Genomic DNA, 288,358 nt, shown 5'->3' on the forward strand with positions numbered 1-288,358 from the left:
AGACCCCCAGACAGCTCCCCAATCTGTGAGACTTGCATCTGTTGAAATCACAGTCCAGGCAGGACGAACAAAAGACGCCCCTTGAATAATCCAATGATGGACTAACCACCAGGACAGAGAGAGTTGAATGTTGGGATTTAAGTATATCAACTGTGATATCCAAGTATAATACCTGCACAATTGATTCAGCATGCAAAGCTGCAGAGGTCTCATATGAAAACGAGCAAAGGGTATCACGTCCGATGCTGCAGTCATGAAACCTAAAACTTCCATGCACATAGCCACTGAAGGGAATGATCGAGACTGAAGGTTTCGACAGGAAGAAACCAATTTCATTCGTCTCTTGTCTGTTTAAGACAAAGTCATGGACACTAAATCTATCTGGAAACCTAAAAAGGTGACCCTTGTCTGAGGAATCAAGGAACTCTTTGGTAAATTGATCCTCCAACCATTTCTTTGAAGAAACAACACAAATTGATTCATGTGAGATTCTGCTAAATGAAAAGATTGAGCCAGTACCAAGATATCATCCAAATAAGGAAACACTGCAATACCCTGCTCTCTGATTACAGATAGAAGGGCACCGAGAACCTTCAAAAAGATTCTTGGAGCTGTTGCTAGGCCAAATGGAAGAGCAACAAACTGGTAATGCTCGTCTAGAAAAGAGAATCTCAGAAACGATAGTGGTCTGGATGAATCAGAATATGAAGATACCCATCCTGTAAGTCTATTGCGGACATGTAATGACCTTGCTGAACAAAAGCCAGAATAGTCCTTATAGTCACCATCTTGAAAGTTGGGACTCTTACAAAATGATTCAAAAACTTTCAGAACTGGTCTGAAAGAATTTTCCTTCTTCGGGACAATGAATAGATTTGAATATAAAAACCCAGACCCTGTTCCAAAATTGGAACTGGTACAATCACTCCTGAAAGCTGTAGATCTGAAACACACTTCAGAAAAGCCTAAGCTTTCATAGGATTTGTTAGAACGTGAGAGAGAAAAAAATCTTCTCACAGGAGGTCTTATTCGGAAACCTATTAGATCCCCCTAGGAGACAATATTCTGAATCCAATGATTCTGAATGGAACCTGCCCTAACGTCTTGAAATAATTTAAATCTGCCGCCCACCAGCAGAACTGGATCGAGGACCGCACCTTCATGCAGTCTTGGGGGCTGGCTTTGGTTTCTTGTAAGGCTTGGATTTATTCCAACTCGAGGATGGCTTCCAATTGGAGCCAGAGTCTTTAGGGGAAGGAGTGATTTTCTGTTCTCTATTCTGACAAAAGGAACGAAAACTATTAGAAGCTTTAGATTTGCCTTTAGACTTTTATCTTGAGGCAAAAAAACTCCCTTCCCCCAGTAATAGTGGAATCCAACTGGGAACCAAACAAATTATTACCCTGGAATGAAAGAGATAGTAACCTAGATTTAGATACCATGTCAGCATTCCATGATTTGAGCCATAAAGCTCTTCTAGCTAAAATAGCCAAAGACATAGATTTAACATTAATCTTGATGATATCAAAAATAGCATCACAGATAAAATGATTAGCATGTTGAAGCAAACGAAGAATGCTATGCAAATCAGAGTCTTTTTCCCGCTGTGCCAAGCTATCCAACCAAAAAGTTGATGCAGCCGCAATATCAGCCATAGAAATGGCAGGTCTGAGCATATAGCCAGAATGCAAATAAGCTTTCATTAGATAAGATTCAATCTACCCATCTAAAGGATCCTTAAAAGAGGTACTATCTTCCATAGGAATAGTAGTACGTTTAGCAAGAGTAGAAATAGCCCCATCAACCTTAGGGACTTTTCCCCAAAACTCTAATTTAGCCACTGGCAAAGGATACAACTTTTTAAACCTTGAAGAAGGAACAAAAGAAGTACCAGGCTTAGACCATTCCTTAGCAATCACATCAGAAATAGCATCAGGAACAGGAAAAACCTCAGGAGTAGTCTAGGGAGGTTTATAAACAGAATTTAAACGTTTACTGGATTTATTGTAAAGAGGACCAGACTCCTCAATATCTAAAGTTATTAACACTTCTTTTAACAAAGAACGAATATACTCAATCTTAAAAAGATAAGATGATTTATCAGTGTCAATGTCTGAAGTAGGATCATCTGAGTCAGAAAGATCCTCATCGGAGGATATATCAGTATGTTGCCAGTCATTACAAATTTCATCAATATTATGAGAAGTTTTAAAAGACCTTTTACGTTTATTTGAAGGCGGTATAGCAGCCATAGCCTCCTGTATCGCATCAGCAATATAATTTTTCATATCAACAGGGATATCATGTACTTTAGATGTTGAAGGAACAACAGATACTGTACTAGCACTAATAGAAACCTTTTTCTGCATTCAAAAGCTTATCATGACAACTGTTACATACTACAGCTGGAGATATGATCTCCACTATCTTACAGATACATTTAGCTTTTGTAGAACTGTGTTCAGGCAGCATGGTTTCTACAGCCGCTTCTGAGACAGGATTAGATTGAGACATATTGTAAAATGTAAAAAAAGAAAATACATTAAATAGAAATATCTTATTTCCATATATAGCAGTTTCAGGAATGGGAAAAAATGCAAATGCTAAAATTGGCAAAAAAAGCAAATAGAATAGCCCTCTGAGCATAAAGAAGACAAGGAGCATATAGGAAGTGAGGTAAAATAAAACAAAATTTTTTGGCGCCAAGTATGACGCACAACGCTAAAGGAAGTTGAGAAATTTTTTGGCGCCATTAAACATCCAGAAATGACGCAACTCGCGTCATAACAAACACAATTTCGCGCCAAACAACCTAGCATCAACTAAGACGCAGGAAATGAACTTGCGTCATGACAGACGCACATTCGCGCCCAAAAATTTCTCGCACCAGGAATGACGCAAAAAATAACAGCATTTTGGCCATAATTTGCCCACAAGTTTTCCAAGAAAAAAACAAGTCAATTGAAAAAAAGACTTTACCCCAGCTTCCTAAACATGATTCCCATAACAAAGCTGCTGAACTGTAAAGGGAAATACACATAGACCTGACTCATGGCAAATATAAGTAAAATACATAAAGGGCCAAACCATAGCTGAGTGTCTTAAAATAATGATACTTACCGAAAGACACCCAATCCACATATAGCAGATAGCTTTCAGTACTGGTTTGGCTATCAGCAGAGGTAATAGTATATAAGAGTATTTCGTCGATCTGAAAAGGGAGGTAGGAGATGAATCCCTACAACCGATAACAGAGAACCCTACCATAAAATCAAACAGGCGATACTCTCTTCACATCCCTCTGACAAACACTGTACGCTGAGAGGAATTGGGCTTCAGAATGCTTAGAAGCGCTTATCACAGAAGAAATCATAAAAATCAAATCAATCTTACTTCACCACCACCATAGGAGGCAAAGTTTGTAAAACTGAATTGTGGGTGTGGTGAGGGGTGTATTTATAGGCATTTTGAGGTTTGGGAAACTTTGCCCCTCCTGGTAGGATTGTATATCCCATACGTCACTAGCTCATGGACTCATGGAAATACTTGTAAACAATTTAATACACTCCAGCAGGTAAAGTGGATCATTGGGAACAAATTAAAGGGGAGAACATTATTGAGTAAACTGTCCCTTTAAGCCTTTGGCTGGGGAGTCTTTGCCACCTCCTGGTGGCCAGCTTCAGTATTCCCAATAGTAAGGAATGATGCTGTGGAAGGAAAACTACATACAAAGAATAAAAAGAATAAAAAAAGCAAAATAAATAAACAAACAAACCACAGCTCTCTAAGTAACATTATATGAAATTAATAATTTAGAAAAGAACGGAGTTTTGCAGATTTTTGGTGGAGTTTAATAGATAAAACAGACTGTACAAACATAGCACTTTAAAACATGCACACAATTTGGCCTTTGAAAAAACATATATGATTTTTAAAAAATACATCACCAAAAAAGTGCATATGAAAATAAAGATATACTCTAATTTCCCCCCCCAAATGTTCAGAGGTAGAATGACGTTCACTCTATATTCATATACAAATCTTCCTTTCACAAGGATTTCTTGTGAGACTATGGACAGGAAACCATTAGACAATAAAGGCTGAGAAAAGCTATATACCGAAGCAACACATTGCTGAAAAGTAAGGTGCTTTCAAGTTCAGATAAATTAAATATATTTAAATAAAACAATAATAAAATTAATTTAGAAAAACAAGATGAATAAAAATATTTTGCTCCAAAATAACTGTGCACATCTTAGTCGTCCTGAAGACCAGTTTGATTACAGAATCTTCTGTATTATAGAATTGGCTACATCCAATGTTTCATCCTTGACCAAAACGATATCGTAAGAGTCCATGTATTGTTCTAATAAAGCATCTACCTGCAGAATAAAAAGAAACGGAAGATACATTAGGTTCAAGGCACTTGAAGGAGACCTAAAAATTCATATTAAAAGGGATATCGACGTCTAAATTAATTTTTTTTTAATTTACTTTAGAGAATGTGTGCAATTTTTAATAAAATCTTTTTAATTTACTTTGGTTATAAAAATTCTCTTCTTGAAAACGTTTGTTGAAACTCAGCACCTTTACACGAGAAAAAGAAGACACAGAAGTGTGTGAATTTCTTGAGCACTATAAGGAGCAGCATTTGCAACAATGTTGGTAACAATATTATACATTGTTGCAAACGCTGGCTGCCATAAAATGCTAAAGACGCATGCATGTGTCTGAGCCTACCTCAGTATGATCTCTTAGAAAGGAGCTACATTTCAAAAGAGAATACCAAAAGATAATGGAATTATATTTTAAAAATAGTAAGCTGTAACCAAATTGTAAAGGAAAAAAAAAAAAATTAGGCGCAAAACTATTTTAAAGGAACAATAATTAAAATTATTTAATGCTGCGCTATTGCTTGAAGAGAACTAGTTAAAGTCAGTTCTGGAGCGGAAATGCTAATCTTGAGCCGATTAGGAGCCGTGATTGGTAGTTACACATATATATACCACCTCCGATTGGCTCAAAAGCTGTGTTCTGCTTCTGACCAGTAGTGCATTGCTGCTTTGGAGTTGACTTTAACTATGAGTTAACCCTTTCTTGGAAGGGATTAAATACCCAGTTCTCTACTGCCCATTTAATATAATTAATATACTAATATAAAAACAATATAATCAACAGCATGTATACAACATGCTTAACTAATTATCTTCATATATTAACACAGCATATTCCCAACTGTTTTGTAGGAAAAAATAGAACGATCCCAATACCTTATCGTTCAGATATCCTATCTTGAGGATATGTTCCACATTAGGAACTCCATCTGCCATGGTTAGGTCACCTAATGAATCTCCAAGCAGAATAATATTACTATTATCCTTTAAATGATTGAAATATTCTGTATTTCTCAAGGCACCATCATGTTTATTGTACACATGTATTAGTTCTCCTTTGAATCCTTGTAAGACACCCTGTGTGAAGGCGAAATTAGAACATAAATATGCTTGCTTACATAATGTAAAAACAACGAAACATCGAGATTGTAATATAAAATGTTAATGTGTTAAAAAAATACAATTCAATATACTTGTACTAATTATTATGTTCCCTTTCACTGTAATTTAATTCTGAAAGTTGTGGGCTTTCCAATTCCTATTTAAAGGGACATTCTACTTCAAATTTTTTATGGTTTAAAAAGATAGAATGGTTCATAAAGGGATTATCTATTTGCATAACCAACAGTTATAATAATACACTTTTTACCTCTGTGATTACCTTGTATCTAAGCCTCTGCAGACTGCCCCTTATCTCAGTGTTTTTGAAAGACTGGCATTTTCAGCCAGTTAGTGTAGACTCCTAAATAACTGAGCACAATATTAACTATATGGTACACATGAACGAGCAGTGTCTTGCTGTGAAAAGCTATACAATTTCCCAGAGATAAAAGGTGGCCTGCAGGGGCTTACAGAGAGGCAGACATTTTGAAGTTTAAGGATTATAAAGTATATTAATATAACAATGCTGGTTGTGCAAAGCTGAGGAATGGATAGTAAAGGTATTATCTATCTTTTTAAACAATAAAAAAATTGGAGTAGACTGTCCCTTTAAGGTGGAAATGCAGAACCCAGACTTAAGACTGTTACATTTTACACAGTCATTGGTTGCACTCTCTAGTGAGCCATTTTAACTGCCCCTAATTAGCCTCCATAAAGAAAGTAACTTAGGTAACAACATGTGACATCCATTGCTTTATGGACGGTAACACGCTAAACATATTTTTCCAATATTTAAACAACTAACGTAATTTATATTCAACGCATATGATCTTTGCTTTGAATACATCATTATATCTAGCATTTCTCTAAGTTATTTGTCATCTAGCAACTTCTAACTTGTTTTCTAAAGGCACATGCTACAGTAAACTGTGAAAACAAACATATAACTTCCTGTTTTGCTTTAACATAAACTGAAAGGGTTAGATTTTTTTTTTTAATTAGATAGAATACAGTCAGTTACATGAGTCTACAGATAGAAAGAAATATATTAAAAAAACAAAACAAAAGTAAAGCAGTATGGGGTGTTACTGGCAAATGTGTTATAAATGTCAACTTGAACAACTGTGCCACAGGTTTAAATCAACCTTACTCTGCTGGTGCAGTGTCTACCAAAACAGCAAAGGATCAAAATTATACTTCAAAAATCACAGCTTTTTATTGAACTAATTTCTTTTCAAGTAAAATGAAATATGTTACATTATTTACCAGCAATACTTACATTTTCATCAAAGTCCATAAAGTTGGAGATGACTTTAATATTAGGTAAGTAAACTCCAGACTGTTGGATGACTTCCTCTAAAACATCCCCAAGTCCCGCAGAAAAAATAAATACTGGGATACTGTGTTCATTTAGCTTATCAAAAAAGGTTTCAAAACCTTCTCTGTAACATGAAATGCAAAATAAAGTTCGATTAGTAGCTATAATATGTAATTCAGAGAAAATGCAGTAAATTTTTTAGCAATGGAATTAGTAGTACTTCTAAACCCTGCAGACAAGAAAGAAGTTCAGTACTGTTACAACAGAATGTACCATGAAATTACTGTGGGGGGGGGGGTTCAACTAAAAGATGGCACTTCAAAAATGCATTTCAGTTCATTTTTTTTGTAATGCAGATGTTTCTATACTGATATTGAGTATCATTGGACTTCTTCATCCAGTTATATCCCACTGGGCTACATACCAGCTAGACTCATCCCCCTAAGTTCATACCCACTTTAACTAATTTCTCTTCATAGGAGATGCATACTTTGTAATCTGCCAATAATACAGTTCTTTTATTGATTGTATATGTATATATATATATATATATATATATATATATATATATATATATATATATATATATATATATATACACACATACATATATACACTGTATACAGTATATATATATATATATATATATATATATATATATATATATATATATATATACACACACACACACACACACATACACACAGGGGTTGAAAAAGCCTGTTGTCCAGTGGTCCTGGACGACCTGACAATTAGAAAAATGGTCTGCTATTTTCAACATGTATCTGTCATATAAACTTTCATTTTTATAAAGATTTCTCATATTAGGTTTTTTACCACACAAAAATGTTCAAATAACAATCTCATGATAACCATTACTTTGAATACATCATTTTATTGAGGATATATTTAGCTTTTGACCATTTCATGCATTCATAAGGAAAAATCCCTGTATAAAGCACAACTGTTTAAGATGGGTAAGAAATAAAATACTGCCATATAATTTATTTCTAATATCTGCTTTACACAGTAACAAAATGAGTCAGTATTGAAAGGACAAATACTTACTTGAGCATGACATCAGATTCCCTTATAACTTCTGCCAGTTTGGCTTTCTGTAAACGTTGTTCAATTAATAACGCGTGCGACTTTGCATACCTATGGGGGGGGGGGATTATGAAGTTACCATAGCAACTGTGTACATTCTCATAAATTAAAAAACACATACATTGTTTAAAACTGGATCTCTTCATACAAACATGTATCTGGAGACATAAAAGTGCAAAAAAGAAAATGCTCTAATGTGTTTGTGTTTTATTATTGCACTATTGCTTTCATATAACCGAGTTTAAACCCTGCAAAGGAGGACCAGAGGTGTAACTAAAGGGGTCTCAGTCAAGATCAGATCCAGAACATATAGGGGGCCCTTCTGACCCTGCAACCAGTAATGGTTTTGCTACGGTGGGGGGGGGGGGTGGATCCTGGGAATCGCCTGAACCATATCTGCCCCTCTCTGCAAAAAGGACTTATATAATCAGGAAAGTGTATGGATATTTGCCTTAGAAATATTATGGCAGAATTTCCAAGTTGCCCATCACAGTGTGGCCATAAAGTGAACCCATCTGTCACAATAGCCACGGTCTGCGGCATCTGGCTAATATTGGCAACAGATTTATTACTAAAAGTGCAACACTAACAAATGCCAACTAACGAAGATTTGCACATCCCTAATATGAACCATAATAGTTCAATTTTGACTTTAATAATGTTCAATGAATTCATTTATTAGGAATAATACTAGATGCTTATAAAACAGATAACAAAATTAGATGGTCATCTAAACATTGTCATTCAAAATTATGGACTTTGTAAATTCTGTGTCTATTTTTTTTTTTTATAATGGAGTACATCACATGTTCCTAACCTTTCTTACCAATGAAATAACCATCATTACACCTTCTATTAGCCATAATTGTATGGCAATGTGTTCTGTTATTGTTCTATATTTACTTTATAAAAGTCTGGAATTTAAAAATAAAAAAAAACAACCAACCAAAAAAAACAACAGCTTACCATTCAATCATAAATGGATATTTCTCTTTTATTGTAAGGTGTGGATCTATTTCAATTGCATAGTATTTTTCCTTCAGCTGAAGCAACTAAACAAAATACAAAATACTGATTGTCAGTTATACAATCACAATAGCCCAACCATATTTATGTATAGCACTTCTTTTTTTATATGTTTGTTTTTTTAAAAATCTATACATAAACACATCAAAATATGAACTGAAGCCCTCACTAGGAAATATGAATTAAAAATATCATTATGCTGATATAAGCTCCTCCCACAAAAAGGTTACAACTGGTAGAACATTTAGGGGAAACTTTTATGAAACTTGTAAATATTGCTATTATGGAAAACGTTTGCACACAAAGAATCCAGCATGTTCAGGTGCTACAGCTCGTATTGCACAGCAGGGGATGAAATGAAGTCTCTATACCTTATCTACAGCTTGGATGTTGTGCCATATATCAGTGTTTCTCAACCACGGTCCTCAACTACCCCCAACAGGCCAGGTTTTCATTATAGCTGAACTTGAGCACAAGTGAGACAATCAGCTGATCAGTAACCATGGTTACTTACCTGCTCTCACCCATCAGCTGATTATTTCACCTGTGCACTGGTTCAGCTATAATGAAAATCTGGCCTGTTGGGGGTACTTGAGGACTGCGGTTGAGAAACACTGCTGTATATGATGCAATAAAATAAATAAGTTATAGCACAATTGGGAGGTTTACACTCTTTATCTTTGTATCTTTATTTTTTAAAAGGACAGTGGAGTCATTTTTTTTATATAAGTACTGTATTTATATCAGCAAAGTAAAATAAAGTAGAAAATAAATAATGCTCTAATGTGGCAGGAGTATGTTATTATTGCACTATTCTATGTGTTTAATCACTATAATGGGTTAAAGGCAGTAAAAGGGACATTGAACCCAATTTTTTTTTTCTTTCATGATTCAGATAGAGCAATTTGAATCAACTTTCTAATTTACTCCTATTATCAATTTTTCTTCCTTCTCTTGCTATCTTTATTTGAAAATCATGAATGTAAATCTTAGAAGCCAGCCCATTTTAGGTTCAGCACCATGGATAGCGTTTGCTTATTGGAGGCTGACATTTACCCACCAATAAGCAAGCATAACCCAGGTTCTCAACCAAAAATGGGCTGGCTCCTATGCATCACATTCCTGCTTTTTAAATAGATAGCAAGAGAACGAAGAAAAATTTATAATAGGAATAAATTAGAAAGTTGCTTAAAATTGCATGCTCTGTTTAAATCATTAAATAAAAAAAATTGCCTTTAGTGTCCCGTTAATATCAGTTCCACAGCAGCAATTCACTTCTGGGATCTACCTGCCCAGGTAAGCTTTTCAACAAAGGATACCAGGAGAATGAAGAAAATTTGATAACAGAAGTAAAAATTGTACGTTTAAATAGCATGCTCTATTTGAACCATTGAAGTTTTAATTTCATAGCCATTTAAACACTGAATTAAAAGAGACACAAAATAAATGTTAAAAAAAATAAAAATTTATGCTTACCTGATAAATTGATTTCTTTTATGGCACGACAAGTCCACGGATTCATCCTTTACTTGTGGGATATTATCCTCCTGCTAACAGGAAATGGCAAAGAGCACCACAGCAGAGCTGTCTATATAGCTCCTCCCTTAGCTCCACCCTCCAGTCATTCGACCGAAGGTACAGGAAGAAAAAGGAGAAACTAAAAGGTGCAGAGGTGACTGAAGTTTAAAATAAAAAAATATAATCTGTCTTAAAATGACAGGGCGGGCCGTGGACTTGTCGTACCATAGAAGAAATCAATTTATCAGGTAAGCATAAATTTACTTTTCTTCTATAAGGTACGATGAGTCCACGGATTCATCCTTTACTTGTGGGATACAATACCAAAGCTACAGGACACGTATGAACGGGAGGGACAAGACAGATGATTAAACAGAAGGCACCACTGCTTAAAGAACGTTTCTCCCAAAAATAGCCTCCGAAGAAGCTAAAGTATCAAATTTTGAAAATTTGGAAAAGGTATGAAGCGAAGACCAAGTCGCAGCCTTACAAATCTGTTCAACAGAAGCATCATTTTTAAAAGTCCATGTGGAAGCCACCGCTCTAGTAGAGTGAGCTGTAATCCTTTCAGGAGGCTGCTGTCCAGCAGTCCCGTATGCCAAACGGATGATGCTTTTCAGCCAAAAAGAAAGAGAGGTAGCCGTAGCTTTTTGACCTCTACGTTTTCCAGAATAGACAATAAACAAAGAAGAAGACGGAAATCTTTGGTTGCTTGCAAGTAAAACTTCAAAGCACGAACCACGTCCAAGTTGTGCAACAGACGCTCCTTCTTAGAGGAAGGATTAGGACACAGAGAAGGAACAACAATTTCCTGATTGATATTCCTATAAGTAACAACCTTAGGAAGGAATCCAGGTTTGGTACACAAAACCACCTTATCAGCATGGAAAAAACAAGATAAGTAGAGTCGCATTGCAATGCAGATAGTTCAGAAACTCTTCGAGCCGAAGAGATAGCAACTAAAAACAGAACTTTCCAAGATAGAAGCTTAATATCTATGGAATACGTAGGTTCAAACGGAACCCCTTGAAGAACTAAATTCAAACTCCATGGCGGAGCAACAGGTTTAAACACAGGCTTGATTCTAACTAAAGCCTGACAGAACGACTGAACGTCTGGAACATCTGCCAGACGTTTGTGCAGTAGAATTGATAAAGAAGATATCTGTCCCTTTAAGGAACTCGCTGATAGCCCCTTCTCCAATCCTTCTTGGAGAAAGGACAAAATCCTAGGAATCCTGATCTTACTCCATGAGTAGCCTTTGGATTCGCACCAATAAAGATATTCACGCCATATCTTATGGTAAATTTTCCTAGTGACAGGCTTTCGAGCCTGAATCAAGGTATCTATGACCGACTCAGAGAATCCCCGCTTAGATAAAATCAAGCGTTCAATCTCCAGGCATTCAGCCGCAGAGAAACTAGATTTGGATGCTGGAACGGACCTTGAATGAGAAGGTCCTGTCTCAGTGGCAGTGTCCACGGTGGTAGAGATGACATTTTCACCAGGTCGGCATACGAAGTCCTGCGTGGCCACGCAGGTGCTATCAAAATCACTGAAGCCCTCTCCTGTTTGATTCTGGCAATCAGACGAGGAAGGAGAGGAAATGGTGGAAACACATAAGCCAGGTTGAACGACCAAGGTACTGCTAGAGCATCTATCAGTGCTGCTTGGGGATCCCTTGATCTGGACCCGTAACAAGGAAATTTGGCATTCTGACGAGATGCCATCAGATCCAATTCTGGTGTGCCCCATTGATGAATCAATTGTGCAAACACCTCCGGATGGAGCTCCCACTCCCCCGAATGAAAAGTCTGATGACTTAGAAAATCCGCTTCCCAGTTCTCCACTCCTGGGATATAGATTGCTGATAGATGGCAAGAGTGAGTCTCTGCCCATCGAATTATTTTGGAAACCTCTATCATCGCTAGAGAACTCTTTGTTCCCCCTTGATGATTGATATATGCTACAGTCGTGATATTGTCCGACTGGAACCTTATGAATTTGGCCGAAGCCAGCTGAGGCCACACCTGAAGCGCGTTGAATATCGCTCTCAGTTCTAGAATATTTATTGGAAAGAGCGCCTCCTCCTGAGTCCACACACTCACAAGTCTTCATCCATCTGCTGCCTGAGGGAAAATAGTACACACCGGTACCTTTTAAAATAAAAAACTATTGCTTGAAGAAAAATAAAAACTAACATTATATCACCTCTTTCACTTTACCCTTCCTATTACTTAGAGTAGGCAAAGAGAATGACTGGGGGGTGGAGTCAAGGGAGGAGATATATAGACAGCTCTGCTGTGGTGCTCTTTGCCACTTCCTGTTAGCAGGAGGATAATATTCCACAAGTAAAGGATGAATCTGTGGACTCGTCGTATCTTATAGAAGAAATAAACCTAGCAACATAACTCCAGCCCCAGTGCCTGCACCTAATCACTGCCAAAGTAAGACTTCTTTTCTGAAAGTCTAAAACTGTCCCCACATAAGTAAGGTTTACCATTAGCCCCTTATGTACCGTAGTGCTAATGAAACAAACACTGAGACTCCTTAGATCCCAGAAAAAGGCAGCACTTACCTCAAACACTGCCTGGCAGTAGGGCAGCTCCGAAGCTTGAGAGGTCCTCTCCCTCACATTGGCCTGAGAGATAAGCAATGCTGAGTCAGTAATAATCTCAGGCTGAAGGATATCGGGCAGCTGAAAATGGGAGGCACAGTGAGAATTATGTCCCACCGGTTTGCATAGCTCTAAAGCCACCAGAGCTCTACTGTAGAGACTGATATGGACTAGGCTACACCCCAGAAACAAAGTAGCACTCTCTGGCACTACTCATAAAACAAAAAACTCTTGATTGAAGAATCTTTTCTAACACCTCACTTTACCACTTCCTAGCACTAACGTAGGCAAAGAGAATGATTGGAGTGGGAGGGAAGGGAGGAGCTATTTAACAGCTCTGCTGTGGTGCTCTTTGCCTCTTCCTGCTGATCAGGAAGTGAATCAGTGTTAATTTTGACGGCAAATTTCAATTTAGTCTTAGTTTTAGTCTTTTGACTAAAATGCCATTTTAGTTTTAGTTGTATTTTAGTCATCTGAATTGTTTTAGTTTTAGTCTAGTTTTAGTCGACTGAATCTCCAGTAGATTTTAGTCGACTAAATCTCCAGTAGATTTTAGTCGACTAAAATCTAAGGAGTTTAGTTAAAGTGTAATATATTATTTAAACATAATATTCTCTATAATTTGCAAACTGAGTATATACTCCAGGAGTAAACATAACACCTGTTATTATTTATGGTATTAAGGTTTAAACACGCAATACAGACACAGATTTAGCCGTTGTGATATATAACATCTTTATTAAACTTAAAATTAAATAAAACCACGTTTCATAAACAAACAGAAGAACAACTTCAACATATAAAAAAACAAAACTTAAACTGTATTGGCTGTATTGCACATATTAACCAATATAAAAACTTTAACAGTTCTCTGTTAATAATTAAAAACAGAATTTATGCTTACCTGATAAATTACTTTCTCTTACGGTGTATCCAGTCCACGGATTCATCCTTACTTGTGGGATATTCTCATTCCCTACAGGAAGTGGCAAAGAGAGCACACAGCAGAGCTGTCCATATAGCTCCCCCTCAGGCTCCGCCCCCCCAGTCATTCGACCGACGGTTAGGAGAAAAAGGAGAAACCATAGGGTGCAGTGGTGACTGTAGTTTGACAAAAATAAATTTTAACCTGACTTAATTGCCAGGGCGGGCCGTGGACTGGATACACCGTAAGAGAAAGTAATTTATCAGGTAAGCATGAATTCTGTTTTCTCTTACAAGGTGTATCCAGTCCACGGATTCATCCTTACTTGTGGGATACCAATACCAAAGCTTTAGGACACGGATGAAGGGAGGGAACAAATCAGGTAACCTAAACAGAAGGCACCACTGCTTGCAAAACCTCTCTCCCAAAAATAGCCTCCGAAGAAGCAAAAGTATAGAATTTGTAAAATTTGGCAAAAGTATGCAGTGAAGACCAAGTCGCTGTTTTACAAATCTGTTCAACAGAAGCCTCATTCTTGAAAGCCCATGTGGAAGCCACAGCTCTGGTGGAATGAGCTGTAATTCGTTCAGGAGGCTGCTGTCCAGCAGTCTCATAAGCCAATCGGATAATGCTTTTCAGCCAAAAGGAAAGAGAGGTAGCAGTAGCTTTTTGACCTCTCCTCTTACCAGAATAGACAACAAACAAGGATGATGTTTGTCTGAAATCTTTAGTTGCTTGTAAATAGAATTTTAAAGCACGAACCACATCAAGATTGTGTAATAGTCGTTCCTTCTTAGAAACTGGATTAGGACACAGAGAAGGAACAATGATTTCCTGATTAATATTCTTATTAGAAACCACTTTAGGAAGAAACCCAGGTTTGGTACGCAAAACTACCTTATCTGCATGGAACACCAGATAGGGTGAATTACACTGCAAAGCAGACAATTCTGAAACTCTTTGAGCAGAAGAGATAGCTACCAAAAACAAAACTTTCCAAGATAATAACTTAATATCTATGGAATGTAAAGGTTCAAACGGAACCCCTTGAAGAACTGAAAGAACTAAATTTAGACTCCATGGAGGAGCCACAGGTTTATAGACAGGCTTGATTCTGACTAAAGCCTGTGCAAACGCTTGAACATCTGGTACTTCTGCCAGACGCTTGTGTAACAGGATAGACAAAGCAGATATCTGTCCCTTTAAGGAACTTGCCGACAATCCATTCTCCAATCCTTCTTGGAGAAAAGACAATATCCTGGGAATCCTAATTTTACTCCACGAGTAACCCTTGGATTCACACCAACAAAGATATTTCCGCCATATCTTATGGTAAATTTTCCTGGTGACAGGCTTTCTAGCCTGGATCAGAGTATCTATAACTGATTCAGAGAACTCACGCTTAGATAGAATCAAGCGTTCAATCTCCAAGCAGTCAGTTGCAGAGAAACTAGATTTGGATGCTTGAATGGACCCTGTATTAGAAGATCCTGCCTCGATGGCAGTGTCCATGGTGGAGCAGATGACATGTCCACTAGGTCTGCATACCAAGTCCTGCATGGCCACGCAGGCGCTATCAAAATTACCGAAGCCTTCTCCTGTTTGATTATGGCTACCAGCCGAAGGAGAAGGGGAAACGGTGGAAAGACATAAGCCAGATTGATGGACCAAGGCGCTACTAGAGCATCTATCAATGCCGCCTTGGGGTCCCTGGACCTGGATCCGTAAAGAGGAAGTTTGGTGTTCTGACGGGACGCCATCAGATCCAATTCTGGAATGCCCCATAGCTGGGTCAGCTGAGCAAAAACCTCCAGATGGAGTTCCCACTCCCCCGGGTGAAAAGTCTGACGACTTAGAAAATCCGCCTCCCAGTTGTCTACTCCTGGGATGTGAATTGCTGAGAGATGGCAGGAGTGATCCTCCGCCCATTTGATGATCTTGGATACTTCCTTCATCGCTAGGGAACTCTTTGTTCCTCCCTGATGATTGATGTACGCTACAGTCGTGATGTTGTCCGACTGAAATCTGATGAATTTGGCCGCCGCCGCTAGTTGAGGCCATGCCTGGAGCGTGTTGAATATCGCTCTCAGTTCCAAAATGTTTATTGGGAGAAGAGATTCTTCCCGAGACCATAGGCCCTGAGCTTTCAGGGAGTCCCAGACCGCACCCCAGCCTAATAGACTGGCATCGGTCGTGACAATGATCCACTCCGGTCTGCGGAAGCACATTCCCTGAGACAGGTGATCCTGAGACAACCACCAGAGAAGAGAATTTCTGGTTTTCTGGTCCAGTAGTATTTGAGGAGACAAATCTGCACAATCCCCATTCCACTGTTTGAGCATGCACAGTTGCAGTGGTCTGAGATGAATTCGGGCAAAAGGGACAACGTCCATTGCCGCAACCATTAATCCGACTACCTCCATACACTGAGCTACAGAAGGCCGAGGAATGGAATGAAGAACTCGGCAAGCAGTTAAAAGCTTTAACTTCCTGACCTCCGTCAGAAATATTTTCATTTCTACCGAGTCTATTAGTGTTCCCAGGAAGGGAACCCTTGTGAGCGGGGACAGAGAACTTTTTTCGACGTTCACCTTCCACCCGTGAGACCTTAGAAAGGCCAGAACAATTTCCGTATGAGCCTTGGCTCTTTGAAAAGACGCCGCCTGAATTAAGATGTCGTCCAGATAAGGTGCTACTGCAATGCCCGCGGTCTTAGTACCGCCAGAAGGGACCCTAGCACTTTTGTGAAAATTCTGGGAGCAGTGGCCAACCTCAAAGGAAGGGCCACGAACTGGTAATGCTTGTCCAGAAAAGCGAACCTTAGGAACTGATGGTGATCTTTGTGGATCATCGGTAAGATCGTCCGAATAGTTTCCATTTTGAATGATGGAACTCTGAGGAACTTGTTAAGAATTTTTAGATCCAGTATTGGCCTGAAAGTTCCTTCCTTTTTGGGAACTACAAACAGGTTTGAGTAAAAACCCAGTCCTTGTTCTGCCATTGGAACTGGATATATCACTCCCATCTTTAGTAGATCTTCTACACAGCGTAAGAACGCCTGATTCTTTGTCTGGTCTGAAGACAAACGAGAAATGTGGAACCTTCCCCTTGGAGGAGAGTCCTTGAATTCTAGAAGATATCCCTGAGCAACGATTTCTAATGCCCAGGGATCTGGAACATCTCTTGCCCAAGCCTGAGCAAAGAGAGAGAGTCTGCCCCCTACTAGATCCGGTCCCGGATCGGGGGCTACCCCTTCATGCTGTCTTAGTAGCAGCCGCAGGCTTCCTGGCCTGTTTACCCTTATTCCAGCCCTGCAAAGGTTTCCAGGTTGCTTTGGGCTGTGAAGCGTTACCCTCTTACTTTGCGGTTGCAGAGGTTGAAGCAGAGCCGCTCCTGAAGTTGCGAAAGGAGTGAAAATTAGCCTTGTTTTTGGCCTTAAACGGTCTATCTTGCGGGAGGGCATGGCCCTTTCCCCCAGTGATATCCGAAATAATTTCTTTCAACTCGGGGCCGAATAGGGTCTTTCCCTTGAAAGGAATATTTAGTAATTTTGTTTTGGACGACACGTCCGCCGACCATGATTTGAGCCAAAGCGCTCTTCGCGCCATAATGGCAAAACCAGAATTTTTCGCCGTTAACTTAGCTAATTGTAATGCGGCATCTGTGATAAAAAGAATTAGCCAGTTTTAGAGCATTAATTCTATCCATGACTTCGTCATATGAAGTCTCCCTCTGGAGCGACTCCTCCAGCGCCTCAAACCAAAAAGCCGCTGCAGTAGTTACAGGTATAATGCAGGCAATCGGTTGAAGAAGGAAACCTTGTTGAACAAATATTTTCTTTAGTAAACCTTCTAATTTTTTATCCATAGGATCTTTGAAAGCACAACTGTCTTCTATTAGTATGGTTGTGCGCTTGGCTAGAGTGGAAACTGCTCCCTCTACCTTAGGGACCGTCTGCCACGCGTCCCGCCTGGGGTCAGTTATGGGGAACATTTTCTTAAAGATAGGGGGGGGGAACAAAAGGTACTCCTGGTCTCTCCCACTCCCTAGTCACAATATCCGCCACCCTCTTCGGAATCGGGAACGCATCAGTGTATACAGGGACTTCTAGAAACTTGTCCATTTTACACAACTTTTCTGGGACCACCATGGGGTCGCAATCATCCAGCGTAGCTAAAACCTCCTAAAGCAGTATGCGGAGGTGTTCAAGCTTAAATTTAAATGCTAAGGAATCTGATTCTGCCCGCTGAGAAACCTTTCCTGTGTCAGAAATTTCTCCCTCGGACAGCACTTCCCTCACTGCCACTTCAGAGTGTTGTGAGGGTACAACAGATAAATCATCCAAAACTTCCGATTGCTCATCCTCTGTTCTTAAAACTGAGCTATCACGCTTTTTAGGAAAAACTGGCAGTTTGGATAGAAATGCCGCAAGGGAATTATCCATGACTGCTGCTAATTGTTGTAATGCAATAGGGGCCAATGCGCTAGAGGTACTAGGCATCGCTTGCGCGGGCATAACTGGTGTCGACACATGGGGAGAGGAAGGAGGACTATCCTCATTACCTTCCGTTAAAGAATCATCTTGGGCTACATTTTTAAGTGTCACTGCATGGTCTTTAACCCCTTAGTGACCAGAGCACTTTTCCATTTGTTGACCGTTTGGGACCAAGGCTATTTTTACATTTCTGCGGTGTTTGTGTTTAGCTGTAATTTTCCTCTTACTCATTTACTGTACCCACACATATTATATACCGTTTTTCTCGCCATTAAATGGACTTTCTAAAGATACCATTATTTTCATCATATCTTATAATTTACTATTAAAAAAATTATAAAATATGAGGAAAAAATGGAAAAAAAACAATTTTTTCTAACTTTGACCCCCAAAATCTGTTGCTCATCTACAACCACCAAAAAACATCCATGCTAAATAGTTTCAAAATTTTGTCCTGAGTTTAGAAATACCCAATGTTTACATGTTCTTTGCTTTTTTTGCAAGTTATAGGGCACTAAATAAAAGTAGCACTTTGCTATTTCCAAACCACTTTTTTTCAAAATTAGCGCTAGTTACATTGGGACACTGATATCTGTCAGGAATCCCTGAATATCCTTTAACATGTATATATATATTTTTAGAAGACATCCCAAAGTATTGATCTAGGCCCATTTTGGTATATTTCATGCCACCATTTCACTGCCAAATGCGATCAAATAAATAAAAATGTTAACTTTTTCACAATTTTTTTCACAAACTTTAGGTTTCTCACTGAAATTATTTACAAACAGCTTGTGCAATTATTGCACAAATGGTTTTAAATGCTTCTCTGGGATCCCCTTTGTTCAGAAATAGCAGACATATATGGCTTTTACGTTGCTTTTTGGTAATTAGAAGGCCGCTAATTGCCACTGCGCACCACACGTGTATTATGCGCAGCAGTGAAGGGGTTAATTAGGGAGCATGTAGGGAGCTTCTAGGGTTAATTTTAGCTTTAGTGTAGTGTAGTAAACAACCCCAAGTATTGATCTAGGCCCATTTTGGTATATTTCATGCCACCATTTCACCGCCAAATGCGATCAAATTAAAAAAAAACTTTAAATATTTCACAATTTTAGGTTTCTCACTGAAATTATTTACAAACAGCTTGTGCAATTATGGCACAAATTGTTGTAAATGCTTCTCTGGGATCCCCTTTGTTCAGAAATAGCAGACATATATGGCTTTGGCGTTGCTTTTTGGTAGTTAGAAGGTCGCTAAATGCCGCTGCGCATCACACGTATATTATGTCTAGCAGTGAAGGAGTTAATTAGGTAGCTTGTAGGGAGCTTGCAGGGTTAATTTTAGCTTTAGTGTAGAGATCAGCCTCCCACCTGACACATCCCACCCCCTGATCCCTCCCAAACAGCTCCATTCCCACCCCCACCCCACAATTGTCCCTGCCATCTTAAGTACTGGCAGAAAATCTGCCAGTACTAAAATAAAATTTTTAGGTTTTTAAAAAAAATAAATAAATAATTCTTCTGCTGTGTAGGACCCCCCTTAGCCCCCAATCTCCCTGATCCCCCCCCAAACAGCTCTTTAACCCCCCCTCTGCCTTTATTGGGCACCATATTGGGTACTGGCAGCTGTCTGCCAGTACCCAGTTTGAAAAATAATAATGTATTTTTTATTTTTATTTTTTTTAAATATTTTATTTATTTCTGAAGTGTAGCTGCTCCCCCCTCAACATCCAACCCCCCACCCTCTCCCAGATACCTTGATTTCAAAATCCCACCCTCCCCAGTCCTCTCTCCCACCCTCCAGATCTACAGCATATTGATGCTGTTTTCATAGACCTCACGTGCACACGCGTGCACGGCTCTCGTGCACACGCCCGTGCACGCGCACGCACCCGATCCCTCCCCCCTCCTCCACCAATAACTGCCCACCCGCCTCCCTGGATGAGCTCCCACCCACCAACGATAACGGCCATCGATAGCCGATGCAGAGAGGGCCACAGAGTGGCTCTCTCTGCATCGGATGGCTAAAAACAGTTATTGCAGGATGCCTCAATATTGAGGCATCACTGCAATAACATGAAAGCAGCTGGAAGCTATCAGGATCGCTTCCACTGCTTTCAAAGACCAACGACGTATGGGGTACGTCCTTGGTCATTAACTGCATTTTTTTGCAGGACGTACCCCATACGTCGTTGGTCGTTAAGGGGTTAAAATGTTTACATTTGTTTTTAAAGTGTGCTAAGGTATCTAAAGGGGGTACCGCCATGGCTATTAAACACATAGAACAAGGTCTATCTGTAGGCTCAGACATGTTAAACAGACTTAGACAGCACTCAAATACAGTAAAATACTATTTTTGAAAAAACGGTACTGTGCCTTTAAATAATAAAAAGCGCACACTTTTTCACCATATGATCCCAATGCTTTGAAATGATTGCACAGTAAATTTCAAGTCAATTAACCCCTTCATGCCCAAACCGGAGCAAATTAAAGCTGGCAACCGGTTAGCAAACTACAGTACCATGCCACAGCCTTCTGCTGTGGCCCTACCTTCCTTGGGGATTCGTTTTGATCGAAAATAAGCCTCTCTGAAGTCCTCAAGTAATCTTTGGACTCTCCACGTGAAGCTGCATGAAGCTGTCTGCAAAATCAACTGCGCAACTGAGGCACAAATTTTAGGCCCCCTCCCTCTTCACTCTGGAGTTGTGGGGCCTTCACAAGCCAAAATAGGTGTCTAAATATATGCCATGCGGAATAAACCCCCCAAAAAACGTTCCAAATGTAATGCAAGCTTGTACAAATATCAGATTTTTGTAATAAATAATCGATTGCTCCTTAACAGTGTCCACCAGTGTTTTGAGCCCTTTTAATTAAGCCTTCCTTCTATACTAAGTCTCAGTAATGCTAGAAGACTGACAAGTATCCCCATGTGGGGAAGGTAAGCCATATTCTAAGTCTTGACTAGAAAAAAGAGACTGAACATACCTTATAGCAGTTAAGCCTGCAAACTGTTCCCCCCAACTGAAGTTTTCTGGTACTCAACAGTCCTGTGTGGGAACAGCATTGGATTTTAGTTACAACATGCTAAAATAGTTTTCCTCTCAGCAGAAATCTTCATCACTTTCTGCCCCAGAGTAAATAGTACAAACCGGCACTATTTTAAAATAACAAACTTTTGATTGAAGAAATAAAAACTACAAATCTAACACCACATTCACTTTACCCTCCCGTGGAGATGCTACTTGTTAGAGCGGCAAAGAGAATGACTGGGGGGGCGGAGCCTGAGGGGGAGCTATATGGACAGCTCTGCTGTGTGCTCTCTTTGCCACTTCCTGTAGGGAATGAGAATATCCCACAAGTAAGGATGAATCCGTGGACTGGATACACCTTGTAAGAGAAACTCAACACAACAAAAAGTTTCTGCAGATAGCACAGGCACAGCATAACTTAAACCCATACTCGTGGGTTATGCTTATTTCTATAGGAAGAATCAATTGATTGTTCACAGATTCGAAACATTTTTGGCAACAATATTAACACTACTCTAGAACTTCCAAACTCATTATATACTCCTGGAGTAAAGGTTTATTAACCTGTTTTTATTTATGGTATTAAGGTTTGAACATGCAATACAGATTTAACTGTTGTGGAATATAACATGTCTTTATCTTAAAATTTAATCAAATTAAGTTTCATAAATTTTACAAAAGAGCAGTAATTAGATATGGATTGATTATAACACCTTGCATAAAATGTTTTTGTCAGCAAATTTTGATTTAGTTTTAGTCATAGTCTTTTGACTAAAATGTAATGTTGATTTAGTTTTAGTCATAGTCTTTTGACTAAAATGCCATTTTAGTTTTAGTCGTATTTTAGTCATCAGAATATCTTTAGTTTTATACTAATTTAATCTAGTTTTAGTCGACGAAATTAACACTGAAGTGAATATCCCATAAGTAACGAAGTTGATCCGTGGACTCATCGTGTCTTTAAGAAGAAATTATGCTTACCTGATAATTTTATTTTCTTCCGTGGGAGAGAGTCCACAGCTGCATTCATTATTTGTGGGAAATCAGAACCTGGCCACCAGGAGGAGGCAAAGACCCACCAGCCAAAGGCTCAAATACTCCTCCCACTTCCCCCATCCTCCAGTCATTCAGCCAAGGAACAAGGACCAGTGGAAGAAATATCAAGGTGAAAGGGTGAAAGACTATACACGAAAAACGCCTCAAAATAAGGGCGGGGGGCTGTGGACTCTTTCCCACGGAAGAAAATGAAAATTATCAGGTAAGCATAATTTATGTTTTTCTTCCTAATGGGAAAGAGTCTACAGCCGCATTCATTACTTGTGGGAAAATTATACCCAAGCCAAAGAGGACACTGAATGCCAAGAACGGGAGGGTAAGAGGCGGCCCAATCTGAGAGCACCAGGACTGAATCACATCCCATAAATAAAAATGTCCCACTTCATCCAAAAGCAGGGAGCAAAAACATGAGGAAAAAAGGGCCCCAAGGACACAAAAGACAGTCCCAAGACTGGGTAAACCACATGCAACACTACCGAGCCACCAGGACTCAAAGAGCACCATCGCCCAAAGGCAGATCCCATACACACGCCCCCTTAAGGGAACCCTGACCAACAACTCCCCAAAGATAGAAGCAAGGTAGAGGGATAAACTAACCAGAACCCTGTCTTCAACAAGACAGGTCAAACTAGCTTGGGAGACTTCAGAAAGCCTCATTAGATGCCAGAGAAAGGACATCATCAGCCAAACGCGACCGAGTTGGAGACCGAAAGAAAACATAAAGTATCTTGAGAAACAGAAAAACCGCACAGACGACTGAGTAGCACGCCACAGTGCAGCCACAGATAAAAGGGGAAAAAAAAACCTTGTCCAGCTACCCAGCTGGAGGGAACCAAGGAGTTCACCTCAACCCTACAAGAACCCTGCAGCTAGGGAGAAAAAGAACCAGCAAAAACCATGTTCCTAGATAAAAAGCCCCCCACCATAGAGGGAAAATTCAGAGATCCAAACCCCCCCCCGAGAGCTCAGAGAGCACCTCAACAGAGACCCACTGCATCCAAAAGAAACAGAGGCAGCTGAAAAGTCAAAAGATGATCAGAACCACAGCTAAGGATCCAACAGAGTCCCCCCCCCCCCCCTTGAACGAGAGGGAAGAAACACCACCAGCCACCTCGAAAGAGTATGACCAGAGACAGAGAAACACCGAACCCAGAACACCATTGTATTGCCATTAGAAAATCCATTGCTCCCTTTATAGCATGCAATATTATGTCCCACCACTAGGTGTCCCTACTGAACAAAGGATGAGCTGTACATTTTCCAAAATGGAGATTGCAGGAAAAATGCCATGTGCTTTTAGCAGGAAGTGACATCAGTCTAGGCATCCTGTGTATAGCCACCCCCCCAGACAACTTACTTCCTAGTAAGTCTATTGGCCATTCCATCTGGTTCCTCCCTAGTGGGTGTTAACAATATCCTAATCCCTCCCTTTTGGATAAAAGGCCAGGACACTGAGAACCCTGGAGACTTCCTCTTGGATCGTGCAGATGCCAAGTCCTACCAGAAAAGCTAAATAACTGAGGGCCCAGGATGTGGCACGGAGTCTCCCTCACATGTGTGTTTGTCTGTTTCCTGCTACCTGGTATAAGCTGCTGAACACAATCAAAGCTAAGTAATTTGATGTTTTGTGATTGTTATGTATTTAGATGCTATTTTTACTAGATTTAATTACTTACAATCATATGTTTAATGTCTAAATCACCAATTTATTAAAAATTGTTATTTTTAATCTTTACTGAGTTGTCTTCAATCCATATTAAATATAGCTGTTAATATATATATATATATATATATATATATATATATAAATAGATATATATATATTTATTTATCATATGCGATTGGCTGAAATACCTTTTTTTTTGTGTTACTGACTTTTACAACAATTCCCAAGGGTATCACCATCCCTGAACCAGGGACAAATAGGAGCACACCCCCAGAGACAAAAGCCCCCAAGGGAAGACGGAGGACAAGGAAAACCTCACCCCCCAGACACAAGCTCAACACAAGAGTCAAAACGAACCCAAAACGAGCCAGCCCCCAATGGAGTAGAGACAACGCAAGGTAGCAAGCTGAAGGGACCCACAACAGGTACCGTTGTGTAAGAGAAGAGGACAAAGTGACCCTACCAAGTCACTACACAGGAATGCTGATGCAAGGTCAGAGCACCAGAACAATGGACCCAAAAGGAAGTCCAGAACACATTCCCTAAGAGAAGGCAAAGGCCCAGAGCAGCCGTAGGAAGAAGATCAGGCTCCCAAAAGAGAGAAAAAGAGGAACCCCTTCCAGACGCAACTCGAATACCGGAGGGAAAACCCGGGACAAGCATAGAGCTATACCAACACCACCCGGAACCCCAGCCCTATCCCAGATCCACAAATAGACCTGAAGAAGAGGACCCCGACCAAGATTCCGGTCAGACGCTCCTCACCCATGGAAGGAACCCGAAAAAAATGGGAACTCTAGCAAAACCCTAAGAAAAGGACCGCAAAAAAAATGCAGAACCGATCTCAAGGCGATGGAACCCATGCCACAGAGCGAAACTCCGCGACATGCAGAAACTAGGGTCCCACATCAGCGCCCGACCCTAAGAGGGCGGATAAAATTCTGGAAAAACCCAGAACCAGAACCGAAACAAGGCGACCCCAATAAAAGCGGATTCCAGCTAGAAGAGACCTCCAGCAGCGAGAAGCCCGTTAGGAAAGTCACAGGCTAGCCATCACAGAAAATGCAGGCATAATCCTGTTTTGACTCTCATACCATCAAACGCTCAACCGCAAATCAACAAAGAGGATCCATTAAAATGGGAACAAAACAAGGTCCAGAGACCCTAGAAGTCTAAACCACCCAAAGAGTAGCAAAAAGACCAAGGCCCAAAAACCGTCCTAGCGGAGAAGGCCCCGCCCCCTGAAAGAGAGCCAAAAACGATGCGGCGGAAACCACCGACCAACCCCAGGAATAAAGTGGCACACCCCATCCCTCCCGGTATGCGGACCTGAAGGTCCGGATGTAGATGTATAGTGTAGTTTGTGAAAACAAATAATATAACAATAAAACAAAACACTCAAGGTCCCACCGGACCCGCCAGGCGCAACATGCGTCACTGACAATTCAATAAAGTGCACACAAACTTCGGACCCAACAGTCCGTGAACAACTTCCAAGGAAGTAATAAAAACAGAATTTATGCTTACCTGATAAATTACTTTCTCCAACGGTGTGTCCGGTCCACGGCGTCATCCTTACTTGTGGGATATTCTCTTCCCCAACAGGAAATGGCAAAGAGCCCAGCAAAGCTGGTCACATGATCCCTCCTAGGCTCCGCCTACCCCAGTCATTCGACCGACGTACAGGAGGAAATATGCATAGGAGAAACCATATGATACCGTGGTGACTGTAGTTAGAGAAAATAATTCATCAGACCTGATTAAAAAAACCAGGGCGGGCCGTGGACCGGACACACCGTTGGAGAAAGTAATTTATCAGGTAAGCATAAATTCTGTTTTCTCCAACATAGGTGTGTCCGGTCCACGGCGTCATCCTTACTTGTGGGAACCAATACCAAAGCTTTAGGACACGGATGAAGGGAGGGAGCAAATCAGGTCACCTAAATGGAAGGCACCACGGCTTGCAAAACCTTTCTCCCAAAAATAGCCTCTGAAGAAGCAAAAGTATCAAATTTGTAAAATTTGGCAAAAGTGTGCAGTGAAGACCAAGTCGCTGCCTTACATATCTGGTCAACAGAAGCCTCGTTCTTGAAGGCCCATGTGGAAGCCACAGCCCTAGTGGAATGAGCTGTGATTCTTTCAGGAGGCTGCCGTCCGGCAGTCTCATAAGCCAATCGGATAATGCTTTTAAGCCAAAAAGAAAGAGAGGTAGAAGTTGCTTTTTGACCTCTCCTTTTACCAGAATAAACAACAAACAAAGAAGATGTCTGTCTGAAATCTTTAGTAGCCTCTAAATAGAATTTTAGAGCACGGACTACGTCCAAATTGTGTAACAAATGTTCCTTCTTTGAAACTGGATTCGGACACAAAGAAGGTACAACAATCTCCTGGTTAATATTTTTGTTGGAAACAACTTTCGGAAGAAAACCAGGCTTAGTACGCAAAACCACCTTATCTGCATGGAACACCAGATAGGGCGGAGAACACTGCAGAGCAGATAACTCAGAAACTCTTCTAGCAGAAGAAATTGCAACCAAAAAACAAAACTTTCCAAGATAATAACTTAATATCTACGGAATGTAAGGGTTCAAACGGAACCCCTTGAAGAACTGAAAGAACTAGATTAAGACTCCAGGGAGGAGTCAAAGGTCTGTAAACAGGCTTGATTCTAACCAGAGCCTGAACAAACGCTTGAACGTCTGGCACAGCCGCCAGCCTTTTGTGAAGTAAAACAGATAAAGCAGAAATCTGTCCCTTCAGAGAACTTGCAGATAATCCTTTCTCCAAACCTTCTTGTAGAAAGGATAGAATCTTAGGAATTTTTATCTTGTTCCATGGGAATCCTTTAGATTCACACCAACAGATATATTTTTTCCATATTTTATGGTAAATCTTTCTAGTTACAGGCTTTCTAGCCTGAATAAGAGTATCTATTACGGAATCTGAAAACCCACGCTTTGATAAAATCAAGCGTTCAATCTCCAAGCAGTCAGTTTGAGGGAAACCAGATTCGGATGTTCGAATGGACCCTGAACAAGAAGGTCCTGTCTCAAAGGTAGCTTCCATGGTGGAGCCGATGACATATTCACCAGGTCTGCATACCAAGTCCTGCGTGGCCAAGCAGGAGCTATCAAGATCACCGAAGCCCTCTCCTGATTGATCCTGGCTACCAGCCTGGGAATGAGAGGAAACGGTGGGAATACATAAGCTAGGTTGAAGGTCCAAGGTGCTACTAGTGCATCCACTAGAGTCGCCTTGGGATCCCTGGATCTGGACCCGTAACAAGGAACCTTGAAGTTCTGACGAGAGGCCATCAGATCCATGTCTGGAATGCACCATAATTGAGTTATTTGGGCAAAGATTTCCGGATGGAGTTCCCACTCCCCCGGATGGAAGGTCTGACGACTCAGAAAATCCGCTTCCCAATTTTCCACTCCTGGGATGTGGATTGCAGACAAGTGGCAGGAGTGATCCTCCGCCCATTGAATTATCTTGGTCACTTCCTCCATCGCCAGGGAACTCCTTGTTCCCCCCTGATGGTTGATATATGCAACAGTCGTCATGTTGTCTGATTGAAACCTTATGAATTTGGCCTTTGCTAGATGAGGCCAAGCTTTGAGAGCATTGAATATCGCTCTCAGTTCCAGAATGTTTATCGGGAGAAGAGATTCTTCCCGAGACCATAGACCCTGAGCTTTCAGGGGTTCCCAGACCGCGCCCCAGCCCACCAGACTGGCGTCGGTCGTGACAATGACCCACTCTGGTCTGCGGAAGCTCATTCCCTGTGACAGGTTGTCCAGGATCAGCCACCAACGGAGTGAATCTCTGGTCCTTTGATCTACTTGAATCGTCGGAGACAAGTCTGTATAATCCCCATTCCACTGTCTGAGCATGCACAGTTGTAATGGTCTTAGATGAATTCGTGCAAAAGGAACTATGTCCATTGCTGCAACCATCAATCCTATTATTTCCATGCACTGCGCTATGGAAGGAAGAAGAACAGAATGAAGTACTTGACAAGAGCTTAGAAGTTTTGATTTTCTGACCTCTGTCAGAAAAATCCTCATTTCTAAGGAATCTATTATTGTTCCCAAGAAGGGAACTCTTGTTGACGGGGACAGAGAACTTTTTTCTATGTTCACTTTCCATCCGTGAGATCTGAGAAAGGCTAGAACGATGTCCGTATGAGCCTTTGCCTTTGACAGAGACGACACTTGAATCAGGATGTTGTCCAAGTAAGGTACTACTGCAATGCCCCTTGGTCTTAGAACTGCTAGAAGGGACCCTAGTACCTTTGTGAAAATTCTCGGAGCAGTGGCTAATCCGAATGGAAGTGCCACAAACTGGTAATGCTTGTCCAGAAAAGCGAACCTTAGGAACTGATGATGTTCCCTGTGGATAGGAATATGTAGGTACGCATCCTTTAAATCCACCGTGGTCATAAATTGACCTTCCTGGATGGTAGGAAGGATCGTTCGAATGGTTTCCATTTTGAACGATGGAACCCTGAGAAATTTGTTTAGGATCTTGAGATCTAAAATTGGTCTGAATGTTCCCTCTTTCTTGGGAACTATGAACAGGTTGGAGTAAAACCCCATCCCTTGTTCTCCTATTGGAACTGGATGAATTACTCCCATCTTTAACAGGTCTTCTACACAATGTAAGAATGCCTGTCTTTTTATTTGGTTTGAAGATAATTGAGACCTGTGGAACCTTCCCCTTGGGGGTAGTTCCTTGAATTCCAGGAGATAACCCTGAGACACTATTTCTAGTGCCCAAGAATCCTGAACATCTCTTGCCCAAGCCTGAGCAAAGAGAGAAAGTCTGCCCCCCACCAGATCCGGTCCCGGATCGGGGGCCATCCCTTCATGCTGTTTTGGTAGCAGTGGCAGGCTTCTTGGCCTGCTTACCCTTGTTCCAGCCTTGCACCGGTCTCCAGGCTGGTTTGGGTTGAGAAGTATTACCCTCTTGCTTAGAGGATGTAGAATTAGAGGCTGGTCCGTTTCTGCGAAAGGGACGAAAATTAGGCTTATTTTTAGCCTTAAAAGACCTATCCTGAGGAAGGGCGTGGCCCTTTCCCCCGGTGATGTCTGAAATAATCTCTTTCAAATCAGGACAAAACAGTGTTTTACCCTTGAAAGGGATGTTAAGCAATTTTGTCTTGGAAGACACATCCGCTGACCAAGACTTTAGCCAAAGCGCTCTGCGCGCCACGATAGCAAACCCTGAATTTTTCGCCGCTAATCTAGCTAATTGCAAAGCGGCATCTAAAATAAAAGAGTTGGCCAATTTAAGTGCTTGAACTCTGTCCATAACCTCCTCATACGAAGATTCTTTATTGAGCGACTTTTCTAGTTCTTCGAACCAGAAACACGCTGCCGTAGTGACAGGAACAATGCATGAAATTGGTTGTAGAAGGTAACCTTGCTGAACAAACATCTTTTTAAGCAAACCCTCTAATTTTTTATCCATAGGATCTTTGAAAGCACAACTATCTTCTATGGGAATAGTAGTGCGTTTGTTTAGAGTAGAGACCGCCCCCTCGACCTTGGGGACTGTCTGCCATAAGTCCTTTCTGGGGTCGACTATAGGAAATAATTTCTTAAATATAGGGGGAGGAACTAAAAGGTATGCCGGGCCTTTCCCACTCCTTATTTACTATGTCCGCCACCCGCTTGGGTATAGGAAAAGCATCAGGGGGCACCGGAACCTCTAGGAACTTGTCCATCTTACATAATTTCTCTGGAATGACCAAATTGTCACAATCATCCAGAGTAGATAATACCTCCTTAAGCAGTGCGCGGAGATGTTCTAATTTAAATTTAAATGTTACAACATCAGGTTCAGCTTGTTGAGAAATTTTTCCTGAATCTGAAATTTCTCCCTCAGACAAAACCTCCCTCCTGGCCCCTTCAGATTGGTGTGAGGGTATGTCAGAACCGTTATCATCAGCGTCCTCTTGCTCTTCAATGTTTAAAACAGAGCAATCGCGCTTTCTCTGATAAGTAGGCATTTTAGATAAAATGTTTGCAATAGAATTATCCATAACAGCCGTTAATTGTTGCATGGTAATAAGTATTGGCGCACTAGATGTACTAGTGGCCTCTTGTGTGGGCAAAACTGGTGTAGACACAGAAGGGGATGATGCAGTACCATGCTTACTCCCCTCATTTGAGGAATCATCTTGGGCAATATCATTATCTGTGGCATCATTGTCCCTACTTTTTTTGGACACTATGTCACAATCATCACATATATTTAAATGGGGAGAAACCTTGGCTTTCATACATATAGAACATCTCTTATCTGATGGTTCAGACATGTTAAACAGGCTTAAACTTGTCAACAAAGCACAAAAAACGTTTTAAAATAAAACCGTTACTGTCACTTTAAATTTTAAACTGAACACACTTTATTACTGAATATGTGAAAAAGTATGAAGGAATTGTTCAAAATTCACCAAATTTTCACCACAGTGTCATAAAGCCTTAAAAGTATTGCACACCAAATTTGAAAGCTTTAACCCTTAAAATAACGGAACCGGAGCCGTTTTTACATTTAACCCCTATACAGTCCCAGGTATCTGCTTTGCTGAGACCCAACCAAGCCCAAAGGGGAATACGATACCAAATGACGCCTTCTATAAGCTTTTTCAGTGGTTCTTAGCTCCTCACACATGCATCTGCATGCCTTGCTCTCCAAAAACAACTGCGCATTAGTGGCGCGAAAATGAGGCTCTGCCTATGACTAGAAAGGCCCCCATCTGAAAAAGGTGTCCAATACAGTGCCTGCCGTTTTTCTTAAAACAATCCCCAAGATTATAATAACTATAAGAGTTATAATCTGCCAAATATGTTTAGTAAAGTAATCGTTTTAGCCCAGAAAAATGTCTACCAGTTTTATAAGCCCTTATGAAGCCCTTTATTCTTTTACTTAAACTAAGAAAATGGCTTACCGGTCCCCATAGGGAAAATGACAGCCTTCCAGCATTACAAAGTCTTGTTAGAAATGTGGCCAGTCATACCTCAAGCAGAAGAGTCTGCAAACTGTTTCCCCCAACTGAAGTTACTTCATCTCAACAGTCCTGTGTGGAAACAGCAATCGATTTTAGTAACGTTTGCTAAAATCATCTTCCTCTTACAAACAGAAATCTTCATCTCTTTTCTGTTTCAGAGTAAATAGTACATACCAGCACTATTTTAAAATAACAAACACTTGATTGAAGGATAAAAACTACATTTAAACACCAAAAAACTCTTAGCCATCTCCGTGGAGATGTTGCCTGTGCAACGGCAAAGAGAATGACTGGGGTAGGCGGAGCCTAGGAGGGATCATGTGACCAGCTTTGCTGGGCTCTTTGCCATTTCCTGTTGGGGAAGAGAATATCCCACAAGTAAGGATGACGCCGTGGACCGGACACACCTATGTTGGAGAAAGCAAGTCCATCCCAGAAATTCTCGAAGGAATAATCAAATAAAAAATATCCTAACCGGATTAAAGAAAATAAGGCAACCCGAAGGCATCTGCCATAAAAATTTTGGGAAAAGACACGAGCGACCGACCGACAGGAGAAGATCAACATCCCCAATATTCTAGCTCGAAGCACCATTCAAGGACACAGTCCACCACTGATAGAGGAGAGGGTCCCCCCAATAAGTCGAAAAGACGACGAAGTAGAACGTGCAACCGCACGATCTGATAACGAAAGGTGCAACATGGAGGAATATACACTCCCGGAGGAACTTGAATAGACCCACCCGAAGACCGGACACCCGGGATAGTCGGGCAAGAACACAACCGCGCAGAAACCTCTACAGGCAAACCAGCGCCATCAATATATTGAAGCGGAAATGACCCGCCATCTCCAGGGGAAACAAACCACCCTGTACGGAGGGAGAATTACCATTAGGGTTACCCGCAAATGTAGAGGAAGGGTGCTGTTGGGAATCCGCCGTCTGAGGGACAGAGCCCCCAGAGTCTAATGGCTCAATAGGCCCATGGTTCCCCAAGCCCGAGGAACCAGGCGCTCTAAGAAGGCACACGAGACAGGACTGATAAACTTGCGTCAGTGGGGCCGAAGCACCTTCCTCACAAGAGGAAAAATCTGAATCAAATAGTCTTAGCTTCAGAATCCTCCATGATTAAAACCAGAGAAAAATAGGACTATATAAAAAAAAACTAACGGCACCTGACACCCACAATGGCTGGGGCACTCACCACTTCCTATGACCAGATCCAAACGAAGCAGAAAGTCCTCGTCGCCACACGATCTGGAATGCGGAAGCGTAAAAAAAACCAGCGTAAAAACGCCCGGTGAGGTGAACCATAAAGTACAAAAAAGCGCACCAAAAAGAGGCGGCAACTAGGCCCCACTAAATCCTTCAAACAATTCTCCTGTCTCAACCCCAGAGCCAATACCCACTACACAAAGCAGGGAGATCAAAAAAACATGATTAAGGAACCCCACCCTGTTCACAAATCCCCCCTAAGGAAGGAATTATCCCATGATTCCCAGATCCGTACAGAGGAGTCTCACTGAGACCCTTACCTATCTGTCACATAACATTCATATTGATAAAATGAAAAGATCTTACCAGAATCTACGCCGTGGAACAAGAACACGGCCCTTCAAGTGTGACGGATAGAAGCATTGCCTCGGTCATGGACTTGAGAGAAGACAGCAGGTAGTGAAGAGAAGGATCGGCAACATCAAGTGCTAGAGGAGCTGTTAATAAGAATTGGGATGGTGTCGCAGAGAGAACTCCCACTGCATCTCCAGACTCCAACATTTGCCCAGGCCCTCACTGAGAGACTAACAGGACTACTTAAAACTCCTGTCCCATTGCGAAGAGTACTACCCTCCATGAGAGACACACTTTATGTAAAAATTAATAAAAGTACTTTCTTTAAAAAAATAAAACTTCTGACACTTCTCTGCCAACCTCCTGGGACGAAAGGCAAAGAATGACTGGGGGATGGGGGAAGTGGGAGGAGTATTTGAGTCTTTGGCTGGTGTGTCTTTGCCTCCTCCTGGTGGCCAGTTTCTTATTTCCCACAAGTAATGAATGTGGCTGTGGACTATTTCCCATTAAGAAGAAAATATGTTTACATATCAAGACTTGTGAGTGCCCTCATATTGAATGTGCATTATTTAAATTTCTGCCAAATCTACTCACCTTTGCTCTGCATTCATCTGTAACATATTTGCAGTTGTCGATTATGTCTGTAAAAGAAAAAAAATACAATTAGCTGAACTCTCTAGTACATTCTATATAAAATTAGCAATATTTTCTTAGTTTCATGGTGCAGATAATGGCACCAATAAGTGAAATGCAACAAATGCAAATATTGGGCTGGAACATACATTCTAAACAGTACAGTATAATTGCTGGCAAAGCTCAACGCTTTATAAATACTATTTTAAAATAACACACAAAAAATGTTCTGAATACAAAATAAAAGTATTTCAAACTGTCACTTTAGTAATGATTTGCAAAACTATACAACATGTTATTTGAAATCCATGGTGAGTATATATTTGTGGACCATTAGGGCTAGCTAAAGATGTTATGCACCGCTCTAAACAATTACTGTATGGTATGTAGCTAGTGACACAATCTGCAGCATAATCATATCACAGAATTCCAGCCCTAAACAAGCACAATTTGTACAGCTAAAAGCAAAAAAAATTTAAAGATATAAATATTATAATAATAATAATAATCATACAATGCAATGCCGTTTTATAAATCAAATCATTTATGGGGAATTGCATGTTAAGTTTAAGAGATATCAACCCAAAAAGGGTCTTTTGTGATTCAGACAAAGATTATAATTTTTCAAAAGTTTCCAGTTTACTTCGAGGTAGGCATCTGGAGCAGGAAATAGTGCTACCATCAAGTGCTCTTGCAAATGGATAGCATACTTGCAAAACTACTACCATAGAGTAGCATACGTTTCTGCTTTTCAACAAAAGATACCAAGAAAAAAGAAAAAAAAATTAGATACCAAGAAGTAAATTAGAAAGTTGTTTAAAATTGCATGTTCTATCTGAATCATGAAAGGCTTTATTTAAAGGGATATTAAAGGGGCATGCAAAACAAACGTTGTGTGTTTATCTAAAACACAATTTGGTCAGAAGACTTACTATGGCAAGTAGGACATCTCTTCCCATTGTAGGAAAATCTGCTTAATGTCATATCAAAATCTGTGATTACCTGCAAAACAAACCCCCCAAATTAAAACACAGAGAACAGTTTAAAAAATTATAAATGGATTTTGAAATCCAAATGAAATAATTAAATATTGCAGGGTCGTTCTTGTTGGTCGGACGAAAATATTTGTAATTGAGAATCATTCTCTGCAATGAACCAAAGACATAACGAAAAACGACAAAAAGTTATGAGACAAAAGGCGTACAAATAATGATGTTACAAAAATGGCTGCATCTTAATGGAAGTAGTCAAAATGCAGAGATGAAACGATTAAGAAAATGAAACTATATATAAATTATGCATTCCATTTCTAAGATAAAGATGCAAGTATATGGGTACTTTCATTTAAGTATCACAAATGAATGTGTCTTGAGGGGCATAAAAGTGCAAAAAAGAAAATTAGAACATTTTATTTTTGTTCTATTGCTTGCCTCCGGAGTAAGCCTAAGTATGCTCTTCAACAAAATAACCAAGTGCATTTAATAAGTTAGTTTTAATATCATGTTCCTTTAACAGGCCAGAGTTTAAGTCCCCAATCAAACATTAACTAGAATGGCAGTTTTGAAAATGTCATTTAAAGGGCCAGAATACCCAAATGTTTAAACACTTGAAAGTGATGCAGTATAGCTGTAAAAAGCTAACTAGAAAATATCATCTGAACATCTCTATGTATAAAAGAAAGATATTTTACCTCAAAAAATTCTCAGTAGCCACATACCATTGTAAAGGACTTCTAAGCAGCAAATTAGTATGTCTGTCAATGAAATCTCATGAGAGTTAAGTTAGATCTCATGAGATCACAGTAAAAGAGTTCATGACCTCAGCACTGTAAAATCAGAATTTATGCTTACCTGATAAATTTCTTTCTTTTGCGATGTACAGAGTCCACGGATTCATCCTAACTTGTGGGATATTGTCCTTTGTGACAGGAAGTAGCAAAGAGAGCACCACAGCAGAGCTGTCTATATAGCTCCCCCCTTAACTCCACCCCCCAGTCATTCGACCGAAGGCCAAGGAAGAAAAGGAGAAACTATAAGGTGCAGAGGTGACTGAAGTTTACATAAAAAATACTATCTGTCTTGAATAGACAAGGCGGGCCGTGGACTCGGTACATCGCAAAAGAAAGAAATTTATCAGGTAAGCATAAATTCTGTTTTCTTTTGCAAGATGTACAGAGTCCACGGATTCATTCTAACTTGTGGGATACCAATATTAAAGCTTTAGGACACGGATGAAGGGAGGGACAAGACAGGAACCTAAACGGAAGGCACCACTGCTTGCAAAACCTTTCTCCTAAAAACAGCCTCCGAAGAAGCAAAAGTATCAAATTTGTAAAACTTGGAAAAGGTATGAAGCGAAGACCAAGTCACCTTACAAATCTGTTCAACAGAAGCATCATTTTTAAAAGCCCATGTGGAAGCCACCGCTCTAGTGGAGTGAGCTGTAATTCTTTCAGGAGGCTGCTGTCCAGCAGTCTCATAAGCCAAACGGATGATGCTTTTCAGCCAAAAGGAAAGAGGTAGCCGTAGCCTTTTGACCTCTACGCTTTCCAGCATAGACAACAAACAAAGAAGATGATTGGCGAAAATCTTTGGTTGCCTGCAAATAAAACTTCAAGGCACGAACCACGTCCAAGTTGTGCAACAGACGTTCCTTCTTAGAAGGATTAGGACACAGAGAAGGAACAACAATTTCCTGATTGATATTCCTGTTAGAAACAACCTTAGGGAGGAACCCAGGTTTGGTACGCAAAACCACCTTATCAGCATGGAAAACAAGATAAGGCGAGTCACATTGTAATGCAGATAGTTCAGAAACTCTTCGAGCTGAAGAGATAGCAACTAGAAACAAAACTTTCCAAGATAGAAGCTTAATATCTATGGAATGCATGGGTTCAAACGGAACCCCCTGAAGAACTTTAAGAACTAAATTTAAACTCCATGGCGGAGCAACAGGTTTAAACACAGGCTTAATTCTAACTAAAGCCTGACAAAACGCCTGAACGTCTGGAACATCTGCCAGACGCTTGTGCAGTAAAATTGATAACATAATTTATGTAAGAACTTACCTGATAAATTCATTTCTTTCATATTAGCAAGAGTCCATGAGCTAGTGACGTATGGGATACACATTCCTACCAGGAGGGGCAAAGTTTCCCAAACCTCAAAATGCCTATAAATACACCCCTCACCACACCCACAATTCAGTTTAACGAATAGCCAAGAAGTGGGGTGATAAAAAAGTGCGAAAGCATATAAAATAAGGAATTGGAATAATTGTGCTTTATACAAAAATCATAACCACCACAAAAAAAGGGCGGGCCTCATGGACTCTTGCTAATATGAAAGAAATGAATTTATCAGGTAAGTTCTTACATAAATTATGTTTTCTTTCATGTAATTAGCAAGAGTCCATGAGCTAGTGACGTATGGGATAATGATTACCCAAGATGTGGATCTTTCCACACAAGAGTCACTAGAGAGGGAGGGATAAAATAAAGACAGCCAATTCCTGCTGAAAATAATCCACACCCAAAATAAAGTTTAATGAAAAACATAAGCAGAAGATTCAAACTGAAACCGCTGCCTGAAGTACTTTTCTACCAAAAACTGCTTCAGAAGAAGAAAATACATCAAAATGGTAGAATTTAGTAAAAGTATGCAAAGAGGAACAAGTTGCTGCTTTGCAAATCTGATCAATCGAAGCTTCATTCCTAAACGCCCAGGAAGTAGAAACTGACCTAGTAGAATGAGCTGTAATCCTCTGAGGCGGAGTTTTACCCGACTCAACATAGGCAAGATGAATTAAAGATTTCAACCAAGATGCCAAAGAAATGGCAGAAGCTTTCTGGCCTTTTCTAGAACCGGAAAAGATAACAAATAAACTAGAAGTCTTTCGGAAAGACTTAGTAGCGTCAACATAATATTTCAAAGCTCTAACAACATCCAAAGAATGCAACGATTTCTCCTTAGAATTCTTAGGATTAGGACATAATGAAGGAACCACAATTTCTCTACTAATGTTGTTGGAATTCACAACTTTAGGTAAAAATTCAAAAGAAGTTCGCAACACCGCCTTATCCTGATGAAAAATCAGAAAAGGAGACTCACAAGAAAGAGCAGATAATTCAGAAACTCTTCTGGCAGAAGAGATTGCCAAAAGGAACAAAACTTTCCAAGAAAGTAATTTAATGTCCAATGAATGCATAGGTTCAAACGGAGGAGCTTGAAGAGCCCCCAGAACCAAATTCAAACTCCAAGGAGGAGAAATTGACTTAATGACAGGTTTTATACGAACCAAAGCTTGTACAAAACAATGAATATCAGGAAGAATAGCAATCTTTCTGTGAAAAAGAACAGAAAGAGCAGAGATTTGACCTTTCAAGGAACTTGCGGACAAACCCTTATCTAAACCATCCTGAAGAAACTGTAAAATTCTCGGTATTCTAAAAGAATGCCAAGAAAAATGATGAGAAAGACACCAAGAAATATAAGTCTTCCAGACTCTATAATATATCTCTCTAGATACAGATTTACGCGCCTGTAACATAGTATTAATCACAGAGTCAGAGAAACCTCTTTGACCAAGAATCAAGCGTTCAATCTCCATACCTTTAAATTTAAGGATTTCAAATCCTGATGGAAAAAAGGACCTTGCGACAGAAGGTCTGGTCTTAACGGAAGAGTCCACGGTTGGCAAGAGGCCATCCGGACAAGATCCGCATACCAAAACCTGTGAGGCCATGCCGGAGCTACCAGCAGAACAAACGAGCATTCCTTCAGAATCTTGGAGATTACTCTTGGAAGAAGAACTAGAGGCGGAAAGATATAGGCAGGATGATACTTCCAAGGAAGTGATAATGCATCCACTGCCTCCTCCTGAGGATCCCGGGATCTGGACAGATACCTGGGAAGTTTCTTATTTAGATGAGACGCCATCAGATCTATTTCTGGAAGTTCCCACATTTGAACAATCTGAAGAAATACCTCTGGGTGAAGAGACCATTCGCCCGGATGCAACGTTTGGCGACTGAGATAATCCGCTTCCCAATTGTCTATACCTGGGATATGAACCGCAGAGATTAGACAGGAGCTGGATTCCGCCCAAACCAAAATTCGAGATACTTCTTTCATAGCCAGAGGACTGTGAGTCCCTCCTTGATGATTGATGTATGCCACAGTTGTGACATTGTCTGTCTGAAAACAAATGAACGATTCTCTCTTCAGAAGAGGCCAAAACTGAAGAGCTCTGAAAATTGCACGGAGTTCCAAAATATTGATCGGCAATCTCACCTCCTGAGATTCCCAAACTCCTTGTGCCGTCAGAGATCCCCACACAGCTCCCCAACCTGTGAGACTTGCATCTGTTGAAATTACAGTCCAGGTCGGAAGCACAAAAGAAGCCCCCTGAATTAAACGAAGGTGATCTGTCCACCACGTTAGAGAGTGTCGTACAATCGGTTTTAAAGATATTAATTGAGATATCTTTGTGTAATCCTTGCACCATTGATTCAGCATACAGAGCTGAAGAGGTCGCATGTGAAAATGAGCAAAGGGGATCACGTCCGATGCAGCAGTCATAAGACCTAGAATTTCCATGCATAAGGCTACCGAAGGGAATGATTGAGACTGAAGGTTTCGACAAGCTGAAATCAATTTTAGACGTCTCTTGTCTGTTAAAGACAGAGTCATGGACACTGAATCTATCTGGAAACCCAGAAAGGTTACCCTTGTCTGAGGAATCAATGAACTTTTTGGTAAATTGATCCTCCAACCATGATCTTGAAGAAACAACACAAGTCGATTCGTATGAGATTCTGCTAAATGTAAAGACTGAGCAAGTACCAAGATATCGTCCAAATAAGGAAATACCACAATACCCTGTTCTCTGATTACAGACAGAAGGGCACCGAGAACCTTTGTAAAAATTCTTGGAGCTGTAGCTAGGCCAAACGGTAGAGCCACAAACTGGTAATGCTTGTCCAGAAAAGAGAATCTCAGGAATTGATAATGATCTGGATGAATCGGAATATGCAGATATGCATCCTGTAAATCTATTGTGGACATATAATTCCCTTGCTGAACAAAAGGCAAGATAGTCCTTACAGTTACCATTTTGAACGTTGGTATCCTTACATAACGATTCAATATTTTTAGATCCAGAACTGGTCTGAAGGAATTCTCCTTCTTTGGTACAATGAAGAGATTTGAATAAAACCCCATCCCCTGTTCCGGAACTGGAACTGGCATAATTACTCCAGCCAACTCTAGATCTGAAACACAATTCAGAAATGCTTGAGCTTTCACTGGATTTACTGGGACACGGGAAAGAAAAAATCTCTTTGCAGGAGGTCTCATCTTGAAACCAATTCTGTACCCTTCTGAAACAATGTTCTGAATCCAAAGATTGTGAACAGAATTGATCCAAATTTCTTTGAAAAAACATAACCTGCCCCCTACCAGCTGAGCTGGAATGAGGGCCGCACCTTCATGTGGACTTAGAAGCAGGCTTTGCCTTTCTAGCAGGCTTGGATTTATTCCAGACTGGAGATGGTTTCCAAACTGAAACTGCTCCTGAGGATGAAGGATCAGGCTTTTGTTCTTTGTTGAAACGAAAGGAACGAAAACGATTATTAGCCCTGTTTTTACCCTTAGATTTTTTATCCTGTGGTAAAAAAGTTCCTTTCCCACCAGTAACAGTTGAGATAATAGAATCCAACTGAGAACCAAATAATTTGTTACCCTGGAAAGAAATGGAAAGTAGAGTTGATTTAGAAGCCATATCAGCATTCCAAGTCTTAAGCCATAAAGCTCTTCTAGCTAAAATAGCTAGAGACATAAACCTGACATCAACTCTGATAATATCAAAAATGGCATCACAGATAAAATTATTAGCATGCTGAAGAAGAATAATAATATTATGAGAATCATGATCTGTTACTTGTTGCGCTAAAGTTTCCAACCAAAAAGTTGAAGCTGCAGCAACATCAGCCAATGATATAGCAGGTCTAAGAAGATTACCTGAACACAGATAAGCTTTTCTTAGAAAGGATTCAATTTTCCTATCTAAAGGATCCTTAAACGAAGTACCATCTGACGTAGGAATAGTAGTACGTTTAGCAAGGGTAGAAATAGCCCCATCAACTCTAGGGATTTTGTCCCAAAATTCTAATCTGTCAGACGGCACAGGATATAATTGCTTAAAACGTTTAGAAGGAGTAAATGAATTACCCAATTTATCCCATTCTTTGGAAATTACTTCAGAAATAGCATTAGGAACAGGAAAAACTTCTGGAATAACCACAGGAGATTTAAATACCTTATCTAAACGTTTAGAATTAGTATCAAGAGGACCAGAATCCTCTATTTCTAAAGCAATTAGTACTTCTTTAAGTAAAGAACGAATAAATTCCATTTTAAATAAATATGAAGATTTATCAGCATCAATCTCTGAGACAGAATCCTCTGAACCAGAAGAGTCATCAGAATCAGAATGATGATGTTCATTTAAAAATTCATCTGTAGAGAGAGAAGTTTTAAAAGATTTTTTATGTTTACTAGAAGGAGAAATAACAGACATAGCCTTCTTGATGGATTCAGAAACAAAATCTCTTATGTTATCAGGAACATTCTGCACCTTAGATGTTGAAGGAACTGCAACAGGCAATGGTACATTACTAAAGGAAATATCTGCATTAACAAGTTTGTCATGACAATTAATACAAACAACAGCCGGAGGAATAGCTACCAAAAGTTTACAGCAGATACACTTAGCTTTGGTAGTTCCAGCACTAGACAGCGATTTTCCTGAAGTATCTTCTGACTCAGATGCAACGTGAGACATCTTGCAATATGTAAGAGAAAAAACAACATATAAAGCAAAATTTATCAAATTCCTTAAATGACAGTTTCAGGAATGGGAAAAAATGCCAAAGAACAAGCTTCTAGCAACCAGAAGCAATGAAAAATGAGACTTAAATAATGTGGAGACAAAAGCGACGCCCATATTTTTTAGCGCCAAATAAGACGCCCACATTATTTGGCGCCTAAATGCTTTTGGCGCCAAAAATGACGCCACATCCGGAACGCCGACATTTTTGGCGCAAAAGAACGTCAAAAAATGACGCAACTTCCGGCGACACGTATGACGCCGGAAACGGAAAAGATTTTTTGCGCCAAAAAAGTCCGCGCCAAGAATGACGCAATAAAATGAAGCATTTTCAGCCCCCGCGAGCCTAACAGCCCACAGGGAAAAAAGAGTCAAATTTTAAGGTAAGAAAAAATGATTGAATCAAATGCATTATCCCAAATATGAAACTGACTGTCTGAAAATAAGGAATGTTGAACATTCTGAGTCAAGGCAAATAAATGTTTGAATACATATATTTAGAACTTTATAAACAAAGTGCCCAACCATAGCTTAGAGTGTCATAGAAAATAAGATTTACTTACCCCAGGACACTCATCTACATGTTTGTAGAAAGCCAAACCAGTACTGAAACGAGAATCAGCAGAGGTAATGGTATATAAATAAAAGAGTATATCGTCGATCTGAAAAGGGAGGTAAGAGATGAATCTCTAAGACCGATAACAGAGAACCTATGAAATAGACCCCGTAGAAGGAGATCACTGCATTCAAATAGGCAATACTCTCCTCACATCCCTCTGACATTCACTGCACGCTGAGAGGAAAACCGGGCTCCAACTTGCTGCGGAGCGCATATCAACGTAGAATCTAGCACAAACTTACTTCACCACCTCCATAGGAGGCAAAGTTTGTAAAACTGAATTGTGGGTGTGGTGAGGGGTGTATTTATAGGCATTTTGAGGTTTGGGAAACTTTGCCCCTCCTGGTAGGAATGTGTATCCCATACGTCACTAGCTCATGGACTCTTGCTAATTACATGAAAGAAAAACGCCTGAACGTCTGGAACATCTGCCAGACGCTTGTGCAGTAAAATTGATAAAGCAGATATCTGTCCCTTTAGGGAACTAGCTGATAGCCCCTTCTCCAATCCTTCTTGAAGAAAGGACAAAATCCTAGGAATCCTGATCTTACTCCATGAGTAGCCTTTGGATTCACACCAAAAAATATATTTACGCCATATCTTATGATAGATCTTCCTGATGACAGGCTTTCGAGCCTGAATCAAGGTATCTATGACCGACTCAGAGAAACCCCGCTTTGATAAAATCAAGCGTTCAATCTCCAAGCAGTCAGTTGCAGAGAAATTAGATTTGGATGCTTGAATGGACCCTGAATCAAAAGGTCCCGTCTCAGTGGCAGAGTCCATGGTGGCAGAGGTCTGCATACCAAGTCCTGCGTGGCCACGCAGGCGCTATCAAAATCACCAAAGCTCTTTCCTGTTTGATTCTGGCAATTAGACGCGGAAGGAGAGGGAATGGTGGAAACACATAAGCCAGGTTGAACGACCAGTGTACTGCTAGAACATCTATCAGTACTGCCTGAGGATCCCTTGACCTGGATCCGTAACGAGGAAGTTTGGCGCTCTAACAAGACGCCATCAGATCCAATTCTGGTGTGCCCCATAGCTGAACCAGTTGAGCAAACACCTCCGGATGGAGCTCCCACTCCCCCGGATGAAAAGTCTGATGACTTAGAAAATCTGCCTCCCAGTTCTCCACCCCTGGGATATAGATCGCTGATAGATGGCAAGAGTGAGTCTCTGTCCATCGGATTATCCTGGAAACTTCTATCATCGCCAAGGAACTCCTTGTTCCCCCCCCGATGATTGATATAAGCTACAGTCGTGATGTTGTCCGACTGAAACCTGATGAATACGGCCGAAGCCAGCTGAGACCACGCCTGAAAAGCATTGAATATCGCTCCTAATTCCAGAATATTAAATCGGTAGGAGGGCCTCCTCCTGAGTCCACGAACCCTGTGCTTTCAGGGAATTCCAGACTGCACCCCAGCCCAGTAGGCTGGCGTCCGTCGTCACAATAACCCACGCTGGCCTGCGGAAACACATTCCCCTGGACAGGTGATCCTGTGACAACCACCAAAGAAGAGAGTCTCTTGATCCAGATTTATCTGAGGAGATAAATCTGCATAATCCCCATTCCACTGTTTGAGCATGCATAATTGCATTGGTCTGAGATGCAAGCGAGCAAATGGAACTATGTCCATTGCCGCTACGATAAGTCCGATTACCTCCATACACTGAGCCACTGACAGCCGAGGAATGGAATGAAGAGCTCGGCAGGTGGTTAAAATCTTTGGTTTCCTGACCTCCGTCAGAAATATTTTCATGTCCACCGAATCTATCAGAGTTCCCAGGAATGGAACTCTTGTGAGAGGAATAAGAGAACTCTTTTTCACGTTCACCTTCCACCCATGAGATCTTAGAAAGGCCAACACTAAGTCCGACAGAAAATGTTACTCCCAGACACAAAAACGTTTGTCCCAAATTCACATAAACTGAGTGCCCACAAAAAATTAACCCTTTATGCAAGCTAGTAAAAACCTCTGATAACACTAGGATTACTGCTTACCCTTCCCCTAATGGGGACACTGTCAGCCTTTCTGAGTTAACACAGTCTCTGCAGAAAAATGAATGAACATACCTCATTGCTGTATAGCAAGAACCGTTCCTCACACTGAAGTTTTCCTGTACTCCTCAGCTCATGTGGGAACAGCAGTGGACCTTAGTTACAAATGCTAAGATCATCATCCTCCAGGCAGAAATCTTCATCTATGTCCTGCCTGAGAGTAAATAGTACAACACCGGTACCATTTAAAAATAACAAACACTTGATTGAAGATAAAATAAAATTAACAGTTTAACACCTCTTCTCTTTGCTCTTCCTGCTTAGAGCCAGCAAAGAGAATGACTGGGGGGTGGAGTTAAGGGGGGAGCTATATAGACAGTTCTACTGTGGTGCTCTCTTTGCTACTTCCTGTCAGGAAGGACAATATCCCACAAGTTAGGATGAATCCGTGGACTCGGTACATCTTGCAAAAGAAATATCTTCCTTTTTTACATAGAGATGCTCAGGTGATATTTTCCTGTCAGCTTTTTACAGTTATACTGCATCAGTTTCAAGTGATTTAGCATATGAGTATTATGTCCCTTTAATATAATAGTACAATATTATGTTTGATTGGGCAGCTTAATTTTAGGCTTTCCTTGCTCTAATACAAAGTGTTTTATTTTAACTGTTTATTTTTCAATTTATAAAAATCTAATTTCTGTCACTGAATCAATTCAAGATTTGTGAAATATGTATCAAATATCGGCATCTCTTAAAGGAATAGAAACGCTAAAACTGAAATTTGCATGGGTTAATTTCAATTTGAAATAGAAGCATTTTTACAATATACTTCCATTAGCAAAAATGCTTCTAGCACAAGTTATTACTATTTTTCAGCGGCATACGCAAATATTCTTTGAGGGCCTGTGCACCAGTATTCAAACACTATGTCTACTCACAGTCAGCGGTGGCTTGTATGACACACATTATGTCTTCACAGATATAATACACATCAAAGCCACCTCTCTTTGCATGCATGGTGTTTAAATACTGGTGCACGGAGCCCTCACAGCATATCTGCGTATGCCACTGAAAAACAGAAATAACTTTTACTACAAGCAATTTTGCAAATAGAAGTATATTGCAAAAGCACTTCAATTTCAAATTGAAACACACCCATGCACATTTCAGTTTTAGCATTTATATCCCTTTAAAGAGCAGTCACATCAATTGTTTTAACATTTATTTTTACTGCTGTGTGCTGTACGATGCTTTTCCATAGGGCGCTTAAAAAGCTAATAACTACATGATGTAGAAAATGATTTCTTTGTACCTGTAGTTTGGAGGCTCCCCCCTTTATTAGACCACATATTATCTCTTCTACTTTTGTAGGATTCTTTATATGGACCGTTTTTTTCAGAAATTCAGGCATCTGGAAGAAAAGAGAAAAAGCTACATTTAACTTAAGTTTAAATCAAGAGCTATGTTATTTGGCAGTGCTTTCACAATTGATTTATTATTATTATATTAATGATAATATTATTATATCTCGGGTTTTAAAACAAATCACAACAACAACAAAAAACAGTCTAAAGGTTTACAGCAGTTAACGGTTTATATTCTCGGAATTAAAGGGGCACAAAAGTCAGGATAAAAAAACTTTCATGATTCAGATAGACCAGTGATTTTTAACCTTTTTTTTGCTGTGGCACACTTTTTTACATTAAAAAATCCTGTGGCACACCACCATCCCAAATTTTTTAAAAAAAAATCACACATTGTAGCCTAATACAGCATATATATATACACATACACACAAACACACACATACTGTATGTATTGTGCTGTTATGCCATGCCTCCTACAAACTACCCCTGCACTGGGAGTAAAAAACAAGCAAAGTTTAAAAAATATGTCACACTGTTGTCAGTCTTCCGTGGCACACCTGAGGATCTCTCACGGCACACTAGTGTGCCACGGCACACTGGTTGAAAAACACTGAGATAGACCATCTGATTTGAATAATATTATCAAATGTAAAGAGCATACTGAGGTAGGTTCAGGAGAGTGCATGCCGTTAACAGTATATGGTAGCATTGTTTGCAACATGTGGAGCTTAAGACACGCCCATTCCTGAGCCTACCTCAGTATCCTCTCATGAAAAGGAGCTACGTTTCAATAAATAATACCCAGAGAAAAAGGTTAATTTGACCAAAGAAATACATTAGATGCTTTTTATATCGTTCATCTGAGTTGTGAAAGTTTTATTTTTGACTTCCATGTCCCTTTAAAAACAAATATTACTCAAAAGGAGAAAACTGGGGAAAAAGTCTCTTATTACAAATACATGGAGATATGTCTGCTTGTTTTTAACCACTTGGCTAAAAAAATAGAACAAAACCCTGGTCTTGCTGAATCAGGCGTGTACTGAACTAGGAACTTAGAAGCACAGTGTGTGCTTTGCTGAGGTTCAATAAACAGTCAGTTAATTGAATAAAAACAAAATACCCCCCCCATAACATTAGACCATGTAATTTAAGGACACTATTACATGTAGCACTATTAATAATTTTAAATGGAACTTGAGAACATTAGGATGATTTACAGAATTGTAATTAAATTAAAAGGGGTAATAAACCAAACATTGCATTTTGTCATTCAGACAGAGCAAATAATTTTAACAATGTTTCCAATTTACTTCAATTATCAAATTTGCTTAGTTCCCATTATATTCTTTATTGAAGAGATACCTGGGTAAGTATCTGGAGCACAACATGGAATGAAATAGTGCTGCCATCTAGTGCTCTTGAAAATAGATAACATTGTTGCAAAACTACTGCCATATAGTGCTCCAGACGTTTGCATGCCGTTGAGCTTATGTCTCTGATTTTCAACAAAAGATACAAAGAGAATGAATACAATTTTGATAGAAAAAAATTAGAAAGGTGTTTAAAATTGAATGCTCTTTCTGAATCATGAAAGAAAAATGTCATGTCCCTTTAAGATAGAAATTGGGAAAATCTATGAATAAACCAGAAACAAAGTGATGGTAAACTTTAAATAACCAAATGCCATAAATGTAATCTTTACCATTAAAAAAAAGCATGTGTGTACTTTTTTTTGTTTTTAATCCATCTGTGAAAGGGTTAAATTAGTGCATAAAATAATGATTATATTACAATGTTATGCCGGCCCACATGGATGAACTCTTTTTTTTTTTTAAATGACAGTTCCAGTGAACTTCCAATCACTGTGTGTGTGTCAGTTGACAATCTTGAAGTCCAGCCCCTTTAAAGCCCTTAGAAAGCCTATGTAGAGAGTGGATGTAACTGCTCTATACATCACAGCCCAGCCAAAAGAGGAAATGAAGGGTGGCGGAGGAACAGACAAAACCAATAAGGATTATAAACCTTTTATTATAAAATATATATATACACTGTAAAAAAAATGTATGTGGTTTTACTTGCAAACTAATAGATTTTGTTTTATTGCAACATTCTTATAGTCTGAAATCTACCATGACTTTAAATTAAACAGTGTAAAAAGAAAATGCTTTAATGTGCTAAATGATTCTATTATTGCACTGTTCTTTGCAAACAATTATGTAAAAAGGGTTAAAACACATACTTGAAGTATATTCCAGTGCAACAATGCACTACTGGGGGCAAGCCTACCTATGTATGCTTTTCAACAAAAGGATAATACGTGAACATAGTAAATTTGAAAACAGAGATAAACTGAAAAGTATTTAACTGGTCATAAGAATTCATGCACAAAATCTAATCTGAGTAAAAAAAAAAAAATCTAGATCATCATAATAGTATAAAAGATATTTATAGCCTGATATTATTTTTTGTGCTTTTAAGGGGCCACAGTCCAGTAAATACAATCTGAAATGGCTAGGGCCAAGCCCACATAATAAATATATACACAATGTCCTTTTTTTTTTCTTTCAATATTAAAGGTTTTAAATAATTCACCACTTCATACCGCTTACTTTTGTTTCTTTATAATAATAAAAAAATAATGTCCGCAACATACCTTAAAAATATATGTTGACTTAAATCAATAAACTTCAGATCCACTTACTAATGAGTGATAAACATATACAGCAGGGTAAATTGCTAATTGAAAAACTGAGGCTGTGGGTATTTTACATAAAATGGAAAATTCAAGAACAAGGGGTCATGATCTCAAGCTGAAGGGTAATAGATTCAGGAGTAATTTGAGGAAGCGTCTTTACAGAGTGATTAATTTATGGAATAAACTTCCTCAAGAGGTAGTAATGACAAACACTGGGGGATTTTAAAAATGCATGGAACAAGCATAAGGCTATCCTACAAACTAGATAAGTTTATACTATTAGGTCATATCTGGCAGACTTGCTGGGCCTATGGCTTTTATCCGACGTCAATATCTATGTTTCTACGAAGATTTTATATTTGTTTGCAGCTTTTGTGGCGTGCATTGCGAACAGGGGATTCAAACAAGAATTTCAAAGAAGCAAGGATTTTAAAAACACACAATGTTCTCAGACAAGTAGCTGATAAGACTTTATTGTATTCAAAGATGCTGCAGGACCACCTTAGCTGATCTCTCTCCCACTTGCCATAAGGAGGTTGATTTTACTGCTGCCTCTTTTTTGCATAGTCTTCTCTAACCAATACTGCAGTATTGAACTTTTTTTTTTTAGTATAGGTGGTGGTTTTAATAGACAAAAACACCCATTTCAAATGAAAAAAATAAAGGTAAAAGCTATTTGCAAACAATTTAATACACTTCAGCAGGTAAAAAAGGTCATGGAAAACACATTGAAAGAATGGAGAAATGTACAGTAGAATTTACAGATATTAACAATTTTGGTAACTTGATAAAGAAAACTCCTTATATGTTCTTGATATAATAGATCTATTTGGAACTCCCTGTGTCACTGTCTTTACAGGCTGGCAAAGGGCACAGCTGCAGATTTTATCCTTAACTGTTGTGTAAGCCTTCCCCCCTTGGGGCATGCTATGTACAAAGTGTCTGCTTAGGCTGTCAGGCTGGTCTGTTATGTGCTCACAACTAAATAGAAGCACTGAAAGAAGACACATTAGCATTGGGCCAGATGTAACAGATGTAATGGACACCTTTTAATTATAAGTTCCTTCTCTTGATGTTCAGTGAGATGTAACCTGTCAATGAAAATATACAGGGATTTTTTTTTTTTTTTTTTAAAAACAGGAGTTTTATCTTCTAAAACCACTCAGATACACAACAAAAAAAGTTTGACAAGTTATTCTAAAACTTGTGTTGGATCTGAACTGAAATGGATTTAACTGATCACAGCAAACCAAGACTACATAATACAAAACTGGGCACCTTGTGACTGAATGACACAAGCAGCTACAGCAATGGTTTTAGGCAAGTTTTTTTTTTTTTAACCAAATAAAATAAACAACCGGGCAATAGTAGTTGTAAATGTACTCTTACAAAAAAACAACTGAAAAACGTATATTTTGAAGACGTTTCTTATCTTGACAAGTATATTTTATGCTTGAGTGATGAGTCAAGATACCACATCATAAAAAAAAAAATATATCATTTTGTATATAGCAAAAGAAGATTAATATAAATACATAGTTTTGTAAACTAAAAAAGTTGTATATTAAGTAAAATATTTTTTTTCATAAATGCATGTTGGTATCTTGTATACTTGGGCCTCTAGTTATCAAGCCGTCAACCGCAAATACGCTGGAATTCCGCAGCGTATTTGTGGCGAGGCTGATTCGCCTTAGTTATCAAAGGCTAGAGACCGGCAAAAGTTGACCTCGCATTCTATTGGCTGATCCAAACAGCCAATCGGATTGAACTACCTTAATTCCGATTGGCTGATAGAATCCTATCAGCCAATCGGAATTCGAGGGACGCCATCTTGGATGACGTCATTTAAAGGACCAGGCATTCGGTGTTAGGACGTCATTGGAAGAAGATGGCTCCGCGTCGGCTGGATGGAAGATGGCTCTGCTCCGGATGATTGAAGATAGAAGACGCCGCTTGGATGAAGACTTTGGCCGGATGGAGGACCTCTTCTGCCCCGCTTGGATGAAGAATTCGGCCGGCTGGGTCAACACGGCTCTAGGTAGGGGGATCTTCAGGGGGTTAGTGTTAGGTTTTTTTAAAGGGGGGTTTGGGTGGTGGGTTGTAATGTTGGGGGGGTTGTATTTTTTTTTTTTTTTTTACAGGTAAAAGAGCTGATTACTTTGGGGCAATGCCCCGCAAAAAGCCCTTTTAAGGGCTGGTAAAAGAGCCGATTACTTTGTAATTTAGTATAGGGTAGGGCATTTTATTATTTTGGGGGGCTTTTTTATTTTATTAGGGGGCTTAGATTAGGTGTAATTAGCTTAAACTTCTTGTAATTTTTTTTATTTTTTGTAATTTAGTGTTTGTTTTTTTTGTAATATAGTTTAGTTTATTTAATTGTATTTAATTTTAGGTAATTGTAGTTAATTTTTTAAATTAATTTATTGATAGTGTAGTGTTAGGTGTATTTGTAACTTGGGTTTGGATTTATTTTACAGGTAATTTTGTAGTTATTTTAACTAGGTAGCTATTAAATAGTTAATAACTATTTATTAGCTATTGTACCTAGTTAAAATAAATACAAACTTGCCTGTAAAATAAAAATAAATCCTAAAATAGCTACAATATAATTATTAGTTATATTTATATTATAGTTATATAAATATATATAAAATATAAAAATATATAAACTTATAGTTATATAAGTTAGGGGGGTGTTAGTCTTAGTGATAGACTTAGGTTTAGGGGTTAATAAGTTTAATATAGGTGGCGGCGGGGTCCGGGAGCGGCAGTTTAGGGGTTAAACATTTAATTTAGTTGCGGCGGAGTCCGGGAGCAGCGGTTTAGGGGTTAAACATTTAATTTAGTTGCGGCGGGGTCCGGGATCCGCAGGATAGGGGTTAATAACTTTAATATAGGTGGCGGCGGTATAGGGGGCGGCAGATTAGGGGTTAATAGGTATAATGAAGGTGGCGGCAGGGTCCGGGAGTGGCGGTTTAGGGGGTAATATATTTATTATAGTTGCGGCGGGGTCCAGGAGCAGCGGTTTAGGGGGTAATAACTTTATTTAGGTGCGGTGGGCTCCGGGAGTGGCGGTTTAGGGGGTAAAACAGTATAGTATAGTGTGGGTGCTTAGTGACAGGCTAGCAAGAAAGCTGCGAAGAAGCCGATGAGCAGCGAGATCGATGACTGTCAGTTAACAACAGTCTGCTGCTCATCGCTCCGTACTTGGTTCGCGGCTTCTTGACAGCTTTCTTGATAACTTTGGCGAACGTATTCAGGTCTGCGGCGGCGATGGTAGGTGATCTTAGGCGAGCGTATTGGGCCGGCGAATGCAGGTAAGTAGACAGCTTGATAACTAGAGGCCTTGGTCTCTATCTACATGTTATTCATACTAAATATTTTCTATGTTCTCAGACAGATATTTTCTATGTTCTTCTCAGACAGATACAGTGGAGGCTCCTCCATTTGTGCACAGTCGCACGTGAACCCCCTGGGGCAAGAGGGGCAAAGAGGAAAAAAAAAAATGAGCCAAAAAAAAAACATGAGAAAAAAAAAAAAAAGCCAAAAAAAAAAATATATAATTTTATTTTTTATTATCATTATTATTGTGTCATAAATAATAATTTCAGCACATAATGTAGGTATAATAAAGTTAAGGCTTAAAGGCAGGCTCTCAGACAGGCTGTGTTGTGTATAATATCACATTCACACATCATGTATTTAACTCAAACAGGAGGGGAGCTAGGACCGGGCGGACGCCGGACGACAGAGCAGAGCCCAGACTGCTGCACTGACGTCACCACCAGGCAGACCCATACCACGTCAGTCAGTCTCCTCCTCCTGATTTCTCCCGACCAGCCAGCCCAGCCCCAGGCACTGCGGCTGCTGTCTCTTGTGCGCCGCGCGCCGTCACGCCCACGCCAGTCACCTGACCGCTCCTATTCTAAACCTGTTCACACGTGCGAACAGAGAGCCCCTATCCTGCACAGTGATCTCTATGCATCACTGTGCAGACGTAGCTCCTCCCAGCCCGGCAACTGTAATAGAGCCTTAACCGCACAGGCTGAAGTGTGCGATTCACTTCAGCCTGTGCTCTGCCTCCTCCCACAGTCTGCCTGAGCTTGCCTCTGATACGCTGCTGCGTACACGTGACGGCCCCCACAAGGCTCCTCCCCCTCAACGGCGCGAAAATCGCATTGAGGAGATAGCTGTTGAGCGGATAGGAGCCTTGTTTAAGAGCTCTGTGTACAACTTGCCTCTCTTCTTAAAACAAAAACAATCTGAATCTACATAGTGTACTAATTTCTACAGTGGTTACTGCAGTGCTGCCTCACTGAGTCTGTGACTATTGTTGACTCGCAGTCAGAGACTGAGTTAGTTAGATCAAACATTAGATAGGGAAGGAAGGCCAAGGTCAGGGACAGAGTCAGACAGGGTAGGGAGGGTAGGGAGGTCCAAGGAATCTTGCCTTAAAAAATATATTTTGCTGCAGGCCTGCAGCTTATTAGTTTGTGTGTGTGAGGAAAAAAAAAAAAGGTCATTTTTATTTTTGCTTTAAAAAAAAAAAAAAGATACAGTCTCTCAGACAGTCAGATTAGAGTACTTAGGTAGGGAGTTCTTTAGTGGACTAGTGGAGTAATTTGGGAATAATAAAATAATATTTTTTAGCAGATTTTATCAGATTGCAATTAGAAGTTTTGCAAAAAAAGTTAAAAGTTTTTTTTACAAAAAAAAAGCAGTTAACATCTGCTGTGCTGCTGTCTGATACTACTAGTTGTGACCGTTGACGGCTGTCACGGTTTCTTATTCTTACCATTAATACATTTAAGTATTTTAGCAGATTAATTAATTAGCAGATTGCAATTAGAAGTTTTGCAAAAAAAGAACAAAGTTTTTTTGAAAAAAAAGCAGTTAACTGCTGTGCTGCTGTTGATACTACTAGTTGTTGACCGTTGACGGCTGTCACGGTTGCTTACCATTAAAACATTTAATTTAAGTATTTTAGCAGATTAATTAGCAGATTGCAATTAGAAGTTTTGCAAAAAAAGAACAAAGTTTTTAAAAAAAAACAAAAAAAAAACAGTTAACTGCTGTGCTGCTGCAGATACTAGTTGTTGACCGTTGACGGCTGTCACGGTTGCTTACCATTAATACATTTAATTTAAGTATTTTAGCAGATTAATTAGCAGATTGCAATTAGAAGTTTAGCAAAAAAAAGGTACAAGTTTTTTTTTTTAAAAAACTGCTGTGCTGCTGCCGATACTAAAATTAGGCAGTAAACTGACATATTTAAGATTTTTTTTTTTTTTTATCTCTAGTGAGCTATATTATTATAATTATTATAAGATATTACCTATTAGTTGTAGTTGATATTTTCTAACAGCTGCAGTATATTTTATAACAACCGGCACCGCAAAACTACTTGCCGTTGCCTACTAGTGTTGTGTTGTATAGTTTCCAACAGCTGCAGAGCTACCTACCTACAAGTTATATATTACATAACAACCGCCAAACTATTAAACTTTTAATATATTTTCTAACAGCTGCAGAGCTACCTACCTACAAGTTATATATTACATAACAACCGCCAAACTATTAAACTTTTAATATATTTTCTAACAGCTGCAGAGCTACCTACAAGTTATATATTAGATAACAACCGCCAAACTATTAAACTATTACTTCAAGTTGAGTTGTATATTTTCTAACAGCTGCAGAGCAGCAGAGCTACCTACCTACAAGTTATATATTACATAACAACCACAAAACTATTAAACTTTTAATATATTTTCTAACAGCTGCAGAGCTACCTACCTACAAGTTATATATTACATAACAACCGCCAAACTATTAAACTTTTAATATATTTTCTAACAGCTGCAGAGCTACCTACCTACAAGTTATATATTAGATAACAACCGCCAAACTATTAAACTATTACTTCAAGTTGAGTTGTATATTTTCTAACAGCTGCAGCGCAGCAGAGCTACCTACCTACAAGTTATATATTACATAACAACCACAAAACTATTAAACTTTTAATATATTTTCTAACAGCTGCAGAGCTACCTACCTACAAGTTATATATTACATAACAACCGCCAAACTATTAAACTTTTAATATATTTTCTAACAGCTGCAGAGCTACCTACAAGTTATATATTAGATAACAACCGCCAAACTATTAAACTATTACTTCAAGTTGAGTTGTATATTTTCTAACAGCCGCAGAGCAGCAGAGCTACCTACCTACAAGTTATATATTACATAACAACCACAACACTATTAAACTTTTAATATATTTTCTAACAGCTGCAGAGCTACCTACCTACAAGTTATATATTACATAACAACCGCCAAACTATTAAACTATTACTTCAAGTTGAGTTGTATATTTTCTAACAGCTGCAGAGCTACCTACCTACAAGTTATATATTAGATAACAACCGCCAAACTATTAAACTATTACATCAAGTTGAGTTGTATATTTTCTAACAGCTGCAGTGCAGCAGAGCTACCTACCTACAAGTTATATATTACATAACAACCACAACACTATTAAACTTTTAATATATTTTCTAACAGCTGCAGAACTACCTACCTACAAGTTATATATTACGTAACAACCGCCAAACTATTAAACTATTACTTCAAGTTGAGTTGTATATTTTCTAACAGCTGCAGAGCTACCTACATACAAGTTATATATTAGATAAGAGCAAAGGACTGTTCTTTGTGTGTAAACTAACAGTTAAGATGGCACTTAGTAAAATTAGTGTGTCTGAGCTAAAGCAATTACATTTTTCAACGTTGCCCATTGAAAGAAAAATTGAAATTAAAATGCTCAGGCCAACACCTATGCTTAACCTTACCCAGGTGACAAAATGTAAAACTAGAGATTACAAAAGAGAATTCAAACCCGAGGTATATGATAAATATCCATGGATTTGTGGTTGTGAATTATCAAACAGGCTCTTTTGTTTTTATTGTCTACTGTTTGCAAAACAAAGTGGGGATTCAAGCTGGGTGAGTTATGGTGTCGCCGATTTATCACATTTAAGTCAAAAAACAAATAAACATAATTGCTCCCAATCACATTTAAACTCCACATTAGAGTTTAATTTGCTAGGAAGGGTTGATATTCGGCAACAACTTGACAGTGCATATCGCTTGAATATTAAAAAACATAATGAGCAAGTAACGAAAAATCGCTATGTTCTTTCCAAAATAATTAATTGTATTTTATTTTGCGGCGCATTTGAGCTTGCACTTCGAGGACATGACGAACGCGATGATTCATTAAATCCAGGCATTTTCAGAGGTCTTATAAACTTCTCAGCAGAGCTTGATGCATCTCTAAAAGAACATCTCGCTAGTGCCACTGTTTTTAAAGGAACGTCAAAAGAAATTCAAAACGATTTATTAGACTGTATGCTTACTGTTTGCCAGAACCAAATAAAGAAGGAAATCTCAAATGCAAGTTTTGTAGCAGTGATAGCAGATGAAACTACTGATGTTTCATCTGCCTTCCAATTGGTTGTTGTTTTTAGATACATTATAGGTAACGGACAACCGGTTGAGAGATTCTGGGAATTCACTAATCCAGCTGGACATGATGCAGAATCTTTAGCTACGTGTATTCAAGCTACTTTGGAAAAAGTTATAGACAACCCAGAGAAACTGATATCGCAGAGTTACGACGGTGCAAGCGTGATGAGTGGTCAGCATGCAGGTGTTCAGGCTATAATTAAACGTACCTATAAGAATGCACATTTTGTGCATTGCTACGCACATCAGCTCAATTTAATTGTCAGCCAAGCAAGCAGTCAAAATCAACAAGTTCGAGTATTTTTTTCAAATCTAAGTGACATTACTAACTTTTTTAGTAACTCACCACAAAGGATAGCTATTCTAGATGAAACTGTTAAAAGAAGGATACCTCATGGTTCAGCCACCAGGTGGAATTTCAAGAGTCGAACCGTCAATACAGTTTTTGAAAACAGGGAACAGTTAATTGAATGCATAGAAAAAATAGAGTCAACATCGAAAAAAGAAATAGCTATAAATCAAGCAGGGGCTATTCGGCGTATGTTACAAGACTCGGTATTCGTGTTTTGGCTTACAGTTTTCCACAATATTATGCCACATGTAGATGTGTTATACAACCAACTTCAGAAAACACAAACAGATGCGGCACTTATTAGAAAACATATTAACACTTTCCAGCAGACAATGGAAAACGAAAGGAATAGAATGGACACAGTGACCATGACGATATCAGAAACAGAGGAAATATCTAGCAAAAGGAAGAGAGAAAATATTCACATTGCTCAGACTGTGGCAGCTAAAGAGATATGCGATGTTATCACAAATCAAGTAAAAGATAGATTTTCTTTTATAACTCACTACTCGGCTGTTTCTCTCCTGCAAGAGGAAAAATTTGCGGATTACGAGAAAATTTTTTCCAAATCAGCTTCTTGACCAAACATCAGCTGTTTATCACACATTACAGAAAGATCGCCTGAAAACTGAACTAGGAGTAATTTACAGAAGACCAGATTTCAGAAACATGAATGGTGCCATTAGTCTTCTACAGTTTATAATTGAAAATAACTTGGACAGTACTTTCTCGGAGACCTACAAACTGTTGCAAATTATTTCAACTATTCCCGTGACAACTGCTGAGGCTGAGAGATGTTTCTCAACTTTAAAACGAGTTAAGACATTTCTAAGGAGCACAATGACTGAGGAAAGACTGACCGCTCTAGCCATGCTGACAATTGAAAAACAATTGATAAATGACATTCCTAAATTCAACGAAAATGTTATTGATTTATTTGCCTCAAAAAAAGACAGGCGGATTGACTTGATTTACAAAACTTGTACTTGAGTTATAAACATTGTTTTAATGTTTACCTTTGAAGTAAATTATTAAGCACTAGTGTAATAGAAAAAATCTTCTTTTGTACTAGAAAGTAAAATGTTGGTGTATTTATCTTCATGTTGCCAAGGTCTTTGGTTGCATTGCCTAATATCGAACACTGGGGGCTGGGGCAACAGTAATTGAAATGTGGTTGTATTTCTCTATAAAGTGGAAGGTTCTTTAAATCCAGGAATAACAGAATTTATGTTTACCTGATAAATTACTTTCTCCAACGGTGTGTCCGGTCCACGGCGTCATCCTTACTTGTGGGATATTCTCTTCCCCAACAGGAAATGGCAAAGAGCCCAGCAAAGCTGGTCACATGATCCCTCCTAGGCTCCGCCTACCCCAGTCATTCGACCGACGTTAAGGAGGAATATTTGCATAGGAGAAACCATATGGTACCGTGGTGACTGTAGTTAAAGAAAATAAATTATCAGACCTGATTAAAAAAACCAGGGCGGGCCGTGGACCGGACACACCGTTGGAGAAAGTAATTTATCAGGTAAACATAAATTCTGTTTTCTCCAACATAGGTGTGTCCGGTCCACGGCGTCATCCTTACTTGTGGGAACCAATACCAAAGCTTTAGGACACGGATGAAGGGAGGGAGCAAATCAGGTCACCTAAATGGAAGGCACCACGGCTTGCAAAACCTTTCTCCCAAAAATAGCCTCAGAAGAAGCAAAAGTATCAAACTTGTAAAATTTGGTAAAAGTGTGCAGTGAAGACCAAGTCGCTGCCCTACATATCTGATCAACAGAAGCCTCGTTCTTGAAGGCCCATGTGGAAGCCACAGCCCTAGTGGAATGAGCTGTGATTCTTTCGGGAGGCTGCCGTCCGGCAGTCTCGTAAGCCAATCTGATGATGCTTTTAATCCAAAAAGAGAGAGAGGTAGAAGTTGCTTTTTGACCTCTCCTTTTACCGGAATAAACAACAAACAAGGAAGATGTTTGTCTAAAATCCTTTGTAGCATCTAAATAGAATTTTAGAGCGCGAACAACATCCAAATTGTGCAACAAACGTTCCTTCTTTGAAACTGGTTTCGGACACAGAGAAGGTACGATAATCTCCTGGTTAATGTTTTTGTTAGAAACAACTTTTGGAAGAAAACCAGGTTTAGTACGTAAAACCACCTTATCTGCATGGAACACCAGATAAGGAGGAGAACACTGCAGAGCAGATAATTCTGAAACTCTTCTAGCAGAAGAAATTGCAACTAAAAACAAAACTTTCCAAGATAATAACTTAATATCAACGGAATGCAAGGGTTCAAACGGAACCCCCTGAAGAACTGAAAGAACTAAATTGAGACTCCAAGGAGGAGTCAAAGGTTTGTAAACAGGCTTAATTCTAACCAGAGCCTGAACAAAGGCTTGAACATCTGGCACAGCGGCCAGCTTTTTGTGAAGTAACACAGACAAGGCAGAAATCTGTCCCTTCAGGGAACTTGCAGATAATCCTTTTTCCAATCCTTCTTGAAGGAAGGATAGAATCCTAGGAATCTTAACCTTGTCCCAAGGGAATCCTTTAGATTCACACCAACAGATATATTTTTTCCAAATTTTGTGGTAAATCTTTCTAGTTACAGGCTTTCTGGCCTGAACAAGAGTATCGATAACAGAATCTGAGAATCCTCGCTTCGATAAGATCAAGCGTTCAATCTCCAAGCAGTCAGCTGGAGTGAAACCAGATTCGGATGTTCGAACGGACCCTGAACAAGAAGGTCTCGTCTCAAAGGTAGCTTCCAAGGAGGAGCCGATGACATATTCACCAGATCTGCGTACCAAGTCCTGCGTGGCCACGCAGGAGCTATCAAGATCACCGACGCCCTCTCCTGATTGATCCTGGCTACCAGCCTGGGGATGAGAGGAAACGGCGGGAACACATAAGCTAGTTTGAAGGTCCAAGGTGCTACTAGTGCATCCACTAGAGCCGCCTTGGGATCCCTGGATCTGGACCCGTAGCAAGGAACTTTGAAGTTCTGACGAGAGGCCATCAGATCCATGTCTGGAATGCCCCACAGCTGAGTGACTCGGGCAAAGATTTCCGGATGGAGTTCCCACTCCCCCGGATGCAATGTCTGACGACTCAGAAAATCCGCTTCCCAATTTTCCACTCCTGGGATGTGGATAGCAGACAGGTGGCAGGAGTGAGACTCCGCCCATAGAATGATTTTGGTCACTTCTTCCATCGCCAGGGAACTCCTTGTTCCCCCCTGATGGTTGATGTACGCAACAGTTGTCATGTTGTCTGATTGAAACCGTATGAACTTGGCCCTCGCTAGCTGAGGCCAAGCCTTGAGAGCATTGAATATCGCTCTCAGTTCCAGAATATTTATCGGTAGAAGAGATTCTTCCCGAGACCAAAGACCCTGAGCTTTCAGGGATCCCCAGACCGCGCCCCAGCCCATCAGACTGGCGTCGGTCGTGACAATGACCCACTCTGGTCTGCGGAAAGTCATCCCTCGTGACAGGTTGTCCAGGGACAGCCACCAACGGAGTGAGTCTCTGGTCCTCTGATTTACTTGTATCTTCGGAGACAAGTCTGTATAGTCCCCATTCCACTGACTGAGCATGCACAGTTGTAATGGTCTTAGATGAATGCGTGCAAAAGGAACTATGTCCATTGCCGCTACCATCAACCCGATCACTTCCATGCACTGAGCTATGGAAGGAAGAGGAACGGAATGGAGTATCCGACAAGAGTCTAGAAGTTTTGTTTTTCTGGCCTCTGTCAGAAAAATCCTCATTTCTAAGGAGTCTATTATTGTTCCCAAGAAGGGAACCCTTGTTGACGGAGATAGAGAACTCTTTTCCACGTTCACTTTCCATCCGTGAGATCTGAGAAAGGCCAGGACAATGTCCGTGTGAGCCTTTGCTTGAGGAAGGGACGACGCTTGAATCAGAATGTCGTCCAAGTAAGGTACTACAGCAATGCCCCTTGGTCTTAGCACAGCTAGAAAGGACCCTAGTACCTTTGTGAAATCCTTGGAGCAGTGGCTAATCCGAAAGGAAGCGCCACGAACTGGTAATGTTTGTCCAGGAATGCGAACCTCAGGAACCGATGATGTTCCTTGTGGATAGGAATATGTAGATACGCATCCTTTAAATCCACCGTGGTCATGAATTGACCTTCCTGGATGGAAGGAAGAATAGTTCGAATGGTTTCCATCTTGAACGATGGAACCTTGAGAAACTTGTTTAAGATCTTGAGATCTAAGATTGGTCTGAACGTTCCCTCTTTTTTGGGAACTATAAACAGATTGGAGTAGAACCCCATCCCTTGTTCTCTTAATGGAACGGGATGAATCACTCCCATTTTTAACAGGTCTTCTACACAATGTAAGAATGCCTGTCTTTTTATGTGGTCTGAAGACAACTGAGACCTGTGGAACCTCCCCCTTGGGGGAAGTCCCTTGAATTCCAGAAGATAACCTTGGGAGACTATTTCTAGCGCCCAAGGATCCAGAACATCTCTTGCCCAAGCCTGAGCGAAGAGAGAGAGTCTGCCCCCCACCAGATCCGGTCCCGGATCGGGGGCCAACATTTCATGCTGTCTTGGTAGCAGTGGCAGGTTTCTTGGCCTGCTTTCCCTTGTTCCAGCCTTGCATTGGTCTCCAAGCTGGCTTGGCTTGAGAAGTATTACCCTCTTGCTTAGAGGACGTAGCACTTTGGGCTGGTCCGTTTCTACGAAAGGGACGAAAATTAGGTTTATTTTTTGCCTTGAAAGGCCGATCCTGAGGAAGGGCGTGGCCCTTACCCCCAGTGATATCCGAGATAATCTCTTTCAAGTCAGGGCCAAACAGCGTTTTCCCCTTGAAAGGAATGTTAAGTAGCTTGTTCTTGGAAGACGCATCAGCCGACCAAGATTTCAACCAAAGCGCTCTGCGCGCCACAATAGCAAACCCAGAATTCTTAGCCGCTAACCTAGCCAATTGCAAAGTGGCGTCTAGGGTGAAAGAATTAGCCAATTTGAGAGCATTGATTCTGTCCATAATCTCCTCATAAGGAGGAGAATCACTGTCGACCGCCTTTATCAGCTCATCGAACCAGAAACATGCGGCTGTAGCGACAGGGACAATGCATGAAATTGGTTGTAGAAGGTAACCCTGCTGAACAAACATCTTTTTAAGCAAACCTTCTAATTTTTTATCCATAGGATCTTTGAAAGCACAACTATCCTCTATGGGTATAGTGGTGCGTTTGTTTAAAGTGGAAACCGCTCCCTCGACCTTGGGGACTGTCTGCCATAAGTCCTTTCTGGGGTCGACCATAGGAAACAATTTTTTAAATATGGGGGGAGGGACGAAAGGAATACCGGGCCTTTCCCATTCTTTATTAACAATGTCCGCCACCCGCTTGGGTATAGGAAAAACTTCTGGGAGCCCCGGCACCTCTAGGAACTTGTCCATTTTACATAGTTTCTCTGGGATGACCAACTTGTCACAATCATCCAGAGTGGATAATACCTCCTTAAGCAGAATGCGGAGATGTTCCAACTTAAATTTAAATGCAATCACATCAGGTTCAGCTTGTTGAGAAATGTTCCCTGAATCAGTAATTTCTCCCTCAGACAAAACCTCCCTGGCCCCATCAGACTGAGTTAGGGGCCCTTCAGAAATATTAATATCAGCGTCGTCATGCTCTTCAGTATCTAAAACAGAGCAGTCGCGCTTACGCTGATAAGTGTTCATTTTGGCTAAAATGTTTTTGACAGAATTATCCATTACAGCCGTTAATTGTTGCATAGTAAGGAGTATTGGCGCGCTAGATGTACTAGGGGCCTCCTGAGTGGGCAAGACTCGTGTAGACGAAGGAGGGAATGATGCAGTACCATGCTTACTCCCCTCACTTGAGGAATCATCTTGGGCATCATTGTCATTGTCACATAAATCACATTTATTTAAATGAATAGGAATTCTGGCTTCCCCACATTCAGAACACAGTCTATCTGGTAGTTCAGACATGTTAAACAGGCATAAACTTGATAACAAGTACAAAAAACGTTTTAAAATAAAACCGTTACTGTCACTTTAAATTTTAAACTGAACACACTTTATTACTGCAAATGCGAAAAAACATGAAGGAATTGTTCAAAATTTACCAAATTTTCACCACAGTGTCTTAAAGCCTTAAAAGTATTGCACACCAAATTTGGAAGCTTTAACCCTTAAAATAACGGAACCGGAGCCGTTTTGAACTTTAACCCCTTTACAGTCCCTGGTATCTGCTTTGCTGAGACCCAACCAAGCCCCAAGGGGAATACGATACCAAATGACGCCTTCAGAAAGTCTTTTCTAAGTATCAGAGCTCCTCTCACATGCGACTGCATGCCATGCCTCTCAAAAACAAGTGCGCAACACCGGCGCGAAAATGAGGCTCTGCCTATGCTTTGGGAAAGCCCCTAAAGAATAAGGTGTCTAAAACAGTGCCTGCCGATATTATTATATCAAAATACCCAGATAAAATGATTCCTCAAGGCTAAATATGTGTTAATAATCAATCGATTTAGCCCAAAAAAAGTCTACAGTCTTAATAAGCCCTTTTTGAAGCCCTTATTTACAATCGTAATAAACATGGCTTACCGGATCCCAGAGGGAAAATGACAGCTTCCAGCATTACATCGTCTTGTTAGAATGTGTCATACCTCAAGCAGCAAGAGACTGCTCACTGTTCCCCCAACTGAAGTTAATTGCTCTCAACAGTCCTGTGTGGAACAGCCATGGATTTTAGTGACGGTTGCTAAAATCATTTTCCTCATACAAACAGAAATCTTCATCTCTTTTCTGTTTCTGAGTAAATAGTACATACCAGCACTATTTCAAAATAACAAACTCTTGATTGAATAATAAAAACTACAGTTAAACACTAAAAAACTCTAAGCCATCTCCGTGGAGATGTTGCCTGTACAACGGCAAAGAGAATGACTGGGGTAGGCGGAGCCTAGGAGGGATCATGTGACCAGCTTTGCTGGGCTCTTTGCCATTTCCTGTTGGGGAAGAGAATATCCCACAAGTAAGGATGACGCCGTGGACCGGACACACCTATGTTGGAGAAATCAAGCGTTCAATCTCCAGGCAGTCAGTCTCAGAGAAATTAGATTTAGATGGTTGAAGGGACCCTGAATTAGAAGGTCCTGTCTCAGAGGCAGAGTCCATGGTGGAAAGGATGACATGTCCACTAGATCTGCATACCAGGTCCTGCGTGGCCACGCAGGCGCTATCAAAATCACCGATGCTCTCTCCTGCTTGATCTTGGCAATCAGTCGAGGAAGCAGAGGAAACGGTGGAAACACATAAGCCAGGTTGAAAAACCAGGGCGCTGCTAGAGCATCTATCAGCGTCGCCTTGGGATCCCTGGACCTGGATCCGTAACAAGGAAGCTTGGCGTTCTGGCGAGACGCCATGAGATCCAGTTCTGGTTTGCCCCAATGACGAATCAATTGTGCAAACACCTCCGGATGGAGTTCCCACTCCCCCGGATGAAAAGTCTGACGACTTCGAAAATCCGCCTCCCAGTTCTCTACACCTGGGATATGAATAGCTGATAGGTGGCAGGAGTGTATCTCTGCCCAGTGAATTATTTTTGAAACTTCTAACATCGCTAGGGAACTTCTTGTTCCCCCTTGATGGTTGATGTAAGCTACAGTCATGATGTTGTCCGACTGAAATCTGATGTACCTCAGAGTTGCTAACAGAGGCCAAGCCTGAAGAGCATTGAATATCGCTCTCAGTTCCAGAATATTTATTGGAAGGAGTGTCTCCTCCTGAGTCCACGATCCCTGGGCCTTCAGGGAGTTCCAGACTGCACCCCAACCTAAAAGGCTGGCATCTGTTGTTACAATTGTCCAATCTGGCCTGCAAAAGGTCATACCTTTGGACAGATGGACCCGAGATAGCCACCAGAGAAGAGAATCCCTGGTCTCTTGATCCAGATTTAGTAGAGGGGACAAATCTGTGTAATCCCCGTTCCACTGATTGAGCATGCATAGTTGCAGCTGTCTGAGATGTAAGCGTGCAAACGGCACTATGTCCATTGCCGCTACCATTAAGCCGATTACTTCCATACACTGACCCACCGAGGGGTGCGGAATGGAATGAAGAACCCGGCAGGAATTTAGAAGCTTTTATAACCTGGACTCCGTCAGGTAAATTTTCATTTCTACAGAATCTATCAGAGTCCCTAGGAAGGAAACTCTTGTGAGTGGGAATAGAGAACTCTTTTCCTTGGTCACTTTCCACCCATGCGACCTCAGAAATGCCAGTACTACGTCCGTATGAGACTTGGCAATTTGGAAGTTTGACGCCTGTATCAGGATGTCGTCTAAATAAGGGGCCACTGCTATGCCCCGCGGCCTTAGGACCGCCAGAAGCGACCCTAGAACCTTCGTAAGGATTCTTGGGCTGTAGCTAATCCAAAGGGAAGAGCTACAAACTGGTAATGCCTGTCTAGAAAGGCAAACCGGAGAAACCGATGATGATCTTTGTGTATCGGAATGTGAAGATAAGCATCCTTTAAATCCACTGTAGTCATATATTGACCCTCCTGGATCATAGGTAGGATGGTACGAATAGTTTCCATCTTGAATGATGGAACTCTGAGGAATTTGTTTAAGTTCTTTAGATCCAAAATTGGTCTGAAGGTTCCCTCTTTTTTGGGAACCACAGATTACTATAAAATAGTTTTTCTCTTACTGTGTTCCCAATTACTTTTTTTTACCAGCTGCAGAGTATAAAATGTATGAGAATATGCTTTTTAATGTTTATTAGCTGATTTTGTGTTTTGAAGCCACAGCCTAATAAAATGGGTTGAGCTTGTAAGTATAATCAGATCTCATTACTTTATCACATTGTGTACATATACATGCTTCCTTATCTTATATCTGGTTATAAAACAATCACCAATACTTGGAGAGAACAATGGAAAATTAACAGTTTATTACCTTATCTCTTCTATAACACACTGGGAGTGTTTATTTCTTCTACTGGCTGTGTTAATACAGCTTGGCCTTGAGGTCAAAAACTTTCAGAATAGGTGGAGATACCAAAGGCTAAATCAACTATTTCAAATGCCAATGTAAGGGTAATGGAAATACTTGTAAACAATTTAATACACTCCAGCAGGTAAAGTGGATCATTGGGAACAAATAAAGGGGAGAAAATGTTTGAGTAAACTGTCCCTTTAAGGTTTTATTTTCACCACAGTAATTTGCCAATAAAACATCAGATTGCGACTTCAAGGGTTACTAAACCCATTTTTTTCTTTTATGATTCAGATAGTTGCTTAAAATTGCATGCACTCCTATTATAAATTTATCTTCGCTCTCTTGCTATTTTTATTTAAAAAAACAGGAATGTAAAGCTTAGGAGCCGGTCCATTTTTGGTTCAGAACCTTAGTTACACTTGCTTATTGGTGGCTAAATGTAAGCCCCAATAAGCAAGTGCTATCCAGGGTGCTGAACCTAAAATGGGCCGGCTCCTAAACTTTACATTCCTGCTTTTTAAATAAAGAAAGCAAGAGAACGAATAAAAATTGAGAATATGAGTAAATTAGAAAGTTGCTTAAAATTGCATGCTCTATCTGAATCATGAAAGAAAAATTTTGGGTTAAGTGTCCCTTTAACCCCTTACATGGGCTCTGGGCCACATCAACTCACAGTACACTACAACTCAATGTGACAGTGCTGAACAATGACAATTGGGCAGGCTTGTCAAAGTCACAAATGGGAGGAGAATGACATCTTAGGTCAATGCCTCACTTTGACTACTGCTCCTTTTTTCTATCCATGTTTAATAACCCTTTAACTGCTAAAAGAAAACAAAAATTCTCTAGATCAGGTTTTTCAATACCAGTCCTCAGGGCCCCCTAATAGGCCAGATTTTCATGACATTTGAACTAGAGCACAGGTGATATAGTCAGCTGATCTTTAACCATGGCTATTAACCTTCTCGCCCCTCAGGCGATTCTGAATATCTGACTTATTAGGGGGCTGGAACTGAAAAACCTGATCTAGATCAAGGGTGTCCAACTTTCCCAAGGGGGCCTACTTATCCTATATAATAAAAGGCCAAGTGTGTTTGTCCGAAGCTGTCATGCGCAGTAGAGACTGCGCGCGAGGACAAACACACCTGGCCTTCCAACTGACCTGGTGTTGTGTGGTGGAGTGGGCGTGACGTGGGCGGTGCTGGGCATGACGCCGGGAGACAGAGAGCTCTAAAGAGGAGGGATATTGAGAGCAGAAGAGGGTGGATATAGAGAGCGCAAAAGCGAGAGGGGGAGAGAGCAAAAGCGAGAGGGGGAGAGAGAGCAAAAGAGAGAGGGGGAGAGAGAGCAAAAGAGAGAGGGGGAGAGAGAGAGCAAAAGAGAGAAGGGGAGAGAGAGAGCAAAAGAGAGAAGGGGAAAGAGAGAGCAAAAGAGAGAAGGGGAGAGAGAGAGCAAAAGAGAGAAGGGGAGAGAGAGAGCAAAAGAGAGAAGGGGAGAGAGACAGCAAAAGAGAGGGGGGAGAGAGTGCAAAAGAGAAGAAAGAGAGCGCAAAAGAGAGGGGGAGAGAGTGCAAAAGAGAGGGGGAGAGAGCGCAAAAAAGGGGAGAGAGAAAGCGCAAAAGAGTGGGGGAAGAGAGCGCAAAAGAGAGGGGGAGAGAGAGCCCAAAAGAGAGGGGGAGAGAGAGCCCAAAAGAGAGGGGGGGGGGGGAAAGAGAGCCCAAAAGAGAGGGGGGGATAGAGAGAGCAAGGGGTGGGACCGCTGTACTGCAAAAAATGTCCTGTGTACAAGGGCTTTAGGACTAGTAATTAGAATATTTAATAAAATGCACATTTTGCTGGTCTTGTAACGTTTGGTGCATGCCATCTGCACCCTCATTATACCAGACCTTAGAATAGCTGCAACATTTCCACATCATATCTCAAACCTAGTTTTAAGCATCAGCAACCTATTACCTGCTACAGGAATACAATAATTCCTACAAGGTGCCTGATGACCTAGTGCCCTAGCTAATACCAGCTACTTGTCCACATCAGAGGTGGTACAAACTTTAAAAACACTTTCTTCTGAATAAAAAAGTACTTTCATCCTCCAAACCATCCCATTGCCAAACTGGAGTAAATCACAGAAGTGTGCTTTATAGGACAGTGAAAAGCACTGTTGACAGCAATGTATTCAGTGCTTTGACAAATAAAGAAAGAGAGTGTTCACTACATTTAAAGGGACAGTCTACTCCATAATTGTTATTGTTTAACCCCTTAAGGACCACAGCACTTTTCCATTTTCTGTCTGTTTGGGACCAAGGCTATTTTTACATTTCTGCAGTGTTTGTGTTTAGCTGTAATTTTCCTCTTACTCATTTACTGTACCCACACATATTATATACCGTTTTTCTCGCCACTAAATGGACTTTCTAAAGATACCATTATTTTCATCATATCTTATAATTTACTATAAAAAAAATTATAAAATATGAGGAAAAAATGGAAAAAAACACACTTTTTCTAACTTTGACCCCCAAAATCTGTTACATATCTACAACCACCAAAAAACACCCATGCTAAATAGTTTCTAAATTTTGTCCTGAGTTTAGAAATACCCAATATTTACATGTGCTTTGCTTTTTTTGCAAGTTATAGGGCCATAAATACAAGTAGCACTTTGCTATTTCCAAACCACTTTTTTTCAAAATTAGCGCTAGTTACATTGGGACACTGATATCTTCCAGGAATCCCTGAATATCCCTTGACATGCATATATTTTTTTTTAGAAGACATCCCAAAGTATTGATCTAGGCCAATTTTGGTATATTTCATGCCACCATTTCACTACCAAATGCGATCAAATAAAAAAAATTGTTCACTTTTTCACAAATTGTTTCACAAACTTTAGGTTTCTCACTGAAATTATTTACAAACAACTTGTGCAATTATGGCACAAATGGTTGTAAATGCTTCTCTGGGATCCCCTTTGTTCAGAAATTCCAGACATATATGGCTTTGGCATTGCTTTTTGGTATTTAGAAGGCCGCAAAATGCCACTGCGCACCACACATGTATTATGCCCAGCATTGAAGGGGTTAATTAGGAAGCTTGTAGGGTTAATTTTAGCTTTAGTATAATGTAGTAGACAACCCAAAGTATTGATCTAGGCCCATTTTGGTATATTTCATGCCACCATTTCACCGCCAAATGCTAACAAATAAAAATAAAGCGTTAAATTTTTCACAATTTTAGGTTTCTCACTGAAATTATTTACAAACAGCTTGTGCAATTATGGCATACATGGTTGTAAAAGCTTCTCTGGGATCCCCTTTGTTCAGAAATAGCAGACATATATGGCTTTGGCTTTGCTTTTTGGTAATTAGAAGGCAGCTAAATGCCGTTGCGCACCACACGTGTATAATGCCCAGCATTGAAGGGGTTAATTAGGGAGCTTGTAGGGAGCTTGCAGGGTTAATTTTAGCTTTAGTGTAGGTATCAACCTCCCACATGACACATCACACCCCCTGATCCCTCCCAAACAGCTCTCTTCCCTCCCCCACCCCACAATTGTCCCCGCCATCTTAAGTACTGGCAGTAAGTCTGCCAGTACTAAAATAAGATTTTTTTGGGGATTTAAAAAAAAAAAAAAAATGATAATTCTGCTCTGTAGGATCCCCCCTTAGCCCCCAACCAGCTCTCTAACCCCCCTCTCTGCCTTATTATGCGCCATATTGGGTACTGGCAGCTGTCTGCCAGTACCCAGTTTGAAATCAAATATCTTTTTTATTATATTTTATTATTTTAAAAATTATATTTTCTGTAGTGTAGCTGCCCCCCCTCAACCCCCAACCTCCCACCCTCCCAGATCGTTAAATAACAACTTAATTTCTAATGTTCCCACCCTCTCTCCCACCGTGTAACACTTAACTTTTGTTCCATAGTGTAGGGTTCCCACCTGCGCGCGCGCACCCGCGCGCACGCGCGCACTCGATCTCGCCCCCTTCCCCACCGATGGCCGCCCACCCGCCTCCCTGGATCAGCTCCCACCCACCAACGAACATGGCCATTGATGGCCGATGCAGAGAGGGCCACAGGGTGGCTCTCTCTTCATCGGTGGGCTAAAAAATGTTATAGCAGGATGCCTCAATATCGAGGCATCACTGCTATAACATGAAAGCAGTTGGAAGTGATCAGGATCGCTTCCACTGCTTTCAAAGACCAACGACGTACGGGGTACGTCCTTGGTCATTATCTGCATTTTTTTGCAGGACGTACCCCATACGTCGTTGGTCGTTAAGGGGTTAAAAAAAGATAGATAATGCCTTTATTACCTATTTGCCAGTTTTGCATAACAAACAGTTATATTGATACACTTTTTACCTCTTTGATTACCTTGTATCTAAGCCTCTGCAAACTGCCCCCTTATTTCAGTGCTTTTGATAGACTTACTTATGAGACAGCACTGATTAGCTAAAATGCAACTCCCCGGAGTAAGCACGCTGTTAGCTATATGGCACACATGAACTAATGCCCTCTAGCTGTGAAAAACTGTTGAATGCACGGAGATAAGAGGCGGCCTTCAAGGGTTTAGAAATTAGCATATGAACATACCTAGTTTTAGCTTTCAACAAAGAATACCAAGAAAATAAGCAAATTTGATGATAAAAATAAATTGGAAAGTTGTTTAAAATTGTATGCCCTATATGAATCATGAAAGTTTAAATTTTGACTAGACTCTCCCTGTTTTAGAGGGTGCTCCGTTTGTAAACATTTTGGACAGATTACAAATTGCACTTTCAAGAGCGAGATATTTGCGCGCCACTCGTAATACCAGCATACGTAAATGTGCGCTGGTATTTGAAGTAAAGCACAATGCGAACCTGACCTTGCATTGCATGGAAGCTTTGTGCTCATGAGAGCGTGCTTCCATAGGCTCCAATGGGAGCCTCGTTCTCATGCTGATAGTCACGGCAGAGAACCTAGCGCAGTGAAGGGGGTAAGTCGTGAAGAGATGGGCAGCAAAGTTTAAATTTATATGTATATGATTATATACATATATATTTATGTGTTTATATACACGTATTAACACATAAATATATACAGTATGTATAAAAGCATATATATATATTTGTCAAATGATAACAGTCCCTATATATATATATATATATTATTTTTTTTTTCTCTCAAATGATAACAGTCCCTATATATATATATATTTTTTTTTTCTCTCAAATGATAACAGTCCCTATATATATATATTTTTTTTTTCTCTCAAATGATAACAGTCCCTATATATATATATATATATATATTTTTTTTTTTTCTCTCTCAAATGATAACAGTCCCTATATATATATATTTTTTTTTCTCTCAAATGATAACAGTCCCTATATATATATATTTTTCTCTCTCAAATGATAACAGTCCCTATATATATATATATATATATATATATATATATATATATATATATATATATATATATATATATATATATATATATATATATACACACACACACACACACACACACACAAATGCGTGCTTACATGTGAAGGATAGAACTGTTATTTTTTTTTTACAGTTTTCTATAACATTAATTTAAAGCTGCTTAAAGTGAAGGTCCATTTTGATGAATTAGTGCCCGGTTTTTAATAAACCTATTAAAAAAAAGGGCACTTTAATTCATCAAAATTGACATTTCACGGTTTTCTTTAAAAACCTACCTTTTAATCCTGAATGCTGCTCCAGCGATTCCCCCGGCCGTCGGAAGCCTCTGCAGACGTCAGAAATGACGAATCAGGCTTCCTCCAATCACAGCTTCCCCCCGGGGGAATCTTGGCCTGATGCAACGCTGTGATTGGAGGAAGCCGGATTCGTCATTTTGGACCCGCGAAGATGGCTTGCGACGAGCGGAGGAAGTGCTGGAGCGACTGCCAGGATTAAAAGGTAAGTTTTTGAAGAAAACAGTGAAATGTCAATTTTGATGAATTAAAGTGCACTTGTTCATCAAAATGAACCTTAACTTTAAATTGAAATGATCAAGAAATGCATGTGTGCACTGATAATAATGAAGCATCCACTGCTTACTGGAGGATAAAAGCAACTCAGAGCTCTACTGGTTGAAAGAGCAAAGCCTCCACAACCATGAAAATAATAAGTCATGTTATTAAACCAATGGTGCATTTATTTAAACACACAAACAACACACTATTACAAATTTAAATATTTTCAATTAACCAATAGCCCTTCATGTCTCTGAATAACAATGGATCTTTACATCATAAAATCCGATGACCAACCAAAGATTCCCCAACCCCAACAAAATCAGTTTTGCAAATGGCAGCAATACACTTATCATACAAAAAGCACCATCTGTACAGCTAAAAAGGAAAAACTATATATACACACATCAAAAGCCTGGCAAACAAATGTGCCCAAATGAAAGTGTACATCAAAGTGCCGCCACTCACCTCTAAGAGATTTGTGGCTTCATCACGCCTTATGTATCTGCTAAAACAATTATTCCTAACCCCATATCTTTGGGCATTGTTAATCATTAACACTATAATGTTGCAGTTCATCAACATTTAAAAACATACAATACAATACAATTATACAGTCTGTAATCTCTATATCAACGGAATATATATTAACAATAATTGAATAAATAAAAAATTCACAGAAATATAAAAATATATACATAAGTCACAAATATTAAAAAACACATTTCATTTATGTATAAAAGGAAGAGTTAAAACCATGGTCTTAGCAAGTATAGCTAAACAAACTGCAAAACTGTTAACAAGATGCACCGGCAACAGAATGCTTGTTTACATGAGCAAAATCGCTTACCACTAGTTTAATGGAGCAGATGACCAGAGAAAAGAAAAATTCTGCTTGTCTGCAATGTGCTTATATAGCTTAAGGTGTAGATAAGGGCGTTGCCATAAATAGACTAGCTAATCCCTCACAACAGTACGAGAGTGCAGTGACGCAGGGAAACATAGCTGGGCCCTCTGCCATGACTGGAATCCTCACACATGGGTCACTTGGCACAAAAAACCTTTTCTTCTAAGACAAGGTTGTTGTTTCTTTTTCCAGTAAAGTGAAAGCTGTAAGCCTTTGTTTTAGACTGAATACAAACATTTAATGGCAGAAGCAAAGATCACTTTGGTTTTCTCAGAACCAGTAACAAAATAATCTGTGTAACCAATTTAAATATAAAATAAATACCTATTTTTATAAGTGATTGTAGGCATTCATTACCCCCACATATAGTTTATTTTCTTTATTTTTTATTGTACTATACTCTCTGCAACTGTTGTGCATGAATTTATTAATAGTCATAAGATAGATGGAGTATATATGTGTGTCTGTTTATGTATTTTCCGTGTTCTCCCCAGGGCATATTTAGCAGGTGCACCGTCCGGCGTGTGTGTGTGTGTGTGTATATATATGTGTATATATATATATATATATATATATATATATATATATATATATATATATATATATATATATATATATATTTATTATTTTTATTTTTTTAATTATGGGGAGGCAAAAAACAAAATTTATGCTTACCTGATAAATTTATTTCTTCAAGATGTGGTGAGTCCACAGGTTCATCTTAATTACTGTTGGGAATACCACTCCTCGCCAGCAGGAGGCGGCAAAGAGCACCACAGTAAAAACTGTTAAGTATCACTTCCCTACCCATAAACCCCAGTAATTTGACCGAAAGGAAATGGAGAAAGGAAAGCAACACAGGGTGCCGAGGTGTATGAGGTTTAGTAAAATACCCATAAAGAAAAAACTACAAAAAAAGGGTGGGTCCGTGGACTCACCACATCTTGAAGAAATAAATTTATCAAGTAAGCATAAATTTTGTTTTCTTCCAAAGATGTGGTGAGTCCACAGGTTCATCTTAATTACTGTTGGGAAACAATACCCAAGCTAGAGGACACAGATGCATAGGGAGGGCTAACAACCAGCATGCCTAAACAGAAGGCACCCTCGCTTAAAGAACCTTTCTCCCAAAAGCTGCCTCAGCAGAGGTAAAAGTATCAAATCTGTAAAATTTAGAAAACGTATGTAAAGAAGACCAAGTTGCAGCCTTGCAAATCTGCTCCATAGAAGCTTCATTTTTGAAAGCCCAAAAAGAGGCTACAGCCCTGGTGGAATGAGCCCTAATTCTCTCTGGAGGCTGTTCCCCAGAAGACTCGTAAGCCATGCGAATCACACTTCGCAACCAAAAAGCAAGAGTAGAAGCAGAAGCCTGACCTCTCTATTCTTTCTGGAAAAACAAACAAAAAGAGCAGAAGACGTGCAAAAGTTTTTAGTCGCTTCCAAATAAAAAACTTAAGAGCACGGACCACGTCCAAATTATGTAACAGACATTCTTTATCCGAAGATGACTTCGGACACAGAGAAGGGACAACAACAATTTCCTGATTAATATTCCTAGTAGAGACAATTTTGGGAAGAAATCTCAAATTAGTGCGAAGAACCGCCTTATCTGCATGAAAAAGATAAGGAGAATCAAACTGCAAGGCGGAAAGTTCAGATACCCTCCGTGCAGAAGAAATCGCCAACAGAAACAAAACCTTCCAAGATTGAGCGAATGCATTCTCTTGATATTAAGCTTCTAACGGACGCCACTGCAAAACATTCAGAACTAGATTAAGGCTCCAAGGTGGAGCAACAGCCTTAAACACAGGCCTGATTCTGACCAAGGCCTGACACATCTGCCAAACGTTTGTGTAATAACACTGATGAGGCTGAAATTTGACCCTTCAAGGTGCTAACAGATAAACCCTTCTCCAGACCCTCCTGGAGAAAGGACAAAATTATTGGAATCCTAACCCTACTCAAAGAATATCCCTTGGATTCACACCCATAAAGATATTTTCTCCATATCTTATGGTAAATCTTCCTGGTAACAGGCTTACGAGCCTGAATCATAGTCTCAATTACTGACTCGAAGAACCCCCGCTTAGATAGAATCAAGCGTTCAATCTCCAGGCAGTCAGCTTCAGAGAAACGAGATTTGGATGAAGAAAGGGTCCCTGAAGAAGAAGGTCCTTCCTCAGGGGGAGCCTCCCCGGAGGTAGAGACGACATCTCCACTAGGTCCGCATACCAGATTCTTCGAAGCCAAGCCAGAGCAATTAGAATCACTGACGCCCTTTCCTGTCTTATTCGAGCAATCACCCGAGGAAGAAGAGCAAACAGGGGAAACAGATAAGCCATATTGAAATTCCAAGGGATCGCAATGCATCTATTAGGCAGGCTTGAGGATCCCTCGATCTGGAACCGTACTTTGGAATCTTGGCATTTTGTTGAGACGCCATCAGATCCAACTCCGGAGTCCCCCATTTGGATATCAACCTGGAGAACACCACCGGATGAAAGGTCTGCCTGCTTAGGATGTCCGCTTCCCAATTGTCCACTCCCGGGATGTAGATGGCAGAAAGGCAACAACAGTGATCCTCTGCCCACTGAATGATCCGAGATACCTCGCTCATAGCTAGAGAACTCAGAGTTCCCCCCTGGTGGTTGATGTACGCCACTGAGGTTATGTTGTCCGATTGGAATCTGATGAACTAGCTCAAGGACAGCTGAGGCCAACCCAACAGCGCGTTGTAAATTGCTCTCAACTCTAAGATGTTGATCGGAAGTTCGGACTCCTCAAGACCAAAGACCCTGCACCTTTAGAGAATTCCAGACTGCTCCCCAGCCCACTAGACTGGCGTCCCTGGTCACTATCACCCATGAAGGTCTCCAAAAACAGGTGCCCTGAGTCAGGTGTTCCAGAGATAGCTGCCACAGAAGAGAATCCTTCATCTTCTAATCTAGAGTTAATTTTGGGGATAGATCCACACAATCTCCGTTCTACTGACTGAGCATGCTCAACTGCAGGGCTCTCAGATGAAACCGAGCAAATGGAACGATGTCCATGGCGGCCACCATCAGACCAATTACTTCCATACATTGGGCAACTGAAGGGCGAGCCGTCTCTTGCAGAAATTGACAAGACGAGAGGAGCTCGACTGTTCTGACCTCTGTCAGGAAAATCTGCATCAGAACCGAATCTATGATTGTCCCTAGGAAAACTACCCTTGTCGCTGGAACTAGGCAACTCTTTTCCAGATTCACTTTCCACCCGTGTGACCGGAGAAAACATAATTTATGTAAGAACTTACCTGATAAATTCATTTCTTTCATATTAGCAAGAGTCCATGAGCTAGTGACGTATGGGATATACATTCCTACCAGGAGGGGCAAAGTTTCCCAAACCTCAAAATGCCTATAAATACACCCCTCACCACACCCACAATTCAGTTTAACGAATAGCCAAGAAGTGGGGTGATAAAAAAGTGCGAAAGCATATAAAATAAGGAATTGGAATAAATTGTGCTTTATACAAAATCATAACCACCACAAAAAAGGGTGGGCCTCATGGACTCTTGCTAATATGAAAGAAATGAATTTATCAGGTAAGTTCTTACATAAATTATGTTTTCTTTCATGTAATTAGCAAGAGTCCATGAGCTAGTGACGTATGGGATAATGACTACCCAAGATGTGGATCTTTCCACGCAAGAGTCACTAGAGAGGGAGGGATAAAATAAAGACAGCCAATTCCTGCTGAAAATAATCCACACCCAAAATAAAAGTTTAACGAAAAACATAAGCAGAAGATTCAAACTGAAACCGCTGCCTGAAGTACTTTTCTACCAAAAACTGCTTCAGAAGAAGAAAATACATCAAAATGGTAGAATTTAGTAAAAGTATGCAAAGAGGACCAAGTTGCTGCTTTGCAAATCTGGTCAACCGAAGCTTCATTCCTAAACGCCCAGGAAGTAGAAACTGACCTAGTAGAATGAGCTGTAATTCTCTGAGGCGGAGTTTTACCCGACTCAACATAAGCAAGATGAATTAAAGATTTCAACCAAGATGCCAAAGAAATGGCAGAAGCTTTCTGGCCTTTTCTAGAACCGGAAAAGATAACAAATAGACTAGAAGTCTTACGGAAAGATTTCGTAGCTTCAACATAATATTTCAAAGCTCTAACAACATCCAAAGAATGCAACGATTTCTCCTTAGAATTCTTAGGATTAGGACATAATGAAGGAACCACAATTTCTCTACTAATGTTGTTGGAATTCACAACTTTAGGTAAAAATTCAAAAGAAGTTCGCAACACCGCCTTATCCTGGTGAAAAATCAGAAAAGGAGACTCACAAGAAAGAGCAGATAATTCAGAAACTCTTCTAGCAGAAGAGATGGCCAAAAGGAACAAAACTTTCCAAGAAAGCAATTTAATGTCCAATGAATGCATAGGTTCAAACGGAGGAGCTTGAAGAGCTCCCAGAACCAGATTCAAACTCCAAGGAGGAGAGATTGACTTAATGACAGGTTTTATACGAACCAAAGCTTGTACAAAACAATGAATATCAGGAAGAATAGCAATCTTTCTGTGAAAAAGAACAGAAAGAGCAGAGATTTGTCCTTTCAAAGAACTTGCGGACAAACCCTTATCTAAACCATCCTGAAGAAACTGTAAAATTCTCGGTATTCTAAAAGAATGCCAAGAAAAATGATGAGAAAGACACCAAGAAATATAAGTCTTCCAGACTCTATAATATATCTCTCGAGATACAGACTTACGAGCCTGTAACATAGTATTAATGACAGAGTCAGAGAAACCTCTTTGACCAAGAATCAAGCGTTCAATCTCCATACCTTTAAATTTAAGGATTTCAGATCCTGATGGAAAAAAGGACCTTGTGACAGAAGGTCTGGTCTTAACGGAAGAGTCCACGGTTGGCAAGAGGCCATCCGGACAAGATCCGCATACCAAAATCTGTGAGGCCATGCCGGAGCTACCAGCAGAACAAACGAGCATTCCTTCAGAATCTTGGATATTACTCTTGGAAGAAGAACTAGAGGCGGAAAGATATAGGCAGGATGATACTTCCAAGGAAGTGATAATGCATCCACTGCGTCCGCCTGAGGATCCCGGGATCTGGACAGATACCTGGGAAGTTTCTTGTTTAGATGGGACGCCATCAGATCTATTTCTGGAAGTTCCCACATTTGAACAATCTGTAGAAATACCTCTGGGTGAAGAGACCATTCGCTCGGATGTAACGTTTGGCGACTGAGATAATCCGCTTCCCAATTGTCTATACCTGGGATATGAACCGCAGAGATTAGACAGGAGCTGGATTCCGCCCAAACCAAAATTCGAGATACTTCTCTCATAGCCAGAGGACTGTGAGTCCCTCCTTGATGATTGATGTATGCCACAGTTGTGACATTGTCCGTCTGAAAACAAATGAACGATTCTCTCTTCAGAAGAGGCCAAAACTGAAGAGCTCTGAAAATTGCACGGAGTTCCAAAATATTGATCGGTAATCTCACCTCCTGAGATTCCCAAACTCCTTGTGCTGTCAGAGATCCCCACACAGCTCCCCAACCTGAAAGACTTGCATCTGTTGAAATTACAGTCCAGGTCGGAAGCACAAAAGAAGCCCCCTGAATTAAACGATGGTGGTCTGTCCACCATGTTAGAGAGTGTCGAACAATCGGTTTTAAAGATATTATTTGAGAAATCTTTGTGTAATCCTTGCACCATTGCTTCAGCATACAGAGCTGAAGAGGTCGCATGTGAAAACCAGCAAAGGGGATCGCGTCCGATGCAGCAGTCATAAGACCTAGAATTTCCATGCATAAGGCTACCGAAGGGAATGATTGTGACTGAAGGTTTCGACAAGCTGCAATCAATTTTAGACGTCTCTTGTCTGTTAAAGACAGAGTCATGGACACTGAATCCATCTGGAAACCCAGAAAGGTTACTCTTGTCTGAGGAATCAAAGAACTTTTTGGTAAATTGATCCTCCAACCATGATCTTGAAGAAACAACACAAGTCGATTCGTATGAGATTCTGCTAAATGTAAAGACTGAGCAAGTACCAAGATATCGTCCAAATAAGGAAATACCACAATACCCTGTTCTCTGATTACAGACAGAAGGGCACCGAGAACCTTTGTAAAAATTCTTGGAGCTGTAGCTAGGCCAAACGGCAGAGCCACAAACTGGTAATGCTTGTCCAGAAAAGAGAATCTCAGGAACTGATAATGATCTGGATGAATCGGAATATGCAGATATGCATCCTGTAAATCTATTGTGGACATATAATTCCCTTGCTGAACAAAAGGCAATATAGTCCTTACAGTTACCATCTTGAACGTTGGTATCCTTACATAACGATTCAATATTTTTAGATCCAGAACTGGTCTGAAGGAATTCTCCTTCTTTGGTACAATGAAGAGATTTGAATAAAACCCCATCCCCTGTTCCGGAACTGGAACTGGCATAATTACTCCAGACAACTCTAGATCTGAAACACATTTCAGAAATACTTGAGCTTTTACTGGATTTACTGGGACACGGGAAAGAAAAAATCTCTTTGCAGGAGGTCTCATCTTGAAACCAATTCTGTACCCTTCTAAAACAATGCTCTGAATCCAAAGATTGTGAACAGAATTGATCCAAATTTCCTTGAAAAAACGTAACCTGCCCCCTACCAGCTGAGCTGGAACGAGGGCCGCACCTTCATGTGGACTTAGAAGCAGGCTTTGCCTTTCTAGCTGGCTTAGATTTATTCCAGACTGGAGATGGTTTCCAAACCGAAACTGCTCCTGAGGATGAAGGATCAGGTTTTTGTTCTTTGTTGAAACGAAAGGAACGAAAACGATTATTAGCCCTGTTTTTACCTTTAGATTTTTTATCCTGTGGTAAAAAAGTTCCTTTCCCACCAGTAACAGTTGAAATAATGGAATCCAACTGAGAACCAAATAATTTGTTACCCTGGAAAGAAATGGAAAGCAAAGTTGATTTAGAAGCCATATCAGCATTCCAAGTTTTAAGCCATAAAGCTCTTCTAGCTAAGATAGCTAGAGACATAAACCTGACATCAACTCTGATAATATCAAAAATAGCATCACATATAAAATTATTAGCATGCTGAAGAAGAATAATAATATCATGAGAATCACAATGTGTTACTTGTTGCGCTAAAGTTTCCAACCAAAAAGTTGAAGCTGCAGCAACATCAGCCAAAGATATAGCAGGTCTAAGAAGATTACCTGAACACAGATAAGCTTTTCTTAGAAAGGATTCAATTTTCCTATCTAGAGGATCTTTAAACGAAGTACCATCTGACGTAGGAATAGTAGTACGTTTAGCAAGGGTAGAAATAGCCCCATCAACTTTAGGGATCTTGTCCCAAAATTCTAATCTGTCAGACGGCACAGGATATAAATGCTTAAAACGTTTAGAAGGAGTAAATGAATTACCCAATTTATCCCATTCCTTGGAAATTACTGCAGAAATAGCATTAGGAACAGGAAAAACTTCTGGAAAAACCACAGGAGCTTTAAAAACCTTATCCAAACGTTTAGAATTAACATCAAGAGGACCAGAATCCTCTATTTCTAAAGCAATTAGTACTTCTTTAAGTAAAGAACGAATAAATTCCATTTTAAATAAATATGAAGATTTATCAGCATCAACCTCTGAGACAGAATCCTCTGAACCAGAGGAATCATCAGAATCAGAATGATGATCTTCATTTAAAAATTCATCTGTAGGGAGAGAAGTTTTAAAAGATTTTTTACGTTTACTAGAAGGAGAAATAACAGACATAGCCTTCTTAATGGATTCTGAAACAAAATCTCTTATATTATCAGGAACATTCTGCACCTTAGATGTTGAAGGAACTGCAACAGGCAATGGTACTTTACTAAAGGAAATATTATCTGCTTTAACAAGTTTGTCATGACAATCAATACAAACAACAGCTGGAGGAATAGCTACCAAAAGTTTACAGCAGATGCACTTAGCTTTGGTAGATTCAGCACTTGACAGCGATTTTCCTGTAGTATCTTCTGACTCAGATGCAACGTGGGACATCTTGCAATATGTAAGAGAAAAAACAACATATATAAAGCAAAATTGATCAAATTCCTTAAAAGACAGTTTCAGGAATGGGAAAAAATGCCAAAGAACAAGCTTCTAGCAACCAGAAGCAATAAAAAATGAGACTAAAATAATGTGGAGACAAAAGTGACGCCCATATTTTTTCGCGCCAAATAAGACGCCCACATTATTTGGCGCCTAAATGCTTTTGGCGCCAAAAATGACGCCACATCCGGAACGCCGACATTTTTGGCGCAAAATAACGTCAAAAAAATGACGCAACTTCCGGCGACACGTATGACGCCGGAAACGGAAATAGAATTTTTGCGCCAAAAAAATCCGCGCCAAGAATGACGCAATAAAATGAAGCATTTTCAGCCCCCGCGAGCCTAACAGCCCACAGGGAAGAGTCAAATTTTTTGAAGGTAAGAAAAAATTTATTAAATCAAATGCATTATCCCAAATATGAAACTGACTGTCTGAAAATAAGGAAAGTTGAACATTCTGAGTCAAGGCAAATAAATGTTTGAATACATATATTTAGAACTTTATAAACAAAGTGCCCAACCATAGCTTGGAGTGTCACAGAAAATAAGACTTACTTACCCCAGGACACTCATCTACATATAGCAGATAGCCAAACCAGTACTGAAACGAGAATCAGTAGAGGTAATGGTATATATAAGAGTATATCGTCGATCTGAAAAGGGAGGTAAGAGATGAATCTCTACGACCGATAACAGAGAACCTATGAAATAGACCCCGTAGAAGGAGATCACTGCATTCAAATAGGCAATACTCTCCTCACATCCCTCTGACATTCACTGCACGCTGAGAGGAAAACCGGGCTCCAACTTGCTGCGGAGCGCATATCAACGTAGAATCTAGCACAAACTTACTTCACCACCTCCATCGGAGGCAAAGTTTGTAAAACTGAATTGTGGGTGTGGTGAGGGGTGTATTTATAGGCATTTTGAGGTTTGGGAAACTTTGCCCCTCCTGGTAGGAATGTATATCCCATACGTCACTAGCTCATGGACTCTTGCTAATTACATGAAAGAAAAGACAGTAACATCTCTGTGTGAGATGATGCTTGAGGAAAGGAAGGGGCCTGAATTAGAATATTGTCCAGGAAAGGAGCCACTGCTATCCCCCTGGACCGGACCACCGCTAAGAGAGCTCCTAGGACCTTTGAGAATATCCTGGGAGCCGTAGCAAGGCCGAACAGTAAGGCCACAAACTGAAAGTGATGGTCTAGAAATGCAAACTTCAGGAACTTGTGATGATCCCTGTGAATGGGAACATGCAAGTATGCATCCTTTAGATCTATGGTCGTCATAAACTAACCCTCTTGAATCAAAGGGAGAATCGTCCAAATGGTCTCCATCTTGAAGGATGGAATCTTGAGCAATTTGTTGAGACATTTCAAGTCTAGAATTGGACAGAAAATCCCCTCCTTTTTGGGAACCACAAAGAGGTTTGAGTAAAAGCCCAGACCCTGTTCCGGCCTTGGAACAGGTACGATCACTCCCAGTGATGAAAGATCTTCAACACACTTTAAGAACGCCTCTGTGTCAAATGACCATTAACATCAGTGAGGCATTATTGACATTATGGGCACATTTTTAATCCTGCATATAATAATATAATAGTCATCTCGCGCGAGGGCAGAGACAAGGGCATGAATGGTCATTTGACATAGACCAATGATATCAAAGCCCAGTAAATTTAAAGACCTATAGTATGTTGAAGATCCATTCATTTCCTGTTGAAAAAGTTTACCCGTGAGTAAACGAAACGCGTTCAGGTGATTAGTGATATCCTGAAAGACTGTATACCATTGTCAGTGTAAAGCCCACCCTCTGCCCTGCAGTTCTATCCAGTATTGGGGAGATATCAATAACAGCACTCCATGAATGGACTGACAGAGAATTGTAAGCCGGACCGGAACATCAGTGAGGCGTTATTGACATTATGGGCACATTTTATTCCTGCATCTTGTGTGTGTGTGTATTTTTGTAGTCAGGGCTCTGACTGAAATAAAGTCGATACAGTGAATCGCGGTTGCGCTCGTCTTTTTTCTATTCTAGTTTTGTTTGAGAAGATCTGACAACAATCAAGATCTTATAGTCAGCAGCACCGGAACGATTCAGGAAACACCTGCAAAGTGCTCACTATTTAAGTGGACAGAGCATTGATCCCGGTTTATCATAATATCCCATCCTAAAAGTGATTGACTGGGACATCTGAAATTAACCCATGACATTTATAATATTCCATTTACATATATGTTGTGAATCCAGTCACAGGACTACTTACAGGTTATGGGACTTTTGGGGATTTTACTATTTATTTACTAGATTGTAATATTATTTTAATCAAGCATTTTAGTATTTTTAAATTTATTGTAAAATTGGTTAACATCAGGCAAACAGTGCCACATATTGCTTAACTTAATTGTTTATATTAGGCTATACCTCCTCTTGTCTACCATTTAGTTGCGCTGCTAGTTGTAGATATGGAGTTTAATACACACAAAAAATTGACAGATGAGCGATATCGCTCAGACTTAACCTCCCTCCCCAGCTCAGTATACTGAGGTGCCCTTACTACCACGTGCAACAGGATTCTCTAACTCTCACTTAGTATGCGCTCCGTCACCAACCACAGCCGAATATACATAAACTGCCTTCGTACTAAGCAGAGCTGAAAGAAGAAGGCCTGAATACGTAAGCAGACATCAGGGAGGCGCGAAAACCTCCCACAGAGCAACTAGGAAGGAGGGGGCGTGGCCAAACTAAAACCGCCCGTCGTCTTAGAGCAGAAAAATAAATCATAGTTTAAACAAATCTCCTATTGCAGCACCCACTTACAAAAAACAAGCCCTTAGTTAAGATACATTTTATCCAACACGGTCTCTCACTAAAACACTGCCTGCAACATGTCATAGCGAACCCTTACACCATTGGTGAGCTAATACAGTCCCTTATATATATCACAGCAGAAATATCTTAAGTGCCCTTTCTCCCACCTGGAAGGCCCGCACTTACCTGCTCAGCTGTCCGACATGAAGACAGCTCCTAGGTATAAGAGGACATCTCTTCCTCACAGAGACCTGGTCAAATTGCAGGTAACAAAGTAACTAACTTTGGTATCTGAGATTAGGGCAGCATATGTGGAGAAAACACAGCAAGTACCACTTTGCAAGTTTCCCACTGCTTTAAAGCCACCACAGCTCGACCGCAAAGACTAACATGGAATAAGGCTATACCCTGCAAGCTTGCTTGAAGTATCTATCTTCAGAGAAATAACTATTTTAATTACACACTAAACTTCACCTCCTCCCTGCACGAGAGGCAAAGAGAATGACTGGGGTTTATGGGTAGGGAAGTGATACTTAACAGTTTTTACTGTGGTGCTCTTTGCCTCCTCCTGTTGCCGAGGAGTGGTATTCTCAACAGTAATTAAGATGAACCCATGGACTCACCACATCTTTGGAAGAAAGTGAGATTAAAATCCTCCACTAAGCACAAAATGTAGAGAAAAACAGAATTTATGTTTACCTGATAAATTACTTTCTCCAACGGTGTGTCCGGTCCACGGCGTCATCCTTACTTGTGGGATATTCTCTTCCCCAACAGGAAATGGCAAAGAGCCCAGCAAAGCTGGTCACATGATCCCTCCTAGGCTCCGCCTACCCCAGTCATTCGACCGACGTTAAGGAGGAATATTTGCATAGGAGAAACCATATGGTACCGTGGTGACTGTAGTTAAAGAAAATAAATTATCAGACCTGATTAAAAAACCAGGGCGGGCCGTGGACCGGACACACCGTTGGAGAAAGTAATTTATCAGGTAAACATAAATTCTGTTTTCTCCAACATAGGTGTGTCCGGTCCACGGCGTCATCCTTACTTGTGGGAACCAATACCAAAGCTTTAGGACACGGATGAAGGGAGGGAGCAAATCAGGTCACCTAAATGGAAGGCACCACGGCTTGCAAAACCTTTCTCCCAAAAATAGCCTCAGAAGAAGCAAAAGTATCAAACTTGTAAAATTTGGTAAAAGTGTGCAGTGAAGACCAAGTCGCTGCCCTACATATCTGATCAACAGAAGCCTCGTTCTTGAAGGCCCATGTGGAAGCCACAGCCCTAGTGGAATGAGCTGTGATTCTTTCGGGAGGCTGCCGTCCGGCAGTCTCGTAAGCCAATCTGATGATGCTTTTAATCCAAAAAGAGAGAGAGGTAGAAGTTGCTTTTTGACCTCTCCTTTTACCTGAATAAACAACAAACAAGGAAGATGTTTGTCTAAAATCCTTTGTAGCATCTAAATAGAATTTTAGAGCGCGAACAACATCCAAATTGTGCAACAAACGTTCCTTCTTTGAAACTGGTTTCGGACACAGAGAAGGTACGATAATCTCCTGGTTAATGTTTTTGTTAGAAACAACTTTTGGAAGAAAACCAGGTTTAGTACGTAAAACCACCTTATCTGCATGGAACACCAGATAAGGAGGAGAACACTGCAGAGCAGATAATTCTGAAACTCTTCTAGCAGAAGAAATTGCAACTAAAAACAAAACTTTCCAAGATAATAACTTAATATCAACGGAATGTAAGGGTTCAAACGGAACCCCCTGAAGAACTGAAAGAACTAAATTGAGACTCCAAGGAGGAGTCAAAGGTTTGTAAACAGGCTTGATTCTAACCAGAGCCTGAACAAAGGCTTGAACATCTGGCACAGCTGCCAGCTTTTTGTGAAGTTAAACACTAAAAAACTCTAAGCCATCTCCGTGGAGATGTTGCCTGTACAACGGCAAAGAGAATGACTGGGGTAGGCGGAGCCTAGGAGGGATCATGTGACCAGCTTTGCTGGGCTCTTTGCCATTTCCTGTTGGGGAAGAGAATATCCCACAAGTAAGGATGACGCCGTGGACCGGACACACCTATGTTGGAGAAATAACTCATTGTGTAACTCATTAATACATCTGGACAAGTCAGAAAACTTGCTTTTCCACAGAAAACCTCTAGATACACTGTACAAAGGATTCATACTGTATCTTTAGAACTTTATGACTGCAGTGTTTAGCAACATATCTTTGTAGCTTTTTGGCTGAAATGTTTCTGTGGCCGACATTTAGGTGTATCTCTATTAAATATTGTTGCAAACACTGCTGACATAGAGAACTTAAAACATGTGCATGCTCCTGAGCTCCTATGAAACTATGTAGATTTACTTTTTAACAAATGAAACCAAAAGAACAAAGTCAATTTGATAACCAAAGTAAATTGGAAAGTTGTTTAAAAGTGCTTGTTCTACCTAAACCATGAAAGTTTAATTTTAACTTAAAAAGAACATGGGGTATATTATTTCCCCCCCACCAAAAGCAAGTACTATTTTACCTATAAAAAATATGATTTGATTATCAAATCATATTGCTTCAAAATGTCGTTATTTTGCATTTTCTGCAATGGACCATAAAGAACCATAATAGTCGAAAATTGATGCTCTAATTTTGTTAGACCGTGTCATTTAAAGACTATTAACCCAACACCACTGTGAATTTAACCCCACAGCAAAGGAGTTAAACACAGTAGTAGTGCCACTCAGGACCCATGGAGACTGATGCACCTGAGTGGAAACTGCTGCTGATTGGATTAGCTACACTGGTCCCAAGCGGTACTTCTACTCTGTGTTTAACCCCTTAACAGGGGTTAAATTTACAGAGGTGTAGGGTTGATAGCCTTTAAATGACTGAGTATTACGGGCTTTAAATAATGTTATGCAGATGGATACATTGAACATTGACACCATAAAAGGTTTAAAAGTCTGTTTACTGTTTGTTACGTATACATTAACCCCTTAGTGACCAGAGCACTTTTCCATTTTCTGTCCGTTTGGGACCAAGGCTATTTTTACATTTTTGCGGTGTTTGTGTTTAGCTGTAATTTTCTTCTTACTCATTTACTGTACCCACACATATTATATACCGTTTTTCTCGCCATTAAATGGACTTTCTAAAGATACCATTATTTTCATCATATCTTATAATTTACTATAAAAAAAATGATAAAATATGAGGAAAAATTGAAAAAAACACACTTTTTCTAACTTTGACCCCCAAAATCTGTTACATATCTAAAACCACCAAAAAACACCCATGCTAAATAGTTTCTAAATTTTGTCCTGAGTTTAGAAATACCCAATGTTTACATGTTCTTTGCTTTTTTTGCAAGTTATAGGGCCATAAATACAAGTAGCACTTTGCTATTTCCAAACCATTTTTTTCCAAAATTAGCGCTAGTTACATTAGAACACTGATATCTTTCAGGAATCCCTGAATATCCCTTGACATGTATATATTTTTTTTTAGTAGACATCCCAAAGTATTGATCTAGGCCAATTTTGGTATATTTCATACCACCATTTCACCGCCAAATGCGATCAAATACAAAAAATTGTTCACTTTTTCACAAATTTTTTCACAAACTTTAGGTTTCTCACTGAAATCATTTACAAACAGCTTGTGCAATTATGGCATAAATGGTTGTAAATTCTTCTCTGGGATCCCCTTTGTTCAGAAATAGCACACATATATGGCTTTGGCGTTGCTTTTTGGTAATTAGAAGGCCGCTAAATGCCACTGCGCACCACAAGTGTATCATGCCCAGCAGTTAAGGGGTTAATTAGGGAGCTTTTAGTGAGCTTGTAGGGTTAATTTTAGCTTTAGTGTAGTGTAGTAGACAACCCCAATTATTGATCTAGGCACATTTTGGTATATTTCATGCCACCATTTCACCGCCAAATCCGATCAAATTAAAAAAAAACGTAAAATTTTTCACAATTTTAGGTTTCTCACTGAAATCATTTACAAACAGCTTGTGCAATTATGGCACAAATGGTTGTAAATGCTTGTCTGGGATCCCCTTTGTTCAGAAATAGCAGACATATATGACTTTGGCGTTGCTTTCTGGTAATTAGAAGGCCACTAAATCCTGTTGCGCCTCACACGTGTATTATGGCTAGCAGTGAAAGGGTTAATTTGGGAGTTTGTAGTGAGCTTGCAGGGTTAATTTTAGCTTTAGTGTAGAGATCAGCCTCCCATCTGACACATCCCACCCCCTGATCCCTCCCAAACAGCTCCCTTCCCTCCCCCCACCCCACAATTGTCCCCGCCATCTTAAGTACTGGCAGAAAGTCTGCCAGTACTAAAATAAAAGGGTTTTAAAAAAAAAATGAATTTTTCTTTTAGCATATTTACATATGCTACTGTGTAGGATCCCCCCCTTAGCCCCCAACCTCCCTGATCCCCCCAAAAACCGCTCTCTAACCCTCCCCTCTGCCTTATTGGGGGCCATCTTGGGTACTGGCAGCTGTCTGCCAGTACCCAGTTTACAATAAAAAGTGCTTTTTTTGTCTTTGTTTTTTTTTTTCTGTAGTGTAGCTTCCCCCACAGACAAACCCCCACCACCTTGCTGATTATTTCAATTTTCGATATTTTTTATCTTTTTATTTTCAAATTTTCTGCAGTGTAGCGGTTCCCACCCGCTCCCTCCCCGTGCACGCGCCCGCCCCCACCCTCCCGTGCCCGTGCGCGCCCCCAGCCACCCCCGCCCACGATCCCGCCCCCCTTCACATCCACATGGCCATCGATGGCCGCCACCCGCCTCCCGGTCCGGCTCCCACCCACCAACGCAGGTAGCCACCGATCTCCGGTGCAGAGAGGGCCACAGAGTGGCTCTCTCTGCACCGGATTACTTAAAAAGGTTATTGCAGGATGCCTCCATATCGAGGCATCACTGCAATAACCGGAAAGCAGCTGGAAGCGAGCAGGATCGCTTCCAGCTGCTTTCCACACTGAGGACGTGCAGGGTACGTTCTCAGGCATTAACTGCCTTTTTTCTGAGGACGTACCCTGCACGTCCTCAGTCGTTAAGGGGTTAAGAAGCACTGACCTATGTCATATCCAGTACTTTACTTGTGTGTCCTTTAGACATCATTGCATTTGGCTGCACAATGCAGTGTACTATATTTAGGAACACATTGGTTATACAGTATTTTAGTCATGGCATTTGGTAAACAAGGATAATCACTTAAACAGATAAACACACAAATTGTAAGCATAAATCCAATGTTGTAGAAAGGCCCTTACACAAAACATGACATACACATTTTTTCAAGTGCAAATCTGCTTACAACTGTGAAAAACTAGTTACTCGGCAGCCACTGTGTTACAATATTGATGTTTTCTACAGCTGGTTTTAAAAGATCATTACTTGTATAAAGATTTTGATATAAAATGTTTAGTTACGCATAATTAAAGTATGCAATATACTTTATTTTTTTCCCTTTTCTCTTAATTTTGCTCTGAAAATTGAAGATTTTCTCATTTCAGAACTTGAAACTTATCAACGCTTTATCTGCTACATAGGTTTCCCCACTGCAAAGTAATGTATTTTATACTAAGATTATGACTGTGACTAGCCTTGTTATCTGCATACTAAAGCCTAGATTGGCTCCTCCAAATAAAGCAAATGGAGGTCAGAGTTTGGATACTGAAAAAACTGCAGTAAAAATATTTTTTTTTTTTTTTTTTATACATTGAGACTTGGCTGATATAGAAGCACAGCAGAAAAGTCTTACAATTACAAATGTGTTTACTGTCCCTTTAAAGGGACATGTACTGTAATATGTTCTCTCCTTTAAAGGGACATTAAACACTTTGAGATGGTAATATATTCAGTTCCTGTTAGAAATGTTAGAAATGGAAATGCAAAACACTGTTATGTTTAACACAGCCATTGGATGCACACTCTAGTGACCTATTTATAAAACTGTCCTTAATTTGTCATAGAAGAGAAGGTAACCTAAGTTACAACATGGCAGCTCCCATTGTTTTATAGACACTAAAACTTTAAATATTGACAAAATAAGTGTAAAACAGCTAAGTTCCAATACATGGTTATCTATATTTTTGATGACAATCAATGCCACATAGCAGATCGCATTACTTAACATATACTATCACAAGGCTGACACGATATTGGAATGAACTGCTGCAGCATGTTAAAAAAGTAAAAGGGGAGATTGTTGGAACCATTTACAATGCGGTCTCATTACGTGTATAACCAGTGTATGGACAAGTCCCCGTAAACACTGAAATTTTGCTTTACTGCTGAGTAACTGGTATACAGTATTTACAACCTATTACAATGCAAAAGGACACTGTACACGCCATTACTGAAAAGCCTGAACCTACACAAAGCTGCACTGACAGGACACAATGTTTTGACTCAAACTGCATGCACTAATGACAAATGCACCTAAGCACAGGCCCTAATATTGGTACTTCCCATGATGTCCCTTGTCCATACACTGGTTGTCAATTATACACATAATGAGACCACATTGTACAGTCTTATAGGCCCATTGCGCATGCGCACAACAGGGGAGCGTGTACGGCCGAGAAATAACTGAGAACTTGAATACCATGAAGATCCTTATGACGAAATAGGGGAGGGGGCAGGGGGACATTTTAAACAGGCAGAAAAAGTAAGCAGTATTACTTATAAAAGATTTATGTGACAAAATCGAGCTATAGTTGAAAATATTAAGCGTTTGCAACTTTATAGGATGGACTTATGAAGCTTTTTGGGTTGACTGTCCCTTTAACCCAGTGGATTCAGATTTTCATCTAGCTTATTTTTCTACCCATAGTTAGAAGACAGGAGGACGTCATAAAGGATTAGTGTGAGACAACAGACTGTGTTGTCACTAACGATGTGCCTAGGCTAGGAACTTTGAAGATGTTAAACAGTACACAGCTGATATAGGGCTAGATTTATCATAGCTGAGGCGTACAGGGGCACGTATACGCGCCCCTGTACGCCTCAGCTCGCCTGTGGCGGGGCGAAATTACCCGTAGGTAATTAACATTGCACACGAGCGCAATTTTGCGCTCGCGTGCAATCCGCCCCCTGCCCGCGCACAGCCAATCACGCGCGGGTAGGAGCTGTCAATCTCCTTGGTCGGACTTGACAGAGGAGATTGAATTTCACCACAATAGAGGTAGCGAAGAGTTTAGGGAAGCAGCGGTCTGGTGACTGCTGCTTGATAAATCACGGCGAGCAAGTTCTTGTGAGAACTTGCTGCCGTAGGGGCTTGATAAATCTAGCCCATAGTCACTGTCTGTGTCTGTCTGTTACTTCAGTTTAAATATCATAATTAACCCCAGGCCCCCCGCCACTACTATACTAACAGTTACAGTTAGTATAGTAGTGAATAGTATAGTATAGTTTGAAATGAAGTAACAGACAGACAGTGGACTATATGATAAGCAGCTGTTTTATACTGTTTAGTAAAAATTGTGATTTTGATGTAGAATAAAGATGAGCTGATAAGTTTATCATGGTTTGTTTCTGATGGGTCATCAGGCTGGAATTGAGGAATTCAGGTTGTGTTTTTATTAGTGACACAATTCACAGGCTCAGGCAAATATACATTATGTACAACAACAACTACAACTACATTAACAACACACAATGCATGATTATTATCAGGCTCAGCTGTGCATTGACTGACACACTCATACTCCCTTCTCAGAAGAGCTATTTTCACAATTGTATATACATAATGTAAGGATATTCTTTATATACAATGAAATCCGTCCCAAAATCCTCTTGGACTGTTTTTTTTTTCCATTGAGCGATTGTGTGTATGAGTGTATCACGTGTAAAATGAGATATGAAAGGTGTGTGAATGGCCAGTAAAAATGGTTGAAGCCTTGCCGTGGCGGTACTGCTCACATGTATATTGTGTGTGTACACGTGCTAATTCAACCTACCTGAGTGTATGCAAGCTTTTTACTAGCCCTGGCTGGTGAAAATGTAATTTTAAAATGCAGCAAGAAAGAAAAAAAAAAGACAAAAAAACATAATTTATGCTTACCTGATAAATTTATTTCTCTTGTAGTGTATTCAGTCCACGGGTCATCCATTACTTATGGGATATATTCCCTTCCCAACAGGAAGTTGCAAGAGGATCACCCAAGCAGAGCTGCTATATAGCTCCTCCCCTCACATGTCATATCCAGTCATTCGACCGAAACAAGACGAGAAAGGAGAAACCATAGGGTGCAGTGGTGACTGGAGTATTAATTAAAATTTAGATCTACCTTAAAAAAGACAGGGCGGGCCGTGGACTGAATACACTACAAGAGAAATAAATGTATCAGGTAAGCATAAATTATGTTTTCTCTTGTTAAGTGTATTCAGTCCACGGGTCATCCATTACTTATGGGATACCAATACCAAAGCTAAGTACACGGATGATGGGAGGGACAAGGCAGGAACTTAAACGGAAGAAGCAAAAGTGTCAAATTTGTAAAATTTTGAAAAGGTGTGAAGCGAAGACCAAGTCGCAGCCTTGCAAATCTGTTCAACAGAGGCCTCATTCTTAAAGGCCCAGGTGGAAGCCACAGCTCTAGTGGAATGAGCTGTAATTCTTTCAGGGGGCTGCTGTCCAGCAGTCTCATAGGCTAAACGTATTATGCTACGAAGCCAAAAGGAGAGAGAGGTTGCCGAAGCTTTTTGACCTCTTCTCTGTCCAGAGTAAACGACAAACAGGGAAGAAGTTTGACGAAAATCTTTAGTTGCCTGTAAATAGAATTTCAGGGCACGGACTACGTCCAGATTATGCAAAAGTCGTTCCTTCTTTGAAGAAGGATTAGGACATAATGATGGAACAACAATCTCCTGATTGATATTCCTGTTAGAGACTACCTTAGGTAAAAACCCAGGTTTAGTACGCAGAACTACCTTGTCTGAATGGAAAATCAGATAAGGAGAATCACAATGTAAGGCGGATAACTCCGAGACTCTTCGAGCCGAGGAAATAGCCATCAAAAACAGAACTTTCCAAGATAAAAGTTTAATATCAATGGAATGAAGGGGTTCAAACAGAACTCCTTGAAGAACTTTAAGAACCAAGTTTAAGCTCCACGGAGGAGCAACAGTTTTAAACACAGGCTTAATCCTAGCCAAAGCCTGACAAAAAGCCTGGACGTCTGGAACTTCTGCCAGACGCTTGAGCAAAAAAATAGACAGAGCAGAAATCTGTCCCTTTAAAGAACTAGCCGATAAGCCTTTTTCCAAACCATCTTGGAGCAAGGACAATATCCTAGGAATCCTAACCTTACTCCATGAGTAACTCTTGGATTCGCACCAATACAGGTATTTACGCCATATCTTATGGTAGATTTTCCTGGTAACAGGCTTTCGTGCCTGTATTAAGGTATCAATAACTGACTCGGAGAAGCCACGCTTTGATAGGATCAAGCGTTCAATCTCCATGCAGTCAGTCTCAGAGAAATTAGATTTGGATGATTGAAAGGACCTTGTATTAGAAGGTCTTGCCTCAAAGGTAGAGTCCATGGTGGACAGGACGACATGTCCACTAGGTCTGCATACCAGGTCCTGCGTGGCCATGCAGGCGCTATCAGAATCACAGATGCTCTCTCCTGTTTGATCTTGGCAATCAGTCGAGGAAGCAGAGGAAACGGTGGAAACACATAAGCCATGTTGAAGAACCAAGGGGCTGCTAGAGCATCTATCAGCGTCGCTCCCGGGTCCCTGGACCTGGATCCGTAACGAGGAAGTTTGGCGTTCTGGCGAGACGCCATGAGATCCAGTTCTGGTTTGCCCCAACGATGGACCAGTTGAGCAAACACCTCCGGATGGAGTTCCCACTCCCCCGGATGAAAAGTCTGACGACTTAGAAAGTCCGCCTCCCAGTTCTCCACGCCTGGGATGTGGATCGCTGACAGGTGGCAAGAGTGAGACTCTGCCCAGCGAATTATCTTTGAGACTTCTCACATCGCTAGGGAGCTCCTGGTTCCCCCTTGATGGTTGATATAAGCCACAGTCGTGATGTTGTCCGACTGAAATCTGGTGAACCTCAGTGTTGCTAACTGAGGCCAAGCTAGAAGAGCATTGAATATTGCCCTTAACTCCAGAATATTTATTGGGAGGAGTTTCTCCTCCTGAGTCCACGATCCCTGAGCCTTCAGGGAATTCCAGACTGCGCCCCAGCCTAGAAGGCTGGCATCTGTTGTTACAATTGTCCAATCTGGTCTGCGAAAGGTCATGCCCTTGGACAGATGGACCCGAGATAGCCACCAGAGAAGAGAATCTCTGGTCTCTTGATCCAGATTTAGTAGGGGGGACAAATCTGAGTAATCCCCATTCCACTGACCTAGCATGCACAATTGCAGTGTTCTGAGATGCAGGCGAGCAAATGGCACTATGTCCATTGCCGCTACCATTAAGCCGATTACTTCCATGCACTGAGCCACTGACGGGCGTGGAATGGAATGAAGGACACGGCAAGCATTTAAAAGTTTTGATAACCTGGCCTCCGTCAGGTAAATTTTCATTTCTACAGAATCTAGGAAGGAGACTCTTGTGAGTGGTGATAGAGAACTCTTTTCCACGTTCACCTTCCACCCATGCGACCTCAGAAATGCCAGAACTATCTCTGTATGAGACTTGGCAATTTGAAAGCTTGACGCCTGTATCAGGATGTCGTCTAGATACTGAGCCACCGCTATGCCTTGCGGTCTTAGAACCGCCAGAAGAGAGCCCAGCACCTTTGTAAAGATTCTCGGGGCCGTAGCCAACCCGAAGGGGAGAGCTACAAATTGGTAATGCCTGTCTAGAAAGGCAAATCTTAGGAACCGATGATGATCTTTGTGAATCGGTATGTGAAGGTAGGCATCCTTTAAATCCACTGTGGTCATGTACTGACCCTCTTGGATCATGGGTAGGATAGTCCGAATAGTTTCCATTTTGAATGATGGAACTCTTAGGAATTTGTTTAAGATCTTTAGGTCCAAAATTGGTCTGAAGGTACCCTCTTTCTTGGGAACCACGAACAGATTTGAATAAAATCCCTGTCCTTGTTCCGTCCGCGGAACTGGGTGGATCACCCCCATTACTTTCTTTATCTGGTTTTCTGATAACCTTGAAAGATGAAATCTCCCTTGAGGAGGAGAAGCCTTGAAGTCCAGAAGATATCCCTGAGATATGATCTCCAACGCCCAGGGATCCTGGACATCTCTTGCCCACGCCTGGGCGAAGAGAGAAAGTCTGCCCCCCACTAGATCTGTTTCCGGATAGGGGGCCATCCCTTCATGCTGTCTTAGGGGCAGTAGCAGGTTTTCTGGCCTGCTTGCCCTTGTTCCAGGACTGGTTAGTTTTCCAGGCCTGTCTGTAACGAGCAACAGTTCCTTCCTGTTTTGGGGCGGAGGAAGTTGACGTTGCTCCTGCCTTGAAGTTTCGAAAGGCACGAAAATTAGACTGTTTGGCCTTTGATTTGGCCCTGTCCTGAGGAGAAGAGTATGACCCTTACCTCCAGTAATGTCAGCGATAATTTCTTTCAAGCCGGGCCCGAATAAGGTTTGCCCCTTGAAAGGAATATTAAGCAATTTAGATTTAGAAGTCACGTCAGGATTTAAGCCATAGCGCTCTGCGCGCCTGGATGGCGAATCCGGAGTTCTTAGCCGTTAGTTTAGTTAAATGTACAATGGCATCAGAAACAAATGCATTAGCTAGCTTAAGTGCTTTAAGCTTGTCCATAATTTCATCCAATGGAGCTGAGTGAATGGCCTCTTCTAGAGACTCAAACCAAAATGCCGCAGCAGCAGTGACAGGCGCAATGCATGCAAGGGGCTGTAAGATAAAACCTTGTTGAACAAACATCTTCTTAAGGTAACCTTCTAATTTTTTATCCATTGGATCCGAAAAAGCACAACTATCCTCCACCGGGATAGTGGTACGCTTAGCTAAAGTAGAAACTGCTCCCTCCACCTTAGGGACCGTCTGCCATAAGTCCCGTGTAGTGGCGTCTATTGGAAACATTTTCCTAAATATAGGAGGTGGGGAAAAGGGCACACCAGGTCTATCCCACTCCTTGCTAATAATTTCTGTAAGCCTTTTAGGTATAGGAAAAACGTCAGTACACACCGGTACTGCATAGTATCTATCCAGCCTACATAATTTCTCTGGAATTGCAACTGTGTTACAGTCATTCAGAGCCGCTAAAACCTCCCCTAGCAATACACGGAGGTTCTCAAGCTTAAATTTAAAATTAGAGATCTCTGAATCCGGTTTCCCTGGATCAGATCCGTCACCCACAGAATGAAGCTCTCCGTCCTCATGTTCTGCAAACTGTGACGCAGTATCGGACATGGCTCTCATAGCACCAGCGCGCTCTGTTCTTATCCCAGAGCAATCGCGCTTGCCTCTTAATTCTGGCAATTTAGATAATACTTCTGTCAGGGTATTATTCATAATAGTAGCCATGTCTTGTAAAGTGATTTGTATGGGCGTCCCTGATGCACTTGGCGCCACAATATCATGCGCCTCCTGAGCGGGAGGCGAAGGTACTGACACGTGAGGAGAGTTAGTCGGCATAACTTCCCCCTCGTTGTCTGGTGATAATTCCTTTATAGATAAAGACTGACCTTTATTATTTAAAGTGAAATCAATACATTTAGTACACATATTTCTATGGGGCTCCACACTGGCCTTCAAACATAGTGAACAAACAGATTCCTCTGTGTCAGACATGTTTAAACAGACTAGCAATAAGACTAGCAGACTTGGAAAACACTGTAAATAATTTTACAAGCAATATAGAAAAACGCTACTGTGCCTTTAAGAAGCACAAAAAAAAACTGTCACAGTTGAAATAACAATGAACCAAATCAGTTATAGCAACCAAATTTTCACAGTAAATGTATTAAGTTAGCAGAGCATTGCACCCACTTGCAAATGGATGATTAACCCCTTAATACCCAAAACGGATATAATAGAGAAAAAAATGTTTTTTAACACAGTCAAACACACTGTCACAGGTCTGCTGTGACTGATTACCTCCCTCAAAATTACTTTTGAAGTCCCCTGAGCTCTCTAGAGATGTCCTGGGTCATGCAGGAAGATGCAGGAAGACTGAGACTGAATTTTTACTGCGCAAAAAAGCGCTACAATAGGCCCCTCCCACTCATTATTACAACATTGGGAGTTTCAGTTAACTGTTTCTATGCAGAAATACAAGTCAGCCATGTGGAAAAAATTTATGCCCCAATAAGTTTTATCACCAATGTACCTCACAAAACGATTAAACATGCCAGCAAACGTTTTAAACATCCTTTTTTAAAGAGTATGTATCTCTATTGATAAGCCTGATAACAGTCCTTCTACTGCATTTAAGGCTTATTACATCACTTCAGTATTAATAGCATTTTCTTAGTCAAATTCCATTCCTTAGAAAATTACTTTACTGTATATATTTTAATCAGCCTGATACCAGTCGCTTTCACTGCATTAAAGGCTTTACTTACATTACATCGGTATCAGCAGTATTTTCTTAGTCAATTCCATTCCTTAGAAAAATAATTTACTGCACATACCTTATTTGCAGGAGACCCCGCACGCTATTCCCTTTCTGAAGTTACCCCACTCCTCAGAATGTGCGAGAACAGCCAGTGGATCTTAGTTACTTCTGCTAAGATCATAGAAAACGCAGGCAGATTCTTCTTCCAAATACTGCCTGAGAAAAAACAGCACACTCCGGTGCCATTTAAAATAACAAACTTTTGATTGAAGAAATAAACTAAGTATAAAACACCACAGTCCTCTCACGACCTCCTATCTAGTTGAGGGTTGCAAGAGAATGACTGGATATGACATGTGAGGGGAGGAGCTATATAGCAGCTCTGCTTGGGTGATCCTCTTGCAACTTCCTGTTGGGAAGGGAATATATCCCATAAGTAATGGATGACCCGTGGACTGAATACACTTAACAAGAGAAAAGGGGGCAGCAGGATTCTAAGTGCCTAGGGCAGCACAGAACCTAAATACGCCACTGGCTAATATGTAAACAATTTTATATACTCTAGCAGGTAAAATGGATTAATTGAGAACACATTAAAAAAGGGGGGGAATTTATAGTACACCATCCCTTTAATTTCAAATTATCTTGGATCACCCTAGTTACACTGGCCAAAGAAGAAATAATAAAGAAATGTATACATAAGGGGGAAAAAATATGGATTCAGGCAAACAATGAAATACACCTTACAGCTGATGTTTTGAAAATGTTATAGGTGAATTTCTTACACAAAGAAAGCAGAAGATTAACTGGTGCATTAGGTGTCCAAAAAAGAATACTGAATGCGAAACAAACAAAAATACAATCATGACTCTTCCCCAGCAGTAATCTGAATAATGTTATAAATACATCAAGTAATGACATAAGAACAAAGCAGGCAAAGATCTGCTGGTAAACGAGAATTCCACAGAGACCTATATGATTAGCATTTGCGGTTGTTTACGGATCAACTAACATTCCACAGCAGTGTGTAATGGGATAAGTGTGTAAGATGTACACCATTATTAATTAACTCCTTAACCACCAAGGACGTGCCAGGCACGTCCTACAAAAAGTGTCAGTTAATGACCAAGGACGTACCTGGCATGTCCTCTGGGGTTTCAAGCACTGGAAGCGATTGTGATCGCTTCCAGGCGCTTTCAGGGTGTTGCAGTGATGCCTCGATAGTTGGAGGGACTTCCGGATCCTGTTACTACAGTGCTCGCAACTGGGCGCGCACATCAGATTCACAGAGGGAGAGGAAATACATTTTCGTAAAGGGAACTGGGAGGGGGTAGGTTATTGAGGGGGGCAGCTACACAACAGAAAAATTGTTTTTTTATTATTTTTTTTAATTAAAAAAATGCATTGTTTTTGAGCAAACTGGGTACTGGCAGACAGCTGCCAGTACCCAAGATGGCAGCAAATATGTAGAGGGGGAGGGTTAGAAAGCTGTATGGGGGGGGGGGGGATCCATCACTGCAGACTAAATATATATATATATATATATATATATATATATATATATATATATATATATATATATATATATCCTTTTATTTTAGTACTTTTAGTATTTTAGACTTTCTGCCAGTACTTAAGATGGCGATGACAATTGTGAGGTGGGGGAGGGAAGAGAGATATTTGAGGGGGGTCAGGGAGGGATCAGGGGGTAGGATGTGTCGGGTGGGAGGCTGATCTCTACACTAAAGCTAAAATTAACCCTACAAGCTACCTAATTAACCCCATATATGTCCGATATCTTTTTTTTATTTTTTTTTATTTTTTTTTAAGGTTTCAAAGGCTTTATTAATAGTAAAGGTATAACAAACATGACAAATTGCATAATCATCTATATACTTATATAGTACATTCTGTAGATGTCTCATACAATTAAATAAGATATACATAATGTCCATGCTCCGATCCTCCCAGCATTGCTGGCGATAGAAAGACCAGAGGGGCTCCATGCCCTAATAAAATGTGAAAACAGAGTGCAAACAAATATATAAAAAAAAAAATGCATCAATATAACAGTTAAGTTTACAACAACACTTGCATATTGAAAATGGATATGTGCCTGATGCAAGGGCCAACACCCTCCACTCCCCAGCATTAAAGGTACAGAACAAATAACTCTTTATTGGTATGGCCTATCAAGAAAGTATAGTGTTTTTATATTCTGAATTGTGATATGGTTGTGGTTTTAGTGTGTGTTGAGAGGTTACCCCCTGCTGAACTATATTGAAAGATCCCAGACTTTTCTATTGACGTAGCATCTGATGGCTCTTAAATGTCCCACCAACGGATCCATCACTCCACAGTGCATTGCTAGGTGTATACTTTAATTTGTTGGTTGAGTGCTACTGTTTGCCCATATTGACAACATGACTTCATGAATGTCAATGGAGCCATGTCTGCTATTTCTGAACAAAGGGGATCCCAGAGAAGCATTTACAACAAGCTGTTTGTAAATAATTTCAATAAGAAACCTAAAGTTTGTGAAAAAGTTAATGATTATTTTTTATTTGATAGCATTTGGCGGTGAAATGGTGGCATGAAATATACCAAAATGGGCCTAGATCAATACTTTGGGTTATCTACTAAAAAATTATATATATATATATTAATTTTGGGGGGAAAATGGTTATAAAAAAAGTGCTACTTGTACTTATTGCCCTATAACTTTGAAAAAAAAAGCAAAGAACATGTAAACATTGGGTATTTCTAAACTCAGGACAACATTTAGAAACTATTTAGCATGGGTATTTTTTGGTGGTTGTAGATGTGTAACAGATTTTGGTGGTCAAAGTTACAAAAAGTTTTTCTCAATTTTTTCATCATATTTTATAATTTTTTATAGTAAATAATAAGATATGATGAAAATAATGGTATCTTTAAAAAAATCCATTTAATGGCGAGAAAAACAGTATATAATATGTGTGGGTACAGTAAATGAGTAAGAGGAAAATTACAGCTAAACACAAACACCGCAGAAATGTAAAAAAGAAAATTTATGCTTACCTGATAAATTTATTTCTTCAAGATGTGGCGAGTCCACGGGTTCATCTTAATACTGTTGGGAATATCACTCCTCGCCAGCAGGAGGAGGCAAAGAGCACAACAGTAAAACTGTTAAAGGGACAGTTCACTCAAAAAATTTCTCCCATTTAAATTGTTCCAAATTATCCATTTTACCTGCTGGAGTGTATTAAATTGCTTACAAGTAGCTCCTTTACCCCTATTTTGGCCTTTGAAATAGCCGATTTAGATTGTGGTTTCCCAACCTATACTGAAAGTTTTTATACTTTAGTCTCAGCTATTGAATATCCTAAGTAAACACAGCCAGCAGAAGAAATTAAACTCACAGTGGGGTGCAGGATAGTTAAGTAATAAAATGATAATTTTCCATTTTTCTCTCTATGTATTGAGCTTTAGTTTTCCAGACAAATATAAGATAAGGAAGCAAGTGTGTGTACACAAAGTGATAACATAATGAGATCTGATATTACCTGAAGCTCAACCTATTGTAATAGGCTGTGGTTTAGAAGCACAAAACTAGCTACTTCATATACACAAATAAACCTGAAAATGCAATTTCTCATACATTTATACTCTACAGCTGGTATGATAAGTCATTGAAAAACAATTTTACAGTGTACTGTCCCTTTAAAGTATCACTTCCCTACCCATAAACCCCAGTCATTCAACCAAAAGTAAATGGAGAAAGGAAAGTAACACAAGGTGCAGAAGTGTCGGAGGTTTAGTCAAAAAAATCTTGAAAAAGTAACAAAAAAAGGGGTGGGTCCATGGACTCACCACATCTTGAAGAAATAAATTTATCAGGTAAGCATAAATTTTGTTTTCTTCCAAAGATGTGGTGAGTCCACGGGTTCATCTTAATTACTGTTGGGAATCAATACCCAAGCTAGAGGACACAGATGAATAGGGTGGGATAAGAACAAGCATACCTAAAGGTAAGGCACCACCGCTTGAAGAACCTTTCTCCCAAAAGCCGCCTCAGCCGAGGCAAAAAACTAAATTTATGCTTACCTGATAAATTTCTCTCTTGTGGTGTATCCAGTCCACGGGTTCATCCATTACTTGTGGGATATTCTCCTTCCCAACAGGAAGCTGCAAGAGGACACCCACAGCAGAGCTGTCTATATAGCTCCTCCCCTAACTGCCACCCCCAGTTATTCGACCGAACACAAGCAAGAAAAAGGAGAAACTATAGGGTGCAGTGGTGACTGTAGTTTAAAAATAAAAAACACCTGCCTTAAAGTGACAGGGCGGGCCGTGGACTGGATACACCACAAGAGAAAGAAATTTATCAGGTAAGCATAAATTTTGTTTTCTCTTGTAAGGTGTATCCAGTCCACGGGTTCATCCATTACTTGTGGGATACCAATACCAAAGCTTTAGGATACGGATGAAGGGAGGGACAAGGCAGGAACTTAAACGGAAGGCACCACTGCCTGCAAGACCTTTCTCCCAAAAATAGCCTCCGAGGAAGCAAAAGTATCAAATTTGTAGAATTTAGAAAAAGTATGAAGCGAAGACCATGTCGCCGCCTTACAAATCTGTTCAACAGAGGCCTCATTTTTAAAAGCCCATGTGGAAGCTACCGCTCTAGAAGAATGAGCTGTAATTCTTTCAGGAGGCTGCTGGCCAGCAGTCTCAAAAGCTAAACGGATTATGCTTCTCAGACAAAAATAAAGAGAAGATGCCGAAGCCTTTTGGCCTCTCCTCTGTCCAGAGTAGACAACAAACAATGCAGATGTTTGACGAAAATCCTTAGTAGCTTGTAAATAAAACTTTAAAGCACGAACCACGTCAAGATTCTGTAATAGACGTTCCTTCTTTGAAGAAGGATTAGGACACAGTGACGGAACTACAATCTCCTGATTGATATTCTTATTAGATACCACCTTAGGAAGAAATCCAGGTTTGGTACGCAACACTACCTTATCTGTATGGAATATCAGATAAGGGGAATCACACTGTAAGGCAGATAACTCTGAAACTCTTCGAGCCGAAGAGATAGCTATCAAAAACAGAACTTTCCAAGATAAAAGCTTGATATCTATGGAATGCAGAGGTTCAAACGGAACCCCTTGAAGAACCTTAAGAACTAAATTTAAACTCCATGGCGGAGCAACAGGTTTAAACACAGGCTTGATTCTAACTAAAGCCTGACAAAACGCCTGAACGTCTGGAACATCTGCCAGACGCTTGTGCAGAAGAATAGACAGAGCAGAAATCTGTCCCTTTAAGGAACTAGCTGACAATCCCTTCTCCAATCCTTCTTGGAGAAAGGATAATATCCTAGGAATCCTGACTTTACTCCATGAGTAACCCTTGAATTCACTCCAATGAAGATATTTACACCATATCTTATGATAGATTTTCCTGGTGACAGGCTTTCGAGCCTGAATTAAGGTATCAATGACCGACTCTGAGAAACCACGTTTTGATAAAATCAAGCATTCAATCTCCAAGCAGTCAGCCGCAGAGAATTTAGATTTGGATGTTTGAATGGACCTTGGAGTAGAAGGTCCTGCCTCAGCGCCAGAGTCCATGGTGGAAGGGATGACATGTCCACCAGATCTGCATACCAAGTCCTGCGTGGCCACGCAGGTGCTATTAAAATCACCGAAGCTCTCTCCTGCTTAATCTTGGCAATCAGACGAGGGAGGAGAGGAAATGGTGGAAACACATAAGCCAGGCTGAAGGACCAGGGCACTGCTAGAGCATCTATCAGCGCTGCCTGGGGATCCATTGACCTGGACCCGTAACAGGGAAGCTTGGCGTTCTGACGAGACGCCATCAGATCCACTTCTGGTTTGCCCCACAGTTGAATCAGCTGGGCACTCCCCCGGATGAAAAGTCTGCCGACTTAGAAAATCCGCCTCCCAGTTCTCTACTCCTGGGATATGGATAGCTGAGAGATGGCAAGAGTGAACCTCTGCCCATAGAATTATCTTTGAAACCTCCAACATTGCCAGGGGGCTTCTTGTCCCCCCCTAATGGTTGATATAGGCTACAGTCGTGATATTGTCCGACTGAAATCTGATGAACCTGACCGCAGCTAGCTGAGGCCAAGCCTGAAGAGCATTGAATATCGCTCTCAGTTCCAGAATGTTTATCGGAAGGAGGGCTTCCTCCTGAGTCCACGAACCCTGAGCCTTCAGGGAGTTCCAGACTGCGCCCCAGCCCAGAAGGCTGGCATCTGTTGTGACTATAGTCCACTCTGGCCTGCAGAAACTCATTCCCCTGGACAGATGGACCTGAGAGAACCACCAGAGAAGAGAATCCCTAGTCTCTTGATCCAGATTTATCAGAGGGGACAAATCTGTGTAATCCCCATTCCACTGATTGAGCATGCAAAGTTGCAGTGGTCTGAGATGTAGGCGGGCAAACGGAACTATGTCCATTGCCGCTACCATTAGGCCGATTACTTCTATACACTGAGCCACTGACGGCCGAGAAGTGGAATGAAGAGCACGGCAGGAAGTTAGAAGCTTTGATAACCTGAACTCTGTCAGAAAATTTTTCATTTCTACTGAATCTATCAGTGTTCCTAGGAAGGAAACTCTTGTGAGAGGGGAGAGAGAACTCTTTTCTTCGTTCACCTTCCACCCGTGAGACCTCAGAAAGGCCAGAACAATGTCCGTATGGGACTTGGCGAAAAGTCAACGCCTGAATCAGAATGTCGTCTAAGTAAGGCCCCGTGGCCTTAGGACCGCCAGTAGGGACCCTAGAACCTTCGTAAAGATTCTTGGTGCCGTAGCTAACCCGAAGGGAAGAGCCACAAACTGGTAATGCCTGTCTAAGAAGGCGAACCTGAGGAACTGATGATGATCTCTGTGAATCGGAATGTGGAGAAAAGCATCCTTTAAGTCCACGGTAGTCATATATTGACCCTCCTGGATCATAGGGAGGATGGTTCGGATAGTCTCCATCTTGAAGGATGGGACCCTGAGAAATTTGTTTAGGATCTTGAGATCCAAGATTGGTCTGAAAGTTCCCTCTTTTTTGGGAACTATAAACAGATTTGAATAGAAGCCCTGCCCCTGTTCCTCCCTTGGAACTGGGTGGATCACTCCCATAACCAGCAGGTCTTGAACACAACGTAAGAATGCCTCTCTCTTTATCTGGTTTACAGATAATTGTGAGAGATGAAATCTCCCCTTTGGAGATGAAGCTTTGAAGTCCAGAAGATATCCCTGGGAAACAATCTCTAATGCCCAGGGATCCTGGACGTCTCTTGCCCAAGCCTGGGCGAAGAGAGAGAGTCTGCCCCCCACGAGATCCGGTCCCGGATTGGGGGCTACTCCTTCATGCTGTCTTAGAGGCAGCTGCAGGTTTCTTGGCCTGTTTCCCCTTGCTCCAAGCCTGGTTAGGTCTCCAGACTGGTTTGGGCTGGGCGAAATTTCCCTCTTGTTTTGCATTAGAGGAAACTGAAGCTGCGCCACTCTTGAAGTTTCGAAAGGAACGAAAATTATTCTGTTTGGTCCTTAACTTATTGGACCTATCCTGAGGAAGGGCGTGACCTTTTCCTCCAGTAATATCAGAAATGATCTCCTTCAGACCTGGCCCGAATAGGGTCTGTCCCTTGAAGGGGATGTTAAGAAGCTTAGACTTTGAAGTAACGTCTGCTGACCAGGACTTAAGCCATAGCGCCCTACGCGCCAAAATGGCAAAACCTGAATTCTTAGCCGTTAGCTTGGCTAAATGAAAAATGGCGTCAGAAATAAAGGAGTTAGCTAACTTAAGAGCTTTAATCCTGTCTAGAATATCGTCTAACGGGGTCTCCACCTGTTGAGCCTCCTCAAGAGACTCAAACCAAAAAGCCGCTGCAGCAGTAACTGGGGCAATGCATGCAAGAGGCTGGAGAATAAAACCTTGATGCATAAAAATTTTCTTAAGGAGACCCTCCAATTTTTTATCCATAGGATCTAGGAAAGCACAACTGTCCTCAACGGTGATAGTTGTACGCTTAGCTAGGGTGGAGACTGCTCCCTCCACCTTAGGAACCGTCTGCCACGAGTCCCGTATGGTGGCATCTATGGGAAACATCTTTTTAAAAGCAGGAGGGGGAGAGAACGGCACACCTGGTCTATCCCATTCCTTAGTAATAATTTCCGAAAACCTCTTACGGACTGGAAAAACATCGGTGTAAACAGGTACTGCAAAGTATTTGTCCATTTTACACAATTTCTCTGGAACCACAATGGGATCACAGTCACCCAGAGTCGCTAAAACCTCCTTAAGCAATAAGCGGAGGTGTTCAAGCTTAAATTTAAACGCTGTCATCTCAGAATCAGACTGAAGTAACGCCTTCCCTGAGTCTGAAATATCACCCACAGATAGAAGCTCACCTGCCTCAGCTTCTGAGCATTGTGAGGGTATATCGGACACAGGCAATAAAGCGTCAGAAAGCTCTGTATTAATTCTAGCCCCAGAGCTGTCTCGCTTTCCTTGTAGCCCTGGCAGTTTGGAAAATACCTCTGTGAGGGTAGTATTCATAACTGCCGCCATGTCCTGTAAGGTAAAAGAATTAGACGCGCTAGATGTACTTGGCGTCACTTGAGCGGGAGTTATAGGTTCTGACACATGGGGAGAGTTAGATGGCATAATCTCCCTCTTTTCAGTCAGAGAATCCCCTGGAGATAAATCTTTAAGCGCCATAATATGGTCTTTATAGTTTATAGAAATTTCAGTACATTTGGTACACATTCTAAGAGGGGGTTCCACAATGGCTTCCAAACATATTGAACAAGGAGTTTCCTCTATGTCAGACATGTTTAACAGACTAGTAATGAGACAAGCAAGCTTGGAAAACACTTTAATAAAGGTGAAACAGCAATTAAACAAAAACGTTACTGTGCCTTTAAGAGAAAAAAACTAGCACTTAAACTGCAAAACAGTGAAAAAAATACAGTAAAATCTTTGAAATTTTTACAGTGTGAATAAGGGACTAAAGCAGCATTGCACCCACTTGAAAATGGATGATTAACCCCTTAGGCCCCAAACCGGATTGAAAAACGTTAAAAAACCTTAAAAAACAGAATTTATGTTTACCTGATAAATTACTTTCTCCAACGGTGTGTCCGGTCCACGGCGTCATCCTTACTTGTGGGATATTCTCCTCCCCAACAGGAAATGGCAAAGAGCCCAGCAAAGCTGGTCACATGATCCCTCCTAGGCTCCGCCTTCCCCAGTCATTCGACCGACGTAAAGGAGGAATATTTGCATAGGAGAAATCATATGATACCGTGGTGACTGTAGTTAAAGAAAATAAATTATCAGACCTGATTAAAAAACCAGGGCGGGCCGTGGACCGGACACACCCTTGGAGAAAGTAATTTATCAGGTAAACATAAATTCTGTTTTCTCCAACATAGGTGTGTCCGGTCCACGGCGTCATCCTTACTTGTGGGAACCAATACCAAAGCTTTAGGACACGGATGAAGGGAGGGAGCAAATCAGGTCACCTAGATGGAAGGCACCACGGCTTGCAAAACCTTTTTACCCAAAAATAGCCTCAGAAGAAGCAAAAGTATCAAATTTGTAAAATTTAGTAAAAGTGTGCAGTGAAGACCAAGTCGCTGCCTTACATATCTGATCAACAGAAGCCTCGTTCTTGAAGGCCCATGTGGAAGCCACAGCCCTAGTAGAATGAGCTGTGATTCTTTCAGGAGGCTGCCGTCCGGCAGTCTCGTAAGCCAATCTGATGATGCTTTTAATCCAAAAAGAGAGAGAGGTAGAAGTTGCTTTTTGACCTCTCCTTTTACCAGAACAACAAACAAAGAAGATGTTTGTCTAAAATCCTTTGTAGCATCTAAATAGAATTTTAGAGCACGAACTACATCCAAATTGTGCAACAAACATTCCTTCTTTGAAACTGGATTCGGACACAAAGAAGGCACGACTATCTCCTGGTTAATGTTTTTGTTAGAAACAACTTTCGGAAGAAAACCAGGTTTAGTACGTAAAACCACCTTATCTGCATGGAACACCAGATAAGGAGGAGAACACTGCAGAGCAGATAATTCTGAAACTCTTCTAGCAGAAGAAATTGCAACCAAAAACAAAACTTTCCAAGATAATAACTTAATATCAACGGAATGTAAGGGTTCAAACGGAACCCCCTGAAGAACTGAAAGAACTAAATTGAGACTCCAAGGAGGAGTCAAATGTTTGTAAACAGGCTTGATTCTAACCAGAGCCTGAACAAAGGCTTGAACATCTGGCACAGCTGCCAGCTTTTTGTGAAGTAACACAGACAAGGCAGAAATCTGTCCCTTCAAAGAACTTGCAGATAATCCTTTCTCCAAACCTTCTTGAAGAAAGGATAGAATCTTAGGAATTTTTACCTTGTCCCAAGGGAATCCTTTAGATTCACACCAACAGATATATTTTTTCCATATTTTGTGGTAGATTTTTCTAGTTACAGGCTTTCTGGCCTGAACAAGAGTATCAATGACAGAATCTGAGAACCCTCGCTTTGATAAGATCAAGCGTTCAATCTCCAAGCAGTCAGTTGGAGTGAGACCAGATTCGGATGTTCGAACGGACCTTGAACAAGAAGGTCTCGTCTCAAAGGTAGCTTCCATGGTGGAGCCAATGACATATTCACCAGGTCTGCATACCAAGTCCTGCGTGGCCACGCAGGAGCTATCAAGATCACCGATGCCCTCTCCTGATTGATCCTGGCTACCAGCCTGGGGATGAGAGGAAACGGCGGGAATACATAAGCTAGTTTGAAGGTCCAAGGTGCTACTAGTGCATCTACTAGAGTCGCCTTGGGATCCCTGGATCTGGACCCGTAGCAAGGAACCTTGAAGTTCTGACGAGAGGCCATCAGATCCATGTCTGGAATGCCCCACAATTGAGTAATTTGGGCAAAGATTTCCGGATGGAGTTCCCACTCCCCCGGATGAAATGTCTGACGACTCAGAAAATCCGCTTCCCAATTTTCCACTCCTGGGATGTGGATTGCAGACAAGTGGCAGGAGTGAGTCTCCGCCCATTGAATGATTTTGGTCACTTCTTCCATCGCCAGGGAACTCCTTGTTCCCCCCTGATGGTTGATGTACGCAACAGTCGTCATGTTGTCTGATTGAAACCGTATGAACTTGGCCTTTGCTAGCTGAGGCCAAGCCTTGAGAGCATTGAATATCGCTCTCAGTTCCAGAATATTTATCGGGAGAAGAGATTCTTCCCGAGACCAAAGACCCTGAGCTTTCAGGGGTCCCCAGACCGCGCCCCAGCCCACCAGACTGGCGTCGGTCGTGACAATGACCCACTCTGGTCTGCGGAAGCTCATCCCCTGTGACAGGTTGTCCAGGGACAGCCACCAACTGAGTGAATCTCTGGTCCTCTGATCTACTTGTATCGTCGGAGACAAGTCTGTATAGTCCCCATTCCACTGACTGAGCATGCACAGTTGTAATGGTCTTAGATGAATTCGCGCAAAAGGAACTATGTCCTTTGCCGCTACCATCAAACCTATTACTTCGCTATGGAAGGAAGAGGAACAGAATGAAGTATTTGACAAGAGTTTAGAAGTTTTGATTTTCTGGCCTCTGTCAGAAAAATCCTCATTTCTAAGGAGTCTATTATTGTTCCCAAGAAGGGAACCCTTGTTGACGGAGATAGCGAACTTTTTTCTACGTTCACTTTCCACCCGTGAGATCTGAGAAAGGCCAGGACAATGTCCGTGCGAGCCTTTGCTTGTGGAAGGGACGACGCTTGAATCAGAATGTCGTCCAAGTAAGGTACTACTGCAATGCCCCTTGGTCTTAGCACCGCTAGAAGGGACCCTAGTACCTTTGTGAAAATTCTTGGAGCAGTGGCTAATCCGAACGGAAGTGCCACAAACTGGTAATGCTTGTCCAGGAATGCGAACCTTAGGAACCGATGATGTTCCTTGTGGATAGGAATATGTAGATACGCATCCTTTAAATCCACCGTGGTCATGAATTGACCTTCCTGGATGGAAGGAAGAATTGTTCGAATGGTTTCCATTTTGAACGATGGAACCTTGAGAAACTTGTTTAGGATCTTGAGATCTAAGATTGGTCTGAATGTTCCCTCTTTTTTGGGAACTACGAACAGATTGGAGTAGAACCCCATCCCTTGTTCTCCTAATGGAACAGGATGAATCACTCCCATTTTTAACAGGTCTTCTACACAATGTAAGAATGCCTGTTTTTTTATGTGGTCTGAAGACAATTGAGACCTGTGGAACCTCCCCCTTGGGGGAAGCCCCTTGAATTCCAGAAGATAACCTTGGGAGACTATTTCTAGTGCCCAAGGATCCAGAACATCTCTTGCCCAAGCCTGAGCGACGAGAGAGAGTCTGCCCCCCACCAGATCCAGTCCCGGATCGGGGGCCAACATCTCATGCTGTCTTGGTAGCAGTGGCAGGTTTCTTGGCCTGCTTTCCTTTGTTCCAGCCTTGCATTGGCCTCCAGGCTGGCTTGGCTTGAGAAGTATTACCCTCTTGCTTAGAGGACGTAGCACTTGGGGCTGGTCCGTTTCTGCGAAAGGGACGAAAATTAGGTTTATTTTTTGGCTTTGAAAGACCTATCCTGAGGAAGGGCCAAACAGCGTTTTCCCCTTGAAAGGAATGTTAAGCAATTTGTTCTTGGAAGACGCATCCGCTGACCAAGATTTTAGCCAAAGCGCTCTGCGCGCCACAATAGCAAAACCAGAATTTTTCGCCGCTAACCTAGCCAATTGCAAAGTGGCGTCTAGGGTGAAAGAATTAGCCAATTTGAGAGCATGAATTCTGTCCATAATCTCCTCATAAGAAGAAGAATTATTATTGAGCGCCTTTTCTAGTTCATCGAACCAGAAACACGCTGCTGTAGTGACAGGAACAATGCATGAAATTGGTTGTAGAAGGTAACCTTGCTGAACAAACATCTTTTTAAGCAAACCCTCTAATTTTTTATCCATAGGATCTTTGAAAGCACAACTATCTTCTATGGGTATAGTGGTGCGTTTGTTTAGAGTAGAAACCGCCCCCTCGACCTTGGGGACTGTCTGCCATAAGTCCTTTCTGGGGTCGACCATAGGAAACAATTTCTTAAATATGGGGGGAGGGACGAAAGGTATACCGGGCCTTTCCCATTCTTTATTTACAATGTCCGCCACCCGCTTGGGTATAGGAAAAGCTTCGGGGGGCCCCGGGACCTCTAGGAACTTGTCCATTTTACATAATTTCTCTGGAATGACCAAATTCTCACAATCATCCAGAGTAGATAACACCTCCTTAAGCAGAGCGCGGAGATGTTCCAATTTAAATTTAAATGTAATCACATCAGGTTCAGCTTGTTGAGAAATTTTCCCTGAATCTGAAATTTCTCCCTCAGACAAAACCTCCCTGGCCCCCTCAGACTGGTGTAGGGGCACTTCAGAACCAATATCATCAGCGTCCTCATGCTCTTCAGTATTTTCTAAAACAGAGCAGTCGCGCTTTCGTTGATAAGTGGGCATTTTGGCTAAAACGTTTTTGATAGAATTATCCATTACAGCCGTTAATTGTTGCATAGTAAGGAGTATTGGCGCACTAGATGTACTAGGGGCCTCCTGTGTGGGCAAGACTGGTGTAGACGAAGGAGGGGATGATGCAGTACCATGCTTACTCCCCTCACTTGAGGAATCATCTTGGGCATCATTTTCTCTAAATTTTGTGTCACATAAATCACATCTATTTAAATGAGAAGGAACCTTGGCTTCCCCACATACAGAACACAGTCTATCTGGTAGTTCAGACATGTTAAACAGGCATAAACTTGATAACAAAGTACAAAAAAACGTTTTAAAATAAAACCGTTACTGTCACTTTAAATTTTAAACTGAACACACTTTATTACTGCATATGTGAAAAAGTATGAAGGAATTGTTCAAAATTCACCAAAATTTCACCACAGTGTCTTAAAGCCTTAAAAGTATTGCACACCAGGGGGCGTGTCCGAATCGCGTGCCTTACAGGACGCATCTACTGCAGGCTCTGCATGAATTCTCTTAAATCCGCCGATTATAGAGACCATGACAGCTAAATTAAACACATAACTAAATGAATGTAGGTCACTGAGTTAACGGTGGCTATATCTCACCCCTTGATTGCTGTCTTTGTGAAAATAGAGCCACAGATCGGAAATTTGGGACCTAAGGCGGCGGCCTACTCATAGGTGGCGACCCCCCCCGGACTCCCCGGGTAAACAGTGCTGGCGGTTGGTATCCGCCTTAATGATCTTTACAGCAGCACCAGGAGGAGCAGGCAGGTTACAACCAGCTACATCTAAGCGGTGCAAACTCTCATCACCAAGTCTTTACCCACAGAATTATTCTAAGATGGCGACCGCATGGGAGATAACCCTCGAGCAGGAGCTAAACCAGCGTTTCGCTAGATTGGATAGTCTGCTTCTTAGACTCTACCAGCGGTCACCGCATCTAGACTGCAGGGAGAACACAGTGCCAGTGTCGACATACATAGCAGTAGAGGACTCCGTTCAGATCTCTACAATCCCTCTAAACAAAGATGGCGACCGAACGGGATATATACTGCCAGAGGAGAATCTGTACGCAGGCAATTTCTCGACACAGCTGAAGTCGCAGGACTTACATCAAACAACACAAGACGACAGGTACAACCCACATGATAAAGAGGTTGCTCTGACCAACTTTAACCCGCGAGCGGTACTGAAGGGCTCAGACACGGCTTATACTTCTTGGCCGCCAGACAAATATGTCCCTGTCCTTTCTGATATTGGCAATTCAGCCACGATTGGCGTGGGAAAGCAGATAGGTTCTCATGCTGACTTTAATGTCACAGCATCAATGCAGACACTTTACACTGTTATACTATCATTAGCAAAAGGTCAAAATGGGACAGTCACAGATATAACTGCAAAACCCAGCCAGGAAATACACGCAATGGAAATTGCACCCCAGTTTACCATTCATGGGAATCCTCTTTTTGGAACTAATGCCAGGGAGCTCGACCAAGATCAATCAACTTCTTCATGGCATTTAAGGGAGATTGCTGTACAACAGAACTATCTCACTATCTTATGGCAATGGAACCCAGGTATTCAAAAGAGACACTGCCTTGGCTACTAATAAACACATGGGACTGACACAAAGTAAAATGCATAAAATAAATATCACTCTGTCCCTCCTGAATATACCTTGCTCATATATGTATATAGTTTTCTCTCCCAGATGTACACCCAATGCTTATGTGCTATAGAAATGTGGCTGCTACAGTTTTTAGTTCTTGGCATAGCCTATTTTTAATGTTTAAATAAAAGTACACCACTTCTTAGATTACTAGCAGGCTCCCTTCCCAAGTTTCAATATCACCTGAGTGAGATGTGGCCTGTATTTGTTCTTTTAGCAGCACTTATTGGACCAGATTTGTTATGCTCCTGTTCATGTCATAATATTTCGTTTGCACAACGATACATAATCATAAAAAATCCCATTTTTCTTTACTACATCAGATCTCCTATACATAGAAGCTTCACTCCTTAAGACATAGGAAATTAATAATGCCAAAATGTTTCAGAGAATCCCATTGCATGCAAATATGTCTGAGAGAGCTAGGCACCAATACCAGATTTATTCAATTTGTTTGTATCTATGAATGTGTACCTTTTTATTGATGTGCAATCTGTATGACACTTACAAAGTACATTTTGTTTTGTTTATTATATTTGAAAATCCGAATAAAAAATATAAAAAAAAAAAAAAAAGTATTGCACACCAAATTTGGAAGCTTTAACCCTTAAAATAACGGAACCGGAGCCGTTTTTATATTTAACCCCTTTACAGTCCCTGGTATCTGCTTTGCTGAGACCCAACCAAGCCCAAAGGGGAATACGATACCAAATGACGCCTTCAGAAAGTCTTTTCTATGTATTAGAGCTCCTCACACATGCATCTGCATGTCATGCTTCCCAAAAACAAGTGCGCAATAGAGGCGCGAAAATGAGACTCTGCCTATGATTAGGGAAAGCCCCTAGAGAATAAGGTGTCCAATACAGTGCCTGCCGGTTATTTTACATAGTTCCCAAGATTAAAATAATTCCTCAAGGCTATGGAGTATAAAATATGCTTATATATAAATCGTTTTAGCCCAGAAAATGTCTACAGTCTTAAAAGCCCTTGTGAAGCCCTTTTTTCTCTTTATGTAATAAAAATGGCTTACCGGATCCCATAGGGAAAATGACAGCTTCCAGCATTACATCGTCTTGTTAGAAATGTGTCATACCTCAAGCAGCAAAAGTCTGCTCCCTGTTTCCCCCAACTGAAGTTAATTCCTCTCAACAGTCCTGTGTGGAAACAGCCATCGATTTTAGTAACGGTTGCTAAAATCATTTTCCTCTTACAAACAGAAATCTTCATCTCTTTTCTGTTTCAGAGTAAATAGTACATACCAGCACTATTTTAAAATAACAAACTCTTGATTGAAGAATAAAAACTACAGTTAAACACCAAAAAACTCTAAGCCATCTCCGTGGAGATGTTGCCTGTACAACGGCAAAGAGAATGACTGGGGAAGGCGGAGCCTAGGAGGGATCATGTGACCAGCTTTGCTGGGCTCTTTGCCATTTCCTGTTGGGGAGGAGAATATCCCACAAGTAAGGATGACGCCGTGGACCGGACACACCTATGTTGGAGAAATCAATTGAGCACCATGCCACAGCTCTGCTGAGGCTCCTACCTGCCCTTAAATACGATTTTGTGCAGAAATAACCCCTTTGAAATGGTTCTCAGATGCCAGAGGACTCTTCTAGGGAAGCTGGATGTCTCAGTCTGTATTAAAACTGCGCAGTTAGAACGCTAAAATAGGCCCCTCCCACCATGTACTGGATGTCAGAGGGGCCTTAAGAAAATACTCCTAGGCGTATCTGACTAGCCATGTGGAAACTAGGCCCCAAATAAAGACTTCTCCCTCAGAGAAAAAACGTCCTATTTATGAAATCATGTAAACGTTTCGTCACTAAGCAATATGAATATTAACATGAGTATTACCCTGTTATGTAAGCATGATCCCAGTCGCTGTTAAATCACTGCATCAGGCTTACCTCAAATACACAAGGCTCTGTCAGCATTTTCTAGAACTTATTCCTCTCTCTAGAAATAAAAATACTGAACATACCTCAAAGCAGGTAATCTGCAGGCCGTTCCCCCAACTGAAGTTTTCCCATATTCATCAGTTATGTGTGAGAACAGCAATGGACCTTAGTTACAAACCGCTAAGATCATCAAATCTCCAGGCAGAATTCTTCTTCTAGTTTCTGCCTGAGAGAAAAACAGTACAACGCCGGTACCGTTTAAAAATAACAAACTCTTGATTGAAGGTAAAACTACACTAAGTCACCACATATCTCTTGATACTTCCTTTCTTGTCGAGAGTTGCAAGAGAATAACTGGGGGTGGCAGTTAGGGGAGGAGCTATATAGACAGCTCTGCTGTGGGTGTCCTCTTGCAACTTCCTGTTGGGAAGGAGAATATCCCACAAGTAATGGATGAACCCGTGGACTGGATACACCTTACAAGAGAAATATCAAATCTGTAAAATTTGGCAAACGTATGTAAGGAAGACCAAGTTGCAGCCTTGCAAATCTGCTCCATAGAAGCTTCATTTTTGAAAGCCCAAGAAGAGGCTACAGCCCTAGTGGAATGAGCTGTAATTCTCTCTGGAGGTTGCTTCCCAGCAGACTCATACGCCAGACGAATCACACTTCGTAACCAAAAAGCAAGAGTAGAAACAGAAGCTCTCTCACCTCTACACTTTCCAGAAAAACAAACAAAAAGAGCAGAGGACTAAACTTCACCTCCTCCATGCACGAGAGGCAAAGAGAATGACTGGGGTTTATGGGTAGGGAAGTGATACTTAACAGTTTTACTGTGGTGCTCTTTGCCTCCTCCTGCTGGCGAGGAGTGATATTCCCAACAGTAATTAAGATGAACCCATGGACTCACCACATCTTTGGAAGAAATAGCCCTGGTCCCAAACGATAAGAAAATTGAAAAGTGCTGTGGTCACTAAGGGGTTAATAGAGCTGAGCAGGCTGCTTTTGAAGAGCTTCCAATTTGAGTCATAACATGACAAATATATTCACCACAAAGATGTGACAGATAATTTTATATATGTAACTGCCTAGTAATAATTTTATTACCCAAAGTCATCTACGAAGGATGAAATACTTTGCCATTTTTTTTTGTTATTGGTACTTAAAAGGGACATTGTGCACTAGATTTTTCTTTGCATAATTGTTTTGTAGATAATCCATTTATATAGCCCCTCTGGGAGTGGTTTTTGTAAACATGTATAGTTTTGCTTGTTTTTAAATAACGTGATGATGTTCAGACTCCTAACCAAGCCCAAGAGTTTTAGATGTATACTGATGTCTGATTCCGGTTTGTCTAATGGGTAATTTCATATGCAGGAGAGGGGCGTCTGTTCTTCATGCCCATTACAGTGGGTGTCCCAGCCTAACCTCATCAACAGTGCTATATTGGGAGCTTCTAAGTAAGTTTGTATAATGTATTTTTAGATCAGTACAGTATCTGTGAATATTTTTCTTTATAGTATAGTGTCTGTTACATGCAGTTATATGAACATTGGTGTATACTGTCCCTTTAAATAAATAAATAATACAGAGGCTGCGGGGAGATGGGGGACTATAGACACATGTGGTGGGACTGTACTTATTCACATAGGGTATGGAACCGACTATCTAGGTTCTTAAGCTCACTCCTAGACAGCCCAATTAGACTGACCATGGAGCAAGCTTTGCTCCATGTCAGACTTAAAGAATTTAACAAATACATTAATCTGTTTATCAGAATCACTTGTACAGCCACAAGGATCTGCATAGCCCGTCATTGGAGAGAGGGTGCTCCTTCCTGGGAAGAAATCCAACTTAAAATTAAATTTTATTACAATATGTCAGAGCAGGCAGCTTTTCTCCTAAACACCCAAGAAACTTTCCAGAAAGTATGGTATTACTGGATATTAAATAACGTGTCCTAACACACTAGCCCACTATGATAGGACTCCCCACAAAGATAGAATTACTCTCCAGATAAACAGGGCCCCCAAACAAGATAGTCACAACAAAGTTCATTAGGAGACAAAATAACCCCACTTACAATAAAGGTCTTCTTTTTCTACACAAATTGGAGCGGAATGGTCAGGAGATATTCCCTTACCCACATCCCACCTTTCTCTCTCCCCCTGTCTCACCCTACTTTTCCCCTATTCTCTAACACTTTATTTCATTAACTTTGGTAACAGGTAATAGAAATGGGCCTTTAGTGTCAAAAAGAACACAATATAATTCTCTATCTAGATCAAATAAGAGATTCCTTGTCATAGGACTATTGGTCCCCAATGTATGCTACCACTAAAATATCTCATGTTAGAGCGGCCCTACTAGTTTAGATGTAGTAATCGAACGATTCATTGTTATGTATATTGCATTATTTCAATTACTATGTAACTTATGAAAACCAAGATTTTTGTTTTCTTGATCTGTTTTTTTTCATATATATTTCTTTTTTCTTGTCATTATACCTTTTACTACAAAAAATTAATAAAGAATACTATATCATAAATAAATAAATAAAAGACTCAGAAGGATGAAGAATTAAATCTATCTTTCTTTCATGTAATTAGCAAGAGTCCATGAGCTAGTGACGTATGGGATATACATTCCTACCAGGAGGGGCAAAGTTTCCCAAACCTTAAAATGCCTATAAATACACCCCTCACCACACCCACAAATCAGTTTTACAAACTTTGCCTCCTATGGAGGTGGTGAAGTAAGTTTGTGCTAGATTCTACGTTGATATGCGCTCCGCAGCAGGTTGGAGCCCGGTTTTCCTCTCAGCGTGCAGTGAATGTCAGAGGGATGTGAGGAGAGTATTGCCTATTTGAATGCAATGATCTCCTTCTACGGGGTCTATTTCATAGGTTCTCTGTTATCGGTCGTAGAGATTTATCTCTTACCTCCCTTTTCAGATCGACGATATACTCTTATATATACCATTTCCTCTACTGATTCTCGTTTCAGTACTGGTTTGGCTATCTGCTATATGTAGATGAGTGTCCTGGGGTAAGTAAGTCTTATTTTCTGTGACACTCTAAGCTATGGTTGGGCACTTTGTTTATAAAGTTCTAAATATATGTATTCAAACATTTATTTGCCTTGACTCAGGATGTTCAACATTCCTTATTTTCAGACAGTCAGTTTCATATTTGGGATAATGCATTTGATTCAATCATTTTTTCTTACCTTAAAAAATTTGACTTTTTTCCTGTGGGCTGTTAGGCTCGCGGGGGCTGAAAATGCTTCATTTTATTGCGTCATTCTTGGCGCTGACTTTTTTGGCGCAAATTTTTTTTTTCTGTTTCCGGCGTCATACGTGTCGCCGGAAGTTGCGTCATTTTTGACGTTTTTTTTGCGTCAAAAGTGTCGGCGTTCCGGATGTGGCGTCATTTTTGGCGCCAAAAGCATTTAGGCGCCAAATAATGTGGGCGTCTTATTTGGCGCTAAAAAAAAATATGGGCGTCACTTTTGTCTCCACATTATTTAAGTCTCATTATTTATTGCTTCTGGTTGCTAGAAGCTTGTTTACTGGCATTTTTTTCCCATTCCTGAAACTGTCATTTAAGGAATTTGATCTATTTTGCTTTATATGTTGTTTTTTTCTATTACATATTGCAAGATGTTCCACGTTGCAACCGAGTCAGAAGATACTTCAGGAAAATCGCTGTCCGGTGCTGGAGCTACCAAAGCTAAGTGTATCTGATATAAACTTTTGGTATCTGTTCCTCCAGCTGTTGTTTGTATTGAATGTCATGACAAACTTGTTAATGCAGATAAAATTTCCTTTAGTACTGTTACATTACCTGTTGCTGTTTCGTCAACATCTAATACTCAGAGTGTTGCTGATAACATAAGAGATTTTGTTTCTAAATCCATTAAGAAGGCTATGTCTGTTATTTCTCCTTCTAGTATACATAAAAGTCTTTTAAAACTTCTCTTTTTTCAGATGAATTTTTAAAATGAACATCATCATTCTGATACTGATATTGGTTCTTCTGGTTCAGAGGTTTCTGTCTCAGAGGTTGATGCTGATAAATCTTCGTATTTGCTCAAGATGGAATTATTTGTTCTTTACTTAAAGAAGTATTAATTGCATTAGAAATTGAGGATTCTGGTCCTCTTGATACTAATTCTAAACGTTTAAATAAGGTTTCTAAATCTCCTGTAGTTATTCCAGAAGTGTTTCCTGTCCCTGGTGCTATTTTTTCTAAGAAAAGCTTACTTGTGTTCAGGTAATCGTCTTAGACCTGCTATATCCTTAGCGGATGTTACTGCAGCTTCAACTTTTTTGGTTAGAAGCTTTAGCGCAACAAATAACAGATCATAATTATCATTTGCATTTCTATAACATGCTAATTATTTTATTTGTGATGCCATCTTTGATATCATTAGAGTCGATGTCAGGTATATGTCTCTAGCTATTTTAGCTAGAAGAGCTTTATGGCTTAAAACTTGGAATGCTGATATGTCTTCTAAGTCATCTTTGCTATCCCTTTCTTTCCAGGGTAATACATTTTTCGATTATCAGTTGGATTCTTTTATCTCAACTGTTACTGGAGGGAAGGGAACTTTTTTACCACAGGATAAAAAATCTAAAGATGAATTTAGGTCTAATAATCGTTTTCGTTCCTTTCATCACAACAAGGAACAAAAGCCTGATCCTTCATCCTCAGGAGCGGTATCAGTTTGGTAACCTTCTCCAGTTTGGAATATATCCAAGCCTTATAGAAACCCAAGCCAGCTCCTAGGTCCACATGAAGGTGCGGCCCTCATTCCAGCTCAGCTGGTACGGGGCAGATTATGTTTTTTTTTCAAAGAAATTTGGATCAATTCCGTTTACAATCTCTGTTTTTCAGAACATTGTTTAAGAAGGGTACAGAATTGGCTTCAAGTTAAGGCCTCCTGCAAAGAGATTTTTTTCTTTCCAGTGTCCCAGTAAACCCAGCAAAGGCTCAAGCATTTCTGAAATGTGTTTCAGATCTAGAGTTGGCTGGAGTAATTATGCCAGTTCCAGTTCTGGAACATGGGGCTGGGGTTTTTATTTAATCTCTTTATTGTACCAAAGAAGGTCAAATCCTTCAGACCAGTTCCGGATCTGTCAATATTGAATCGTTATGTAAGGATACCAACATTCAAGATGGTAACTGTAAGGACTATCCTGCCTTTTGTTCAGCAAAGGCATTATATGTCTGCATTAGATTTACAGGATGCATATCTGCATATTCCGATTCATCCAGATCACTTTTAGTTTCTGAGATTCTCTTTTCTAGACAAGCATTACCAGTTTGTGGCTCTACCGTTTGGCCTAGCATCAGCTCCAAGAATTTTTACAAAGGTTCTCGGTGCCCTTCTGTCTGTATTCAGAGAACAGGGTATTGGTATTTCCTTATTTGGACGATATCTTGGTACTTGCTCAGTCTTAACATTTAGCAGAATCTCATACGAATCGACTTGTGTTGTTTCTTCAAGATCATGGTTGAAGGATCAATTTACCAATCAGTTCATTGATTCCTCAGACAAGGGTAACCTCTTTAGGTTTCCAAATAGATTCGGTGTCCATGACTCTGTCTTTAACAGACAAGAGACGTCTAACATTGATATCAGCTTGTCAAAACCTTCAGTCACAATCATTCCCTTTGGTTGCCTTATGCATGGAAATTTTAGGTCTTATGTCTGCTGCATCGGACGCGATCTCCTTTGCTCATTTTCACATGCGAACTTTCCAGCTCTGTATGCTGAACCAATAGTGCTGGGATTACACAAAGATATCTCAATCAATATCTTTAAAACCGTTTGTACGACACTCTGACGTGGTGGACAGATCACCATCATTTAATTCAGGGGGCTTCTTTGTTCTTCCGACCTGGACTGTAATTTCAACAGATGCAAGTCTTACAGGTTGGGGAGCTGTATGGGGATCTCTGACGGCACAAGGAGTTTGGGAATCTCAGGAGGTGAGATTACCGATCAATATTTTGGAACTCCGTGCAATTTTCAGAGCTCTTCAGTCTTGGCCTCTTCTGAAGAGAGAATCGTTCATTTGTTTTCAGACAGACAATGTCACAACTGTGGCATACATCAATCATCAAGGAGGGACTCACAGTCCTCTGGCTATGAAAGAAGTATCTCGAATTCTGGTTTGGGCGGAATCCAGCTCCTGTCTAATCTCTGCGGTTCATATCCCAGGTATAGACAATTGGGAAGCGGATTATCTCAGTCGCCAAACGTTGCATCCGGGCGAATGGTCTCTTCACCCAGAGGTATTTCTTCAGATTGTTCAAATGTGGGAACTTCCAGAAATAGATCTGATGGCTTCTCATCTAAACAAGAAACTTCCCAGGTATCTGTCTAGATCCCGGGATCCTCAGGCGGAGGCAGTGGATGCATTATCACTTCCTTGGAAGTATCATCCTGCCTATATCTTTCCGCCTCTAGTTCTTCTTCCAAGAGTAATCTCCAAGATTCTGAAGGAATGCTCGTTTGTCCTGCTGGTAGCTCCAGCATGGCCTCACAGGTTTTGGTATGCGGATCTTGTCCGGATGGCCTCTTGCCAACCGTGGACTCTTCCGTTAAGACCAGACCTTCTGTCGCAAGGTCCTTTTTTCCATCAGGATCTCAAATCCTTAAATTTAAAGGTATGGAGATTGAACGCTTGATTCTTGGTCAAAGAGGTTTCTCTGACTCTGTGATTAATACTATGTTACAGGCTCGTAAATCTGTATCTAGGGAGATATATTATAGAGTCTGGAAGACTTATATTTCTTGGTGTCTTTCTCATCATTTTTCCTGGCATTCTTTTAGAATTCCGAGAATTTTACAGTTTCTTCAGGATGGTTTAGATAAAGGTTTGTCCGCAAGTTCCTTGAAAGGACAAATCTCTGCTCTTTCTGTTCTTTTTCACAGTAAGATTGCTAATCTTCCTGATATTCGTTGTTTTGTACAAACTTTGGTTCATATAAAACCTGTCATTAAGTAAATTTCTCCTCCTTGGAGTTTGAATTTGGTTCTGGGGGCTCTTCAAGCTCCTCCTTTTGAACCCATGCATTCATTGGACATTAAATTACTTTCTTGAAAAGTTTTGTTCCTTTTGGCGATCTCTTCTGCCAGAAGAGTCTCTGAATTATCTGCTCTTTCTTGTGAGTCTCCTTTTCTGATTTTTTCATCAGGATAAGGCGGTGTTGCGAACTTCTTTTGAGTTTTTACCTAAGGTTGTGAATTCCAACAACATTAGTAGAGAAATTGTGGTTCCTTCATTATGTCCTAATCCTAAGAATTCTAAGGAGAAATCGTTGCATTCTTTGGATGTTGTTAGAGCTTTGAAATATTATGTTGAAGCTACTAAGTCTTTCCGAAAGACTTCTAGTCCATTTGTTATCTTTTCCGGTTCTAGAAAAGGCCAGAAAGCTTCTGCCATTTCTTTGGCATCTTGGTTGAAATCTTTAATTCATCATGCTTATGTCGAGTCGGGTAAAACCCCGCCTCAAAGGATTACAGCTCATTCTACTAGGTCAGTTTCTACTTCCTGGGCGTTTAGGAATGAAGCTTCAGTTGATCAGATTTGCAAAGCAGCAACTTGGTCCTCTTTGCATACTTTTACTAAATTCTACCATTTTGATGTGTTTTCTTCTTCTGAAGCAGTTTTTGGTAGAAAAGTACTTCAGGCAGCGGTTTCAGTTTGAATCTTCTGCTTATGTTTTCATTAAACTTTATTTTGGGTGTGGATTATTTTCAGCAGGAATTGGCTGTCTTTATTTTATCCCTCCCTCTCTAGTGACTCTTGCGTGGAAAGATCCACATCTTGGGTAGTCATTATCCCATACGTCACTAGCTCATGGACTCTTGCTAATTACATGAAAGAAAACATAATTTATGTAAGAACTTACCTGATAAATTCATTTCTTTCATATTAGCAAGAGTCCATGAGGCCCACCCTTTTTTGTGGTGGTTATTATTTTTTTGTATAAAGCACAATTATTCCAATTCCTTATTTTTTATGCTTTCGCACTTTTTTCTCATCACCCCACTTCTTGGCTATTCGTTAAACTGATTTGTGGGTGTGGTGAGGGGTGTATTTATAGGCATTTTAAGGTTTGGGAAACTTTGCCCCTCCTGGTAGGAATGTATATCCCATACGTCACTAGCTCATGGACTCTTGCTAATATGAAAGAAATGAATCAGGTAAGTTCTTACATAAATTATGTTTTTGGTGTCAGCTACAGCGGTTGTAATATATCCATATCACCTTTTTGTATTAATACTGTTTCGGTAACATAAATTCTACTGCATATTAAATGTATGTTTAGACATCTCAATGCAGGTACAAATCCCAGAATCCAAACTTATTCATTAACATTTTAAAAAAAAATAAAAAATGTTTTGATCAAAAATGACTATTTTTTCCTGCCTGTAAGTCACAGTCTTCTCTGCCTGAGTCTTTGGTTTGTTTGTTTGCTTTTTGTGTTCTAAAATGCAAATAATAATTTATGAGTATCCATATTGTTCGGGCACACACAATAAATTAAATATATATATATATCAGAATAATTATACTCCAATACAGATTTGTTGTAGGCTTTTGAAATATCTGCACACTGTATTACAGCTGATGAACACTTGTAATGTTGTTTAATATTAGTTAATTCTCAGATACAGAGTTGAAAATTAAAGTAAAACCTAAACATTTCTATCATCATATGAAAGAGCACTATATAAACATCTTAAAGTTGCTTATTTACATTTTGAAGAAGAAATTGGATTTTATGTATAGCAGGCGATATGAACCCCAAATATTTTCTTTAATGATTCAGATACAGCATGCACTTTTAAGCAACTTTCCAATTTACTTCTATTATCAATTTTTATTTGTTCTTTTGTTATCTTTTGTTGAAAAGCAGGGACAACTGCTTAGGAGCCGGCTCATTTCTGGAGCACTATATGGCAGCAGTTTTGCAAGAAGGTTTTTCATTTGCAATAGCACTAGAGGGCAGCACTATTTCCTGTCATTTAGTGCTCCTGATGCCTACCTAGGTATCTCTCCAACACAGAATATCATGGGAACGAAGCAAAGTTGATAATAGAAGTAAATTGGAAACTTTTTTTTTTTTTTTCAAATATTCTCTGAATCACAAATTATTGGATTTCATATCCCTATAAACAGAGATTATAATATAAATTGTTTAATTATATGTAGCAAAAAAACTGCAATATAAAATTTCACAAATGTACATCACAAATATAAAAGAAAACATTTTTTTTCCTCAGTACAGATACAACTGTTTTATTGAAATTATAAAACATTTTTAAATACCCTCTAGGCTAAGGCTTACTAAACAAAGAAGTCACCTGCCCAAAATCATAGGTTGCTTGTTTACCATAAAACAGCTAACAGGCAAAACTGACATGTTATGCCTATATTAAGCTCTGAATAATAGGGTGGGGTTAAAAAAACAAAACAGACCAGTGATCAGCTACATGTAACTAATAGGTTAATCATACGGAATTTATATTGGTTATGTTTAAAACAAAGTGCATAGGCTTTCAATAAAAAGGAGGCAAGGAAGTTCCTGCAATGTGACTGCAGCTAACTACAAGATCAAAAAAGGTATTAAACCACAATCAAAACTGATGTGAAAAATGTCATGATCCACACGTGAAGCACAACACTATGGGAGTACAGAGTTACATATTTAAAGGGACATTGTACACTATGATCCATTTATATAGCCCATCTGGGAGTGTTTTTCTAACAATCTATAGTTTTGCTTATTTTTAAATAACATTGTGCTGATTTGCAGACTCCTAGCCAAGCCCCAATGTTTTAGATGTATACTGATGTCTACAGACTCCTGGTTGTGTAATGGGTCTTTTCATATGCAGGGAAGGGGGAGGGGTCTGCTGTTAATGCTTTCCCAGCCCCTTTCAGTGGGTGTCCCAGCCTAACCTCATCAACAGTGCTAAACTCGGAGCTTATGAGTAATTTTTTAAAATGTTTTTTTTTCCTCTGGATTTTTAGATCAGTATTCTTCTTTATAGTAGTGTCTATTATATGCAGTTATATGACAATTGGTGTACACTGTCCCTTTAACACAACATTGGATATGATTGTTGGTGACAAGTGCAGGATTAGTAGCTCCTTGTCAGTGTCAAATGACAAACACAAGTGATGAACGCGAGAGTGTCAGTTCCTCTATATACAGTAAACACATGTTGCTGAAGGTCGGCTAATTTTAATGTTTTGGGTACACAGTAAAAATAGTGCTAGTTCTTGATATGCTTTGCTCAAGGCTAAATTTATCAGAAACTAAACTTAAGAGGGACAAAAACTTAAATTCAGTTGTATTATTTGCTGCTGTTGTAAGTATAGGAAAATTGCAACAGCTGCAACAAATCTGTATTCTAGTCATATATATCAACCTAAAAAACATTAAAGGGATAGTAAAAACCCAAAATGTTATTGTGTAAATAGATAGATAATCCCTTTATTTTGCATTCCCCAGTTTTGCATAACCAACACTGTTAAAGGTATATACGTTTTACCTCTGTAATTACCTTGTATCTAAGCTTCTGCTGACTGCCCCCTTATCTCAGATCTTTTGACAGACTTGCATTTCAGGCAATTAGTGCTGACTCTCAAATAACTCCATGTGCATGAGCACAATGTTATTTATATGAAACACATGAACCAACACCCTCTAGCTGTGGAAAACTATCAAATGCATTCAGATAAGAGGCAGCCTTCAAGGGCTTAGAAATTAGCAAAATGAGCCTACCTAGGTTTAGCTTTCAACTAAGAATACCAAGAGAACAAAGCAAAATTTGATCATAAAAGTAAATTAGAAAGTAGTTTAAAATTACATGCTCTATCTGAATCATGAAAGTTTAATTTGGACTTTAGTATCCCTTTAAAGTCCTTTTTTTTTTTTTACTGCTGTATCTAAGAAAGGGTATATTCAAAATGAGCTTGGTAAATATCAGGTGGCAGGGTGTCTAGAAAATGGGTCCTGGAACCCAGTAAAATGTCCTTACACCCTGGCATTTTCACATGGGAGAGGTTAGGGCTCACTTTATCCCTTTGTAAAATACACAATACATCCAGGCTGTCTACCTCCTGCCTTCCCTTCTCTTTCAGCTACCAGCAGTGACTGAGGCACATAGGTGACCAGACACCACAATATGAACAGGTAAGGGGATCTGTAACAATCTGTATACTCCAGGCAACAAAGGGCTAAATTGCTGCTGTGTGTGTGTTTGTAATCACAGACAAACATACAATTATAACCCAATAATATTCCCATTTTTTCCCTAGTAGGAGAGCGGCAAGCTATGAAATTTTTCTTTTCTTTATTAAAATACATTATGATGATTATGGATAACTGGGTATAGGCTTTAAACTGGCCTTGATGTTGTTCAAAACCTAAGAGCTTGGTCAAAAAGTTTAAAAGCCATAACTAAGAGTGTAAGGAACAAAAATATGGACAACCTATAACCCTAACAATTTTGTCTGTAGGATTGCCCTCAGTTAAATCAGCTTTTATTCTTCTTATTAAATAAAATATAATTCTATAAAGGGAATGACTTACCTTTTTGTTATTGAGGAGTGTACTTGCTGTCACCAAGGCCAAAGTAGACTAACTAACGACGCATAAGAAACCAACCTTTAAAATCAGTTTACAAGCATAATTATTCATTCTATGCTGGACATGATACTCAAGAACTACCGGTAATCTTTGACTCATCAGATGTAGCTGTGTTTATAGTTAGCTTAAGAATGTACATATTACATCATGCAAGACAAAAGGTGATGATGAGGAGGAAACACAACATGACTATATCTGAATTACTTCCGCTGCATTAGATGACATCAGATGTGTCAGCCATTGGTTAGAGGGACTTCCCCAACAAGATCTCCCGGAAAAAGGGAGGAAAAAATAATGACATACAAAACTAAAAATGACATAACAAGAGGCACTGCATATATGTTCTCAGTCATATTTTACAACACTGGAAATATAAGAGGGTGGGGACACAACATCTGCAATCTCAGCATCTTGACTCATCCTTCTTATGGAAATAGAATTTTAAAGAGACATAAAAATGCAAAAAGAAAATGCTTTAACCCTTTGAGTGCTAAGTACTTTCCCACCTGGGTGCTAAGGTGATTTAAGGTTTTTTTTATTTAATTTTTTTTAATTTGGTATTTTATTTTTTTCCAGATCCCCAAGACTTACACAGTTGGAAAGGTTAGGTGGTTACCTTTCCAACTGTGGGTCTTGGGGGTCTGTAGCTGCTTAGATGCCTGAGATACAGGCGTCTAAGCAGCATGCCCTCTTTCTCTATACTTTGTATTGTACATTTTTAATAAAGTTGCGCGGTGACGTCATCATGTCATTGCGCGTGACGTCACTGGGTGGGAGCCCCCAGATCTCCCTCAAGGTGGGAGAGTGCTAGCGACGGCTCTGAGCCGTCGTTAGCACCAGAGTGGTAAACTCTGTGATGGATCAGAGGCGTCGTTAGCACTCAAGGGGTTAAAAAGGGACATGAAACACAAAAATGTTCTTTTTCTTAGTTTTCATGATTTAAATAGAGCATGCGATTTTAAACAACTTTCCAATTAACTTATTTGATCAAATGTGCTTCATTCATGTGGTGTCCTTTGTTGAAAAAGCAGCAATGCACAACTGAGAGCTAGCGGAATGCATCTGGTGAATCAATAAAAAGAGGAATTTTTGTGCAGCCACCAATCACCAGATGGCACCCAGTATTGTATTGCTGCTCCCAAGCCTACCTAGGTATGCTCTTCAACTAAGGATACCAAGAGAAAGTTGTTTAAAATAGCATGTCCTGTCTGAATCATGAAAGAAAGAAAAAAATGGGTTTCGTGTCATATAGTGCTGCAGACATGTGCACGCTCCTGAGCTTATGTCCCTGCTTTCAACAAAGGATAACAAGAAAACAAAGAAAATGTCATATAATTAAATTGGAAAATTGTTTTAAATTGCATGTTCTATTATGACATTTTCTTTGTTTTCTTGATATCCTTTGTTGAAAAGCAGGGATATAAGCTCAGGAGATTGCATGTGTCTTACAACAATGCTATACTTTAACAAGAGCACTAGATGGCAGCACTATCTCCTGTCATGTAGTGCTGCAGACATGTGCACGCTACCTATCTGGATATCTGTAACGAAGAATAACAAAAGTACGAAGCAAACTTGATAATAGAAGGAAATTGGAAAAACAATTTAAATTGTATTCTCTATCTGATTCATGAAAGAAAACATTTGGGGTTTCATGTCCCTTTAAAATTGTATACTTTATCAGAACCATGAAAGTTTCAACTTTCACTTCCCTTTAAAGAACTTTAATTACACAGTAGTGACGGAACATGTGAAAGTATTCCAGTGATATCTGAAATTACATTCTGCTCTTTATCACAAAAGGACAAAAAACAGTATTACTTTCTCTGTAAAAAAGTGGACACAAAGGCTCAATTTATCAAGCTACAAAGGACAGGGGCGCACATATGTGCAACTGTCCGCCGCAGCTAGCCTCTGGTGGACTGAAGTCCACTGGCGTAATTTAACATTGCACGCAAGTGCAATTTATCGCTCGCGTGCAATGTCGCCCCCCTGCCCGCGCACAGCCAATCACGCGCAGGTAGGAGCTGTCAGACGAGACTGGGGCGATTATAATTCTCCACCTAAGAGGTGGAGAAGAGTTAGGGAAGCAACGGTCTGATTAACGCTGCTTGATAAATACGGACTGCAGGTTTTCTTGTGAGAACCTGCAGTCATAATGAGGCGAAGCATTTGATAAAATGAGGCCTTAGACAATTACAAAACACATGAATAGAGCTTACACCATAAACGGATTCCTTTAATATCCGTCAGCAAGTCTGTAAAATTATGAAGACATTGTAGGCAGGATCCAGTCTATCACAACAAGGTAATGCTCATGTGAAGCACACGAGGGGATTAACATGTGGTGCTACATCAGCAACAGAGACACAAAGGCCAAGAGGCACTGACATATAACACAGCCACGTGGCTCCTGTGTTTGTGCCATGTAGTGCCTGAGGCTGAACATTTAGTGCATTCTATATTTAACCCCTTGTGCTTTAGGTAGGTAGTGCATTATATATGTATTTACCCCCTTCTGTGCCATGTACAGCATTCTATATTTATTTAACCCCTTCTGTGCCATGTAGTGCATTATATATGTATTTACCCCCTTCTGTGCCAAGTACAGCATTCTATATTTATTTAACCCCTTCTGTGCTATGTAGTGCATTATATATGTATTTACCCCTTCTGTGCTATGTAGAGCATTCTATATTTATTTAACCCCTTCTGTGCTATGTAGTGCATTCTATATTTATTTACCCCCTTCTGTGCTATGTAGTGCATTCTATATTTATTTAACCCCTTCTGTGCTATGTAGTGCATTCTATATTTATTTACCCCTTCTGTGCTATGTAGTGCATTCTATATTTATTTACCCCCTTCTGTGCTATGTAGTGCATTCTATATTTATTTACCCCCTTCTGTGCTATGTAGAGCATTCTATATTTATTTACCCCTTCAGTGCTATGTAGTGCATTCTATATTTATTTACCCCCTTCTGTGTTATGTAGTGCATTCTATATTTATTTACCCCCTTCTTTGTTATGTAGTGCATTCTATATTTATGTAACCCCTTCTGTGCTATGTAGTGCATTCTATATCTATTTACCCCCTTCTTTGTTATGTAGTGCATTCTATATTTATTTACCCCCTTCTGTGCTATGTAGTGCATTCTATATTTATTTACCCCCTTCTGTGTTATGTAGTGCATTCTATATTTATTTACCCCCTTCTGTGCTATGTAGTGCATTCTATATTTATTTACCCCCTTCTGTGCTATGTAGTGCATTCTATATTTATTTACTCCTTCTGTGTTATGTAGTGCATTCTATATTTATTTACCCCCTTCTGTGCTATGTAGTGCATTCTATATTTATTTACCCCCTTCTGTGCTATGTAGTGCATTCTATATTTATTTACCCCCTTCTGTGCTATGTAGTGCATTCTATATTTATTTACCCCCTTCTGTGCTATGTAGAGCATTCTATATTTATTTACCCCTTCAGTGCTATGTAGTGCATTCTATATTTATTTACCCCCTTCTGTGTTATGTAGTGCATTCTATATTTATTTACCCCCTTCTTTGTTATGTAGTGCATTCTATATTTATGTAACCCCTTCTGTGCTTTTTAGTGCATTCTATATCTATTGACCCCCTTCTGTGCTATGTAGTGCATTCTATATTTATTTACCCCCTTCTGTGCTATGTAGTGCATTCTATATTTATTTACCCCCTTCTGTGCTATGTAGTGCATTCTATATTTATTTACCCCCTTCTGTGCTATGTAGTGCATTCTATATTTATTTACCCCCTTCTGTGCTATGTAGTGCATTCTATATTTATTTACCCCTTCTGTGCTATGTAGTGCATTCTATATTTATTTACCCCCTTCTGTGCTATGTAGTGCATTCTATATTTATTTACCCCCTTCTGTGCTATGTAGTGCATTCTATATTTATTTACCCCCTTCTGTGCTATGTAGTGCATTCTATATTTATTTACCCCATCTGTGCTATGTAGTGCATTCTATATTTATTTACCCCTTCTGTGTTAACCCCTTCTGTGCTTTTTAGTGCATTCTATTTTTTTTAACCCCTTCTGTGCTATGTAGTGCATTCTATATGTATTTACCCCCTTCTGTGCTATGTAGTGCATTCTATATTTATTTAACCCTTCTGTGCTATGTAGTGCATTCTATATTTATTTACCCCTTCTGTGCTATGTAGTGCATTCTATATTTATTTAACCCCTTCTGTGCTATGTAGTGCATTCTATATTTATTTACCCCCTTCTGTGCTATGTAGTGCATTCTATATTTATTTACCCCCTTCTGTGCTATGTAGTGCATTCTATATTTATTTACCCCCTTCTGTGCTATGTAGTGCATTCTATATTTATTTACCCCTTCTGTGTAATGTAGTGCATTCTATATCTATTCAATCCCTTATGTGCTATGTAGTGCATTCTATATCTATTCAATCCCTTATGTGCTATGTAGTGCATTCTATATTTATTTAACCCCTTCTGTGCTATGTAGTGCATTCTATATTTATTTAACCCCTTCTGTGCTATGTAGTGCACTTTATATTTAACCCCTTCTGCTCTAGGTAGGTGGATTCTATATTTAACCCCTTCTGTGCTAGGTAGGTGCATACTAAATGTAACCCCTTCTGTGCTATGTAGTGTTTTCTATATTTTAACCCTCCAGTTCTTCATGTGAGCATTAAAGGGACAGTCTACTCCAGAATTGTTATTGTTTAAAAAGATTGATGATCCCTTTATTACCCATTTCCCATTTGTACATAACTAACATGATTATATTAATATACTTTTTACCTCTGTGATTATCTTGTATCTACGCCTCTGCGGACTGCCCCGTTATTTCAGTTCTTTTGACCGACTTGCATTTTAGCCAATCAGTGCCCTCTCAAATAACTTCACGGGCATGAGCACAATGTTATCTATATGGCACAGATGAACTAACACCCTCTAGCTGTGAAAAGCTTACAAATGCATTAAAAATTAGCATATGAGCCTACATAGGTTTAGCTTTCAACTAGGAATACCAAGAAAACAGCAAATTTGATGATAAAAGTTAAATGGAAAGTTGTTTAGAATTGCATGCACTATCTGAATCATGACAGTTTAATTTTGATTAGACTGTCCCTTTAACATGAGAACATTTTACAAAATGCTGCCATTACAATAATAATTTGTCTTGAATGAAACTGGTTTATAATCACATTTTTTTGGGATGTTTGTAAGTGAATGTACACGTTAGTTTTTGTAGATCTCTTCAGAAGTGCCAGCTACTACACATTCATAACAGTGTGTCAGCAGTCTTCAATGTTCTCAGAAAAAATTAGTTAAACACAAGGTAAAGTTCCATTAGGGAGCCTATGTGACATAAGTTCCTGACTGGCTCACTGGCTCTATTCCGTACATTTGCTGCAGTGCTTGATTCGTTGGGATTGAAAACCTAGTAAGCTAGGCTCAGTATTGCAAAAAATGACATGTTCTAAGTTCCACTTGCTTAGAAATCTATAACCAAGAACATAGCTAACTTCCCTATTCTTCTCTCTTACGTTTAAAGGGACAGTAAACACTTTGTAATTACAAGGTATTTCTGTTGCCTTATTACACAATACAATGTCTAAACATTGATAAAAAAAAAAAACCACAATAAGGTCTAAACATTTAAAAAACAAACATCTTATTAGCCTAACTCCACCTTTGCCTTATTTGTAGGAGCCAATCTGAGCAGACAACATGGCTAGTCACTGTCATATTGTTAGTATAAAGTGAATTGTTTTGCAGTTGTTATAAGTTAAAGCCAATTAGGCAAAGGTATGTAGTAGGGTTAGTCTTGTGAAATATTGCAGTGTCTCTTTCCTTTAATGAGAATTAGAAAATCCACATATTTTTAGAGTTAAATTACATGAAAAAAAACATGTAAAGTTGCTACCTTATGTATAATTAAACATTCTATATAAAAATCTCAAGGTCTTTACTGTCCATTTAAGTCCGTCATACATACTGTACATGTTTTTTGCAAGGTGGTAGGTTATTATTCCACTACAGAACTTCACGCTGAGATCAGAAACTCTATCTTTAATTTGAAAAAGAATAAACTAAGTTTGCAAGAAAACAAAGTATTAGCTACAAAACAGGCTTTTGTTAAACATACACAAAATATTGACACTTTGGGCACAATTTGGACATTTCCACTTAGGGGTGTACTAACATTTGTTGCCAACAGTTTAGACATTAATGGCTGTGTGTTGAGTTACTTTGAGGGGACAGCAAATTTACACTGTTATACAGGCTTTACACTCACTACTTTACATTGTAGCAAAGTGTCATAATAAAATATTTACAAAAATGTGAGATTTTATATATATATATATATATATATATATATATATATATATATATATATATATATATATATATATACACACACACATACATACATACACACACACAATATATATATATATATATATATATATATATATATATATATATATATATATATATATATATATATATACACATACATACACACATATACAAAATTATAATATAGGAGTCATTTTAAGTCATTTGTTGTAAATGTATTTTGGTGACATTTGATAAAGGTGCAGGATACATATATATACATACACACACACATACACATATATACATATACATACACACACACATACATACTGGCTGTTGATAACCTTTAGAGATTTAGTGGAGAAGATCACATTTATTAGGATGGGAATGGGAACATGCATTGGGAAAACAAAAAACCCCCAGAATTTATGCTTACCTGATAAATTACTTTCTCTTGCGGTGTATCCAGTCCACGGATTCATCCTTTACTTGTGGGATATTCTCATTCCCTACAGGAAGTAGCAAAGAGAGCACACAGCAAAGCTGTCCATATAGCTCCCCCTCTAGCTCCACCCCCCAGTCATTCGACCAAAGGTTAGGAAGAAAAAGGAGAAACCATAGGGTGCAGTGGTGACTGTAGTTTAAAAAAAAAAATTTTTACCTGACTTAAATGCCAGGGCGGGCCGTGGACTGGATACACCGCAAGAGAAAGTAATTTATCAGGTAAGCATAAATTCTGTTTTCTCTTGCAAGGTGTATCCAGTCCACGGATTCATCCTTTACTTGTGGGATACCAATACCAAAGCTTTAGGACACGGATGAAGGGAGGGAACAAGACAGGTACCTTAAAACAGAAGGCCTCCGAAGAAGCAAAAGTATCGAATTTGTAAAAGTATGCAGTGAAGACCAAGTCGCTGCCTTACAAATCTGTTCAACAGAAGCCTCATTTTTGAAAGCCCATGTGGAAGCCACTGCTCTGGTAGAATGAGCAGTAATTCTTTCAGGAGGCTGCTGGCCAGCAGTCTCATAGGCCAAACGGATGAAGCTTTTCAGCCAAAAGGAAAGAGAGGTAGCAGTCGCTTTCTGACCTCTCCTCTTACCAGAATAGATAACAAACAAGGAAGATGTTTGTCTGAAATACTTAGTTGCTTGTAAATAGAACTTTAAATCACGAACTACATCAAGATTGTGTAATAGACGTTCCTTCTTTGAAGATGGATTAGGACACAGAGAAGGAACAACTATTTCCTGGTTAATATTCTTGTTAGAAACAACTTTAGGAAGAAAACCAGGTTTGGTACGCAAAACTACCTTATCTGCGTGGAACACCAGGTAAGGTGAATCACACTGTAAGGCAGATAATTCTGAAACTCTTCGAACAGAAGAGATAGCTATCAAAAACAAACTTTCCAAAATAACAACTTAATGTCTATGGAATGTAAAGGTTCAAACGGAACCCCTTGAAGAACTGAAAGAACTAGATTCAAACTCTATGGCGGAGCCACAGGTTTATAGACAGGCTTGATTCTGACTAAAGCCTGAGCAAACGCTTGAACGTCTGGTACCTCTGCCAGACGCTTGTGTAACAGGATAGACGAAGCAGATATTTGTCCTTTTAAGGAACTAGCTGACAATCCTTTCTCCAGTCCATCTTGGAGAAAGGACAATATCCTGGGAATCCTAATCTTACTCCATGAGAAACCCTTGGATTCACACCAAAAAAGATATTTCCGCCATATCTTATGGTAGATTTTCCTGGTGACAGGCTTTCTAGCCTGAATCAGAGTATCTATAACCGACTCAGAGAACCCACGCTTTGATAGAATTAAGCGTTCAATCTCCAAGCAGTCAGACGTAGAGAAACTAAATTTGGATGCTTGAACGGACCCTGTATTAGAAGATCCTGCCTCATTGGCAGTGACCATGGTGGGACAGATGACATGTCCACTAGGTCTGCATACCAAGTCCTGCATGGCCACGCAGGCGCTATCAGAATCACCGAAGCCTTCTCCTGCTTGATTCTGGCAACCAGACGCGGGAGGAGAGGAAACGGTGGAAAAACATAAGCCAGATTGAAGGACCAAGGCGCTGCTAGAGCATCTATCAATACCGCCTTGGGATCCCGGGACCTGGACCCGTAGAGAGGAAGTTTGGTGTTCTGACGGGACGCCATCAGATCCAACTCTGGGGTGCCCCATAGCTGAGTCAGCTGGGCAAATACCTCCGGGTGGAGTTCCCACTCCCCCGGGTGAAAAGTCTGACGACTTAGAAAATCCGCCTCCCAGTTGTCTACTCCTGGGATGTGAATTGCTGAGAGATGGTAGGAGTGATCCTCCGCCCACCTGATTATTTTGGTTACTTCCGTCATCGCTAGGGAACTCTTTGTTCCCCCCTGATGATTGACGTAAGCTACAGTCGTGATGTTGTCCGACTGAAATCTGATGAATTTGGCTGCCGCTAGTTGAGGCCATGCCTGAAGAGCGTTGAATATCGCCCTCAGTTCCAGAATGTTTATCGGGAGAAGAATTTCTTCCCGAGACCATAAGCCCTGAGCTTTCAGGGAGTCCCAGACCGCACCCCAGCCTAACAGACTGGCGTCGGTCGTTACGATGATCCACTCTGGCCTGCGGAAACATATTCCTTGAGACAGGTGATCCTGAGACAACCACCAGAGAAGAGAATCTCTGGTCTCCTGGTCCAACTGAATTTGAGGAGACAAATCTGCATAATCCCCATTCCACTGACAAGAAATGTGGAACCTTCCCCTTGGAGGAGAGTCCTTGAATTCTAGAAGGTATCCCTGGGCTACAATCTCTAATGCCCAAGGATCGTGTACATCTCTTGCCCAGGCCTGAGCAAAGAGAGAGAGTCTGCCCCCTACTAGATTCGGTCCCGGATCGGGGGCTACCCCTTCATGCTGTCTTGGTGGCAGCTGCAGGCTTTTTGGCCTGTTTACCCTTATTCCAGCCCTGGTAAGGTTTCCAGTTTGCCTTGGGCTGTGAAGCGTTACCCTCTTGCTTTGCAGCCGGAGAGGATGAAGCGGGGCCGTTCCTGAAATTGCGAAAGGAACGAAAATTAGCTTTGTTCTTTGTTTTAAAGGCTTTGTCCTGAGGGAGAGCATGGCCTTTTCCCCCGGTGATATCTGAAATAATCTCTTTCAATTCAGGCCCGAATAGGGTCTTCCCTTTGAAAGGAATGTTCAAAAGCTTGGATTTAGACGACACATCGGCCGACCAGGACTTTAGCCATAGCGACCTGCGCGCCAAAATGGCGAAACCTGAATTTTTCGCCGCTAACTTAGCTATTTGGAAAGCGGCGTCAGTGATAAAAGAATTAGCTAGCTTTAGAGCCTTAATTCTATCCATAATTTCCTCATATGAGGTCTCCGTCTGGAGCGAGTCTTCCAGCGCCTCAAACCAGAAAGCAACTGCAGTAGTTACAGGAATAATGCAGGCAATAGGTTGGAGAAGAAAACCTTGTTGAACAAAAATTTTCTTAAGTAAACCCTCTAATTTTTTATCCATAGGGTCTTTAAAAGCACAACTGTCTTCAATTGGTATGGTTGTGCGTTTAGCTAGTGTAGAAACAGCCCCCTCCACCTTAAAGACCGTCTGCCACGAGTCCCGCATGGGGTCAGATATGGGGAACATTTTCATAAAAACAGGAGGGGGGACAAAAGGGACACTGGCCTATCCCACTCCCTAGTAACGATATCCGCAATCCTCTTAGGGACCGGAAACGCATCCGTGTAAACAGGGACCTCTAGGTACTTGTCCATTTTACACAATTTCTCTGGGATCACCAAAGGGTCACAGTCATCCAGAGTAGCTAATACCTCCCTAAGTAAAAACACGGAGGTGTTCTAGTTTAAATTTAAAAGCCAATGCATCTGAATCTGTCTGGGGAGGAACCCTTCCTGAATCAGAGACTTCTCCCTCAGACATCAAATCCCTGGCTCCCACTTCAGAGCGTTGTGAGGGTATATCGGATACGGCTACCAAAGCGTCAGAATGCTCATAATCTGTTCTTAAAACGGAGCTCACACGCTTTGCAGGTAACACGGGCAGTTTAGATAAGAAGGCTGTAAGAGAATTATCCATGACTGCCGCTAAGTCTTGTAATGTAAAAGGGTTAGACGCACTAGAGGTACTAGGCGTCGCTTCGCCGGGCGTAACTGGTTGTGACACTTGGGGAGAGGCAGACGGGCTACCCTCGTTACCTTCAGTCTGAGAATCATCTTGGGCCACATTCTTAAGTGCAACAATATGATCTTTAAAGTGTATAGACATATCAGTACAAGTGGGACACATTCTGAGAGGGGGTTCCACCATGGCTTCTAAACACATTGAACAAGGATTTTCCTTAGTGTCAGACATGTTTAACAGACTAGTAGAGTACACAAACAGGCTTGGAATCACTTTAATCAAATAAAAAACACAATTTGAAAAAAACGTTACTGTGCCTTTAAGAGATAGAGAGAGCACACAATTTTACAAAACGGTGAAAAATGCACCAATCTTTCTGAAATTTTCACAGTATGTAGCTAACGCCTTAATAAGATTGCACCCCAAGTTTCAAAACGATTAACCCCTTAATGCCCAAACCGGAGCAGCCTAAAGCCAACACCTGGTTAAATCACTACAGCACCTTGCCACAGCCTTGCTGTGGCCCTACCTTCCCTTAGGGATCAGATTTGGGGGAATATAGCTTATTTTAGGCACTCAAACATCAGCAGGACCCTCCATGTGAAACAGCATGAACTTATCTGCAATTCTAAGTGCGCATCTGAGGCCTAGTAAATCACTCCTAAGTGACTAAAAAACAGCCATGTGGTAATAACCCCAGAAAAAACCCAAAAGGGCTTTCAAAGTGTCTTGCAAAACGATTTTTCCTTAGCCAAACAATCCATTGCCCTGAATAAGTGTCAACCAGTATATTAGCCCTATTATGTAAGCATTCAATTCCTTACTAAGTCTGTGAACATAGCTTACCCTCCCCACATGGGGATCTTGTCAGTCTTCTAGCATTATCTCAGTCTTGTCTAGAAATAATTGACTGAACATACCTTATTGCAGATCACCCTGCAAACTGTTCCCCCCAACTGAAGTTTTCTGGTACTCCTCAGTCCTGTGTGGGAACAGCAGTGGATTTTAGTTACAACATGCTAAAATCATTTTCCTCTCAGCAGAAATCTTCATCACTTTTCTGCTAGAGAGTAAATAGTACAAACCGGTACCATTTAAAATAACAAACTTTTGATTGAAGATAATAAAACTACAATTCTAACACCACATTCACTTTACACTCCCGAGAGAGACCCTAGTGCTTAGAGCCAGCAAAGAGAATGACTGGGGGGTGGAGCTAGAGGGGGAGCTATATGGACAGATTTGCTGTGTGCTCTCTTTGCTACTTCCTGTAGGGAATGAGAATATCCCACAAGTAAAGGACGAATCCGTGGACTGGATACACCTTGCAAGAGAAAATATTTTTTTTCCAAAAAGCCTGTTTTAGATGAAACACAAAACAACATGAGTAAAATATCACCTATTAAAAACAAATAATTGTGATTAATAAAATGTAAATAACATAACCATCTTTTTTTTCTTCTAGTGCTCATGTCAATAAAATGTTAATTGAAGTGATGTGCACTGTAAGCAGTTACATCATGATTTGTAATGATATGCAGAGCAAAGCAAAATGTATGTCCAACACATGACGATAACTATTAATAATTTCCTCAACGTGATTAATATGTAAAGGTATGTGCTAAAGGCCTATTATGAAGAAACTGACTCTAACATCATAACAGGAAATTAAAAATCAATGGTATTTACTATAACACATAACATGTATACACATTCTGTAAAACGTGTTGGGAAACATCTAAACATTGGTTCCCCCTGACAAATACAAAAATGTGTGATTTGTTATAAGTAAATCAACTCCAATTTCTTATTCCCCAACAATATTAATATACTTATTCATGGTGATTAAAACGACATGAAACCCAAAATATTTATTTTATGATTTACTTCTTTTATCAAATTTACTTTGTTGAAACAATACCTAGTCACATGATTTTCTTTTTATTAGTTAATTATTTGTATTATTAAATATATATATTTCTATATATATACCTTATACTGTTAATGTAAAATATTATCTATACCAATATATCTATAGGAATAAATATACAGGTATAAGTATATAACAAAATATGGATTTATAATAAAAAGTACATTATCCTGTAAGTGAAAGACATTGGAATGTGACATGTCAGGTTATAGGTATATAGGCTTTTTTTAGTTTGCACTGTACATTAACTTCTATGGGGAAAATACATTAACATGGTCGCGATATTTGGTTAGCGTGCTCCGGTTTTCGCTCACACCAACTTTTTTCCTTTAAAACTTGTAATACAAGCGTAACCCGACGCACGCAAAAAGCTTCCGTCTAGCAAAGTTAACACGCGTGCGGGAGCACAAAATAGCAATCCACTTGTAATATATCCCACAATAGGGCGCTAATACAAAAGGATACTGTTTAGCAATTTTAAATAAGCAGTTGGATCCCCAAAAGAAACACTGTTCTACAATGTAGAAATTGAAGGATAGTCATTTCTTTATATTAAATATTTACAGTTATCTTAGAGGAAACACATTATAAATGTGGCTGAGTATCCAAATATGTAACAGTTTATATACCAATTAGCTCTGAGTATAAGGCATACTGTATGATAAACACAGAACTGGTCTACAGGGGGTTACAATAATAGTTTTGGATATTTGACTAGTTTCTAAATGAAGCTGTGGTTTTAAAAAACACAGCCCATATTTATTTTTTAAATGAATCAATAAAGTTTGTTTTTATTATTAAGTGACAAATATACAGGTACTTTGAATGCTTATAGGCACATCTCTTGTTCAGTATCTATTCTGAATTACAAAATAGATATCTAGATATGTAGCCTACACATATCTGAAGCAGTAAAGGCAGAAAATACCGCTGCCCCCTACTGTTCTTGCAAATGTATAACACTTATAAAACTGCTTCCTTCTATTGCTTCAGTCGTATGAACGCTCTTACACTTCCCTATCTGCTTTTCAACAAAAGGATATCAAGAGAGCAAAATACATTTGATAATAGAAGTAAATTGGAAAGGTTTTTAAAATGTTTACAATTTCTGAACCATGAAAGAATTTTTTTTTTTTGGGGGGGGGGGTTTATGACATGAACAACTTAAGATTGATTGCAATATAAAATATTTCATTTTGCATACGTAATAAAAAAAAATAACTGTAATATACTTTCATTATTTATTTCGACCTTCTCCTCTCCTCGAACTGTGTGTTTTTCCCATTTCTGAGATTTGGAGCTGCACATTGCAGCCTTCACAAGTACAACCCTGCTACATATCTGTCTCTAATAGCCCTCAGGGGTGATAAGATACTGCCAACAATGTAAGTTTTGTTAACAAAATTACAGTGGTAAGTAGTCTACCCAAATTGTAGGTGGGGAAAGTGAGTTTGACCATTGAAAAATATTTGCGATAAACAAGGACATGGTATTAATGTATTCAGAACATCTTGACATTTACCCGGTATGTTAATTGATAGTAAAACTATAGAAAAGTCTTTTAATTACAAGCTGTGTCCCCTTGCTTGTTAGTGTCTTACTTCTATAAAAGAACGCAAATTATGCTAAGCAATGGGTGATTCATTTGTACTCATGCCAAATTGAGAAAATCAGTTCTAGTATATTTCTTGCACCAAATGAACAACAGCCTATTCAGATACATTTGTCTTTTTTTTGTAACTGGTACAGAATATACTTTTGCAACGCAGATATCACTTGTAGATTTATAACGCCAAAGAAAAAACAAACAAAAATACACAACTCATTTTCTTGTAAAAGAAACATAAAATAACAGAAGTATCCAGGTAGAATTGTACATCCAGAGGTCAGTGAAATCACTGGGAGACTGTCAAACACAAAATACAACCTTAGATATGGGATTAGTTTAGGGTAAAGATGCCAGGAAGGGTGGCATTGTCGTCCTCTTTTACTGGGCATCATTGCTTCTTAAACATCCCATAAGCCACATTCTGGCTTCTGCATATTGCCCTTACAGCAACATTCGGAACGGAAACCACAATTAAAGGGACACTGTACACTAGATTTTTCTTTGCACAAATGTTTTGTAGATGATCCATTTATATAGCCCATCTGGGAGTGTTTTTGTAGCAAAGTATAGTTTTGTTTATTTTTTTAACATTGTGCTGATTTTCAGACTCCTAACCAAGCCCCAAAGTATCAGATGTAGACTGAAGTCTACAGATTCCTGTTGGCTCCTGTGTAATGAGTCTTTTCATGTGCAGGGGAGAGGGAGGGAGTGTCTGCTCTTTCTACTTTCTCACCCCTTTCAATCAGTGTCCCAGCCTAACCTCATCAACAGTGCTAAACTGGGAGCTCCTAAGTAAGTTTCTAAAAGGTTTTATACTGGATTTTTAAATCAGTATCTATGCATATTCTTCTTTATAGTAGTGTCTATTACACGCAGTTGTATGAAAATTGGTGTATACTGTCCCTTTAATAGTAAAATACAGGAGCTTTGCACTCTAACATTTTTCACATTTTCTCCCCTTTGAGGAGTTTCCAGCTATCCATTTTTGTTTTCAAGTACATTACAATGCAGACACATAACATTCCACTGTTTTTTGTTTTATAAATACTCATATTCTGACAAAACAAAGCAGACATCAAAGCAGAAAACAAACTACTAAAATGCTTTAGATATACATCCCTTCTAACATTGTAAATCTCAGATTTCTCACTTTCTTTTTTCTTTCCAAATAAGGATTTATAATTACAATTGTGATCTAAACCCACAACTAAATTTGAAACAATACGGAATACAGAAAATGATTTCCCCCAAGAAAACATGGCCTCACATTGACCACTAGAATATTATCTTGCTAATGAGGGGAAATTATAGAGAACTGGATCCTAAAGGGCTACTGTTGGACCCAACATAACACTACACAGGCCAGTACATGCCATAAAAAAGTATTATACTAGTTTCTCAATAAGGAGGACTAGAATACCCTATGATATGGGAAATTATTAGCATGAATCAATAGAACTATTTGCAAGGCCTACGATTACCCAAAAACTACTCTCACCCCATCAGGTGAGTAAATGACAAACCTTACCAGCCCATAAGAAACTTGCCCGTGCGTGTCTACATGTAGTGTGTAGATATCTTATTTTTTTTAAAAAAAAGTAAACAGTAAAGAGTGTTAATATAATCTCATAAAGCATTGCCAGTAAATTGCGAACATATCTAATGCAAAAATGAGCAGCATTAAAAATAAATAAAAAAACAGCTCTTATTATTCTCACAAAATTTAAAGTGCATCTACACAGGGCCGGACTGAGACAAAAAATAGGCCCAGGAATTTTAAGGCAGAGCAGCCCACTCCCCCCACCCCATTACTCAACCATACACAAAATATTGAAAGTATAATGTATATAATTTGATTGACAAACTGATAATTGTTTATGGACATGTAAAGATTATATTAACCCCTTAGTGACCAGACCACTTTTCCATTTGTTGACCGTTTAGGACCAGGGCTATTTTTACATTTCTGCTGTGTTTGTGTTTAGCTGTAATTTTCCTCTTATTCATTTACTGTACCCACACATATTATATACCGTTTTTCTCGCCATTAAATGGACTTTCTTAAGATACCATTATTTTCATCATATCTTATAATTTACTATTAAAAAAATTATAAAATATGATGAATGGAAAAAAAACACACTTTTTCTAACTTTGACTCCCAAAATCTGCTACACATCTACAACCACCAAAGAACACCCATGCTAAATAGTTTCTAAATGTTGTCCTGAGTTTAGAAATACCCAATTTTTACATGTTCTTTGCTTTTTTTGCAAGTTGTAGGGCAATAAATACAAGTAGCACTTTGCTATTTCCACGCCATTTTTTTTTCAAAATTAGTGATAGTTACATTGTAAGACCGATATCTGTCAGGAATCCCTGAATAACCCTTCACATGTATATATATATTTTCAGTAGACAACCTAAAGTATTGATCTAGGCCCATTTTGGTATATTTCATGCCACCAATGAAATAAAAAAAAAATTGTTCACTTTTTCACAAACTTTAGGTTTCTCACTGACATTATTTACAAACAGCTTGTGCAATTATGGCACAAATGGTTGTAAATTCTTCTCTAGGATCCCCTTTGTTTAGAAATAGCAGACATATATGGCTTTGGCATTACTTTTTGGTAATTAGAAGGCCGCTAAATGCCGCTGCGCACCACACTTTTATTATGCCCAGGAGTGAAGGGGTTAATTAGTCGGCTTTAAGGGAGCTTGTAGGGTTAATTTTAGCTTTAGTGTAGTAAACAACCCAAAGTATTGATCTAGGCCCATTTTGGTATAATTCATGCCACCATTTCACCGCCAAATGCGATAAAAATAAATAAAAAAAATCATTCACTTTTTGGCAATTTTAGGTTTCTTACTGAAATTATTTACAAACAGCTTGTGCAATTATGGCACAAATGGTTGTAAATGCTTCTCTGGGATCCCCTTTGTTCAGAAATAGTAGACATATATGGCTTTGGCGTTGCGGTTTGGTAATTAGAAGGCCGCTAAATGCCGCCGCGCACCAAACTTGTATTATGACCAGCAGTTAAGGGGTTAATTAGGTAGCTTGTAGGGTTAATTTTTAGCTTTAGTGTAGAGATCAGCCTCCCACCTGACACATCCCACCCCCTGATCCCTCCCTGACACCCCTCAAACAGCTCTCTTCCCTCCCCCACCTCACAATTGTCACCGCTATCTTAAGTACTGGTAGAAAGCCTGCCAGTACTAAAATAAAAATCATTTTTTTTTTATTTTTTTTTTAAGATCTATTCTGCATTGTTGGATCCCCCCTTAGCCCCCAACCTCCCTGATCCCTCCCATACAGTTCTCTAACCCTCCCCCCTCTACATATTTACCGCCATCTTGGGTACTGGCAGCTGTCTGCCAGTACCCAATTTGCCCCAAAAACTGTAAGAATTGCTTTTTAGAAGAAAAAAAATTAAAATGTATTTTATAAGATAAACATCACTCACTGTGCCCAGCAGTTGCCTATATTAGATGATGACCATAAATAATGTGCACAAAGTGAACAAGTTCCCAACACACCTCCTCCTGAAAGCCCTATGATCTCACAGCGAACACCTGAACGAAGTACTGTTTAACCCATACTAAATTCACACATAGAAGCATGATGTTTGTCTTCCCGCGCACACAACCTTAGCGTTGGGAAGTAGCAACTGACAAGGAGAAGATCGAGAGCAATGGAGATAAGAGGAGGTCGTTTTGATGCTTTTGACAGAACCTCCCTTTTCTTCCCTCCTTTCCCTGTACGCGTGTGTGGAGGGCAGTTTGACTGTTTAAATCTTTTTTTTTTTTTACTGCTACTGATGTCCCACTTAGGAAAATGTCAGGTCGCCATTTCGGGCTTAAATTGTTACTTTCCTCAAGGAATTTTGGTCGCATTTGGCGACCGGACCAGTCTATTCATATGCCCTGTATGTGCAATATCTAGAAGGGATCTTTGGATAAAAGGGACTCAAACCTATAAAGACCGTTTACTACTTAAAATTGCATTTTCATGTTTATTTGTGCATATGAAATAGCTGGTTTTGTGCTTTGAAGCCACAACCTATTAAAATTGGTTGAGCTTGAAGGTAAAATCAGATCTCTTTCTTTTATCACTGTGTATACGCACTCATGCTTCCTTATATTTGTCTCTAAACCAAAAGCAGAATACTTAGAGAGAACAATTGAAAATCAACATTTTATTACTTATCTCTTCTATGCCCTACTGGGTGTGTAATTTCTTATGCTGATTGTGTTTAGTTTGTCAATACCCTATACTTAAGTATAGAAATTTACAGTATAGTTAAAGATAACACGGGCTGAATCAACAATTTCAAATTCAGAAATAAGGGTAAAAGCTACTTATAAGCAATTTAATACACTCCAGCATTTTAAATTGATCATTAGAAAGAAATTAAAAGGGGTGACATTTTTTGTGTAAACTGCCCCTTTAAAAGGGACAGTATACTTGATTATTTTATTGTCGAAAAAGATAGAGAACTACCTATTCCCCAGCTTTGCACAGCCAACACTGTTATATTAATATAGTTAATAACCTCTAAACCTCTGCCTGTTTCTAAGCCTCTGCAGGCCGCCTCTTATCTCAGTGCATTTTATTAGCTTTTCACAGCCAGACAGTTAAAGATCATGCGTGCCACACAGATAGCATTGTGCGCAATCCCATGGAGTTAATGAACCAGCACTAACTGGCTAAAACGCAAGTTTGTAAAGAGCACTGAGATAAGGGGCAGTCTGCAGAGGCTTAGATACAAGGTAATCACCAAAGTAAAAATTATATTAATATAACAGTGTTTGTTACAACAGAAAACACTCTGTGAGGCCCTTGCAGAAGCTGAATGTGGGCCAAAATGTCAGAGTTAAGCTGGATGATGAGAAGAAATGTAAGGCGCCTGCTACGGTAATAGGACGCTCTCCAGAACCAAGGTCTTATGTAGTCCTTACAGAAGGAGGGACAGTCACTCGTTGAAATAGAAGGCATCTTCAGCCAGTACCTGAGAGTTTGGGACTGGATGCCTCAGAGCCACAGCCGTGGGATCCGATGTCTTAAAAGGGGTAGGGGGACAGTTCATGTAAAATTACATCAAGTGGGAGAGTTGTGAAACTTCCAGCCCGTTACCGGGATAAGCACTGTAGTTAGAGCAGTGACCAGAAGAATGGGCAGAATAATCCCATGGTCACTGTGGACTAGGGTAGTCTACCCCGATTTGTTGTACTCTTAAAAAAAATAAAAATGTATGCTTTGGCCTTTGAAAAAGGGGAAGATGTGATGGGAGTGTGCAGTCACCGGATGGTGCGGGGCTTATAGCCTTTTTAGTCTATGTCGCAGTTACTAAGTTAGATGTGTTGTACAAGCTGTTTACTTCTATGCTCTGCAATAAAATAGCTTTGTACCTTCTATGCTGTGCCTGCATCTCATGACAGCTTATGCTAGCAGTTCAATCACCAACGAAAATATTAATGGTGAGTTGGGTTCTCTGGTGTGTCACATTATATATTGGGATTTCAAACTAACAAAATCCCATGCCTTTGACTCTGGCATATAGGTATGAACAGAGAGCCTGAATAGCTGTAACAACAGAGTTAGGCAAATCAAAGGCTGTCAGAGCCTACTATAGGAAGGTCCCATCTGATCCTGTCAAAAGCCTTTTAAGCATCCAACAACAGGGTCAACATGGGAACTCCTCTTAGCTTCTGAAAAGCTATTTAATGGCTTTCTCATATTATCTGGTTCTTCTCTGCCCTTTGTGAAACCCAACCTGATCAACATGTAACACAGATGGCAGAACCAAACTTAGCTTATTCACCATTAGTTGAGAGTATAGTTTAGTATCTATATTAATTAAGCAAATTAGTCTGTAGTTATCACAATGGGTATGATCTTTACCCAGTTTAGGTATATGTAGAATTGTTGCCTCAAGGTACTCCCTATGGAAACTGCCTGAATCCTAAACCTACTCAAACGCCTTAAAGGGACACTGAACCCAAAAATGTTCTTTTGTGATTCAGATAGAGCATGCATGATTCAGATAGAGCATGCACTTTTAAGCAACTTTCTTATTTACTCCTATTATCATTTTGTCTTTGTTCTCTTGTTATCTTTATTTGAAAAATAAGACATATAAGCTTTTTTTGGTTCAGTACTCTGGACAGCACTTTTTTATTGGTGGATGAATTTATCCACCAATTAGCAAGGACAACCCAGGTTGTTCACAAAAAATGGGCCGGCATCTAAACTTACATTCTTGCATTTCAAATAAAGATACCAAGAGAATAAAAAAAATTTGATAATAGGAGTAAATTAGAAAGTTGCTTAAAATTTCATGCTCTATCTGAATCACGAAAGAAATTATGCTGTGTCCCTTTAAGTAACAGAGGACACCGCATTATTTTAAATTTTTAGTAAACTGTACCCGTGAAGCTGTCCGGACCTGGAGCCTTGTTAATTTTCAGTTTGAAAGTCTGTCAATAGATCTGAGATAAGGGGGCAGTCTGCAGAGGTTTAGATACAAGGATCACAGAGGTAAAAAGTGTTTTAATATAACCATGTTGGTTATGCAAAACTGCGGAATGGGTAATAAAGGGATTATCTATCTTTTTATACAATACAAATTCTGGAGTAGACTGTCCCTTTAAGGAAACGTTAGACCCCAGAACTGGATCAGCAATCAAAATTATTTAGGGAAGATAAGTGAAACCTCCTATTTTACAAACTCCCACAATCACATTGCCTGCTTTCATATTGCACAATATAGTTCCAAAGTTAAGGGGCACCTGCTAAGTGTCGGTCATGAACACAGAAAATCTTTTAGCGCTTGCAAGGCCATTGCCCTGTATCTGTTACTCTTCGCTGCCAGAACCGTGTAACACTGGTCCCGAGCTCCCAAGCATTTTCCACTCTCTATTAGTGCTTATGACCCTGCCAGCATTGTGCTAATACATTAAAAATGGATGTGAGCAGAGGACGAGAGAGGAAAATGTTTGGGAGCACAGAACCACATTGTTTAAATGCCGCCTGATGCCCTTTAACTGCTAACAAAATGTAAATGGGTATTGAGAGAAGAGAATTCTATGTGCTGGGGTCTGGGACCTAAAATGTAAGCACCAAGCTTAAATTTTGAGGCACAAATGGCGCATCCAGGTGTCTGGGAGAAAATTTGAGCACTAAACTAAACATTTTATAATAAAATCTCAAGGGGTTTACTGTCCCTTGAATCTGTGTAAAGTCTATTTCGTAATAATAACAATAAAAAGTTACAGCATACTTTCATTATTTATTTTGACTGCTTTTCCTGTAATTTAACCCTGAAAATAGTGAGATTTCCCAGTTCCAGTGAGAATAGTATTTGCACACTGCAGACTCTACAAACCTAACCCTGCTACGTTCTGCACAGTCACTGTGGAAGCACATTCATGGATGTCCCTGACTGAACTCAGCAGAAGAGATGATAAGCGTTTTAAAAGCGTACTGCAAACCAGCATACATTTGCTAACAAAATGACAGTGGCTAGCCTTGTCTTGTTCAGTATCAAGTCCGAATTGGCTCCTCTAAATACTGTTTTTTGGGGAGAGGTGATTTTGCATATATGAAAAAAAAATAGCAGCAAAAATGTATAACTATAGTCCAAAAGTTTTTTTTTTTTTACCAATGATCTAAAGCTCCGGGCTCTGGTGAGATGATCTAAGAAGCCTTGTCAGTAATGTGAGGTGCCACATACACATTTTAGCTTGAGAGCTGCTTATCTCACTGTGCAGGGTTCTGTATGTAAGTTGTGAGGTGTATGTATGTATGCATTATAATTTAAAAAAAAATTTTTTTTGACTAAAACAAATGAGGGTGCCTTGTATATATATATATATATATATATATATATATATATAAAATTAAAAAAAAGTGTGTAACCCTTGTTTGTGGCAGCTATCTTGTCTGCATAAACATATGATAGGGATATAAAATATAATACACTGCTTTATTTACATATATTGTGACATTTTAACTTTGTAAATAGCACCATATTATATTTTTTGGCGCAATCTACATTTTTAGTGTGTTCTAAAAAATAAATAAAAAATCCCTCAAAGATTTTGTGTGATTTCTCTCCATGCCGGTAAGTTTGGGATTTTCATGCCCTCGGTATATTCCTATACTAAAAGACTACACAAAAGTTTTGTAGTTACAAGGTGTTTTATGTTCCTTTGACTATTCAAGTACAAGTGGGAGTAAAAAAGATATTAAATGAAAAACAAGGCTAAGATAAGTTTGGCTAGACTACATGGGCCAGGCAGTTCTTACCTAAAAATGTATATGTTTATATTTTAAAATGACATCTCAGCCTGTGTACGTGCGCATGTGCATGTATTCAAATGTGTGTTTCTTTTCTAAGTATCAATGTGCATAACAGAATTATATAACATTGAATGTGTAACGGCATCATAAATAATAATAAAATGTATATCTCATGTATAATGATTACACAATATTCAGATCCATAACCATTAAATGGACAGTGTAGTCAAAATTAAAAGTTCATGATTCAGATAGGGCACATCATTTTAAACAACTTTCCAATTTACTTTTATCATCAAATTGTCTTTGTACTCTTGGTATTCTTTGTTGAATGCTAAATCTAGGTAGTCTCGTATGCTAATGTCTAAACCCTTGAAGGTTGCCTCTTATCTCAGGGCAATTTGACAGTTTTTCACAGCAAGAGGGCGTTAGTTTATGTTAACCATATAGATAACACTGTGCTCATGCACGTGGAGTTACCTAGGAGTCAGCACTGATTGGCTAAAATGCAAGTCTGTCAAAAGAACTGAAATAAGAGGGCAGACTGCAGAGGCTTAGATACAAGATAATCGCAGAGGTAAAAACAGAATTTATGTTTACCTGATAAATTACTTTCTCCAACGGTGTGTCCGGTCCACGGCGTCATCCTTACTTGTGGGATATTCTCTTCCCCAACAGGAAATGGCAAAGAGCCCAGCAAAGCTGGTCACATGATCCCTCCTAGGCTCCGCCTTCCCCAGTCATTCGACCGACGTAAAGGAGGAATATTTGCATAGGAGAAATCATATGATACCGTGGTGACTGTAGTTAAAGAAAATAAATTATCAGACCTGATTAAAAAACCAGGGCGGGCCGTGGACCGGACACACCGTTGGAGAAAGTAATTTATCAGGTAAACATAAATTCTGTTTTCTCCAACATAGGTGTGTCCGGTCCACGGCGTCATCCTTACTTGTGGGAACCAATACCAAAGCTTTAGGACACGGATGAAGGGAGGGAGCAAATCAGGTCACCTAGATGGAAGGCACCACGGCTTGCAAAACCTTTCTCCCAAAAATAGCCTCAGAAGAAGCAAAAGTATCAAATTTGTAAAATTTAGTAAAAGTGTGCAGTGAAGACCAAGTCGCTGCCTTACATATCTGATCAACAGAAGCCTCGTTCTTGAAGGCCCATGTGGAAGCCACAGCCCTAGTGGAATGAGCTGTGATTCTTTCAGGAGGCTGCCGTCCGGCAGTCTCGTAAGCCAATCTGATGATGCTTTTAATCCAAAAAGAGAGAGAGGTAGAAGTTGCTTTTTGACCTCTCCTTTTACCAGAATAAACAACAAACAAAGAAGATGTTTGTCTAAAATCCTTTGTAGCATCTAAATAGAATTTTAGAGCACGAACTACATCCAAATTGTGCAACAAACGTTCCTTCTTTGAAACTGGATTCGGACACAAAGAAGGCACGACTATCTCCTGGTTAATGTTTTTGTTAGAAACAACTTTCGGAAGAAAACCAGGTTTAGTACGTAAAACCACCTTATCTGCATGGAACACCAGATAAGGAGGAGAACACTGCAGAGCAGATAATTCTGAAACTCTTCTAGCAGAAGAAATTGCAACCAAAAACAAAACTTTCCAAGATAATAACTTAATATCAACGGAATGTAAGGGTTCAAACGGAACCCCCTGAAGAACTGAAAGAACTAAATTGAGACTCCAAGGAGGAGTCAAAGGTTTGTAAACAGGCTTGATTCTAACCAGAGCCTGAACAAAGGCTTGAACATCTGGCACAGCTGCCAGCTTTTTGTGAAGTAACACAGACAAGGCAGAAATCTGTCCCTTCAAAGAACTTGCAGATAATCCTTTCTCCAAACCTTCTTGAAGAAAGGATAGAATCTTAGGAATTTTTACCTTGTCCCAAGGGAATCCTTTAGATTCACACCAACAGATATATTTTTTCCATATTTTGTGGTAGATTTTTCTAGTTACAGGCTTTCTGGCCTGAACAAGAGTATCAATGACAGAATCTGAGAACCCTCGCTTTGATAAGATCAAGCGTTCAATCTCCAAGCAGTCAGTTGGAGTGAGACCAGATTCGGATGTTCGAACGGACCTTGAACAAGAAGGTCTCGTCTCAAAGGTAGCTTCCATGGTGGAGCCGATGACATATTCACCAGGTCTGCATACCAAGTCCTGCGTGGCCACGCAGGAGCTATCAAGATCACCGATGCCCTCTCCTGATTGATCCTGACTACCAGCCTGGGGATGAGAGGAAACGGCGGGAATACATAAGCTAGTTTGAAGGTCCAAGGTGCTACTAGTGCATCTACTAGAGTCGCCTTGGGATCCCTGGATCTGGACCCGTAGCAAGGAACCTTGAAGTTCTGACGAGAGGCCATCAGATCCATGTCTGGAATGCCCCACAATTGAGTAATTTGGGCAAAGATTTCCGGATGGAGTTCCCACTCCCCCGGATGAAATGTCTGACGACTCAGAAAATCCGCTTCCCAATTTTCCACTCCTGGGATGTGGATTGCAGACAAGTGGCAGGAGTGAGTCTCCGCCCATTGAATGATTTTGGTCACTTCTTCCATCGCCAGGGAACTCCTTGTTCCCCCCTGATGGTTGATGTACGCAACAGTCGTCATGTTGTCTGTAGTGACAGGAACAATGCATGAAATTGGTTGTAGAAGGTAACCTTGCTGAACAAACATCTTTTTAAGCAAACCTTCTAATTTTTTATCCATAGGATCTTTGAAAGCACAACTATCTTCTATGGGTATAGTGGTGCGTTTGTTTAGAGTAGAAACCGCCCCCTCGACCTTGGGGACTGTCTGCCATAAGTCCTTTCTGGGGTCGACCATAGGAAACAATTTTTTAAATATGGGGGGAGGGACGAAAGGTATACCGGGCCTTTCCCATTCTTTATTTACAATGTCCGCCACCCGCTTGGGTATAGGAAAAGCTTCGGGGGGCCCCGGGACCTCTAGGAACTTGTCCATTTTACATAGTTTCTCTGGAATGACCAAATTCTCACAATCATCCAGAGTAGATAACACCTCCTTAAGCAGAGCGCGGAGATGTTCCAATTTAAATTTAAATGTAATCACATCAGGTTCAGCTTGTTGAGAAATTTTCCCTGAATCTGAAATTTCTCCCTCAGACAAAACCTCCCTGGCCCCCTCAGACTGGTGTAGGGGCACTTCAGAACCAATATCATCAGCGTCCTCATGCTCTTCAGTATTTTCTAAAACAGAGCAGTCGCGCTTTCGCTGATAAGTGGGCATTTTGGCTAAAATGTTTTTGATAGAATTATCCATTACAGCCGTTAATTGTTGCATAGTAAGGAGTATTGGCGCACTAGATGTACTAGGGGCCTCCTGTGTGGGCAAGACTGGTGTAGACGAAGGAGGGGATGATGCAGTACCATGCTTACTCCCCTCACTTGAGGAATCATCTTGGGCATCATTTTCTCTAAATTTTGTGTCACATAAATCACATCTATTTAAATGAGAAGGAACCTTGGCTTCCCCACATACAGAACACAGTCTATCTGGTAGTTCAGACATGTTAAACAGGCATAAACTTGATAACAAAGTACAAAAAACGTTTTAAAATAAAACCGTTACTGTCACTTTAAATTTTAAACTGAACACACTTTATTACTGCCAATGTGAAAAAGTATGAAGGAATTGTTCAAAATTCACCAAAATTTCACCACAGTGTCTTAAAGCCTTAAGAGTATTGCACACCAAATTTGGAAACTTTAACCCTTAAAATAACGGAACCAGAGCCGTTTTTATAATTAACCCCTTTACAGTCCCTGGTATCTGCTTTGCTGAGACCCAACCAAGCCCAAAGGGGAATACGATACCAAATGACGCCTTCAGAAAGTCTTTTCTATGTATCAGAGCTCCTCACACATGCATCTGCATGTCATGCTTCCCAAAAACAAGTGCGCAATAGAGGCGCGAAAATGAGACTCTGCCTATGATTAGGGAAAGCCCCTAGAGAATAAGGTGACCAATACAGTGCCTGCCGGTTATTTTACATAGTTCCCAAGATTAAAATAATTCCTCAAGGCTATGGGGTATAAAATATGCTTATATATGAATCGTTTTAGCCCAGAAAAATGTCTACAGTCTTAAAAGCCCTTGTGAAGCCCTTTTTTTTTCTTTATGTAATAAAAATGGCTTACCGGATCCCATAGGGAAAATGACAGCTTCCAGCATTACATCGTCTTGTTAGAAATGTGTCATACCTCAAGCAGCAAAAGTCTGCACACTGTTTCCCCCAACTGAAGTTAATTCCTCTCAACAGTCCTGTGTGGAAACAGCCATCGATTTTAGTAACGGTTGCTAAAATCATTTTCCTCTTACAAACAGAAATCTTCATCTCTTTTCTGTTTCAGAGTAAATAGTACATACCAGCACTATTTTAAAATTACAAACTCTTGATTGAATAATAAAAACTACAGTTAAACACCAAAAAACTCTAAGCCATCTCCGTGGAGATGTTGCCTGTACAACGGCAAAGAGAATGACTGGGGAAGGCGGAGCCTAGGAGGGATCATGTGACCAGCTTTGCTGGGCTCTTTGCCATTTCCTGTTGGGGAAGAGAATATCCCACAAGTAAGGATGACGCCGTGGACCGGACACACCTATGTTGGAGAAAAGTATATTAATATAACCATGTTGGTTATGCAAAACTGGGGAAAGGGTAATCAAGCAATTATCTATCTTTTTAAACAATAACAATTCTGGAGTAGACTGTCCCTTTAATTATTATAAATTAATAATGAAAAAAAAAAAAGGAGAATAAGAAGTTGGGTTTTTTTTTTAAAGGAAAAAGTATACAAAATATTTGCACTCCCTCATTTGGCATCTCTCCAGCCTAGTTATGCTGAGTGGTATCATAAAAATCATCATGAGATTCAAATGTTGACATAGAATAAAAGAAATGAATACAGACTACTGAGTAGGCCTTTAACAAATTGTTGAGACCCTTCTTTGTGCATTCCCCATTGTATTGTATCAGATTTACCTGAGGATTTTATTATTGTACTACTGCTTGCATAGAACAATGTTAAACATATGTGAAAGGGGTTAAACCAGGGCTCGGCTAACCCAGGAGTCTAGGAGCCACTGGCTCCTATCCTATAATTATACCCCTGGCCCTAAACTTTTTAAGTTATTCTCCACATATCTATATACAAATACCACTGTCTGTCTCCTTTACATATTCCTGGCTCCTAAATTTTAAACAGATTTGTCAACAATTTATACATTTTCTGTGGAGGACACTGCCAATTTTTGAGCCATTCATAGCTAAGACTCTGACTATAGCATCCATATACATAAATGTTATGTATGTTAATTTGCATCCTATTTGGTTGAGATTATATTTGAATGGGCAGTAAACAATTTGAGAGGACAGAATTTGTTAAAAACGTGTCTATGGTTTTCGGATGTGATAAAATTAAATGCAAAACTATATACAGTCTTCTTTACTTATCGAGTTTTTGTTTTGTTTAAAAAACAAACAAAAAAACCCCATAATTTATGCTTACCTGATAAATTTATTTCTCTTGTGGTGTATCCAGTCCACGGATCATCCATTACTTGTGGGATATTCTCATTCCCAACAGGACGTTGCAAGAGGACACCCACAGCAGAGCTGTCTATATAGCTCCTCCCCTAGCTGCCATATCCAGTCATTCGACCGAAAACAAGCAGAGAAAGGAGAAACCATAGGGTGCATTGGTGACTGTAGTTTAAAATTAAAAAATTCCTGCCTTAAAATGACAGGGCGGGCCGTGGACTGGATACACCACAAGAGAAATAAATTTATCAGGTAAGCATAAATTATGTTTTCTCTTGTAAGGTGTATCCAGTCCACGGATCATCCATTACTTGTGGGATACCAATACCAAAGCTAAAGTACACTGATGAAGGGAGGGACAAGGCAGGTACTTAAACAGAAGGAACCACTGCCTGTAAAACCTTTCTCCCAAAAATAGCCTCCGAAGAAGCAAAAGTATCAAATTTGTAGAATTTTGAAAAAGTATGAAGCAAAGACCAAGTCGCCGCCTTGCAAATCTGTTCAACAGAAGCCTCATTCTTAAAGGCCCATGTGGAAGCCACAGCTCTAGTAGAATGAGCTGTAATCCTTTCTGGAGGCTGCTGGCCAGCAGTCTCATAGGCTAAGCGGATTATGCTTCTTAGCCAAAAGGAAAGAGAGGTTGCCGAAGCCTTTTGTTCATATCTTCTAGAAAAATATTAACTGCACATACCTCATAGCAGGATAACCTGCACGCCATTCCCCCGCTGAAGTTATCTCTCTCTTCAGTCATGTGTGAGAACAGCAATGGATCTTAGTTACAACCTGCTAAGATCATAGAAATAACAGGCAGATTCTTCTTTTTTCCTGCCTGGAACAAAATAGCACAACTCCGGTACTATTTAAAAATGATAAACTCTTGATTGAAGCAAAATAACAGCTACATTTCACCACTTCTCTCTTACTACCTCCATGCTTGTTGAGAGTTGCAAGAGAATGACTGGATATGGCAGCTAGGGGAGGAGCTATATAGACAGCTCTGCTGTGGGTGTCCTCTTGCAACTTCCTGTTGGGAATGAGAATATCCCACAAGTAATGGATGATCCATGGACTGGATACACCTTACAAGAGAAAAAAAAGCTACTTGCCTATTTTAAAATGCTTTCAAACTAAAAATAAACTAATAAATTGCCACTACGAAACTGTAATAAACATATTTAAAGATAGCGGAATTCCCCAGTACACAAAACACAAAGACTCGTTTTTAAAATACAGCCGTGTTGTTGTAAAAAAAAAAAAAAAAAAGTGTGAACATTCAGTTTGATGCAATTTAGTTGCATTCATGTAGGGAAAGATGTGAACAGAAACACCCAACTGAAAATGCTGGCAACAAGTTATTTATTTTTAAATTATCCAGATAAAGATTATATGTAACAGAGAATAATGAATATATAGTACCTTATTTATCCATGGTCTTACTATTATAAAAGTGTTCAATATTGTTATTATCTTTCCTAATGATATCATTTTAAAATGAAAAGTAAACAGATTGAGATTTTTTTTATATAAAATGTTTCTTTATGCATAATGAAACAACTTTGCAGTATATTTCCACTATTTATTTTTGCCCCCTTTTAATGTAATTTAGCTCTAAAAATTGAGCAATTTCTAATTCTCAGAACTTGGCAAGGCACTCTGCTGACTGCTCAAGGCTAACCCTGCTACACACACACACATATATACATATTATTATTCTTTATTTATAAAGCGCCGACAGATTCCGCAGCGCTGCCCATGGGTACAAGGATAACAGTACAGTGGAGAAACAATACGATAAGACACAAAATTTTACAGACAAATACAGGGGGAATTGAGGGCCCTGTTCCCGTGGGAACTTACAATCTAGATGGGTAGGAGGATTGGAAACAGGAGGTGGGGACTGCAGAGGTGAGAATGATATTAGCGAGGAGATAGAGGGCAACTGTTAGTTAATTGAAGTTAGTTTGTTAATAAGTCGGGTGATAAGCTTCCCTGAACAGAAAGGTCTTTAGGGAACGTTTAACCCCTTAATGACAACTGACGTACCAGGTACGTCATGCAAAAACTAACAGTTAATGACAATGGACGTACCTGGTACGTCAGTTGTCTAACAGAGTGCTGGAAGCGATCACAAATGCTTCCAGCAGCTCTGAGGGTATTGCAGTGATGCCTCGATATGGAGGCATCCTGCAATACCACTTTACAAGCCTTCGATGCAGAGAGAGCCACTCTGTGGCCCTCTCTGCACCGGTAGCGATGGTGCCAGTGTCCACCGGTGTGAGGGTGCGTGCGCGCGTGCACGAGGGGTGAGTGTGCACATGAATGTGCATGAGCGCGTGCGCGCGTGCGCGCATTAGCCACACTGACACCAATGAATGAGGGCAGAAAGGGATTAAAAGGTAAAAAATTTTTTTTAAATATAAAAGGATCTGGGAGGGGGAGTGGGTGGGGGTATTGTGGGGGGCTGCAACACTACAGAAATAGTTTTTAAGTTAAAAATAAAATAAAAATACTTTTTGGGGGATTTTTGGGGCCAAACTGGGTACTGGCAGACAGCTGCCAGTACCCAAGATGGCGGTAATTAGGTAGGGGAGAGGGTTAGAGAGCTGGAGGGGGGATCAGGGAGGTTGGGGCTAAGGCAGGGGTCCATCACAGCTAAAATATTTTATTATTTTTATTTAAAAAAAAAAAAAAAAAAACTCTTTTATTTAGTACTGGCAGACTTTCTGCCAGTACTTAAGATGGCGGGAACAATTGTGGGGTGGGGGAGGGAAGAGAGCTGTTTGGGAGGGATCAGGGGGTGGGATGTGTCAGGTGGGAGGCTGATCTCTAAAATTAACCCTGCAAGCTCCCTACAAGCTACCTAATTTAACCCCTTCACTGCTGGGCATAATTAACGTGTGGTGCGCAGCAGCATTTAGCGGCCTTCTAATTACCAAAAAGCAACGCCAAAGCCATATAAGTCTGCTATTTCTGAACAAAGGGGATCCCAGAGAAGCTTTTACAAAATTTCTGCCATAATAGCACAAGCTGTTTGTAAATGATTTCAGTGAGAAACCTAAAATTGTGAAAAATGTAAAGTTTTTTTTTTTTTTATTTGCTCGCATTTGGCGGTGAAATGGTGGCATAAAATATACCAAAATGGGCCTAGATCAATACTTGTGGTTGTCTACTACACTACACTAAAGCTAAAATTAACCTTACAAGCTCCCTAATTAACCCCTTCACTCCTGGGCATAAAACACGTGTGGTGCGCAGCGGCATTTAGCGGCCTTCTAATTACCAAAAAGCAACCCCAAAGCCATATAAGTCTGTTATTTCTGAAAAAGGGATCCCAGAGAAGCATTTACAACCATTTGTGCCATAATTGCAGAAGCTGTTTGTAAATAATTTCAGTGGGAAACCTAAAGTTTGTGACAAATTTTGTGAAAAAGTGAACTTTTTTTTTTTTTATCGCATTTGGCGGTGAAATGGTGGCATGAAATATACCAAAATGGGCCTAGATCAATACTTTGGGTTGTCTTCTAACAAAAAATATATACATGTCAAGGGATATTCAGGTATTCCTGACAGATATCAGGGTTCTAATGTAACTAGCGCTAATTTTGAAAAAAAGTGGTTTGGAAATAGCAAAGTTCTACTTGTATTTATTGCCCCATAAATTGCAAAAAAAGCAAAGAACGTGTAAACATTGGGTATTTCTAAACTCAGGACAAAATTTAGAAACTATTTAGCATGGGTGTTTTTTGGTGATTGTAGATGTGTAACATATTTTGGGGGTCAAAGTTAGAAAAAGTGTGTTTTTTTCCATTTTTTCCTCATATTTTATTATTTTTTTTTTTAGTAAATTATAAGACATGATGAAAATAATGGTATCTTTTAAAAGTCCATTTAATGGCGAGAAAAACGGTATATAATATGTGTGGGTACAGTAAATGAGTAAGAGGAAAATTACAGCTAAACACAAACACTGCAGAAATGTAAAAATAGCCATTGTCATTAAGGGTAAGAAAATTGAAAAATGGTCCGGTCATTAAAGGGTTAAAGGAGGAAAGGTTAGGGGCAAGTCTGACATCTCAAGGAAGTGCGTTCCAGAGGGTTGGTGCCGCACGAGAGAAGTCCTGTAGTCTAGAATGAGAGGAGGTGATGGTAGAGAACGCAAGAAGCAGGTCGTTGTTGGATCTTAGGGGACGGGCAGGAGTATATTTGTTGATGAGTGAGGACAGGTAGGGTGGGGCGGGGCAGCATTGGTGAGGGCTTTGTAGGTTAGGGTGAGAATTTTGAATTTAACTCTGTTGTGAATGGGGAGCCAGTGAAGGGACTCACAGAGAGGCGCAGCAGAAACAGAGCGTCGAGAGAGGTGGATTAGCCTGGCAGATGCATTTAGGACAGATTGGAGGGGAGAGAGGCGGGAGAGAGGGAGGCCAGTTAGTAAGTTGTTACAGTAGTCAAGTTGGGAAATTACCAGGGAGTGGATGAGCTGTTTGGTAGTTTCAGCACTCAGAAACGGGCGAATTTTGGAGATATTGCGTAGGTGGTTGCGGCAGGATGAAGAGAGCAGTTGGATGTGGGGAATGAAGGACAGATTTGAGTCAAGCGTGACTCCGAGGCAGCGGACTTGGGGTGATGGGGAGATAGTGGTGCCGCTAACAGTGATAGAAAAATTAGAGACTGGAGTGGAGCTAGAGGGGGGAATTAGAAGTAGTTCGGTCTTGGACATATTTATTTTTAGGTGGTGAGAGGCCATCCAGGAGGAAATGCCAGATAAGCAGTTGCTGATGTGAGAGTTGACAGAAGGAGAGAGTGCAGGGGTGGAAAGGTAGATCTGGGTATCATCAGCATAGAGGTGATAGCTGAAGCCATAGCTGTTGATAAGTTTACCCAGTGAAGAAGTGTAAATAGAGAAGAGTAGAGGACCCAGGACAGAGCCTTGAGGTACTCCAACAGACAGGGACAATAGAGAGGAGGAGTCACCAGCAAAAGAGACTGAGAAGGATCTGTTAGAGAGATAAGAGTATATATATATATATATATATATATATATATATATATATATATATATATATACACACACATACATACACATTATATATATATATATATATATATATATATATATATATATATATATATATATATATATATACACCCCTAATTGGCTTTATCAGATAACAACTGCAAAACTATGCATTTTATACTATGACAGAGGCTATCCTTGTCCTCAGTGTACTAATGCATAGATTGGCTCCTCTATAAGACTTTGCTGATATGCTATTACATAGCAACACAACAGAAATCTCTTGTAATTACAAGGTGTTTATTGTACCGTTAAACAATGATTGAAATTTTTTTTTAATTTTAACTTGTGTGATCATCAAAAAATGTGTGCTATTAAAAAAAAAATTGTGTCTGCCCATTTATCTAGACAAAAGTATTACTGGGAGATAAATTGGTCTTCTTTGGTATGACTAAAAGAGGCTTAAAAATCTGTATTACCTAGTGATGCACCGAAATGGAAATTCTGGACCGAAACCGAATCCGAAAATCCGGGATGCACTTGGCCGAAAACCGAAACTGATACCGAAAATGTATTTTTTCAAATTTATTTATTTATTTTTGCATAATTAGAGCCAATAAAAAAGCCCACACTTTTATTGAAAGTAACACACTAAAATTGGACAAAAAGATCTTAAAACAATAATATGCTACACAATAATTTTACCAAGAAAAATAAAAAACAGGCAAAAAATGCCATTTTCGGCCAAAATGTTTCTGGAACCAAAATTTTGGTGCATCCCTACTTAAAACAATTATAAATATCAATATACTGTATTATTCTTCATTTAGTTCTATGTAACAGAATCATATTTAACAGGTTTGTTTTTACCAATTATCCAAATAAAGTATAGTCCTAGAAAACTCATTATATGCAGAACAGTAAGTCAAGTAATGAACTTAAAGAGCAGCTCTAGGCTAGCATCAAATTTGAAACATGCTACACAATAATTTTTCCGAAAATAACAGGCAAAAAAAACCGAAAACCGAAATAGCCAAAAATGCAATTTTCGGCCGAAACTTTCTGCGGCCGAAATTTCGGTGCATCCCTAGTATTACCCATAAAGGGCTAGATTACAAGTGAGGTGCTATTTTAACATTCGCTGGTAAAGAGCAAATTTGCCCTTTACCAGTGAATGTTTAATAACCAGCCATTATAAGTGGCTGGTTAATGCTTCTGCAAGCTCACTTTTACACTTAAAGGGACAGTCAAGTCCAAAAAAAAAAACTTTCATGTTTCAAATAGGACATGTAATTTTAAACAACTTTCCTATTTACTTTTATCACCAATTTTGCTTTGTTCTCTTGGTATTCTTAGTTGAAAGCTAAACCTAGGAGGTTCATATGCTAATTTCTTAGACCTTGAAGGCCGCCTCTAATCTAAATGCATTTTGATAGTTTTTCACCACTAGAGGGCATTAGTTCACGTGTTTCATATAGATAACATTGAGCTCATGCACGTGAATTTACCATGGACACAGCTCTGATTGGCTAAACTGCAAGTCTGTCAAAAGAACTGAAATAAGGGGGCAGTCTGCTGAGGCTTAGATACAAGGTAATTACAGAGGTAAATAGTGTATAATTATAACTGTGTTGGTTATGCAAAACTGGGGTATTGGCAATTAAGGGATTATCTATCTTTTAAAACAACGCAAATTCTGGTGTTGACTGTCCCTTTAAAGTGAATGTCAATTTTCTCTCATTTGAACGTATGTATTCATTGCTTGTTAGTATATAAATCAAACCGCCACTTTTAATAAAAAAAAAAAAAAAAAAAAAATTAAATAAATATTACATTTATATTACAATTTTTCCTCCGTTTTATATACCAGCTCCTCCCATCCGCAACTTCCTAATTTCATTCAATCTTACGTAGACAGCGGTCCCGGCTATGACTAGCAACATAGTATTCACTGAATGAATACATTCACTGAATACTATCATTGAATACAGTACAGCAGCATTACATCGTCCCTACGTTCTATTGAAACTACTCGAATTTCAAATATATTTTATTGTAAGTATGCTTTTAATTTATTGCCTCAATAATTATACTAAACTTATATTTTGGTTTGTACAATATAATATGTACATTCATAAATAGCAGTTAGATTTGTTTGCACTGTTTACATACAAAATAAACATTAGTATTCTATTGAAAATATTATTCAGAATCAAAAGAACTAACCAAAAAAATAAAATTTCAGCTTTTTAAAAATAAAAACAGAATTTATGTTTACCTGATAAATTTCTTTCTCCAACGGTGTGTCCGGTCCACGGCGTCATCCTTACTTGTGGGATATTCTCTTCCCCAACAGGAAATGGCAAAGAGCCCAGCAAAGCTGGTCACATGATCCCTCCTAGGCTCCGCCTACCCCAGTCATTCGACCGACGTTAAGGAGGAATAATAGCATAGGAGAAACCATATGGTACCGTGGTGACTGTAGTTAAAGAAAATAAATTATCAGACCTGATTAAAAAACCAGGGCGGGCCGTGGACCGGACACACCGTTGGAGAAAGAAATTTATCAGGTAAACATAAATTCTGTTTTCTCCAACATAGGTGTGTCCGGTCCACGGCGTCATCCTTACTTGTGGGAACCAATACCAAAGCTTTAGGACACGGATGAAGGGAGGGAGCAAATCAGGTCACCTAAATGGAAGGCACCACGGCTTGCAAAACCTTTCTCCCAAAAATAGCCTCAGAAGAAGCAAAAGTATCAAACTTGTAAAATTTGGTAAAAGTGTGCAGTGAAGACCAAGTCGCTGCCCTACATATCTGATCAACAGAAGCCTCGTTCTTGAAGGCCCATGTGGAAGCCACAGCCCTAGTGGAATGAGCCGTGATTCTTTCGGGAGGCTGCCGTCCGGCAGTCTCGTAAGCCAATCTGATGATGCTTTTAATCCAAAAAGAGAGAGAGGTAGAAGTTGCTTTTTGACCTCTCCTTTTACCTGAATAAACAACAAACAGGGAAGATGTTTGTCTAAAATCCTTTGTAGCATCTAAATAGAATTTTAGAGCGCGAACAACATCCAAATTGTGCAACAAGCGTTCCTTCTTTGAAACTGGTTTCGGACACAGAGAAGGTACGATAATCTCCTGGTTAATGTTTTTGTTAGAAACAACTTTTGGAAGAAAACCAGGTTTAGTACGTAAAACCACCTTATCTGCATGGAACACCAGATAAGGAGGAGAACACTGCAGAGCAGATAATTCTGAAACTCTTCTAGCAGAAGAAATTGCAACTAAAAACAAAACTTTCCAAGATAATAACTTAATATCAACGGAATGTAAGGGTTCAAACGGAACCCCCTGAAGAACTGAAAGAACTAAATTGAGACTCCAAGGAGGAGTCAAAGGTTTGTAAACAGGCTTGATTCTAACCAGAGCCTGAACAAAGGCTTGAACATCTGGCACAGCTGCCAGTTTTTTGTGAAGTAACACCGACAAGGCAGAAATCTGTCCCTTCAGGGAACTTGCCGATAATCCTTTTTCCAATCCTTCTTGAAGGAAGGATAGAATCCTAGGAATCTTAACCTTGTCCCAAGGGAATCCTTTAGATTCACACCAACAGATATATTTTTTCCAAATTTTGTGGTAAATCTTTCTAGTTACAGGCTTTCTGGCCTGAACAAGAGTATCGATAACAGAATCTGAGAAACCTCGCTTCGATAAAATCAAGCGTTCAATCTCCAAGCAGTCAGCTGGAGTGAAACCAGATTCGGATGTTCGAACGGACCCTGAACAAGAAGGTCTCGTCTCAAAGGTAGCTTCCAAGGTGGAGCCGATGACATATTCACCAGATCTGCATACCAAGTCCTGCGTGGCCACGCAGGAGCTATCAAGATCACCGACGCCCTCTCCTGATTGATCCTGGCTACCAGCCTGGGGATGAGAGGAAACGGCGGGAACACATAAGCTAGTTTGAAGGTCCAAGGTGCTACTAGTGCATCCACTAGAGCCGCCTTGGGATCCCTGGATCTGGACCCGTAGCAAGGAACTTTGAAGTTCTGACGAGAGGCCATCAGATCCATGTCTGGAATGCCCCAAAGTTGAGTGACTTGGGCAAAGATTTCCGGATGGAGTTCCCACTCCCCCGGATGCAATGTCTGACGACTCAGAAAATCCGCTTCCCAATTTTCCACTCCCGGGATGTGGATAGCAGACAGGTGGCAGGAGTGAGACTCCGCCCATAGAATAATCTTGGTCACTTCTTCCATCGCTAGGGAACTCCTTGTTCCCCCCTGATGGTTGATGTACGCAACGGTCGTCATGTTGTCTGATTGAAACCGTATGAACTTGGTCCTCGCTAGCTGAGGCCAAGCCTTGAGAGCATTGAATATCGCTCTCAGTTCCAGAATATTTATCGGTAGAAGAGATTCTTCCCGAGACCAAAGACCCTGAGCTTTCAGGGATCCCCAGACCGCGCCCCAGCCCATCAGACTGGCGTCGGTCGTGACAATGACCCACTCTGGTCTGTGGAATGTCATCCCTCGTGACAGGTTGTCCAGGGACAGCCACCAACGGAGTGAGTCTCTGGTCCTCTGATTTACTTGTATCTTTGGAGACAAGTCTGTATAGTCCCCATTCCACTGACTGAGCATGCACAGTTGTAATGGTCTTAGATGAATGCGCGCAAAAGGAACTATGTCCATTGTCGCTACCATCAACCCGATCACTTCCATGCACTGAGCTACGGAAGGAAGAGGAACGGAATGAAGTATTCGACAAGAGTCCAGAAGCTTTGTCTTTCTGGCCTCTGTTAGAAAAATCCTCATTTCTGAGGAGTCTATAATTGTTCCCAAGAAGGGAACCCTTGTTGACGGGGATAGAGAACTCTTTTCCACGTTCACTTTCCAGCCGTGCGATCTGAGAAAGGCCAGGACGATGTCCGTGTGAGCCTTTGCTCGAGGGAGGGACGACGCTTGAATCAGAATGTCGTCCAGGTAAGGTACTACTGCAATGCCCCTTGGTCTTAGCACAGCTAGAAGGGACCCTAGTACCTTTGTGAAAATCCTTGGAGCAGTGGCTAATCCGAAAGGAAGCGCCACGAACTGGTAATGTTTGTCCAGGAATGCAAACCTTAGGAACCGATGATGTTCCTTGTGGATAGGAATATGTAGATACGCATCCTTTAAATCCACCGTGGTCATGAATTGACCTTCCTGGATGGAAGGAAGGATAGTTCGAATGGTTTCCATCTTGAAAGATGGGACCTTGAGAAATTTGTTTAAGATCTTGAGATCTAGGATTGGTCTGAATGTTCCCTCTTTTTTGGGAACTATGAACAGATTGGAGTAGAACCCCATCCCTTGTTCTCTCAATGGAACAGGATGAATCACTCCCATTTTTAACAGGTCTTCTACACAATGTAAGAACGCCTGTCTTTTTATGTGGTCTGAAGACAACTGAGACCTGTGGAACCTCCCCCTTGGGGGAAGTCCCTTGAATTCCAGAAGATAACCCTGGGAGACTATTTCTAGCGCCCAAGGATCCAGAACATCTCTTGCCCAAGCCTGAGCGAAGAGAGAGAGAGTCTGCCCCCCACCAGATCCGGTCCCGGATCGGGGGCCGATATTTCATGCTGTCTTGGTAGCAGTGGCAGGTTTCTTTGCCTGCTTTCCCTTGTTCCAGCCTTGCATTGGTCTCCAAGCTGGCTTGGCCTGAGAAGTATTACCCTCTTGCTTAGAGGACGTAGCACCTTGGGCTGGTCCGTTTTTACGAAAGGGACGAAAATTAGGTCTATTTTTTGCCTTGAAAGGCCGATCCTGAGGAAAGGCATGGCCCTTACCCCCAGTGATATCAGAGATAATCTCTTTCAAGTCAGGACCAAACAGCGTTTTCCCCTTGAAAGGAATGTTTAGTAGCTTGTTCTTGGAAGACGCATCAGCCGACCAAGATTTCAACCAAAGCGCTCTGCGCGCCACAATAGCAAACCCAGAATTCTTAGCCGCTAACTTAGCCAATTGCAAAGAGGCGTCTAGAGTGAAAGAATTAGCCAATTTGAGAGCATTGACTCTGTCCATAATCTCCTCATAAGGAGGAGAGTCACTATCGAGCACCTTAATCAGTTCATCAAACCAGAAATATGCGGCTGTAGTGACAGGGACAATGCATGAAATGGGTTGTAGAAGGTAACCCTGCTGAACAAACATCTTTTTAAGCAAACCTTCTAATTTTTTATCCATAGGATCTTTGAAAGCACAACTATCCTCTATGGGAATAGTGGTGCGTTTGTTTAAAGTAGAAACCGCTCCCTCGACCTTGGGGACTGACTGCCATAAGTCCTTTCTGGGGTCGACCATAGGAAACAATTTTTTAAATATGGGGGGAGGGACGAAAGGAATACCGGGCCTTTCCCATTCTTTATTAACAATGTCCGCCACCCGCTTGGGTATAGGAAAAGCTTCTGGGAGCCCCGGCACCTCTAGGAACTTGTCCATTTTACATAGTTTCTCTGGGATGACCAAATTTTCACAATCATCCAGAGTGGATAATACCTCCTTAAGCAAAATGCGGAGATGTTCCAATTTAAATTTAAAAGTAATCACATCAGATTCAGCCTGCTGAGAAATGTTCCCTAAATCAGTAATTTCTCCCTCAGACAAAACCTCCCTGGCTCCCTCAGATTGGGTTAGGGGCCCTTCAGAGATATTAATATCAGCGTCGTCATGCTCTTCAGTAACTAAAACAGAGCAGCCACGCTTACGCTGACAAGGGTTCATTTTGGCTAAAATGTTTTTGACAGAATTATCCATTACAGCCGTTAATTGTTGCATAGTAAGGAGTATTGGCGCGCTAGATGTACTAGGGGCCTCCTGAGTGGGCAAGACTCGTGTAGACGAAGGAGGGAATGATGCAGTACCATGCTTACTCCCCTCACTTGAGGAATCATCTTGGGCATCATTGTCATTATCACATAAATCACATTTATTTAAATGAATAGGAATTCTGGCTTCCCCACATTCAGAACACAGTCTATCTGGTAGTTCAGACATGTTAAACAGGCATAAACTTGATAAGAAAGTACAAAAAACGTTTTGAAATAAAACCGTTACTGTCACTTTAAATTTTAAACTGAACACACTTTATTACTGCAATTGCGAAAAAACATGAAGGAATTGTTCAAAATTCACCAAACTTTCACCACAGTGTCTTAAAGCCTTGAAAATATTGCACACCAATTTTGGAAGCTTTAACCCTTAAAATAACGGAACCGGAGCCGTTTTAAGCTTTAACCCCTTTACAGTCCCTGGTATCTGCTTTGCTGAGACCCAACCAAACCCAAGGGGAATACGATACCAAATGATGCCTTCAGAAGTCTTTTATCAGTATCAGAGCTCCTCTCACATGCGACTGCATGCCATGCCTCTCAAAAACAAGTGCGCAACACCGGCGCGAAAATGAGACTCTGCCTATGCTTTGGGAAAGCCCCTAAAGAATAAGGTGTCTAAAACAGTGCCTGCCGATATAATTATATCAAAATACCCAGAATAAATGATTCCTCAAGGCTAAATAAGTGTTAATATCAATCGATTTAGCCCAAAAAATGTCTACAGTCTAAATAAGCCCTTGTGAAGCCCTTATTTACAATCGTAATAAACATGGCTTACCGGATCCCATAGGGAAAATGACAGCTTCCAGCATTACATCGTCTTGTTAGAATGTGTCATACCTCAAGCAGCAAAGGACTGCAAACTGTTCCCCCAACTGAAGTTAATGCTCTCAACAGTCCTGTGTGGAACAGCCATGGATTTTAGTTACGGTTGCTAAAATCATTTTCCTCATACAAACAGAATTCTTCATCTCTTTTCTGTTTCTGAGTAAATAGTACGTACCAGCACTATTTGAAAATAACAAACTCTTGATTGAATAATGAAAAACTACAGTTAAACACTAAAAAACTCTAAGCCATCTCCGTGGAGATGTTGCCTGTACAACGGCAAAGAGAATGACTGGGGTAGGCGGAGCCTAGGAGGGATCATGTGACCAGCTTTGCTGGGCTCTTTGCCATTTCCTGTTGGGGAAGAGAATATCCCACAAGTAAGGATGACGCCGTGGACCGGACACACCTATGTTGGAGAAATTATCAATATTGCTAAATCGCATAATCTTTATATCATGCCCAATAACGTTTACTCTGTTATGCTTACGTAGAAATTATTTTATTTTTCAGAACGGAGCCCATGTAAGATCAATACTTACCTAGTGCTACTAAAGTTGTGGAATAAATTACTAAGTCCAACAAATGTTAAATAGCGCATGCACGAAATGTGAACGCGCGTCAGAGATCATTGTTATAACAGCTTTCTAACGCAAGCGCATTACGGACGCGAGACGTTGGCAAAAGGGATTTAGTCCCCCCGGGGGGGATTCAATTATTGGTTGTCAAGTTAGAGCCTACAATGTCAATCAATACTGCAAGATGGTGGGCGGAGGATGAAAATTACGATCGCATTGAAAGAAAATTAAAAATAATTGTTAGACAAATGTTTTTAACTTCCATTTTAATGCTGTTTAGCATGCAGACTGACATTACATTCACTTTAAAGGGACAGTCTACACCAGAATTTTTATTGTTTAAAAAGAAAGATAATCCCTTTATTACCCATTCCCTAGTTTTGCATAACCAACACAGTTATATAAATACATGTTTTACCTCTGTGATTATCTTTTATCTAAGCCTCTGCAGACTGCCCCCTTATTTCAGTTCTTTTGACAGACATCCATTTTAGCCAATCAGAGCTGGCTCACTGGAACTCCATGTGCGTGAGCACAGTGTTAGCTATATGACACACATGAACTAACACCCTCTAGTGGTGAAAACTGTCAAAATGCCCTGAGAGAAGAGGCGGCCTTCAAGGGCTTAGAAATTAGCATATGAACCTCCTAGGTTTAGCTTTCAACTAAGAATACCAAGAGAACAAAGCTAAAATGTGTGATAAAAGTACATTGTAAAATTGTTTAAAATTACCTTCTCTATCTGAATAATGAAAGTTTATTTTGGACTAGACTGTCCCTTTAACGCTAGATCAGACCTCTGGTTAACGGGGAAAAAAGTTGCCCCAATTAATCATGAGGACAATACAGTAACATAAAATATAAATATGACCATTTTTATTTTTTTAAACCCCACAAAGCAGTTATAAAGGGGTTAAAGTGAGGGGAATATATATATATATATATATATATATATATATATATATATATATATATATATATATATATATACATACACATATATACACACACATATATACACACACACATATACACACACACATATACACACACACATATACACACACACACACTTATTGCTGCTCAATGCTGCGCGATTTGCCCCCTGCATTGCACTAGGTGGTTTGCTGCGGTTGTCGGCATGAAAATGAAGCTCCCATTGGAGCACGCTCTCGTGAGCGCTTGGCTTTACCGTTGGCATTGCGCCGCACTTGTAATACCAGTGCACATTTACATGCGTTGGCATTACTGAGTGGAGTGCAAATATAGCACCTCACTCATAATCTAGCCTGAAATGTTTAAATTAAAAAAAAAAACTATGAAACTGAAAAGTTAAATGCTATTTTTTGCACATAACTATAACCTGTGCAAAGGTTAGAGACGCCTGTCTCTAAATGACCACAACAGAGAAACCAGCCTTTTCAAGTGCTCTTGATTCACGAAACCATGTAATTTTGGCTTAGAAATTTACTAAAAAAACACTAACGTGTTAGAGGATTTTAATATTGCACTATTGCTGGCATATAACATTGTTAAACATACGTGAGAGGGGTTAAACGCATTGATAGAGTCAACTCTACATCAGCAAGCGCTAACCAGGTGCTGAACCAAAAATGCGCCGGCTCCTAAGCTTACATTCTTGCTTTTTTAAATAAAGATACCAAGATAACGATTCTAATAGGAGTAAATTAGAAAGTTGCTTAAAATTGCATGCTCTATCTGAATCATGAAAGTTTAAAATTTGACTAGACTTTGCCTTAAATTCAAAATAAAGTCTCTGATAGCATTGTAGCTTGTAGGAATATGAACACTGTTCATCCAATAGATCCTCAGAAAGTAGAGAGGAAAAACAGCGCATGTAGTGTTACTCTGTATTGTCACAATTAGCTTATATATGGTACCTTAGAATATGCACATGGACCAGAGCTTCAAGCCAGGTGATATATATATATACTGTGTATATGTAAAAAATAAACAGAAGGCAAGGTGGCACACGGTATGAAGGCTATACCTTTATTAAGAGCAACGTTTCGGGGCACCTGCCCCTTTCTCAAGCTAATCACTAATACAAACACACATTATATAGACCCAATAGTAAAACAGGTAACCAATCAGCAGGTGTGGGAGGAGTTAGAATGACAACATCATTATATATATTTATTTCAACAAGCCAGCACTCACGATTCTTGTCCAGACATCAACCCAACAGATAAAACAGTAAGCAGGCAAAAGGATGCACTCTCCAGGATTTTTATAGCCATCACCTTTAATGTAACATTTCGGCGTTTCACCCCCTTCGTCAGACACCACAAAAATGACAACAACATATTCACCCCCATCATGACCTATATAACAACATTTGTAAGAGCAGAAGCTGAGCCACAACTCGAATCAGTCACCCCCACACAGAGTGACGTCATTAGCCAGCGCCCCAACGACCGGTCTCCAAACCCTGTAAATAAAAACATAAACATAATAATTCAGCATATACACAAACCATCTGTAATACAGATTAAGCAGGAGAATACGGCAATAATGGATACCTCTACAGTACCACTATTAAATATACATGGCTCATCTCTGGTTTGCATACCACTGTTGCCATAGCAACCTAGTTTAACCACACAGCAGCGATCGTATACAAAGGATAGCTGTCCGAATGGTTTGAAGAACTGAATAAGGCCAATTCAGCCCTAAAATTCAAAATGGATTTCAAACAGGAATCATATCCATTTCTTGGACCTAAACCTATATAAGGAAGGAAGGAAAACTCAAATCAACCCTATATTGTAAGGAGACAGACCAGAATTCACTGTTGATGTACACGAGTGGCCATCCACCAGCACTTAAGCGCTCCCTGCCCAATTCACAGTTCAAGAGAGTGTTTAGAAATAACACTGATAGATTAAGAGCTGAAATACAGTTACAAAAGAAAAGATGGATACCTGATTCCAACAGAGGTGGGTATCCATTGAGGAATGATAGGACACCACAAGATCGATTACCACTCGTGACCACCTATTCAGGTGATAAAAGAGAGAGATCAAGGAAAGTCTGGACAAGAATTGAGAGATTGTGAAGAGTGTTTAGGGGTGTGTGTGGCGTGTACTATTATCAAACCTTTACAGCTCACAATGCTACCCCAATTCTGATATTCTCCCAATATCAGGGTTAAGCAAGGTATGTGTGAGGGGGTGTGGGGAGCCCTAATAGTTCTAGCTGTGAGTTGGACTAATGTATGTGGTAATTATATGTATTATCTATTATATATTATTCATGTATATTTACAATTGTTCCAAGTGTCTATCTATCACCTCGTGATTAAAAATAGTCAACACTATATTAATGTTGTTTAGTGTTAACCTATGGTTTTAAACAGTGTTAATAGTGCATATATTATGCTAATAGTGCATATAGTATATACCTTGAGAACCTAATGTCGTTTTATGCCTTTAAATCAATGTGCCTTTAAAATATAGTTTCGTATTGTGCCTTTAAATCCCTTAGTTAGTCATAAAATGAATGGATTGCTCCTCTGTATTAGTTCATACCAAATTGATATATCTATCTAATGACACCAAACTAGTTAAAGTTCAAAAATATTTTTATATGAAATTTCACGTTATATATGCAGATACAAATAAAAAATAAAAATAAATGCAGATACAAATAAAATTTATACAGATAAAATGTTACTAAGATAAATTCAGAATGATTCCATTAGCCACCTATTGTTGGCATACATATAATAAAAAAACTTTGTATAAAAGTCCGTTTTTACATAAGAAGGCTGTTAGAGTCTGATTAGTGATGTGGTATCAAATACTCCAGTGCACACTCTCCTTGTGTGCCTTAACTTTACTCTTAGATTATGTATACATTTGTTGCGAAAAATATGTAATGAAGTTGTGGCCACAACTGAGTTCTTTGACTTATCTTCCGTGTCTCCAAATCTGGACAATGTAGTGTTGCACTCCCCCTAACCGGACTTCTGATTGTGTCTTACCTCGTTTTTCTTTGGGGTCTTGGGAAGCTGTACGCCCGATGGTATACCTTAATGGAGGATCAGCGTCTCTCCGTTTGAAGTTCCCGGCGGCTTGCTTCCTCTCCCTGACGTCGTGTGTCTCACGTGTTCCGTTGGAGGCCAATCAGGTAACCGGATCGTGGGGGAGAGTGTATCTCCTTGGAATCCTCGCTTGCTTGGTTCTGTAGCGGCTTTCGAAATCCACACTCGATAGTCTGTCTACGCGTTTCAGCGCTCTCCTGCGCCTTTATCAAGACTTGTATGTTGTAGTGTGGTGTATAGCTCTATTTAAGGTTCCGGTCTGTTTAATGACTCCTCCCTTTGGGTATTTTTGTAAGCCTTCTTATGTTAATGTTTTTAGACTCATTCATAAAAAAGATACTTCATTCATATAATAAATTTCTTCTAATACAGATGTCATTCCTTATATAATATAAATTATAAGTTTATGATTACATTCTGTGATGATATATACAATGGAAATACGTGTCAGTTGATATTTTTGGATGCAAAAATTGATATTTGAGTCATGTAATAAATTTCTTCTAATACAGATGTCATTCCCTATATAATATAAATTGTAAGTTTATTTTCCTTTCTGTGATGATATATACAATGAAAATACGTGTCAATTGATATTTTTGGATACATTCATAAGAATGATACTTATTTCTCTAATACTTATGTTATTCCTTCTGTTATAAATTGTAAGTTAATAATTCTATACTGTGATAATCTATGCATATACACTGTGATGATCTAGTGTTTAATCTGTGAGCTAATATAGTGATATTAACAGTGCATTGAAGTTTACAATTTATTTTGATATTTAATATTTAATATTATTGGATCCGTTTTTGGTGTGCACTATTTTAAAAACTTGTATAATTATTCTTATATATCATATTCATATTTATATGGTTTTATAAATGAGTTGGATTCTATAATGGATTTAAACTATCAAAGTCGTATTTTTGATACTTTATATCCATTATTATTTTGACTGGATGTATAATAGAATATTAGCTTAACATACAGTTTATAGATCTTTTTAGTTATATAAATGGATTGAGATCTAATTCGGCATTTAAACCATTGGGGGTTAGTGTATTAAATTTAAAAATTAATTCTGCTTCTTTCAATAGCATGAGTTTCTCCATATCACCTCCTCTTTTATCCATTACTTTTTTTATGCCCCAATATTTGAAGCCAATTGGTTTCTTTTGATGAACCTCTGTAAAATGTTTAGATAATAAATGTTTACAGTTACCTATTTTTATATTTGACAGATGTTCTCTGATTCGATCATGTAATGGGCGACTTGTTTGGCCCAAGTACTGTAAATTACATTGGCATTGTATTAAGTATATGGTGTTAATATCAGAACATCTGATTACTTCTCTTATTGGGTATCTAAAATTGTTTTTAGTAGATCTTACTTCTTTGTCTTTTTTTCCATATCTGCAGGCTTTACAACTGTTACAGGGGAAAAAGCCTTGTAGTGTCTTACCTAATAAATCTTGTTCTTTTGATTCCTTAGTTTTATTGAATTGGCTGGGAGCCAATATACTTTTTAAATTTTTTGTTTTTCTGAATAATTAGGAAAGATCCGTTACTAACAGACATAATAGAAGAACATCCAACAATCGTATTCAGAAAAACAAAAAATTTAAAAAGTATATTGGCTCCCAGCCAACTCAATAAAACTAAGGAATCAAAAGAACAAGATTTATTAGGTAAGACACTACAAGGCTTTTTCCCCTGTAACAGTTGTAAAGCCTGCAGATATGGAAAAAAAGACAAAGAAGTAAGATCTACTAAAAACAATTTTAGATACCCAATAAGAGAAGTAATCAGATGTTCTGATATTAACACCATATACTTAATACAATGCCAATGTAATTTACAGTACTTGGGCCAAACAAGTCGCCCATTACATGATTCAATCAGAGAACATCTGTCAAATATAAAAATAGGTAACTGTAAACATTTATTATCTAAACATTTTACAGAGGTTCATCAAAAGAAACCAATTGGCTTCAAATATTGGGGCATAAAAAAAGTAATGGATAAAAGAGGAGGTGATATGGAGAAACTCATGCTATTGAAAGAAGCAGAATTAATTTTTAAATTTAATACACTAACCCCCAATGGTTTAAATGCCGAATTAGATCTCAATCCATTTATATAACTAAAAAGATCTATAAACTGTATGTTAAGCTAATATTCTATTATACATCCAGTCAAAATAATAATGGATATAAAGTATCAAAAATACGACTTTGATAGTTTAAATCCATTATAGAATCCAACTCATTTATAAAACCATATAAATATGAATATGATATATAAGAATAATTATACAAGTTTAAAATAGTGCACACCAAAAACGGATCCAATAATATTAAATATTAAATATCAAAATAAATTGTAAACTTCAATGCACTGTTAATATCACTATATTAGCTCACAGATTAAACACTAGATCATCACAGTGTATATGCATAGATTATCACAGTATAGAATTATTAACTTACAATTTATAACAGAAGGAATAACATAAGTATTAGAGAAATAAGTATCATTCTTATGAATGTATCCAAAAATATCAATTGACACGTATTTTCATTGTATATATCATCACAGAAAGGAAAATAAACTTACAATTTATATTATATAGGGAATGACATCTGTATTAGAAGAAATTTATTACATGACTCAAATATCAATTTTCGCATCCAAAAATATCAACTGACACGTATTTCCATTGTATATATCATCACAGAATGTAATCATAAACTTATAATTTATATTATATAAGGAATGACATCTGTATTAGAAGAAATTTATTATATGAATGAAGTATCTTTTTTATGAATGAGTCTAAAAACATTAACATAAGAAGGCTTACAAAAATACCCAAAGGGAGGAGTCATTAAACAGACCGGAACCTTAAATAGAGCTATACACCACACTACAACATACAAGTCTTGATAAAGGCGCAGGAGAGCGCTGAAACGCGTAGACAGACTATCGAGTGTGGATTTCGAAAGCCGCTACAGAACCAAGCAAGCGAGGATTCCAAGGAGATACACTCCCCTCACGATCCGGTTACCTGATTGGCCTCCAACGGAACACGTGAGACACACGACGTCAGGGAGAGGAAGCAAGCCGCCGGGAACTTCAAACGGAGAGACGCTGATCCTCCATTAAGGTATACCATCGGGCGTACAGCTTCCCAAGACCCCAAAGAAAAACGAGGTAAGACACAATCAGAAGTCCGGTTAGGGGGAGTGCAACACTACATTGTCCAGATTTGGAGACACGGAAGATAAGTCAAAGAACTCAGTTGTGGCCACAACTTCATTACATATTTTTCGCAACAAATGTATACATAATCTAAGAGTAAAGTTAAGGCACACAAGGAGAGTGTGCACTGGAGTATTTGATACCACATCACTAATCAGACCCTAACAGCCTTCTTATGTAAAAACTGACTTTTATACAAAGTTTTTTTATTATATGTATGCCAACAATAGGTGGCTAATGGAATCATTCTGAATTTATCTTAGTAACATTTTATCTGTATAAATTTTATTTGTATCTGCATTTATTTTTATTTTTTATTTGTATCTGCATATATAACGTGAAATTTCATATAAAAATATTTTTGAACTTTAACTAGTTTGGTGTCATTAGATAGATATATCAATTTGGTATGAACTAATACAGAGGAGCAATCCATTCATTTTATGACTAACTAAGGGATTTAAAGGCACAATACGAAACTATATTTTAAAGGCACATTGATTTAAAGGCATAAAACGACATTAGGTTCTCAAGGTATATACTATATGCACTATTAGCATAATATATGCACTATTAACTAGGCCTGTCAAAAATAATCGTTTTGACGATGCATCGCGATGCGGCATGAAACGATTCTGCATCGATGCGCTGAGACGCGATAATCGATTAACGTTACCCACGTGACCAGCCTCCAGGAAAAGTAAAAGAAAGTGCGCGAAAGTGCGCGGTACATCGTTTTGACGTCACTGACGTCACGTCACCCAATAAAGCAGCATGGGCGCTCCATGGGCGGTCTCTTGAAGTGCCGAAGTTACGCAGTAGGAGCAAAGCAGGAGTGTGTTGCCTGAGATTGATGATGGTACACGGCGGTATACTACAGCTACACGGCGGGCTCATTTTTATTTTGTGGGAGACAGAGGAGGAGACCTATGGTGAGAATTAGACTAACTGTTTGTTTAGTTAATACTAGTTACCAAAACGTTGTACATTTTGCCAATGCCATGCCATAATTGCCATTGCCATGCCTGCCTATTGCCTCAACTGCCTACTACTTGCCATTTGCCAATAGGTAAACTAATTATTAACTTACTTAAAGAGCAAATCAATAAGGGGTACACAATCACATTTATTACACAATAAGGGGTAACAATTAAATACTTGCCTTATTTACTTAACGTAGTATGCTGAGCTGACTGAGGCTCAGGCTGCTGCATAATTAATTGCTGCATTATTGAATAATATTGCATATATAAAAAATGTATTATAAATAAATATAGTATACTATTATTGTCTAATAATGTCTCTATTAGTCTAATCTGTATCTATTATCTACATGTTTTTCACATGGATGGATGGCCTGGTCTGAAGTTCTAATATTTTAATAATATATTAATTCAAGAAAGTGCATGCAATTTTAAACAACTTTCCCTATTATATAATTTGCTTATCCTTTGTTGAAATGCATAGCCTCCTCCTTGTGCACAAAGTAATAAGTATTATATACTTAGTAAGTAATGTGTGTGCTGTGCAATGCATTGCTAATATGTCATCAACAAACGATATCTGAGAAGTATGAAGCAAATTAAATAATAGAAGAGTTAGTTATGATGTTTATTTAAAATTGTATTCTCTATCTGAATCATGAAAGTAAATGTTTGGGTTTTTGCACCTTTAAGTGTGTAATATATTACAGTAACTGTGTCAGTGAGTGAGTGATGTCCCCTGCAATTATCACAATGCAATTTGTTTTAAAATTTATGTTCGCAAAATGTATGGCATTGGCAAAGTAGTTGAAGTTACTAGTACTTGTTGATTTTACATTTGCGGCTTGACATTTTGACAACTGGAACTTAGTGTATTTTCTTTTTTTTTTTAACACTGACAGAGTTTGACGTTGACAACAACATCATCCGTCACATATGTACATGTCATGCTAAAATGACAGAGGGAGACAAAAAAGATAGAGATAAAAAATGCACCTAGCATTTTAAAAGCAAGCATCTGGGCACATTTTGGATTTTATGAACATACTGGAAAGCACGAATTGGACAAGACACACGCGGTTTGTAAAGCCTGTCACACAAAAATTAAATACCTAGGGAATACTACTAACTTGAGAAATCACGTTAGACGTTTTCACTCTGAGATGCTAACCCCTGCCGCTGCCGCCAGTGCCACTGCCAAGGAAATAACAAGACTAGCTGAAGCTCTTCAGCCAAGTATTGATGCAATGCTGTCAACTTTGCCACCCAACTCTGAAAAAGGGAAGAGAATAACCAAAGCTGTGGCAACTTTCATAGCGAAGGACCTACGGCCTTACTCTGTTGTGGAAAACCTTGGTTTTCGCAACCTGTTGAAGACACTAGAGCCACGTTATAAGATCCCGTCACGCAATCACTTAACAGAAAACGTTATACCTGCACTCTACCAAGAAACAAAAGCTCAGGTAATTGCATCAATGAGCCAAGCCAGTCGAGTCGCACTAACGTGTGATTCATGGACTTCAGTCACGACGGAGTCTTATGTAACAGTAACTGCACATTACATTAGCAAGGACTGGAAGATCTTGTCGCATGTGCTGCAAACGAGAGCAGTTTATGAGTCTCACACGGGTTCTCATCTGGCGGAGCTACTGTCTTGTGTCGTGGAAGAATGGCAGCTGTCCGATAAATCTGTAGTGCTTGTGACCGACAATGCTTCGAACATGATTGTTGCTGCTCAAGTTGGAAAATTCCCTCATGTAAAATGCTTCGCCCATACACTGAATCTCGCATCCCAGCGGGCGCTGAAAGTGGCCACGCTCTCCAGGCTTTTAGGCAGAGTGCGACGAATATCAACATTTTTTCACCGCAGCACTACAGCAAACCACTGTCTGAAAGAAAAACAGAAATGTCTTGGCCTGAAGAATCATAAGCTGATAACTGATGTGACAACAAGGTGGAACAGCTCATATGACATGGTCGAGAGGTTCCTAGAACAGCAACCTGCAATCTGTGCCACATTGTTGTCTCCAGAAGTCAGAAAAAGTGAGTCAGATCTCTGCACTCTCAACGAAACAGATGTGTCAAATGCAGAGGATGCTGTGAGTGCATTAAAGCCAATGAAAGATGCAACCACACTGATGTCAGAAGAGCGCAATCCAACTGTTTCTCTCATTGCCCCTCTAAATGCACAACTGCTCCAGAACATGACAGACACCATGGGAGACACACCCATGATCCATGAGATCAAGAATGCCATCAAAACAGATCTTCTGAAGAGGTACAGCAGTGAGGCAGAGAAGAAGATACTTTATACAGCCTCTGCCCTGGATCCTCGTTTTAAGGGACTGCCTTTTATTCTCACAGAGGAGGAGAGATTGGAGATATACAGAGGAGTGACTGAGGAGGCTGCATCCTTGGAGGTAATTTTAATTGCATCATGTTTCTTGAAAAATGTATAAATTGAAAACAAACATAAAACATACCATCATCCATACAAAATAGGCTTAGCTATCACTGCAGTAGCTTGATTAGTAGCTAGTTTAATGAGTACAAGGTTTATTATATAAGTCAGTTTGAAAACGCCACAGTCAGTCAACTTTCCTCCTCCTCCGTCCACTCCCGAGTCCTTCCTAATAGATGTGAGCTGTTGCATGCATTTATTTATGCATTACTGTCTCTCTGAGCACACACATAGCATTAGCTGGCTGGCTGCTCGAGGTAATAATGAATGCTATTTTTTCTATTCTTTTGTTCAAACACAGATTGAGTGTACTAGCACAGTTACATCTAGGAGGACAAACGTGGATGAAGTGCCACTGCCTGAGGGAAAAGAAACTCTGGAAGAAGAATCAGCCATCGAGGAGGATAACCCTTCTCCTCCCAAAAGAAAGTCCACATCGCTTCTCATGACTTTGCTGGGACAGTCTTTCACTGACACTGAAGGTACAATAGAACCCAAGACCCCCTATGCCAAGGCTGAAGAGGAAATAGAGAAATATTGTAAAGCCCCATCTCTGCCTCTCACTGAAGACCCTTTGAAATGGTGGCATGTACATGAGGTCATATTTCCCCTCCTCTCTCATTTGTCAAAGCGATACTTGTGTATCCCAGGTACAAGCGTGTCTGCAGAGTGGGTTTTCTCCACTGCAGGAGATGTGGTAACGGCAAAAAGAAGCACCCTCAAACCAGAGCATGTGGATCAACTAGTGTTCTTACAGAAAAACCTACATATTCCATAATTCTGAGTAGTGATTCAGGTTTATAATATTAATATTTAATGTTTTTTGGCACATCCAGAAGAAAGTGCTGTGTGCCCCACTGCCCAGTGCAGACTACTGTTAAGTTATTTTATATTTGTTACTGTTATATAGCTTATAGCTTTTTGAAAAATGAAGCTTAAAACCTTGAGTAAATCTTTGTTGGATCACAAAATATACTAGTACACTACACGACACGACCGACCACGTCACTCTGTCACAGTCACACACACAATACAAAAGAAACACACAACTGCACACACCTCATGTGTGCGTGTACTGTCAGTCAGTGTCACCCTTCACCATGATTCACTCTTTTTATGATGTGTGTTTTTTTTGGTATTGTTTGACTGTGTGTGACTGTGACTGTGTGTGTGTTGTGTAACAATATATTTGTGATCCCATAAAGATAATCAAAGTTAGTAAATCTAGTAGTTCAATGCTACTTGTTGTATAATGTCTATTACTACTTCTAGTGTTACTGTGATGTTTGCAAAATCAGGAAGTGCTCTGTTTTGTACATGTTGTGCTATTGTTTACAGCACACCCCTGTATTGTTTGCAATGCAGTGAGTGCATAGTGCACACTGCATAAGGGATTATTAATATTATTCTTTCACACTAAAAATTGTCTATTTTAAATAGACCCTTTAAGAAAGATATCATATGTTTTTGTTTATGATCCCAATTCCCAATCCCAAATGCCATCCCACCCACTCTCAGGCAGATCTGTAGGGGTTAACCGAATATAACCAACCAGTTAACAATAACAATGTGTGTACTGCAGTGTCTAACTGTCTCTTTATGAGTGTGTGAGTGTGTCTGTGAGTGAGTGAGTGCCAGTTTGAAAAGTTTGTATGTATCTCATTCTCTATGAGTGTGTGCTGTGATATGAGTGTATTAACTGCCTTTGAATGTTTTTGTTTGTATGTGATTGTGTGTCTGTCCCAGTGTCTAAGTGTCTATGAGTGTGAGTGTGACTGTGGCTGACTGGGTGGCTGTGGTGCCTTTGAATGTTTTTGTTTGTGTGTGTGTCCCACTGTGTCTTTAGTGTCTGAGTGTCTAGTGAGTGTGACTGTCAACTGTCTATGAGTGCACTATGCAGAGAGTGAGACTGAAGCCAAACCACTAGGGAAGGAAAAGCCTTGAGTAAACCTTGAGTAAATCTTTATTGGATCACAAATATAATGTACACTACAGACAGACAGTACAGCACACAGTGCCACACACAACAGCACAATACAAAAATAAAGCACACACACCTCAGGTGAGTGGCGTGCCACCCTTTCTTCACCATGATTTACTCCTTGATGTCTGTGTCCTTTTTTATGTATTGTTTGTTTGTGTGTGACTGCTGTGTACTGTTTAGTGACAGACTCAGTCACTGTGTTCAGTTGTGTGTAGTACTGCTTTAACAGTAACTAATAACTAACTAATTATATTTGTGATCCCATAAAGATAATATAATCATCAAGAAGAAACTGTAGTTATAGTAGTTCAGTTCAATGCTACTTGTTTTAAATGTCTCTCTCTCTAGTACTATTGTAAGTCTGTAACTGTGTAAACTAATTGTATATGTCACAATAACATGTGTGTCGTGTGCACACTCTGTGCTGTGTGTTGTGTTCCAGATTCTTCACGTGATGTTTGTTTGCCACAAATTGACAGTCATGAAGGCACAGTGGACTGCACCTGTAATTTTGTACCTATAAGGGATTTATGTTTTGTTTTCTGAGGACAATTTTCAGTTTCACACAAATAAGGTATTATGGTGGTAACTTAAGCTTAACCTATCTATTTGGGTTTTAATTTAATGTCTATATTATTATTACTAAGTAAGTAAAGAAATTAAATTAAAACCAACATAGTTACAAGTGTATAGTGTACTTTTACTAATATATAATATATACATTTAAATATTTTCTTTTACTGAAGAAGTACACTGTGAGCACTGCACTTTTTACACTACGTACTCTGTAACTACAGTTTGATGCCATAATATTGTTTCCAAACCAATACAACAATTGCCATTTAGTATTTACTGTTCTATAAACTGTTGTTGTCTGCTGTGTTCAGACTTTGCCACAGGAAGAGTGTCCTTTTTTGAGCTAATAAAATAAAAAAAGAGTTTATTTCAATACTTTGACTTCTTGAAATGTTTTTTCTGAAAAATTGAAAAATTGGGCAGAAATAGTGCAGTAATCGTGATGCATCGCGATGCATCGTAGAATCGAATCGTATCGAATCGTTACGATGATAATCGTAATCGAATCGAATCGTGAGACAGGTGAAGATGCGCAGCTCTACTATTAACACTGTTTAAAACCATAGGTTAACACTAAACAACATTAATATAGTGTTGACTATTTTTAATCACGAGGTGATAGATAGACACTTGGAACAATTGTAAATATACATGAATAATATATAATAGATAATACATATAATTACCACATACATTAGTCCAACTCACAGCTAGAACTATTAGCGCTCCCCACACCCCCTCACACATAGATTGTGAAGAGTGATCCAGCTCTCCTGTTTGGTCATATAGCCTCTCCATGGGTAGGATTTAGGAGGGCTACCTCCCTACGAGACATTCTTGTAAAGACAGATCCAAGACAGTGTTACAAGGAAAAGTCTAGGTTAGAAACAGTGAAACCAGGATGCTTTAAGATAACGACGTGTAATGGGTTACAAAACGGGAAATATTTTACTCATCCTACTAAAAAGAAACGCTTCTTCCACAAACATTGTCTAACTTGCACGACCACCTATACAGTCTATCACTGTACGTTGTGGCCTATTCTATGTAGGAAAAACCAATTATGATCTTCGGACACGCATGGCTAACAATAGGTCAAGCCATACGTATGGACATACAGAAGGGTTCATCAGATCAACCTGTTGCACGGCATTTTGCACTTAAAGGACATACTGTTGTGGATCTGAAGTACAATATAATTGATCATGTACCTCCGCTCTTATGAGGCGGAATATTCACCGTTTTCTCCTTTTGAACTAGTAGTCCTAGTTATACATTGTTCAATATAGATTAAAATTTATTTGATATTTCATAGTTATCTTTATCTAAATATGGATGGATGGGGACATATTGGCCCTTAGATTGGTTGTCCATCACTTTTAGATAGCACTATATTTTAAGTTAGAAGGGACGCTAATAGGAGTCTTAAGTTATATATGTGTTGCCATGACAACCGCCTTATACCAAATGCGAGGTGAGGTATACAAACCAGCAATGAGCCATGTGTATTTAATAGTGGTACTGTAGAGGTTTCCATTTATGCCTTATTCTCCTGCTTAATCTATATTATGGATGATTTGTGTATATGCTGAATTATTATGTTTTTATTCACAAGGTTAGGAGACTGGTCGTCGGGGACGCTGGCTGATGATGTCACTCTGTGTGGGGGTGACCGATTGGAGTCGTGGCTCGATGTCTGCTCTTACAAATGTTATATAAGTCACGGTGGGGGTGAGTATGTCATTTTTGTGGTGTCTGACGAAAGGGGTGAAACTCGAAACGTTACAATAAAGGGGACGGCTATAAAAAATCCTGGAGTGAGCATCCTTTTGCCTGCTTACTATATAATATTTATTTTTTTTATTCCCTTTTAATACACTAATGCATTGCTTTGTATGCTAAAGTATTAGCACAATATACAAGAAATCAGCACAAAATGTAATCCAAGAGAGCAATAAAATATATAGTACAATGAACTGACAGATTTTAAACCTTGATAAAAAGTATCCCATTAGTTCTAAAATAAGTCAGAGAATTTTTTTTTACGTATGTAAAACTATGGAACGCAAAAATACAAGCTGATTTATGTTTATATTTTTTCCTTCTTAGGCACATTAACAAAAAATAAAAGTTTTCTGCGTTACTCTACCAAAATGAAATTAAGAACTTTTGACACAAAATGTGCAGAATCAAAATATGAGTATTTAAAATATTTTAAACTCACTAATTTTTGTCTTTTTAATCAAAGGAACAGTTTAGTTACTGATCAGCTGATTATTTAACTTGTGCTCTAGTTCGGATACCCTGAAATTCTGTCATGTTAGTGTACCCCTGTTAGCAAAAAAATATTCAGAAGATCCATTAGATTGTCATTATATATATTTTTAAAGATTTTATCTTATTTATTCATCAACACAGTCTTCAGTATATAATATATAGGGGTAAACGGAAATACAGCTCAGTCACTGGCTATCTTGCTGCCACACAGCCAGTTATACAACAAAAAGCTCTGGATTATGCAAATACTTTTACAAGTATTGGGGAGGGGTAGCAAGTAACTGATTTTTTCGACTACACTAGAAATCACTGGGGAGAAAACAACAAGAATTTAAATCAGTTAATCTAGGAGACATTCTACTTAAAGGACCATTAAATACAGTATATTTGTATAATCAATAAATGCATGATAAAAATACAATGCAATAGAACTTAGTCTGAGCTTCAAATGAGTAGTAAAAAAAAAATCTGAAAATGTCAGTTATATTTATTTCCACTCCCCCTGTATCATGTGACAGCCATCAGCCAATCACAAATGCATATACATATATTCTGTGAATTCCTGCACATGCTCAGTAGGAGCTGGTGACTCAAAAAGTGTAAATATAAAAGATTGAACACTTTGTTTATGGAAGTAAATTGGAAAGTTGTTTAAATTTGCATGTTCTATCTCAATCATAAACCCCTTATGCCCTATCCTGGGCTTCTCTCTGCCGCGACAGCGCTGTATACAGCAAGAGAAAATTCCAAATACACATTGTGTTAAAAAATCAATATACTTTATTGTCCAATCTCATAAAGCAAAAAAAAAAAAAGAATAAAAACACTAAAAAGTTGTTTTGCAAGCAATAATCAGCATAAAATTTCAACTGTTGCGTAATTTTGAAACAGCATTCTTAAAAAACAGCTGCAGTTCAGAACTATTAAGTGATCAAGAGTAAAATCTTGAATTTACATATATTTATCTGTTGCATTTAAGTTGACAGTTCAGTTTGTGGCGTTCTCCTTTCTAAATATATATATATATATATATATATATATATATATATATATATATATATATATATATATATATACACACACACATACATACCACCCACTGATTATTAATATTAAAGAAACCAGTCTTGTCTGATCATATCATAAAGCTCAGTACAAAATACTACACTTACCATCTCAATGATCTTGGTTTTCCTGCCCGTCTTCTTTTTGGCAGTAAAAATGTACTGAGCCAGCACCACTCCTCCAACCAGAGCGCACATACTGGCACTAGCCACAGCTCCCATCTTTGCAACAGTAGATCTGTCCATAGCTGAGCAGCAAAGAACAATAGAGAACATTCATGTAACAAAGCTATAGCTATACATATAGACATAAAACATATTTTGTGTCATTATACATATTTAACAACTGCAGAGACCGCATATCTTTCTGTACTAGTGTAAATGTTTATTACCTGTACATCAATCGGTGTAGCCCCTTAACATTAAGCATACAATAGAGAGAAACATTACAAAACTACTGCAATACTATGTTAATGGTGCCAACATAGTTTAAACAAATACATTATTTTAACATCAATCCCATACTGACCAATAAACAAATATTATGGGTATGATTTAAAGGGATATGAAACCCTTTTTTTTTTTTTAAAGATTCAGATAGAAGATGCAGTTTTAAGCAACTTTCAAATGTACTCCTATTATTTTTTTATTTGTGCTCTATGTATCTTTATTTGAAAAGGCAGGAATGTAAGCTTAGGAACAGGCTCATTTTTGGTTCAGCACACTGGGTACCACTTACTGATTGGTGGATACATTTAGGCACCAATCAGCAAGCGCTGCTCAGGTACTGAACCAAAAATGGACCGGCTCCTAAGCTTACATTCCTACTTTTCAAATAAAGATACCAAAGGAACAAAGAAAATTTGAAAATAGGAGTTTATTAGAAAGTTGCTTAAAATTGCATGTTCTATCTGAATCATGAAAGAAAAATTGTGGGTTTCATAACCATTTAAACATGAGTAAAGATAGTGTTGTATATTCATAGATGCTGCCATACAATCAACGTATTTATATGCCAGACCGTGCTATACCTGCACAAGTTCCCACGGTCCTCTCAGCTTCTGAGCCTCTCGCTGTGTATCAATTTACCATCAGCTCATGCTGCGTCAGGGTACTGTAGACAGCTCTTCCGCTTCCGCCTTGCTGCGTTCCAGACCTCGTCCTGAGTGAAAACCCCGCCTAGAGAAACATTTCCTATTTGTTCATTGGGCAATTCGATCCATCTGGTTTACACATGATACGGAAATACCGTCGTTACGTGAGGTGCACAAGGGATTCCCTCGTTGCCATGGAAACGAGAAACACATTGTGATTACTTGTGGCTACTATGTAGCCTGGCTCTTCAGTGTTGCTCAGTGCGCACAAGTGCTTGAAGGGTACGCCCCAAAACAAATCACAAAGGACCATTTCCATATGAAACAAACATATGTGGCTGTATTAGATTTGCTGTATGGAGGGAATCCAGGACCTATATTTATGAGTGGTCATCATCATCCCATAAAACAAGCTATTGAACTCTTTTTGCCATCAATTCTTCCCAGTTAGACATCTATTTATATTTTAGGTATATAGACGATTATTTATATATATGAGTATATAACGCTGCATTTGTATAAGTGGTAAAGGAGTATTCTAGTGAAAAAATACAATTATCAGTTTCATTACATGTATTTTTAAATAAATCCCTTTATTTTAGGTATTTCAACGCTGCAGAATACAGGTGTTCTAAAAATGGAAATTTGACAATATGTTTAATTCATTTGAAGGGGCATTTGATTTATAAAAACAACAACAAAAAAACATGTGTAACTTAGCATTTGTTTATTATTAGTTTATGTGAAGACAATTAAAATATGTTATCCGTGCTACTTGGTTTCTTATTTGAGGTCAATTTAGCAAAAACACCCCCTGGTTTCGTTATCGTATACTGCCACCAGCTGGTAAAATATCAGAATGCAGTATCTACTAGGTAGCAGGTATTGCTAAATACGAGAACGTTTTAATCATACATTATGTTTTCGGCATTTCTTCTGCTAAATCTCTACATTTCATTATTTTTTTTTGAAGCCACAGTTATGGTGGAAAACATAATTGTTCAAATCACATTTACATTTTAAAATGTATTTTAAAAGGACAGTATAGTTAAAATCAAATTTTCAGAGCACGCTATTTTAAGAAACGTTTAAATTTACTTCTATTATACATTTTTTCATGTTCTCTTGGTATTATTAGGAGCATGCACATGTATTTAGTACTCTATAGCTGCTGTGATTTTTAGCCCCAATTCACAATTAAGTCCATAGGTATGTTCAGTGGTCCTATCCCCAAACTCTACCCTTGCTACAAGTAACACAAAACAAGCAAACATGTCATTTACAATGGTAATAACAATAAGATACTTGTAGCCTATTTAAATAATAACAATATTTGTGAAATGTTTCAAAAAAGTCCCATGATTTAAAAGTCCTCCAATCGGAAGTCCTAATGGTAAAACACTGGAAGTCCAGTATATGGGAATGATGGTAACACAGGTATTACAAGGCTTAGTCCCAAAGTATGATTGGTAAGTACAGTACTTATTGTGACGGATACCCCCGCTACCCCAACTGGGTAGCTCCGCCAAAAGGGGTCCTGCTTCCTCCCTGCCAACTGCAGCTATGTAGCTGGCAAGTGACCACAGCCTGTAGCCACCCCTGATGCCCGACAGCACCAGTACTCAGGGTCCCACCCTGTGGCAGACTCCAGCTACCCAGACTAGGTAGCTCTTTCAGCGTGTCCTTCGTCTGCCTGGAACAGGCTGCTATGTAGCTCAGGAAAGTGATTTTAGCTGGAGCAAACCCAAATAACTAGACAGACTAGAATTCGGGTTAAACAGGAACTGATTTTATTGTAAAACATACACTCCTTTTTTACACACAGCTCATCTTGATAACACAAAGGACAATCCCACTATTTTCCCGCCATTCCCGCCCCTTCAGACTAACCGGCGCCTCCATAGCAGCCACAGTCCCACATAATCTCAATACCTAGGTGTGGCGGTTTCGGAGGGATCCCAGTGGAGTCTGGAGGAAGTCATTTTAAAGCTCTCAGTCCCCAGATTTCACAGTCCAAAAATCAGCATGATTCGTTACTGGGGACCGGAGTTACAGTCCGTTGAAGTTATTGGGTTAGGGGTGTCCAAAACTCCTGGTTCCCAAAGCAGCTCCCCTCCGGCAATTACCCCACCCCTTGTACTCCCCAGGGGCTACTAATCCCCAAAAGAGCGGAGCTCTGGGGCACATGGTTGCTGGAGCGACTTGGGTTAAAGTTAGCGGGTGTTCTGCTGTCCTGTGGCGACTAGCAGTTCAAAGAGCCTGGCCAGCCTGAGAAGGGTTAGGCGGGTGTCCGTTGTGAGGCGACCGACTGGGAGTTCCAGGAGCCCGGCCAGCCTAGGAGGGTTTTCCTGGTCATAAACCAACTCTTCTTTGAACACAAAAACAAGCCAAAACAAAGCAAACAAACAGCTCCCAGAGATTGTGGTTGCTCTGAGGATTGTAGGGGGGTGGGGGATAGCCTTAGCCGTCTGGTATCCGTGACATCTCCCCCCCCTTCCAGTTCGGCAGACCCGGCTAGCCCCCTAACGGGTCGGCCTGGGGCTGTCTGACGGTGGCCCTCCACTTCTCGGTTGCTGGGAGAGGTTATCCCATCTCTCCTGAGCTTGGGGCATCCTGGGGGGTTCCTGCCGGTGTTTATACCCTGCACCCTGGGCGCAGGCACATAATGCAATGTCCCAAACAAGTTTTCTAAGGCCGGCTCCAAAACAATTGCTGTCCCACAAGTTCCAGTGTCCTTAAGTTCTATGGCCACACTGCCTCTCTCTGTGACACTCTGTGACCCACCCACAAACAAAGCTAGTGCCAGTTTCCCAGCTGTATTCCCACCCCAGACCAGAGGGGGAGGTTGCTCTTTGGTGCAGCAGGTAAAGCTCGGGTGCCCAAACATGTATCCTCCTTGCCCAATGCAACGCCTGCCCCCTGTGAAAAATACTCCAGGACAAGAAAAGGGTAGAGACCCTGCCAAGCTACTGAGGGGAGAGTCAGTCTGTCGCTTCTCCCAAGACGGAGATCTACCGCTGGGGAGGGAGGTCTGCTACATCCGCTCCATGGGAAACTGTGCTGCCGCTGGGGAGAGAGACCAACTGTCTCCTCTCCCAGAAAGGGATTTGGCCGCTGGGGAGAGATATCGATACCCATCTCTCCCTGCAAGGGCTTCTGGCTCTGCCGCTGGGGAGAGAGACCGACTGTCTCCTCTCCCAGGAAGGGGTTCTGTTAACGGGGAGGGAGGACGACTACCTCCGCTCCCAGGGGATGGCTCTGCCGCTGGGGAGAGAGACTGACTGTCTCCTCTCCCGGCTCCTGGCTCTGCCGCTGGGGAGAGAGACCAACTGTCTCCTCTCCCAGGAAGGGGTTCTGTTTATGGGGAGGGAGGACAACTACCTTCGCTCCCAGGGGATGGCTCTGCCACTGGGGAGAGAGACCAACTGTCTCCTCTCCTGGCTCCTGGCTCTGCCGCTGGGGAGAGAGACCGACTGTCTCCTCTTCCAGGAAGGGGTTCTGTTTACGGGGAGGGAGGATGACTACCTCCGCTCCCAGGGGATGGCTCTGCCGCTGGGGAGAGAGACCGACTGTCTCCTCTCCCGGGAAGAGGTTCTGTTTACGGGAGGAAGGATGACTACCTCCGCTCCCAGGGGATGGCTCTGCCACTGGGGAGAGAGACCGACTGTCTCCTCTCCCGGCTCCTGGCTCTGCCGCTGGGGAGAGAGACCGACTGTCTCCTCTCCTGGGAAGGGGTTCTGATGCTGAGGAGAGTTATCGACATCCATCTCTACCTGCAAGGGGTTCTCTGTAAGGGCAAGGAGGACGACTACCTCCGCTCCCAGGTTTCCTGGAGCTGTTACAGGTGCTGGGCAGAGGCTGGCGGCTCTCTGCCCTGTTGTTAGCACTCCTGCTGGGGTGGCTCCCTTGTCCAAGTCTATAATGCTGGAGCGACCTGGGTTAAAGTTAGCGGGTGTTCTGCTGTCCTGTGGCGACCAGCAGTTCAAGGAGCCTGGCCAGCCTGAGAAGGGTTAGGCGGGTGTCCGTTGTGAGGCGGCCGACCGGGAGTTCCAGGAGCCCGGCCAGCCTAGGAGGGTTTTCCTGGTCATAAACCAACTCTTCTCTGAACACAAAAACAAGCCAAAACAAAGCAAACAAACAGCTCGCAGAGATGGTGGTTGCTCTGAGGAGCCCCAAACCACTGAGAAACAACAGGGGTGAGGTTGTAGGGGGGTGGGGGATAGCCTTAGCCGTCTGGTATCCATGACATCTCCCCCCCCTTCCAGTTCGGCAAACCCGGCTAGCCCCCTAACAGGTCGGCCTGGGGCTGTCCGACGGTGGCCCTCCACTTCTCGGTTGCTGGGAGAGGTTATACCATTTCTCCTGAGCTTGGGGCATTCTGGGGGGTTCCTGCCGGTGTTTATACCCTGCACCCTGGGCGCAGTCACATAATGCAATGTCCCAAACAAGTTTTCTAAGGCCGGCTCCAAAACAATTGCTGTCCCACAAGTTCCAGTGTCCTTAAGTTCTATGGCCACACTGCCTCTCTCTGTGACACTCTGTGACCCACCCACAAACAAAGCTAGTGCCGGTTTCCCAGCTGTATTCCCACCCCAGACCAGAGGGGGAGGTTGCTCTTTGGTGGGGCAGGTAAAGCTCGGCTGCCCAAACATGTGGCACAAACTGAATACACTTTTATCCTCCTTGCCCAATGCAACGCCTGCCCCCTGTGAGAAATACTCCAGGACAAGAAAAGGGTAGAGACCCTGCCAAGCTACTGAGGGGAGAGTCCGTCTGTCTCTTCTCCCGAGAAGGAGATCTACCGTTGGGGAGGGAGGTCTGCTACATCCGCTCCATGGGAAACTGTGATGCCGCTGGGGAGAGAGACCAAATGTCTCCTCTCCCAGAAAGGGATTTGGCCGCTGGGGAGAGATATCGATACCCGTCTCTCCCTGCAAGGGCTTCTGGCTCTGCCGCTGGGGAGAGAGACCGACTGTCTCCTCTCCCAGGAAGGGGTTCTGTTTACGGGGAGGGAGGACGACTACCTCCCCTCCCAGGGGATGGCTCTTCCGCTGGGGAGAGAGACCGACTGTCTCCTCTCCCGGCTCCTGGCTCTGCCGCTGGGGAGAGAGACCAACTGTCTCCTCTCCCAGGAAGGGGTTCTGTTTATGGGGAGGGAGGATGGCTACCTCCGCTCCCAGGGGATGGCTCTGCCGCTGGGGAGAGAGACCAACTGTCTCCTCTCCTGGCTCCTGGCTCTGCCGCTGGGGAGAGAGACCGACTGTCTCGTCTCCCAGGAAGGGGTTCTGTTTACGGGGAGGGAGGATGACTACCTCCGCTCCCAGGTGATGGCTCTGCCGCTGGGGAGAGAGTCCGACTGTCTCCTCTCCCAGCTCCTGGCTCTGCCGCTGGGGAGAGAGACCGACTGTCTCCTCTCCCGGGAAGAGGTTCTGTTTACGGGGAGGAAGGATGACTACCTCCGCTCCCAGGGGAAGGCTCTGCCACTGGGGAGAGAGATCAACTGTCTCCTCTCCCGGCTCCTGGCTCTGCCTCTGGGGAGAGAGACCAACTGTCTCCTCTCCTAGGAAGGGGTTCTGCTGCTGGGGAGAGTTATTGACATCCATCTCTACCTGCAAGGGGTTCTCTGTAAGGGGAAGGAGGACGATTACCTCCGCTCCCAGGTTTCCTGGAGCTGTTACAGGTGCTGGGCAGAGGCTGGTGGCTCTCTGCCATGTTATCAGCACTCCTGCTGGGGTGGCTCCCTTGTCCAAGTCTATAATCTCAGAGCCAGACTGCTGATCAGGATCCCGCAGCCCTAGTTCCCTTTTTCTTTGCTGCCACTCCTCCACGGTCGAGCTCCATGAATCCCAGAGGGCTGCACCCCAGATCTGTATGCCCCTGGCACGCTGCTTAGCGAGATCCAGCAGCCTCTTGTATTCCTTGACCAGTGCCTCTTCCTGGTCAATTATAAAATCCAGATCATCCAGCAGCCAGGTCTCCTCCAAGAGTTCCAGCAGTTCCTCTTGGAGCCCAGAGATATTCTCCAGACCCTGGTCTGTCTCGCTCCCAAACTGTGGGTCCTCTGTCCTTTTTGTAAACAGCAATCCAGGGCTGCCGAAGTCAAAGCCCTCTGTGGGGGAGCCTTCCTCCAGCCATGGCTGCACTTGCATAGCGAACCATTGGAGGGCCCGATAGCCGTCTTCCACCCACATCTCTTGCTGGATCAGTCTATGTAGAACAGCTAGCCATTCCTTCTTTGGCTGTTTTCTCAGGAAAGGCAGTCTCACGGTCCACCAAACCCGGAATCTCGTGTCATTCGTGGGGAGGACCTTTCCATTTTCCTGCTCCTGTTGCAGAGCCTCCCACCAAAGGTCTCGGAGGGCAAGGTTCCTCCATGCCAGAATGTCCTGTTCCGAACAAGGATCCTTTGTTTCGGTCAGCATCTTTTGTACTCTCCCTAGGAACTCTGCCTCCATATTTACCGGCTACTGTGGTATGTCTCCTCTGTCAGCAGAAATCTTGTAAAAGAAGCAGATCCCACCGCTGCCAGCCAATGTGACAGATACCCCCGCTACCCCAACTGGGTAGCTCCGCCAAAAGGGGTCCTGCTTCCTCCCTGCCGACTGCAGTTATGTAGCTGGCAAGTGACCACAGCCTGTAGCCACCCCTGATGCCCGACAGCACCAGTACTCAGGGTCCCACCCTGTGGCAGACTCCAGCTACCCAGACTAGGTAGCTCTTCCAGAGTGTCCTTCGTCTGCCTGGAACAGGCTGCTATGTAGCTCAGGAAAATGATTTTAGCTGGAGCAAACCCAAATAACTAGACAGACTAGCATTCAGGTTAAACAGGAACTGATTTTATTGTAAAACATACACTCATTTTATACACACAGCTCATTTTGATAACACAAAGGACAATCCCACTATTTTCCCGCCCCTCCAGACTGACCGGCGCCTCCATAGGAGCCACAGTCCCACATTATCTCAATACCTAGGGGTGGCGGTTTTGGGGTGATCCCGGTGGAGGGTGTCATTTTAAAGCTCTCTGTCCCCAGATTTCACAGTCCAAAAATCAGCATGATTCGTTACTGGGGACCGGAGTTACAGTCCGTTGAAGTTATTGGGTTAGGGGTGTCCAAAACCCCCGGTTCCCAAAGCAGCTCCCCTCCGGCAATTATCCCACTGCTTGTACTCACCAGGGGATACTAATCCCCAAAAGAGCGGAGCTCTGGGGCACATGGTTGCTGGAGCGACCTGGGTTAAAGTTAGCAGGTGTTCTGCTGTCCTGTGGCGACCGGGAGTTCCAGGAGCCTGGCCAGCCTGAGAGGGGTTGGGCGGGTGTCCGTTGTGAGGCAGCCGACCGGGAGTTCCAGGAGCCCGGCCAGCCTAGGAGGGTTTTCCTGGTCATAAACTAACTCTTCTCTGAACACAAAAACAAGCCAAAACAAAGCAAACAAACAGCTCCCAGAGATGGTGGTTGCTCTGAGGAGCCCAAAACCACTGAGAAACAACAGGGGTGAGGTTGTAGGGGGGTGGGGGATAGCCTTAGCCATCTGGTATCCTTGACACTTATCTTATCACCAATGGAGAGGTGTGCAGAGAGTTCGTATCTGCCAAGTGCGTTGTGAGACCACCCAGTTGTTATGTCAGTCCGGAACTAGGAAGCGAGTCGAATTGGAGAACTTCTCCCGATGAACCCTCTCAGGTAAGAAAGCCCTAGAGTCCCATCCGCAGGTAATGTCCGCTGTTTGAAACCTCCACCACCGTGGGCGTCGCTTCTTCCTCGTAAGGTATCCAGGCATTGACGTCAGCACATTCCGTACAAGCGTGTAGCTTGGACTGTCAAAGTGAGTATAGGACTGCAACAATCTGTTCCAATCAGGTGGATAAGTAAGTAGAACAATCTGCCGCTGAGTGCTCTGAGGGGTTTTTTCTTTCTGCTGTATAATAGAAGATCCAAGACAGTAAATAAGCAAATCAGAGGCCGGGAGCTTGAAGCTGATCAGTTTCAAGCTCCCGGCCTCTAATTTGCTTATTTACTGTCTTTGATCTTTTACAAGTAACACACACAGACTATCCATTTAATCTCTTTGATTCAGTAAAAAACACAGAATGTGATTTTAACCTAGAATGTGCTGGTTACATTAGGAAAGCAATAATTGAATCATTTTTGTCAGTTAAATTAACTTTTAATTTCTAAGGCCGCCTCTTAAAATGCAAGTCTGTCAAAAGAACTAAAATAAGGGGGCAGTCTGCAAAGGCTAATATAACCGTGTTGGTTATGCAAAATTGTGGAATGGGCAATAAAGGAATTATCTATCTTTTTAAACAATAACATTTTTTGAGGAGACTGTCCCTTTTAATTATAAAGATGGGGCAGCCTGTGCAGGACAGCCACTTCAGGAAATAGAAAACCCTATCAATTATTTCCGGTGGCAGCTATCTTTATAAAGGAAGGAGCCTTTTGTTGCCTTCTATTTCTGCTTGAGACTATTAGGGATTAATGTCAATACTTAAAGGGCCATTATACACTCATTTTTTCTTTGCATAAATGTTTTGTAGATGATCTATTTATAAAGCCCATAAAGTTTTTTTTTTTTAAAAATTGTATAGTTTTGCTTATTTTTAAATAACATTGCTCTGATTTTCAGACTCCTAACCAAGCCCCAAAGTTTTATTTGAATACCGTCAGCTACCTTCTCCAGCTTGCTCCTGTTTGTGTAAAAGGTCTTTTCATATGCAAAAGAAGTGGGGCGGAGTGTCTTATTTGCCACTTGCAGTGGGCTTTCCAGCTACCTTTTCAACAGAGCCAAACCGACAGCTTCTAAGTAAGTTTTTAAACAGTTTTATACTGGATTTTTATATCAGTATCTGTGCATATTATTCTCTATAGTAGTGTCTTTTACATGCAGTTATATGAAAATGAGTGTATACTGTCCCTTTAAGGGCTATTCAGAGCTATATTTCTTGTTTCGGTTATTCATTTTTCTCACATAGTGATTTTGTAAAATATGGTTTGTTAGCAATGCTTGAAGTCTGGAAATGAGAAACAGCAAATCGTATAAAGGCGACCTTTATTCATCAGTTTTTAAAAAAAAAAAAACGGTCTGAAAGTTACCTTTATTTTGCCGCGGCTTCAGTGCTAATTTAAGCGTCTCTAACAACCCACGGCACAGCTCAGTTTATTCAATGTGGAGACGTTTCTACCTCTTAGCCAATAGATGTGCTAGTCGTACGGCACTGTAAGACTGGAGACGCTTAGGTTAGTGCTAAAGCTACGGCAAAATAAAGGTAACTTTCACACCGTTTTTTTTTTAAAAACTGATTAATGAAGGTTGTCTTTATTTTTAGTGCTGGTAAATCCTAGAGTTTTTGAAACACTAGGATTTACCATTACTTTAAATCTGTGTATTGATAATAGAGTTGTGTACATTTTAATTACTATTGTATTGAATGTGAAAAATGCTCATTAAAGCTTGTTTAAAAACAAAACAAAACATGGATTGCCTTGGTTTGTGTTATCATTTAATTTAACATTTAAAATCATACTCTCAGATACTACATCCAAACTGGAAAGAGACACTTGTATAGTTTGAACCATGTCTTTTAGTAACAACTGGTTAAACTTTCTGACTCAAAAGGTTATGAAGTTTGTTCAGTGTTTAACTTAAAGGACATACTAGTTTAATAAAAAAATATAAGTTGTTATTAAATAAATACTAATTTGTCACTCAATGGTTACATTTGGCAAAGGGATTTTTGTTTCATGATTCAAATAAAGCATGTGATTTTAAACAACTTTCCAATATACTTCTATTATTTATATGTAATTGGTTCACCCAATGTATAGTAGTGCATTCCTGCTTCTCCAACAAAAGGATAGCAAGACAATGAAGCAAATTAGATAAAAGAAGTAAATTGGATGGTTGCTTAAAATTGTATTTTCTGACAGAATCATGAAAGAAAATGTTTGGGTTTCATGTCCCCTTAAAGGGACAGTCTACCATAGAATTGTTATTGTTTTAAAAGATAGATAATCCATTTATTACCCATTCCCCAGTTTTGCATAACCAACACAGTTATATTAATATACTTTTTACCTCTGTGATTATCTTGTATCTAAGAACCTTCTTCCAGCCCCCTGATCACATGACTGTGACTTTTTATTATCTATTGTCTTAAATTTAGCATTGTTTTGTGCTAAATCTTAAATAACCACATGTGCCTGAACACAGTGTTATCTATATGGCCCATGTGTACTTTCTAACTAGGACAAATCAGTATTATACTGACAAAAACTGTACATCTGATTAGCACTCACATTCCTGAGATAGAATTTTTGTGGATATTGACTTTGATGAGACTCCTCGGTGGAGTTCAGAGCTAGAATATTAAAATTTAACTTTTATTCAAAATTATTAAAATATATTACAAACACACAAAGACAAAAACTTTTAAAATTATTGTCTGCTGTTGAGATTGTTTTCTTTATTAAGTGAATTCTCAATAGGACTAAGCTCGTAACATATGAGTTATGAACTATAGTGATAGACATCTATAGTTTAATGTTAATTTAATACATAGCATCAACATCATTATAACTTGTTCAGGCAAAATTGGAGCCAAACATCCACTATTAGTCAAATAGTGTTTGGAGCTTGTAACAATAAGTTCAAGATATTTAGAAAATGAATCCAATCCTCTGCAATACCAGGCAATGCCTTTTTACTATAACAAATATAGGAGCTAAAATCAGTCACTATCTATTAACTGATAAATTGCAGTTACCTGGAAAAATAGGATTTGTAGGTCATATTAAGGTTGGCGACATCCTCTCAGATATAGTGCTCCACTTTAATGAGAATATAGGGTGAAGGGTAGCAATACTCACTTTGCTCTAACTCTAACATTACATTAGACGATTGACATCTGAGCAACCCAAGAACCTACACTAGTAAACTATCTACTCAGATCTCAAGATAAACCAGTGATCATTCTATGTAATGAAACATTAAACTATAGATAAGTCTATCACTATAGTTCATAACTCATATGTTACGAGCTTAGTCCTATTGAGAATTCACTTAATAAAGAAAACAATCTCAACAGCAGACGATAATTTTAAAAGTTTTTGTCTTTGAGTGTTTGTAATATATTTTAATAATTTTGAATAAAAGTTAAATTTTAATATTCTAGCTCTGAACTCCACTGAGGAGTCTCATCAAAGTCAATATCCACAAAAATTCTATCTCAGGAATGTGAGTGCTAATCAGATGTACAGTTTTTGTCAGTATAATACTGATTTGTCCTAGTTTGAAATTAAAGTACATAGCACCCCACCTCTCTCTTTACTATATAACCCAGCGACAATACTTAGCTGGCTTATTCAGAGAAAATAAAATTCCTGTATCATAATAATAGTAGTGCCTTAGTACACCTCTTTTTCCCATGTGTACTTTCTGTCTCTTTGTGTTGAAAAGAGATTTCAAAAGCATGTGATAAGAGGCAGCCCTCAAAGGCTTAGAAATTAGCATATGAGTCTGCCTAGGTTTAGTTTAAACTAAGAATACCAAGAGAAAAAAACTAATTTGATGATAAGAGTAAATTGGAAAGTTGATTAAAATTAAAAGTCCTATCTGAATAATGAAAGTTTAATTTATACTAGACTGTCCCTTTAAGCATGTAGTTAAAGTTGTGCTCCAAGGTGCAATGCATTGCTGCTCTTGAGAAATAAAAGTACTTGTCTGCCAGTCATTGTCACTGTCTGGCACAGGAGACGCCTAGTTTGTTACTTTAAAGGGACTACTTGAATTTTTTTTTATTGTTTAAAAAGCTAGATAATCCTTTTATTACCAATTCCACAGTTTTGCTTGACTAACACTGTTATATTAATATACTTTTTACCTCTGTGATTACCTTGTATCTAAGCCTCTGCAGCAAACTGCCCCCTTATCTCAGTGCTTTTGACAGACCTTATTTTAGCCAATCAGTGCTGACTCAACACAATGTTATCTATATGACACACATAAACCAGTACTGTCTAACTGTGAAAAACTGTCAAAATGCATAATATAAGAGGCTACATTCAATGGCTTAGAAATAAGTTTATGAGCCTAACTAGGTTTTTCTTTTAACAAAGAATACCAAGAGAACAAAGCAAATATTTGATGATAAAAGTAAATTGGAACGTTGTTTAAAATTGCATGCCCTATCTGAATCACGAAAGTTTAATTATGAGTTGACTGTCACTTTATTTATGAGTCTATCCATTCTGCCAGGGTTAAACACATTGTGGAAATGTGTATTAATAATAAAATGTTCTAAGTAATTAATGCACGGGGTAGGGGGCATTTTGCTTAGTTACATTTCATTGAAAATAGCAGAATTTTGCAAATTATGTTCTTGTACAAATTATTATACAAATAAGTACACAGCATGTTACTTTTTGGTGAAGAATACTAACAACTAACAACTAACAACAAGCCGGACTGGGACCAAAAATAGTCAAATTAAAAAAAAAAAAGTAAAAAGTAATATTAAAAAAGTGAATTGTACTTAAAAAGAAACTATTAAAGTTCAAGTTTAAAGGGATACTAAACCCAAACGTTTTCTTTCATGATTCAGGTAGAGCATGCAATTTTAAGTAACTTTCTAATTTACTCCTTTTATCAATTTTTCTTCGTTCTCTTGCTGTCTTTAATTAGATAGCAGGAATGTAAGCATAGGGGCCGGCCCATTTTTGGTTCAGAACCTGGATATAAAAAGATCCATTAGACAAACAGGATCAAGCTGGGATCTGTAGACATCAGTATACATCTAAAACGTTGGGGCTTGATTAGTCTGAAAATCAGCACAATGTTATTTAAATAAAGCAAAACTATACATTGTTACAAAACACTCATAGATGGGCTATATAAATAATCTACAAAACATTTATGAAAAGAAAAATCTAATGTACAATGTTCTGGACATATCAGAGGGATTTATAGTGATATACTCCCCTGTATCATCATATGTTGCTGACTTGCTAAAGAATTGGGAGATGTACAATGTTTTGAGAATCAGCTCCTCGGGAGTGAAAACTGCACAGAGATAATGGAACATTTTGCTTATTGTGAGACGTGTTACTCTCATTTCATTACAGGGCAGTAATTCTCGGATTTCATATAATAGATAAGCAAATAAAATAAAAAAAAACCCTGTAACTTACAATATAAGTCACTAATATTACATCAGGAAGTAAATGCCTATTCAGTTCTCAAATTAATAAAGAAATACTGTGCACTAGTATTTCCAGAAATCCCAGTTATTGACATATACACGTGTGACTGTGATGACATTTTTTATTTTCAATAAAGTTAATTTAAAAAGCTAGGAAACTACATCTCCCAGAGTTCCCAGTGACAGCCCTCTTTGGTTGTCTCTGTTACCAGAGCAACTTACTGAATGAAGATGGCGACAGCTGCGGAGGAGGTTGAGTGAGTAGAGTATTAGCTGAAGGTAGATGGATGGCTGAGTGTGAGTCTAGGTAGAGTGCCACCGGAGTGACGTCACCAACTGTAACCTCGCAGACCGGACACACAGAGCCGGTAACCTTAATAATCATGTGAGTAGCTGATTGTTACACTGAGTTATAGATCACATGGCTTGGGTAGGTAATTTAAACATATATATATATATTGACGTGTTGATATGTTTTGCTAGCAGAAGGATATTAATGCACGTTTAAGAATATTTTGTATTAATACAAAATAAGGTACACACGTGAAACATTTCACATGTTTATATGTTGTAATGCTACTATTGTTTATAATTTGGCACCAGTGTCACTTGTTTAATAATAATACTAATAATAATAATCCTATAATATATCTAATGATTAAAAAAATAATGCTTTATTTATGTTTATGCAATTAGATTCTCAGAGTTCTTTTACACTTCAGGCAGTCTGTTGTATGGCATACCATGGATTGGAGAGAGCTGTCTCACTGGAAATTACTTAGAACTGTTAGCAAATATGTTCTATGATATGCAAATGATAGGATAATAGTTGCCACTTGATATCCATTTCAGCTACAAAATGAATCTTGCTGTATTGTAAAATGTTTCATATCAATACACAGTACAGGGTCTGACAAACTTTTATGTCAAAATAATATGTTTGAAAATAAAGAAAAAATACATAATAATCATAACAAAGACTGAACTTCACATTGTACTCCTGGCTCTGCAGCCATTCTGTAAGCCAAATATCCCTGAATATCCGACCCATAGCCCAACAGCCCCTCCATCACCCTTTAGCACTGTTTTTTCAAACCTGTCCTCAGACCTCCCTAACATGCCAGATTTTCAGGATGACCTTGGATGAGAGCAGGTAAAATAACCATGTTTAATAAATAGCTTATTATATACATTTGCTCCAGTTCAGATATCCTCAAAATCTGGCTTGTTAGGGAGGCCTGGGTAATGGTTTGAAATTTAGTGCTTTATAGCCATATCAGACCTCAAATCTTAGTCACCTGGTCCTAAATTTCTTCTGTCAGTCCCAAACCTTAAATTGATAGTACACCCAAATATTTTCTTTCATGATTTAGGTAGAGCATGCAATTTTAAGCACCTTTCTAATTTACTCCTATTATCAATTTTGCTTCATTCTCTTGCTATCTTTATTTGAAAAAGCAGAAATAAAAGCTTTGGAGCCGGCCCATTTTAGGTTGAGAACCTGGGTTGCCCTTGCTGATTGGACGGCTAAATGTAGAGACCAATCAGCAAACCCTATCCAGGGTACTGAACCAAAAAATAGGCCGGCTCCAACTTTTTCAAATAAAAATACCAAGAGAATGAATAAAAATCGATAATACTAGTAAATTAGAAAGTTGCTTAAAATTGCATGCTCTATCTGAATCATGAAAGAAAATATTTGGGTTTACTATCCCTCCAAGTTGGATGCTTTGGGTTTCCTATAATGTTCTGTGTTGTTTCTCGAGTACTATGCATGGTGCCTGTACAGGGAGAGTGAAGAGGAGGGTAACACTGGTCCTGGCTGCCCCCTCCCCCCATACATGGGAAAAAATGTGACAAGTGTGGAATCAAAGGCAGTATCAGTCCTCAGTGCATCACTCCAAGTGCAGTTTAAAATGACTCATGGTGCCACACGTACCATAGGTTGCTGACCTCTGCACTTGTAATGTGGCTATTAATAATTTCATTATTTTGAATTTCTTTTTCTGTTACCAGCAATCCGCATATTACTCTTCCATATGCATCAGTTAAAGCCTCTTGGCTACAGCAGATTAAGACATATGCACACAGCCAGACCTGTCCTTGGATTGTTAAAGGGACAGTCAAGTCCAAAAAAACCTTTCATGTTTCAAATAGGGCATGTAATTTTAAACAACTTTCCAATTTACATTTATCACCAATTTTGCTTTGTTCGCTTGGTATTCTTAGTTGAAAGCGGTTCATATGCTAATGTCTTAGACCTTGAAGGCCACCACTAATCTAAATGCATTTTGATAGTTTTTCACCACTAGAGGGCATTAGTTCTTGTGTTTCATATAGGTAACTGAGCTCATGCACGTGGTTTTACCATGGAGACAGCTCTGATTGGCTAAAATGCAAGTCTGTCAAAAGAACTGAAATAAGGGGGCAGTCTGCTGAGGCTTAGATACAAGGTAATTACAGAGGTAAAACGTGTATAATTATAACTGTTGGTTATGCGAAACTGGGGAATTGGTAATTAAGGGATTATCTATCTTTTAAAACAACAAAATTCTGGTGTTGACTGTCCCTTTAAATCATAATATTACCTTCACATAAAGCTACTTTCCTGTAATCAGTTATTCCCCGGTAGTAGACTACATTGTAGTTTAGACACTAGATTTGCTGCATGATAGTTTTAATGAGTTTAATTTGATTATGATTTTATGCAACAGTATTTCAATCAGATGATTATCTTCTAAATTAATTTGAATAAATGCTATCTATTTCTGCCATGCGTTCCTCAAAGATGTTTATTTTTCATTCATTTGATTTGTTGCTTGCAGGAACAAATATTTTATATAATTTTACTTCATATAAAACCTTTTTTTTTAAGCAAACATTTTTTTTTCATATTGAAGGACATGTTATTTATAATACATTTTTTGGCTTTAAAGGGACATTGAACCCAAATTTTTTCTTTCATGATTCATATAGAGCATGCAATTTTAAGCAACTTTCTAATTTACTCCTATTATCACATTTTCTTCATTCTCTTGGTATCTTTATTTGAAATGCAAGAATAGAAGTTTAGATTTTTATTGAATAACCTGGATTATTCTTGCTGATTGGTGGATAAATTCATCCACCAATAAAAAGTGCTGTCCAGAGGTCTGAACAAAAAAAAAGAAGCTTAGATGCCTTCTTTTTCAAATAAAGTTAGCAAGTGAATGAAGAAAATTGATAATAAAAGTAAATTAGAAAGTTGCTTAAAATTGCATGCTCTTTCTGAATCATGAAAGAAACAAATTAGGTTCAGTGTCCCTTTAAGGGTTAGGAAGTACACTATGTCCAAGAAATTAAAAAATACCTTTAAAGGGACATTGAATTAATTTAATTTCTTATGTAATTTTTAATTGTAAGTAGTAAAAACCTTTGCAGTGTTCTCCCCAGGTCCTTCTCAATAGGCAAACCACAAGGCTGATTTTACTGACCACTTAGCTACAATTTAGGCCAATATTAAAGGGACATGAAACCCCAAATTTTTCATTCATAATTTACTTCTATTATCAAGTTTTCTTATGTCTCTTGGTATCTTTTGTTGAAAAGCAGGGACATAAGCTCAGAGGTGTACACATGTCTGGAGCACTATATGGCAGCAGGTTCACAAGAATGTTATCTATGTGCAAGAGCTCTACGTGGCAGCACTACATAGGTATCTCTTTAACAAAGAATACATGGAAATTAAAGGGACACTGAACCCACATTTTTTCTTCTGTGATTCAGATAGAGCATGCAATTTTAAGCAACTTTCTAATTTACTCCTATTATCAAATTTTCTTCATTCTCTTGGTATCTTTATTTGAAAAGCAAGAATGTGAGTTTAGATGCCAACCCATTTTTGGAGAAGAACCTGGGTTGTTCTTGCAGACTGGTGGATTCATTTAACCGACCAATAAACAAGTGCTGTCCAGAGTACTGAACCAAACAATAGCTTAGATGCCTTATTTTTCAAATAAAAATAGCAAGAGAACAAAGAAAAAATGATAATAAGAATAAATTAGAAAGTTGCTTAAAATTGCATACTCTATCTGAATCACAAAAGAAAAAAATTGGGTTCAGTGTCCCTTTAAGCAAATTTGATAATAGGAGTAAATTGGAAACTCTTAAAATCGTATGCTCTGTCTGAATCACAAAAGAACATTTTTGGGTTTCATATCCATTAAAGCTAAAATTTGCTAATATTAATATTTTCCATTTTCTTTCTGTTGGTATTTGTAATATGACCCTAGGGAAAGGTTCCCTAAGGGTGATGGGGGAAACCAGACGTGAAGTCCTTGCCCAATGTGCTTAGAGGGATAAGTCTGTACCTTGCTGAAAAGGCCCAAAGGAGGCCGAAACTGGGGGTTGCCATTTCTCTTGTTCAGAGGAGAATTGCCTGGTAATACGAGGCTGGACTGTCCTTGTTAGGCGGGATCAGACTGATATACTTCAGGAAAGTTTTCCTCTTTGAAAAAGCACAATCAGGCTAAAAGATGCTACTCCCAGGTGGAAAACCAGCCACAGAACAAGCCACTGAGCTGTTGTTTGCTTCTCTTTATATTTGTATATTGTTTATTGCTCAAATTATCATTAAATACATGCTAATATTACAATTATGCAATTGATTTGTGCTTTGCATAGCAGAAAATGTAGTAATATTACAAAATATTACACTGCCCACACCCAGCTACTTCATAATGCCACCCGCCTGGCAACATTTTCTGTGGAGAACACTGCTTTGCAATATACTTTCATTATTTATTTGCCTGCTTTTCTTTGAATTTAACTATAAAAACGGCTATCCCCCTGAAAAGCTGAAGAATACATAATGCAGACTTCAAAACCCAGTGTATACCAATAACCTTTAACAGGAAAAGGAAAAAAAAAAAGAGTCCAAAAGACTCATGTTCTTTATAGCACCAGCTATTTTTTTTTTCTAAATCAACTTTACAATCTACAGTTTTTAACAAATGCATATATTTAATATAATTAAAGGGACCATAAAGTGAAAATTAAACTTTTATAATTTACATAGCATGTGCAATTATAAACAACTTTCTAATTTATTTCTGTTATTAAATTTGCTATGTTCTTTTGGTATTCTTTATTAAAGAGAGCACAAAATCACCAGCTAGCTCCCATAAGTGCATTGAAGGTAGCGTGTACAGGACAACCTTAATGGTTTTCACTAGAAAGCAAGATGTGTTTACTGTTCCTTTTCTGAGTCCATGGAAAAAAAAAAAGAATCTATTTATTCAAGGTATAGGTATATACAGATATATAAATAGGAATATATATTTAGAAATACTTTGAACATATTCTGCAGAATATTGGAATGTGAAGTATTTATTTATTTATTTTATTTATTTATAAAATATTTTACCAGGAAGGATACATTGAGATTTCTCTCGTTTTCAAGTATGTCCTGGGTCCACAAAACATTGCATTGATACAATAGGGTACAATAAAATACAAGAACAATAATAATACACAATATATGCAAAAAATTTAACATAGAACAGGTAGGAAATATTTAATCAACCATGACAGGTGCATTCTGTTTTGAGATATGTATTATTTACAATAAATACATAGTTAAAACCTTTTATTAAATATGAATATTGCATAAATATGCTTTTACATGTTTTCAGCTTCTTAACGGCAGAGGGCTCCAATGCACTTATATATACATAGTAACAAGATAGTAGGTAAAGTAGTACTAATGGTAAGTACCTATAGGTGCCAAATATTTTTGTAATCAACAAGCACCTGTTAGGGGGGAAATATAGCACTAAGGAGACTCATAGATAAATGAGTTACAAAGTCTGTAACAAAAAAAGAGGCTTTACCCCTACAGTTATATAGGAAAAATAATAAATAAAATAATACAGGACGATTTTTTAACCATTCATACTTTATCTTTATTGGTTTAACTATTCAATCATACACTTTTAAAAACACTTAAACTCTCTAGATATTAATATTAAGCATAGGTGTGTGAATAATACATCTGAGAATCTTGTATCTAGATGTGAAACATTGTAATTGGTTTGTATAATATCAAGCAGTGAGATACAAACAATATCTTTTGTAGCCACCTGTTAATAAATTCAGACATAATGCTGTAACAAGAGGACCTGTTAATATGTGGGATGTCAGATTGTGAGATTAAAGCTATCTAGCTAATACTCTTTCTGTAATTATAAAGTCCTTACTTGCACTTGTAATAGATTCTGTCTGCTTAAGCCCCTTCTATAGCGGGGGCTAGATTAACGTTTAACTGACTTGTTTCACTATCATAGCATAATGTCTGATCTCAGAATATAACACACATTTACAAGCTATTGGGAAAAATTATTGCAATCAACAATTATCATAGGGAGTAAGCGGTTAAAAAACGAGAGTATGAACTCTCTGAAGCCAGACCCCTGACACTTGTTTCGCTCACGCTTTCTCAGAGAGGTTACACGCTGGCTGTTTGGTAAATCTATTTACTGGTTCATAAATCCCACCTTGTGTGTGGGATTGGATGATCCTGAGGAATTATCTTGATTCTGGGGCCCCATCCGATATGCAGCGTCGCCCGTAGAAGCCGGGGACGCCAGATTTTGCGCGGGTTTGGTAAAACATATACGGCGTAACATAGAAGTTACGCTCGTATTTTTCTGCCTTCGCCCGTAGTTTTTTGGCCCATAGAGTGATGTATAAAACACGCGCAGTTTGGTATCCAATATACAGCGTAAGGACTTACGTGGCGAAATGGAGAAAACTTACTCCATTTTTACCTCGCCACAAAATGCAGGCGTAGCAAGCCTTGCGCTGAGTTTTGGAGCACCATAACTCCCTAAAATGCCTGCAAAATAAAACCTAACACCTAACGCATGCGCAATGTCTATCTACCTGTCAACCGCAATCCCCCACCGCAATACCGCCGCTCCCGGACCCTGCCGCCACCTACATTAAATGTATTACCCCCTAATCTGACCCCCCTACACCGCCGCCACATATATTAAATATATTACCCCTAATCTGACCCCCTACACCACCGCCACCTATATTAAATATATTACCCCCTAATCCGACCCCCCTACACCGCCGCAACCTATATTAAATATATTAACCTTTAATCTGACCCCCCTACACCGCCGCCACCTATATTAAATATATTACCCCCTAATCTGACCCCCCTACACCACTGACACCTATATTAAATATATTAACCCCTAATCTGACCCCCTTACACCACCGCCACCTATATTAAATATATTAACCCCTAATCTGACCCCCCTACACCGCCGACACCTATATTAAATATATTAATCCCTAATCTGACCCCCCTACACCGCCACCACCTACATAAAATATATTACCCCTAAACCTAAGTCTAACCCTAACACCCCCTAACTTAATTATTATTTAAATAAATCTAAATAATATTAATATTATTTAAAACTAAATACTTACCTATAAAATAAACCCTAAGATAGCTACAATATAATTAATAATTACATTGTAGCTATTTTAGGGTTTATATTTATTTTACAGGTAACTTTGTATTTATTTTAACTAGGTACAATAGCTATTAAATAGTTAATAACTATTTAATAGCTACCTAGTTAAAATTATTACAAAATTACCTGTAAAATAAATCCTAACCTAAGTTACAAATACACCTACACTATCAATAAATTAATTAAATGAACTACAATTAGCTAAACTAAAATACAATTAAATAAACTAAACTATATTACAAAAACAAACAAACACTAAATTACAAAAAATAAAAAAATATTACAAGAAGTTTAATCTAATTACACCTAATCTAAGCCCCTAATAAAATAAAAAAGACCCCCCAAAATAATAAAACTTCCCTACCCTAAACTAAATTACAAATAGCCCTTAAAAGGGCCTTTTGCGGGGCATTGCCCCAAAGTAATCTGCTCTTTTACCTGTAAAAAAAAGAACAATCCCCCCCCACATTACAACCCACCACCCACACACCCCTACTCTAAAACCCACCCGATTCCCCCTTAAAAAAACCTAAGTCTAACCCCCAAGTGGTCCTTACCTGTCCTGAAGACTGGCGGAGAAGGTCCTGTTCCAGGTGGTGAAGTCTTCTTCCAAGCGGCGACCTCTTCTTCTTCAAGGAACCAGCCGGCGTGGAGCGGAGGAGTTGAAGACCGATGACCACGGAGCTGAAGACCGGTGACTCTGGAACTGAAGACCGCGGAGCCATGGAGCGTGGAGGATCCTCTTAATACGATCTCCGCCGTACACTGAATAGGAATTCAAGGTACGCAATTAAAAATGGCGTCCCTTCATTTCCTATTGGCTGATTTGAGCCTTCAAATTAAAATCAGCCAATCGGATGAGAGCTACTGTAATTCTATTGGCTGATTTGAATAGCCAGTAGAATAAGAGCTACTGGCATTCTATTGGCTATTCAAATCAGCCAATAGAATTACAGTAGCTCTTATTCTATTAGCTATTCAAATCAGCCAATAGAATTACAGTAGCTCTCATCCGATTGGCTGATTTGAATTTGAAGGCTCAAATCGGCCAATAGGAATTCAAGGGATGCCATTTTTAATCGCGTACCTTGAATTCTTATTCAGTGTACGGCGGAGATCGTATGAAGAGGATGCTCCATGGCTCCGCGCGCGGTCTTCAGTTCCAGCATCCCCGATCTTCAGTTCCAGCGTAGCTGGTCTTCAGTTCCAGAATCGCCGGTCTTCAGCTCCGTGGTCATCGGTCTTCAACTCCTCTGCTCCGCACCGGCTGGTTCCTGGAAGAAGAAGAGGTCGCCGCTTGGAAGAAGACTTCACCGCCTGGAACAGGACCTTCTCCGCCGGTTTTCAGGACAGGTAAGGACCACTTGGGGTGGGTGGTGGGTTGTAATGTGGGGGGGGATTGTTCTTTTTTTTTTTACAGGTAAAAGAGCTTATTACTTTGGGGCAATGCCCCACAAAAGGCCCTTTTAAGGGCTGGTAATAGAGCCGATTACTTTGGGGCAATACCCCGCAAAAGGCCCTTTTAAGGCCTATTTGTAATTTAGTTTAGGGTAGGGAAGTTTTATTATTTTGGGGGGCTTTTTTATTTTATTAAGGGGCTTAGATTAGGTGTAATTAGATTAAACTTCTTGTAATATTTTTTTATTTTTTGTAATTTAGTGTTTGTTTTTGTAATATAGTTTATTTTATTTAATTGTATTTTAGTTTAGATAATTGTAGTTTATTTAATTAATTTATTGATAGTGTAGTGTTAGGTGTATTTGTAACTTAGGTTAGGATTTATTTTACAGGTAATTTAGTAATTATTTTAACTAGGTAGCTATTAAATAGTTTTTAACTATTTAATAGCTATTGTACCTAGTTAAAATAAATACAAAGTTACCTGTAAAATAAATATAAACCCTAAAATAGCTACAATGTAATTATTAATTATATTGTAGCTATTTTACGGTTTATTTTATAGGTATTTAGTTTTAAATAGGAATAATTTAGTTAATAATATTAAGATTATTTAGATTTATTTAAATAATATTTAATTTAGGGGGTGTTAGGTTTAGACTTAGGTTTAGGGGGTAATATATTTTATGTAGGTGGCAGCGGTGTAGGGGGGTCAGATTAGGGGGTAATATATTTAATATAGGTGGCGGCGGTGTAGGGGGGTCAGATTAGGGGGTAATATATTTAATGTAGGTGGCGGCGGGGTCCAGGAGCGGCAATTTAGGGGTTAATACTAGGATAGGTTTATTGCGGTGTGGGCTATGGCGGTTTAGGGGTTAATACATTTATTGTTAGGAGTGAGAGGGGGGATTGCGGATAGAGAGGTATACGTGTTGGGGTATTTTTTGGGAGGCGTGTTAGACAGTTACTGGAGATTTAAAAGTTTAGTTAGCTTTTTTAGGTGCCGGCAGTTTCTAAAGTGCCATAAGTCACTGGCGATTCCAGAAATTTTGTACTTACGCTTATTTCTGGACATCGCTAGTTTGTCCAACTTATATTTTATACCCCGATGTGCGAGGTGAAACTACGGGCAGCGCGGGTTACCTCGCTTGCGCAGAAAAGTACGCCGTATATCGGATCTCGCCCCTGATTGGTAGGATTGCATGTCAATCATGTTTAGGCATCCAATGGGGATTCATATTTCATTCGAAGCCTTATGCTATACTCTTACATGTTGCGAACTTATGGATGTTGGTTACGATAATATATGTTACTTTGCGCACTTATGCATGTTGGTTAGGATAAAATATATTACTTTATCAGGGAGTTCTTTATTTTGCTGCTGAAGAATAAGTTCTACATGTTCTTATTGTACATACATACTTTCACTTGTTGTGTGTACTTTGTATTATACCATAGATATATTATTTGGTAATAGGACCATATGCAGGGTTTTCATTCTATTTATTACAGGTTGGTATTTATGATGAAAGTATTGAATACAACAGTAGCATGACAATAATGACAGATGTTTTAATGACAGAAGCAAGATTACGCAGAACACTGTGTATACCATTTCTGACATTTCTGACATATTTTAATATATTTAATATATTTTTTTAGTGTTAGTATTTCACTAGAGTTAAGTGGGTTGTTTATAAATTTCTAGGGCAATAGATACCAGTTATGTTTTCTTTTTTTTTTTTAAATAATATTTTTTTATTGAGGCATAAAGAAAATACAATTGAAAGCATAATTTGCTTCAGGAACAAAATAATAACCATAGTCAAGGAAAATAAAGAATACACAATATCATGACCGCTATGTACTGTATACATAAGTGAGTACATCATAATCATAACAGTCAAGCAGCAAGTCGCAAAGATTAGACTATAAACAAATATAACAAATGCTAGATAACTGAGCCCCATTTTTTTTGTATAGAGAGGTTCCCCTCATAATTGCATAAAGTGTAACCCATATTACCCCAGTTAAACTCTAGCAGCCTCTCTTGGACTGCTGAAACTATAGAGAGGAAGATATCTGGGGGCATGTAGGGGAAAACTACCCACAGGGAAAAGCAAAATAATAAATAGGCCACTCTTGGACCTAAGGAGCGGAGTAACATAATATCTTATCAACCATATGGATTATAAATTAACTATAAGAACAGAATGAATATTTAACCGTGACAGCATTCTTAACATTATCTCAATTAATTTTATAAGCCTTTCTAGACCTGTATTAAGGTGCCTATTCCCGCCTTATGCTAGGGCAAATAAGTTGAGATGGAGTCTAAGGATTGGCTATCAAGGAATAACCTTTTAAAACCTCAATTAATACTTCCAGGTTGCTCCAAAATAAGGGCTAAACTAGGACATAGATAACACAAGTGATAAGCTCTGTGTTAGGGGGTAGGCAATCCAATCTAGTATTAAGGTGCCATTTGATTGCTCATCTTAGACTATAAGACTCTAAGGGGGAACTAAAATACCGGTCTCACCACAATTATGTGGCCTGGAGCCATCTAATGCCCCAGTTAGAGTAAATTAGGCAGGTGTATGTCAAAATATAAATGTAGACCCTTATGGCTTGAAAATAACCTATATGACTAATGGTGGGGAGTTATATAATTTTTATGATAGTAATGCAGTGGTAATCTTCTATGGGACATAAGCTAACAATATGAATTAATACTTCCCTTGTAATATAGGATAGGTACCTAGAAGAGTTATGACACCTAGGTATGTATCAACCAATGCTTATCTTTGCATCTTATAATTAGGCAGACTGTAATGGCAGAAATATATGAATTGTATACAATCTCATCCCAAAATGATTTGTACAGTTTCACATCTGCAGGTCTGGGCGTCACACAAAACCCCACATACAACCTCACCTATTGTCACACATTGTCCATAGCCCTACAAACTAGTAAAACACAATTGGAAGATAGCTGATGTGAGAGTCACATATATGGTAAAATAAAAGGGGTATTAGTGTAGCAAGCATCTTGGAGTTAACACTGTACACAATGTCCCGGTAAAAAGTCTCAGCTGCAGTTCCGTGAGCCAGAACTGTGGGGCAGTTACCTCAGATCTATGTACCGGGCTTGGGCCTCCCGGATCAAAAAGTTGGCACCGGTTACCTTCTGGGTCAATAAAAACCAAGTCTCTGTCAGCCGATTTCATGCTGCGCAAAATGTGACACTGATGAACAGAGTGGAGAGTGTGTTCCACATGGTGAGCCGGTTTTGCTCGCAACTGCTCCTCCCAGTTTATCTCCTCTAATTCCCGGTGCTCCAACAACACTGGAGGTGGCTTCACCAAGACACCAATGGCCTGGAAATGGTGTGCGCTCATCGATGTGATAGATACACACACCTGTGGTTTGTATTTTTATTCTCCCAGAGTGTATTGGACATTGAGAAACATGTACAATAAAGGGACACTGAACCCAAATATTTTCTTTCGTGATTCAGATAGAGCATGAAATTTTAAGCAACTTTCTAATTTACTCCTATTATCAAATTTTCTTTATTCTCTTGGTATCTTTATTTGAAATGCAAGAATGTAAGTTTAGATGCCGGCCCGTTTTTGGTGAACAACCTGGTTTGTCCTTGCTGATTGGTTGATAATTTCATCCACCAATCAAAAAGTGCTGTCCAGAGTCCTGAACCAAGAAAAAAGCTTAGATGCCTTCTTTTTCAAATAAAGATAGCAAGAGAACGAAGAAACATTTATAATAGAAGTAAATTATAAAGTTGCTTAAAATTGCATGCTCTATCTAAATCACTAAAGAACATTTTTGGGTTCAGTGTCCCTTTAAGATTCTGTAGTCTTAAATACATTTTTTATTGAAAAATTAAGGTGTTATAGTCATTTATAAGAAAATTGCGATTTTTTTTTTTTTGCCCATATCGCCCGGCCCTATTGTGAATTGTTGCTTATAAAGTATGCATAATTGGGTAGTAAAGTGTTTAGTAATTAACACAAATAATTATTTGGAGAATAAGTGAAAAGTGCCTAGGAAAGGGATAAAAACCTTAATCAAACATACAGGCCTAGATTTGGAGTTTGGCGTTAGCCGTGAAAACCAGCGTTAGAGGCTCCTAACGCTGGTTTTAGGCTACCGCCGGTATTTGGAGTCACTCAAAATAGGGTCTAACGCTCACTTTTCAGCCGCGACTTTTCCATACCGCAGATCCCCTTACGTCAATTGCATATCCTATCTTTTCAATGGGATCTTTCTAACTCCGGTATTTAGAGTCGTTTCTGAAGTGAGCGTTAGACATCTAACGACAAAACTCCAGCCGCAGGAAAAAGGTCAGTAGTTAAGAGCTTTCTGGGCTAACGCCGGTTTATAAAGCTCTTAACTACTGTACTCTAAAGTACACTAACACCCATAAACTACCTATGTACCCCTAAACCGAGGTCCCCCCACATCGCCGACACTCGAATAAATTTTTTTAACCCCTAATCTGCCGACCGCCACCTACGTTATCCTTATGTACCCCTAATCTGCTGCCCCTAACACCGCCGACCCCTGTATTATATTTATTAACCCCTAACCTGCCCCCCACAACGTCGCAGCCAGCTACCTACAATAATTAACCCTTAATCTGCCGACCGCAAAGCGCCGCCACCTACGTTATCCTTATGTACCCCTAATCTGCTGCCCCTAACACCGCCGACCCCTATATTATATTTATTAACCCCTAATCTGCCCCCCTCAACGTCGCCTCCACCTGCCTACACTTATTAACCCCTAATCTGCCGACTGGAGCTCACCGCTATTCTAATAAATGTATTAACCCCTAAAGCTAAGTCTAACCCTAACACTAACACCCCCCTAAGTTAAATATAATTTACATCTAACGAAATTAATTAACTCTTATTAAATAAATTATTCATATTTAAAGATAAATACTTACCTGTAAAATAAATCCTAATATAGCTACAATATAAATTATAATTATATTATAGCTATTTTAGGATTTATATTTATTTTACAGGTAACTTTGTATTTATTTTAACCAGGTACAATAGCTATTAAATAGTTAAGAACTATTTAATAGCTAAAATAGTTAAAATAATTACAAAATTTCCTGTAAAATAAATCCTAACCTAAGTTACAATTAAACCTAACACTACACTATCAATAAATTAATGAAATAAACTACCTACAATTACCTACAATTAACCTAACACTACACAATCAATAAATTAATTAAATACAATTCCTACAAATAAATACAATTAAATAAACTAGCTAAAGTACAAAAAATAAAAAAGAACTAAGTTACAAAAAATAAAAAAATATTTACAAACATAAGAAAAATATTACAACAATTTTAAACTAATTACACCTACTCTAAGCCCCCTAATAAAATAACAAAGCCCCCCAAAATAAAAAAATGCCCTACCCTATTCTAAATTACTAAAGTTCAAAGCTCTTTAACCTTACCAGCCCTGAACAGGGCCCTTTGCGGGGCATGCCCCAAAGAATTCAGCTCTTTTGCCTGTAAAAAAAAACATACAATCCCCCCCCAACATTACAACCCACCACCCACATACCCCTAATCTAACCCAAACCCCCCTTAAATAAACCTAACACTAAGCCCCTGAAGATCTTCCTACCTTATCTTCACCCTGCCAGGTTCACTGATCCGTCCTGAAGAGCTCCTCCGATGTCCTGATCCAAGCCCAAGCGGGGGGCTGAAGAGGTCCATGATCAGGCTGAAGTCTTCATCCAAGCGGGAGCTGAAGAGGTCCATGATCCGGATGAAGTCTTCATCCAAGCGGGAGCTGAAGAGGTCCATGATCCGGATGAAGTCTTCTATCAACGGCATCTTCAATCTTCTTTCTTCCGGATCCATCTTGCAGACCTCCGACGCGGAACATCCTCTTCTCCCGACGCCTACTAGCCGAATGACGGTTCCTTTAAGGGACGTCATCCAAGATGGCGTCCCTCGAATTCCGATTGGCTGATAGGATTCTATCAGCCAATCGGAATTAAGGTAGGAATATTCTGATTGGCTGATGGAATCAGCCAATCAGAATCAAGTTCAATCCGATTGGCTGATCCAATCAGCCAATCAGATTGAGCTCGCATTCTATTGGCTATTCCGACTCTCAATACCAGAGTTATTTTTATGGTGCGGCCAGAAAAAAGCCGGCGTTAGTTTTTCGGGTCGTTACCGACAAAACTCCAAATCTAGCCGTAAGTAAGTAGGAATGAGCTGCGGACGATATGCAGAATGAAATATATTTTTTTGGGATGTACTATAATTATAGGTATACAAAGTAATTGTTATATTCATTGAGTGCTTTTGGTTGTATGGCGTTTAATAGATACTGTATATCCATCTACATTCTGACTTTAAAAGTGCTTCTGCCAGGTTTCTTTCTCTTATGCCCAGAGAGATTTTCTGTATCACAACATATTTCAAGTCAGTGATTCCACTTCTTGTGAATTTTTTGAAAATGGCGTGCCACTGATGTGATAGTTTTACCTTTGGATTCATCATTTGTGGCATTTTTGATATTGGCATGCTCCAAAATTCTTACCCTGGCTTCGCGGGTTGTCATGCCTACGTAAACTTTCTTGCATGAACAAAAAAGTACATCGATCACTGTTGTCGTCCGACATGTATAGTGTTGTTCTAATTTGTGAATTTTGCCTGTTTTGTCAGTGATTTGTTTGATTTTAGTTACATATGTAACTGCTGAACGTGAACCACATGGATACATTCCTGGGTCTTTTGGTGTTTTCTTTGGGATATGAATGTAGTGGCTTTGAACCAATTGATCTTTTAGATTTCTGGGTCATTTGTACCCTGTGGTTATTTTATGCCCTATCATAGGTTCAAGTGTAGTATCATTTTGTAGTATGTTCCAATTTGTATTCATAATCCCAATTATCTGTTGCATTTGGGGATTGTATGTGATAATTCATCTTGGACATATTTCATCTTGATTTTTGACTTTAGGTTTTAATAAGTTGTTTCTATCTTGTTTTAAAGCTGCCATTCTGGCCGATTTCACTGATCGTTTACTATGTCCTCTTTGGATTAGTCTTTCCATTATTTCAGTGCTTTCTTGTAAATATATTTGTACTTTGGAGCAATTTGTTTGCAGTCTTATGAATTCCCCTTGGGGTATTGCTTTGAGTGTACTTGGAGGGTGGGCACTGGTATGGTGCAATAAGGTATTTGTAGATGTTTCTTTTCAATACATTTGTGTGTCAGTGCTGCCATCTTCATTTTTTCTGATACGATCTAAGAAATTCACTGTACTTAAATCTTCGTGATATGTCAGTTTGATGTTTTTTTCATTAATATTGAGTATTTGTATGCATTTTTCCAATTATGTTTTTGTGCCTCCCCTTAGGAAGAGCACATCATCGATACATACGCACACACACACACACACACACACATATATATATATATATATATATATATATATATATATATATATATATATACACTGTGTGTATGTGTATATATATATATATATATATATATGTGTGTGTGTGTGTATATATATATATATATATATATATATATATATATATATATATATATATATATATCCATCTTTAGACATGTATATGTATGTATGTATGTCTATGTTAAAGCCCTTTGCCTACACCTGAGACCTCATATCTTTGAGCCTTTATAACTTTTGTGTGCAATATATTTTTTAAATATTTTTTATTAGCTGGTTTTATTGTGAGTGTAACTGTACTTTGTAATGTATTTTTGATGTGTCTTGTGCAACTTTTTTGTTTCGCACAACTGTTAACCAGAGCTCTGAATATGCTGTAATCATTCTAGAGTAAATTGTGCTCAAGCGATCGCGTTTACTTTCAACTCGTAATACGTACAGTAAGCCCAACGAGCGCAAACCCTTGCGATAAACCCCTTATCGCTCGGGCGCAAACATTTGCACTCCACTCGTAATCTAGCCCTAAATTGGAAATAGATTGTAATCCATTATAACAAAATAATATATACAGTTTATATTTAATGGACATTTAAACTAAAAAATATTAACAAAATGTTATGAAAAAAGTCGTCAGAGCTTCTTCAATTACTTTTGAAACTATCAGGAAATGCATGTTTGTGCACAGCTCTTTTGGAAGAAAGGGAAACCTTTCCAGTAGAAGGAAAACAAAAAGTATTTTTTTCCACTTCATGAACATCTGTTTTTCAAAAAGCAAAAATAAACATTTAATACATTTTTTCAAATATTTAGTTTTTTGTAAAGTTGAAGTTAGAAAATACAAAACAGAAGCTTAGGAAAAGATATTTGTAAATGAAGATTGTACATTACATCATCAGTAATGTGTATAATGTCTCATTGACACAAAGATTTCATGCTCCTTTAAATTTAGCTTAGAAATCTTAATGTAACACATATATATATTAGATATATCTATTGCATATATCTGTGAAAAGCATTACTGGGCTTAAAGAAGCTGCACCCAGGTGGTAAATCGCCATAGAACAGGCTAACAATAGTATTGAGCCAGTTGTTCGTTCCTGTGAGTGTGCTTCTCTCTGTGTGTATTTAGTCTCCCTATGGGAAAAAAGGGGAAACCAGACGTGGACTCCTTGCTCAGTGTGCTTAGAGGAATATGGCTACACCTCACTGACGAGGCCCAATGAAGGCCGAAACGATCGTCTGGGGTTGCTGTGTTCCTTGTTCAGAGAGGAATTGCCTGGTATTTCGGCGCTGGACTGACCGTAATAGGCGGGACCAGACTGATATACTACAGGAAAGTTCTTCTCTGTGAAAAGCATTACTGGGCTAAAAGAAGCTTCACCTAGGTGGTAAATCGCCATAGAACAGGCTAACAATAGTATTGAGCCAGTTGTTCGTTCCTGTGAGTGTGCTTCTCTCTGTGTGTGTGTGTATGTGTATATGTGTGTGTGTGTGTGTGTATATATATATATATATATATATATATATATATATATATATATATATATATATATATATAATCTTTCATATTTATATAGCATACTGAGCTTCTGCAGCACTCCAGCTGATGCCACCTTTCAAGTTTTTTCCCAGGGCACCTTGTGGGTGAAGAAGTCCCATGTTGGGCACAAGATACATACGCCTACTAATGTTCTTTTAAAAAAAATTCAATAAAGTCTACATATTCCCTATACACTCTTGGTTTTTGTTTAGCTGGCTCCTTTGCTTAACAGAAAATCTGGCCCTGCATACGATGGTGTCAAATAATAGTATCCCTGTTCATGTAAAGAGCACTATTAGATGGCTGACTGAGGGACACTAGCTTAAAGTGATAGTAAAGCCTAGCATTTGTGAAACGCTAGTATTTACCAGTGGAACAAAGAAAGGGGACTTTTAGTCATGAAGTATAGAATACTTCATGATGAAAGTTCCTTTATTTGTTTACAGCGCTTGCAGCGCTGAGCACCTCAGGATGCCAACAGCTGAATGCTATTTCTTTCCTAAGATATGGTGAGTCCACAACATCATCAATTACTGTTGGGAATATCACTCCTGGCCAGCAGGAGCAGGCAAAGAGCACCACAGCAAAGCTGTTAAGTGTCACTCCCCTACCCATAATCTCCAGTCATTCTCTTTGCTTCTGTTAAATGGAGGAGGTGAAGTTTTAGTGTCTGAAGAAAATTGGATTTCTTTTGCTACAAGCAAGTTTTTGGGTATAGCTGTACTCCACGTCAATCTCTTCAGTAGAGTAGTGGTGGCTTTAAAGCAGTTAGGAACTTGTAAGGTGGGCCTTGCTGCGTTTTCCTAACATATTGCTGCCCTAGTACAGAAAGCCAGAGTAGGCTTACTCTGTTCTTTCTTTTTTACACAGGTCTCTGTAAGGAGTGGCTTCTTTTCACACCGGGTGTGCTGTCCTCCTGCCGGACAGCTAGATGTGCAGGTAAGCGCCTTTTTGTCTTCTGGGGCTAGGAGGCTGGCACTGTGAGGGTTAAGTTGAATCCAACTCTTTATGGGTAGTAAGGAGTTAACCCCAATCCGGTGGCTTAAGAATTTTATTTTAAAATTAAGAGGATTTTACTCGATCGCATAACATTGCAATCATTAGAGGCTCTGACGTAGTAATTTCTGTCAGAGAGCGGCTGTGTTTTCTCTTTGTCTCTTCTGGCTAGAAACGCGCTTGTATGTGTGGAGCAGTCTCTTTCTTCTGTTAAGTGTGATCAGTCCACGGGTCATCATTACTTCTGGGATATTACTCCTCCCCAACAGGAAGTGCAAGAGGATTCACCCAGCAGAGCTGCATATAGCTCCTCCCCTCTACGTCACTCCCAGTCATTCTCTTGCACCCAACGACTAGATAGGATGTGTGAGAGGACTATGGTGATTATACTTAGTTTTATATCTTCAATCAAAAGTTTGTTATTTTAAAATAGCACCGGAGTGTGTTATTATCTCTCTGGCAGAGTTTGAAGAAGAATCTACCAGAGTTTTTGTTATGATTTTAGCCGGAGTAGTTAAGATCATATTGCTGTTTCTCGGCCATCTGAGGAGAGGTAAACTTCAGATCAGGGGACAGCGGGCAGATGAATCTGCATAGAGGTATGTAGCAGTTTTTATTTTCTGACAATGGAATTGATGAGAAAATCCTGCCATACCGATATAATGTCATGTATGTATACTTTACACTTCAGTATTCTGGGGAATGGTACTTCACTAGAATTACACTGTAAGAAATACATAAAGCTGTTTAATAACTAGAGATTATGTTTAACGTTTTTGCTGGAATGTAAAATCGTTTTCATTTGCTGAGGTACTGAGTGAATAAATGTTTGGGCACTATTTTTCCACTTGGCAGTTGCTTAATCTGTTTTCTGACAGTTTCTGTTCTCCCTCACTGCTGTGTGTGAGGGGGAGGGGCCGTTTTTTGGCGCTTTTACTATGCATCAAATATTTCAGTCAGCAACTCATTGTATTCCCTGCATGATCCGGTTCATCTCTACAGAGCTCAGGGGTCTTCAAAACTTATTTTGAGGGAGGTAATTTCTCTCAGCAGAGCTGTGAGAATTATAGTTTGACTGAGATAAAAAACGTTTATTCTGTAATTTGTTTCCTGCTTTCAGAATTTGTTATCTTTGCTAATGGGATTAAACCTTTGCTAAAGTTGTGTTGTTTACAAGGATTGAGGCTATAACTGTTTCAATTTATTAATTTTCAACTGTCATAGATCTTCTGTGCTTCTTAAAGGCACAGTACGTTTTAATATTATTCTATTTGAATTGTATTTCCAAGTTGCAAGTTTATTTGCTAGTGTGTTAAACATGTCTGATTCAGAGGATGATACCTGTGTCATTTGTTGCAATGCCAAAGTGGAGCCCAATAGAAATTTATGTACTAACTGTATTGATGCTACTTTAAATAAAAATCAATCTGTACAAATTGAACAAATTTCACCAAACAACGAGGGGAGAGTTATGCCGACTAACTCGCCTCACGTGTCAGTACCTACATCTCCCGCTCAGAGGGAGGTGCGTGATATTGTAGCGCCGAGTACATCTGGGTGGCCATTACAAATCACATTACAGGATATGGCTACTGTTATGACTGAGGTTTTGGCTAAATTACCAGAACTAAGAGGTAAGCGTGATCACTCTGGGGTGAGAACAGAGTGCGCTGATAATATTAGGGCCATGTCAGACACTGCGTCACAGGTGGCAGAACATGAGGACGGAGAACTTCATTCTGTGGGTGACGGTTCTGATCCAAACAGACTGGATTCAGATATTTCAAATTTTAAATTTAAACTGGAAAACCTCCGTGTATTACTAGGGGAGGTGTTAGCGGCTCTGAATGATTGTAACACAGTTGCAATACCAGAGAAAATGTGTAGGTTGGATAAATATTTTGCGGTACCGACGAGTACTGAGGTTTTTCCTATACCTAAGAGACTTACTGAAATTGTTACTAAGGAGTGGGATAGACCCGGTGTGCCGTTCTCACCCCCTCCGATATTTAGAAAAATGTTTCCAATAGACGCCACCACAAGGGACTTATGGCAAACGGTCCCTAAGGTGGAGGGAGCAGTTTCTACCTTAGCTAAGCGTACCACTATCCCGGTGGAGGATAGCTGTGCTTTTTCAGATCCAATGGATAAAAAGTTAGAGGGTTACCTTAAGAAAATGTTTGTTCAACAAGGTTTTATATTGCAACCCCTTGCATGCATTGCGCCGATCACGGCTGCAGCGGCATTCTGGATTGAGTCTCTGGAAGAGAACATTGGTTCAGCTACTCTGGACGACATTACGGACAGGCTTAGAGTCCTTAAACTAGCTAATTCATTCATTTCGGAGGCCGTAGTACATCTTACTAAACTTACGGCGAAGAGTTCAGGATCCCTGGGCGCTAGAGATAATATCTCAGGGATACCTTCTGGACTTCAAATACTCTCCTCCAAGAGAGAGATTTCATCTGTCAAGATTGTCAACAATCCAGACAAAGAAAGAGGCGTTTCTACGCTGCGTACAAGAGCTCTTGTTAATGGGAGTAATCCATCCAGTTCCACGATCAGAACAGGGACAGGGGTTTTACTCAAATCTGTTTGTGGTTCCCAAAAAAGAGGGAACTTTCAAACCAATTCTGGACTTAAAGATCCTAAACAAATTCCTAAGAGTTCCATCGTTCAAGATGGAGACTATTCGGACAATTTTACCTATGATCCAAGAAGGTCAGTACATGACCACTGTAGATTTAAAAGATGCTTACCTTCACATACCGATTCACAAAGATCATTATCGGTACCTAAGGTTTGCCTTCCTAGACAGGCATTACCAGTTTGTGGCTCTTCCATTCGGATTGGCTACAGCTCCAAGAATCTTCACAAAGGTTCTGGGTGCTCTTCTGGCGGTACTAAGACCGCAGGGAATCTCGGTAGCTCCATACCTAGACGACATTCTGATACAAGCTTCAAGCTTTCAAACTGCCAAGTCTCATACATAGTTAGTGCTGGCATTTCTAAGGTCACATGGATGGAAGGTGAACGAAAAGAAAAGTTCACTCGTTCCACTCACAAGAGTTCCCTTCCTGGGGACTCTTATAGATTCTGTAGAAATGAAGATTTACCTGACAGAGGACAGGCTAACAAGACTTCAAAGTGCTTGCCGCACCCTTCATTCCATTCAACACCCGTCAGTGGCTCAATGCATGGAGGTAATCGGCTTAATGGTAGCGGCAATGGACATAGTACCCTTTGCACGCTTACACCTCAGACCACTGCAACTGTGCATGCTAAGTCAGTGGAATGGGGATTACTCAGACTTATCCCCTTCTCTGAATCTGGATCAAGAGACCAGAAATTCTCTTCTATGGTGGCTTTCTCGGCCACATCTGTCCAGGGGGATGCCATTCAGCAGACCAGACTGGACAATTGTAACAACAGACGCCAGCCTTCTAGGTTGGGGTGCCGTCTGGAATTCTCTGAAGGCTCAGGGACAATGGAGTCAGGAGGAGAGTCTCCTGCCAATAAACATTCTGGAATTGAGAGCAGTTCTCAATGCCCTCCTGGCTTGGCCCCAGTTGACAACTCGGGGGTTCATCAGGTTTCAGTCGGACAACATCACGACTGTAGCTTACATCAACCATCAGGGAGGGACAAGAAGCTCCCTAGCTATGATGGAAGTATCAAAGATAATTCGCTGGGCAGAGTCTCACTCTTGCCACCTGTCAGCAATCCACATCCCGGGAGTGGAGAACTGGGAGGCGGATTTCTTAAGTCGTCAGACTTTTCATCCGGGGGAGTGGGAACTTCATCCGGAGGTCTTTGCCCAAATACTTCGACGTTGGGGCAAACCAGAGATAGATCTCATGGCGTCTCGACAGAACGCCAAGCTTCCTCGTTACGGGTCCAGATCCAGGGATCCAGGAGCAGTCCTGATAGATGCTCTGACAGCACCTTGGGACTTCAGGATGGCTTACGTGTTTCCACCCTTCCCGTTGCTTCCTCGATTGATTGCCAGAATCAAACAAGAGAGAGCATCAGTGATTCTAATAGCACCTGCGTGGCCACGCAGGACTTGGTATGCAGACCTGGTGGACATGTCATCCTGTCCACCTTGGTCTCTACCTCTGAAACAGGACCTTCTGATACAGGGTCCCTTCAAACATCAAAATCTAACTTCTCTGAAGCTGACTGCTTGGAAATTGAACACTTGATTTTATCAAGACGTGGGTTTTCTGAGTCAGTTATTGATACCTTAATACAGGCTAGGAAACCTGTTACCAGAAAGATTTACCATAAGATATGGCGTAAATACCTATATTGGTGTGAATCCAAAGGTTACTCTTGGAGTAAGGTTAGGATTCCTAGGATATTGTCTTTTCTACAAGAAGGTTTAGAAAAGGGTTTATCTGCTAGTTCTTTAAAGGGACAGATCTCAGCTCTGTCCATTCTGTTACACAAACGTCTGTCAGAAGTTCCGGACGTCCAGGCTTTTTGTCAGGCTTTGGCCAGGATTTAGCCTGTGTTTAAAACTGTTGCTCCACCATAGAGTTTAAACCTTGTTCTTAATGTTTTACAGGGCGTTCCGTTTGAACCCCTTCATTCCATTGATATAAAGTTGTTATCTTGGAAAGTTCTATTTTTAATGGCTATTTCCTCGGCTCGAAGAGTCTCTGAATTATCAGCCTTACATTGTGATTCTCCTTATTTGATTTTTCATTCGGATAAGGTAGTCCTGCGTACTAAACCTGGGTTCTTACCTAAGGTAGTTACTAACAGGAATATCAATCAAGAGATTGTTGTTCCTTCTTTATGCCCAAATCCTTCTTCAAAGAACTAACGTCTACTGCACAACCTGTATGTAGTCCGTGCTCTAAAATTTTACTTACAGGCAACTAAGGACTTTCGACAAACGTCTTCTCTGTTTGTCATTTACTCTGGGCAGAGGAGAGGTCAAAAAGCTTCCGCTACCTCTCTTTCTTTTTGGCTTCGTAGCACAATTCGTTTAGCTTATGAGACTGCTGGACAGCAGCCTCCTGAAAGAATTACAGCTCATTCTACTAGAGCTGTGGCTTCCACTTGGGCCTTCAAGAATGAGGCCTCTGTTGAACAGATTTGCAAGGCTGCAACTTGGTCTTCGCTTCATACTTTTTCCAAATTTTACAAATTTGACACTTTTGCTTCATCGGAGGCTATTTTTGGGAGAAAGGTTCTTCAGGCAGTGGTTCCTTCTGTATAAAGAGCCTGCCTATCCCTCCCGTCATCCGTGTACTTTTGCTTTGGTATTGGTATCCCAGAAGTAATGATGACCCGTGGACTGATCACACTTAACAGAAGAAAACATAATTTATGCTTACCTGATAAATTCCTTTCTTCTGTAGTGTGATCAGTCCACGGCCCGCCCTGTTTTTAAGGCAGGTAAATATTTTTTAATTTATACTCCAGTCACCACTTCACCCTTGGCTTTTCCTTTCTCGTTGGTCCTTGGTCGAATGACTGGGAGTGACGTAGAGGGGAGGAGCTATATGCAGCTCTGCTGGGTGAATCCTCTTGCACTTCCTGTTGGGGAGGAGTAATATCCCAGAAGTAATGATGACCCGTGGACTGATCACACTACAGAAGAAAGGAATTTATCAGGTAAGCATAAATTATGTTTTTGCCGGTCATGGGACCATTTGCTCTAACTCTGCTTAGAAGCGGTTGAAAGAATCCGGTCTTGCAGTTAAGTGTTTTCCTTACCGGAGGGGCTGGTAGGCACCCCAGCTAATGGCTGAGGTGTAGAGGTGGTCAAAATTTAGAACTAATTTTTGTATATTATTTCTTGCTAGTTTATTTTGCATTGTTGGGTGACTTGCTTCAAGCTAAGAGGCATTATTTAAAGTAGCAGTACATCTAAGGTTAAATAATTCCTTTTTTTTTCTGCCATGGAACAGGATTATGTTTCCATGGACAATTGTCTGCTTTGCTTAGAAAACCAAATTGTTTCGCCCTTGCAATTTTGTTCCTTATATATAGAGAGGACTTTGAAAAACAAAGAAACTTTTTGTTTCTGAGCCAACTGTCTCTCAGGATGATGCTGTTCAGGCAATGCCACAGCTTTCGCTACAAACGTCCCAAGCCTTAGTTGCGTCACATACAATGCCCTGTGGTTCCTCTCAGGAGGAGTGTATTTGCCGGCAGAAATTGCGGCTCAGGTATCCTCGGCGGTGTCTGCGGCCTTGTCTGCCATTCCTATGCTAAAGGGAAAACGCAAGAGGAATGTTAAGGATTCAGATGTTAAGGTTTCTGTCCCAAACTCTGCTACCCAGATTGCTCTCTCTCATAAGTCTGATGAGGAGGATATGTCAGTAGCCTCTGAGGGTGAAATCTCTGATTCGGACAGTGTAATTCCGTCATCTGATGCTGAAGTAGTATCCTTCAGATTTAAGCTTCAACACCTCTGTGTATTGTGGTTTTGGCTTCTTTGGACGACTCTGACCTGCCTGTCGTTGTCAACCCCAAGAAATCAAGTAAACTTTATAAGTACTTTTGATGTTCTTTCCTCTGTGAAAGTATTTCCTTTTCCAGACAGTGCTACAGAGATTATTGCGCAGGAATGGGAGAGACCGGGGATACCTTTTTCTCCGTCTCCTGTTTTTAAAAAGATGTTTCCTGTCATTGATTCCATCAAAGATTCATGGTGCATGGTGCCTAAGGTAGAAGGGGCTATTTCTACTCTGGCTAAGAGAACTACTATTCCTGTAGAGGATAGCTGCTCTTTTAAAGATCCTATTGACAAAAAGCTGGAGGCTTATTTGAAGATGATGTATGTTCATCAAGGCCTTCAGTGGCAACTGGCAGTTTGTATGACCACGGTGTCCAGTACGGCATCTTATTGGTTCGAATCGCTGTTTGAGTCTCTTCAGGTTAAGACTCCTTTGGAGGAAATCCAAGATAGGATTAAGGCTCTCAAGGTAGCCAATTCCTTTATTTCTGATGCCACCATGCAAATTATTAAGATAGGAGCCAAGATATCTGGCTTCGCTGTGCTAGCTCGCAATGCCTTGTGGCTGAAATCATGGTCAGCGGATGTTACCTCTAAGTCCAAGCTTTTATAACTTCCTTACAAGAGTAACACCTTGTTTGACCCTGGTTTGGCAGAAATAATCTCTGACATTAATGATGGAAAAGGGTCTTTTCTACCACAAGACAAGAAGAATAGATCTAAAGGACATCAAAGTAATTTTCGTAACCCCAAAGGAAAATCTTCCTCTTCCAAGCAGGAACAATCCAAGTCTTCTTGGAAACCCAATCAATCTTGGAACAAGGGGAAGCAATCTAAGAAGCCCGCAGCCGAGTCTTAAGTCAGCATGAACGGGTTGCCCCCAGACCGGATCAAGTGAGGGGCAGACTTTTATCCAGCTTGGGTAGGAGATGTCCCAGATCCTTGGGCTCGACATAGTGTCTCAGGGTTATAAAATAGAATTCAAGACTTTTCCTCCCAGGGGCAGGTTTCTTCTCTGAAGATTATCTGCAGACCAGATAAAAAGAGTAGCATTCTTGTATTGCGTTCGGGACCTTTTTTTCCCTGGGACTGATAGTTCCTGTTCCTGAAAGGGAACAGGGTCTGGGATTCTATTCCAATCTGTTTGTGGTTTTTGTCCTATTTTATACCTAAAGTGTCTAAACAAGTTTCTCAGGGTGCCATCCTTCAAAATGGAGACCATTCGGTCCATTGTCCCCTTAGTACAGGAGGGTCAGTTTATGATGACCATAGACCAGAAGGATGAGTATCTTCATGTTCCCATTCACAGGGATCATCACAAGTACCTGAGATTCGCCTTTCTAGACAATAACTTTCAGTATGTGGCTCTTCCGTTTGGCCTTGCCACACCGCCCAGAATTTTCTCAAAGGCTCTGGGGGCTCTCTTGGCAGTGATCAGGGCTCGAGGAATTGCATTGGTGCCTTACCTGGATGACATATTGGTTCAGTTGCCATCTTTTCAGCAAACAAACTCTCATACAGAGATCTTGTTGTCTTTTCTACATTCCCACAAATGGAAAGTGAATCTGGAAAAGAGTTCCCTTGTTCCAGCTACAAGGGTGGTTTTCTTAGGGACCATAATAGATTCCCTATCTATGGACATTTTTCTGACAGAGGTCAGAAAATCCAAGATTCTTTCCTCTTGCCTCTCTCTTCAGTCTACTGTTCGGCCATCATTGGCTCAATGTATGGAGGTAATTGGTCTGATAGTTGCTTCCCTTTGCTTGATTCCATTTGAGAGCTCTACAGTTATGCATGCTAAGACAATGGAAGGGGGAGCATTTGGATCAGTCTCAGATGATAGATCTAGATCAGTCGACGAGAGACTCTCTCCCATGGTGGTCTCAGGAGCATCTGTCTTGAGGAACGTGCTTCCGCAGACCTTCCTGGGTCATTGTAACCATGGACGCCAGCCTGCTGGGCTGGGGAGCGGTCTGGGACTTAAAAGCGCAGGGTCTATGGACTCGGGAAGAGTCTGCTCTCCCCATAAATATCTTGGAGTTGAGATCAATTTACAATGCTCTGATAGAGTGGCCTCAGTTGTCCTTAGTCCGGTTTATCAGGTTCCAGTCGGACAATATCACCTCAGTGGTTTACATCAACCACCAGGGAGGAACTCTGAGTTCCTTAGCCATGAAGGAGGTGACTCGGATTATTCAGTCGGCGGAAGCCCACAATTGTTGTCTATCTGCCATCCACATTCCAGGGTTGGACAACTGGGAAGCGGACTTTCTGAGCAGACATACTTTTCATCCCGGGGAGTGGGCACTCCATCCGGAAGTGTTCTCCAGGTTAACCTTTAAATGGGGGATGACGGAGTTGGATCTGATGGCCTCTTGACAGAACGCCAAGCTTCCGAGGTACGGTTCAAGGTTGATAGATCCTCAGGCCTCCCTGATAGATACTCTGGCGGTACCTTGGGTTTTCAATTTTAGCATACCTGTTTCCTCCATTTGCTCTCCTTCCACAAGTGATTGCTCATATCAAACAGGAGAAAGCATCAGTAATTCTAATAGCTCCTGCGTGGTCTCGCAGGACCTGGTATGCAGACCTAGTGAAGATGTCATCTCTTCCACCTTGGTGGCTGCCTCTGAGAAAGGACCTTCTAACCCAGGGTCCTTTTCTTCATCCAAATCTCATTTCTCTGAAGCTGACTGCTTGGAGATTGAATGCTTAGTGTTGTCTAAGCGTGGTTTTTCTAAGTCGTCATTGAGACCATGATTCAGGCTCGCAAGCCTGTTACTAGAAAGATCTACCATAAGATATGGCGTAAATATCTTTATTGGTGCAAATCTAAGGGGTACTCTTGGAGTAGGCTCAGGATTCCTAGGATTTTGTCTTTTCTCCAGGAAGGTCTGGAGAAAGGTTTGTCAGCCAGTTCTCTGGAGGTTCAGATTTCTGCATTATTTGTTTTGTTACATAAGCGCCTGGCGGATGTTCCAGATGTTCAATCCTTTTGTCAGACCCTGGTCAGAATCGGGCCTGTTTTTAAGTCTGTTGCTCCTCCTTGGAGCCTTAACTTAGTTCTTAAAGGGACATGAAACCCAAATTTTTTCTTTTATGATTCAGATAAAGAATACAATTTTAAACAACTTTCCAATGTACTTCTATTATTTAATTTGCTTCCTTCTCTTGTTATCCTTTGCTGAAAGGTTTATCTAGGCAAGCTCAGGAGCAGCAGAGAACATAGGTTCTAGCTGCTGATTGGTAGCTGCATATATATATATATATATATCGATTGATTATGATTGGCTCACCCATGAGTTCAGTTAAAAACCATTACTGAATTGCTGTTCCTTCAACAAATGATACCAAGAGAATAAAATAAATTAGATAATAGAAGTAAATTAGAAAGTTGTTTAAAATTGTATTCTCTATCTGAATCATGAAAGAAAAAATGTGGGTTTCGTGACCCTTTAAGGTTTTGCAAAAGGCTCCATTTGAGCCTTTACATTCCATAGATATTAACTTAGCTTGGAAGGTTTTGTTTCTTGTTGCTATTTCTTCTGCTCTGAGGGTCTCGGAGCTCTCAGCCCTGCAGTGTGATTCGCCTTATCTTATCTTTCATGCTGATAAGGCGGTCCTTCGTACTAAGTTGGGTGTTCTTCCTAAAGTGGTTTCTGGTAGAAATATTAATCAGGAAATCGTTTTTCCTTCTCTATGTCCTAATCCTTCTTCTCATAAAGAACTTTTGTTGCACAACTTGGATGTTGTGCATGCTCTAAAATTCTACTTATAAGCGATTAAGGATTTTCGTCAGTCCTCTGCCCTGTTTGTTTGTTTTTCTGGAAAGCGTAAAGTTCAGAAAGCTACGTCTGCTTCTCTTTTTTTTCTGGTTGAGAAGTGTGATCCATTTTGCTTATGAGACTGCTGGACAGCAGCCTCCTGAGAGAATAACAGATCATTCCACTAAGGCTGTTTCGTCTTCTTGGGCTTTCAAAAATGAAGCTTCTGTGGAACAGATTTGCAAGGCTGTAACTTGGTCCTCTCTGCATACTTTTTCCAAATTTGACAAATTTGATACTTTTGCCTCAGAGAAAGGTTCTTCAATCGGTGGCGCCTTCTGTTTAGGTCTGCCTGTCTTGTTCTCCCTCCCTAGTCATCTGTGTCCTCTAGCTTGGGTATTGGTTCCCAACAGTAATTGATGACGTTGTGGACTTATATATCTTAGGAAAGAACACAAAATTTATGCTTACCTGATAAATTTCTTTCCGGATATAGTGAGTCCACAATCCCATCCTTAAATTTAAGACAGTTATTTTTGACTAAACCTCAGGCACCTCTACTCCTTTGTGTTATTCTTTTCTCCATTTCCCTTTGGTCAAATGACTGGGGATTATGGGTAGGGGAGTGACTTTGCTGTGGTGCTCTTTGCCTCCTCCTGCTGGCCAGGAGTGATATTTCCAACAGTAATTGATGACGTTGGTGACTCACCATATCTGAAAAAAAGAAATTGATCAGGTAAGCATAAATTTAGTTTTTTCAGTGAGGTGACGTTTCCACCTCATAGCCAATAGCCGTGCGGGCCAGCTGGCATTATGCCGAATTGCTAGCACACTATTGGCTAAGATCACTTTACTGCAAAATAGCATTCTGCCGTTGGCTACCTGAGGCGCTCATTGTGCCGAACGCTGCAGACAAATAAAGGAACTTTGAGCAGGAAGTATTTTATACTTCATGACTGAAAGTACTCTTTTTTTTGTTGCACTGGTAAATCCTAGGGTTTCAACAACGCTAGGCTTTACTTTCACTTTAAGTGAAAAATAAAACTTGGGTAACACCTTTAGAAACCTGCTCTTCAGCGACTAAGTAGCAAAAACGAGGTGTCAAGATCCAAAAACTGCAATGACGTCAAAGAATGTTAACTTAATGGACCATTACGTACAGCAGAATTGCATAATAAAGAGACAATGCAAAAACACTTCTGAATTTTAAATGAGCAGCAGATTTTTTTCTGACACATTTCAAAATTTACTTAAATTTGCCAGCCCTCAGTAACAGACTCATACGTATATGTACTGTGGTGCTCTTGAAGACCCAGAAGTGTCTCAGAAAGTGTAAAGATAATGTATAATACTACAGATATAATCTATATTAAATCATAGTATGACAAAGAAAAACAAAAGGTACTCCCCTCTCCATAGGATCACTGCCTCCCCAGTCTCTTCCAGGACCGTATAGAACAAAAGCTTGATAGGTGGTGACGCTGATCCAGAGGGGTCCAAATATGGTCGTACTGTCTCTTTAAGAAGCTGTAGATAAGAAATCCAAGATAATGCAGTACGTAATGCACCACCAAATGGAAAATACTCACAGGGAGTCAAGTTCCTAGATTCAGCTGTTTTATTGTAGGCAAATGAAGAGATCAAAGCTCCTTTGTGAAATGAAAAAGCGGTAACATAGACTATAATTATCTCAACGCGTTTCAATGTTAGATATTTTTCAAGAGCAATTAAAACAATATCATTAAAAGAGCTGGTAATTAAAAGTGCTATTTTAATTATATTGTTTGTATTGCTCTTGAAAGAGACGTAACATTGAAACGTATTGAGCTAATTAAAGTCTATGTTAGCGCTTTTTAATTTCACAATGGATGCTTGATCTCTTCATTTGATCAACAGATGAGGCAAATCTCCCCAGCTTGGGCACACGTCTAGAGCATTAAGCTGGTGATAGCAGTAAGATCCTTTAAAGGGACAGTCCAGCCAAAATTTTAATCCAGATAGATGCATTTCATTTTTGAAAATAAGCATTTTTGTATTATACATGCATTAGAAAAAATGCTTCTAATAAAAACTATAGCTGTTTATAAAGTGTATTTAAGTATGAAAAGTGCACCCGCATTTTAAACACAGCACTAGCTCTGAGAACCTAAGGTATTTTTATATCATCTGTTAATTACTCAATTTGTTAATTGCAAACATGATACAAGCCCACTGAAGCTCTGAGCAGTTGCATTATTAAAAATGCTGGTAGACTGACAATATAGCTATGCTTCACATGCAGAGAAAATTTTTAACTCTAAAACAGTGATACATTTTACTAGAAACATTTTTGCCAATACATGTATATTTGTATGTTTCTATTCAAAGATGTAATTAATCTATGTACATTTAAAGTTTGACTGAAATGTTCCTTTAAAGGGACACTGAACCCAATTTTTTTTCTTTCATGATTCAGGTAGAGCCTGCAATTTTAAGCAACTTTCTAATTTACTCTTATTATCAATTGTTCTTCATTCTCTTGCTATCTTTATTTGAAAAGCAAGAATGTAAGTTTAGAAGCCAGCCCATTTGTGGTTCACAACCTGGGTTGTTCTTGCTGATTGATAGGTAAATGCATCCACCATTAAACAAGTGCTGTCCAGGGTCTAAACCAAAAATTTGCTGGCTCCTTAGCTTAGATGCCTTCTTTTTCAAATAAGGATAGCAAGAGAATGAAGAAAAAATGATAATAGGAGTAAATTAGAAAGCTTAAAATTGCATGCTCTATCTGAATCCTGAAAGAAAACATTTGGTTTTAGTATCCCTTTAACTTAGGTCCTTTTTCAACTGTAGAAAGCCAGTGGTTGTTAGTTCAAGACAAATAAAAAGGCTTCAGTGTCAAAAAGATATTTCATTCTATTGGTTAAAACAGACATTGGGTGAGCAGATGCATTTATCTAATGAATCTATATTGAACCTAACGTTTTGGACTTGTTAGGTGTCTATGAGGTAAATTCACATACTATGATGTGTCAGCATATGTTTATCACTGTACAAGAAATAATTTATTCAAACCTCCCAAATTTTGAAGTACAGGTATATAAATAGTGATTTTAAGTATTTAAATAGACAGTCAATGTTATAATTAGTAGACCCCATGGGAAGGAGAAAATACCCTCGGGCTAAATATTTTACAGTAAGTAAGGAGAGACAGGTTTTTATTTAATATAAAAAAAATGATGTGGAAAAATAGTTTATTACTTTTTTTAAAAGTAAACAAAAAAAATGGAGACAATGGGACAATTGTTCCATCTCACCCTTACTACCCTGACTAAGCTGATTACCTCTCCCAAGTTGTCAAGGTAGTCAGTGTTTATTTTTTTTAAAGGGATATGGAACCCAAATGCTTTCTTTCATGATTCAGATAGAGCGTGCAATTTTACGCAACTTTCTAATTTACTCCTATTATCATTTTTTCTTCTTTCTCTTGGTATCTTTATTTGAAAAGCAGGAATGTAAGCTTAGAAGACGGCACATTTTTGGTTCAGCACCTGGGTAGTGCTTGCTGATTGGTGGCTAAATGTAGCCACCAATTGGCAAGCGCTACTCAGGGTGCTGAACCAAAAATGGCCTGGCTCCTAAGCTTACATTCCTGTAAGGGAAATGATGAGAGAGTGGATTCAAGTCTTAGTTGTATGAGGAAGTGGCGCATTTTGGAGATGGTTTTTATGGCGGAGGCGGAGAAATTGGCCAAAGACTGGATGTGGGGAGTGACCATTGAAGAATAGAAGGCATTCTGCCAGCATCATAAAGAGCCGGAGTGATACTATGTTGGAAATAGGTCTTCTATCCTATTATAGTTCTGCAAATAAGAATATAAATGTTACATTTCATTGCTGCTGTCAGATTCGGCTTTATTATATTTTTTATTACTTCATACTTATATTCTTGAAATGAAGCATGTTTTTAAATGCATGTTGTATTTTGTTGTGGCACTTAGATTCTACATAATTTATTTTTGTATTTGTTTCAAATGTATACTATATTATTGAATGAAGCAAGTTTTTGGATTGCATCTTTTTTTAAAGGGCATTAAAGGGACATGAAAAAATAAACTTTAATGATTCAGATAGAGCATTTACTTTCCAAATTACCCTTTGTTATATATTTTAAAATGCCTTCTTCTGGATGCAACATTAAAATGATTTTTAAACATCTCTTCTTATGTAACATGTATTCCTTCAGGATCCAGTTTGCTACTAAAATGTTATTTCTAGTGATTTTTTTTTAATTGTTTACTGGTCCTATTGGCTATGTGACACCACTGATTTCTTAGATGCATATGACACCCCAAGTTCCCCATTAATGTAATATAATGTTTATCAAAATTAAAGTATTAGTAACATTGATTTATTGTGATTGTCTCTTAAGTCTTCAAATATTATTATGTTTTTCATAAAAAAATCAAAAGATAGAAAGATAAAATAATTTGGGCAATTTGGCATCTTTCCAACATAAGAACTGTGGCACTGTGCTGGTAAAGTGAAATCACAGAATACGTTTCCTCCAAAATTCAAAAGCTTTGATATTTTTACAGCTATTGTCACAGTATCGGCATTGGGTTGCAACCTTTCGTGTAAAAAGTACTGTCCATACTCATTAACACAAATTTTCACAACAGGGACTTTGTTTCAATATTGATTCTTTATTTTCTGCTTTGACACCTTCAAAATACCGGCCATGGTGGCAACACAATATTTGCATTATGTATGTATAAATAACAGCCTGCAAATGGAACATGCTAGTTTCTTTGTTACTTTTACAGATTGTTTTTTTTTTTTTTGCCTGCCCATCACCCATCTCAATCTCTTTTGTCCGGCAGACGATAAGAAGTTTAAAGAGGATTGTGGCCTACTGTTGTAGAGCGGTGTTAGGCAGATTAGTACTACTGCTGGAACCGGGAATGCTTTGATCCATCCCTTGCCTGCAAGGACGTATCTGGCTTTCCTGGGTTACAATACACCAGTGTAGTGTCATAATAAGGTACTGAAAGCCTTTTTATTTTGTGTTTTGCTTATTTTGTGCCATTCCAGTTGACATATTTTGTAATTCTACTACTGGCATTTTTCTATAGGGGGTATGTCAATAGAAAAGATCTATGCAAGGGATTATCTTCAGTTAATAGCTAGTAAATAAACTGTGGTGCAAATTAGCATACTTGAAAATATAGAGACACAAAGTGTAGATGCACGTGTGGTATTTGTGCATAGTGCAAAGCATGATTTTTTCTTTCGATTTTCACTGCCAAGTCAGTATAACACATTTTAATATACATTTATCTTATTTGAACACAAAAAGCTATAACTGTATAGTGTCTAGATACAATTATTCACAAGTATTTAAAGAGACATTAAAGTAACTTGTATCTATCTATCTATTTACATACAAACATAGAACATATATCGGGTAGAAACTATATTTGCAAAACATCTGTTTTAAAGACTCCAGTACATAAAATGTAATCAAACTCCTGCACTGATCTGAACAGTCACTGTGTATCACATATACAGTCAAACTGTAGAGTAGAGGAGAGTGAAAAAGCGCAATTTGCAGAGATAATATTCATGAAAAAGGCGGGCAAAGTAAATACCAAATGTGTATTTTCCTGTATTTTTTCAAATGCTTAATGTTTTTATTAGGGGAATTTTAACATTGAGTGTAACTTCCATTTAGTAAAAGGGATAAAAGGTTACAAATGTGTTTTGATGCCAGGACTGTTCAGCTATGTCATCTTTCAGTGAAGCACTCTTTTTGTTGCATTTAAAAGTATTTTAAAATGTATACAAATAATAAAAAAACATAAAATAAAAATCGCACTACAGGAATACTAGTCGACTCGTTGCTCATCAGCCAGTGATCATGTAATTTTATCACTAACAGCACTGCAACTCTGTGTTTAACCCCTACAAATGCATTAAAAACATAGTAAGAGCACTGCTGGTGCTGAGCGAATACTGACGCTGATCCAGTCAGCAGCACTAGAGGTGCAGCTGGGTCGTGCAGAAGTTAAACACATAGTGTTGCAGCGTCACTAGTGATAATATTACATGCTCTAACGAATAAGATCATTATAGACATTATCACTATAATGTCCCTTTAAATACATTAATTAATATGATTGTGTCACTGACTGAATTTTTTTTTCTTTCTTAATTTATAGATTCTACAAAAATGTCTTTATTCAAAGCTCGAGACTGGTGGTCCGCTACACTGGGAGAGAATGAAGAATTTGATCAAGGATGTTTGTGTGTGGCTGATGTTGACAACAGTGGCTCAGGTCAAGGTAAGCGTTATTATTTTATATTAGTTCTCAACTGGCTAGGATTAGCTGAGGGTTGGACGCCAAGCATGTTGTTACATGTTCAAATATCATTAAATGTCTGTGGATTTGTATTCACCACCATTAGAATCAATCAATAAGTGAGCAGCCATTCATACCTGTATTTATTTTAATGTTAGATCCCATCATTATGTTTATATAATAAAACAATTAATGTACCTGCAATGTATGTTACCCTACTTTCTGTCGCCTTGACTGCAATATAAATTGCAAATAGGAATTTCATGTTAACCTACTAAATAATGGTGGAATATAAGGGTATCACTTATACAACCAATCATCTTAAATATCTGTAATCCTGCTGCCACCAGCTAATCCAAATAACATAGTAGCAAGGCACCAACTTAAAGGGAACAGTAAAGTCAAAATTAAACTTTCATGATTGAAATAGAGTATTCCATTTTATGTATTCAATTCACTTTTATTATCAAATTAGCTCTCTTCTCTTGGTCTCCTTTATTGCAAAGTAAACCTAGGTATGCCCAAGTACACCACTGGGAAAAAGCTAGGGGTTGGTAGCTGCACATATATGCCTCTAGATCATCAGATGTGTTCAGCTAGGTCAGGGGTCAGCAACCTTGACTCTCCAGATGTTTTGGAACTACATTTCCCATGATGCTAAGACATTCTTTAGGCTGTCTAAGCATCATGGGAAATGTAGTTCCAAAACATCAGTAGAGCCAAGGTTGCTGACCCCTGAGCTAGGTCATAGTAGTAAAAAGCAAACAGAAGCGCAACTCTGAGTAAAATTTAATGTTGTACAAATAATAACTGCAAGCACTCATATAAAATGAGGCTTCTAGTATATGATCATTAACCCAGTATAAACCATAAAGTTATGTAATCCTCTCTGGTTTGTCCAATTTCACAGTGTCAGCAATGTAACAAACATAGCGGTTCAGACTCTCGGCTTGTTTAAAGGGCCATAATACCCAAATGTTTAAACACTTGAAAGTGATGCAGTATAGCTGTAAAAAGCTGACTATAAAATATCACCTGAACATTTCTATGTAAAAAAGAAAGATATTTTACCTCAAAAGTTCCTCAGTAGCCACATCCCATTGTAAAGGACTTCTAAGCAACAAATCAGTATGTCTGTCCCGGGACAGCGGAAGGAGCGAGCTTACGTGCACTCTCATCTTATTTCCCTATTCAGCTTAAGGAAGTTTACAATGAAATCTCATGAGAGTTAAGTGAAATCTCATGAGATCACAGTAAAAGAGTTCATGACCTCAGCACTGTTGATGCTGATTGGCTGCTATTCATTTCTTCTTTTTTTTTTCTTTTACCTGCAGCTGAGCAGCAGTTGAGTATAACTTTTTACATAGAACTTACTCTGCTTAGCTGAGGAAATTGTGAGGTAAAATATCTTCCTTTTTTACATAGAGATGCTCAGGTGATATTTTCCTGTCTGCTTTTTACAGTTATACTGCATCCATTTCAAGTGATTTAGCTTATAAGTATTATGTCCCTTTAAGGCACGGCTTTGTAGTGTACAGTTGCAGGGTAGGGTCTCAATACATCTAAAGACCACTATGCGTTTTGTCCGGGTATGGACCCGGACTTTCTCTAGAGGGTTTAATGGTAAAAGTGGTCATAGTAGTACATTGCTGTTATTGAGCCTACTTTTTAACAAAGGATACTAAAAGAATGAAGCAAATTTAATAACAGAAGTACATTGCCTTAGTAAAATTGCATGCTCTATGTAAATCATAAGTTACATTTTCACTTTATTGTTCCTTTATAAACATTGAAAACATATTTTAGAGACAAACTGTAAGACCATGTTACAAAGTGGAAACATGACCACTGACGAAAGTATTTGTTTTCTGTGCATCACCTGTACTTGTTTACTGCTCTACTGTATTAACAGTAAACTATTTTAGGTACAAATAGGCATCTGTGGTTCCTTCCATTCTGTCTGTATAAAAAATAAAGTGATTGCAGCTAATAAAAACATGTTTTGATATGTGTGCCCACATGATGGATTAATATCCACCAGTAGGTCTAAGTGCTGACTGTTATTATTATTATTTGTAGTGCGCCAACAGAGTCCGCAGTGCTATTAACATAGACGGTATACAAGGAAACATTTATAGAGGGCCCTGCCAAGAGTTGCACTGTTGTAGTCAGCTCTTAAGAAGGTGATCTACACACAGCTGGACTCTTAGGCTTACATGCTAAGGGGGTTCAGGGGATAGCAATGGAGGAGAGGAACTGGTATAAAGAAAGGTTAGTGTAGGTTGTATGCATCCCTGAACAGTAGAGCCTTTAGGGAGCACTTGAAACTTTCAAAACTAGGGGAGAGTCTTGTGGAGCGAGACAGAGAGTTCCACAAGGTGGGAGCCAGTCTGGAGAAGTTTCTCCATTTTTCTGCAACTAGCTCTGACAATATGGAATCAAGTTAAAACAAAAAAAGTGTTTTTTTCTCAAATACATAGTGTTATAACTAGTTTTGTAGACCACAGCGGTGGCCTGCAGTAAAATCACATAATTTTCTTAATAAGTTTTTATTCAGATCATGAATATTAAAACATTCTGTGTAAGATACATGCAAACATCTTAAAAAAAGGTAGACTTATCCCATATGTTCATAAATCACATAGCTAAACCTGTGGGGCAAGTAGATTTTGGCATATGGGGATTGCTTCGTTTTTTGTTTGTTTTTTATTATTTGTTTTAGTTTTATATTGTTGTAGTTACTTAGGGCTCAGTTCTCTAAAGCCAAAAGCATGCAAGATTTTTCTAAGAAGTCATCAGTACTGCGAGGTCCCTCCAAAAAGTTTAGGAAGGAAAGTTTTAGCTGTTTATATTGCAATGAAGGGTTCTGGATGTGAAGGAGAGAGACAAAAATTAAAAGAAAACAGCTAAATTTCTCTCCATGCTGGTTAATTTTGATAATTGGGCTGTTAGTCAGAAATGCATATTTTTTATTTTCCCAGACAAAATAATTGTGGGCAGTCACAGTGGCTTCCTCCGAATATTTTCTCCTCACTCTTTGAAAGCTGCTGAAGGGATTCAGGCTGAAGATTTGCTACTAGAAGTCCATTTGCGGGATCCTGTGCTTCAAGTGGAAGTTGGAAAATTTGTTTCGTAAGTATACATTGTTGCATGTCAGTTATTACTCAGAAGGTGTCGACCCTTGTGTTATTTGTTTGAGCAGCGGAGGGATTTGAAAAAGAGTTACAGCTATATTTACGTATTTGTTTTTGAGGAGTTTCTAATTTGTCATAGACAAGAAATTACTTGCTCTACATTGCCCATTTTATCCCTATAGTAATTAGCGTATGCAACTCTTTTGTGCGCACATGTTACAGACCCCATTCAGGAGGCCAGTAAGCAGATTAAATGTTACCTGTTAAAACAGGAAATAAGGAGAATGGGTGTGTACTTCACAGAATCCTCAATGGTCATGAGGTAAAACAAAAACAGTCTCTTTGCTCCACCCATGATCTCCTACAATCCTTCAGAATCATAAGTCCATGTCAAAATAAGAGTCCCATGCTCTCACAACAGAGAGTTGCATTCTCATAGTAAATTATTACAAAATAGGAGTCCTATGCTCTCACAACAGAGAGTTGCATTTTCATAGAAAATTATTACAAGCACTATATAAAATAAATACAATTAAACAAACATCTTTCAATATGAAACATGAAAATTTGCATTCAATAATATACAATTGTGCACACATATTTTATGTGTCACATTCTCCCTGACAAAATAAAGTATGGTAGATTCCATGAGAAATTCATCACAACAAGCACAGCTTGGGTATACCTGTCAGCGTGGCGTGAGCCGTCCACCTCTACAGAAAGAGACAAAACACTGTGGTTGCTTAAAGTGTGTTCGAAACTGGTCTGCAAAGCTGTACTCACTGCTTTCAGTGTGGTAAAGAGGGGCACCTGGCTAGGGAATGCCTCCAGAAATGCAACCTGCATCAGGTCCAAAATCCAGAGGTTGAATCTGGTCCCGTGAAAAGCAAAAACACAAACCTTTCATTGTACGAAATTCAAAACTTCCAATGACAAGAAAGAACATTATCAAACTTCCATTCTCTCTGCCCCTAGGACAAAGAATGAGACTATTGTCAACCTAATAGGAAGGAAGGCTTTGACTCAGTGTAACCTCAACGGTCTTGCAGTAAGTGCTGTGCTTGAAACTGGAGCTCAAGTCAGTATCATTGATCGTGCTTGGAAAGATATATATTTACCGGCTGTGGACATAAGACCTCTTTCTGAACTCATGGGAACTACAGAGAAGTTGGAAGTGTATGCTGTAAATAGGGATCTCATTCCATTTGATGGATAGGTTGTTATCGCTGTTAATTTACAAGGAAACGATAACCCTAATCTCTCTATCAATGTTCCCTTCTTAATAAGTCATCTGTCAATTGAAAGACCACTGCTTGGGTTCAACGTAGTGGAACAATTAATTCAGGGGCAACCCGAGGGCCTTGTACCGACTCTAGTCTCCCTGCTATCTGGAGCCATCACTGTGTCAAATGAGAAAGCTCAAATGCTTGTAAACTTTGTCCAAACTCCTGAGCTTAATGAACAGCGGGGACATTTGAAAGTAAAGAGAGGCATTGTCATTACAGCAGGCCGAGTAACATGGGTAAAGTGTAAAATACCACCCACCATGGATCAACCTGCTCCAGTCGCACTGTTTGAACCAGAACAAAACAATGTATATTTGGAAAAGCTGGATATAGGGGAGGGGCTCCTAGATGTCCAGAACCAGCAAAGCCCTTATGTTTCTGTCCCAATCGGAAACCACTCCACATGTGAAGTAACATTGCCTGGTAATACAATTCTTGGTTATATTCAGCCAATTGAAAAAGTACTGGAGGCAGAGCAACCAGAAGACATGAAGTCTGGTGTAAGGGACCAGGGTGTGACTACTTTAGTTACTCAAGAAGCCTTGACACTGTGGCACCCACCTGTAGACCTCAGCCATTTGAGTGGGAAACAGCAGGAGGTAGTAAGAAAGATGCTGTATAAAAAGTCTGTGGCCTTTTCTCATGATAAGAGCGACCTTGGTTGCATCCCGAGCTTGCAAATGTCAATTAATCTCAAAGATGACATAGCAGTGCAGCGGTCAAAGTCTTTGATACCTAAGCCTTTGTTCCAAGAAGTCAAGGACTATATTCAAGATCTCCTGGCAAAAGAATGGATTGTGAAGTCCAAGTCCCCTTATTCTGCACCAGTAGTCTGCGTCCGAAAGAAGGATGGTTCGCTCCGCCTGTGTATAGATTATCGTCTCCTCAATAAAAAGACTGTACCAGATAGGCACCCTCTGCCTAGAATCCAAGATTTGCTTGATACACTAGGGGGTTATGCATGGTTCAGTATTCTTGACCAAGGAAAAGCTTACCATCAGGGCTTCATAGCCGAAGGTTCCAGGCACATGACAGCTTTTATAACACCTTGGGGGCTTTATGAATGGGTAAGAATTCCATTCGGCCTGTCCAATACACCTGCAGCGTTCCAGCGCAGCATGGAGGAAATGCTGGATTCTGTCGGGGACGAATGTTGCATACCATATCTTGATGACGTGCTATGTTATGCCAAGCCTTTTGATGAACATGTGGAAGTGATTTGCAAGGTTCTCCAAGCCCTCCAATGTCATGGGGTCAAACTTCGGCCTGAAAAATGTGAGCTCTTCCGTAGTAAAGTCAGATATGTGGGTCGTCTTGTGTCTGCTGAAGGTGTGCAAATTGATCCCAAAGATCTTGAAGCAGTTCTGTCACTCAAAGATCATACTCCACAGACCATTGGTGAGGTAAGGAGGCTTCTTGGCTTCCTAAGCTACTATCGCTCATTTATTCAAAAATCTTCATGTGTGGCCAAGCCTATCTATGAGCTTCTCCAGGCAAAGCCTGGGGTGGCACCAGTTCAGCCTAGTCGAAGAAAGACAAAGGGCTAACAAATGCCCTCCCGAACCCCTGTGGAGTGGACAAGAGAGCACCAGAAAACGCTTGAAGTATTGATCGACATGTTGACAAAACCACCAATTCTAGCCTACCCAGACTTTAATTTACCATTCACGCTGCACACCGATGCATCAGAAAGGGGCCTAGGAGCTATCCTCTACCAGCATCAGTATGGAAAGTTGAGGGTCATTGCGTATGGCTCCCAGACACTCTCCCCAGCCGAAAAAAATTACTGCCTACATAGTGGTAAACTTGAGTTTCTTGCACTCAAACACTCCATTGTTTCTTTGGGTCTCATAAATAAGAAGCTTAGCAATCAGGGATTGCTGTACCAACACTGACCTTCAAAATTTTGTTAGCAAATACACTTGAAAATGTATCAATGTATATATCTATTTTGTAATTCAAAATGTTTAACAACATGCTTTTTAAAACTTGATTGCATTTTTCCCCATAAAAAAATAGCCTTATAAGGGTGGAAAAACTCTCTGCATTTGAATTTAATTTTTTCTATTTTTTTTTAAATTAATTAAAATTGTGTTCAATTGAAGAAATGTTCTTTCATGATTTAGATAGCGCATACAGTTGTAAAAAACTTAACAAGTTACTACTATTGTTAGATTTGCTTAATTTTGTGTGTGTCATTTGTTGACGGAGAAGCAATCTACCACTAGCTGAACACATCTGGTGAGCCAATGACAAATGGCAACCACCAATCACATGCAAGCTCACCGTAGTGCATTGCTGCTTCTGAGCCTACCTAGGCTTGATTTCCAACAAAGGATGCTAAGAATACAAAGCAAATTAGATAATAGAAATAAATTGGAAAGTTGTTTAAAATTGCATTTTCTTGACGAGCCATGAAAGAAACATTTAGGGATTTATGTCCCTTTATAAAACGGCTGTTAAACATGTAATTCTTTTTTTTAATTTTGTTAAAGAAAGGTTAAGTAAATGCTGGTTAAATGTAATGTAAAACTAATAGAAAGTGTGTGATTGTGTTCAGGTGGGTACTAGGACTCTTAATAGGCATAGATTATTGGTTCCCAGATATTTTCCGGCCATTGCGCTGTGCCCTTGGTTCCATAAACTCATCATCACCACCCCCTAGCTTACCCATAAAAATATTATTATTCAAATTACATTTTTAAGTTTTATTGATTAAAATTGTTTCATGTTGATATTGTAATGCAAACTTTTTAAAATTGATAGTCACTATGCAAGAGCCTTTCTTTGCTTGGAGCACCAATAAACTTATCGGGAAAGGTATTCTACTTACCAAAGTGGTATTTAGTACAGTGCACTGTACAGTTTATTTCTGGTGACAGAAGACTAGAAAACTATAATCAAATGACTGAATGCAAAGCTACTCGGACAGGCACAACATGTCTTTTGCAATGTTTCCTGCTACTACACAGTAATTCCGAACTGTGCAGTTAATGTTAACAAAACGTGCTAATGTACAGCCCTGATAAAACAAAGAATGCAAGCCTTCCGTGCAAGTGGCTGCAATTTATCAGTCAACAAGAGTATAAGTTGAGGATAAACCTAAATTATCATAAAATGAAAAGCCTTAGAAGCAGAGTGGTAAAATGTCAAATAAATACAAGAAAGTTGTTTTGCTTTAGACAGCTAGACTAAATAAAGTGCAACTAATTATGATCATTGAGCTTTAGAGGACCCACTAGCATCCTCTTCCACTCCTTACCTTCTAGTCCCCCCTATGGTAATCCCAGTGCCCCTTCCATCAGGCCTATCAGTGCCCCATCAGTAATCCCACCACCACCAGGAGGGAGTACCGCCCAGTTTGGGAACCACTGCACTAGATGTCTGTATCCTTTTACAATAGTCGTTTTTATTTTTTTTATTTTTATTTTAAATTGAAATTATTCGTAGTTCCACACAATAGAGAAAGGACTTAACTATTCAGAGCTTGGCAAATTCAGAGAACCTGGGACCCATGGATCCTATTATTTTACTTTTAGTTTCTGACTTTCTTTGTTAATTTTCATATAATTGTGCAGCAACCTTCCTTGTGTGGCTGCCATTTTGTTTTGTGCAAAACTCATCAGTTCTACAGTTACAATAAACTTTTAGTTAAGAAGGTATGTAACCTTGTACCAGAAATTCTGCCGTTACTGAAACAAAATTGTCAGTGCTTTTTTTTTCTTTCTTTCTTCTAAAGATTTGGTGAGTCCATGGGTTCATCTTAATTACTGGTGGGAATACCACTCCTCGCCAGCAGGAGGAGGCAAAGAGCACCACAGTAAAAGCTGTTAAGTATCACTTCCCTACCCATAAACCCCAGTCATTCTCTTTGCCTCTATGTGCATGGAGAAGATGAAGTTTAGTGTGTAATTAAATTATATTTTATGAAGATTGAGACTTTAATCAAGCTGCAGGGTATAACCTAGCCCACGTTAGTCTTTGCAGTCGAGCTGTGGTGGTTTTAAAGCCTTGGAGAACTTGCAAAGTGGTGCTTGCTCCGTTTCTCTACCTATGCTGCCTTGGCCTCAGATATCTAAGTTGGTTACTTGGCTATCTATGTTATCCTAGTCGCTGTGAGGAGAATGTGTCCTCTCATATTAGGAGCTATCGTCATGTCAGACAGCAAGGCAGGTAAGTGCGGGTCTTCCTTGTGGAGTTCCTTAGGAGTTCATGCTTGAAATAATGTAAGGGACGGATAGCTCACTCATAGGATGGGTGTTTTTGCTATGACATGCTCGCAGGCACAGGTTGGTGAGAGACGTGTGGGACTTAAGGAGGTCTCAGGGCTCATTTTTGTGTGTTTTGGGTGCTGCACTGTCTGTTAGTTATAGACTGTTTTCTTTCAGATTACGGGCATTTTTCTAACCATGCCCACCTCCTTGATGATACCATGGGAGTGTTTTTGCGCCTTTCTGACGTTTGTGACGTCATTGAGCCTGTGGTTCCCTGCTCTGTTTGAGTTTCTTTTGCTACGTGTTGAGGAGCGCTTAGAGGAGCGCAAGTGAAAACATTGCAGGGTTGATCCGGTTCACGTGGTGGTAAGGGCACCTCGGTATACTGAGGTGCGGAGGGAGGTAATATCTGAGGAGTTTATTCTTGTTAATTCATTTTGAACATTAACGCTAGAGGATTTGAATGGAGGATATTAATCAGTTATGTCTGATATGGAGTCCACTCAATGCAATCCCTGTTTATTGTGTTTAGACGCACAAATTGCAGCACCCATGCAGTTCTATTCTTCCTGTGTTAAACAGACATTGCAGGGTAAAGATACGTTTTTTTTTTAATGTTGAGCCTTATGTCTTTCAGGAGGATGTTGTCTAGGTAATGCCAGGGCCTTCCCCTATTTCATCCCAAGCCTTTATGGCAGCTAACTCTGTGTCCTGCGGTTCCTCTTTAACTCCCAGTGGAGCATTTTTAAAGGCAGAGATTGCTGCACAGGTATCCTCAGCGAAATCTGCAGCCTTTGCCGAGTTTCCCAGACTTTCAGGGATGCGCAAGAGGATATCTAAGGTTTCAGAGACTAGGGTATCTGTTTCTAACACTGACTCTTAGGTTCCTTTAATATCAGAGGATGAGGAGAATTCTCTGATAGTGAAGGATCTTCCTTCAGGTTTAAGCTGGAACACCTCTGTGTGCTACTGAAGGAGGTTTTAGCTACTTTGGATGATTCTGAGACTCAGGCAGTAGTAACGGCTAAGAAGGCCAGTAAACGTAATAGTTTCTTTGATGTTCCTTCCTCTTCAGAGGTTTCCCGGTCCCAGATAGAGCTAAAGGAATCAAGAGTGGGAGATACCAGGAGTGGTTTTTACACCGTCCCCGGTTTTTAAGAAAGTGTTTCCAGTAGAATCATCTATTACGGAGTCTTGGTCTTTGGTGCCCAAGGTAGTGGGTGCCATTTACACTCTGGCCAAGAGGACTACTATCCCTATTGAGGACAGTTGTTCCTTCAAGGATCCGATGGATAAAAAGATGGAGGCTTATCTTAAGAAGATCTATGTACATCTTGGTCTCCAATGGCAACCTGTGGTATGTATTGCTGCGGTGACTAGGGCTGCCTCATACTGGTTTAAGGCTTTAGCGGTTTCTCTACAGGAGGAAACGCCTCTAGACGAGATTCAGGTCAGAATCAGAGCTTTCAGGTTCGCCAATTCCTATATTGCTGATACAGTCCTTCAGGTCCTTAGATTGGGAGCTAGGCTTCTGGTTTTGCTGTTTTGGCCAGACGGCTTTATGGTTGAAGTCTTGGTCAGCTGATGTTTCATTTAAGGCTAAGCTGATGGCTCTCCCTTACAAGGGGAAGACTTTATTTGGACCAGGTTTGGTGGAAATCATTTCTGATGTTACAGGCGGAAAAGGGTCTTTTCTGCCCCAGGATAAGAGGAGCAAACCGAAAGGGATGTCATAGTAATTTTCGTTCCTTTCGCAACTTTAGAGGAAAGCCTTCCTAATCCTCGTCTAAACAGTATAATAACAAGCCAGCCTGGAAACCGAACCAGTCCTGGGGTAAGGTTAAGCAGGTCAAGAAGCCTGTGAGCGACTCTAAGTCCGCATGAAGGGGTTGCCCGTGATCCAGACCTGGATCTAGTTGTGGGCAGACTTTCTCAGTTTGCTCAGGTCTGGTTAAAAGATGTTCCAGACCCATGGGCGGTGGAAATTGTTTCTCGGGCTACAGGTTAGAATTCAAGGGTTGTCCCCCCAGGGGCAGGTTTCACCTTTCCAGATTATCTGTAGACCAGATAAAGAGAGGCGTTCTTAAGTGTGTCGAAGACCTCTCGGCTCTGGGGGTGATTGTTCCGGTTCCAAAGTTGTAACAGGGTTTGGGATTTTACTCAAACCTGTTCATGGTCCCCAAAAAAGAAGGGAACGTTCCGCCCGATTCTAGACTTAAAATGTCTCAACAAGTTCCTCAAAGTTCTGTCATTCAAGATGGAGACCATTCGAACAATTCTTCCTTTGATCCAAGAGGGTCAGTATATGACGACCATAGACCTTAAGGATGCTTAAATACATGTTCCCATCCACAGGGATCATCACAAGTTTCTGAGGTTTGCATTTCTGGATCGTCACTTTCAGTTTATGGCTTTGCCATTCAGCCTGGCCACAGTTCCCAGAATATTCTTGAAGGTCCTAGGGGCCCTTCGAGCGGTTGTCCGGTCCAGAGGGATAGCAGTAGCCCCTTATCTGGATAATATTCTAATTTAGACTCCTTCCTTTCGAAAGGCAGCATCTCACACGAAGATGTTACTGTCCTTCCTCTGGTCTCACGGATGGAATGTGAATGTGGGAAAGAGTTCCCTGGTTCCAGCGACAAGCGTAGTGTTCCTAGGGACTATCATAGACTCTGTCCTGATAAAGATCTTCCTGATGGAGACCAGAACAGTCAAGCTTCTATTGATTTGTCGAGTCCTTCAGGAGACACCCCGTCCCTCAGTTGCTCAATGTATGGAGGTAATTGGACTAATGGTGGCAGCCATGGACATCATGCCATTTGCTTGTTTTCATCTGAGAGCCTTGCAGTTCTGCATGCTCAACCAGTGGAATGGAGATTATCTATCTGGATCTCTCTCCAAAGCTTGTTTTGGATCAGAAGACAAAGGATTCTCTTCGTTGGTGGCTATCGCTGGATCACCTGTCCCAGGGCACTTGCTTTTGAAGATCATCTTGGGTGATAGTGACTACAGACGCCAGCCTAGTGAGCTAGGGGCAGTCTGGAAGTCCCTCAAAGCTCAGGGTCTTTGGACTCGGGAGGAGTCCAAATTGCCAATCAACATCCTGTCAAAATGCAAAGCTTCCAAAGTCCGGTTCCAGGTTGAGGGATCCTCAGGCCTTCCTGACAGACGCCTTGGCAGTTCCATGGGACTTCCAGATGGCCTATCTGTTTCCTCCGTTTGCTCTCCTGCCTCGGGTGATTGCTCGCATAAGACAGGAACAGGCATCAGTGATTCTAATCGCTCCAGCTTGGCCTCAGAGAATCTGGTATGCAGATCTAGTGGAGATATTATCTCTACCTCCGTGGAGGCTTTCCCTGAGGAAGGACCTTCTTCTTCAGGGACCGTTTCTTCATCCAAATCTTGTTTCTCTGAAGCTGACTGCTTGGAGATTGAACACTTGATTCTATCCAAGTGGGGGTTTTCAGAGTCACTGATCCAGGCTCGTAAGCCGGTTACTAGGAAGATTTACCATAAGCTATGGAGGAAATATCTTTTTTGGTGTGAAGCTAAGCGATATTCTTGGAGTGAGGTTAGGATTACAAGTATATTAGCCTTTCTCCAGGAGTGTCTGGAAAAAGGTTTGTCTGTTAGAACCCTGAAGGGTCAAATTTCAGCCTTATTGATCCTTTTGCACAAGCGTCTGGCGGATGTGCCGGACGTTCAGTCCTTCTGTCAGGCCCTGGTCAGAATTAGGCCGGAGTTTAAGGTAATTGCTCCTCCTTGGAGCCTTTATTCTTGTTCTTAAGGTTTTACAGTTACGTCTGTTTGAGCCGATGCATTCTCTTTTGTCTTGAAAGGTTTTGTTTTTGTTGGCTATTTTTTCTGCTCGAAGGGTATCTGAACTCTCCGCTTTACAGTTTGATTATCCTTATATCATTTTTCATGCTGATAAAGCTGTTCTTCGCACTACATTGGGATTCCTTCCCATGGTTGTGTCTACTAAGAATATTAATCAGGAAATTGTTGTTCCTTCCCTGTGTCCGAAGCCTTCTTCGGATAAGGAACGTTTGCTGCATAATTTGGATGTGGTTCGTGCTCTTAAGTTTTTTACTTGGAGGCGACTAAAGACTTTCGGAAGTCTTCTGCTCTTTTTGTTTGTTTTTCTGGAAAGTGTAGAGGTCAGAGGACGTCTGCCTCTACTCTGGCCCTTTGGTTGAGGAGTGTGATTCGCATGGCATATGAGTCCTCTGGGAGGCAACCTCCAGAGAGAATTAAGGCTTATTCTACCAGATCCATAGCCTCTTCTTGGGCTTTCAAGAATGAAGCTTCTATGGAGCAGATCTGCAAGGCTGCAACTTGGTTGTCTTTACATACCTTTTCTAAATTTTACAGATTTGATACTTTTGCCTCGGCTGAGGCAGCTTTTGGGAGAAAGGTCCTTCAAGCGGTGGTGCATGCTGGGTTTTTTTTCCTTCCCAATTCATCTGTGTCCTCTAGCTTGGGTATTGGTTCCCAACAGTAATTAAGATCAACCCATAGACTCACCACATCTTTAGAAGAAAACTAAATGTATGCTTACCTTCTTCAAGATGTGGTGAGTCCACAGACCCACCCTTTGTTTTTTGGCTAATTGTTATAGGTTTTTGACTAAACCTCAAGTCACCTCCGCACCTAGTGTTACTTTCCTTTCTCCATTTACTTTCGGTCGAATTACTGGGGTTTATGGGTAGGGAAGTGATACTTAACAGTTTTTACTGTGGTGCTCTTTGCCTCTTCCTGCTTGCAAGGAGTGGTATTCCCAACAGTAATTAAGATGAACCCATGGACTCACCACATCTTGAAGAAATAAATGTATCAGGTAAGCATAAATTTTGTTGTTGTCATCACCAGTTCTATGTCTAAAAATGTAATTGATTTCACAGGGGCACTGAACTTCTTCATCTAGCGGTACTACATCCCAGAAAGCTGTGTGTATATTCGGTCTCAGGTAAATACAAACATTTTCCTTCTTGTACTAAAAGTAAAATAATTTGATCAACCGTTTTAATGACCAGTTCGCTACAGAGCTATATCTTAAGAATGCTAGTCTAGTCAAAATTAAACTTTCATGATTCAGATAGGGCATGCAGTTTCAAACAACTTTCCAAATTAATTTATCATAAAATGTGCTTTATTTTCTTGGTATTGTTTGTTGAAAGCTAAACCTAGGTAGGCTCATATGCTAATGTCCAAGCCCTTAAAGGTTGCCTCTTATCTCAGTGTATTGTGACAATTTTTACCACTAGACAGTGCTAGTTCATGTGTGTCTTATATAATATAACATTGTTCTCACTCCTGTGGAGTTACTTATGAGTCAGCACTGATTGGCCAAAATGTAAGTCTGTCAAAATAACTGAGTTAAAGGACCAGTAAACAAAGTAGATTTGCATAATCAACAATTGCAAGATAACAAGACAATACAATAGCATTTACTCTGAATTTCAAATGAGTAGTAGATTTTTTTTCTAACAAATTTCAAAGTTATGTATATTTCCACTCCCCCTGTACCGTGTGATAGCAATCAGCCAATCACAAATGCATATATGTATGGTCTGTAAATTCTTGCACATGCTCAGTAGGATCTGGTGACTCAAAAAGTGTAAATATAAAAGACTGTGCACATTTTTTTATTTAAAATAGATTTTTATTGAAGAATAAAAATTACATGAAAATGCACCATGCAGATACACATAAACAGAATTCCAAACTGTAAAAGGAAGGCATGACATAACAATTGTACTACAACTAACATTAGTATTTGATGTCATATAACGGAAATTAGATGTACCTAAAAAGACCTCATTTTTTTTTTTTTTTTTGTATTTAGAAGCTTGGTAATAAATGATAACCCCCTAATGAAAGAAAACGACCACTTTTGGGTCGCTGGGAACCAGGTAGGATTGGGGCGGGGGATGTAAGGGAAAAGGCACTACCTGGCCTCTTAGAAAATAGTGTAATGCACATAAATGATGCATATAATGACAAACTTTAGAACACATAAACCATCCAGGCATTAAAATTACAGCCATTACGGCATATCTCAGAGACCTCGATTTTGTGTTATAGAAAAACATTAACATATGGATAGCTACCTTACTAGTTGCTCATGGACCCCCTGAAAAGTTTTATAGCGTATATGGTAGTTGCCCTGGAGTTCACTCTTGGACCATTAGTTATATACAGTTTATATTAGGCTTATTGTCCATAATAGCAAAGTGAGAGGTGTTTGACAAACTGTAACATCTGCCAACCCCAGGAGCAAATATTAAAAGTGGGACTGCATGTAAGGGAGCATATCAGGCTTACAATCCTCATGAGGGAGATGGGGGCATAAATTAGAAATTTGAACAACAGTACTTCGTCTCCTATGTATAGGGCAATGACAGTTATGGCAAGTTCAAAGAATTTAAAGCACAAGTTAAGTAGAGGGGGGAACATTTCACCCTGTAAATAATCTTACAACAGTACAATGAGGCACTGACAAGGTTGGTAATTTATAGCTCTCTTAAGACACTAATCAGTCCAAAGTTCAGGCGTACATGCCATCATAAAGGAGGAACCGTGCCTTAGAAAGAAGCGATCCGGAGAGTGCTTAGAAAGAATCAGGGCACAGTGACATTAGCCTATACCTTGTTTAGCAGACCTAGTATGTTGGTGTGCGCACCTCCAGAGATGCATTGCTGAAGATCGATCCGTGACAAGCCTGCTATTCCCGGCAGCCCCATCCTGGATCGCATTGCCCCAGAAGTGCTCACGAGTGACCAGGCTCTCCAGGGTCCGTTGCGGGTAAGATATTTGTGACAGCCAGACGTCCCCCCGATGACAGAGTACCTCTAAATAATCCTCCTCTCTGAGAAAAGTAAGAGTCAGGTCGCAGGCTGAAAAAGGCCTCTGTATACCATGAGCGTGCAAGTATTCAGAAATCTCTGCAGTTGCATGGCGTGGTCTGGAGCGGTTTGCTAGCGTGGGGGTGTTGCAATAGGTGCCTGTTCCCAGACCGCCTGGCTGTATAGGAGGTAAACTAGCCTTGCTATGAGACTCGAATTTCTCACCACCTTTACTTGGCCTCAGCACGAAGCATCCTCCTTTCTCACAGTGCATGGTGTGTGTAGGATCCAGAGCTGTCTTAGTAGCATTGGCATGCGGCATGGTCCGCCAGGGTCCCAAGGTATCTCCGCCGCCGATACATGCACTATCAGAACCGACTGGATCTTCTTGTCTCGGGGTAGGCAGAGAACTTTGCCGATCTACTAGAAATGCAGCTTGATTGCTTTGTATTGGCTGCTGGGGCACAGAAGCTGCATCTCTCTCCACCTCTATAGAGACGCGGTCTCCCCACATGGCTTCATCCCGGTCAGTAGCTGTGGACGGGTAGATCCCAGTTTGCAGGGTTTTTTCAAAAGCAACTTGATAGGCATCTAGAAGGTTGCTGAGCTTCAATAACAAAAAGGTAGCTGAATCCATATTAAGATTGGATTTGTACTGCGCACTCAGGGCACAGCTAGTTTTGGGGACAGGCTGAGGCTTCTATGATAGGGGAAGGCCTCAAAGTGCAAAGTCCGGTACTGAGGGCTATAGAGCCTAGTCACTATTCAAAAACCCTATATCTTGAATTCGGACTTCTTCAGTCCAGCCTCTCCACTGTTTTGAGCAAGGTGTTGCTAGAAATACACTGCTAAATCAGGTTTCAATGAAGATAGCTTGAGGAGCTGAAGCTCAGTGCGACCTGTAAGATGGCCGCCGCCCGGGTGTCCCCCTGTGCACATTTTTTTTTAATGGAAGTTGTTTAAAATTACATGCTGAATCTGAATCATGAAAATTTTATTTGACCTGAGTGTCCCTTTAAGTGGTAGTCTGCAGAGGCTTAGATACAAGGTAATTCCTGAATTAAAAAGTATATTAATATAACCGTGTTAGTTATGCAAAACTGGGGAATAGGTAATAAAGGGATTATTTATCTTTTAAAACAATAACAATTCTGGAGTAGACTGTCCCTTTAATTTTAGACTTATTTCTATACTTTATCATGCAAAGGAAGTTAAACATCTTTGTTACAATAATTCAGATGCAATTGACTGTGAGGGATGAAATTTATAATTGATCAACATAAAAATGTTATCTGAATTCAGAAGGCTAATGTGAGTTAACTATATAAACATTTAATTGAGATGCAAGTGGGCATAATAGAGGGTTTATTGGGCATATTTAAAATATGTCATTTTTCTCAGCATACTAAAGCCATTTAGCCCTCCAGAACTTGCTGACTGTGTCAGTATAAAAAATGAATGCCTAGTTTCCATTACTGTTTTAAGCTATGTAAACTGGTGGTAATATAAAACATCTTTATAGACTTTAAACGGGCAGTCTACTCCACAATTTTTATTGTTTAAAAAGATAGATAATCCCTTTATTACCCATTCTGCAGTTTTGCAAAACAAACACAGTTATATTAATACACTTTTTACCTCTGTAATTACCTTGTATCTAAGCCTTTGCAAACTGCCCCCTTATTTCGGTTCTTTTGACAGACTTGCATTTTAGCCAATCAGTGCTGACTCCTAGGTAACTCTACGGGCGTAAGCACAATGTTATCCTATATGGCACTCACAACCTAATAGCTGTGAAAGAATGACAAATGCATGGAGATAAGAGGACTAAGAATACCAAGAGAACAAAGCAAATTTGATGATAAAAGTCAAATGGAAAGTTGTTTAAAATTGCATGCCCTATCTGAATCATGGAGGTTTCATTTTGACTAGACTGTCCCTTTAATAGAGATACTTGTTGTTACCACCAGTTTATAACAGTAATGGAAACTAGGCCAAAATATGTTTTCCATGGAAATGTGAATAATGAAATGTGCATGAGTAAATTTCAGTTTTAAATAGTAATTGTTTTGCAATATACTTCCATTAGAAAAAATGCTTTTACTAAAAGTTAGTACTGTGTTACAGTGGCATACCCACATATGCTGTGAAGGCCGTGCACCAGCCTTTAAACACCACTCCTTCTCAGAGAGACAACATATGTGTGTATGCTGCTTAAAAACTTTAATAACTTTTAAAGAAGCATTTTTGCTAATGGTATATTTTTGCCATAGGTTCCTTTTGAACACTCAATTGCCTAGTCCCATTTTAAAGGCCAGTTATGAAGAAGCCAGTACTAATAGGGACAAGGACAACAGTGCAAGTGTGACGTAGAAACAGACATTAACAGAAAGAGATTGCTACACGCCATTTCTAGCTTTTAGGGTCCTGATCTCACTTTTTCTGAAGATCCCCTTAGCTGTACAGGAGATCACTCAAGCAATACATGTACATAAATGAACCTATACATATTTAAATATATACAATAGCTATGAATAGAGCTTTAAAGGGACATTAAACCCATTTTTTTCTTTCATAATTCAGATAAAGAATACCATTTTAAACAACTTTCTAATTTACTTCTATTATCTAAATTTGCTTCATTCTCTTAATATTATTTCCTGAAAAGCTTATCTAGATAGGCTCAGAAGCTTTTGATTGGTGGCTGCACATAGATGCCTCGTGATTGGCTCACCAATGTGCATTGCTATTTCTTTAACAAAGGATATCTAAAGATTGCAGCAAATTAGATAATAGAAGTAAATTGGAATGTTGTTTAAAATTGTATTCTATATCTGAATCATGAAAGAAAAATTTGGTGTTCACTGTCCCTTTAATGAATAAATACCTTGTATCCAAATTCTTCCTGTTCAATATCTCCTGTTGTCTTTTCACAGTGTGCAATATAATATAATGTTTTCATATAGTCTTGGAATACTTGCAAGGATGTCCACAAGGCCATTTTGGGGCTTTATCAAGTATTTTGAGGTGTTGCATTTGAAAAAAACGTCAATGCTGATCTCAAAAAGGTTTTAAAGAAGTCTCTTGAAAATTAATTGTGATCATAGAGAACTTTTTGGCCTAGTATAAAATATAGGGCTTTTCTTAGGGAGCCAATATCTCAATTGCTGGTGCAGGACATAGCCAAAATTCTGCTATTGTTATAGCATTGAAAAGGAAAGTGGTTTTCAGCTACAAAAAGAGACAAAAAGGCCTCAGCTAATAGATCGTGATCAACCTCTGAATAGTAAAAGTTTAATTTGGACTTAAATGCTTTCTTTAACCCCTTAACGACCGAGGACGTGCAGGGTACGTCCTCAAAAAAAAAAGTTAGTTAACGCCTGAGGACGTACCCTGCACGTCCTCGGTGTGGAAAGCAGCTGGAAGAGATCCTGCTCGCTTCCAGCTGCTTTTCGGTTATTGCAGTGATGCCTCGATATGGAGGCATCCTGCAATAACCTTTTTAAGCCATCCGGTACAGAGAGAGCCACTCTGTGGCCCTCTCTGCACCGGAGATCGGTGGCTCACTGCGTTGGTGGGTGGGAGCCGGACCGGGAGGCGGGTGGCGGCCATCGATGGCCCTGCTGATGTGGAGGGGAGGCGGGATCGTGGGCGGGGATGGCCGGGGCGCGCGCGCACGTGCACGGGAGGGCGGGCGCGTGCACGGGGAGGGAGCGGGTGGGAACCGCTATGCTACAGAAAATCCAATAACAAAAAATGTTAACAAATGTTAAAAAATGGCTAAAAAGTTTTAAAAAAAAAACCGGTCAGCAAGGTGGTGGGGGTTTGTCTGTGTGGGGGGGGGGGGGGGGGGGGGAAGCTACACTACAGAAAAAAACCAAACAAACAAAAAAAAAGCACTTTTTTTTGCAAACTGGGTACTGGCAGACAGCTGCCAGTACCCAAGATGGCCCTCAATGAGGCAGAGGGGAGGGTTAGAGAGCGGTTTTGGGGGGGATCAGGGAGGTTGGGGGCTAAGGGGGGATCCAATAGTAGTGATGCTAAAAGTACAGTTAAACAAAAATTATTACAATTCCTTCAAAGTTTAAAAAATGACACCGGTGTCTCTATGTATAAAAATGTACATAATATATAAAAAATAAATTAAATTAAAATAATAACGTTAAAATCTTATAATTTTGGGTTTATCACAAGTTGTAATTTCTAACAGAATGTTTGTAGATACAATTTTATAGTGGATAAAACAATAGTTGCTGTATAGTTCATATAGGATACTTTGTTTCAAGTTCAGCTATGCAATTGAGATCTTATCTTAGGCAACTATATATCAAATGTAGAGGTATGTTGGTGCGATTTTTATCACACTATAAGTATACAAATTAGTACCTTGAAGTGTATCTGTTTGATATCACTTTTGTGAGATAATTGCGGTTAAATAAACGCCGCTATGCCAGTGTTTTGATTAAGTTTCAAGATCAAGCTGGTGGCAGTTCTATATGAGCTGCTGGCGGTTAAATAAATGCCGCTTTGGTTTCCTCTTATTAGGTGGGCTTATCTGTTTGCTGTGAGAAAATTCACTTTTATATAAGTGTTTGGGTAGTTGTCGTGGCCGCTCAGTTACCTTATCCTTTGTCGGTCAGTGACCGATCGCGCTCTTAAGGGTTTCTTGGTGGGATCTTCGTTGCGGTTAAGTGCTAACCGTTTGCTGATGTTTTTTAAGTATCTCCGGTTTTTCTATTCTGTGGCTTGTCTGTCGGTCAGTGACCGATCACGATGGTATGGTTGTTGGATAACCTCCTGATGTGGAATTTTTGCGTGCCTTTCCGGTCTGTTGTTCCCAGGTTTCTTAGATGTCGGTCAGTGACCGATCTGGGTGCTGAAATGTGGTTGTTGGGATAAGTAGAAAGTTTGCAGGATAAGACAAAGTGAATACCAGCTATACCCAGTTGAAATATTCAAGTTCCCACTGAGCGGCATATATTTAACCGCAAAGATCACATTGATAACTAGAAATCCTTTTTCTACTTATCCTACAAACTTTCTACTTATCCCAACAACCACATTTCAGCACCCAGATCGGTCACTGAACGACATCTAAGAAACCTGGGAACAACAGACCGGAAAGGCACGCAAAAATTCCACATCAGGAGGTTATCCAACAACCATACCATCGTGATCGGTCACTGACCGACAGACAAGCCACAGAATAGAAAAACCGGAGATACTTAAAAAAACATCAGCAAACGGTTAGCACTTAACCGCAACGAAGATCCCACCAAGAAACCCTTAAGAGCGCGATCGGTCACTGACCGACAAAGGATAAGGTAACTGAGCGGCCACGACAACTACCCAAACACTTATATAAAAGTGAATTTTCTCGCAGCAAACAGATAAGCCCACCTAATAAGAGGAAACCAAAGCGGCATTTATTTAACCGCCAGCAGCTCATATAGAACTGCCACCAGCTTGATCTTGAAACTTAATCAAAACACTGGCATAGCGGCGTTTATTTAACCGCAATTATCTCACAAAAGTGATATCAAACAGATACACTTCAAGGTACTAATTTGTATACTTATAGTGTGATAAAAATCGCACCAACATACCTCTACATTTGATATATAGTTGCCTAAGATAAGATCTCAATTGCATAGCTGAACTTGAAACAAAGTATCCTATATGAACTATACAGCAACTATTGTTTTATCCACTATAAAATTGTATCTACAAACATTCTGTTAGAAATTACAACTTGTGATAAACCCAAAACTGTATAAATTATAAGATTTTAACGTTATTATTTTAATTTAATTTATTTTTTATATATTATGTACATTTTTATACATAGAGACACCGGTGTCATTTTTTAAACTTTGAAGGAATTGTAATAATTTTTGTTTAACTGTACTTTTAGCATCACTACTATTGGGTAAATTTACCATAATCAAATAAAGGATCATATTTATTTCTTAAATAGTTTTGACATCCATTTTTTTCCAAAAGAGAATATAAAATTAGGACTCATCAAAACATTAACATATATTGAGCCCACATATTATCACACATATTTACAGTAAGACACATTGGGAATAGCAACTTGTTTTGCGCCACCTACTACAACTAACTATAACTCTTTAAACTTTGGGATAAAGTTTACTTCAGGTGTGCTAGATTCCCCACCAGCTAGACAGTCTAAACCTACCAAACATTCAGTGCTAAGGGGGGATCCTACACAGTACTAAAAACCCTTTTATTTTAGTACTGGCAGACTTTCTGCCAGTACTTAAGATGGCGGGGACAATTGTGGGGTGGGGGAGGGAAGGGAGCTGTTTGGGAGGGATCAGGGGGTGGGATGTGTCAGGTGGGAGGCTGATCTCTACACTAAAGCTAAAATTAACCCTGCAAGCTCCCTACAAACTCCCTAATTAACCCCTTCACTGCTAGCCATAATACACGTGTGAGGCGCAGCAGGATTTAGCGGCCTTCTAATTACCAAAAAGCAACGCCAAAGCCATATATGTCTGCTATTTCTGAACAAAGGGGATCCCAGAGAAGAATTTACAACCATTTATGCCATAATTGCACAAGTTGTTTGTAAATAATTTCAGTGAGAAACCGAAAGTTTGTGAAAAAATTTGTGAAAAAGTGAACGATTTTTTGTATTTGATCGCATTTGGCGGTGAAATGGTGGTATGAAATATACCAAAATTGGCCTAGATCAATACTTTGGGATGTCTACTAAAAAAAAATATATTCATGTCAAGGGATATTCAGGGATTCCTGAAAGATATTAGTGTTCTAATGTAACTAGCGCTAATTTTGGAAAAAAGTGGTTTGGAAATAGCAAAGTGCTACTTGTATTTATGGCCCTATAACTTGCAAAAAAAGCAAAGAACATGTAAACATTGGGTATTTCTAAACTCAGGACAAAATTTAGAAACTATTTAGCATGGGTGTTTTTTGGTGGTTGTAGATATGTAACAGATTTTGGGGGTCAAAGTTAGAAAAAGTCTGTTTTTTTCCATTTTTCCTCATATTTTATATATTTTTTTTATAGTAAATTATAAGAAATGATGAAAATAATAGTATCTTTAGAAAGTCCATTTAGTGGCGAGAAAAACGGTATATAATATGTGTGGGTACAGTAAATGAGTAAGAAGAAAATTACAGCTAAACACAAACAACGCAAAAATGTAAAAATAGCCTTGGTCCCAAACGGACAGAAAATGGAAAAGTGCTGTGGTCATTAAGGGGTTAAAAAAAAAAAGTAACTGTTAACATTGCCAAAGATTCTGCTCACATGAAAATCTAGCAAACTGAATGTTCTGTTCTGTTACATCATATATGTGTTTTTATAAAAGTTTCTAAAATTGTTGTCATTTTAATGCTTCTCTCTAACATTGTAGTGTAAAATGTCCCCCCCTTTAATGTGATCCCAGTGATTTATTTTACCCACTGAAGTGTATGAAATTGTTTGCAAACAGCTAATTTAACTTTTATTTGTAATTTGAAGTAGCTGATCTTTTCCAGGTGAAACCACCACTTTGCTAAAAATATATATTTATATTTATATATATATATATATGTGTGTGTAAAAAGAAAAAGGGAAAAGGGCGGTAAATGCGCTTATAATTTTAAAGTGTTACTGAACACCCCATATTATTTGGGTGCTCTATATCAACTAATATAGCAAGAAAAATTATGTTGATAATTAATATATTGGTGCAGACCCATTGAATAATTATTCACAAGTAGTCAGGAAGAAAACGTGATTTAAAGTGAAATCACCAAAAAGACTGGGAATACAGCAAAACTTTACGAACATAGCACTTTATTAAGGTTTCTATATTGTAACTTTTACAAGCAGCCTGTTATGTACACATAGTCCGGTCCTAAACTAGGTTTTAAACATTTGTGTATTTATTTCATCATGCTATTTTAACAACAGTTTTTCTATCCAGTGATTTTGGATGCTGTCTTTTTGATGAGCCAGCGCTCGTCGCAGTGTGATGCAAACTTTGATCTGTTATAATTTAAGAAAGTGTTATTAAAGTTCTTTTGAAACTTAAGAGTGCTGTATTCCCAGTCTTTTTGGTAATTTGTCTTTAAATCACGTTTTCTTCCTGACTACTTGTGAATATATATATAAATATTCTTTATAGATAAAGCTATGTAATCAAGCAGTAGGTAGTAGAAGAAATCAACCTCTGAGTGCGGGAAGGGAGAGAGAAAATGTTGTATATGAAATAGCTGTTTTCTGTTCATGCAACTCCAACCCATAATTAACAGCAGGTCTTATGGGCACATCCCATATCCCAAGGGTGATGGTTTCAAAAAGCATAAACAGCTATTTCAAATACAAAACTAAAACTGAAAAAAACTAAACCATTTCCCATACATTTAATAGATTGTGATAGGTATAACAAATAATTGGGACTATATTAAAGGGAAATACATTTAAAGTACAGTGTCCCTTTAAGATCTGACAGCAAGCGTTCAGGAAATGCGCTTTCTGAGAAATGATTAGTTGAACTGAACTAAGAAAGTAACAGACCTTCATTTACTAGAGCAGAATATTCTTGAACCGTTTGATTAAACCTTTGTTAGATGTTTGTATGGTTATACCACTTTTCAGACCTTGTTGTTCAAATATTGTTGAATACATAATGTTGAATAAATCAGTAACATAATATTGTGTTTCATTTAGGTACTCTAGGAAATGTTGAACATGGTAACCAATATCAAATAAAGCTAATGTATGAACACAACCTTCAGAGGACTGCCTGCAACATGACACATGGGCCATTTGGAGGAGTAAAAGGTACTGCTTTTGGTTCCAAAAGCTGATGCAAAACTACATATGTTTCATCATACTTTTATGATGAAGATAAAATTGAGCCCTGGGGAATGGGCTGCATTTAGATTGCCGTGTTATTCCATACTGTCCTTAAAAATAGGATTCAAGGAAGAGAAATATGAAGTTAGAAAGTAATTTTCCAAATAATCTTAAATCTCCAAAGAACTATTAAGACATCCTCCTACTCACCACATCGACTACTCCACAGCATTTTCACAGGCCACAGTAGATGTGGTGAGTAGGAGGATTTCTTAATGGTTATTTGGAGACTTAAAGGGACAGTCAACTCAAAAATGTTTATTGTTTAAAAAGACAGATTATCCCTTTATTACCCATTCCCCAGTTTTGCACAGCCAACATGGTTATATTATTGTACTTTTAACCTCTGTGATTACCTTATATCTAAGCCTCTCTTGACAGCCCCCTAATCACATGACTTTTTATTTATTATCTTTTGACTTGCATTTTGGCTGTGTTGTGCAACACCCACGGACGGGAGCACAATGTTATCTATGTGGCTCACATGAACTAGTAGTCTCCTGTTGTGAAAAGCAAATAAAAAGCATGTGATAAGAGACTGTCTATAGTGTCTTAGAAACAGGCAGAAATTTATAGGTTTAAATGTTAAAAAGTATATTAATCTAACAATGTTGGTTGTGCAAAGCTGGGGAATGGGTAGTAAAGGCGTTATCTAACTTTTTAAATAATAACAATTTTAATGTTGACTGTCCCTTTAAGATTATTTGGAGCCTTACAATTGTATACAAATTGCTAAATACTTCTTGAAAAGTGCAAACATGGATTTCTGCTGTGTAACGAATTTATGAACTGGAACTACTATAAGGTATATCATATTTTAAACTCCAGATTGGATATTGAACTCTTTGGTCATTTTTTTAGTCATTTAATTATTCGAACTTTAAACCAGCAGATTATAGCGTGCTTTTTCCTTTGGTGAAATTGGTGTTATAGGTATTCTTTGGGAGAGATCCCATAAAGAGCTTCAAAGCTATATTTTTTGTGTATTGCATATTTAGTTCCCTTGTCAGCTTCTTAGTTTGGTATTCCCGCTGTAAAAAGCGTTTTGTCTTCTTGCATTGTTTTCAATTCAATTATTTCTAAGGACCCTTCTGAATTGTGATCTTGGTAGTGCTCTCTTAACAGCTGGAGATGAGAACCATAGGCCCAATATTTTCTAAAAGTATAATCTTATCTAGTTGGTAGGATATCCTTATGTTTATCCCAGGCATTCTTAAAGTTCCCTACAGTGTTTGTCATTACCACTTACATCCTATTTAAAGTAGGAAGAAAATTATTTAAAGGGGCAGTGTACTGTAAAATTGGATTCCCCTTTAATGTGTTTATAATGACTTGTTACACCAGCTGAAGAGTATAAAATGTATGGGAAATTGGTCCTTTAGCTTTATTTTTGTAAATTAACTAGATGTTTGCTTGTTGAAACCTCAGCCTATTAAAATGGGCGGTTCTTGCAGGGAGACCAGTTCTCTTTACCATATCATTCTTTATATACTCACACAAAGCCTCCTTATCTTATCTCTGTCTGTATACTTGGAGAGAAAATGTAAAAATTTACATTTTAGAACTGGGAGTGTAATTTCTTCTGGGCACGTTTACATATCTTTTCCATAGCCAATATTTAAGTATTGACATTTTTAGTATAGGTGGGGATACAAAAGGCAAAATATGCTATTTCCAATGGCAAAATAAAGATAAACTATTTGTAATCAATTTGAAACACATTAAAGGAAAGAAAATGTTACAGTACACTGCCTCTTTAACACAACTTTATTCCTTGATTCACTTTAGGGGTTGCTAATTACTCCTATAGTTGTTTCGGGTCCCATTTTTATAGGTGATGAATCAGATATTCCTACTTCTAGTTGTCAGTCGTGTGATTGTCACAAAGCGATAAGAAAACTTAGAGCCATCACATTAGGTGGGATTATTGCGAATTATACACTCCCCCAAGACCTATTGTTAGAGAGGAATTTTCACATGATCACTGAGAAAATAAAAATGGTGCATCTCATTTTACGTTCTCTGTTTTTGGATTAACGAAAATCAGTTTATAGATAAATAGACAATTAATACACACAGGTATTTTTTTTCCTTTTGAATGATTATTTGTGTGGTTTTTAGTAGATTCTTTTTCTCTTGTTAAGTGTGTTCAGTCCACGGGTCATCCATTACTTATGGGATATATTCTCCTTCCCAACAGGAAGTTGCAAGAGGATCACCCAAGCAGAGCTGCTATATAGCTCCTCCCCTCACATGTCATATCCAGTCATTCTCTTGCAACCCTCAACAAAGAAGGAGGTCGCGAGAGGAGTTGGAGTTTTTACTTAATTATTCTTCAATCAAAAGTTTGTTATTTTAAAATGACACCGGAGTGTGCCGTTTTTTGTATCTCAGGCAGTATTTGGAGAAGAATCTGCCTGCGTTTTTCTATGATCTTAGCAGACGTAACTAAGATCTGCTGGCTGTTCTCGACATTCTGAGGAGTAGGGTAACTTCAGAAAGAGGGGAATAGCATGCGGGGTCCCCCGCAAATGAGGTATGTGCAGTACATTATTTTCTGGGAATGGAATTGACTAAGAAAATACTGCTGTTACCCATATGATGTAAGTACAGCCTTAAATGCAGTAGTAGCGACTGGTATCAGGCTGATAAATGTATGCGCAGTAAAGTTATTTTCTAGGGACTAGAATTTGACTGAGAAAATACTGTTAATACTGAAATAATGTTTAAGCCTTATCTGCGGTGGAAGCGACTGGTAGCAGGCTTAGTGATAACTTTGCATGACATTGAAAATGTTGTTTTTTAAAACGTTTACTGGCATGTTATTCGTTTTGTGAGGTACTTTGGTGATAAAAAAATTTTTGGGCATGATTTTTTCCACATGGCTAACGTTTTTTTCTGCATAGAAACCGTTATATCAGGTCTCCCACTGTTGTAATATGAGTGGGAGGGACCTTGTTTTAGCGCCTTGTTGCGCATTTAAAATTCCAGCACAGTCTTCCTGCTTCTTCCTCCTTGATCCAGGACGTCTCTAGAGAGCTCAGGGGTCTTCAAAATTCGTTTTTGAGGGAGGTAATCAGTCACAGCAGATCTGTGACAGTGTGTTTGACTGTGATAAAAGCGTTAAATCTTAATTTGATATCCGTTTTTGGGTATTGAGGGGTTAATCATCCTTTTGCTAATGGGTGCAATCCTCTGCTAATTAATACACTTCTCGTTAAGAATTGTTGACTATAACTGAATTAGTTTTCTTTGTTATTCAACTGTGTTTTTTAAAAGCGCTGCAGCGTTTTTTATATTGCTTGTAAACTTATTGAAAGTGATTTCCAAGCTTGCTAGCTTCATTGCTAGTCTGTTTAAACATGTCTGATACAGAGGAATCTGCTTGTTCATTATGTTCAAAAGCCGATGTGGAGCCCAATAGAAATATGTGTACCAATTGTATTGATATTACTTTGAATAAAAGTCAATCTGTGCCGATAAAGAATTTGTCACCAGACAACGAGGGGGAAGTTATGCCGTCTAACTCTCCTCACGTGTCAGTACCTTCGTCTCCCGCTCGGGAGGTGCGTAAGATTGAGGCGCCAAGTACATCAAGGCCCTTACAAATCACTTTACATGATATGGCTAATGTTATGAAAGAAGTATTATACAATATGCCCGAATTAAGAGGCAAGCGCGATAGCTCTGGGTTAAGGACAGAGCGCGCTGATGACACGAGAGCCATGTCTGATACTGCGTCACAATTTGCAGAACATGAGGACGGTGAGCTTCATTCTGCCGGTGACGGTTCTGATTCGGGGAGACCAGATTCAGAAATGTCAAATTTTAAATTTAAGCTTGAGAACCTCCGCGTGTTACTAGGGGAGGTGTTAGCGGCTCTGAATGATTGCGACACGGTGGAGAAATTATGTAGGTTGGATAGATACTATGCGGTACCGGTGTGTACTGACGTTTTTCCTATACCAAAAAGGCTTACAGAAATTATTAGTAAGGAGTGGGATAGACCCGGTGTGCCCTTTTCCCCTCCTCCGATATTTAGAAAAATGTTCCCTATAGACGCCACCACACGAGACTTATGGCAGACGGTCCCTAAGGTGGAGGGAGCAGTTTCTACTTTAGCCAAGCGTACCACTATCCCGGTGGAGGATAGCTGTGCTTTCTCAGATCCAATGAACAAAAAATTAGAGGGTTACCTTAAGAAAATGTTTGTTCAACAAGGTTTTATTTTGCAGCCTCTTGCATGCATTGCACCTGTCACGGCTGCAGCGGCATTCTGGTTTGAGTCTCTGGAAGAGGCGATTCGCACAGCACCATTGGATGAGACTTTGAGCAAAGTTAGAACGCTTAAACTGGCTAATGCGTTTGTTTCAGATGCCGTAGTGCATTTAACCAAACTTACGGCTAAAAATTCCGGATTCGCCATACAGGCGCGCAGGGCGCTATGGCTTAAATCCTGGTCAGCAGATGTAACTTCTAAGTCTAAACTACTTAACATTCCCTTCAAAGGGCAGACCTTATTCGGGCCCGGCTTGAAGGAAATTATTGCTGACATTACGGGAGGTAAGGGCCACACCCTTCCTCAGGACAGGGCCAAATCAAAGGCCAAACAGTCTAATTTTCGTACCTTTCGTAACTTCAAGGCAGGAGCAGCATCAACTTCCTCCGCTCCAAAACAGGAAGGAACTACTGCTCGTTACAGACAGGGTTGGAAAGGCAACCAGTCATGGAACAAGGGCAAGCAGGCCAGAAAGCCTACTTCCGCCCCTAAGACAGCATGAAGACAGGGCCCCCTCTCCGGAGACAGATCTAGTGGGGGGCAGACTTTCTCTCTTCGCCCAGGCTTGGGCAAGAGATGTACAGGATCCCTGGACGTTGGAGATTATATCTCAGGGATACCTTCTGGATTTCAAAACTTCTCCACAACGAAGGTTTCATCTGTCAAGGTTATCAACAAACCTAGTAAAGAAAGAAGCATTTCTACAATGTGTACAAGACCTCTTAGTGATGGGAGTGATCCACCCAGTTCCGCGAACGGAACAAGGACAAGGGTTTTACTCAAATCTATTTGTGGTTCCCAAAAAAGAGGGAACCTTCAGACCAATCTTAGACTTAAAAATCTTAAACAAATTCCTAAGGGTTCCATCGTTCAAGATGGAAACCATTCGGACCATCCTACCCATGATCCAAGAGGGTCAATATATGACCACAGTGGACTTAAAGGATGCCTACCTTCACATACCGATTCACAAAGATCATTATCGGTACCTAAGGTTTGCCTTTCTAGACAGGCATTACCAATTTGTAGCTCTTCACTTCGGGTTGGCTACGGCCCCGAGAATTTTTACAAAGGTTCTGGGCTCACTTCTGGCGGTACTAAGACCACGAGGCATGCGGTGGCTCCGTACCTAGACGACATTCTGATACAAGCGTCAAGTTTTCAAAATGCAAAGTCTCATACAGAGATAGTTCTAGCATTTCTGAGGTCGCATGGGTGGAAAGTGAACGTGGAAAAGAGTTCTCTGTCACCACTCACAAGGGTTCCTTTTCTAGGGACTCTTATAGATTCTGTAGAGATGAAGATTTACCTGACGGAGTCCAGGTTATCAAAGATTCTCAATGCTTGCCGTACCCTTCTCTCCATTCCAAGCCCATCAGTAGCTCAGTGTATGGAAGTAATCGGCTTGATGGTCGCGGCAATGGACATAGTGCCATTTGCGCGCCTGCATCTCAGACCACTGCAACTATGCATGCTAAGTCAGTGGAACTGGGATTACTCAGATCTGTCCCCTTTGCTACATCTGGACCAGGAGACCAGAGATTCTCTTCTCTGGTGGTTGTCACGGGTTCATCTGTCCGAAGGAATGACCTTTCGCAGACCAGATTGGACGATTGTAACAACAGATGCCAGCCTTCTAGTCTGGGGAGCAGTCTGGACCTCCCTGAAGGCTAAGGGATCGTGGACTCAGGAGGAGAAACTCCTCCCAATTACATTCTGGAATTAAGAGCAATATTCAATGCTCTTCTAGCTTGGCCTCAGTTAGCAACACTGAGGTTCATCAGGTTTCAGTCGGACAACATCACGACTGTGGCTTACATCAATCATCAAGGGGGAACCAGGAGTTCCCTAGCGATGTTGGAAGTCTCGAAGATAATTCGCTGGGCAGAGTCACACTCTTGCTACCTGTCAGCGATCTACATCCCAGGTGTGGAGAACTGGGAAGCGGATTTTCTAAGTCCCCAGACTTTTCACCCGGGGGAGTGGGAACTTCACCCGGAGGTATTTGCTCAACTGATTCGTCGTTGGGGCAAACCGGATCTGGATCTTATGGCATCTCGTCAGAACGCCAAACTTCCTCGTTACGGATCCAGGTCCAGGGACCCAGGAGCGGTGCTGGTAGATGCGCTAGCAGCCCCTTGGGTTTTCAACATAGCTTATGTGTTTCCACCTTTTCCGTTGCTACCTCGACTGATTGCCAGGATCAAACAGGAGAGAGCGTCTGTGATTCTGATAGAGCCTGCGTGGCCACGCAGGACCTGGTATGCAGACCTAGTGGACATGTCGTCCTGTCCACCATGGTCTCTACCTCTGAGGCAGGACCTTCTAATTCAGGGTCCTTTCAACCATCCAAACCTAATTTCTCTGAGGCTGACTGCTTGGAAATTGAACGCTTGATTCTATCAAAGCGTGGGTTTTCGGATTCGGTTATTGATACATTGATACAGACTCGAAAACCTGTTACCAGAAAAATCTACCATAAGATATGGCGAAAATATTTATATTGGTGTGAATCCAAGAGTTACTCATGGAGTAAGGTTAGGATTCCTAGGATATTGTCTTTTCTACAAGAGGGTTTAGAAAAGGGCTTATCCGCTAGTTCACTAAAGGGACAGATTTCTGCTCTGTCTATTCTTTTACACAAGCGTCTGGCAGAGAATCCAGACGTCCAGGCTTTTTGTCAGGCTTTGGCTAGGATTAAGCCTGTGTTTAAAGCTGTTGCTCCTCCGTGGAGCTTAAACTTGGTTCTTAAAGTTCTTCAGGGTGTTCCGTTTGAACCCCTTCATTCCATTGATATTAAGCTTTTATTTTGGAAAGTTCTGTTTTTGATGGCTATTTCCTCGGCTCGAAGAGTCTCGGAGTTATCTGCCTTACATTGTGATTCTCCTTATCTGATCTTTCATTCAGACAAGGTAGTCCTGCGTACTAAACCTGGGTTTTTGCCTAAGGTCGTTTCTAACAGGAATATCAATCAAGAGATTGTTGTTCCATCATTGTGTCCTAATCCTTCTTCAAAGAATGAACGTCTTTTGCATAATCTAGACGTGGTCCGTGCCCTGAAGTTCTACTTACAGGCAACTAAAGATTTTCAGCAAACTTCTTCCCTGTTTGTCGTTTACTCTGGACAGAGGAGAGGTCAAAAGGCTTCGGCTACCTCTCTCTCTTTTTGGCTTCGTAGTATAATACGTTTAGCCTATGAGACTGCTGGACAGCAGCCTCCTGAAATAATTACAGCTCATTCCACTAGAGCTGTGGCTTTCACTTGGGCCTTTAAAAATGAGGCCTCTGTTGAACAGATTTGCAAGGCTGCAACTTGGTCTTCACTTCATACTTTTTCCAAATTTTCCAAATTTGACACTTTTGCTTCTTCGGAGGCTGTTTTTGGGAGAAAGGTTCTACAGGCAGTGGTTCCTTCTGTTTAATGTTCCTGCCTTGTCCCTCCCTTCATCCGTGTACTTTAGCTTTGGTATTGGTATCCCATAAGTAATGGATGACCCGTGGACTGAACACACTTAACAAGAGAAAACATAATTTATTCTTACCTGATAAATTTATTTCTCTTGTAGTGTGTTCAGTCCACGGCCCGCCCTGTCTTTTTGAGGCAGGTTCTAAATTTTAAATTATAACTCCAGTCACCACTGCACCCTATAGTTTCTCCTTTTCTCGTCTTGTTTCGGTCGAATGACTGGATATGACATGTGAGGGGAGGAGCTATATAGCAGCTCTGCTTGGGTGATCCTCTTGCAACTTCCTGTTGGGAAGGAGAATATATCCCATAAGTAATGGATGACCCGTGGACTGAACACACTACAAGAGAAATACATTTATCAGGTAAGCATAAATTATGTTTTTTATTTTTTTCACTTGGTGATTCCTGTTTGAATAATCGTAAATTATAAAGTTTGGAAAATGGAAATTGTAATGAATATATACATTAGGCCTGTGGTTATATTTGGCTCTGTTTTTCATATTTAAGTATGCTGTAGATGGAGAGAGTGGGCATGTTGCTTGCAGTGCTAATTTATTCTTTCCGCTTGCAGAGAATTACACTGTGTTCATTTTTTTGCTTCAAGCACCTTAGCATACATATAACTTTAAAACATAGCTATTTTAATCTTATACAAATCTCCGAATTCCAAACACCAGAATTATGAAATCCAGACTTTTTAATTTTTCCCAGCCAGTAAATCACAATCTCTTCTGCCTGGGTGTTTTTTCAATTTTTTTTATTTTCTAAAATGCAAATGCTAGTCTATAATTAAAATGACTATTACCTTTCTGATTACAGTACTGTACTATCTTCCTGATAGTACCAAGTTTAATACTGCATTAAAAATGATCTAAAATTATCTTTAGGTTTTATTTATAAGCTGTACTATGACATGTAAATAACATAAGATATTGTTGTTTACGCTTAATCCCATCCCCTCTTCAAGGTGGCCCATTTTAAAGATTCAAATATTTTAAAATCCAAACCTTTTCTGGGCCCAAGTAGTTTGTATAAGGGGTTTTATAACTGTATCAAAATTCCAGCAAGTGTTTGTAACCCTTTGTGCCATATTAATGCAGTTACAATGTCACACAGTACTTTACCCAATGTACTGTGTTGATTTAGTAACTACGTCTAGCACATAGGTGCCTGTTGCGTTCCCAGCTGTCAGTTTAGGCAGCGGGAGCTGTAACAAGGGCGGATAAGGCATCTTGCTTTATATGGTAAGGGAGCACTGATCATGCTGCTTTACCATGTGAATCCAGATCGCAGATGGTTACAGAGAGTGACACTGTCTGTGTCCCTCTCTGTAGTGATCATCCGTTGGTGCTGAGTGGGAGGGAAGGAGGATGGCAGAGGGGCAGTGTTCCCTTCACTACGGAAACATGATTGTGAAAGGAAAGGGAGAGATTGGGGCACTACACTACTGAAAAAGCAATCTTGGAGGGTGGAGGGGGTCTTACACTACAGAAAAAAATTAAATTAAAAATAGAATAAAACAAATAAGAAATAAAAATAATTTGTTACTGGAACACTAGCTGCCATTAACAAACATGGCAGTGGTTAGTGGAAGGGGAGAGGGTAAGAGCTTTTGGGGGAATCGGGGAGGTGGGAGGGCAAGGAGGGACCACTACACTACAGAAACCCTACCCTAAACTGCAAGGGGAAGAGAGCTGTCTAGGAGGGATCAGGTTGGGATAATGGGGTAGGAGGGTAATTTCTACACTACAACTAATATTAACCTTACAAGCTAATTAATTTGCCCCTTCACTGCAAGAAATTTTAAATGTGTGGTGTGCAGCTGCAATTAGTTGCCTTCTAATTGCCAAAAACCAATGGCAAAGCCATGCATGTCTGCTATTTCTGAACAAAGGGGACCCCAGAGAAGCTTTTACAACCATTTGTCTTATGACTGCAGTAATTGTGTGTAAATAAATTCAGTAAGAAACCCAAAGTTTGCGAAAAAGTTAATGTTTTTTTTTTATATAATCTTATTGGTGACCAAATAGTGGCATGAAATATTCCAAAATGGACCTAGATCAACACATTGGGTTACAAAAGCACTTTTTCTTTTTAAATGATTATAAAACTTTGAAAAATTTCCTATGAGCAAAACATATATATCGATTTCTAAAACTGATGAAAAAACTCACTTTTAGTAAAACAAAGTTTTGTTTTATTTTAAAATAACTATTTTCATTTCCACTGTTACGTCACAAATGCCAGTCCCAGAAAAAGGGCTTTTCTACAAGAAAATCATGCGTTCAAACCCGTGTGCCCCCTGGCCGCATTCGCTATACTCTGAAATAATTTGCTCATGGGCACTGCATTCCTTAAAGAAGGTCTGGATTTGATGTAAGCGGCTACGTCAGCGGCACTAACTGCACATTGTCTGGACTGAGCTCTATTTTCATACCCAGGTAGACTCTCGTGATAGACATTTCTATAGAAAATTATAAGAAAATGGCAGATAAAAGATTATAATAAGTAGTTAGGCATATTAATTCTTTTTTCTTGATTGCTATAAAGATTTTTTTTACTGTTTCATGTCCCTTTCAATAGAGTGATGCTAATGTTGTTCTCTTAAATTCCCGGTAGCAAAGGGGTTAATACGCAAACGTACATATCACAAACAAACCACAAAGAAAAAAATTAAGTTTTAATATAAAAACCTTATGCCTAGATTACAAGTGGAGCTCAAATGATAAGGCATGGTATGTTATTTTGCGCTTGGTCTTGTACAATCAATAATGTATGATTGGATATTACAAGTTATTAGCCAAAGTATTTGTAAAACTCATGATACTTATATAGGGCACCCTGTACATTCAGTAGGAAGCAGCAGTGCCACCCGGATTGCACTCGTAATGCACTTTTCAGAAAGAGAATACAATTTAAAAAAGTTTCCAATTTACTTATATTATCAAAGTTGCTTTGTGCTCATGTTATTCTTTGTTGAAGAGCTATTTAGATAGATAAGGTGCACGTTTCTGAAACACTATATTAGAGGAAATAGTGCTGTCATCTAGTGCTCTTACTAATGTATAACGTTGTTGCTGCCGTATTGTACTGCAGGCACGTGCACTCTCCTGAACTGACCTTCTTGCTTTTCAACAAAGGACAACAAGAAAATGAAGAAAATGGTTAATAGAAGTAAATTGGAAAGTTTAAAATGATATATTCTATCTGAATCATGAAATAAATATTTTGGGTTTTATGTCCCTTTAAATGTTGTGATTGCGAGTATTCGGAAATACCCATTTGTCTTCGAACACTCTTGAAAACAAGGTATTAACTTTTATTACTTGCTATTGTGCAGTGAAAAACATGGAAGTTGAGTAGGAAAGAACTTGACCAAAAGCTGATGAGTGTTATGTGACATGGATTTTAGTGTGGGCCCACGAATAAACCTATTATCTTAGATAAAATACGTTAAATATTAATCGGCACAGAAATGCAAGCAATGTTAACTCTCCATAGCACTTGCATTTTTGTGCTCAACTTGTAATCTGGCTGTAAATGGTTTAAAATGGATTAATTGTAATTGTGATCATAGTAAGGTAAGCAATCAATATATTAATTTTATTAAAGGGATAGGAAACCCAAAGATGTTCTTTTGTAATACAGACAGATCATACCATTTTAAAATAAGTTTCCTATTTACTTCTATTTTCAAATTTGCTTCATTTTCCATGCTATTCTGTGTTGAAGAGATACCTAGGTAGGCATCTGGAGCAATACATTGCAGGGAATAGTGCTGCCATCTAGTGCTCTTGCAAATGGATAACATTCTTGCAAAACTGCTGCCATATAGTGCTCCAGAAATTGTCCGGCTCCTAAGCATACTTGCCTGCTTTTCAACAAAAGATACAAATAGAACACATAAAATGTTATAATAGAAGTACATTTATAAAGTTGTTTAAAATCACATCTATCGGAATCATAAATTTTTTTTTGGGTTTCATATCCCTTTAAAGGACCAGACAGTAGATTTGCATAATCAACAAATGCATGATAAGAAGACAATGCAATAGCACTTAGTCTGAACTTCAAATGAGTAGTAGATTTTTTAAAAATAAATTGCAAAGTTATGTCTATTTCCACTCCCCCTGTATCATGTGATAGCCATCAGCCAATCACAAGTGCATATACGTATAGTCTGTGAACTCTTGCACATGCTCAGTAGGAGCTGGTGACTCAAAAGTGTAAATATAAAAATACCGTGCACATTTTGTTAATGGAAGTAAATTGGAAAGTTGTTTAAAATTGCATGCTCTATCTGATTCATGAAGTTTAATTTTGACTTGAGTGTCCCTTTAAGTTAATCCTATTTAGAAAAAAAGTGTTGAATTTACCATTGTCCTTTCTCAAAAAGTAGAAGTAACATTTACTTCTAAAGCAATTTTTTTTGTCTTTCTAAGTAGCAAATCTGATTATGAGTCATTTAACAAAAAAAATGTTTTTGCAGAGTTTACATTGGAAAGTTTTCTTTTGTATAATCTGTTGTTTTTGCGTAATGGATGTTATCAACTCTCTCAGTGGATTATCCTCTCTCAATCTGAGTAATGATCAGGATAGAAATCGTCTTATTACAAACATAGGAATTTTCAAAATGAGAAAAACAGAACTATGGGATGAGAATCCACTCAGTTTTAATAACAGCCACTTAAAAATGCATTATAAATTGGAATTGTTTGAATAAAAGTGATAATCCCTGCTGGGTTTTATTTTAAGGATGTTGGCTTTCATATTTATCACGGGAAGAATAAATATGTCATTAGAAATTATGCATTGATTGTATGAACTATTACATAAACATTGCTGCTTGATAAATTGGGTGCTTTTATTTTCATAAAAAAATTCCATCCAATTTTTCAGCTCTCTGACTTTTGTATGCGTCTCTCGTTGGTTAACGTTTATCAAGTAAAAGAAAACCCAAAGATCATTTGGAAACCGTGTTCCAAAAGACAAATAATTCAAATAACTTATATTTCTGCTGTGTGAGACAGTATTTTTGCTCAAATTGTATTATTTTTTTTTAGAAATTGTTTGTACTTTGGCTTTTTGTCATAATATTTATATTTTATGATGTTTGCATTTTAGAGTGTTGATTCTTTATGATGTTTGTTTATTTTAGACATTTTATGATTATAATAAGAAATAGTAAGCCAGGACATATTATGGATCTACAAATACAAAATGTAAGCTGTAACCCTTATCATTTTTTATTGCAACCCCCCCCCCCCACTTCTTTACAAAAAAGTTGCCACCATTAGCATTTGCATGGCCATGGGAAAGAAAAAATTATGGGGGCCCCTTATTCCCGTCCTCCTGTATGGCCCACTGCTGTCCAAGATTCAGTTTGTCCTAAATAAAGAATTACACTTTACAACCATGCCCATCCCCCCATTACCCCATTCTTCAAACTCACTTCAACTACTATCTTTCTCCTTTCTCCTTATCTACCTTGAAGTATCTAATTCACTAGCCATTTCTTTACCCTCCCCAAATTACTTTGGCACCTCTATTGTGTTATCTACATCAAAGTCAATTATCTTTGATATTGATTTAGTTCTATCACACTGAAAGATTTCCAGAATATATGTAACGGTATTTGAGCAGTTATATCACTTGTGAGTATTGTCTTCTTAGCTTCCTTTGTATTTATATAACCTTCAATAAAGACAAATAAATAATAAAAAAGAATGACACTATATATTACACCTCCTGAAATCATAAAAACTTCTTCATAAACTAATTACAGGATGTACAATGCACCTTCTCATACCCTCACCCCTGATGACAGAGTGGGGGCAACAACGTGCGGCGTCCAGGGCTGGTGCCCTTCTTGTCAGGCCTAGCTGACATATAGAACACCTAACAACAGGTGGTGGCACATGTGCAGTAGGGGAAATAGAGAATACCACAATGTACAGGAGCTTTTTTCGACGATAAATTAGACTTATATTTCTGACAGGAATGTTGAACAGACTAGGGGCTTGCTCTGTCATCAAAATCTATGTTTCTTTAGAACTGTTTCTATGAAATTATCTTCTTTTTACAGAAAGTACATACCCTTATGAAATTGCAGGTTTTTGAGATGTAAAGACAGAAATAACAACAATGTAAATGTCGGACTTTTTCTATTTGTAATGGGATCTTCAAACAAACAAAAAATAAAAAATAAATAAAATAGGGCTAGATTACAAGTGGAGTGCTAATTTATTGCGGACCCGCAATCGGTCAAATTTGCCCGTTTGCGAATGCTTGATAAATTAGCTCTCCACTTGTAATCTAGGCCTTTGTGTTTAACATTGTCCCTAATTTTTTTATATTTTAAAAATCTAATAAAAAAGAGAGCTGTACACAGGAGATACCCTCTAAATTTGAAGGAAGTGGAACCTTTTTACATAGAGATACAATTCTAAGGTCTAGATGTGCAAAGTTAATAGAGACTTATTCACAAAGATTTGCTGCTGTAGTAAATCAAAAAGGTGTTTCCAGAAAGTATTAGTTGGGCGAAATGTTTAGGCTTTTGTTTTTGTTTTCTTTTAAAATGTCCCTTATCATTTTTTTCCTGTGGATTTGTGTATGTTGGATGGTCACTTTACAGATGGTAAAAATCTGACATTTCTGCGTTTTATATTTTAAAAAACCTTTAAATTTCATAATGGCGTGTAGACTTTTATATCCACTGTATCTCATAATTATATATGGATTCAAATAAGCCTATAGGTAAGATGTAATATTGTGTTAAATAGAATGATAACCTTTTACAGCTTTACGAATAATGAGGTAACCTGGGAAGAGAGTCTTCTGAGGATACCACTTTTGGTTGCCCCAACAACAGTTGCCACTGAAGAAACCATGAAGAAAATTCATGACATAGTAATAGATCACCATAGATTGATAATACACAAAATAGTCATGGTGTCCACAGGGGTGTCAAATCTTGACTGCTTAGGGGATTTGTCATTTTATATGAGTCGTTAATACTGCCCTTCTATTCTGACATGAAAGCACTATCCAGGAAGTGGAATTCATGAGGGACTTCCTGCCTTATCGAGAGACCATAACAAGTGACTACTTTGCTAACTTGATTGGAAAATTGCATAAAGCAATTAAACAGAAGAGACATGGCCAGGAAGTCCTGTTCCACAAAGACAATACACTCTTGCACCCAAATCCTTTATTGATTCCAATCGCTGGATCCTCCTCAATATTCACCAGACTCCCCTCCCCCCACCCATCCCCCGTAATTATTACCTGTTCCCATATTTGAAGCATTCCTTGTTAGGAACAAGTTTTGAGATAGAATATTTTTGGATGGCATGAAAACTTTTCTGCACAAGAGTGTTGAAGGTGGATTGCATTAAAAAAATAAAATAATATTTAATCTGAATGTTTTCTTTCAATGCAATAGTCAGTCATTTAATGTAACGTGAAAAAAAACACTTTGATTATTTTTCAGTCTCTGTACCCACTGTCTTACAGTAGATGCTCTAGATGAAATGTAGATACAGTGACATGAAAAACGGTTTGCTGATTACCTCTATTTTTGCATACTTGTCACACTGAATGGTGTCAAATTTTCATACAAAATGTAATCTAAGAGAAAGAGAACCCTGGGTAAACACAATTTTTGTTTTTTATATGATCATTTGATTTACTTAGAGGGACACTTAGCCCAAATTTTTTCTATTGTGATTCAGATAGAGCATGCGATTTTAAGCAACTTTATAATTTACTCCTATTATCAAATTCTTTTCATTCTCTTTGTATCTTTATTTGAAATGCAAGAATGTAAGTTTAGATGCCGGCCCATTTTTGGTGAACACACTGTGTTGTTCTTGCTGATTGGTGGGTAAATTCACCTACCAATAAACAAGTGCTTTCCATGGTTTTGAACCCAAAAAATAGCTTAAATGCCTTCTATTTCAAATAAAGAAAGCAAGAGAACGAATAAAAATTGATAATAGAAAGTTGTTTAAAATTGCCTGCTCTATCTTAATCATGAAATAAAAATTTTGGGTTCAGTGTCCCTTTAAAGTGAAAGTCAACCATAGGTAACCAAACCGGATTTACCGCACGGCTATTGGCTAAGAGGTAAAAATGTCCCCTCTTAGCAAAATATTTTTTTGGCCGTGGGCTGCCGTAGCAGCTAAGAACGGCGATCGGGTGAAACGAATAAAGGCACTTTCTGCATGAAGTATCTTATACTTTATGAATGAATGTGCCCTTTATTTTGTTTCAACAGTCAACCTTAGCGTTTCAAAAACGCTATGGTTGACTTTAACTTTAAGGAAAAAATGTATCTATCACCATCTGCTCCTATGTGAAAAAGCAATTGCACCCCTGAACTGAAAGGGCCATTAAAGTAAAAAAATTGCAGTAGATGCTCTAATCCGTTAGCACATGTAATTTTAACACTATCGACCCTAGCCTACTGTGTGTTTAACTCCTGCAAAGTGCCACTGATCCAAACAGCAGCACTAGTTCCACATCTGAGTCATGCGACTAGCACTGCTGAATGGATCAGTGGCATTTTCTGCTCAGGACCAGCAGTGCCCTGTAAGGCCCAAGAGGTACTTCTACTGTGTGTTTAACCCCTTTGTGGGGGTTAACCACACAGTAATCTAGGGTCGGTGATTTTTGATTATAATGGCCCTTTAACAACTGCTTGTGTTACGTTTAGCAGCAGCAACTGCTGCCAAACACTTCCTATAATTTGATTTCGGTCTTTCACAATGCTGTGTAGGAATGTTGGTCCACTCTTCTATGCAGAATTGCTGTAAATCAGTGATATTGGAGGGTTTTCCAGCATGAGTTTCTCATTTAGGATTTTGCCACACCATATCAATGACTTTGACTAGGCCTATCCAAAACCATTGTTTTGTTTCTTTTGAGCCATTTTGAGGTTGACTTACTCTTGTGCTTTGGATCATTATCCTACTGCATATCCCAGTTACGATTCAGATTGTGGACTGATGACCGGACATTCTCCCTCTGGTAGAGAGCAGAATTCATGTTTCACTCAAAGGAAATCCCTTCAGGTCATATGGCAGCAAAGTAACCCCGCATCATTAAAATATCACCACCATGTCACCAAGAGAACAAAGCAAATTTAATAACATGTCGAGGGGGGCAGAGCCGACCGCTATAACGACTAGACGTGCATTACAGGAGCTCATCCAACATCTAAGTCACATACAGGATGAGATTATTTTAAAATTATTGTGAGGTTATGTGGGGTCTGTGTTCCTAGCCTACATATTCCAGGGCATGAGGGGGCTGAAATAATCTGCCATTACAGAAATCACGATAACCTTTTGGATATAACTCTGCACCTTCTGAGCCTCAACTGCCATTTATACCCCTCTCATTCTAAGAGGGGTCATTCTGAGATAAGCTATGACACGCTTTTCCATCATGGTGGAGATCTCTAAAAATTTTATATAATCTTTTTGTAGAGTTTGAGGAATAGTTGATAAGACAGTGCAACAGCCTATTACAAGGAGCCCAATTGAAATACTTCCAAGGTACCAAGCGCTCCTTCCAACTGGAAGATCTCCTACCTTTCTTCACGCACTTGCTACCAATGTGGTGCAGCCAAACCCCAGGAGCGGGTTGCTAGTCCATTTCAAGAGTACTGGGGAGGCCCTACAGAGCCTGGCATAGCAGCTACAACAGAGGAGTCGACAAACATGAGAATACATGCAGTGACATATACGGGCTGCGCCCAGTCCCGAGAGTGCATGAGACGACTCCCGGTACTTGGAATTGCAAAATACAGCACCATGAGGTCCGGACTGCCTCAGTGACAAGTTTTGTTAACAAGACCCTGATAGCTCGAAATGGATCGGAGGGAGTGATGTGGGGCCAAAATCTGCTTAGACTTGAGCTAATGCCTAATCCCCCTGAAATTCGACAGATCAAAAACATAGCGGACATATGTAGATTTGGAATTGGGTAGTTGCCACAGCTGAAAGGGAGCTAACCCCATATAATCTCTGTGGAAGAATCCACTAATTTACCTTTCGAGACTGATCACTCATATAGACTCAGTAGTATCCTAACTACTAACCAGTATATAACATATATATATATATATATATATATATATATGTGTGTGTGTATATATATATATATAATATATTTTATTGTGGCAGATGCAAATGTCTGTCTGTGGATGGTATATACCAGATATTCTCAAACTTGGCCCTCCAGAGGTTTTGGAACTACATTTCCCATGATGCTCAGCCTTCTGGCTGAGCATCATGGGAAATGAAGTTCCAAAACCTCTGGTGGGCCAAGTTTAAGGATGTCTGGTATATACAGTGATTTCAATATGCGGCTGCTGCTTTGTTCATTCCAATGATTTGGTTAATATGCTTGCTGTGTTATATAGTCTAATTATATATTGAATTGCCTTTTCACTTTGGTTGTACCATTTTATGATGATATATTCGGTTCATCCCATAGTTATCACAGACATAAGGGACAGATTGTCTATGTTTATTTTATTAGTTACATAATGTATAGTTTATTCACAGATTTCTGGTTAATTGCACTCTGGGTCAGTAAGATGGCTTAGCAACTGAATCCATACAGCTAACTCTGACATGGGATATACAGTTAAGTTGGGAGGAAGAAGGTAAACGGCTATGTTCTTTATGACCCAGTCTAAGGTATAAGATAATCCAGTTATCATCCAAGGTTCCAATGTAGAAATGGTATGTCTATATTGCTTTTCAAGATTAACTCTTAATTCAGATAGTGGATGTTCTGAATCTGGCATATAACAGGCATTTTAATATGATAATTATATATTATAACTAACCTAGTACGGGAACTTTAGGTCTTTTGCCGCAGGGTATAGGGCCCATGTGGCAGACTTATATTCTACGTAATACCCATGGGACAATGCCTTAGTTCTTCAGATTACTTATATGTGACCGCCCATAGATTAATTCTTATTTGAACGACTATGTATATATCCAGATAGTCCATTTTATTTTTACATTTACTCCCGTTAACATTTTGCAGTTTAATCCCATTGTCCCATACCCTTATGGTGGCCATCTAGCTAGGTAGAACTTTTCACATTTCTCAAAAGAACTAGAAATTAGATTACCTCACACTAAGAAACTAGACAAGCCTCTAGATAACCACATAACCCAGTTAAATACTCCATGATTGAAGGTGATAGCTCAATATTAGGCAATATTACATGTTTTACTCCCATCCAAACAAGAATCTTAATTCTTCACCACTAGCTCCGCCCCGTTACACCGGAAAATATCCTAAGACCTACAACCCCAAATCATTATGTTCTATGCTTTATTTTCTAGTATATACTTATTTCTTGGAGCTCACTCAGTTAAGTTATATCCAGTAATACTATTACTAATTACTCATATTTTTAATATTCATAGTCCAAGAGTGGCCGTCAAGTAAAATGGGAAATAGATACAAATATAAAAGGGGTTTGATATTGATTATATATGTTAGTTACTTATAAATAGATGTGCTTATGTCCAAGAGTGTTATATCTTATATCTATGTTACAATGTACAAGATGTGTATATTGTTGAAATTCTTTAGTATTTTTGAGCTTGGGTAGCATACTGGTATACACATGTCAAAACTTTAGTATATAAGATGGACTTTATTGACAGTTACACCAATATGCTGGCACATGCTTATGTCCATGTCTACATTGCTTTTCTTGTATGTTTTATAACCTCAATAAAAACACAAATTTTAAAAAAATAATAATACATGCTATACCTGAATCATGACAGTTACATTTTGACTTTACAGACCCTATAAGAAAGCCTAAAACATGTACTCTTGGCTGCAGTATAATATGGAATCCCTCTTAATCATATTGCCCAGAAATCCCAATCTTTGCTAAATCTGCTAGTATCAATATGGATGTCAATAATTTAAAACCAGCAGATTTTTTTCAAAATGTATTTATCAGATACTTTTCTTGAACAAATGGTCATGCAGATAAATTATTTATATGCATACCATTGATTGTGGCAAAAAGTGTAATTGGATCCCAACAAATGTAATACAATTAAAAAAAAGGATGCTCACTTTCACTATGCACTTGCAAATAAGCCAACCATTTAAGGGACATTATACATTCATTTTTTCTTTGCATAAATGTTTTGTACATGATCTATTTATATAGCCCATAAAGTTTTCATTTTTTTTTAAATGTATAGGTTTTTTTTTTTTTTTTTTTAAATAACATTGCTCTGATTTTCAGTCTCCTAACCAAGCCCCAAAGTTTTAGGAGAATACCATCAGATACCTACTCCAATTTGCTCCTGTTTGTGTAAAGCAGAGCTTTCCAAACTTTTCATGTTGGTGACACACTTTTTAGACCTACATCATTTTGGGACACAGTAATTCAGTTGTATTAGCAAACAGGAGGTTAAACTAACTTGTTTTAAGAGATACGGACACACACATAAATTATATAATAACAAAATGTATTTACAAGTAACAGTATGTATGTGTAAGAATTAAAAAAAAAATATTTAATAACACCAATAGCTACTTACTATTTTAATGGGGTGTATGAGGTTGATGGGTGAACACAGTTTCTGAATATTTGGTGGAATATTAGATAAAGACACTCTCATTTTATCATTAAGCAGCTGTCCCACTCACTGACTACACATGCAGTCACAAGCCGATTGAGGAGACTACACGTGCAGTTATGAGCGAATGTGCCGCCAAAGCCACCAATGGGAATAGTTTCAGTTCCCACTGAGCTGCGCCAATAGGTTAAGATGATCTGTGACCCACTAGGTATGCGTTCCAGGCAGAAAGACGGAAAGCAAAACATTTTTTTTTTAAATTTAAATTAAAACATTTTTGGAAAGCATTGGTGTAAAGGGTCTTTTCATATGCAAAAGAAGGGGGAGGGGGGAGTTTCTTATTTCCCACTTGCAGTGGCCTTTCCAGCTACTTTTTCAACAGAGCTAAACTGAGAGCTTCTAAGTAAGTTTTTAAACAGTTTTATGCTGGATTTTTATATCAGTATCTGCATCTTATTCTTTATAGTAGTGTCTATTACATGCAGTTATATGAAAATTGGTGTATACTGTCCCTTTATGTCATATTGGTCTATATACACACTGTATTTTCAACGTCTCTCTTACCAATATTTTTTTTTGTAAATTTTAAAATAATTTATTAATTATGTAAATAAAGTCACTAAATAGCTAATTGAAACTGTCGTACACTGAAAAACCTTTTATGCCCCAAATAAATAGTTTTTATAGGTAAATAAAAAACAACAAAGGCTCTATTTCCGTTTAAACTTAGTGATGGCAATAAATAAAAAAATCTTGGTACTTGAGGCAAAAGTTGCACAAAACTGGGGAGTGGCTAGGAAGCGGCCATGGCTGGTCGCAATTTTTGAAGCTCCTAAGCCATTTCTTATAATCAACTAATTATCCTGGAAAACTTATATCATCTCACCTCAAATCTACAAGATTCATTTGTTTTGTTTCCTATTGCTTCGATTGATGTGAGGTCTGTCCATTTACGCCAACTGGGACCTGATCTAGCCCGTTGTGACCTACACTTGTTCCCTCAACACCCCCCCCGGTTTTCCGGGTCAAGCAGCTCTTGTTCTGCTATTAATATTAACACAAACTCACTAAGGCTCTTATCATGGAGGAAACACATATGCTCGTGCAAGCCCTCTTACACAATTTAGAATGTAAGCTAGATAAAAATCTTGAAGCTCTCACCATCGCAATGAGGAATGCGGTCCGAGAAGAAAATACCAAACTCCCTGATTGCCAGGCTCCAGAGACCCTGTTCCCCGACCTGCTCTCAAGGCCTTCAACAGAGAACCTATATATACAAGAGAATTGCGACACTCACTACTCTCAGTTCAAGCCCTAATGTCAACCCAATGCAAGGTTATGGCCCAGCAGAGTCTAGATTGAGCTGGTTGGGAGTCTTGAGTCACAAAGATTGTACCACTCCAGCAAATATGCACCATTTTATCTATGAACATGGAGGTAGTGTTAAAACATTTACCTGGATGATTATAGATATTATTAAAAACAAACCTAGAGGAGGCAATAGAGTAAAGGAGCTATATAAAAAGGAGGCTTTTTGGATTTTCAAATTGATCACACGAATGCCGAAAGGCCTAAATATCGAGACTGATCTCATTAATCACTGGCAATAATATATTGAAAATCTAATATACAGCAAAGATATTGTGTTCCATTTGTACTTTCCTAACTGCACCATAACTATGCCCCAAAAGAATAGATAAAAGCATTTCTCTAAGGATAACATCATAATAAATATCACTGGTAATAACCAGGAGGGAATAGAATATGCCCCCACCTCTGATACCTGACTAGCAAATCTGTATGTTAAATCCACAATAATATTATCAACAATGGGGATCATGTGTGTATTAATACCAAGATACATACAAAAGATGTGTTTTGTCAAACTATGGAAATAGAAGTAATGAGAGTAGGAAGACATAATGCCGAAGATAGCAATGGTAATTACTAAAATAAAAGCAATTAATGTTAATTCTTTTAGAAATATTGACAACTACTGCAAAGGAATAGTGCATAAAAATTATCTTATCTAATATTGTGCATAAAAAAGGAATTGTGCATAAAAGTTATCTTATCTAACATTACTAAATAGAATATCAATCGGTTATTGTAATAATAAAATATTATTTAGGTGAGCACTAACAAGTAACCAGTATCCTCAGACAAAATAGGGAAAAGGAGCTAGAAATATTTTTTTTTTTTTTTTTTAAACAGTTTTTATTGTGCATGTAAAATAAAGATACAAGGGGGTGGAGGCGCAGCTCCAGATTTCCATCTACAATATCAACTGTGGTTTTATAGATAGTATGTAAGACTGATATAATATTTATTCACATATATAGTGAAATAATTAGTCATGAGAGGAGAGGGGAAGGAAAGAAGGAAGGATAAAATAAAAGAGGGAAAGAGAAAGAAAAAGAAAAAAGGAGGTGAACATATAATAAGTAGGAAGAAAAGAGTGAGGGCTCCCGGTCCGTCCATGCCCCAGATGTTTGTGTGGTTGATATCGAATTGTATGAATTCCCATTACCAGTAAGTTATGATTTTGTATGTTACGCTTATGACTGTATTTTAGACTTAGTAGGTTGACTCGATTTACTTGCGTTCGTTTTGGACGTAGGTGGACCACAAATGAGAGAGCTCTGCGTAAGAGTCCATTTTATCATTTTTAAGGAAGTAATACTCCTCTAATTGTATAAGTTCCGAAACTTTTTTAACCCACATGGCAACTGATGGAGTTTCTCTACTTCTCCAATTTTTGGCTATCAAGACTTTGATTCCGTTAATCATGATTTTAAACAAGTGTATGTATGGTTTATGTTTGAGATTGGAGGGGGGTTTGTGCAGAAGCCATATCAGGGGGTCAAGAGGCAATTGGGTATCCAGTATAATTTCTATCTCGGAGATGATTTTCCTCCACAAGTTTTGAATACTATTGCACCACCACCACATATGGGCAGTGTCACTATTTACATGGCCGCATCGCCAGCATCTATTGCTTTGAGATCTAAAAAGGCGGTGTAGTTTCTTCGGAGTGAGATACCACCTGTGCAAAAGTTTAAAATTGACCTCCAAAATGGAGGATGAGATTGAGGATTTCTTTGTAGCTTGGAATATCAGTTTACTTGTTTGGGGTAGTATAATGACACCTAGATCTCTTTCCCAGCTTTCTATATAAGGGGGAATTTGCCCTGGGGGTGTGTGAGTTAAGATCTTATAGATGATGGACAGTGTATGTCTCAGGGGAGGAGAGCGAGTGCACAGGGATTCAAAGGAGGTTAAAGGTCTGACCATGTTCCCATATTCTGGGTGTGTGGTGATAAAGTGGGCAGTCTGTCTGTAAGTGAACCAGTCAGCGAAACAGTTTAGTCCCTTTTTAACTAATTCATTTTGTGATAGTAAGGATTCATTTTCAGTTAGTGTATATACTGCGAGGTCTCTGTTCGAAGTTGTTGTGGTGGATTGTGTGGTGAAGGGCCTTACCGTGAATTCCCCGTTCTCAATTAGGGATGTCATGGGTGAGGGTATGGAGGAGATGTAGTGCGTTGTGTTAATTGTATGTTCCCAAACCTTAAGGGTCTCCTGTATCATTGGGTTGTCTGTTCTAATTAATTTGAATAGATGTGGGCTGCTCCAACATAACCTTCCCAGGTGCGGCTTATTCATTATTAAGTGTTCTAGTGGTACCCATCTTTTATGGTTGAAATGGATGTTCCAATCCACTAGGCGTTGCAGAAAGATAGCTTGGCGATAAGCTGCTAGGTTTGGAACTCCCAGGCCTCCTTGTGTTTTTGAAGTTTGCATTGTTTGTTTACTAATTCTGGGCGGTCTACGGCGCCAAATGAAGTCGCTGAATGCTTTCTGGAGGGACGGGAGGTATGGTTTGGGAAGGGGTATTGGTAAGGTCTGGAGTAGGTATAAGATACGAGGGAATACATTCATTTTAATCGTGTCGATACGGCCTAACCATGATAGCTTTTTAGATCCCCACGATGAGAGATCGCGTATTATATTGTGTTTAGCAGGTATATAGTTAAGGTGGAAAATATCATCCTGTGAGGAGGACAAATGTACTCCCAAGTATTTCAGTGAGTGAGTGCACCAAGTGAATGGGGAAATCTCTTGTGTAGCTAGTAGTGAGGGGTCTGACATATTTATGTTTAATATTTCTGATTTGGACATGTTTATTGCGAAATTGGACAGGGATTTGAAGGAATTAAATTCGTTTAATAAGTGAGGAATTGAGCGTTCGGGGTCGGTGAGTGTGAATAACATGTCATCGGCAAACAGAGACAGAACATATTTCTGTTCCTTAATTGTGATTCCTGTTATCAGGGGGTTTTGTCTGATCCTGGTTGCCAATGTCTCAATCACACAGGCGAATAGGAGTGGGGATAAGGGGCATCCCTGACGTGTTCCATTATTAATTTGGAATGGAGGGGAAAGAGTACCATTTACTAGTATTCTCGCGGTGGGCTGAGAGTATAGGGAGAAGATCCTGGTAAGGATCTTTGTGCCTAGGCCCATATGTGTCAGTGTGGCTCGCATGAAGTCCCAGGCAACACGGTCGAAGGCCTTTTCCGCGTCTGTGGACAAAAGGACAGAGGAGATGTTGTTGTGTTTAGCATGATGTATTAAATTTAAGGCCCTGACCGTGTTGTCCTTCGCCTCCCTTCCTGGCACAAAGCCGACCTGGTCCAAATGGATCAGGTCGGGTAAGATTCCGTTTAACCTATGAGCCAGTATCCGTGCAAAAATTTTTATGTCCGTGTTCAGTAACGATATGGGGCGATAATTATTAGGTAAATCTTGGGGTTTGTTAGGTTTAGGGATTAATGTTATATGGGCTACCAGTGCGGTGCCAGGGAATGATTTATTCTCGTCTATTGATTGGAAGTATTGTACCATATATGGGTTCAGGATCTCTTGAAAAGTGGTGTAATATTTGTGGCTAAAGCCGTCTGGTCCAGGTGCTTTCCCTGTGGGTAGGTGTTTCATAGCTACCTGGAGTTCAGCTAGTGAGATGGGGTTCTCTAATTGTTCTTTTTGTATTTCGTTAATATGTGGTAAGTTAAGTCTGCTAAGATATTCCTCTATTAGTTGTGATCTAGTTAAATTGTGGTTCAAGTTTCTGGGGTTGGCGGGTTGTATATTGTATAACTTTTGGAAAAAGTTTTTGAATGTGTTGGATATGGATTGGGTGGAGAAATGGGAGACATTCTTTTTGTCTTTAATCTGCATAATGTACCTCTGGTATGCCCTCTGTTTGAGGTACCTGGCTAGTAGTCTGCCTGATTTGTTCCAACCCTCATAGTGCTTTTGTTGGGAGTAGAGTGCCTGTCGCTTGTGTGTCTTGTCAAGATGTGAGGCCAGTTTTTGTTTGTGTTCAGTAATTTCTGCGAGTAGATTTTTGTCAGTCGGGTTTTTTTTATGTAAGTTTTCCATCTGCTCTATTTGTGAGACTAGGGAGATCGTGTGCTCTCTTCGTGCTTTATTATGTTGTGCCTTAATGGCCATTAGTTCTCCCCTAATGACACTCTTGTGTGCTTCCCAGAGGGTGTGCATGCTTGTCTCAGGTTGAGTATTATGTTCAAAGTATTCCGTAAGAGTGGTTGTCAGTTTGGTGAGCACATCAGTTTCTGTTAATAAATGTTCATCAAGTCGCCAGACAAAGTCTCTTATAGGTTTAGAGGGCCATGTCATTGTACATAACATAGAGGCATGGTCAGACCATGTGATCGGAGAGATTGTGGCCGAGTTAAATAATGATAGGCCTCCAACATCTGCAAACACATAATCTATTCTCGTATAGATCTCATGCGGGTAAGAATAATATGTGTAGTCTCTAGCCTGAGGGTGTAAGGTTCTCCATACGTCATGTGCTACAATTTTCTCAAGATGTGACTTAATTTTTGAGATTTGTGAAGGTGATGTGGAGGAGTATTGAGATGAGCAGTCTAGGCTGGGGTTAAGTGCTGTATTTAAGTCTCCACACATTATGAGTGTCCCTTTTTGATGGTCTAGAATTAGGTTTTTAATTTTCTTCATGAAGGAGTGTTGTGCTGTGTTAGGGGCATACATTGAAACTAATGTTACAGGTCTCCCGTAGAGAAGACCAGTTAGTAGGAGGTATCTGCCTTCTCTATCTCTAAGAGTTTGTAGTGGTGTAAAGGGTATATTTTTCTTGATAAGGATTCCCACCCCTTGTTTTTTATTGTGGCAGTGTGATGCCCAAAAGCATGTGCCAAATGTGCGTGTGAAGGTGGTAGGTTCTTTTCCTTTACGAAAATGGGTCTCCTGTAAGAAGACAAGGTCTGCTCCCTGCCTATGGAAATCTTTAGAGGCTAGCGTTCTCTTACAGGGTATATTTAGTCCTTTTGCGTTAATTGAGTATATTTTTAAGTTATTACCGGAATGGGGTTGTCTTCTATTATTAGCCATTATCAAGTTTATGGATGTCTGACGTAGGTCGTGAGGTTATTAAAATGTCTATCTGTGATGTTGAGCGTTTGTGAGTCTGGGTGCAGGACGGGCCGGGAGCGCCCCTACGCGGCCTAAACATCAGGTCACGTGATAATGTTTTAGCTTCAAAAAACAAATTTAAAACACAAATATAAAATAACATAAACAGTGGGGTCAAATATTCAGGAAGAACCAACATTAACAGTAGTTGGATAAAGGGGGGTATCATTTCTCATCAATCACTAGGTTCCTCTAAAAGAACAATAGGGTATTTATACACTTTTAGCATGATTCTAAATTCTCTTATCGTTATTCACTATAGGGATTATAGCTATGGATATACATGTCAGTTATAGAAAGAGAGCTAGAAATATGGATACATTCAGAGTACATCACTCAGTAAAAGGGGATAACTGAAATGTCAAACATGAGAGAGGTCAGGATCATATATAAAATAATTAAACATTTTAACCATGGTAATATCAACTTCAAATCAACATCGTTAAGCCATCTCATCTTCATCTCCAAACCTCTTGGGTATTGCTTCATGTTCAGTGTCTGATCACAGTCATCTTGGGTGTAATAGGTTAGTTTTAAGCCTGCTTCTCTAAACATCATCGGTCTTATATTTGTGTGATGCAGACACCGAGCAGGAGAGGGTAAGGGGGGAGGAGAATAGCTAGGTCTAACCAGAAAATAATAACTTTAACGGTTCTATTTCCACCCCAAATCCACTTTTGGCATGATTCTAAATTCTCTTATCGTTATTCACTATAGGGTTTATAGCTATGGATATACATGTCAGTTTTAGAAAGAGAGCTAGAAATATGGATTCTTTCAGAGTACATCACTCAGTAAAAGGGGATAACTGAAATGTCCAACATGAGAGAGGTCAGGATCATATATAAAATAATTAAACATTTTAACCATGGTAATATCAACTTCAAATCAACAACGTTAAGCCATCTCATCTTCGTCCCCAAACCTCTTGGGTATTGCTTCATGTTCAGTGTCTGATCACAGTCACCTTGGGTGTAATAGGTTAGTTTTAAGCCTGCCTTTCTAAACACCATCGGTCTTATATTTGTGTGATGCAGACACCGAGCAGGAGAGGGTAAGGGGGGAGGAGAATAGCTAGGTCTAACCAGAAAATAATAACTTTAACGGTTCTATTTCACCCCAAAACAGATCAGTTCCAAATAGGTCCCAGGGTACATTTCCCTTTAGGTCAGTTAGTTTTTTAGCAGAATACTTATCAGTTCCTGGGAAACAAGGTCCATTTCGGTCCGAGCTTGATATTCTTCAGGGTGTCAGGATACTTATTGCATCAAATGCTTGCATGAGACTAGGGTGCAGTGGTGTCTATCTTTTTCTTTTTGTTAGCTTGATACCATTGTGATCGTTGTGGCTTGGGGTTCGACTGGTCACTTGAAGAAGGTGCATCCAGATCTTTAATAAGTGGTTGTGGAAAGGAGATATTTAAGCCCTTTGAGAAAGCATCTAGGTCATCAGGTTCTTTGTAGATGTGAATCTTGCCTTCTTGTTGTACTATAAGGCTGAAGGGATATCCCCATCTGTACTTCATTCGCCTCTCTTGCAGGACTTGGGTAATGAATCTTATTCCCTTTCTTCTTTCAATTGTTGAGGGGCTAATGTCCTGAAAGATTTGTATACTGTAGGCCTGGAATTTAATTTCTCTTTGTAGCCTGACTTGCTTCCATATTGCCTCCTTGTCTAAGTAAGTGGTGAATTTAATGATTATGTCTCTTGGTGGATTGGGGGGTTTTGGTATGGGTCTCAACGCTCTATGTGCGCGTTCCATAGAGGCTTCAGAGAGCTTGAGGGAAGGGACAATGTACTCAAAAAGTTGTAGCAAGTATGAGACAAGGTTATCCTGTGTCACTTCCTCTGGGACCCCTCTTATCCTCAGATTGCTCCTACGGCTCCTGTTATCCAAGTCTTCAATTTTGAGTTGAAGTGCTTGCATTGTGATGTCTTGTCTCACCATTTGATGATTGGCGTCGGAAACCATAGTGTTTAAGGTGTCTTGACCCTCCTCTAGGGTCTCTATCCTTGCCCCCAGTTCGTTGATGTTCTTTTTTAGGGAGGACATTTCTGTTTTGATGAATGATTTTAGGTCTGCCAGGTCAGACTTAGAGGGCAGTTGTGAAATAGTTTTCTGTATCAGACTAAGTTGTTGCGACTGTGGTATGGATTCTTGCTCCTGTAATAAATGTGAGTCCGTTGGTGGTAAATCTTTAGTACTGTCAAGAGCGTCAATCTCTTGTTTGTGAAAGAAGGAGGACATGGTGGCAGTAGCTGTTGTGGATGATTTCTTGTCCGCTTTGGGTTTCTGTCTTGCTGCCATTGATATAACAGAGTTATCCCTTAGCCAGTAGCTAGCTTTCGGTTACTGGTGTTTGTAAAGAGAGGTTCCCCTAATGTTATGTAGCACCAGTTCATTAAATAGGTAGGGTGCTATCTCTGATGGCGGCTGCGATCTGTCTAAGGAGAGCGGTTTAATTCTGTAGGCCTCAGTCTCTGGTTTGGTATAGTTAGATAGCTACCTTAAGGCCGGTCTCAGACTTCCACTGCAGTCCTATGTTAATGTTTGGGTCGTTCTGCCTTGTGTATGTGTTCAGTGGATTGGGCTGTAGTCTGAGGTGTATCTGCGTGTTACCTTGTTTGTCCGGTGGGGTCGCGCCACGTGGGAGCTGTAATGGCGTGCGGCTGTGTGTGGCGTTTCGTTCGACCATCTGAGAACCGGGTCCGGCAATCACTGCTGCGGTCTATCAGCGTGGGTCACCAGCTCCCCGCTGCTGAACCGAAGTTGAACCCAGGGCACAAGCGTGTCCCTTGCAGTGCGGAGCTTCCAGCCGAGTGAGTATAGGTGCGGTAGTGCGTTGTTTAAATTCAGCGGGTCTTCTGCTGATAAGCGCCTGGTCCGATCACCGGACAGTTAGGTTTATGGGACAAGAGTCTCTAGATGTTTTTTTAGGTTGTTGCTGCCCTTCAAATCACCATAATGGAACCTGTGTGTGAGAATATGTTACGGAGCAAAGTTAAAGTGCGGCCATGTTCCTGCACGGCTACGCTCCGCCCCAAGGAGCTAGAAATATTTAACACAGACAACCAATCAACACAAAGGGAGTGAAATAAAAGACACCAATTGGTTATGACAAGTAGAGTCTATGATTAAGGCTAATTAAAGCCGAAACATGTTAGACATGTCTATCAGGAGTGTGCTGTGTTTTTATTAATATGCCTTGTTTTAAGAAGAAGTAATAAAGTAATTTTTAAGTTTTACACCTGTGCCGTTTTCCTTTGGTGATTGCTGCAATACGGCATAGGAGAGTGCCGTCCGGCCAGGTTTAAGTAAGACTTATTTTTGCAAACAAATCCCAGTGGCATCTGGGTTACCCCACAGGACTTCCAAAGTGGGCCGCCAGGACCGGTGACACCCCAACTGAAGGAGACATTCCCTAGATCTTACGGAGCGGAGGATTTTGCAATACCCCGATACCAGAGGCAGAGAGGAAGTCACGTGACCGAACAGGCCGGGTGACGTCAGACGCCGACACACTGGTGAGGGGAGAGGAGGCAGAGCGGCAGTAGTCGGCACCTTCAAATTGAAATATTGGAGTAGAGAAGCCGTGAAGAGCCGCTGGGAGCCAGCCTAGCAGCATTTTGTCCTTCCGAAAACGACAGAGGGAGATTGGACGATCCGGATAGTGATCGGAGAAGATAGGGTGTCACCGAGAGCGGTAAGATTCCTTTAGCTCACTACATAGTGTGCAACGTTTTTGGTATTTACTCTATCTCTGATATGGACTGAGCACACAAAGGGACACTAGAACACTTTTGGATTACAGTATTAATACGAATGTCACTTCTGAAGGTTGTAATAACATAGTGACAACTGTGGGATGAGCATTAATGTGAATAAGTGACAACTATAGTCACTTTAAAGTAATAAACTTTCTTCACTTCATTATTACTTCGTACCTGAACACCACAAGTTTTGATAATAGAGTAATAGTGTTAAGAGGTAATTTACAACATGGCTACCAGCAATTATTATTCACTCTTACCCTTAGAGGAATTGGAAAAAAGCAGACCCACATTAAAAGACATATTCAATCCTGATAATGAGGTTAAGGAAATTTCAGAGGTGTTCTTAAAAATGGAAAAAGCTCTGATGAAAGAGTATCAAACATGGTGGGATAAAAAATCACTAGAAAAATATATAGATCTAAATATGATAC

General features: G+C 39.6%; 2 protein-coding genes across 4 annotated transcripts in view; one reads left to right on the top strand and one right to left on the bottom strand.

Moving 5' to 3' along the window:
• Positions 1-3,828: 3,828 nt before the first annotated feature.
• On the bottom strand, positions 3,829-184,170 carry NT5C3A (5'-nucleotidase, cytosolic IIIA). 3 transcript variants are annotated; one of them, XM_053714429.1, is made up of 11 exons: positions 184,070-184,170; positions 183,147-183,286; positions 45,296-45,394; positions 34,402-34,471; positions 33,431-33,477; positions 13,043-13,162; positions 8,887-8,972; positions 7,882-7,971; positions 6,775-6,937; positions 5,271-5,471; positions 3,829-4,382 (listed from the first exon to the last, which is right to left on the bottom strand). In XM_053714429.1, exons 2-11 carry the CDS (start codon positions 183,282-183,284, stop codon positions 4,281-4,283), a joined length of 1,116 nt encoding a protein of 371 aa, XP_053570404.1. In that variant the 5' UTR covers positions 183,285-183,286; positions 184,070-184,170; the 3' UTR covers positions 3,829-4,280. The 3 variants fall into 3 exon arrangements, with proteins under 3 accessions (XP_053570404.1, XP_053570405.1, XP_053570406.1); XM_053714430.1 differs by lacking the exon at positions 13,043-13,162; XM_053714431.1 differs by lacking the exons at positions 183,147-183,286; positions 184,070-184,170 and adding an exon at positions 71,773-71,824.
• Positions 184,171-197,572: 13,402 nt separating this feature from the next.
• Positions 197,573-288,358, top strand: part of BBS9 (Bardet-Biedl syndrome 9) — a 1,102,055-nt gene continuing 1,011,269 nt past the window's right edge. The window contains exons 1-5 of the mRNA XM_053714434.1: positions 197,573-197,717; positions 232,727-232,849; positions 235,849-235,999; positions 246,406-246,470; positions 257,057-257,170. Of these exons, the coding sequence (XP_053570409.1) occupies positions 232,738-232,849; positions 235,849-235,999; positions 246,406-246,470; positions 257,057-257,170 (442 nt within the window). The 5' untranslated portion in view covers positions 197,573-197,717; positions 232,727-232,737. The remainder of the gene's footprint in view (positions 197,718-232,726; positions 232,850-235,848; positions 236,000-246,405; positions 246,471-257,056; positions 257,171-288,358) is intronic.

This window comes from Bombina bombina, chromosome 5 (assembly GCF_027579735.1).
Source record: "Bombina bombina isolate aBomBom1 chromosome 5, aBomBom1.pri, whole genome shotgun sequence".
In the NCBI taxonomy this organism is placed as follows: domain Eukaryota; kingdom Metazoa; phylum Chordata; class Amphibia; order Anura; family Bombinatoridae; genus Bombina; species Bombina bombina.

Coding starts and splice junctions, on each gene's coding strand:
- NT5C3A (XM_053714429.1), bottom strand. CDS start 183,284: ATGGACAGATCTACTGTTGCAAAGATGGGAGCTGTGGCTAGTGCCAGT. Junction 8,973..13,042: donor ACTGCCAGGCAGTGTTTGAG/GTAAGTGCTGCC, acceptor TATTTTGTTTAG/TTGCTTCAGCTGAAGGAAAA. Junction 5,472..6,774: donor TTATGGACTTTGATGAAAAT/GTAAGTATTGCT, acceptor GCCTTCACACAG/GGTGTCTTACAAGGATTCAA.